Below are 268,211 nucleotides of genomic sequence, written 5' to 3' on the forward strand. Positions count from 1 at the left end.
CTTAGCGGGGCCGCCGCATCGCCGCCGCCGCCGCCGGACTGACCGCCCGCGGCCCGCCCCGCCGCCGCCGCTGCCTCCTCCTCCTCCTCTGAGCCCGCCGCCCGGCTGCAGCCGCGATTCGGTCAGCTTGGGATCGGCTCCCGCCGCCTCGGCAGCGGAAAGGGAGGGAGGCGGGAGCGGGAGGAGAGAGAAGGAGGCGGGAGCCGGCGGAGCGGGCCGGGAGGGGGCGGAGCGAGTGCCCACCCGCCAGCCGCTCGGCGGCGCTCCGCGGCTAGGGCGAGACGGAGGCGGCCGCCCGCGCCTAGGGGCCTCGGGAGGCGGGGCCTCGGGGCGGGGCGGGACGCCGTCTCCTCGGACCCCGCCCTCACCTGCCTGTGCGCAGGGGCCCGGGAGGCTCTCTGCAAGCCCTGCCATCCCCGCCTGCGAGGGGCGGGGGTCGCGGGGACCGAGAGGAATGGGGGCTAGGGGAGGGTCTAAGTGGACTTAAAGGACACGGAATTGCTTTCCCAGGGCGCTACCTTAGTTTCTCTTCTGGAGGAAGTGGGGTTCTCTGCAGGTAGGCTGGGAGACTTACCGGCGAAGACCAAAATGTGCTGTGCGAACCCTGCTGCCAACCGTGATTGGCCCAGGGTGGGTCTGGCGAGAGGAGTCCAAGGGTCTGGGTTCCCACCCTGGACGCCTTGCAACAAGCCAGTACAGAGAGGCCAGGGACTGAGCGCGGCGGTAATGAAACTACAGTGAGTGAGGGGTCGCTCAGCACGGGGTCTGCAAGACATACACGGTAAATACTTACGAATAATTCCCAGTTTAAGTTCTACATCCACCGGCCTGACCGAGGAGGGGCGCTAGCACATTGTAGACCCTCGATAAGCAACAGTAGTTGCCTCTCAGCTGACAAGATTTTGTAATCGCTATCTAATCATCAAGTCAAGTTAAACACAGATTTTTGCTCTGACGGGCATTAATTAAGAACCAATTTGCAATTCAAGTGTGAAGGCTAATTTTAAGCTTAAGTAAAACACTGACTTCTAAGAATTGTCGCTTTGGTATTGAACTCTTACACACCACAAATATTGAGAGCTTCCCATGCTGTAGGCACTGAGGAAGACACTTGAAGAAAGTATTATTATTCCCATTTTACAGAAGGGCAGACTAAGTGTGGCGATTGGTAGTAGTTTGTCCCAGGCCACACAGTTTGGTGGTGAGTGGAGCCCAGGTTCCAACTTTGTACACCACATAATATTGCTTAATATATAATTTAGATAGTTCACAATATAATTGGTGAACTCCAAGCTGAGATGCAGTAAACATCATAACTAACAAGATTTCCATTTAAAGGGTTTTCATCTTTGGCTTACCAAAGATGGGAAAGACAGTATTTCTAATACTCAATTCAACCAACAAATCTGTATCGGGCACTTACTATGTGCTAAGAAATATACTAGGAACTGGAGATAAACTGCCAGGTAAAGACAGCAAGTTGGATGTAGGCCTTGGCCCCTGTTGTTTCCCAAAATCCCAGTGAAATGACAGTTAAAGGGATTGATTGATTGATTGATTGATTGATTTTAGGGCATAAAACCACTGCAACAAAGAATGGTAAAGAAGACAATGGCAACAAAGTTGGAGTCAGAATAGCAACTAGGCAAGTGATAACTGACTTAGCAGCTCCAAGAAAGCTAAACCCTAAAATGCACAGGGAAAGGCTGAACTGCAACTTACATTATATCACAGAACAAAAGGTTCTGGGATGGGCAGCACCAAGCACATGTAGAAGTGGAGGTGGAAGCAAGGAATAAAAGAAAAAAATCAATTGAAAGTCTTTTTAAGAAGCAATTGGATCCCTGAATCTCTTCTCATGCCCATCCTCCAAGAGTGGAGTTTTATTCTCTGGAGAAGATAAAACAGAGTCTCTTAGCTAGGGATCATGAGGCACAGTTGAGGACAGGGTTACTATATTGAAAAGTGTGTGTGTGTGTGTGTGTGTGTGTCCTAATAACTAATGCTAACTAGTATGAAAGCAAAAAAAAAAAAAAATTAAAAATTCATTAGAATTAAAGAAAAGGAAATCTTACAGGAAGTAGAGCCGAAAGACAAAGAGATGGAAAATAAGAGAAAAGATAAGAAAATTAGAAGAATAGACCGAGAGAATAATAGAATAGTAAGACTTGCATGGAACTAAAATCAGGAAAATTGGAGGGAAGAGACCATAAAATAATAATTTAGTAACATTATTCTGAACCATAGGACATGAGTTTTGGATTTAAAGGACCCACCAGCGCCCAGCACAGTGCCCAGCACAGACTTGCACCCATGCACATCGGACCGGCAAGGACAAGATGCTCAAAGCTCCAGAGAGGAACAGAGCAGGTTTCATTATAAAATATCAGGAATCAGAAAGGCATCAGACTTTTCTACAGCAACTTTGGGCGCTACAAGGAAATGAAGCAAAGTCTTCCATATCCTGAGGAAAAATGATCCTCACCTTGAAATCTGATTCCATCTGGAGTATCAATCAGGTATGATTGATGTCTCTTTCAGACATGCAGAGATTCCCTTTATCCTTTTCTTAGGAGACTGCTGGAGGACACCATCAAAACAAGGATTTAAACCAAGGAAGCAAAGGATGCAGGATCTAGCAAAGGGTGGGTGCAGCCTAGGAAGAGGTGGTAAGGATCACACGGTGAGTGGGGCAGAGACCCCTCTGCATCAGGGCTGTGAGTCAGCCAGCCCAGCCTGGAGGAGCCAGAGGCTTTGAGACACTTCTTCAAGATGAAATTAATGTGTTGAATATACAGACAGAAAGATACATAGTTTGGGGAGAGTTTTGAGATCAGTTAGGGATAAACGTATAGAGAACTAAGCAAATATTCATATATATTTATTAACTGCAGGAAAAATAAAAGGATGCAGAGAAAAGAAGTATGGTAAATCACATGGCTCAGTTGTCAATAATATTTGCATAACTATAATAATATAAACAATGAATGCTGATCTAGCCAGAAGTAAGTAACCCTTGTAGAAAGGAAAGGATAGAGGGACAGGATGTGTGCAGGTGTGATGAGAAGGGCAGTGTGTGCAAGAGCTCTAAATACCCATCATCTATTGTGAGAGATCAGTAGATGCTTAAAACTGAAAAATCAAGAGGTAGCAGTATATGCTTGTTAATTAAAAATATAAAGAAAAGTACAAAAATAATGTTAAAAGTTTCAAAGCGTTGCCTCTGGGGAACAGGAAAGTTAACGAGGGTTATAGGCCTTATAGAACTATTTGATTCTCTTAACTCTGTGTGCACATATAACTTTAACAAAAATAAAAGCTAAGTTGGGGTACCTTGCTGGCTCAGTCGGTGGAGCATGTGACTCTTGATCTTGGGGTCATGAGTTCAAGCCCCACGCTGGGTATAGAGATTACTTTAAAAAATTTTTTTAACATTTATTTATTTTTGAGACAGAGAGAGACAGAGCATGAACGGGGGAGGGTCAGAGAGAGGGAGACACAGAATCTGAAACAGGCTCCAGGCTCTGAGCTGTCAGCACAGAGCCCAATGCGGGGCTCGAACTCACGGACCGTGAGATCATGACCCGAGCCGAAGTCGGCCGCTCAACCGACTGAGCCACCCAGGCGCCCCTAGAGATTACTTTAAAAAGTAAAATAAAATATTTTAAAAAATTAAAAAAAAAAAAATTGAAAATAAAAGCTAAGTTAAAGACAATTTTTTAAAAAGGAACTTGAGAGTCAGTGGTGAGCAAGGCAGATGGAGTCCCTGCCAGCAAGGACGTGGAGAGTAAGTATTAAAACCAGTAAGTATAGCGGAGCATGTGCTGAGTATTGTTCACGGTGCTATGGGAATTTCCAGCAAGGATTTAACTGAATCTCTGGATCAGAATTTCAGCTGAGATTTGAAATGTGAACGGCAGCTAGCTAAGCAAAGAGATGATAAGGGTTGCTGGAAGAGTGTTCCAGGCAGAGGGAACAAAATGTGAAAAGGCCCAGAGAAGAGGCTCAAATGCAGAATTCAGAGGGAGGAGGAGGGCAGACAAGACCTGAAGCTGGAGGGAAGCCTCGGGCTGGTCCCTGTGCAGTCTTGTGGGCCATGCGACAGGGTGGACTCTGAACAGAAGAGTATTAAAGGGGAGAGTGGCCCAGGAGGCCTGACTTTTAGAGCTCTCTCTCTGGCTTCATGAGGGAGAAGGATTGAGCGGAAGCAAGATTAGAGGCTTCCTCCAGTACTTATTAACTGTTCCCTGTTCCTGGACACTAGCCTAGTTTATTTTTAGTTCTGGGGACAGACTCAAAATTTTTACTTCTGGTTTTTAACAGAAGTTAAACAGACTTCCAAAGGATGTCATTAGGAATCCCACATAGTAATGGTAGGTAAAACTTGGTATTATGGTACCTTCCTCAGTTTTAAATTGTAATACATCATGAGTCTGTGGCTGTAGCTGTGCCTCCAAGTGTCTATCAGTGCTGAGATCAAAATGCAGATGATAAATGATAGAGAAGCAGGCAGCCTTCTGACAGGTCCCTGGGTTTCAGGGCCTGGTCCACATATCCAAGGCTGACTTAAGGCAACCAGACTCAGGGAGCCTGATGAATAAACCAGATGTTACTTTACTAATTGCTGCCAGTGGATAGACTCTGCCAACAATCATATTGCTGATTCATATCTCAATCCCTGAACTCATCCTGAAAGAGCTGCTCAGAGTATATAGCATCTTTCGATACGGGCTATTCCCCAGGTTACCCTGGCTCACCTTGATCAGGCCCAGCCCCACCCAAGCCCCTGAGCCTCTCATTTAGCTCTGGGCTTGGTTCCCTCCAAGGGCAACCACCTCCAAGTCTGGAGGCCTCCTCACTCTAGCCCCCCTCCACAAGCACAATGATTCCATGGACTCATGGAAAAAGTTCTAACCTCAAGAGCATTGGTCCTACAAGGACTTTAGTTCTAAATTCCATTAAGGACTGGAAGCAAACAAAACACCTTCCCAAATGGTGGTCCCTGGTGTTCTATACCTGGAGGCAGTGCCTAGTGTTGCTGAAGGGCGGGGGCGGGGGGGGGGGGTTCACATTTCACTTCATTTCTTACTGAGGTCTCCCTAGTGCATCTCTGTGAGTGTTGCAGATGGGCATAGTTTTTCCTGTAATGTCAATTAAGCAATAGATCTAATCTACTTCTAATAAGCTCAGTAATTAGCAGGATCCCTACAGACTTCTCCCTCAAACAAAAATATAGACATTGGTGGTGAAGTAGAACATCTCAAGCATGAAGTATATAGTGGGAAGACAAATTAAGTTTATCATGAACAATTATCAATGTTGATATCATCCTTTTTAAAGTTTATTTACTTAGAGAGAGAAAGAGATTGGGAAACAGAGAATCCCAAGCAGGCTCTACACTGTCAGCACAGAGCCCGATGTGGGGCTCAAAACCATGAACCGCAAGATCATGACCTGAGCTGAAATCGAGAGCCAGTCACTTAACCCACTGAGCCACCCAGGCGCCCGATCAGTGTTAATATCAAAATGAACCAAATGCACAAGAAAATCTTATGTTTAATGTCACAAGACTAACAACTTAGTTTGAAACAATTTCACTTTTAAACAGCCTTTCAAGGAAAAGTACCCATACAAATTCCTTGTGTCTGAAGGATTAGACTCAAAGATGTAAAAATAAACACGCCATTTTTGTGTTTGAAAGAAGCAGATGCCCCTGTTGTCCCAAGGCAGGGGTGGGGGGTAGTGACCGGACCCCTCTGGCTGTGCTGCGCTGTGCTGCTGTGCATTCATTCCCACATGCCTGGAGGGAGGGCTGGGCCTGGGCGAATTCCAGCCGGGAGCAGTTCAGATGCTGCAGCCCTGAACTGCAGTTAACTGCTGCTTCTGAAAAAACTTGTCACTCCAGCCAGAAAAATGCTCTCCAAGTCTTCTCTAAAAATAGTGCTTGCTGGGATTTTCCAGTTTGACATTCCTTCAGTTCCTATGACCAAGGACAACTCAAGCCAATCCATCTGCGCCCCTTCCTGGAGACTCCGGTGGAATCCCACCCTCCGTGGGATGCCAGTTTGCAGGTCCTGCTGCCACCAAACCCTGCGGGCACTTGATGATTTGGGGAAAGATTTGCCTGCTCGGCAGCTGCCTTGCTTCTCCCTGGCTGCTCTCCACCTTCTCTTCCCGTGGCAGAGAAGGGGGAATGGTTTTCTAGAGAAGGTGGAAAGTGTGACTGTAAGGAAACGTGGGTGCTGCCTTCCCTCCAGTACCCGTGGTCATTCCAGGCTGGATGCTGACTAAACTAGCCTGGGAACTTTGGAGAGTCACTGCGGTAGCCAGGGGATAACATACATAAACCAGACATTTGCTGATGGCCCGCTTCCATGTGCCGGCCACTGGGCCACATGCTGCAGCCTTGAGTCTCTCACAAAAGAATTGTGGGGGTAGCCATTGTGGGACCAGAGTGGGCATGCTTGCTTCCATCTGCCTAGCATCTATGCCCCTGCTTCTAAGGACAGCACCCCCACCTTGTTCTGGACTGCTCCTTCTCTAATCCAACACCCACCTCCCACCTCCCTGCTGATGCTTACCTAGGAAGAGTAGGCACTTGACCCAAGATTGATCAGTCATGGTTCCCTCCTACCAGGGTGGGCCTGGGATGTGAGTTAAGCCAATGAGAACCCTACCCTGGGCTTTTTCTCTGTAGAACACAGAGGTATATACAAACTTCAGTAAGCACAGGAATCATTCAAGAAGATTTTTTTTTTTTTTTTTGAGAGAGAGAGAGAGAGAGAGCATGAGCAGGGGAGGAGCAGAGAGAGAGAGAGAGAGAGAGAGAGAGAGAGAATCCCAAGCAGGCTCTGCACTGTAAGCGCAGAGCCCCACACAGGGCTTGAAGCCACAAACTGTGAGATCATGACCCAAGCGGAAATTAAGAGTCGCTTAACCAACTGAGCGACCCAGGCGCCCCTAGGGGTAGATTTTCAGGACCTCCTGAAGGGTCTGATGCTTAAGCCTAAGGTGTGGACAGGAATCTGCTGCTGCAAATATCTATAGGACAACAAGGCCAGTGCAATTGCCTGGAGTAGGAGAGGTCAGGGAAAGCTTCAAGGAGCTAACGTGGGTCTTAAAGGTGAAATAGGAATTCACTCATTAGTATGTGATCCTGCCACCTGTTCTACCTTCTGGAAGCAGTCTCATTGGCTGACCTATATGGTCCCAGGCTCTCCTGACTTTCCTCCTACCTCTCTGGCTGCACTTTTCAGTCATCTGTATAGGTTTGGTCCCTGGAGTTCAGTGTTTCTCAGGGTACTGGTTTCATCACCTTTCCCATGACTCGAGACCATCCTCCTGAGCTCCAGTCACTTAGATCCAGTTGCCCACTAGATATTACCCTTGGGTGTCCTGAGTTCCACAAGGCTAAAACATAATTCATAATGCCACTTGCTGGCCCCCCAAACCTGCAATATGAACACCCATTCCTTTCGGAGGCCAAGGAGGAGGAGAAGGCACTTTTAAAATGCATTCCATGTACCAGACATGGCTCTACTTGGTTGCCATAAATTAACTCATTTAACACTCAAAATAGCACAATGAAGAGGGCCAACTCCTAGTTATCCTGTAGGGCTCAGGCTAGATGCCAACTCATCCAGGAATATCTTCCTGAGCCCCCAGGCTGGGTCAGATGCTCCTGCCCTGGCTTCCGCAGCCCCTTGCATCAAAGTATGTACTACACGATGTATAACTCGCTGTTTACCCACCCATCTGCAGCTCTTCCAGACCATGATCTGTGTTGTGTCCTCTGGGCCTCGCCCAGGGCCAGACGCGGGGTAGGCATGCCAGTAACCATTGGGGGAACACAGAACTATAGTCACTGGCTGTGTAACCTCAGAAAAGATGTTAACATCTGTGGGCTGTTTCCCCATCTGTCAATTGTGAAGCGTTTAGAATGGTGATGGAGACAAAGTAGACACTCAGCAAATATTCACTCATTATTGTTGTCATTATTCTGAACAAGCAGGACAAGGCATTCTGGAACAAGGAGCTAGCCTGAGCAAAGGCCTGACAGAAAGGGATTCATAAAAAGGTGAGCAGCCTGAGTTTGTGTTCAGACAGGGAGGGTTGAAGGGTATGTGAAGGGCAAGGGGAGGGATAGATGAGCAGGGTAGGTTGGGAACACATTGGGAAGGCCCCTGCACTCAGGTGAGCCATTAGAGTTAAACTGGGCTCTTTAAGCAGGGGACTGACCCAATCAGATTTGAGTGAAAACAAAAAGTACAGATAAATAATTCAGTCTTATCTTCTCTATCAAATGGGTAGCAGTCTCCGTTACGTTAAATAATGGATACAACCCTTTAAAAGAAAAAAGGTCTCAGAGCCCCCAAGAGAACATCTGTGGATGCCTAGGGATCCCCAGACCCATTCAAGGAAACCCTGGTGCAGCCAGAAACATCCCAAGAGTTCAGGGAGTCTGATTCTTGAAGGGGGGACTGGAGGTCCCCGGATTCGTGGGCACCTGAGCTAAGCCTCAAAGGATGGACAGGCCTTAGGTAAGTGGTCAGAAAGGGCAGGAAAGTATGATAGTAGGACAAGCCTAGGGCAGAGTCTGGGAGCTCAGGAGATTAGAGGAGGGAATGAAGTAGTGGCGGAAGGACATATTTAGTAAAGAAGTCATGGGGATGGAGAGGTTTTAAGAGCTATTGTCAGAGGCCTGAATGGTACACAGCTTTTGATCTTTAGCCTGTGTACATGGGCTGACTTGAAGGCTGTTTGTTTTAATTCAATGTATTTACTTGGAAACAATCTCAAAATTACAAACAAAAAAGCCTGTAAGTACAGTAAAAAGAACTTCTTTTCCTCTGAACTATTTGAAAGTAAGCTGCCAACCTAGTATCCTATCACACCCAAATACTTTAGTAGTGCATACGTCCTACAGAGACATTCTCCTCCTTTAGCAGAATACAACCATCAAAGCCAGGAAATTATGGACACATTACTACCATCTAATCTTTGGATCCCATTCAAGTTTTGCCAAATGTCCCTACATCTTTGTAGCTAAATGATCCCAGTAAGGATCATGTGTTGCCTTATTATCTTTTTAGTCTCCTTCACACTGGAACAGTTCCTCAGACTTGTCTTGACTTTCACGACCTTCACACTTTGGAAGATTACAGCCAATTATTTTGCAGAAATATCCTCCAATCTGAGTTTCTCTGATGTTTCCTTGGGATTAGATTCAGGTCATACATTTTTGGCACCCTAGAAATTATATGCTTCTCAGTACAGCCTATCGGGAGGCACATGATTGAGGTTTGTCCTATTACTAATGATGTTCACTTTCATAGTAGCTGAAGCTTGTATCTACCAGGCTTCTCCACTATTAAGTTACTCTTTTTACCCCTTGTAATGAACACACCTGAGTCAATTTAAGAATCCAAATAAATATTGATTGTAATGAATTATAACCCACTGAATAAATCATATAAATTGAAATGCTGATGAGAAATGGAATGCCAGTTCTGACGTATAATTTATTACTTTATATCAAATATAGACTCATGATTTTCTATTCTTTTAATGAGTTATAATCCATTATTATTTTTTTAAATGCTCAAATTGCCTTTGAATTGATTAGCAAGCTGATCAATGTGGGTTTTGGTTTTTTGTGGGTTTTTTTTGATGTCTCCCTATTCTTTGAGCTCTTTCTTACTTTCCAGCACAGATCTCCCAAGCTGACACTTCCCCTGCCCCAGTTCTAGAATCAGCTATTTCTCCAAGGAGCCCTGATTTACTTTACTGGAGAATAGTACTTAGGAGCCAAAATCTAGGCATGAAGTATGCTCACTTGGGCTGTTGGTGCTCCCAGACCCTCTCAGTGCAGATAGCTAGGGAATATACATATGTATATAAATACACACATCTGTGTGTGTGTGTGTGTGTGTGTGTGTGTGTGTATTGAAAACCACGAGTTTACCCTAATGTCTCTAGCTCCATTCCAATACTCTAGTTTTCTATTCCCATTATTTGTTAATCTTCCCATTATTTGTTACTCCCTTCTCTGGCAGTGAGAAGCCTGGTTATCATCTTTCATACATTAATTTACATGACCGATGCCCCTGTATGTAACCACTTTCCAATCTCCATCTCTCCAATCCCTCCACAGGTGCCCTCCTACCATATGACCCCATATTGGGCCCCTCGTCTCACACAGAGACTCACTTCACTGGGCTCAGGTTCTGACACTCCATGCGATGCCCTCCTTCCTCCTTCTGGATGGATACCTGAGTCAGGCCAGCCTCCCATGGGTTTGCTGTCTTCACACCACTTGGGCTCTGATGCCCTGTGCCCTTCTCCTAAGATGCCCTCTTCACCCTGAAAAGAGTTTTTGTTTGTTTGTTTGTTTGTTTGTTTGTTTAACACCTGGCCATTCCCTCATCCCCACCTAAAGGGACATTCTCTTCACCCTGCTCAGGTTCCAGAAACCACCTTTGGGTCACCATAGCTTCCCACCCCAGCCCCAGACACCTACCATGCTCTGCCCACCTAGACTTTAGGGCCAGGGGTGCCTGGGTGGCTCAGTCAGCTAAGCATTCAACTCTTGATCTCGGCTCAGGTCATGACCTCATGGTTCATGGGGCAAGGAGCCTGCTTCGGATTTAGTCTCTCCTCTCTCTCTCTGCCCCTCCCACTCTCTCAAAATAAACTAAAAAAAAAAAAAAAAAAAAAAAAAAAAGACTTTAGGGCCAAATCAGTGGGGACGGGGAAAAGTGCCAGTGATTTGGGGGTTTGTTTTGAGCAAAGATGACTGTGGTGTTAGACACATTGCTTGCCTTAGCTGTTGCTCCCAGAGGACTATTAGTCCTGGAGGGGCAGAACCTACCTTGTTTACATTATCAGCAATATCTCCTGTCACCCAATCATGCCCACTATTCTTTGGAAGATGGCAATGGTTGCTGAGGAGAGGCAGGGGGAGGCCCCAAGAAGTCACAAACCTCAACCACGTATTTGGAAGCCTACGCATGCAGATGGCGGAGAGCTGCCTTGCCCAAGAAACCAGGCAGTTGCCCAGGTGATGGAATTTATAGTGTGTTGAAAGCTTGTCTGCCCTAAAATAGCTCTCTTGCTTGGTGTCTAAACTAGCAATTTATTTCTTCGTATTTAAGGCCTGGTGTTTAGCACTGCCCCTGCTGGGGAAAAGTGTGCAGATTAGGTAGAGGAAGGCAGCGAGACAGAAGCAAGGACACCTGGATTCTCAGTCCTAGCTCTGCTCCCTTCCTGTGTGACGGTGATGAGTAACTTCCCAACCTGGGTTTATTTCTCCATCTTGAAAGTGGTGATTTCCAGCACTAAGGTCTCTCTCTCACACAATCGGTTCAGGGCTGGTTCTGTTTCAGGACCATCTGCACACTTGGCACTACAAGAGGCACTCACCTCAATGCATCCAGCCTCCCTGTGAGATATGAGGATGCTAAGATTCAGAGAGGTCACGTGTCTCAGTTGTCCACAATTACACAACTGTTAAGTTCTGGAGCCAGGACTCAAACACAAGCCCACCTGACAGCCCATGTGTCAGGGCTCGGACTGTGGGCTACGGTTTTCCTTTTATGTCAGAGCAGTTCCGGTTCAGCTCAGTGCCAGAAATACTTATGGTTCTGAGCGTGGGTGAGAACCATCTGGCAGAGTGGCTGGTTTGAGGCTGTTTGGTGATGCCTCCCTTGAGGACTCGAGCCAGAAGCGAGATGTGTGCCGGATTGCCCTTTGTGCCTGTGACCATGCCGTCCACGGGAGTCACAGAAACCCACTCCCGGGGGCAAAATTTCCCAGGGGGTGTTCCTATTATGGCAAACCCACCAATTTACAAATACTGATTTCCCTGGGAGCAGGGAAAGTGAGAGGGAAGAGAAGGTGGGGCAAGGGAAAGGAAACTGAGAGTCCACACAGAAATATCACCAGAGTCCAAATTCCAACAGTCATAAAAATAGGGATCTTGACTGAGCCTTAGTAGCCCTGCATGTGAATGTTTTCAAAGGGCATTCTGTGGAACCTGGAAGATGTCCATAGTCACAGCTAGCTGGGAAAGCCAACACTTGAGCCCTTCTGAAGAGCTATACCTACCCAGTTACCCATAAAACAAATCCGAACAAGAATCTACTGGGGTGTCTGGGTGGTTCAGTCAGTTAAGTGTCCCAACTCAATTTCAGCTCAGGTCATGATGTTGAGCCCCGTGGGGGGCTCAGTGCTGACAGCATGGATCCTGCTCGGGATTCTCTCTCTGCCCCTCCTCTGCTCACATGTACATGCTCACTCTTTCTCAAAATAAATACACTTTAAAAATATAATTAGTTTGTGGGGGTGCCTGAGTGGCTCAGTCGGTTAAGTGTCCAACTTTGGCTCACATCATGATCTCACAGTTCAGTTTGTGAGTTCGAGCCCCACACTGGGCTCTCGGCTATCAGGGCAGAGCCCACTTCGGATCCTCTGTCCCCTCCTGGGCTCATGCTCTCTAATATAAATAAACATTAAAAAAAAAAGTTGGGGCACCTGGTGGCTCAGTTGGTTAAGCGTCTGACTTCAGCTCAGGTCGTGATCTCACGGTTCGTGGGTTCAAGCCCCGCGTCGGGCTCTGTGCTGGCAGTTCAGAGCCTGGAGCCCACCTCAGATTCTGCGTCACCCTCTCTCTTTATCCCTCCCCTGCTCATGCTGTGTTCGTCTCTCTCTCTCTCAAAAACAAATAATAAACATTAAAAAACATTTTTTAAAGAAAGTAAATAAAATAAAAAAATACAGGAGTTCAAAAAATAATTTTAAAAAATCTATTTAATTTAGTTTAACCTTGAATCTTCTAATCCCATTTGACCACCTAAAATTTGATATGCCCAGAACACACCTTGGGAAACCGAGATTTAAACTTTTACAAATGGAGAGAGGAATGTCAAGAGCAAGGCTACCTGGTGAGGGGCAGAGCCTACACCAGAACCAGCGGCATTCTTGTGCAGTTATGGCAGTGCAGGGCAAATCCTTGCTGTTTGTTCCCTCCTGTGCTGCTGTGAGAGAGAACATGCCTCTAAGATGGGTTTTCAGGGTGCAAGCCACCTAACATTAATTGGAACTTCTGAAATACCTTCTCAACATGTATGTATTATTTGTATACAAAGTCTAAACAACTAGAGTGTTTAGTTTCCTATATACTCCCAAGTTTAATTCCAGGCTAGCATTTGTTAGCTGATTCTGAGTAAGTCAAAAATGGATTCACAGTAAAATGGTGCCAAATATTTTAAATATCAAGGACAGATGTAACATGCCACAGTCTCCTGGCAGATGTACAAGCACTGCCACTCTTTAAATCATTGCCTTAAAAAAGGACAGTTTTAAAGGGAGTTCTTCCCCAAACAAAAATTAAGATGCTTACAAGCTGCAGTTCACATCTTGCTTGTCTTTTCTAGAACTTTAAAGAGTTCTTTCAAGAAGCTGACTGGGTGAGATGGGTTTGGAGGGGAGGCAGGGTGGGGGAAGACAGAGAAGACTGATGATCATTTACAAATGTAAATTCAGTTCTATCCAAGAAACAAGTTCAATTAAATGTTCTAGAAAAACCTCACATATGAAGATACCTTAATGGTCTTGTGATTTGAATTGCTTAATGAAAAGATGGAACGAACACAAAGTTAAATGTTAACAGTACTGGAAAAAGATTTTAACTTTACCCACATTAGAATTTCTTAAGATTGGAAACACTAGAAAGGTTAGATAACTCCTGGCTAAAATGTTGCCCAAGGTTGGGGAAGGGACTTCGTGACCTCAAACTTCCCACACAGAACCCTAGTCCCGCCTCTACTGGCCTCTCAAACCCCTGCTACCTCGGCAGTGTCTCCTCTCCTCACGCTGCAAGATCCCCTTAGAATCAGAGCCCAGGGAGACTTCTGGGCTGCATCTCGGCTATGTTCTGGCTCTTTGTACCAGCACTGGCCATCCATGGTGAGCGTTTTGGCTTCTTCCTTCCTCCTGCTCTCAACCACACTGCTACAGGCCTGCTGTTTCTCCCAATCAGAACGCACCACCTGCGCCTCAAGTGGCAGAGCATCAGGATGGCACTTCGCATCCTTGTGGTTTATCTGCAGGCCTTGCAGGGTAAGAAATACAGTAGTAAATAGCAAGCACTGTCCTTGCCTCCAGGATCCAGGGTCAGATGTGGCATCCCGTGGGAACTGCACCAGGTGAGTGGTTACAGGTTGTCCATCCCTTCTACTTGTATTCTTTATAGATGAGATATTTAAACTACAAAATGTGAAATGCCACAAATGGAATGGGTAGATTCTCCACAGGTACAAATGGAGTTGCTGGAACAATGCAGAGTTTCCAAGAGGTATCTTCAGGGCCAACAATCACATTGAAGACCGACCATATGCCAAGTGCACGTGTACCTCCTCTACTGTTCACAATGACTGCAAAGAAATTTTATACCACTTTTACAGAGGAAGGAGGCCCAAGAGGGATGAAGTTCCCCAGTTTGGGCTGCTTTCTGGTTCTGCTTCTTAATCAGTTCCTCATCTGTCCAAACTGTACTCGCCTGGGGCGCCTGGGTAGCTCAGTCAGTTAAGCATCCAAGTTCAGCTCAGGTCATGATCTCGCAGTTCGTGGGTTTGAGCCCCGTGATGGGCTTTGTGCTGACAGCTCAGAGCCTGGAGCCTGCTTCAGATTCTGTGTCTCCCTCTCTCTACCCCTTCCCTGCTTGCGCTCTCTCTCTCAAAAATAAACATTAAAAACAGTTAAAGTGGTAAATTTTATGTTGTGAGTTATATCTCAATAAAAAGAGAAAAGGATGGTTGGTTGAGAGGGCTCCCACTCATGAAATCTAGGGCAATGTGAGCATCAAAAAGAATGAGTTATTAGATTGTAACACTCTGAATCTAAAAATTCACAGTGAAAACAACTACCCAAAAAGAGCAGAAGGAAGAGAACTCCTTTTTATAGATGAATGCCGGCTAATAAATGCAGGAGGAATGATGGGATAAGAAAATTATCACTTAAGACTCCTAATGAGGGGCGCTTGGATGGCTCAGTAGGTTAAGCATCTGATTTTGGCTCAGGTCGTGATCTCACAGTTCGTGATTAAAGCTCCACCCCACATTAGGCTCTCTGCTGTCAGCGGAGAGAGCTTTGGATCCTTTTGTCTCCCTCTCTTTGTGACCCTCGAGTGTTCGAGTGTTCTCTCTCAAAAATAAACAAACATTCCAAAAAAAAAAAAAAAAAAAAAGACTCCTAATGAGATAACGGATTTAGGCAAAAAATCATCAGCAGGTGCTATAACCAATGGGTAAAAAGGTGGCTGAAGACCAAGATACTCAATAGTACCACCCACAGTTTACTGGATAGAACTGGGGGCCACCACCTTAATCAAAGAGAATCAAACCTAACATCCCAATACAGGGACAACCTAATGTGATGCACTAGAACATATGTAACCTCACTTATGTAGTATCCTTGCAAAAGCCATTTAACCTGAATCAAATCATGAACAATGAGACAAACCCAGAACGTGGGATTTTCTATGACCTGAACGTATTCAACACACTTAAAGTAAGTGTAAGAAACAGAAAGGGGGCATCTCTAAAATGACAAATCCGATTTTCTTGAACATATTTTACTGTTCCCCATTTAAATAGATAAAAAGGATTATGATACAGTTGCTCTGAAACTCCTCTACGAAGCTGAAGTCTTCCAAATTAGCTAAGTGAAAACGAGCTCAATTAAGACAATCAAGAATTTATCTAAGAGGCAAGAAAATATGTTGGATAACTCACAAACACCACTATACTTTACCTGCAGCTTAGAACTCCACATACTTCAAAATATGGATTTAACAGTTTTCTTAACAGAATGTCTAATAATTTTTAGTGAGAGAGGTAAACATTTTTTGCCACATGGTAGATATGCCATATGATTAGCAGACAATTCAATCTCTCTCCAGTGAGATAATTTATCATAAAGAAAGTCACCAAAAATTGTAAGCAGTCTGGATTCGTGTTTATTGAAGCCAGTAATTAGAGACATCTTCTTTTCCAGCACTAGAAAGCAAGGTTCCACATGACTGCATAACTGTATCCGGTTAGAGCCACACCCCTGGACTAAGGCTGGTGGGGGAATAATCTGCAGTCCAAATTTTAAGTTAAAAACACCAATAAACTCAGTATAGAGACGACAGTGAACTTTCACTTACAGCATCAACATTGTTAAGGTCATGATGTACAGAGCAGTCACTTGCAACTTTGTTAAACTCATAAAATACGACATCATCAGTTTAAATAGTGATTTTTAAAATGCCAATCAAAAAAAAAGTGCAAACAAAATTAAATAATTCTAGCAGCATACCCGTTGCATTTTTAGGAAAGACCAATTCATGGCCACATCTTCAAGGTTGGGCTTATTTCTTTGATTTTTCCATCTTAAAGACAAACAGCAGATGTAACCACTATAATATATATAAATAGTCAGAAAACTGTCTTTAATAGTCTACCATACAAGTGTATTCTGCAAATAAAATGAATTTTACTTTAAAAAGTAAAGGCTGTTTATTGTTCGGCCTTTGGTTCCACTGCTTGAAAACCCCAAAATAACAAAAAATATCTCCCCTCCTCCCACCCCCCCAAAAAGAACCCTGCAGCTCCCCAAAGTTGGTAGACTTTGGCAACCACTGAGCACATGACATATTACGCGCACCAGCGTCTTCCGCTACTAGGAGCAGCCACTCGTTACGAGAAACTCAAAGTGATCCCCAAGAAATCTTCCCTCACAAGACAGGTGTCTTAGCACTTCATCAGTTTTAGTACATCTTATATTGACACAAAAGTGCTTATTAGTTTAAATGACAAAAAAAACTTTGTAAAAAGTAAAATTTTGCATTAAAATTTGAAATCACACTGTATCCCCCACAGGCATGTGCCTTTCGAATAATTCTGTCTTGTTTCTGAGGTCAATCATTTTGCCCCTACCCCCACCCCAGCTGCTGTAGAGAGAGGTAAGTGACGCCCCCATCAGTGTGGCCACAGCTGTTGGGCATCTACTGGTCACTACACCACAACTATCCTTATACAGTCAGTTTACTGTCATTACGTGGACAATCTGGTGATTGGAAGCCACAATACATTAAACAAATAACTGAATTTAAAAAGGGGTGGAAAAGTGTATTTTTAACAATAAAACTGGCACAAAAAACATGTTTTTATGTTTGTCAGAAAGGCAACTAAATACTCAGCTTTCTCCTTAACAGTGTTCAGACCTTTACAAAAAAAGCAATTCAAGACAGTCTTATTAGAGTCTTTGTATATACAACACAGGATATTAAGTTATGCCCAGTACTATGTTAGTGGTCAATCAAATCTGGTATGTAAAAGTAATGACGTTAGGGAAGTTATTTTCAGACACAGTACAACAAACATTCATATAAAAAAAGTAAACTCCACATAAGTGAACTGTGGTTTTTTCCCTTGGTTTGACAACAAATGTTTTATATATATTAAATCAATGGTAGTGTTTGCATTCAAATGTTGTGTCGCATATAAAATTAAAAGTGCCATTTCAAATCCACAGAAGTCATTTCTAGAATGGTGGTATGACATGATGATGTGCATGAATTTGCTCTACACGGAGACACGGAAACTCTTGTTTCCGTAAGAAAAAAAATGCTACATTTTATGAAAAACACAAGTAAGAGAAATGTATCATTTCCATTTGCAATATAAAACATTCACACTTATTTGTCCATCTGATAGCACTGATCAGACCAGAGAGCTAGGACAAGACCCTTTTGCATCAATGGAACTCTGTGAAGGTGTCCACAGACCATAAGGCAGGGATTGGTGCAAGCCAATTCATCAGAGTGCAATTACATTACAAACCTCCCTCAAACTTTCTGTAGCACACTGCATTATGGTAAAATGAGAGGTTGGTCACCCATTCTCTGTTAGTAGGCCAGCCTGTGGTAGTATAAAATTTTTTTTTTTAATCTAAAAAACAAAGCAGGAGCTATTTAGAAAACACAATGCAAAGTTAAACTAATTTTGTAACTGCTGACTTTAAACACACTCCACAGTGAATGCCCCCCCGACGCACATGCGTGGAGCCCAGCTCGTCCTGAGGACATGGCCTGGGCCACACGTGTGAGTCTCAGGCAGCTGCCATCTTCCCCACCCGTGTCAGCTCCACCTGACTCAGGCACCCCCACACTTTACACATCTTTCTTAAGTTAGAGATGCATTCAGAACAAATCTTACTCCCATTTTCTCAGTATTTAGTTTGGAAATACTTTTAAATCTTAAAAATGATTATTCGACTTTCTACCGAACACACGGTATTTACTAACACCGCTCGTCTCCTCCTTCCTCATCTCCTCCAACGTTCAGCTTCCCCACCATCACTTCTCGAATTCCTCCTTTCCGTCGTTCTCTTTCCTGGACTTGCTGCTACTTAATCTGCTTCCCAAGAACAAGTGAATTTGCTAACACGCAACTGGTCAGACTAACCGCCTTCTGATCATTGATTTCCTGGTCTCATATGCTCCACCCTGAAAGAAAGCGGGCCATCTTTCTCTCGATCTACCCTCCCTTTCACAAAAGGCCCTGCTGCGCTTGCTTCTCACAAGAGAGCCACATGCCTGAGAGTCCAAGGGTTATCCTTAACAAAGGGGTCTGACACGTAACCTTCCTAAATGTGCATTTCATATTTGGACAAGCCAATGAAGTATTTTTTAAGTTCATCTCCCCTGCCCCAAAAAACTGATAGCATGTGCCATATCAGAAAAATCCTTGTCTTAGCAGATCAATATACATAGTTATTTGGTCATTTTACATATGCACTTTTTAAGGAGGATCAGGCTTCATTTTCTGTTGAAGAGTTTGTTACCATGGAGTCTGGTTTTCGAGTCATTCTATCCAGTTCTTCCTGAACATTTGTCAACACAGTCTTTTGTCCTTAAAAAAAAAAAAGAAAAAAAGAAAAAAAAAAAAAGCAGCAGTGATGGGAAACAGAAAAGAATTTTTTAAAAGGAACATTTAAAATGATACAGATTTCTGTAATCACTTGTGGTGATAATAACCTCAGTAAGAATGAAAGCAAGCTTTTTTTTTCATTGCGGTGACGACGAGGAGATACCCTAATTCAACCCTTCCTTCCAAACATGACAGGTCCGTGTTCCTCTGACTACATAACTGCCCCCTGCCTGGGCAAGCCTTTGTGCCAAATATAAGGGCCTTTCTGAAAACACTCTCACCACCCACCCCTGACCCCATGCACTGTCATCACCTCCTTGTTAGAGGTGGTGTGTGAGTTTCTGGCATATGGCAAACTACTTTCTGTGCCTCAGACAGAATAGGTGTTTAGGTTTTGTTTTTAATTACAGTACTTTAACTCATATGGGTACCCTGGAAACACCATGCTTCAATAAGAATATAAGACTAAGGTCAGACATTTCAATCCTGCACAAAGTCAGTGCTCATATTTTTTTGTTTTCAAATGCTAGCTGGGACTTGGAAATGACCCTTCTCTCCTATCAGAAATACCAGCCCACAGCCTAGGCCACCAGACCAGGTGGAGTCTCTAAGAACTCAGGAGCCCCTGAAGGACCGGCTGACCTGAGGATGGAGTGATCTCCTGAGGGCCTCCTTTGATCTGAAAACACCAATTAGGGAAAACACTGTATAGGATAGTATAGTCAATGGAAAGTTAAAAACAAACCCATTTTAAAATAGCCTAGTGGGGTGCGTGGGGCGCTCAGCCGGTTAGTGTCTGACTTCGGCTCAGGTCATGATCTCATGGTCCCTGAGTTTAAGCCCCACGCCGGGCTATGTGCTGACAGCTCAGAGCCTACAGCCTGGAGCCTGCTTCGGATTCTGTGTCTCCTTCTCTCTCTGTCCCTCCCCTGCTCACGCTCTGTCTCTCAGAAATAAACGTTTAAAAAAAAAAAAAGAAAAGAAAAGAAAAAAAGCCTGGAGCTTCCCAGCAAAATGGGTAATTCCCAAGGAACTCGGCTCTTTTGTTTCAGAGGCCTCAAGACACACACTTGCTCTACTGGCCCACACGAAAGGAGTGTGTGGGTTGCCACAGAGAGTGTGCCTGTGACAAGGGGGAGCTTCATGGAGCAGGAATTGATGACCCTCCAGTGAGACAGGCTCAGCTCATGGCAGGACTGGGGACAGTGAACAAATATCCTTATAAAACATCACAGAAAATTAAATATAATAAATAAAATATCAGTGCCACACCCTAGACCATGACCTCCAACAAACAGTTCCAATACCAGGGTCACATATACAGTTTAGGATATAACTCAACTCACCCAATAGTCAGTTCCTGAGAACCCAATATATACAAATCCCACCTTTAAATGTGCCAAAGAAACCTGCATGCTGTAAAGTGTACTGCTCAGTACAAGGTGGAGATGTGCTTACTTGCTTGGCTGTTGGGAATATGGAGGACGTGCACATCAGGTAAAGGCATACGCTCCTATCCACTCCCCCACCTCCAGCACTGCTCAACCACAAGGATCATAGGTTTCCAAGGGCCCTTTAGTACCTGACTTCTTGGCTGCACTCTGCACACCACCAGCACCAGGACTTCCAGGAGAACCTGTCTTTTTACTCAGCAGACTATTGAAGAAGCTGGCCAACACACCTTCACTTGCTGCGTTATCTAAGGAAACATTAAGAAAAAAAGCCTTATACCACCAGGATGACTCAATTACCACCACCACAAAACTAGTTTTCAGCTTGGAATTATCCATCTGTGGCTATCATCTTCCCAGGACACTGAGCACATTCATTATTGCCACTGCCAAGGCTACTTCCCTATTAGCATGGTAAGTGCAAATCTGTTTAGATTTCCCACCTATCTGGGGACATAAAAGAACTCATGCTCCGCATCATCTCCCTGTCCATGAGGCAGTGTTTCCCAAAGTTTTATAAGCCCTTAACATTCCAAGGCTGATGTGAAAAGGTCTCATTCTGAGTTGGAGATAGCTATTGTACACATAAGAATTAAATAAAATTTTGTTTTGCGAGTTTTATTGTAACCAACACATTTAGATATTACTAAGTCACTAGGATAAGGGCTACTTAAACTTCTAAGTAACTGAGCTTGAAAAGAGAAGTGAAGGGGGAAGAAAATGCCATAGTTCATATATAATAATCATTTAAAAATGAGAAACAAAATCAAGGACTCAAAATATACACTGTATTTTTTTTTTTACTTATTTTTAAAAGTACTCACCACACCCAATATGGGGCTTGAACTCACAACCCCAAGCTCAAGAGTCGCATGCCCTAGGGGCACCTGGGTGGCTCAGTCAATTAAGCATCCGACTTCAGCTCAGGTCGCGATCTCATGGTTTGTGGGTTTAAGCCCTCCATCAGGCTCTGTGCTGACAGCTCAGAGCCTGGAGCTGGCTTCAGATTCTGTGTCAACCTCTCTCTCTGCCCCTCCCTCACTCGTGCACTCTCTCAAAAATAAATAAACATTAAAAAAAAAAAAAAAAAGAGTTGCATGCTCAACCAGCTGAGCCAGCCAGCCAGGCGCCCCTCAAATTACACATTTTTAAAAATTTACTACTTATTTACTTAAGACTTATTTTTTGGGGGGGGCACCTGGGTGGCTCAGTCAGTTAAGCATCCAACTTCAGCTCAGGTCATAATCTTGCAGTCTGTGAGTTTGAGCCCCGCGTCAGGCTCTGTGCTGACAGCTCAGAGCCTGGAGCCTGCTTCGGATTCTGTTTCTTCTCCTGTCTCTGCCCTTCCCATGCTCATGCTCTGTCTCTCTCTCTATCTCTCTCAATAATAAACATTAAAAAAAAAAAAAAGATTTATTTTTATCATGTTTTGCGAGAGAGAGAAAGAGAGAGAGAAGTGGGGCTCACCCAAAGTGGGGGCTCATGCTCACCTGAAGCGGGGCTCAAACTCCCAAACGGTGAGATCACGACCTGACCCAAAGTCAGATGCTTAACCAGCTGAGCCACCCAAGCACCCTTATTTATTTTAAAAGTTTATTTAAGAGAGACACAGTGAGCGGAGGAGGGGCAGGGAGACAGGGAAACAGAGGATCAGAAGCGGGCTCCGTGCTGACAGCCGAGAGCCCAATGTGGGTCTCGAGCTCTGAAACTGCAAGATCATGCATGACCTGAGCCGAAGTCAGACGCTCAATTGACTGAGCTACTCAGACGCCCCCTTATTTATTTTTAATGTTTATTTAGTTTGAGAGAGCGAGCGAGCATGCAAGTGTCAGGGGAAGAGAAAGAGAAAGAATCCCATACTGACAGTGTGGAGCTTGATCTCATGAACTATGAGATTATGACCTGAGCCAAAATCAAGAATTAGACATTCAACGGACTGAGTCACCCAGACAACCCTCAAAATACACATTATACAGTGATTATGTTGTATTCCTCTTTGAAAGAACCTGCATGGCCTGATACAGAACCAAGTGTAAGGGCCATTGATTCCAAAAAGGAACCAGCCTTAGTGTCTGCCAACCACGAGCCCCTTCCCTTTGAGCGAAGGAAAGTGGAAAGCAGCCCCTTCTTGGGGAAGAGAACAGCCCAGCTGCCACGGGCCTCCACATTCCAAACCCAGCCACATAGCCCCTTCAGACCTCAGGCCCAAGACTAAACTTTAACTCTCCACAGAGGCAGGATACATACTTTTGATGTTTGGGTCCGGCTTCTTTACTGATGTGCCTGGGGAGGCACTAGGCACACTCGCTGGCCCTCCCCGGCCCTGAGTTCTTGGAGAGCCAGACGGTCCTCTCGCAGGGGATTCCTAAGTCCAAAACCAGCCCAAGTTACATACAGGCATAAAAATAACAGGAAATACACATCCCCAAAATGAAGACATGCTCTGCAGGATATTTTTCACAGCGTAAGGAGAAGGGAGGTAGGACTGGGAGTTTGCCCCCAGCTCAGTCTCTTTCTAGACCTTAGTTTCTCCTTAGAGAAGAGACATCAAGATAATGAAACCTGCTCACTCTATTTCCCAGAGCTGTATTCCCTTCCTGAGTCCCTACTATGTTCCTGGCCCTGGGCTTTCAGGGAAACCAAATTCCCTTTGCAAATACAAAAACCCACACAAATAAAAGCTCTTACAAATAATGGCATAAAGTGTGAAGACACCTACAACACTGAGCCTTGACCCCATTTAGTTTAAGGTACTCACAGAAGCTCTCGTGGGCGTGGCTGGCTGCTTGGCAAGGAGTGACTGCAAAGAGAGGGACACACTGGCCATTAATAGAGGCCTGCAGAGTGGACGGAAAGTCTGGAGAAACACTTCCCAGTACTCCACTAGAGGGCGCCATTAATAACAACCAAGTCAGGTTTTATATTATACATGCAAAATGTTTAAATTCAGAAATTTGCTACATGGTGAAAAAAATAATTCAAGTAACCAGTTTTGGAAGCAAGGAGAACACAGAAAGGAGGATCAGCTGGCAAAAAAAACCCATCAACACCCTCCGCAGAGCTGCCTGGACCATCAGGAAGACCTATGACAGGTCTAAGTGGCATGTCTAACAATAGTCCTAGTAAAACAGGAAGGGGAGACTGGGTTTGCATTCTGAACTGTCAGCTTGTGGAAGTTACTTTCCTCACCTACAAAATGGGTACATCAGCTCACCTGCCTTCATGCACAGGGCTGTGTGGGGCTATGTGAAATAATGGAAGTGAAGTCAGGGCACTTGGTAAACTGTCAACACAGGAAGTATTATGCCAAAAAACCTAATTTCCAGAAAGAAAGGGTACTTAAAATGATACCAAGCCTATCATTGTTGAGAATCTGCAAGCAGGCAGGGGATCACCTGAGGCAGCTGGTCTAACTCCTACTCTGTACCAATGCCAGAAATGGGAGGGAACAAGGAGACCTGGTGGCAATCCCTTTAACGCTGCAAGCTCTTTGTGATGCCCTCCACCTCATCCCAGGGGACTGGCATTTCATGCAAGAGAAGGCCTCTGCTCTGGCCTCACTGGTTTTTCTTACCTGTTGCTTCATTAGGAACACCTGCTCATCCTCGGCTGCCAACTCTTTGTCATGGACCAGCTGTGAAGTGAAGTGACATACTCATTTGTGGTCACAGGCCAAGAACACCCGAACTACTGTCAAAATTCTCACTGAAAGAAGAATCTTGGGCTCAGGTCTCAACACGGGTCCAGGGAGAGTCCCCGCGGCAACAGCGCAATTATGTTTTTTTAGCCTGGCACCAAGACCAGCCATGCCATGTGGCCAACTGACATTTTTAAGTGGCAGGTTCTCAACCACCCCTCTCAGATCAGGGCCTGAAGATCAGGGGAGCACAGGGATGTCCTAACAGTAATCCCGAGGTAGCAGTGACATTGTCAGGACTTAGTAGGAAACTTCAACCCAACTCCTTGTGGCCTTGTGGGCCCTCCAGCACTCACACCCCACCACCTGGAGCCATTTACATTCACACCAGACTTCACCTAAACTTTTTTTAAGAGGCTCTTGGATTACATTTTTCTTCCCCCCAAAATGGTTCAATGTGTAAGACATATCTCTTTAAATGTTTCTTTTCCCATAAAAATAAATAAATAAATAAATAAATAAATAAAAATAAAAATAAAAAAACACAGAAAAACGCCTACAACTCAAAGTGACTAATCTGGGTACCTTTCTCACAGGAGGTTTCACAATAAAATCTTCATATGCATCTTCTGGCTTCACAGTTGTGAAATTTTCATGTAAAATAGCTATTTTCTTTTCGTTGTCCCAGCCTGCAGGTCTAAAAGCAAAGAGACAGGGATGGATTTGCTTTTCCTGGGACTGCCTTATAGCACACGTTAGGTAACATTCCGGGTTAGCGAGGACTCCTAGGTGAGACCCATTCCCACAAAATCTGGCCTGTAGCTGCTGGGGCTGGCTTGTAGCTTGTGGCAGGAAAGCCAAAATTTACTGCCGGCATAACCCATCAGATTGACATGGCAGGTTCTGTTCTGTACTGAGCTCATGGGGCCCAAAACCTAGGAGCCAGAGTCAGATCTTACTGACTCCACATGCTGACCCACAGAAGTGTTCAGAGTTTTCACACAACTCCACCCAGAAGAGCAAGGACACAATGGGGCCTTGTTCCCACAGAGCGGAGGACATAGAGAGCAGCACAGACACAGCTCCAGATGAGACCGTTTCTCTTGGGCTTTGGTGTAGAAGAACTCAGAAGTCTTCTGAAAACAGTTTTCTTGTGGACTAGTTCATTAATTTTACTGGTGTGGGAAGATGTACCGTGGAACAAAGCAGGGCAGCAGGATCTGTACTCTCCTGGGCTGCAAACCAGAGGGACACAAGGAGTCCTTGAGGCTCCTACATGGGTGCTGCCCTGCTTGAGATCACTAAGCAGGATGGCATCCACGTTCCATTAAGTTAAGCCACGGTAGCCTACTGTTCCCACCAGATTCTCACAGGTCTCCCTTTCTCCACCTAAGTCCTACTTCACTGCTCCACAACCAAGAGGGCGCTCCTACCCAGGGTGCTCTACCCAAATGGTTTTGCTGACTTCACCAGTTCCCAAACAGGCAAACTACCAAAGGATCAAGGATTCAAAGGGACAGGGTATGATCAAGATACAGCCACAACCCAAGCAGCCTTCGGAAGGTGTGAGATGCTTCTCCTCTCCAGACCAGCCCTGATCCTCAACCTGTCTTCCTGGGGCTTCCTATTCCTCAGGATCACAAGTAATTTGGGCACTCACATATCATTCACTGAGCTTGTGTCTTTGATGCCTGTGTGATTGCTCTGGACAACAATCCTCTAAAAGCCACCCAAGGCTCTAGCTCTGCCATCTGTGAGGAGCCCAAATGAGGCTCTCCCTAAATGTTCAGGAAGCAACCTATTCAGTGCCAAGAGCTCTTGGCTATCACATCTTCAGCCTTCTGAGAGGCTGTTCCTCCTACCCCTCCATTCCTTCTAGCCTGCCTAGCACACACACACACTCAGCCTTCCAGCATCACCCCCTCTGCCCTCCCTGCCGCACTGCCTCCACTACCACTCCATTACTCCTCCACCCCTGCCCTCCAGTGCTGTGTGCAGGGACCGTATCTTGTTCACTTCTGTGTCCTTAGCATAGAACCCAGACACCTAGGAAGTGCTCAGCAATTGCTGAATGAACTGTAATTCTGAAGTCAAGAGGATATCGAAGCCTACAAACACTGATCTACTAGCACAAGTCCTCTCAGAGGCCACACAGCTTCATCATTCATTCACACATCCAAAACACTCATCATTTTCCAGTGACAGAAAAACACAAACTGGAACAGACAGGTATCTAAGTCTCTGCCCAGGACAGCAGCCCCCGTGGCTCCAAAGTACCAAAAATACAACAGGCATTCAGTATAGCCAAAGCCCATGCTGACGGGTACACCAACAAGGGTGCCTGCAATCATCTCTGCCAATGGGCAGAGAGATCACATGCTTCAACAGAAGGCATCAGGGTCCCCAAAGCCCAATTCCCTATACTTCAACTCCTTCCTCCAGCCAGTATTCTACTGGAGTTGACAATAAGTGGCAAAAAAGTCTGGCTTAAGTTTTGGTACCTTGCTCTCAATGATGAAAGGCAGCACCCATGACCTCACTCCACCTACTTCCCTTAGAGTGAAGCAGAATGGCAAACAGTCTAGAAAGGATCTGGGTCTATCTATCCCCTGTGAGGTCCAGGCCAAGCACTTTGCCCCAAGGCAGCAGAAAGCTGGCGGTGTACGAAAGAGACAGAAGGCACCTTACATGGAAGGATAAAAAGAAAAGAGCAAATGTACTATGAAAAGAAGCATTTGAAATCACCTATAAGGAACTCACATAAAAACTGCATCCTTTTCCACAACTAAGGCAGGTGTGATAAAGTGGAAGCCATACGTTTTATGAACAATGTACTTATACAACAAGTCGAGGTTTTTCTCCTCCTTCACTGATGTGTAAATCAAGGCTGCTCCATCTAATCAATCTGCTTAAGGAAAACCAATTCACTGCAGGAGACAAAAGCAAACATAGCCAACCATAATCCTCAAAGTACTACTCACAGGCTAATTAGTTTTTGATCAACACATGATCAACAGAAAGTGTTAAAACTTTTAAAACTAAACGGTAATGACAGATGAACCATGTCAAAAGCATAAAGGATGTCAATGGTGGCAGGCCATGTGGTTCATTTTTTAACATGCAGACTGTTGTCTTTTGACCCGTCAGGTTGGTTCATAAGCAGTCAAGTTAATGGCTCTGAGATTAGCCCAGGAAAACACGCTCAGCATATCCAGGGTGCAGATTCTTTCCTAGACACAGATGTTCACATGTGATCCAGTTTATTATTAAGCACATCTTCTGTAAGAGATGGGTACCTACATGTATCAGCACCCTCCACTGAGCTGGACAAGATAAAAGGCCCAGAGGAAGTGGTATGGGGATGTAGCACCACTTGCTACTGTATTTTTACAGAAGTATAACTCAAAAGACTGTTGACGCAGTATCTCTCATGGACACCACACAACATAAACATATGGGAAACTCTTTGTGGCATCTATAACAATATCGTGTTGGGTAATTAACCTTTTTGCAAAAAAGCAAAGTTTAAAAAGATTTCCAAGATATGATGAAAGTAGTTTTGGTAGTAAGACTATCCATATCAGCTTTCTTCTTAATATGAAAGCCTATCAAATGTACAGCATTAAAAATAAAAATAAGTGAAAGGCAGACACAAATCAGTAAGTCTCAAATTCTAATACAGTAAAATACAAAACTAATAAAAAGATGTATACAATTTTTCCCCGGCAGAAGACCGTTCTAGATTCAGGAAGTTCTTTATCTTTTTGAAGATACCAATCTAGAGGGAAGCCTGAATTAGCACAGAAGGGAGCCTGTGCTCCTGTGCCCTGACACAGCGCTCCAAGGATACACTGGAGGCAGAACCTCCGTAGGTGTGATTGGATGAAGTCAAAGTGCTCGTCCCTGTAATCATGCTCCTTCTCCAGGACACTCACTGCATCACACTGCAGGGAAGACAGAAAGAGAAAGGAGTCACCTCTTTGCTTCTCTGCCTGCTGAGGATGGGAATGGTGTCTTCTACAGAAATAAACTATCATAGTTCCAAAGAAGAAAGCCACAGCCAAGGGTCTAAACATTAATTAGACAAAAGTGAAAGTGAGTGAAAAGAGTGAAAAGTGAAAGAGTGAAAAGCAACTGGAGATTTCTCTTTCATCCTGGGCCACAGTTTCCAGAGCTGCAAAGTGGGGACGTAACAGTCTGATCACCTCACAGTTGTTCTAAGAATCAAACACGGTCACAGCAGGAAGCAGGCCATGGGACGTAGCTGTGCACTGCACCCTCCAAAGAACTCCCATCTCACAGAATATAATGTGAATGGCACACTGTGTGGTTGGGAATAAAGTACTTTTAAAATCCAAAAACAAATTTTTTTAAGTTTATTTATTTTTAAATAATCTCTACACCTAACACGGGGCTCAAACTCATGACCCTGAGATTAAGAGTTGCATGCTCTTCCGACTGAGCAAGCCAGGCGCCCCATAAACCCAAAATGGTTTTAAAGCTACTTTTTCTTTTCTAAGAGAAACAATTATTTCTCTACGACTCAACTTAATTTTCATTCCCACATCATCATCCTACAGGGCAGAAGAAAGTGAGTTCCCTTCCTTCTTCCTCCAGTGTTATGTTCTTCCTGAAAACCATCTCAAATCCAACAGACTTTAAATGACCAAAACCCCAAAAGAATTCTGCTTTTCAATTTTTTTAGCCATCAGTTTAGGCTAGACCAACTGGTTTACAGAGCCTTAAAAAAACTGCTTTTAGTTCTGAGTTTGAATCACTCAATAGACAGTACTTCATGGAGAGATAAACTATGAACAGAGTAATGTCATGTTTCCAGCAGCAACATTAAATGACAATATTTTCTAGCCTGACATATTCAATGTATCTTATGAATCCTGAATTAGTCCAACTCTCCCATGGGAAGACACCCAACAAGAGCCTCTAAGTTTCTTTTAGATGGTTAATTGTTCACTGGCCAAACCCATTCCTGGCACATACCTTTGTGCACACCACCAACACTGGGATTCCCAGGTTATGAGTCAGCATATTGTCACCAAGAGGCAGGGCAACATTTTCTTCGTCAGGACCTGAGGTCAGAGGTCCTCTTCTCTGCGGGGAACCTTGACAACCTTCTTCAGGCTCAATATAGTCTTGAAAATCTTTCACAACTACAGGTGAAAAAGTAAAAGGAAATCACACAAATAAAAATACACACGCCAGTTTTAGAAAACTGAAAAAGGTAGTAATAAGCACAAAAAATAAGAGTTCTGACAAACTTCCCCACTCTGCCTTACTGTAATATTAGGGATTTGGAGGTGGTGATACAAAATGCCAATTCTAACATATTGTCTGAGCATTATAACTTCAGAGCAGCAAAGATATTCCCCTGGACATGTTTAATTATATCCAACTCTTAAACAGGTTTTATTTTTTTTTTTATTCTTCTACTTTAAAAAAAAAAAATTATTTTTTATTTTTTATTTTTGAGACAGAGAGAGACAGAGCATGAGCAGGGGAGGGGCAGAGAGAGAGGGAGACACAGATCTGAAGGAGGCTCCAGGCTCCGAGCTGTCAGCACAGAGCCTGACGTGGGGCTCGAACTCGTCAACCACGAGATCATGACCTGTGTCGAAGTCGGATGCTCAACCGACTGAGCCACCCAGGCACCCCAAGATTTAACTTTTTAAAAAAAGATTTTATTTTCAAGTAATCTCTACACCCAACATGGGGGCTTGAACTCACAACCCCGAGGTCAAGAACTGTACACTCTTCCAACATACAGGGGCTTCCTAGGCATCCCTTAAATAGGTTTTAAAAACATCTAAGGTTTTAGTAGTTTCTATTATTTAATAGTTTCTATGAAAAAAGCCACATTTCTTATATATCTAACATTTTCAAAAAATCAGAAGAGTAAAACCATCTGAATTCCACAAGAACATGCTGTTTTCACACAGCTATGTCTGTACTAAGGAGCAAGGCTGGGCTTGGCCAGCACCATCCACGTCTCCTCATCATCCTGACTCTTGTGGACCCAGTCTCATCTTTAGGAGATCCTGAGTCACTGTGCAGTGTTGGCGGACCTGTTCCTAACACAAGAAGGGGTCAGGAGTAAAATGTCCACTTCTTAGCATACACAGTCACTAGCGTATCAAGAGTGCAATCCCATAGGAGGGCCCTGAAGCTGAGAGTGGTTCATGGGCCTGGTTAGGCCAAGTGAACCAAAGCCCACGGACCCATACCTTTTCGTGGGTACTTCAAGGCTCACATGTCAGGCCAGAGAACAGCCCACAAATTAAAACTGCTATGAGCTAGAGCAGCAAACAGGCAGCTCTACCTTCTACACACAACAGGACAAAAGGATCAAAATGCCTTTCGGTCTCATCCACAACATGCTCATTAAGAAAATGCAAATAACTGGATTAAAGAGAACCTAGGGAAAGGTGCACATACTTCTCTTCATCCACAGAACAAGTTTCAAACATTTTAAAACAATGAGTTTTAACCGATAGAGATTTTACATTATCATTACATGAGCTCCTGGAATTAATCTAAAGAGTACAATGTCTTTCCTAAAATATTGGGCAAATTGAAAACCATCTCAACTAAGACCTAAAGTGCAGACATAATTAACATTTCATTTCTACAGCTTCTCTTTAATTAAGCTCATTCATACAATTTCATCGTCAATATAAACACTAGAGATCTCTACTGCATTTTAGAAAAAAAACAGAGACAGAGAAGGGTTTTCTCATTAATTAGTGTGGTTATTGAAGGATCTTGAAGAAATCAAAGGTTCTCACATGAATCTCCTTCAACGTATTTTAACAAATCTTCAACTCATTGAAAAATACAATGGTTTAAGTTTGGGTCATACCTATCACTGCCCAATATCACATGAGGCACTCAACCAGGGATTGCACGACAGTGAGCACGGCAGAGCCTGGGGTGTTACAGGTGAGCTAAGTGGCTGTGGCAGGAAGCAGAGGCAGACAGCCCCAGAGGTCTGTTCCATAGAACTCCATTACCCAGTGTGCTGCACAAACTGCTGTATTCTACATATGCCATGGTATGAAAATAGGTGGGAAGCCCTGGGTTGGACTGGTCACTCTCTAAAGGAATAACTTAACTGTGGCTATCCAGTAGCCATAGGAAATACACATGTGTTTTTAATAACTGAGCATTTCAGAAAATAAGTTGGGAGACAGAATAAGTATTCATGACATAGATAGAGGTTGGTGAAAGGAAGGATAATAAGAACATAGTGAGCACTGTGCAATTCAGATAATAAAATGTGCATTTCCCTTAGGGTGCACGCTTACCACAGTATTAACAATTTCTCTCCAATGGTGAGATGGCCAGTATTTCACAGCAGGAGCCAACAGCCCACCTGGGGGCTCCCCCTTTAGCATCATGTAATAGTTGGTAGCAAAAGGGGATCAGAGTGCTCTACCCTACCTGCTGCCATCTCTCTCTCATCTTCTTCTTCTTCCTACCTCACTGATCACCCACTGGTTCCACAGTCCTGAAAAATCACACAGACAGCACCTAATCTTTTTTCTCTATTTGATAAGTAAGGGAAGCCCAGACATAAAGCAGGGAAGACAAGACTAACCTACACAAGCGCCACCTTCTGGAGGCTCTGGGGTTGCTCTGCCTTCCCCTCACTGCCAGTCAAACAGCTGCCACAGATTTAGGACCACTGGGGAACCAAATCCTGAAAAAGTGACCGCCCCAATGGAGCAGCTTTCCAAACCCAGCAGACTGGAGACTGGTATTGATTGGAAACTAGGTTGAGTGACAGCCCTTCACTCATTCAACACAATACCTAGAGTCCAATTAATCTGCAAAGAGGGAGTCTGATAAGCAAGATGGCGGCCAACTGCTTTATTAAAATGTAACCTAAAACCAGCACTAACAAAGGCATCCCTTCAACATGCAACACAAAGGCGTGACTATCATTCCAAACATTTCAGAGGAAGGGTGGTGAAAACAAGAGAGGCCTTCAGAAGGTTAACCAGAGTCATGAGGCATGGACGAGGTTACAGCAATTGCTAGTTGCCCTCCTATGTCCTTTCTCCTCTTCTTCCTTATAACCAAACCAAATCCTGATACCTAGAACACATGGCCATACAAACTACACTTCCCAACCTCCTTAGAAAGACAATAGGCATGTACCCTTCAGCCCTTCTTTCTTCTTCCTCCATCCTGCTGCCTGGAACACGGATGTGAAGGCGGTGACAGTTCTAGTTGTCAAGAGGAAGAGAACCACACCCTAGAGATGACAAAGCAATAAGCAGAAAGGAGCCAGGATCCTTGACCTGACTTCCCAGAGCTGCCTTCTAGGCTTGAACTGCCTATCTCCAGATTTCATTTACAGGAGAGAGAAATAAACTTCAGTCTTGTTTAAACCACTGTTATTTTGGTTTTGTGTCACAAGCAGCTGAGTCTAATCCTAAGTGACACAGACAGCAATGACAAAGCAAAAAATGAATTCAATAGTTTATGGGAACAAAAGATCCCCAGAGGCAGGCATCTTATCTGCTAGGTGCATCTCCAGTGCATAGAACAGACCTGGTATAAGGCAGACACTTTTCCTATCTGGGAAAGGACAATATCCGTGGCTCAACCTTGCTTTTTTGTTTGTTTTAAAAATCTTCACAAGGTTAAAAAAAAAAAAATCTTTATAAGGTTATAACACTAAGAAAACAGATTCAGAGACTGAAATCTCCAGGGCATTAACCCATTAATCTGGGCAAGATGCTAAATATGCAGTGAAAGACAAACAGCTCTTCAGCCTCAGAACTATTCTAAGAAGTTGTCTTTAGGGTCTCTATTCCAGGGGAAAAAGAGGCATTATCTAGAAAGGTCAGCAGCTGAAGGCAGACCAGCTGAGCTACATAACAACCACTGTAGCACACATGCACACGGCACACCATAGAATTTAAATTCCCCATTTTAGCTAATGTGGGACAGGAGCAAGAGGAATTTATGACAGGAAGACACACAGCAAGAGATCTGATTTAAAAAGCACATCAAAATTTCTGAACCCTTTTGCCAGTAAGTGTGAAGATCCCGTGTGCCATGCCCTAGAAGCCCTCATTAATTCACTGAAGAGAATGATGTCATCCTGTGGAAAAAAGCCAGGCTGAGCCAAGCCTGCCCTGGCCAAGATTGCTGCTGCTGAACATTGCCATGGCTCCAGCCCCTGCCCCTCCCATTTCCCTGGCAAGGGGACAGAAGCTGATGTAAGTGCAGAAGCAAGGGAAAGGAAAAATAAGCTTCTGAATCACATTAAGGAAAAACAAAACAAACAAACTTCCTTTAATTTGAAAGTTCTTTGTTGTCAAAAGGACTTGGGTGTCCTTAGTATTAAAACAGCCTTTCATTTTAATGACAAAAAAAAAAAATGACTTTCCTATTTCTAACTAAAATCATACTTGCTTGATGGCAAAATGAACTAAGGTAGAAGCTGAAAGACTTGTCTCCTTTAAAGGGCTTCCTTTAAACCTGTCAACAAGAGAGTCCCTAGGACCTCAATGGAATCCCAGAGCAATGGACTCAAGCTGCACGCAGATCGAAGTCTCCACATCCAGTGATGCTAACTCAGCAGCCAGAGTAACAGAAAAGCAAAAAGACCCACAGACTGATCAAACTTTGAGGGATGAGAGAATAATCTTTAATTTTTTTTTAATGTTTATTTATTTTTGAGAGAGAGAGAGAGATCGAGTGTGAGCAGGGGAAAGGCAAAGAGAAAGGGAGACACAGAATCTGAAGCTGGCTCCAGGTTCTGAGCTGTCAGCACTGAACCTGACGCAGAGCTCAAACCCACAAACACAAGATCATGACCTGAGCCAAAGTCGGACGCTTAACCGACCGAGCCACCCAGAAGCCCCAAAGAATCTTTATTTTAAAAAAGAACCAACGGAGATGAAAAGGAATATGGTTTCATTTACTTTCTGCAACTGTGATGCTTGAGAGTAAGACTGCTTTAAGTACTTTTTGACTATTGAATTTACAAGAGAAACTCTGAAATAAATGGTACAAACAAAACCAAATATTCTGTAAAGGAAGCTTTGTAACCTCTTGACACTGAAAAGGAAGGTGGCTTGAACCATCTCAAGAGACTAGTCAATTTTCCAATTGAGAAAATCCTATTTTACTTACACTTCCGTTCCAGCTCCCTCATTTCTTCTGGTGGAATTTTCATTTTATCAATGTGCTCACGTAAAACACTAGCCCATTTCTGAAGAGATTCCATCACAGTCCAAGGCCTAGACATGTCTGCAACAAAAATGACCAGGGTCTCCGGCAAGGACTCAGCAGAAACTGCAAACTTCAGCAGACCTTTATGATACAGGTCTCCATCCAGAATCCACACGTTGCAGCGTGTATGATCTAAAAAAAGAAGTAAAGCGAAGTTACGACCTCACAATGACCATCAGCACAGCTGAAAAAAAGCCACATCAAGAGGAATTTAAAAGTGACAACCACAGAATACCATACAAAACGCAACAAGAAATCCTAATCAGAAAAGAGGTCAAGTGCTCAGTGGGCAGTAACCTTTGGTCAAGGTATCTGATGAACCATTTAAACTTAAAGATTTCTAAATTGTCATGATATATTATATCCACATGTAAACAGATTCCAGCAATGTATAGAATAAAGAGTCAAGGACATTTTAGCTTTTAATAAGAATCAAGATACATACAAAAGCTAAAATGTTCACTGGTCAACTGCACTACCATCTACATAACCCATTCTCCTCAGATATCAGCAATGTATGAGGCAGCCAAGCTGTGCCAAGCAGCCTGTGGTTAAATAAGGTCTTCTTGTCAGGCATACTAAGCAGTGCGTTCACATACTACAAAGGGTACCAAAGAGACAGGACCTTTGTGTTTAAATGCCAAGATAAAATCATTACTTATACACACTGAGGTATGAGTTACTGGATGCCTGGTGATATTGAGGAATTAGTTATTCTTGGTATAAGAATATGGTTATGTTTTTAAAAATCCTTATCTTTTAAGGGTTCCTGAGTGCCTCAGTCGGTTGAACGTGTGACTCTTGATATGAGCTCAGGTCATGATCCCAGAGTCATGGGATCAAGCCCTGTGTCAGGCTCCGTGCTGAGCATGGAACCTGCTTATGATATTCTCTCTCCCTCTGCTCCTCTTCCCAGCTTATACTCTTCCTCTCTCTCTAAAAAAAATTAAAAATTAAATTAAAAAAAAAATCCTTATGGGATACCTGGCACCTGGGTGGCTCAGTCTGTTAAGCACTTGACTCCTGATTTTGGCTCAGGTCATTATCTCATGGCTCGTGAGTTCAAGCCCTGCATCAGGCTCCATGCTGACAGTGCAGAGCCTGCTTGGGATTCTCTCTCTCTTCCTCTCTCTCTCTCCCTCCCTCCCTCCCCCGCTTGTGTGCATACACTCTCTCTCAAAATAAATAAACTTTTAAAAAATTATCTTTTAGACATACAGATGGAAATATATGCAGATGAAATGACATAATGTCTGAAATTTGCTTCAACATAATCCAGTGTGAAGTGAAAGGAGAAGCAGGTGAGAGTATAGTTGAAATAAAATTGGTAAAGAACTGATAACTGTTTAAGGCAAATAACACATAGGTTGGGGTTTATGATTCTAATCTATGTTGTACCTTCTTTTGTTTTCCATAATTAAAAGCTAAACATACACACAAATGTGCGTGCAACTGCTGACATTTCATGAAACATGTGCTTCCAAAATCATAACTGGATGATCAAACCATAGGAGGTACTTCTCCAAAATGATAATCTATTTTTAAAAGTTTTTAGATACCATTTTTGAGAAATATTTTTCTTACAAAAGTGCACTGAGGGAAAACTCCTACAATCAAAAATATCATTTCACTAACTTTTTCCCCAATAAATTCCAAAATATACTTAAAAATCTATCTTCTGCTAACTACCCTTTTTTGTGTAATTAATTCATTAAAACATATGCTGTAGGGGCGCCTGGGTGGCTCAGTTGGTTGAGCGTCCGACTTCAGCTCAGGTCACGATCTCGCGATCTCGCAGTCCGTGAGTTCGAGCCCCGCGTCGGGCTCTGGGCTGATGGCTCAGAGCCTGGAGCCTGCTTCCGATTCTGTGTCTCCCTCTCTCTCTGCTCCTCCCCCATTCATGCTCTGTCTCTCTATCTCAAAAATAAATAAATGTTAAAAAAAATTAAAAAAAACAAACAAAAACATATGCTGTAAAAAATTTTAATATTCACAACTTTATTTCAACAGCATAATAAGGTATCTATTATCTACTGTCTAGCTATACTTTCAAAATTCTAATACACTTAAAAATAATTTTTTTTTTTAACATTTATTTATTTTTGAGACAGAGAGAGACAGGGCATGAACAGGGGAGGGTCAGAGAGAGGGAGACACAGAATCTGAAACAGGCTCCAGGCTCTGAGCTGTCAGCACAGAGCCTGACGCGGGGCTCGAACTCACGGACCACGAGATCATGACCTGAACCGAAGTCGGCCGCCCAACCGACTGAGCCACCCAGGCGCCCCCTAATACATGTTAGACAGTGGTTTTGGTTTGGGTTCTGTGAATGCCTTCAAAGATATTGCTCTGTACCTGAAGCCCACTGATTTTGATGCCTTCCCCTCACCAAGCATCGTTCCTTTCTTCAGCCTCTCTTCCCACTGCCCACTACACATTATCACCCACGTGCATGGAGATCACACATAACCACATGTGACGTTAAACAGACGTCCACAACCATGGAGGCAGTGGTCCTTCGACATGTCATGCCCTACCACAAACCAGGGACAAGAGACTATTTTTTCTATCTGTGTGATTATCTGCAAAATGTATATTTATAACCCGGTCACATCACAAAAAACAAAACAAAACAAAACAAACCCAAAACCTACTGAAAGAAGTATAATTAACTACTGGTAAGGGCAACTCTTCCATCAAAAAAAGACCTGCAAAAACAAAAACAGACCTGCAAGTAGGTGGCCTAAAAATGCAGAGACCAGGAAATTTTTAAGGCAACCTTAAGGAATCTGAAATAAATGCTAACATGTCCTTCAACTCAGAGGCAAGTAATTATGGTTAATATGATGCTTTGGCATGATATATGCTTATGCCATCTTGATAAAAGCAGCTATAGAGATTCACAGAGTATCTATACCACATGTTATACTTTCAAAAGGGTACTAGAGCTACCACCACTGTGTCTCAAGTAGTCGGCTATACCTAATGTGTGCCACCTCTCATTGTGTCAACTTACAAAACAGGTATGGTTACCCAGTTCTACAAATGAGGAAACTGAGGTGCGGAGTGCTTAGATCAGTCACAACTAGCAATTATGGGAGCAGGACTCTGAACCAGTTCTGGTGGCTCCAAAACCCAGGTGCTTCCACAATAACCACACTGCCCAATGAAAACTGGATGCAAAAGGCTCAGACAATATGAGGCCCTCCCTCTAAGTCTAGCCCAACGGCCCCTCTGTCCCACCCCTACCCGCACTGATGCCAGTGGGCCCAGCTGGGCACCTGAAAGCCTCTGTCTTCCTTATACAAGAAGAGCCCTCGGCACCAGGCCCATCTCCTACCTTTCTTTCACATCTTTCAGGCAACGTTCGGTGCAGCAAAGGAAGCCAGGAGAGGAAGAACAGGTATAAAGTCTCTGGGGTTCTAAAATGACCATTACCTTAACATTAATACAATGCAGCTCTCCAAGCTTTAACAAGAGATCCTGATCTCTATGAAATGACTCTTGGAGATCAAAGAATTATACTGCTGGAAGGGACTTGGGTCCAACTTCTTCATGTTAGCAAAAAGGAAATGGGGAACCAGAAGTGGTAGGATTTAGTCCCTTATATAATCACCCTTACACTGTGATCCTTACTGTTTAAATGGATAAAGGCAAATACAAAGAAAGTAATCTAAAACAGATATTTCACCCTTACGCTACACAGATAATCTTCTTACATATGAAAAGACTAGGCACCAATGATTATTTATTTTAGAGCCATTCATAAAGCTTTAAAGTTTATAAAGGAAGCATTACTGAGCAGTGGTAACCAAAAGCCATTACTCCAATCCAACTCAAAATTATAAGAATTTTAAGAAATACCTAATCCTTATGAATGTTTCTCATATAATGTTAATATTCCCAACTACCCTACAGGTAAAAACTATTACTATCCACATTCTAGAGATAAGGAATTAAGAGAGAACATCCTCACCCCTGAGCCTCTGTCCTCCACTGAAAGAAACATGGGAAATGAGCATTTCTAACATTGTCACAAAGAGACCTAGAAAATTCTCCTGTGAATATCTGTTAAACTGTTACTCTCTGAATCATACCAATTTCAGATTCTCCACTAGAACCGGCAAAGTAACAACGTGTCCAAATCAATCTGCTAAATATTTCTCTCATAGAAAAGTCCAAAGGTTTTAAAAACATCTTTCATAGTACCTATATGTGCATCTGAAACTTTACCTTCAATATCTCCTTTTAACTGGGGGCTACCCAGAACAACAGCTAACAGCCTCATTTCTCATTTTTACTAACATGCTATAAAAAGGAAAGAGGGAAGGGGCATCTGGCTGGCTTAGTCAGAAAAGCATGCTACTTTTTTTCTCTTTTTTTTAATGTTTATTAATTTTTTTTTGAAAGAGAGAGACAGAGTGTGAGGGAGGGAGTGGCAGAGATAGAGGGAGACACAGAATCCGAAGCAGGCTCTAGGCTCTGAGGTGTCAGCACAGAGCCCCATGCAAGGCCCAAGCCCATGAACCGTGAGATCATGACCTGAGCCCCAAGTCAAACACTTAACCGAATGAGCAATCCAGGCACATAAAAACATGCAACTCTTGATCTCACGGTCATGAGTTCGAGCCCCACACTGGGTGTAGAGATTACTTACATAAATAAATAAACTTTTAAAAAGTGGGTTAAGTCCTACAAAGACATACACTTCATCTATTCCCCTGTGACTAATTCTCTTAGAACTAAACAGAAGATAGGAGCCACAACAGCAGAATCTGAGATATGCATTTACCCCTTACCACAGACCAACACATCACTCACCATCTCGGTCCTCATCGTGGACGCTGAGGTAGAGATACTCTAGGCCTCTTCCTTTTTTGCCATGCTCAGCTCCTTGAAGTTTAGTCATGAGGGTTGTTTTACCAGAACCATCTTCACCTACGAAGGATGTACAAGAGAAGGCAAAGTGTGCTGTTTACTCTAGGCAAGGATGGGGAATCTTGACACAGAAGTCATAACGAAGGTTTCACACAAAGCCTGCTGCTGAGGTCTCACTTGCACTCATCATAAACAAAACAGGCTTTGCTATAAGAATGGAGGGGGGACAGTGGTGACAAAGGTGACAAATTCCAAGATATAAAATGACATTCTACTGTAGTCATCCTTATTTCACAAGGGAAGGAATAAGGCAGGTCCACAGGTCTATATGTCCAATTTATAAGACATAGATTTGGAGAAGTGAAAGTAAAAGGTGGGGTTAGTTCCACACAAAATAAAGTTTTACCACAAGAAAAGCAAGAAATCTTCAAAATATAATTAAACTTACAGTCCAGAACTCTGAACTAAAAAAAGTCTGATCCTGCCTCACAATCATGAAGAATAGAAGCTATTATTCACTTTTGATTTTAGTACCTCTCTTTCATAAGCATCCTGAAGGCTAGGAAACTGATGAAAATAATTACAGACCCAAGCAAAACTCCTAAGCACAATCTCAGTAATTATCAAGTGCCTCCTCATACCCCTCCAACCAACAACCACCCGCACCCTCAAAAGAGAAACCTTAAACATTAAGAAGAACCACCACCCAGAAACATTACAAGGCACCCCTGGTATTTAATAATACGGAATTACAAGACATAAGAATTAAGAAGCATTCCACAGATCAAAGACCTCCTGTCCATCCCCAATGTCACTACTGTATTCAGAGACTCCACATCCCCATCCGAGCTTTGGTGAACAACTCTCAGCCTGACTTCAATACCTGCTCATTTTGAGCCACCTGCAACTCTGCTGCCAGAATTCCCTTTGTAAAACACAGATCTGGTGACCTTGGTTCCTCACTTTACTTAAAGATCTCTAAAGGTCCTCTATTACCTTCTGCAGTGATCATCACCTAAAGAAGACCATAAGCTCCCCCTCGAAAATGTTGGGAGGGGCACCTGGGTGGCTCAGTCGGTTAAGCATCCGACTTCAGCTCAGGTCATGATCTCATGGTCCGTGGGTTCAAGCCCCGCGTCAGGCTCTGTGCTGACAGCTCGGGGCCTGGAGCCTGCTTCAGATTCTGTGTCTCCCTCTCTCTCTCTGTCTCAAACATTAAAAAACAAACAGGGGCGCCTGGGTGGCGCAGTCGGTTAAGCGTCCGACTTCAGCTCAGGTCACGATCTCGTGGTCCGTGAGTTCGAGCCCCGCGTCGGGCTCTGGGCTGATGGCCCAGAGCCTGGAGCCTGCTTCCGATTCTGTGTCTCCCTCTCTCTCTGTCCTTCTCCCATTCATGCTCTGTCTCTCTCTGTCCCAAAAATAAATAAAAAACGTTGAAAAAAAAAAAATTTAAAAAAAAAAAAATAAATAAATGTTTAAAAAAAATTAAAAAATAAATAACAAACAAACAAACCAACCACTGGGAAAACCACCCTCACAGTGATTCCCAAGAGGATTAGGGGATGGAAGTGAAACAAACGGTCTTGAGAATCAGGGGCCTCCAGGAAAAAGCATTATCAACTCTTCAGCCTTCCACGATCTGACCCAACTTATCTCATCAGTCACCTACAAGGAGCTTCTGGCATCTTCCAAACCCCCACACCCTCCTGTCACTTCTGTGTCACTGCAAACACTCTGTGCCCCTGCATGTTAACACTTATCCTTCAAAACACCTAACCCCTAAAGTACCCTCTTGCAAAACAGCATCAAACAATGTGATGCCCTACAATAATCTTCCCATGCCAGCATGGTGTAGTGTAATTACCAACATATCTGTCTCTCTTGTGCAATGTGTGAGGGATGCCTGTGCTCTCCAGTGCCCAGCCGATAGGAATCTCTCAACAAATGGATTCTCTGGATGAATGAACCTGATCAAACTCCCTCACTTATGGACAGAAACTGAGACCAGACACAATAAGGGACCTGACCCAGGGAACCCAGCAGGGAGGGCTGGAATAATGCAGTCAAGTCCCTAGTGAGGACCCCAGGACCTCCTGTCCTTTGCAGAGTCTCTGCGACTGTGCCCTGCTCATGAAGATGGAGGAACGGTTCCGGTGGCATCTCCCCATACCCCTGACTCTCAAGTCACCTCATTTCCCCCCACCTCCTCGACCTAACCTTCTCATATACTCATCCCCCTCTCCACACCTGCAATTGGGTAAACTTTGAGGCTATGACCACACAGAACCAGTGACATTTAAAGTAAGGCTGATGTTGCGGCCAAATGACTAAGGAATGTGCCGACAACTCCACGCCAGCATCACTGACTCTCCAAAAGAGATAGCCCAACCTCAGGCACGGTGGACTTGGCCACTCTCCGGCTGTCCAGCCAGGATCTCCAAGCCCTCCTGGGCGAGGCAGGCTGCGGGCAGGAGAAAGGAAGGCTGGGACCTGTGAGAGGGGCGCCCGTCTCGCCCACCCCAGCTCCCCGGGCAACGCCCCACGTCCGGCGCTCACCGAAGACCAGGATGTTCTTGCCGGACGGCAGCTTGGATCTAGCGCGAGTGGACACCTCGCTCAGAATCGAGGACCTGTGGCGATAACAGCAAAGCGGTCAGTCCAGGGGCTAGCCTGGACCTGACTGGCCCGCGACGGCCCGTCAGTCTGTCCGACGGTGCAGCCCAGTCCGGACAGCTCCCCACTCGGCCGCACACTCCCCGGCCCCGCCGGCCCCGCCCGGCCGCCTCGCGGTCTTACCATAGGCTCTGGCCCTCTTCCTCCTCGCTGGTCAGGTCGCCGGCAGCCGCCACGGCGGGCCCGTTGGGGCCCAGCAGCAGCTTCTTCTCCACCCCCACCGGCGCCATCTTGCCAACTGCAGCCACAAAGAGGGCCCTCCCCCGGGCCCGCCGAGGACCCGCGAGGACCCTGGCCGGGCCGCCCACTCTCCGCCGCCCTCGCGCCGCCCCTCACGCCGCCCACCCCGCAGGGTCCGCGCCGCCCGCCGCGCTTCGCTGGGCCCACGAAGTCCGCCAGCTCCCACAGGGTCGTGAGGCCGCTGCGGCGGCGGAAGGTGGGCGGCGGTCAGGCAACAGCCGGGGCAGCCATGCGCAGAGAGGCGACGGCGGCGGGACCTGGAGCCGCCGGGACGGAGGGCGCGCGGGCGGCCTCTGCCGGCCAAGGGGAGTAGTGGCACTAGCCTCGGGTCCTCGCCCAGCTATCCGCTAGCGAAGCGCCGTCGAGGGCCCAGGCTAACGAGAAAAGCTCAGGCTTTGGAGTGAGACTAATACACGATAGCGCCATTTATCTGGCGCTGATCTGTGCCGGTCACACATTATCTCACTGAATCGTATCTAACCCTTTTACAGACTAGAAACCTGAAGCTCAGAAAACTTAAGAAACCTGGGCAAGGATCCCAATGCTAAAAGGTAGCATCCCAGTACTTCAATCCTATTCACTGAACTTAAGCTATCATGAATTTTGCCTAATTCTTAGCCCCGCAATGAAAGACCCATCTTAAACTAGACCCCCAAGTCCTCATAAATATCCCGCTTTTCACCTCACTCCCTATTGAGTGCAAGGTAGTAATCTTTACTGCAGCAAACAATACAATTGTGTTTATTAACTTTTTTTTTTTAAGTTTATTTGAGAGAGAGGGCACGCGAGCACGCTAGCAGGGGAGGGGCAGAGATAGAGAATCCCAGGCAGGGTCCAAGCTTTCAGTGCAGAGCTCCACACGGGGCTGGATCTCCCAATCTGTGAGATCATGACCTGAGCTGAAATCAAGAGTCAGATGCTTAACCAACTGAGCCACCAAGGCGCCCCTTAACAGGTTTTTCAAAATGATATTTCCAGGGAGACAGCATTTCACAACAGAAATAGGGAGCTTTGATTTCCTTTCTTGGGGGTGGGGTTAGTGACAAGAAAGATATGTGAAAGGATAAAAGGTCAGGGAGACAAGGGGAAGGAAAAGGGTAATGGAAGGAAAAAAAATACACTTCACTCATGGAGCTTAACTTTAGTGGCCTTTGAGGGTTCTTGCTATCCTCTGTGGAAAACGCTCACTTTACAAGGCATTTCTAAATATCACAAGGAAGTGGGATATGGCAGAAAAGCAACCACCTACGTGAGTTTCAAAGGAGTAGAATTCTGATCCTGGCTCTGCCAAAATGTTGGCAGCATGAGTTACAGGATCCAACAAACGGGCATAGCATCGGCCAACCTGAATGTAAGGTTCAAACAAGACAATGAGAGTGAAAACCCATGAAGAGTTACACCCTTAGAAGTCTGGAAAGTATTGTAAGTCATAAAAAGGCAGTGTCTGGATTTCCATAGGACAGAAGATGGAGTTTAAAACTACAGGCCAGTGAACTTCATCAGCCCTAGCTGAAATTCTCTAAATGTGACTACATGGAAAAGGAAAAGATAGGACGAGATTCACAGTCTCTCTGTTTTTTTTTTTTTTTTTTTTTTTGCAGGAATGCCAGGCAAGAGGATGCTAGACATAGCAAATGCAGATTTCAATGGGGCATTTGACAATTCACTCAGACAAAGTGAAATGTAGCCTGGATGATAGCATTGCAGCAGGTCAAAGACCAGGCCCAAAGGGAACCGATGAACAGGGATAACCAGAGGGTGCTAGGAGCCTGCCCAGCCTCTCACCCTGGCCCAGCACCTCAAGTTACCCTCAGTGACTTGGATGAGAATGCAGCATCACACTCAAAGCTGTGGATGATCTGAAGTAGGAAGAGATGCCTAATATACTAGATGACAAACTGGGTACAGACATACTCTGGCAGTAAAGCCACATTTCTTTCTGGACACATTTTTTTTTAATGTTTATTTTTGAGACAGAGAGAAAGACAGAGTGTGAACGGGGGAGGGGCAAAGAGAGAGGGAGACACAGAATCTGAAGCAGGCTAGAGGCTCTGAGCTGGCAGCACAGAGCCTGACGTGGGGCTCGAACTCCCTAGCTGTGAGATCGTGATTTGAGCTGAAGTCGGACACTCAACTGACTGAACCACCCACGCACTCCCTGGACACATTTTATCAAGACAAGTAAGTGTCCAGTGGTCAGTGACTAAGCCCATAAGGAGACATGACACTGTTCTGCTGAAGCATGAAGTAACTGGGCTTATCAGCATGAAGGATAGAGAATGTAGAAGGAAAAGGAGAAAGTGATGGATAGCTATCTTTTCCTTTCTCAAGGATTAGCATGTAGAAAAGAAATTCAACTTTTGTGGTTCTACAGAAGGTGCTTGAGGAGGGCACATTTCATTTTAATCTAAGTTAGAACTGACCACCAATTATCACCTTGTGAAGTAGTAAATTCCAGGTTTCTGAGGATTTATGCAAAATTAAAGACAGCCACAAAGGCTGAGATTGTTGTACAGCAGTTCATGCCTCTGGCAGGGAACTATAACTGAGGTCAATTCCAACTCCAAAGGTCTGTCATTATTAAAATCATTTTTTATTCCCTGTTGATTTTGTCATGTCTAAACTCCTAAAGCTATACAGTTCTCTAATATGTCATCGTTCTTCCGCTTTCCTTTTGATGTGTCTTCATCTATTTTATTACCAAATATTTCCATCTGAGGGGGAAAAAAAGCAGCTCATGTTAACCAAGTTAGTGAAGAGTTAGGATAAAATTTCAAGGTTTCAGAAGGCAATATAGCATTGGTTAATTTTTTTAAATGTTTATTTATTTTGAGAGAGAGACAGAGCATGAGTGGGGGAGGAGCAGAGAGAGGGAGAGAGAATCTCAAGGAGGCCATGCACTGTCAGCACAGAGCCTGACTTGGCTCGATCTCATGAACTGAGTGATCATGACCTGAGCCAAAATCAAGAGTCCAACACCTAATGGACTGAGCCACCCAGGTGCCCCAGTATTGGTTATTTTAAATATAGTCTCAGTAACTGACACAAATCAGTGTCTAACCGACAGTGTATCATATTCTTGGGGATGCTTGAGTTAAGCAGTGTTTGATTTTTCTGTTAATTTCCGATCAATAAAAGAACTATTACCTGAGACCCACTTAAAGTAGAAAAACATGTTTAAATCCTTTCTGAACATCCGTAAGAAACAACTCCTGATTAAGCCAATAAGACTGACAAAACAATGTTTTCCCCTTTGACCTAAAACAACTTTCCTAAGTCTTGAGAAGTGCAAATCAAAAAGCCTATTTAAATGGACAAGATTCATTCACACTTGAAATGCTATAAGGAATTTTCCTAACTTTATTTTTTTTTAATCTTTATTTTTGAGAGAGAGAGAGAGAGAGAGAGCAAGCAGGGGAGGGGCAGAGAGAGGGAGGCACAGAATCCGAAGCAGGCTCCAAGCTGTCAGCTCGGAGCCAGATGCGGGGCTGTAACTCACCAACTATGAGATCATGACCTGAACCGAAGTCGGACACTTAACTGACTGAGCCACCCAGGCACCCCTTTGTAATTTTAAATTATTCTTTTATTCAGGGGCGCCTGGGTGGCTCAGTTGGTTAAGCGGCGGACTTCGGCTCAGGTCATGATCTCGTGGTCCGTAGTTTCGAGCCCCAGGTCGGGCTCTGTGCTGACAGCTCGGAGCCTGGAGCCTGCTTTGGATTCTGTGTCTCCCTCTCTCGGACCCTCCCCCGTTCATGCTCTGTCTCTGTCTCAAAAATAAATAAACGTTAAAAAAATTAAAAAAAAAATATTCTTTTATTTAAAGGAAATTTTGAATTTAAAGAAAATTTTCTGCTTATTGGCTCTCTGCAATTCATTATGGATCAGAAAATTAGAAATTTAGTAAAAATTCTGGGGCACCTAGGTGGCTCAGTCGTTTGAGTGTCCGACTTCGGCTCAGGTCATGATCTCGTGATTTGTGAGTTTGAGCCCCACATCGGGCTCACTGCTGTCAGTGTAGAGCCCGCCTCAGATCCTCTGTCCCTCTTTCTCTGCCCCTCCTTGCTTTGCGCTCTCTCAAAAATAAACAAAACATTAAAAAATAAATTTAATAAAAATTCTTAATTTATCCAAGTAGATATAGTCATGATGTGAAAAGGTCAAAGAATACAAACTTTTCTGGAAATACCTTTCGGGACTGAAGAAATCTATTACAATGACACGAAGCAGTGAACCAATGGGTATATAAGCACAGGTGAGCTTTAAGGCTCTGATACTTGATCCCTTTGCCACAGCAACAGCATATTAAGTTTAATAAAGGCTGCAACAGCATCCTTTGGGGATCAGGATAGGAATATAAAAAGAGTAAGAAAAATAGACAACTGAGGTCAAATAGCTTGGTTTTCCACTAGAAGAAAACTAACTTAAACGATAAAAATTTGTTCTAAGCTTTTAAAAAGCAAAGGCATACACCAAAACATACACCAAAAAAGTGAACCTGACCATAGAATTTGGGGATATTCAAAGGAACTGCACAATTAGCCTCTAGAAGAGGAAACATTTTAGTTTAGCTAACAAAATGTCAAACATTGATTTAATATGTGGGAACTTCATTTGAACAGCTTGGGAAACTATTCTAAGTTCTGGGGAGGAACTTACACTGGGTGAGAATATATACTAAAATCCAAATGTCTCACATGGTATCCATTACAATATAATGTCAAATAATGCTTAAAAGCTGATATTTTTTCTCTGACCTGTGTTCTTTGAGCTTAAGGAAAAATAAAAGCATATTCCTAAACAAATGTTTGACCTTATAAAGGAATTTTGCTTACTAATCTACACATTAAAAAGTGTATTTGTTTTATAAATTACTTTAATAATTCAAAGAGATACAGAATCACAAGGAGTATTTAATTAAAACAGTATTGTTTTCACATTCTCTGTTTCATGAGAGTTTAGAAGATTTTAAATTGTGTTTCAAGCCATTGTATTCTATTAGTTAAACCTAAAAACTGACAAGTATTCTGATCAAGGAGCTTCATGCTTGGAGCCTTTGGTCAGCTTGTGGTATTTGTGAGCAAGATCCACAGCTTTCCGTCCTTGCTGAAAGGGGAAAGACCACAAAATTAAATTCCAGTGATTTCCCATTTTCTTAACTCCATTGAAAAGGTAATTTACTTCTTCTTTGGTAAAATTTTTACGAATTCTTCTTTTTTCTGTAATTAATGAGAATCATAGAATATGTAAGTACTTGCTGAAAAAAGGGATCTTCTTAACTTACTCTAAGGATAAATTCTTAACTTACTCTAAGGATATGAACTATGTAGTGAGAAAGCTTCATGCCTGCATTACTCATCATATAGAAATTCATTTCAATTTTAAAAATTGAGTGCCTACTATTAAGCTATGTCTTATCACTGTGAATTCTTCTATAATTTTAACAATTCTATTGCAATACGTGGAACATCTTTCAATCAAGAAGCACAAGAATTTATAAACATTTGATTTTTAATTCTCTCAACATTCCTGTGAGGACAATTAACAGACAGCTTACCTATCTTACAGATACAGTCTTCCCAAAGGGCTCCAAAACTTCATAGAATAAAAAAGAATATCGACACTTGTTACTTTAATTATCAGCCTTGATAAATATTTTTTTTAAAAAGGGTCTTTTGAAATTCACTTTTAAAAACATTCACTACCTGTATGGGTGCTCAGCTTGATTAAAACTCAAAAAACAGGCTGCACAAGGGAGAAGGAAGTTTTTAACTATCTGGTTATTGGGGATACTTTCTACAACAGAAAGAATATGCAGTTGGTATCTGTGTACATAAATATCTTCTGGTGATGATTACTAGGAAATAGTTTTCTTATAAGGTTTTTTATTCATTGCTAACTCATGTTATCATTGTAGATAGATGTTGATAGGAGGAGTTTTCTGTACTTCCACTTAAGGCTGCTATTTACTTTAGAAGGAATTGAAACAGTGGTGCTGGGACAACTTTAGAAAATCTTGCCCTTGCAGGTCAAGACTGTGAGCCATTTGTCTACTTCTCCTAGGATAGGAGGCATGGTTCAGATCTTTTAAAACATAAATGAAAATCTTACCAGCAGAAGGCTGAAAAAACACTGAAAATGTCTGATGATTACTTAATGGTATTACTTAGAATGCAAGGTCTAGGAAGATAAGAATTATTGTCTGTTTTGCTCACCGTTATATCTCCAGTGCCTAAAATAATATCTGGCACATAGTAGATGATCAACAAATATTTGTTAAAAAAAAAAAACCCTAATTATTGGTAAAAAGTGTTTCAAAATTATCAGTGAAGTTCTCCTTACTTTTAGCTCTACTAGAAAGCTGTCATTATCTAAGAAATAGAGGATTTCAATTTCACTTGCTTAATGATTTGAACTCATAATCAGGAGTGGACAGGTTATTATAACGTTCAGGATACTGGGGTCCAGGAATTGTTCATGTAAAGCCAATTCTCACTTTTCCAATACAGCTGCCATCTCACTGACTCCTACATCTGTGCCCAATTCCTCAAAGGTTATTGCAGCAGAGTACTGGGCAGCCTAAAAGGAGGAAGCAGCTCTACCCCACAGGGCTCCCCTTTGTGACTTCTTTAGTGACTATCTTTTTATTTTTAATGCTTGGTTACTTTTGAGAGAGAGAGAGAGAGAGAGAGAGAGACCGACCATGAGCAGGGGAGGGGAAGAGAGACGGGGACAGAGGATCCGAAGCAGGCTCTACACTGACAGCAGCCAGCAGGAGAGGGAGTAGGGGGAGGGGGCGTAGCTTGAATTCATGAACCACGAGATCATGGCCCGGAGCCTAAGTCAGATGCTCAACCAACACAGCCACTCAGGAACCCCTTTAGTGCTAGTCTTAACATTGATCAGGCTTTAGGAAAGGGTAAGGGAAAGTAAGCAAGAAGGTTCAATTCTAGGGACTCTTATTTTTCAAAATCTCTCAAGACACCAGTCTATCCTAAAAGAGAGCCAAGTCTCTTTAAATGCTTAGATGCTGCAATGGTCTCTTCTCAAAAGAATGGTTTCAAATTTGAATGCAACCTACAACCAAATGAATGCTCATAAATGTGTCTTGAAATGAAAGGGAAATCAAGGAGGAAAAATGGCAGTGTACCAAACATTCTTAGCCTACTTGTGAAAGAGAAGTTCAATCTAATCAGTATCTCAAGATGCCTTTCTAAATTCTAAAAAAGCAGACCAAATTATTAGCCATTTGGCGTTAGCTAAAGCAATTCTAATCTACAAAAAAGATGTATGTACTTATGAGCTGAATGTCACTTAACAGTATTTAGGATCCCTCTGTGTAATCAATGTACAACCACAATTATGTGCTTTTCGTGAGGCTTTACAAATGATTTTACTATGTAAAATGATTATAGGATATTTAAAAAAAATGTTTTTTAACATTTACTTATTTTTGAGAGAGACAGACAGAGTGTGGGCAGGGGAGGGGCAGAGAGAGAGGGAGACACAGAATCCGAAGCAGGCTCCAGGCTCCGAGCCGTCAGCACAGAGAATGATACAGGGCTCGAACCCATGAACTGCAAAATCATGACCTGAGCCGAAATTGGATGCCCAACTGATGGAGCCACCCAGGTGCCCCAATTATAGGATATTTTAAATTGTTACATATTTGTTTTTAAGTCATGTTGCTGAAAAAAATCCATTATTCATTTGATGCCAACTCCTTGTCAAAAGCAAGTTTTCCAAATGCAACATGTTTCTATGGAAAAACAACCATTTTCTAACAGTTTCTACGGAAAATATTACTTCAATAAGTGGGCTGCCCTAGAGGAGTACTGTAATTAATTTTAATTTGCATGCAGAATTTTTAATTAATTTTTTAATGTTTATTTTTGAGAGAGAGACAGAGTGTGAGTGGGGGAAGGGCAGAGAGAGAGGGAGACAGAATCGGAAGCAGGCTCCAGGCTCTGAGCTGTCAGCACAGAGCCCGACGAGGGCCTCAAACTCACAAACTGTGAGATCATGACCCGAGCCAAAGTTGGATGGTTAACCGACTGAGCCACCCAGGTACCCCTGAACGCAGAACTTTTAACATAGAAAAAGACCCAGATATAAAAAATAAATTTCAGGGGTGCTGGCTGGTTCAGTCAGTAAGAGTGTGTAACTCTTGATCTCAGGGTTGTGAGTTCAAGCCCCATGTTGGGTAGAGAGATTATAAATAAACTTAAAAAAAACCACAATATTAAAAATAAATTTGAAATTTCTTTTGAGGCTTTAGCAGTGAAAATGGCCAAATAAAAGTATATGGTAAAATGTTTCCATATGAATGTCTAAGTATCTTTGCAATAAATAACAGAACAATTCAATAAATGTTACTAAATTCCAGGTTACTTTGACAAGTAAAGTACTTAACTGCTTATTCTTACTCTACAGGTATTAATTTCATATGAAGAGAAGAAAATGGGTTCACTAAGTCTCTGTAATAAATTTGGAACGGTTATAAACCTGAAATTTTAACCCTGTAGTTAAATAAAAATTCCCATAAATTAACTCATCATTTAAGAAGCATTTTGGTGGGGCGCCTGGGTGGCTCAGTCGGTTAAGCGTCCGACTTCGGCTCAGGTCACGATCTCGTGGTCCGTGAGTTCGAGCCCCGCGTCGGGCTCTGGGCTGATGGCTCAAAGCCTGGAGCCTGCTTCAGATTCTGTGTCTCCCTCTCTCTCTGCCCCTCCCCCGTTCATGCTCTGTCTCTCTCTGTCTCAAAAATAATAAAATAAACATTAAAAAAAATTTTAAAAAAAAGAAGCATTTTGGTTTTTTTAAGTTTAGTTTTTATTTTTACTATTATTTTTTAATATCCATTTATTTTTGAGACAGAGAGAGAGAGAGATTGAGCACGAGTGGAAGAGGAGCAGACAGAGAGGGACACACAGGATCCAGAATCTGAAGCAGGCTCCAGGCTCTGAGCTGTCAGCACAGAGCCCGATGCAGGACTCGAGCCCACAAACCGTGAGATCATGACCTGAGCCGAAGTCAGATGCTTAACTGACTCAGGCACCCTTGTTTATTTTTAGAGAGAGAGAGAACGTGAGTGTAAGCGGGGCAGAGAGAGTGGGAGAGACAGAATCCCAAGCAGGCTCCACACTCTCAGTGCAGAACCAGATATGAGGCTCGATCCCATGAACCATGAGATCATGACCTGAGCTGAAATCAAGAGTGAGATGCTCAACCGGCTGAGCCACCCACGTACCCCAAGAAGTATTTTGATTTTTAAGCAGGGCTTTAAAGGTTTATACTATTTGTCTCTTAAATTTTGATTGTTTGAAGTGCTGTAGTTATGAACCAAAATCTTTTGCAAAATCTCTCTGAAGCACTTATCCATAGGAGAATAATTTTGTTCTTAAAATAGAAATGTGATCAGGAGGATAGGACAGGGACTTCTGGAGAAAGACAGGCTTGCATTTGAATGTAAGCTCTGCCATTTGCCAACTCATTATGCCTTAAAGTGGAAATAAAATACTACACACCTTATAATGTTATTATAAGAATCAAAGGAAATATCCATAAAATACCTACCACCTAGTAAGTGCTTAATAAATGTTAGTGTCCTCCTGCTTCTTCCCCAGCGGGCAAGCAATTAGTGAGAAAGCAACATGAGGAAGGGAAGTGGGAAGCCCCTTTTCTTAGGAACTATGACCCTCATCAGACCCAACGGTTATCATTTAAGAACCATCAATGGGACTGAGAAACCATCATTTAGCTGTCCTCTTTTTCTCAGAACTATATGAAATTTAGGTTTATTTAATAATTAAATATATTAACTTATTCCTCCAGAGGTAGTAGATTCACTACTGAGTTGTCGTCTCCTACGTGGGGTCAGCAGAATTTCTGAAAAATACAGAAAACATTTAGTGTACTTAGAGTATCAATCTGCACATCAATTCCATTAGTATGATAGTTCCTTTTCCCCCCTTCTAATGGGAATCCTTAGATGGATTAGGAAGAATTTTTAAATGACCAGAGACTAAATCTTTTCCCTGGGTACATCTTAAAACACTGGTTGCTCTAAGATATTTTCTTTTCAACATGATTTTACCCTCTAACTTTTTAATATACTTCATGTTCTAGATTACAGTTCAAAAGGTATAGTCATAATAACAGTTTCAAAGCTGATGAGTTAATTACTTTTGTTACAGATAAGTGATTTCCTTAGTTCACTTTTATATCTGTCTTCAGCTTCCACAATGACTTTGTGACGATCACATTGGTATGGGCAAGAGTGCAAGAGCTTGCTAAAATTTCGGCTATTCAGGGATTTTCCTACTGCTATGCAACCTAAAAGAAAACAAATTAAAGTGATGCGTACGTATTACAAAATATCTAGTAACAAATCTATGAAAGCAAATATCTTTATGATGATAACTGAAGTAAAATCAGGAACTTAATTATAAATATGTCAAGAAGGTCAGTCATGTGAGAGATTAAAGACAATACAATACAGTGAAAAAAGTGTTGCAATAGAGGTATGAACAGTTAGGATGATATAGAAAAGGAGCATCTAGTTTGGTCAGGTTCTCAGCAGGAGTCACCATTAGGAAAAATACCCAGAAGAAGTGACTCTTATGCCCAGTCATCTCTTTTTGTCTCAGTGTTTTATTATGAAATTTTCAAGCACACAAGAGTAAAGGGAAAAGTATAATGAACTTCCACATATCCATCATTCACCTTCAATAATTATTAAGTTATGGTCAGTCATATTTTGTCTATAACCCACTTATTCTGCTCTGCCCTCCGTGTATACACTAGATTATGGAGCCTGGAATTTGCATGAAACTATAATTTCATCTGTAAATACTTCATATTCATCCCTAACAGAGAAGGACTTTTTTTAAACACACAAAACCATTATCAAACCTTAAAAAATTATGTCTAATATAATCTAATATCCAGTCAGTGCTTAAATTTCCCCATCATTTCAAAACTTTCTTTTTACAATTGGTTTGTTTAAACCAGGATCCAAAGAAGGTCCATCATTACCTTCAGTTGAAATGCCTCAAGTTTATTTTAATCAATCTATTCTCCTCTCTTCCTCCTTGTCATTTACTTGATATAGACACTAGATCATTTATACTATGGAGTTACCCAAAGGCTAGGTTTCATTGATTATATCCTAGGTGCATGCTTTAAAATGTTCCTGTGTGTCCAATAAACTAGTAATTAGATCTGGATGATTGATTAGATTCAGATTCAACTGTTTTTAGTAGAATTCCTCACAGGCAGTATTGAGGACCTCTCACTGTATCATATTAAGAGGCACATAAAGTCTGACCATCTCTCTTTTTTTTTTAATGTTAAGATTGATCACTAGGTTCAGGTGATGTTAGCCACATCCATCCATTATAAACTTCCCCATCTGCCTGTCACCTAATGGTATTAGTGGCCCACTACTAAAAGACTAGAAGTTAGCCAGGCAGGAAGTTGGCTAGGATGAGGACATTTCAAGTACCATAAACATGTGTAAAAGAACAAAAAAGTTGAAAAAGCATAGCGTGTTCAGAGAATTATAGGTACTTTGGTGTGGCTGGAGTATAAAGTATGAGAAAAATGTAGGAGGAAAGTTGAGTCTTGTGAGGGCTGCAGGGGGCCAGATGACAATGGTCTTGAAAGCCATGCTATTTCTATCTGCAAGTCAATGGGGAAGGAACTAGAGGGTATTTATTAAGCAGGGAAATGACATGATTTCATTTGTGTCATAGAAAGTTTAGCTGAAGGTAAGAGGTTCAGTTGAGGGCTTACTTCAACAGTCCAGAATATAAATGAGGAATTCCGAAACAAGACATTTACAGGGAGAATGTAGAGATTTCTGAGGTTAAAAACTGGTGAATAATGAGCTACTGGGGTAAGGGAAAAGTTTAGGATAATTCTTAAGTAATTTGATAGTTGATTGAATGACAAAGTTTGGAATAAGCATAGCAACTTTCTGGCAGACTTAAAGAGAACAAATATGCAATAAAATTTAACAAGTGGAAGCAGAATAAAAGTCCACAAAAATTTAAAAGTCAGGCAGAGAGCCTGAGTCAGTGAGTTACAGAGAAGCATTGAGGGGCCTTTAGGTTGGTAACATGATAAAAAGCACATATTAGAAAGAGAAGTTAACAGCAATATGCTCATTACCGTTGGAGGTTGGTGAGACTTAAAACTGAAAAACAAAAAAGTGTAATTGAAAGTTGCCAGAAAGTTACTGGTGTAATTGAAGCATGAAGCAAAAAGGGCCTATGTGGGAAAGAAGAAAAAATGAAATTTGACAGACTAGAAATAGGGGATATAAAGAGAAAAAATGGTTATAAATGATTTAAAGTTTGAAATCTGGGAGGCCAAAAGAATAGTGACAACACTAATAGAAATGGAGTGGCTGGAGGGAAGGCAATTTAAAAGGGAGAAAGATGCTGTGTTTTAAACACATTAACCTTGAAGTAAAAACAAGATATTGAAATATGCCTTAGGTGTAGCTAGAAAAGGAGGATGAGGCTATATATAATCCAAGGTAGAAGCCAAGCGTAGAGATAAAGATTTGAAAATCATCAGTAAAATGACAGGTGATGCCACAAAAGCAGATGTTGAAACAGCATTGAGTAAGTGCTATAGATTAGGTCTTGGGGAAATATGCAGAAATTTGGCAGGAAGAGAAAGATAAAGTAATAAAGGTGATAAAATGAAGTGTTTTTCAGACTTCTTGAGATGAGGACTAGTTCTATTAATCTGATCCCCATGCCTGCCAAAGAATAAACACTCCCTAAGTGTCTGTGAAGTGAATGAATCATCATTAAAGAAGGGAACTAGGAAAGAACCATCTCAAACAAACTAAGATATGAAAGGGAGTTAACAGTAATAAAGTATCTCCTCTGCCCTGTGGAATACTTCCCACCAGAGGTTCCCAAACTTTCTCACGTCATGGCATCCTTGAGATCTTGGTGATTTTTTATGGCACTCCTAGGCCAAAAGAAATACCAATCTTCTGTTAAGTCCCAAACAACTTAATAAGCATTTATGTTCTAATAACTTAGTAGCCATTTGAAAAAATAATACACTTAAATTGAAAAATATTTAGATTTCATTCTTATTAACCACAATTACTCCTTTGTTTTTAAAAGATTTTATTTTTAAGTAATCTCTATAAGCATCATGGGGTTCAAACTCACAACCCTGAGATCAAGAGTCACACTGCTCTACTGACTGAGCCAGCTAAGCACCCCTAATCAGTTACTCGTAATGCGATATATGCACTTACTAGGTACAGAACAAATTCTCCTATCTTGGAATCTGACTGACACTGCCACCCTCATTTCCTGTTCCACATTATTTTCATGTAGTGCTTGCTTTTTATCACAACCACTAGAAACTCAGGTCCACAATGACATGAAATCATCAAAAGGAATGCAGTGAAAGCTAATGGTGAAACTGTAACGAGTCTAAGCTAGTAGTTCCTGTGGTATCCAAAAGATGTTGATTATTATGTATTTCACTTATAAAATTTATTTTTTTAATGTTTATTTTTTTTGAGAGACACAGAGACAGAGAGAGAGAGAGAGAGAGAGAGAGAGAGAGAGAGAGAGAGAAAGTGCTTGTGTATGCAAGTGGAGGAGGGGCAGAGAGAGAGGGAGAGAGAGAATCCCGAGCAGGCTCCTCGCTGTCAGCACAGAGCCTGACACAGGGCTCGATCCCACAAACTGTGAGCTCATGACCTGAGCTGAAATCAAGAGTCAGATGCTTAACAGACTCAACCACCCAGGTGCCACTCATTTATAAAATTTAAAGTATTTTGTCATGCCCTTTCAAGTTCACCACAGACCTCCTGGGAGGCTGGGTGGATAGTTTGGGAACTGTGTCTTTAAACTATTGAGAGGAGAGGATTCCACGAAATGGTTATCAACAGTGTAGAGTTACTAAAGAGGAGAAGAATTTTTTAAAAAGTCATTGGTTTGGCAGAAAAAAAGAGGCTTCAGATAATCTTTAACATTAAAGTTTAGTAGAATGGCAATAAAAGAAGCCAGATTGCAAGGAACTAAGAAGGAAATTAATATACTGAAAGAGAAAGGAGAAAGAGCAAGTATCTGGTAATGATGAAAGAAAGAGCCGATGAATATTTGAAGGGACAGCAAGTCACATAAAGTATTTAAATTTTTCCTTTTTAAAAAGTTTTAATTTAATTTAATTTTATTTTATTTTAAGTAATCTCTACACCCAACGTGGGGCTCAAATCCATGATCCCAAGATCAAGAGTCACATGCTCCTCCAACTGAGCCAGCCAGGCACCTCTAGATTTTTCTCTTTAAGACAAGAAGAAATGAACATAGTTTAAGTGGGGACAAAAGAAGTTAATGGATAGAAAAGTAATGAAGAGAAAGATTTCACAAGTATTAAAATGGGGAAGAAAAAAGAGATGGCTTTCAGATTATAGTTAGGTATAGCTAGTTTTAGAGTAATAGAGACATACTCTACATCCAAGACTAAAGAGTAGTGATATTTTGAGCCTAACATGAGCCTCAATTTTGTCCACGTAACAGAGTGTGACACTAAAACAAAGAGGAAATACCAGGGTATGGAGGAGGAAAAGGGATGGATTAAGCGTCCCTTGGATGGATGGAACATTTACAGGGCCCCTGCAGAACAAATAACTAATGGGGCAACTACGTGGATAGAACTAGAGGGTGTTATGCTAAGTGAAATTAGTCAGAGAAAGACAAATATCATATGACTTCACTCATATGAGGACTTTAAGACACAAAACAGGTGAACATAAGGGAGGGGAAGCAAAAATAACATATAAACTGGGAGGGGTGGTGTCTGGGTGGCTCAGTCGGTTGAGTGTCCTACTTCAGCCCAGGTCATGATCTCATGCTCTTGAGTTCAAGCCCCGCGTCTGGCTCTATGCTGACAGCTCAGAGCCTGGAGCCTGCTTTGGATTCTCTGTCTCCCTCTCTCTCTGCCCCTCACCTGCTTGTGCTCTGTCTCTCTCTCTCAAAAATAAATAAACATGAAAAAAATTAAAAATAAAATAAAATAAAATAAAAACAGGAGGGGGACAAAAACATAAGAGATTTTTTAAATATGGAGAATAAACAGAGGGTTGCTGAAGGGGTTGTGGGAGGGGGGATGGGCTAAATGGGTAAGGGACAGTAAGGAATCTACTCCTGAAATCATTGTTGCACCATATGCTAACTAACTTGGATGTAAATTAAAAATAAATAAATTATTAATAAAAAATAACTAATGGGGCATATAATACTAGAAACATTTATATACTAACTACAGACGTAAAAATAGATATTGTTTAACACTTAATGCCTAATGTGTACAGCATTATCCAGAATATACACCCACTGATGCTCTCTGAAAATATACAAAACGTTTACCTTACTCAGAAAAGTTAAACTCATAGATGGTATTAATTGTGACAAAAACAGAATAATAAAGTAAAAAAATGTTAGCTATGGTGATTCAGATAATGAATACTGGAAGCACCGGCTAATGCAGATAAAAGGTATTAATTTGAATGTTTTATGATATTCCAGATTGTTACTTCTCTAATGGAAATGAAGTGGGTTTTTTTTAATGTTTATTTATTTAAAAAAAATTTTTTTTTTAACGTTTATTTATTTTTGAGACAGAGAGAGACAGAGCATGAACGAGGGAGGGTCAAAGAGAGAGGGAGACACAGAATCTGAAACAGGCTCCAGGCTCTGAGCGGTCAGCACAGAGCCCGACGCGGGGCTCGAACTCATGGACCGTGAGATCATGACCTGAGCCGAAGTCGGACGCTTAACCGACTGAGCCACCCAGGCGCCCCAATGTTTATTTATTTTTAAGAGAGAAAGTGAGAGTGTGCGTGTGTGCAGGCAACAGAAAGGAGACAGGATCTGAAGCAGGCTCCACACTGACAGCAGAGAGCCTGATGTGGGGTTCAAACTCATGAACCACGAGATCATGACCTGAGCTGAAGTCAGATGCTTAACCGACTGAGCCACCCAGGTGATCCTAAAGGCAATGAAGTTTAAATCATACAGGCAGAATTATTATAAAGTCTAGTTAACTAATATCATATAAAGTTTTAATCACAAAATAACTGTAAAAAAAATATTTACCTGAGCATCTACACTTTAACATTTTAGAATGACTGTCAGTTGCTAGAAAACTGATGACTTCTTTATTTATTATATCTGAACATAATGTAAATGGATCTGGAAAAAAATTGCAATATTTAAGATTCTTTTGATTAATGAAAAGGACCTGACATTTACATGATATATTAATTCTCAAGATTTTCATAAACTTTAGTCCTCTTGTTGGATAAACAGAAAGGTTCTGGATGTCAATAACAGGTGATTAAAGTATTTACACCAGAAAGGAGTCGAAAGTGTGGCTTATATGTTAGAGGGCAAATATACCAATTACATTTTTAGCTGTATTAGTCACCTAAATATGTTCTCTTAAAAAATCAAAGAAGAAATATTTTTAATCATACCTGTTACTGGTAACTCCTGCTTTCTATTTTTGACAACAGGAATTGGAGGTTTAAAAACATGGTCACTAAAAGAAAACAGACACCAGAAATTAAAGGTAAACATACTGCTGTGTGCACAAATGTTTCTGTAAGCAGTGGTGTGATTCTGGGTGTTTGGCAGGCAGGAGATGGAACCAGGATCTACCAAAGTCTATCAAATTCTGCCAAAGTAGCGTTTGTAATGGTTATAGCCTCATTTCTAAAAGTGGAGTTAAATAAGATTCCAAAAGGCAATAATACTGATGCCAACAGAAACACAGGGAAAAAGTTATAAAAGAGAAAAACATAGGGTGCCTGTCTGGCTCAGTTGGAAGAAGAACATGCGACTCTTGATCTTGGGGTCACGGGTTCGAGCCCCATGTTGGGTGGAGAGATTACTTAAATAAACAAGCAAACAAACGTTAAAAAAAAAAAAAAAAAAAAAAAGGAGAGAACAAAAGCAATGGGACAGAAAGCAAGAGAGCTGGCCCAAGGGCATATTTCAATGCTTTCCAATTCCACATCCCTGAGAAATCAAGTTAAAATTAACATCAAGAATGGTTTTATAAAGGAAAAAAAGGAGTGGTGATGATGTAATCCATCTCCCTAATATTCCGTTTACATTGCAACCTTCCCAGAATATAGCAGCAATACTCTTCAGTTTCTCTACTAGCACAGTATCCATCAGAGGAGAGAACACAAGTAAATTTTTAAGAAAAGCTACATCTCAGGTCCAGCCCCACAGGCTATCTGAGGGAGCAAGGTCATGAACTGGAGGTGAGGTGAAAGGAACAAATGAAAAGGTAATCCTGAGCCATATTTTCATCACACACTACTCCTTTTTATCAAATTAAATTTACAAACTGGTTTTTGCTACATTGCCGGTGGATTATTAATGCATGCGTTGTTACTTCAGGTATAGGGTTTCAGGTTAAGTTCTCTGAGTATCCTTTCTAAAATGCAAATCTGATGTCACACAATTTAAAATTGTCAAAGGCTCCCTACGCCCTGTGAGTGAAAACCAAAAATCCTGACTGTGACATGCAAGGCCCTAGATGAACTGGCCCATACTTCCCCATCCAAACTCCATTCCCAACATTTCCATTTAGGCTCCTCCCAAGACCATTTTTTATCATTTCTATATCCCAGGGCTTAATAACATAGTACTACAAAAAAAAAAAAAATACTTGAATAAATAAAGTTAGAAACAATTATTAAACTATACCTTGATTGAGAAACAGAATTCTTTTTTTCAAAATTTGTTCTTTCATGTAAGTTTTGACTATAACTTGAATTGGCTTTATATAAAGTTTTATTTTGTCCACTCTCCCTATAACAAGCATCAACTGGATTTGTACTCTTTAACAGGGTCTTCATTTGGTGATCATTTGTACACGCTGTAGTTAGAATTCCATGGGATTTACAACTCGGAAGCTTTCTAGACTGGCTTTTATCCTTATCTTCTGCTTCAGGGCCTCTGCCAATACTATCTCCATGGAGGTGTTTCAATGTATTTTGAATATTTATGTTCATAGATGAAACATTATCCTTGTATTTTTCTCTTTGTATTTTTTCCTATAATGTAAAAATGACAAGTAAATAATTTCAAGATAATCCATTTGTTTTATAATCCAATTTATAATTTCTTTAAATAATATAGGAAAAGTTCATGATTGTCAACAGAATATACATAATAAAAGGTTTAAATTTAATTTAAAACAGTTTAAATTAACAGGAAAGGGGAATTTACTTAGTAAATGATCTGGGGACAACTGGGTAGCCATCTGGGGAAAAATAAATTGGATCCATATCTCACAATTTACACAAAAACAAAGTCAAAATGAGGGGAGCCTGGTGGCTCAGTAGGGTAAGCATTCAACTCTTGATTTTGGCTCAGGTTATGATCTCACAGTTCGTGAGTTTGAGCCCCATATCAGACTCTGTGCTGACAGTGTGAAGCCTGCTTGGGATTCTCTCTCTCCCTCTCTCTCTGTCCTTACCCCATTCATGCTCTCTCTCTCAAAATAAATAAACTTAAAAAAAGTCAAAATGAGCTAAATATTGATATATAAAAAACTGAAATTGTGTGTATATATATGTACATACACACATATATATGTGTGTGTGTGTGTGCATGTGTGTATTTTTTTAATGTTTATTTTTGAACTAGAGACAGCGTGAGTGGGGAAGAGACAGAGAGAGACAGAAGATCCGAAGTGGGCTCTGCACTGACAGTAGAGAGCCCAATGTGGGAATCAAATTCATGAACCACAAGGTCATGACCTGAGCTGAAGTCACACACTTAACTGACTCAGCCACCCAGGTGCCCCAGAAATTGTATATATTTTAAAAGAAGACATAATATTTTAACATTCCTGAGGGGAAGAAGGCCTTTCTAAATATCACACAAAATCAATAAATCATGAAGAAAAGAAACTAATATAGTTGACCCCATGAAAAATTTTTTTCAAAGCTCTACTATAGACCAAGAATAATATGGGTGGCTGGGGCGGTTGTGGGGAGGGCAGACTCAGAAGAAAAAAAGGTCAGAAGCAAACCAAATGATTATCAAAACATCTAGAAAGAATATGTATAAGTCATGTCTTGGGGTATGATTTTTCTATCAACATTTATGAAAAGCTACTATAATGAAATATGAAAAAGATCAACAATAGTATATAAAAATAGGAAAAGGAGATCAACAGTTAATGGGAAAGGAAACATAAATAGCTCCTAAACTTATGAAAAAATGCCCCATCCCACATGCAATAAGAGAAATGCACAATAAAGCTACACTGAGACAGCATTCATCTAGGACACTGGCAAAAATTGAAAGGGTATACACTCTCATAACTTACAGGTGAGAGCATAAATTGCACAACTTCTATGGAGAAACAATTTGACAGGATTGTTCATAATAAAACTTGTACATCTTTACAAAAAAACCCTATAGATAGGGGAACCTTGGTGGTTCAGTTTGTTAAGCGTCTGACTCTTAATTTTGGATCAGGTCATGAGCTCACAGTTCATGGAATCAGGCTCTGTGTCAGGCTCTTGCTGACAGCAAGGAGCCTGCTTGGGATTCTCTCTCTCCCTCCCTCTCTCTGCCCCTCCCCTCCTCACACATATACACACACATGGCTGGGAATGGAGAATGCAAGGAAATACCTAAAGGGTACAGAGTTCCTTTCTGAGATAATAAAAATATTGTAAATGACTATAGTTGCACATATCTGTAAATATACTAAACACTACTGAATTGTACACTTTAAATGGGCAAATGGTATGGTGTGTGAATAACATCTCAATAAAGCTTTTTTAAAAAAGATGAAATACTAATATAAACATGCATAAACCTTGAAAACATTATTCTAAATGAAAGAAGCCAGTCACAAAAGACCATGTGCTCTATGATTCAATTTATATAAAAAGTACAGAATAGGCAAATATATAGACACAGAAAATAGTTTAGTGGTTGCCTAGGCTGGGAAGGTGGGAAGAATGGATGGGGAAATAGGGAGGGTGACTGCTAAAAGGTATGGGGTTTTTTTGGGGGGGGTGATAAAAATGTTCTAAGATTGATTGTGGTAATGGTTGCACAATTCTGTGGGTATACTAAAAGCCAATGAAATGTACACTTTAAACAGGTCAACTGTATGGAATGTGATTTACATCTTAGTAAGGTGGTTACAAATATATATATTTACCACCTGGGTGGCTCAGTCGCTTAAGCGTCTCTTAATTTCAGCTCAGGTCATAATTTCATGGTTCATGAGTTCGAGCTCTACATTGGGCTCTGCAGTGACAGCATGGAGCCTGCTTGGAATTCTGTCTCCTTCTCTCTCTGCCCCTACACTGCTCGCTCTCTCTCAAAAGAAATAAAAATAAAAAAATTTTTAGTGTTTTATTTATTTTTGAGAGAGAGAGACACACATAGCATGAGCAGAAGAGGGGCAGAGAGAGAGGGAGACACACAATCCAAAGTAGGCTCCACCCAGGCTCTGAGCTGTCAGCACAGAGCCTGATGCAGGGCTCAAACTCACGAACCACAAGATCATGACCTTAGCCAAAGTTGGACACTCAATCAAATGAGCCACCCAGGCTCTCCAATAAAAATAAACTTAACAACAAAATATATTATATATATTTTTATCATATATATTTTTATGTGTTTATATATATTTTACATATATATATAAAATATATATGGTAGCAAGACATTTACTCTAGAGTTGTTTACACTGGTGAGAGATTGAATATAATCTAAATGTCTCTCAATTAAGTACTAGTTAAATAAATTTATAATAATCTTTAATATTGAATACTACTCAGTCATTTAAAAGAATGAAATTACTATACTATTATACTAAGTTGAGCACTATGCTTTTATTTTTAAAAATACATGCACAAAGGAGCACCTGGGTGGTTCAGCTGGTTGAGCGTCCAACTTCAGCTCAGGTCATGATCTCCTGGCTCGTGAGTTTGAGCCCTGCATGGAGCTCTCTGCTATCAGCACAGAGTCCACTTCAGATCCTCTGTCCCCCATTTTCTCTGTACCCCTCCTGCTTGTTCTCTCTCTCTCTCTCAAAAATAAATAAACATTTACAAAAATTTTTGAGAGACACAGCATGAGTGAGCGAGGGGTAGAGAGAGAGAGGGAGAGAGAATCTCACGAGGTGCAGAGAGAGAGGAAGAGAGACTGCAGAGCCCAAAGCAGGGCTTGAGCTCACACATGCGGGACTAGAACTCAAAAACCAAAAGATCATGACCTGAGACAAAGACGGGTGCTCAACCGACTGAACCACCCAGGCACCCCATCAAAAATAAACATTTTTTAAAAGTACACAAAGACACAAATTGTACATACATAAAAAAATATAGAAACATGTATATGTGAGTATATATACATACATACATATACATATATAAGAGAGAGAGATTACTTCTCCATCCTTTCTCTTTCTTGAACCCTTATTATACAGATGTTAGATCTCTATCTTCCGTGTCTCTTATTTTTTCAGTCATCATTTCCATTTCTTAAAAATCTTTTCTTTCTGTGCTCAAAGATGGTTACTCAAGTATCACTACTTAATTTTGAATTTAAAACCAATAAAACTTAAAAAATAACTTAGCAGGAAAAATATTTTACCCTCTAACCTCTACTGAAAAAACAAAACAAAACAAAAAACCTTGAAAAAAGTTCTATATTCTTTGAAACAAAAAAACCCCACCTCATTTCCTTCTCTTTCAAGCTGTTCTATTCTGTGTAGAATTTCCTTTGCTTTCTTCCAGTACTCTTCAAGATTCTTCTCTTTCATATTTATGTCTTCTAATTGTTTTTCATTCTCATCAAAAGAATATTCTCCTAGACTTAGACATAATTTTTCAGCTTCATAAAATGGGAAAAAATAGTTAATTTATCCATTACTGGAAATGGTTTTTTTTACACTTTAAACGTAATTTTAACACTAAATACAGACAACCTCATGCCCCACACCCCCTTCTCTAAATTTGGCCCATCTAGACTAAATTAACTGTCTAAATGGTATAGAAAATAAACACAAAGCAAGTGCTAGGCAGAGGCCCAAGCCCCGGTCATAAATTAGACTTTAATCTGCAGAGTTATAGGAGAAAGAATATCATGAAAATATGTTATGCCAGATACATGAACACCCTCAGGTATATGGATACTGGTTTTAAAGTATTTTTTTTCAACAGCTTTCATAGAGTGGTTCCTTCCTATAATCTTTTAAGTTTTCTTTTTGCATTTTGCAGCAGCAATTTTTCTTCCATGAAGACTAATTCAGTGGCCATTAATCCTTCAGTGCATGCTCCCTCCTAACACAGGGTCTTTGTGCCTCACTGTTGCTCATACCTGAGACATTTGCCCATAACAAATTCCCTTCTTTTCACCTAGTTAATGCTATATATTCAAATCTCAGCTCAAGAATCACTTCTTCCAAAGCTTTTTCTGCTCCAAGTCTAAAACACAGTCTTTTGTTCTATGCTCTCTAAGCTCTATTGCTCCATCCATTCCTAGCCCTTAGGTTAATATATAACCATTCATTTTTGAGATTATTAATGACTACCTGTGTATCTAGTTAAACTAAGCTCTATGAGTGCAGACTGTTGTTTCTTAATAATTGTATCCCTAAAACCTAGCAGAGTGCCTGGCAAATAAAAGGCACTCAGTTTTTAAAATAAACAAATGAAATGTACTTTATAATTTAACCATAAGTCACCTGTAGACCTCAAGTTTAAGTCCTACAACAAAATTTGTCCACAATGCATAAAATAAGTAAATTCTCTATATTGTTTCTCTCTTCCAGATAGATTTTTAATATGGTGAAACACTCTAGTCATGTCCAAATCATATACTCTGCTTTTCAAATGTAAGAAGAGCCTGGGGACCTTAGGGGGTTTGGCTCATTCAGCAGATACAAATTCCCTTTCAGAAACTTAGGTATTTTTTTAAAGTAACAATATACTTACTAATTTTTTTGCAATTGTGAAGCACAAAAGTGGCAGCTTTGTTTAGTTCCTCACTCTGTGATTCAGTTAAGGCTTGTATCATGAGTGGAAGCCCATTGTTTTTAAAAAGGTCATACTGATTTTCCTCTGGAAAATATATCAAAAATGAGAGTAGAAGATAGTAAATCCTAAGCAAGAGACAGCAAAGCAAGGAGAATGGAAAAGTGGAGCAGGGAGCAAAGAGGAGAGAAGAGATTGCAAGGAGAGAGAGCGAGGAATGTAGAAAGGGTTGGAAAAGAGGAAAATGGACAGAGACAGAGCAGGAGAAGATTGGAAAGAGGGAGGAAAATGGAAGAGGAGAAAAAAGAGAGTGATAAGTAGAGAAAGAAAGATAGGACTTTCAAAGGTTTTCAGTAAGCGAGAACAGGATTGGATCTGTGCAGCAGTGTACGAGTGGATTGAAAAATGGAGATACGAGAGAGGGAACACAAGGAGAAATCTATTCCAATAACATTGGTTGATGTTGAGGGGCTGAGGGCCTAAATTGGAACTGGGCAGAAAGGGATAAGGAAGAGTATGGATGAAGAAGGATGAAGAGCAAAATGACTAGTTTGGGGCCTGAATGACTTGGAGAAAGGCAGTACTTTTAAGCCTTTCACATGAAAATGAGGGAAAAAAACAAAAGTGGATTTCCACTCCACTGTTCTAATAAGCACACTGAATAAATTTAATACTTACCACAATCCTCTGTGCAATGACCAAGAGTAAGTATGATGCTAAATTTTTCTCCTGAATCCAGACTTTCATGAAGCAGTAATGTCAAAAGTTTTGAAACAATCTGATACTTGGATAGTATTACTCCAAAAGTAGCTATTAGTATAAAATAGAGGGAAAAAAGTATAAACTTCAAACTCATAACTATATATATATATATACACTATATGTCAGATCTTATCCTGGGAGAATGATCTCATAACTATATAATATCTAACATTCATATCTCATATAATATCTAATATGTATGTGTATGTGTATATAAATAAATACATTGTAATAATATGGTGATTTACATAGTCCTCATTAATCCCACTTCCCAAGATAGGGACAGTTTACTAAAGCCTATTTTATGAAGAATGGTTTCTTCTCAATTATCCTGCATAATGCTGTGAGTATGAAGTAATAATACTACCTCCCTAAAAGCTGAATATGCTTACTCTCACCTTATACACCTGTTCTTATCTAGATGCACTATAAACCTTCCTATGTAACTAACTCCTGCCTGTAACTGAAATACATTATTAACTGCCATGGTTCTAATGTTAACGACACAGTGAAGCATCCCTGAAGCTGTCACAGTGAGATATAACAAAATTCAAGAAGCTGCCATTTTGTTATATTTCTCCTAACAGCATTTTTAACAGAGTTCACCCAGTGTCTAACAATATTGATATCAATAGTAAGGTTGTAAATTCTTCAAGGTACTAGATCTTAATCATTTTTGTGTCTCTAGAGCTCACTAAGAGCCCAGCACATAGCAGGCCCTTAAAAACTGATTTTTGGGAATGCAAGCTGGTGCAGCCACTCTGGAAAACAGTATGGAGTTTCCTCAAAAAAACTAAAAATAGAACTACCCTATGACCCAGCAATTGCACTACTAGGCATTTATCCAAGGGATACAGGTGTGCTGTTTCAAAGGGACACATGCACCCCCATGTTTACAGCAGCACTACCAACAATAGCCAAAGTATGGGAAGAGCCCAAATGTCCATCGATGGATGAATGGATAAAGAAGATGTGGTATATATGTACAATGGAGTATTACTTGGTAATCAAAAAGAATGAAATGTTGCCATTTGCAACTACGTGGATGGAACTGGAGGGCATTATGCTAAGTGAAATTAGTCAGTCAGAGAAAGACAAAAATCATATGATTTAACTCACATGAGGACTTTAAGAGACAAAACAGATGAACATAAGGGAAGGGAAACAAAAATAATATAAAAACAGGGAGGGGGACAAAACAGAAGAGACGCATAAATATGGAGAACAAACTGAGGGTTACTGGAGGGGTTGTGGGAGGGGAATGGGCTAAATGGGTAAGGGGCATTAAGGAATCTACTCCTGAAATCATTGTGGCACTGTATGCTAACTAATTTGGATGTATATTTAAAAAAATAAAAAATAAAACAAGTCAAAATAAAAAAATAATAACTGATTTTTTAAAAATCACCTACTTATTTTTCAGTTTTTTGTGAATGTTAAAAGCATTGGTTATTACAGAGATTTACAGACTATCATTCCTCAGTGTCTGTACATGTGAGAAGCAGCCATGGGTTCAAGTCTGAGTCTGCCACACACTAGATATGGTTGGGTAAGTCAGACCTCATACTTATTAGAAAGAGGCATAACTTAATTCTTTATATAATTTTTTAAAATCTATAAATTGGGTTTTCCATTCCTTATGTTTCCCAAATGTCCATTTCTAACTTAAAGTTTTTAACTTAATATTGCTCTTTTGTGTTGAAACAAAGGTTTAGAAATAACAGAATCTTATCTTGATTCTATCATTAGACAAAGTCAGAAGTCCTAGTTTTGAACCCTTAGGGAAGTCATAACCTTCATGGGAAAACAAGGACTTGGAGATTCCTTCCACATGTGAGAAACTGGAAGTCCAAACCATGTTTGTGTTCCATCTACCATTTCAACACCTACCATGTTGAATTCAAACAAAACGCAATTATATAAAAATTACTAAGCATGTTTACTCACGATTATCAGCAATACACGCATCCACTGTCTTTGTCACCACCACTGCAAGCTTAGCACTGGAAACAGTCTTGTGTGAATCAGATTCCAGTTGCACAAGAACTTGAGACAATACATCCAGTCCACCCACAGATATAAAGTATTTCTGAACAAATGCTTAAGGAATAAAGTAGCAAGACTATTAATATCGCAAACAAGTGTATGGTTCCATTCAATTATTTTGCACTAAATATGACATTAACTTGACTTTTTCAAGTACTAAAAATCCCAAAATTAAAGAATGAAAAAATCTAATCTTTACCTTTAATCATAAAATAGGTCATTTACTTAAGTAAGAAATGCACTTTCACATGGAACAACTACACACACAGTACAGTGCTTCTCATGTGTTAGATATCTTTCTTATTTAGCAAGAACTGGTATGTCTTGCAAGAATGGCATTAGTAAATGCAAGTCCTTCAATAGAGCTATGAAGACTAGATTAATTCATTTAGTGTGATATTGCAATTAGCAAGCTGCCTATTTTCTGAATTCCAACTTAACTCATTCCTTAGATTGCTTGAATCTACAAAGGGCAAAGTAATTTAACTATTCCAAAAGAACACATATTTTATCCATCTTATTTAAGCATAATTGTTTTAGTTCTTAGAACATAAAATTATAACATATTATTGAGAGTCATAACAACTATTCCAACCAAAGACTCAGTGAAAAATACATTTTTTAAAAGTCGAAGTGTCTTGTTCCCCCATTGAAAATGATTCTGATGGGAAAGTATCCCAAGGGTCTGTGTATTCAATAGTCTCTACAGCCCCTATCCCAGCAGTGGGCTTATAACAAATGGATACTTGGATTAATGATTATAATTCTGCCACGAACCTTCTTCCCAGTATACCCTAGTACTACAAATTGAGCCAAGATGATTTAAACAAAAAAATTACTTTTTGTATTGTTCAACAAAACACAAAGATCTTAATCTAAAAAAACATCATGTTCAGAATTTTCTACATTTGGGAAAGGAACTGTTAGGAAATGTTATCAAAGGATAAGCAAACATTTTCGATATTATGGAGACTCCAAAACAGGTTTCTTTACTGCAAAATATTTTCATTAAAAAAAATTCTTGAAAAAAGAAGTATTTTTATTTTTATATTTACTTGTTTTATGGGGGGAGAAGGAGAGAGAATGCATGCATGAACAGGGAAGAGGCGGGGGGGAGAGGGGGGAAAGAATCCCAAAGAGGATCTACACTTGCAGCACAGACCTGACATGGGGCTCGAACCCACAAACCGTGAGATCATGACCTGAGCTGAAACCAAGAGTCAGACCCTTAACCAAATGAGTCACCCAAGTACCCCTAGGAAGTATTTTTAAATGCTTAAATGAAAATGGCACTGTATTACCATGATTTCTAGTTATGGCCCATGTAATAAAAATTTATAAACACAAGAACATCCTAGTCTACACTTGTATGCTGAATATTTCAAATTTCATCTTATATTTCACACCAGTTTGCTGACAGTAATGAGGTTCTAAAATTATTATTCATCCAAGTTGACTCTTAGATAAAAAGGAAATGTCAAAGCATCATGGAGAGAATCCAATTTTTGGAATTATAGAGCTAAGTTCCTTTGCATGTGAAACATGACTATTTGCTTTAAATGTGTGAATACAGAAATATACCAACAACATGTGAGAAAGTTCTAGTTGCTCCACAACCTCATCAACATTTAATATACTAGCCTTTTCCCTTTCAGCCATTGCAGTGAGTGTGTAGTGGTATCCTTTGGGTTTTAGTTTGGATTTCTCTAATAACCAATAATTCTGAACATCTTTTCAAACATTTTTTCAATGCTTATGTATAATTTAATATTCATATCTCCTTTGCTGACATATCTGACCAAATCTGGCCTCTTTTTTTTTAATCATTAGGTTGTTTTTTTTGTCCTACTGATTTGTAAGAATTCTCTATATATCTTAGGTGTAAGTTCTTTACCAGGTGTACATTTCACAGATATTTTCTCCCAGTCTATGGCTTTCCTTTTCAGCTTTTAATTTCAGTGAAGTCCAATTTATCATTTTCTCTTTAGTGGCTCATACTTTCTGTGTTCTAAGAAAGCTTTGTCTTCTCCCAAGTTATGAAGATTTGCTCCTATGTTTTCGTCGAGAAGTTTTGAAGTTTTAGTTCTTACATCTAGGTCTATGGATCATTTCAGGTTCATTTTTGTATACAGTGTAAAATTAGGGTTGAGATTCATATTTTGTGTATGGATATCTACTCTTTCCAGCACCATTTGTTGAAGATTATCTTTTCCCACATGGAATTATTATGGCACCTTTGTAGAAAATCAACGACTATCTATGTATGGGTCTATATATGGGCTATTTTGCTGCACTGACCTAATATGTCTACACTTACATCAATGCCACACTTTCTTGATTACTGTATAATAAGTATTGAAATCAAGTTATATAAATCCCATAATTTTGACCTGTTTCAAAAAGTTTTGACTATCCTGGCCCTTTTGCATTTCCATGTAAATTTAAAAATTTTTTTTTCAACGTTTTTTATTTATTTTTGGGACAGAGAGAGACAGAGCATGAACGGGGGAGGGGCAGAGAGAGAGGGAGACACAGAATCGGAAACAGGCTCCAGGCTCCGAGCCATCAGCCCAGAGCCCGACGCGGGGCTCGAACTCACGGACCGCGAGATCGTGACCTGGCTGAAGTCGGACGCTTAACCGACTGCGCCACCCAGGCGCCCCTCCATGTAAATTTTAGAATCAGCTTGTCCGCCAATTTCTACAGCAATGCCTGCTGGTATTTTGATGGGGAATGTCTTGAATCAAGAAATGAAATTCAGAAGTGACATTCTAATAATACTGAGCATTACAATCCATGAGTGTAGGGTATCTCCCATTAACCTAGGTTTTCTTTATCTCAGCAAAGTTTCATATTTTTAAGCATGTAGACATTGCACATATTTCATTAAATTTATCCCTAGTTTTGTGGGGTTTTTTTGTCTTTTTTTTTTTTTTTTTTTTTAAAGTAGGCTTCACACCCAGCATGGAGTCCAACTTCAGGCTCTAACTCACAATGCTGAGATCAAGCCCTGAGCTAAGATCAAGACTCAGACGCTCAACTGACTGAGCCACCTTGCTACTATTTAGAAATACAGTTGATTTCTGTATGTGACCTTGGATCCTACAACCATGCTAAAATCATTTATTCATTCCTACAACTTTATTTTCGATTCTTCAGACAATCGTGTCAGCTATTAATAAACACTGTATTTTCTTCTTCCTTTTCGATCTCTATGCGTTTTTACTTTCCTGCCTTATTTCACTGGCTGAAATACCCAGTAAAATCTTAAAGTAATGAGAGTGGCTATCATTTTTTTTCCAATCTTGGCAGAGTGGGGAAGGAGGAGGGGATTAAGTTTTTTACCATTAAATATGCTAGCTGTAGTGTTTTGTAGAGGCCCTTTATCACATTGAGAAGTTCTGTCTATTCCTAGTTTACCAAAAGTTTTTGTCACAAATACATACTGAACTATGTAAAAGCTTTTCTTATATCCTTTTAGATCATCATATAGTTTTTCTTTTCTGTCATCGCTTGTGAAAATGGTGAATTTTCCAATGTTGAACCAATCTTGCATTCCTAGGATAAATGCCACTTGGTCATAATATATTACCTTTTCTATATATTACTGGATTTAATATTTTTTATGTTAAAAGAATGTTTATTCATTTATTAAGACAGAGTGGTGGAGGGGCAGAGAGAGAGGGAGAGAGAGAAATCCCAAGCAGGTTCTGCACTGCCAGTAAAGAGCATGATGCAGGACTTGACCTCACAAACCGTGAGATCACGATCTGAGCCAAAATCAAGAGGATGCTTAACCAACTGAGCTAACCAGGCACCCCAATGTTTTTTTAATTTTAATTTATTTAAAAAATTATTCATTTATTAAATTTACATCCAAGTTAGTTAGCAGATAGTGCAACAGTGATTTCAGGAGTAGATTCCTTAATGCCCCTTACCCATTTGGCCCATCTCCCCCTCCCACAACCCCTCCGGTAACCCTGTTTGTTCTCCATATTTAAGAGTCACTTAGGCTTCATCCCCCCTCCCTGTTTTTATATTATTTTTGCTTCCCTTACCCTATGTTCATCAGTTTTGTACCTTAAATTCCTCATATGAGTGAAGTCATATGATATTTGTCTTTCTCTGACTAATTTCGCTTAGCATAATACCCTCTAGTTCCATCCATGTGGTGCAAAAGGCAAGATTTCATTCATTTTGATTGCTGAGTAATACTCCATTGTATATATATACCACATCTTCTTTATCCATGTGTCCATCGATGGACATTTGAGCTCTTTCCATACTTTGGCTATTGTTGATAATGCTGCTATCAACATTGGGGTGCATATGCTCCTTCGAAAGAGCATACCTGTGTCACTTGGATAAATACCTAGTAGTGCAATTGCTGTGTCATAGGGTAGTTCTATTCTTAATTTTTTGAGAGACCTCCATACCATTTTCCAGAGTGGCTGCACCAGTTTGCATTCCCAACAGCTGTGCAAAAGAGATCCTCTCTCTCTGCATCCTTCCCATTATCTGTGGTTGCCTGAGTTGTTAATGTTAGCCATTCTGACAGGTGTGAGGTGGTATCTCATTGTGGTTTTGATTTGTATCTCCCTGATGATGAATGATGTTGAGCATTTTTTCATGTGTCAGTTGGCCATCTGGATGTCTTCTTTGGAGAAGTGTCTATTCATGTCTTTTGTCCATTTCTTCACTGGATTATTTGTTTTTTGGGTGTTGAGTTTGGTAAGTTCTTTATAGATTTTGGACACTAACCCTTTATCTGATATGTCATTTGCAAATATCTTCTCCCATTTCTGTTGGTTGCCTTTTAGTTTTGCTGATTGTTCCCTTCACTGTGCAGAAGCTTGTTATTTTGATGAGGTCCCAATAGTTCATTTTTGCTTTTTTTCCCTTACCTCTGGAGACATGTTGAGTAAGAAGTTGCTGCGGCCAAGATCAAAGAGGTTTTTGCCTGCTTTCTCCTCAAGGATTTTAATGGCTTCCTGTCTTTCATTTAGATCTTCCATCCATTTTGAGTTTATTTTTGTGTGTGGTATAACAAAGTGGTCCAGGTTCATTTTTCTGCATGTTGCTCTCCAGTTTTCTCAGCACCACTTGCTGAAGAGACTGTTTTTATTCCATTGGATATTCTTTCCTGCTTTGTCAAAGATCAGTTGGCCATACGTTTGTGGGTCCATTTCTGGGTACTCTATTCTGTTCCATTGATCTGAGTGTCTGTTTTTATGCCAGTACCATACTGACTTGATGATTACAGCTTTGTAATATAGCTTGAAGTCCGTAAAAAAAAATTTTTTTAAATTAAGCTCTGTGCCCATCATGGGGTTTGAACTCATGACCCCAAGATCAAGAGTCACATGCTCTACCAACGGAGCCAGCCAGGCACCACTGATTTGTTAATATTTTCTTTTTTTTTTTCTTTTTTTTTTGGGACAGAGAGAGACAGAGCATGAACGGGGGAGGGGCAGAGAGAGAGAGGGAGACACAGAATCGGAAACAGGCTCCAGGCTCCGAGCCATCAGCCCAGAGCCTGACGCGGGGCTCGAACTCACGGACCGCGAGATCGTGACCTGGCTGAAGTCGGACGCTTAACCGACTGCGCCACCCAGGCGCCCCGATTTGTTAATATTTTCTTAAGGATGTTTGCATCTATGTTCATATATAGTCTTCTTGTAATGTCTTTTTCTTTTTTAAAAAAAATGTTTGTTTATTGGGGTGTCTGGATGGCTCAGTTGGTTAAGCGTATGACTTCAGCTCAGGTCATGATCTCACGATTCATGGGTTTGAGCCCCGTGTCAGGCTCTGTGCTGACAGCTCAGGGCCTGGAGCCTGCTTCAGATTTCGTGCCTCCCTCCTCTCTCTGCCCCTCCCCCACTTGCTTTCTCTTAGTCTCTCAGAAATAAACATGTAAAAAAAATGTTTTTTTAATATTTATTTATTTTGAGAGAGATAAAGTGCGCAAATGGGAAAGGGCAGAGAGAGGGGGAGAGAGAATCCCAAGCAGTCTCCTCGCTGTCAGCACAGAGCCTGACATGGAGCTTGATCCCATGAACTATGAGATCATGACCTGAGCCAAAAACAAAAGTCGGACGCTTAACTGAATGAGCCACCCAGGCACCCCTCTTGTAATGTCTTTTTCAAGCTCTGGTGTGGGAATAATTCTGGTCTTTTAAAATGTGTTGGGAGGCATATCTTGTACTTCCATTTCCTGGCAATTAATGTAGATTTTTTTTTTCTCAAAATGTTTGGTATAATTCGCCAGTGAAGCCATCAGGGCCTGGAAATTCCTGTTTTAGGTTTTAAACTACATATTCAACTTCTTTAATACATATAATAATATTCAAATCATCTATTCTTTTTCATTTTAGAGAGAGAGTGCATGCACATGAGCAGGGAAGAGGGGCAGAGACAGAATCTTAAGCAGGCTCCCAGGCTCAGCAGAGAGCCCAACACAGGGCTCAAACTCCAGACCCTGAGATCATGACCTGAGCCAAAATTAAGAGACAGACACTCAACTGACTGAGCCGCCCAGGTGCCCCTGGAAGGTATATATTTCTTCTGAGTTGGTGTTTTTCAAAGAATTTGTCTAGTTCCTGTTGGTTGTCAAATTTAGTAGCATAAAGTTGTTTCTATTATTCCTTAATTATCCTAGTATCTGTTAAGATCTAGAGTGATGTCACTTCTTATTCATGATATTAGTAATTTGGGCCTTCTTTTTTTATTTTGTGGTTAGTCGGGCTAAAGGATCTGTTTATTGATCTTTTTAAAGAATCAGCTTTTGGCTTCACTGATTTTCCCCTGCTGTGTTATTTTTCTATTTCATTGGTTTCTGATATTCTCTTTATTATTTCCTTCTTTGAGTTAAACTTGGTTTATTTTCTAGTTTCTTAGGTGGAAACAAATATAAATTGATTTGAGACCTTTCTTCTTTCCTTATGCAAACTATAGTGCGAAAAATTTCCTTCCAAACACTGCTTTTGCAGCAACCCAGTTTTTTTTTTAAGTTTATTTATTTATTTTTGAGACAGAGAGAGAGAAGACGCACAAGCATGAGTGGGGGAGAAGCAGAGACAGAGGGAGAGAATCCCAAGGAGGATCCATACTAGTGGGGATCAAATTCATGAACCATAAGATCATGACCTAAGCTGAAATCAAGAGTTGGCACTTAACCGACTCAGCCACCCAGGTGCCCCACAGCAACCCAGTTTTTTCATGCTGTGTTTTCATTATCATTCAGTTAAAAACATTTCTAATTTCTTTATCATTTATTTTTTCTACTCATGGTTTTGTGGTTATTCTTGTTTTTGGTCTTTGTTTTAGCATGGACTTGTTTAATTTTCAGATATTTGGGACTTTTCTAGATGTTTTATTTTTATTCATTTATAATTTAATTCTATTTAGTCAGAGAACACCCTCTGTCGGGTTTTAGTTTTGCTGTCTAGTTGTTCTGTTTTATGAGGCCATCTGGGGAGATTCAAAACTATGCTGCTACCTCCAGTTTCCCAATCATCTTCCTAACAATGTCTCCTTTCAAGATTTTCCCATCTGCAGTAGTCTAAATGCATTCAAAATGACCCAACTTACTATAATAAAATTATTCCATTAATTCAATTAATTCAATAATTAACTCAATAGTTTCTGTTATGCTTTGAAATATGTTTCTTCAAGTGTAACTAGACATTAATGAATACTTACTGTTATTTGCAAGAGTAAGCCCAATAAATGAGCAAACAGGGCGAATTACCTCAGGTGTGATGCAATTTATTAGCCAGTCATTAGCATATGGAAAAAGTGAACAGCAAAGCATCTGATTTTCATCTGAAAGAAGACAAAGTCACTTGTGTTTTAATATATTTGGAAAACATCAGTTCATTTGTTTTTATTTTATTTTAATATTTAAATATTTGAGATAATTACCATTTTGAGGATTGTTGACACAGACACATAAAGTACTACACACTGAAGACCATAACTGATAACTCTGGAAAACATTTTTATCTGACAAATTCAACTCATATTTTGAAAGAACTGTCCTATTTGGTTAAAAAAAAAAAGAAGCAAATTAATACAAATGAGCTAAAGTCTTAAGTAGTGAATAATAACAAGAAATTTATATTTGCTTACCTGAACAACTGTGTCAGAACTGTAATACAACCTGTTTCTCTCACAAGTGTCTGTCCAGTCCCTTAAAAAAACAGCCATATTAGCACACAAATATGACTTTTGCTTATAAATAATTTTGTAGAGGGGCGCCTGGGTGGCTTAGTCGGTTAAGCGTCCGACTTTGGCTCAGGTCATGATCTCATCGTCCATGAGTTCGAGCCTCGCGTCGGGCTCTGTGCTGACAGCTCAGAGCCTGGAGCCTGTTTCGGATTCTGTGTCTCCCTCTCTCTCTGACCCTCCCCTGTTCATGCTCTGTCTCTGTCTCAAAAATAAATAAACGTTAAAAAAAAAAATTTAAAAAAAAATTTTTGTAGAAATGAAAAACATTTAAGTAATATTTCTAATAAATAACTTTTAATCACTTTAAAGTAGTACTAAGTATAACAGAGAATTACAGTAGATAAAAATCTGTAATCACAATTATTATGGAAAATACATTACCTATGCTTATAGAATGACAGCATTCAAATTTCCTCCAAAAATGAAACAAAATTTTAGCCACAACCTACATGAAATTTTAGGCTATTGTTGGCTGATATAGTAAACACTGTAACAAAATGGCTAATTCAGTGGAAAATCAATCAAACTAATCATCAAACGTCTCTCTTTTGCTTTTAAAGCTGTTCTTTTTTTAATGTTATTTAAGTAACACAAATCACTTTACTATTTTTTAAAATTAATAAATATCAAACAATATATGCTATTCTCTTTTCTTTAAAGCTAGTAGTTCTCAGGGGCACCTGGGTGGTTCAGGCAGTTGAGTGTCTGACTTTGGCTCAGGTCATGATTTCTCAGTCAGTGAGTTCGGGCCCCGTGTCGGGCTCTGTGCTGACAGCTCAGAGCCCAGAGCCTGCTTTGGATTTTGTCTTCCTCTCTCTCTGCCCTTCCCCTGCTCATACTCTGTTCTTTCTGTCTCTTAAAAATAAATAAACGTTAAAAAAATTAAAAATAAATAAATAAATAAAACTAGTAGTTCTCAGAAGTTAGTGAGATTTTTTAAAAGATACTGATATAAAAGGAACAACTATTTCAATTTATTATTTTTAAATGTTTCTGCAACATACAAGAATGTACTTACTATTATTTGAAACCAGCACCAATATGACATAGACAGACATTCTTTTCAAATTTGTGTTTGAATCATTATTAGATAAGAACCAAGTTAAGTCTTCAAACAATTCTGAAGTGCACAAAGTCTGCTGACAATAAACTGAAAAATGAAAAAAATATAATTTCAATTTCTATGCATTAGCACAAGTTTTAAAGTATGCTAAACAAAATATAAAGTTGCCGACTGGGTGGCTCAGTCAGTTGAGCGTCTGACTTCAGCTCAGGTCGTGATCTCACAGCTTATGGGTTCGAGCCCTGTGTCGGGCTCTGTGCTGAGAGCTCAGAGCCTGGAGCCTGCTTCAGATTCTGTGTCTCCCTCTCTCTCCTCCCCTAACCCACTCACATTCTGTCTCTGTCTCTCGCAAAAATAAATAAATCATTTAAAAAAAATTTTTTTAAAAGCAATATCTTAATCAGAAGTATACTTGATTGAGGTGCTACAACATGTGCACAATCCCTTAGAATTTCTAATAAAAACCTAACTAAAAAAAAATTAAAACATAAAAATTTAAGATGAGTAAGTAACAAAACATAGCAAGAGAAAACTTTTAGAAAATTCATAAACCTGCTTTAGAAAATAGAGACAAGATACTTGTGCTATTAAGGACTTTCTAAAAATAAAAATATCTTTCCAAAAAGCAAACATGATACCTGACAGTAGGTGTGTGTATATGTGTATGTGTGTGTGTGTGTGTTATAATAATGCAATACAAAATTTTCAAAAAATAATTTGAGGGGTGCCTGGGTGGCTCAGTCAGTTAAGCATCCGACTTTGGCTCAGGTCATGAACTCATGGTTCGTGGGTTTGAGTCCCGCGTTGGGCTCTGGGCTGACAGTGTGGTGCCTGGAGCCTGCCTCAGATTCTGAGTCTCCCTCTCTCTCTTCCCTCCCCCGCTCATGCTCTCTCTCTCTCAAAAATAAATAAACATTAAAAAAATTTTGTTTGAATAATAATTTGAGGGGGCACCTGGCTGGCTCAGTCTGAAGAGCATGTGATCCTTGATCTTGGGGTTGTGAGTTTGAGGGTGTATAAATTATTAAAAAAATAAACTTTAAAAAAATAAAATCTTTAAAAAGGTAATAATTTGAACACAGAGGTATAATTAGTATTTGATCCAGTATTTAGAACCAGCTATTGGACATTCTCTCAAAGGCAAAGACAATGTCTTATTTATCCCAATGACTAGCACATAGCTTGGTTCTTACCAAATGATGAAGAAATATTTAATGGATGAAAATTTAAGGATAGAAAGTTGTTTGACAAACTAAAACTTTAGATTCAACTTCATCTTGGCTATACTACAGAAAAATGTTTTGACCAACATGAATTTCTATACCCAGAGTATATTTTTCTATACACAACATGTTGTAGGTTATCTTCGTCTTTTGATTCAAGTACTTAGATATATAATGAACTTAATAGAAAAATCAAAGATACATATATGCATATTCAAATTCATGAAGTACAAATAGTATCTTAAATCAATGTGAAAAAGATCTTTTTTTAATGTTTATTTATTTTTTGAGAGAGAGAGACAGAGCATGAGTGGGGGAGGGGCAGAAAGAGAGAAAGAGAGAGAAAAACAATCTGAAGCAGTCTCCAGGATCTGAGCTGTCAGCGCAGAGCCCGACATGGGGCTTGAACTCATGAACCGCGAGATCATGACCTGAGCTAAAGTCAGACACTTAACCGACTGAGCCACCCAGATACCCCGAAGTTTCTTTATTTAAAGAGAGACAGAGAGAAAGAATGCATGTGGGGGAGGGGATAGAGAGAGGGAGAGAGAGAGAATCCCAAGGAGACTCCACACTGTCAGTGCAGAGCCCAATGCAGGGCTCAAACTCAGGAACTAGGAGATCATGACCTGAGCCAAAGTTGGATGCTTAACCAACTGAACCACCCAGGCACACCTAAAATTACTTTTTAGTAGTCTGTTAAAATATAACACGATGCTTGAAGGATAATGAAAAAAAGTTTTCATATTTTACCATTTTGTTCCGCAACAGCTCCTAATGTATATAAGGCTGCTTCTTTTACCATGCTATGTTCACTTGACTTTGCAAGATTTCTTATAAACATCAAACCACCAATTTCTCGAAAGTAAACACCTGCATTACCTACAAGATGTACAGACAAAAGAGAACATAAATGATATTATGATTCTTTTAAGGAGAAAATAAATCACATGAATATAGTAACATAACAAGTAGAGTGAGTTGAAGAAAAAGAGCTATGCATATTTCATATTTCAAAATACTAAAGAACTACAATCACAGATAAAAATTCACTATCACATCTTACTGTTTTGTTGACAAATTGAATGAATAGTGACCAAAGCTTCCTTTTGTGAAAAAGGGTTGTCCATTTGATACTTCAGACACTCCAACAGTAAGTTCAGATCAGTCTTCATTTCTAAAGAACAAAAATTTCACTTTTTTAAACCAAGTGTTATCTTTCAAACACTAACCATTTAAATTTCACTTTTTAAATTTCACTTTTAAAATACATATATTTATCATGTCTGTTTTCAAGATGAGTACATATTCCTTTTATAATCTATCCAACAGTAAAGATAAAAAAAAAAAAAAAGAAAGAAAGATGTTCCTTAAATAAAAGAACTTGAAATGAACTTCTTGTAATTATTTGATTTTCCCCTCACATGAAATATAAGAATAGAAAATCCATGGGGTGCTTGGGTGGCTCAGTCAGCTAAGCATCCAACTGCAGCTCAGGTTGTGATCTTGCAGTTTGTGAGTTCAAGCCCCACGTCAGGCTCTGTGCTGACAGCTCAGAGCCCAGAGCCTGCTCCAGATTCTGTGTCTCCCTCTCTCTCTCTCTCAAAAACAAATAAAACATTAAAAAAAATTTTTTTAAGAACAGAAAATCCAAATGCAGTATTATTCTCTTTAAATAAAGCTACACTGGTTTAAATATCTGCCATTTAGAAATAAAGTGAATGAAAATGAAAATACAACATATTAGAATTTGTGGGATGCTACCAACAGTATTTGAGAGGAAATTTACAACACTAAATGTTTATATTATAAAAGAAGAAAGGTCTCAAATTAATGACCTCAGCTTCAACCTTAAGAAACTATAAAAACAGTAAATTAAACCCAAAGTAAGTAGAAGGAAGGTAATAAAGATCAAAGCTAAAATCAATGACACTGAAAGCATTAAAACAATACAACTGGTTTTTGAGAAGATCAATAAAACTGATAAACCTCTAGACAAACTGATCAGGAGAAAGGAGCAAAGACACAAACTACAAATATCAGAATGAGAGATAAGGCACCATCATAGATTCTATAAATATTCAAAAGATAATGTTATGTGCAACTTCATATCTATAGATTCAATGGCTGAATGGTGAAGTGGACAAGTGAAATTAACAAATTGCTTTGAAGATACAAATTATCTCACCCAAGAAGAAACAGACAACCTAAATAGTACTACATCTATAAAAGAAATTGAAATCGTAGTTTAAAAACCTTCCTGTGAAGAAACCTCCAAGTTCAGATGGTGTCATTTGTAAACTCTCCCAAATGTTTAAGGAAGAAGTAATATCAACTCTACACAAACTTTCCCCAAAAGTTTGGAGAGAAGGAACGCTTCCCAACTTGCTCTATGAGGTTAGCCTTATCCTTATACCAAAACCAAAGCCATTAGAAAGGAAAAAAAAAGAAAACTACAGACCAATATCCTTCATGAACATTCATGTAAAAAGTCTAAACAATTTTAGCAAACTGAATCTAACAACATATTAAATAATAATACATCATGAACAAGTGGGTTTATCCTAAGAATGCATAGTTGGTTAAGATTTGAAAAATCAATTGATGTAATGTGATAAACTAACATGGAAAGCTATATGATCACCTCAATAGATGCAGAAAAAGCATCTGATAAAATCCAACATTCATTTCTAGTTAAAAAAAAATTTCAGCAAACTTGGAATAGAAGAAAAACTCCTCAACCTGAAAAAGTATATCCACAAAAACAAAACAAAACAAAAGCTCTATAGTAAACATAATACTTAATAGAGAAAGACTGAATTCTTTCTCTCTGAGATCAGGAATAAGACAGAGATGTTTAATATTATACTGGGGAGTGTATCATTCTATTTAGCATTCCACTTAATATTGTACTAGAGAACCTAGCCAGTGCCATCAAGTGAGAAAGAAATAAAAGGCATTCAAATTGGTAAGAAGGTAGTAAAACTATCTGCCTTCATGTACAACATGACCTTCTATATAGATGACCCGATGGAATCTACAAAAAAGCTACTAGACTAATAATGGAGTATAGTAGGATTTCAGCATATCCATTTAACATACAGAAATCAATTATACTTCTATATCCCTGCGGTAAAGTAATTGGAAATTGGTGTTTAAAAACAATGCCATTTATAATAGTATCAAAAACATGAAATAATTAGAGATATACCTAACAAAAGATATAAACAACATGTATACTAAAACCTCAAAAATATTGCTGAGAATTATTAAACAAGATTGAAATAAAGGGAGTGAAACACCTTTTTCATGGACTGGAGGACTAAATAGTAAGATGTCAATTCCCCCAAATTGATCTATAGATTCAATTTAATCCCAACAGGCTTTTTAAAAATATGAATTGACAAGATGAACCCAAAATTCATATGGAAATGCAAGGGACCTATTAGCCAAACAATTCTGAAAAAGAAGAATAAAGCTTGAAGACTAAAACTATCTGATTTCAAGACTTCTTATAAAGCTACAGTAATCAAAAGAGTATAGTATTGCATTAGCATACACAAATAGATCAATAAACTAGAATGCAGTCCAAAAATAAACTCATGCATATATGAATAGCTGATTTTTTACAAAGGCACAAATGCAATGCAGAGAAGAAAAGGATAGCCTTTCCAACAAATGATGCTATAACAAACAGATATCTGTATTCAAAAACGTAACAAACCAAACTTGAATCAAACCATATACAAAAAGAAACTCAAAAAGGATTCAGATGTAATGTAAAATCTGGAACTATAAAACTTTTAAAAGATAACACAGGAGAAAAACTTTGCTGCTTGGGCTTACATGAAAATTTCTTAGACACAGTATTATTAATACAATCTGTAGAAAAATAATGAATAAATTGTATTTCATCAAAATTTAAAACTTCATTCTCTTAGCAGTATTTTCCTTTTAAAAAAAATTAATGTATTTATTTCTGGGGGAGAGAGAGAGAGAGAGAGAAAGAGAGAGACAGAGCACAAGCAGGGGAGGGGCAGACAGAAAGGAGAACACAGAAACTGAAGCAGGTTCCAGGCTCCGAGCTGTCAGCACAGAGCCTGAAGCAGGGCTCAAACCCGTGAACCACAAGATCATGTCCAGAGCCAAAGTCGGACACTTAACTGGCTGAGGCATCCAGCACCCCAATAGTGTTTTCTGAAGTACAGAAAAGACAAACCACAAATGCAGAAAATCTTTATAAAACACATAGCTGATAAAATACATACATCCATAAAATATAAAGACATCTCAAAACTCAACAATAAGAGAACCAGCCCATAAAATAATGGGCAAAAGATCTGAACACTTCGATAAAAAATGTATACAAGTATCAAATAAGCACATGAAAAGATGATTAACACCATTAATCATTAGGGAAATGTAAATTAAAACCACAAGGAAATCCTATTACATGCCCACTAGACTGACCAAAATGTAAAAAGGCTGACCATAAAATATTTGGCAAGGATGCAAAAGAAGTGGAACTCTCATGTATTGCTGGTGGATACATAAAATGGTACAACCACTTTGAAAGTTCAGCAGTTTCATAAATTGTTAAACATATACCTACCATTTGATCCAGCCATTTCACTCCTAAGAATTTACCCAAAAGGAAAGCAGGTTATGTGTCCATACAAAGACTTGTACACAAATGTTCATGGCAGCATTGTATGTAATAGCCAAAAACTGAAAACACCTGAAATGTCCATCAACAGATGAATGGATAAACAAATGACCATAAAATGGAATACTACTTAGCAATAAAAAGGAATTAACTATTGATATACACAACAACATGGATGAATCTCAAAATAATTACGCTGAGGGAAAGAAACTACACACAAAGAATATGTATTGTATTATTCCATGTACTGAAAAAAAAATTAAACTACTCTATAGTAACAGAAGGCAGATCAGTGGCCGTTTGGGGAAAGTGGGTCAAGGAAGGGACGAAAAGAAGTATTATAAAGATGCATGAGGCTATATTCCCTATCCTGATTGTTGCTACTGTTTGCATGGATGTGTGTGTGTGTGTGTGTGTGTGTGTGTGTGTGCGCGCGCGTGTGTGACTTATCAAAATATAAACTTGAAATATTTATTTGCAACTAAAAATGAAAGATAATCATTTTCCCATAAAATTTTTTACCATACCCTTTAAACAATTTCTTCTCTTGGTTTTAAGGATTTTAAGTTGTATGTAGATTTTGACATAATGCTTGAATTAACATTTAAAGTTCTCAAAGATAGGGGCACCTGGGTGGCTCAAGTTGGTTAAGCTTCCAACTTTGGCTCAGGTCATGATCTCACAGTTCATGGGTTCAAGCCCCGGGTCGGGCTCTGTGCTGACAGCTCAGAACCTAGAGCCTGCTTCAGATTCTGTGTCTCCCTCTCTCTGCCCCTCCCCCGCTCATGCTCGCTCATGTGCTAAGTAAAATAAAAACATTAAATAAAATTTTAATAGAAAAATTTTTTTCAAAAAAAAAATAAAGCTTTCAAAGATAAAGAATGAAGACAGGACATAAAAGTACAGAGGAACACACTAAAAGAAACTTAGATTTATTGTCAATATTTAGTCTTCCTCTTAAAGGAAATTCAACTGACAATTTGGTTTAATGAAATAATTCATGATCCAATTTGTTAGTGAAAAACCATAATACAAAGGTTATCGCTAAGTTGTCTTGAAGCAACAGCAATCATTTATTGATCTTATTCTACATTAATAGAAACTGTAAAAAGGTTAGTTTGCCTGTATGGGTTATCAATAAACCTCTCATCAGCAACAACATGCCAAACAGGATTTTTGATGGAGCATAGTGATTTTCAATTCTAGGCACAACTGAAGAAAACAAGAAACTTCTTTATGTATTCCTCTATTCTCTCCTATACTCCCCTCTCATATTTTGATACTTTCTATTATAATCCCTCCCTTCCCAAAGCACCTAATGACATCTACGACTCAAGTTTTATCTTCCCCAGGCTATGAAACCTAGTTTCTTCAATAATTCCTGAAGAAAATGAACAAAAACTCAAGAATATACAATACAAAAGCACAAGCAATAAAAGAAAACTGGATAAATTGGACTTAAAATAGAAATTTTTTGAGCTTCAAAAGATATCATTAAGAATGTAAAAAGATAATTCACATATAAGGAAGGGAAGAATATACCTATAAATAAGGTATCTGATAAGGGGCTTGTGTTCATAACATATAAAGAACTCTAAAACCTCAATAATAAAAAGATAATCCAATTAAAAAGCAAAGAATGGACATTTCTCCAAAAAAAGATACACAAATGGTCAATTAAGTATATGAAAAGATGCTCAACAGCATTAGTCATTAAGGAAATACAAACCAGAACCACAATTAGAAACCATTTCACATCCACTAGAATGGCTACAATCGAAAAGACAGATTATGTCAAGTGTTGACCAAGGATCTGAAGAAATTGGGGCCCTTATACATTGCTGCAGGAATATAAAATGGTACAGCCACTTTGGCAAAAAGTCTGGCAATTCCTCAAAAGGCTAAACATAAATTTACCATAGACTCAGCAATTCTACTACCAAATATATACCCAAGAGAAATGAAAACCTATGGCACACAAAAACTTACACATGAACATTCATAGCAGCATTACTTGTAACTGCCAAACAGTGGAAACCCAAATTTCCACCAACTCTTAAATGGATAAACAAAATATGATATATCCATTCAATGAAATATTATTTGGCAATAAAAAGGAATGAAGATACTGGTACAACTTGAATAATTCTTGAAAATATTACACTAAGGGGCGCCTGGGTGGCTCAGTTGGTTAAGCATCCGACTTCGGCTCAGGTCACTATCTCACTGTCTGTGAGTTCGAGCCCCGCGTCGGGCTCTGTGCTGACTGCTCAGAGCCTGGAGCCTGTTTCAGATTCTGTGTCTCCCTCTCTCTCTGACCCTCCCCTGTTCATGCCCTGTCTCTCTCTGTCTCAAAAATAAATAAACGTTAAAAAAAAATAAAAATAAATAAAAAAAAGAAAATATTACACTAAGTGAAGGAAGCCAGTCACAAAAGCCCACATATTCTATGATTCAATTTGTATGTCCAGAATAGGCAAGTCCAGAGACAGAAAACAGATTAGTGATTGCCTACAGTTGGGAGGGGGGTGTGATTGCTAAAGGGCATAGGGTTTCTTTGGGGGTGATAAAAATGCTCTAAAATTGATTGTGGTGATGGTTGCACAACAGTGTGAATATATTTAAAATAACTGAATTGTATACTTTGGTTGTTTTTCTTTTAATGTTTATTCATTTATTTTGAGGGGTGGGAAGAGGGGCAGCAAGACAGAAAGAGAGGCCCAAGCAGACTCTGTGCTAACAGCACAGAACTTGATATGGGGCTCGATCCTATGAATCGAACCATAAGATCATGACCTGAGCCAAAATCAAGAGTTGGATATTTAACCAACTGAGCCACCCATGCACCTCTCTTCAGTCAAGCTTTTAAGATGAGTTAGGTATTGGGGCACCTGGGTGGCTCAGTCGGTTGGGCAAAAAACACTTAATTTTAGCTCAGATCATGATCTCAAGGTTCATGAGATCAAGCCCAACATCAGGCTCTATGAGCCAGCTTGGAATTCTCTCTCCCTCTCTCTCTGCCCCTCCCCCTGCACATACTCTCTCTCTCTTTCTCTCAAAATAAGTAAACAAACTTTAAAAAAAAGAAAAAAAAAGAAAAAAAAAGAGTTAGGTATTCATAATGTCTCCAGATCCTTATTTCCCACCTAAACGTCAATATACTGCAATCTGTCTGAAATATATTAAATGTACTGTTTTTTTTTTTTTTCAGTTTATCTATTTTGAGAGAGAGAGAAAGGGGGAGTACAGAAGGGGCAGAGGGGATGGAGGAGACAGAGAATTTCAAACAGGCTCCACACTGGCAGTGCAGAGCCTGACACGGGACTCGAACCCACGAACCGTGAGATCATGACCTGAGACAAAACCAAGAGTTGGATGCTTAACCAACTGAGCCACTCAGGCACCCCTACTAAATTGACTATTAATAAAACAAATGGCCTCCTAAATACAAAATCTAGTGGACAATTCCGTCATCATCTATGGACACTTGACACTGAATAGCTCAAGCAATCTCTCTCATGGAAGTATTCTCCTAAAGCTGATTTCCAAAATTCCACATTCCTGACTCTCCATTCACCTTCCTGAAAAGTTTTTCTCACACTATAGATTTGAAGGGGTATGTGCACCCCACCAATGTTTACAGCAGCATTATCAACAATAGCTATCAGACTATGGAGAGAGCCCAAATGTCTATCAACTGATAAATGGATAAAAAAGATGTGGCATATATATAATGGAACATTACTCAACCATCAAAAAAAAAAAAAGAAATCTTGTCATGTGTAACAACTTGGATGGAGCTAGACAGAATGTATTATGCTAAGTAAAATAAATCAATCAGAGAAAGACAAATATATGATTCCACTCATATGTGGAATTTAAAAAGCAAAACAGATGAACATATGAGGGAGGGAGGAGAAGAAAGGGAAACACACCACAAGAGACTTAACGATAGAGAACTGAGGGTTGATGGAGGGAGTTGCATAGGAGATGGGCTGGATGCGTGATGAGGATTAAGTGGGGCACTTGTGATGAGTAATGGGTATTGTATGTAAGTAATGAATCACTGAATTCTACTTCTGAAACCAATGCTGCACTGCATATTAACTAACTAAAATAGGGGTGCCTGGGTGGCTCAGTAGGTTAAGTGTCCAACTTCGGCTCAGGTCATGATCTCATGGTTCATAGGTTCAAGCCCCACGTCAGGCTCTGTGCTAACAGCTCAGGACCTGGAGCCCGCTTTGGATTTTGTGTATTCCTCTCTCTCTGCCCCTCTTCCACTTGTGCTCACTCTCTCTAAATTAAACATTAAAAAAATTTAATTAACTAGGGGTGCCTGGGTGGTTCAGTCGGTTAAGCATTCAACTTCGGCTCAGATTATGATCTCACAGTTTGAGTTCGAGTCCCACGTCGGGCTCTGTGCTGAGAGGCAGGAACCTACTTTGGATTCTGTGTCTCCTCCTCTCTCTGACCCTCCCCTGCTCGTGCTCTGTCTCTCAATAATAAATAAAAGTTAAAAAATATTTTTAAAAAATTTAATTAACTAAAATATAAAAAATTAAAAAAAAAATACATAAATGTTTTGGGATGCCTGGGTGGCTCAGTCAGTTAAGCATCTGACTTCAGCTCAAGTCATGATCTCACAGTTTGTGAGTTCAAGCCCCGTGTTGGGCTCTGTGCTGACAGCTCAGAGCCCTGGAGCCAGCTTCTGATTCTGTGTCTCCCTTTCTCTCTCTACTCCTTCACCTTTCACGCTCTCTCTCTCTCTCTCTTTCAAAAATAAACAAACGTTAAAAAAAAAAAGAAATGTTTTTCTCAGTCTTTTTTTGAGGGCCCTCTTCCTCAGCCAAATCCTTACGTGATGGTGTGCATTAAGGAACACCATTCCCCATCCTTTTCTTTTTTAATATTTAATATTTCTGGTTAACCTCCTCCATGTCCATGGATTTAATTTCCATCTTTCAAAGGACAACTCTAAAATCTATATCTCCATGCATACTGTCATGGTGGTTCTCTCAGATTCCCAATATTCTTGTCTATGTCTCTATTAAAATGGCTATCATACGGTATTCTAATTATCAGCATGCCTTTTCCCATCAGAATGTCAGTGTCCTGAAATCAGTGTGACATGCAGGGTAGATGCATAATAAATATGCATGTAAATTGTTGAATGATTCTTTCATTTCCTGGATCCTGTGAGATAATCTGCAATATATCCTACAAATAGATTATAAAATTAATTCCAGATATATAATCCATTAATTTCTCACCTTGTATCTTCTTTGTGTCTTCACTTTCCATGCTTGTCTGTATTCTTTTTCCTTATATTTCATCTATAAGATAAAGATATTTTCTCAATTTAAATCAATGTTTGAGAATTCCAGAATTATAAATGCAAAAGTGTAGGGAAAAAACAATTTTCCTGAAGACAGAAGAGCAGGAACTGAATCTACAACTTATTAAATATGTGATACTGGGTGTGCTTAAGTTCCCTAAGGCTCAGTTTCCTCTTCTGTAAAATAGGAAATCCCTACTTCATAAAGTTGTTACAAGAATTAAATTTGAAAAATACATAAATGCATATGGCATTCTTAAGTATTACAGGCCTTCAACATAGTTTATTAAGTAAATATACACTTTGGTTGACTGAATCTAAATGACCCTCTTGTGGTTCTGCTTCCTTATTTTCTTTTCTTTCCTGTAAATTTTCATCCCATCATTTCTGATTGGTCACTCCATGAATTGGAAATTTAAAACACACACACACACTTTAGAACTGCATTTCTCTACACAAGCTAAGCTTAATACTAAAATTTTGTTTTTCAACAATCCATGGTTTTTTCTTTTTTTTAATTTTTTTTTCAATATATGAAATTTACTGTCAAATTGGTTTCCATACAACACCCAGTGCTCATCCCAAAAGGTGCCCTCCCCAATACCCATCACCTGCCCTCTCTCCCCGCCCCCCCATCAACCCTCAGTTTGTTCTCAGAATCCACGGTTTTTTCGACATAGTATTCCACTATTAAGCTAAAATCCTTGTTGATATACCACTTGTTAGAATTTTTAAAATAACTGGGAACCCTGATATGGCATTTCACATGCTAAACTGATTTTTTAGAAAAACTATCAGAGTCCAATTAACTTCTTAAAGCAATGAATCAGGACTCACAGAACTCTAGAATTCTTTTTTATTCCAACACTACATGGTTAAAAGGAGACAGCTACTGGGGCACCTGGGTGGCTCAGTTGGTTGAGCACCCAACTTTGGCTCAGGTCATGATCTCGCAGTCAGTGAATATGAACCCCAAATCCGGCTCTGTGCTGACAGCTCAGAGCCTGGAGCCTGCTTCAGATTCTGTGTCTCCTTCTCTCTCTCTCTGCCCCTCTCCAACTCATGCTCTCTTTCTGTCTCTCACAAATAAACATTAAAAAAAAAAAAAAAACTAAAAATAAGAGATAGCTACTTATCCCTTCTATTTTTTTCTCACTCTCAAAATGAAAATAAAATTCCCAAATAAAAAAATTAATAGTAAATGTGATAATCTTTTATAAAATAATATATAAATGTATACGAGGTTTGCCATTTTTTTAAACCTAAATATTCCATTAAAAGAAGGATGCTTGGGTACATTATAGCATATTTACAGGATACTGTTACAAGAATACTGATGTTTACTTGAAATGTTTAATAACAAGGAAAAATGCTTGTGTTACAATTAATCAACAATGGCAGGACTCAAGCTTTTATCTACAGCATGATCCCAATTATGCAGAGGAAATCATAAAATAAAACTACATGGAAAACAACATGTTAACACTTGTTTTAAGCTGGTGGTTCTATGGTGTCTTATCCCACTTTTTCTATTTTTCACAATTTTTATAATAATAAAAGCTTCGAACATTCAAGTCCTATAACAGGCCAGGCTATGTTCTGTAAACCTTACAAATATTATCCTTCTAGTTTTTACAACAACCCTAAGAGGGAGTTATAAAGATGAAGACTGACAAGGAGAGGGTAAACAATTTGCCCAACTTCAAACAGCTAGTGAGTGCCAGAGCTGGAATGAGCACCAAGAAAATCTGAGGCCATGCCCTACACTCTTATCCTCTACTACACCTTCTTCCATATGTAAACATGCATTACCTTTGAGAAAATGGGTTAGGATTTGGAATAGGAAGAGTAAATTAAAAAAAAAAGAAAACTTAAAAAAAATGGACTATGGACTACATGTATCACATGTGGAGGTTTTTTTGCTTTGTGAAGGAGTATAAGGACTATTTCTTTAGTTTTAATTAGTCAACCTATTCTGCCTTTAAATATAATTTTATTTTTACAAAGCTTTAAAAACTAAATGTATTGAAATTGAAACTGACAGAACACATTACCTTCTATTCCCCTTTGTCTTTCTTATATTGTTTTCTAATAAATGACACAATAAAATGGAACTTTCCAGGGGCTCCTGGGTGGCTCAGTTGGTTAAGCATCCCACTTCAGTCATGATCTCATGGCTCATGAGTTCGAGACCCACATTGAGGCCTGTGCTGACAGCTTGGAGCCTGGAGCCTGCTTCAGATTCTGTGTCTACCTCTCTCGCTCTCTCTCTCTCCCCGTCCCCTGCTCGTGCTCTGTCTCTCTCTCTCAAAAAAAAAAAAAAAAAAAAAAAAAAAAATTAAAGTTTTCCAAGTACCTAGTAGCATTAATACAAGTCATTTACTTACTAGCTAAGTGCTTAGAAACATCAACAGCAAAGGGCAAGTTATCACTTTCTAGGGATAATTATAAAACTATATTTTAAATTATGAAATATAGACTATTCCCCAAAACAAAAGCATCTGTTCAATAAAACAGACAGTGTTTTCAGTAATTTAGTGAAGATGCAAATTGTGAGAAGCAAGATTGCAAAATTATCTGCTGTATTCTCACAAGGGGAAAAAAAGGATTTTTCCAGGTAACAGAAGAAACTATTCCATTTACAGGTTTAACTCAAGGTACTCCCCAAAACAGTGCTGTTAAATTCAAATTTAAGCAAGAAAACTATCTGAACGTTACTCTTTTACTTGGCATAGAAAATGTTAACATGAAAAGCTTTTTTGAAATTTAAGTACTACCCCAAAATATCAGAACGATAAATGAAATCTTTCTCTGTAAGGCTGGCAGGCTGAAAATCCCACCACTAAATGCCGTCACTAAGTTCTTGACAGTGGATGCCCAGCTTGGACTCACGCACAGTAGAAATTTTCCTGAAACTAGGGGAAACAAGGGGGAAAGGGCCAATAGGCAAAAAAAATTGCTGTTACAGTTTAGCTTGAGAAATAAGAGGTGCAGAAAACAAGCTGAGTGAGGGTACGAGGAGCTCACTCTGCGTTCACATTCCCAGACTCAGTAGACTGGAGCAGCCTTTATGCATTAAAACTCATCACCTCTTCCCAGTTTGCACAGGAAGGCGATGCCCAATCTTTCCAAGTAGGGAAGGCTACCCCCACCCTCTTTTCCCAGTTTGCACTCATTAACACCAAGGCCTGGCTCACCTAAAGAGCTGGGAGAACTCCTTTCGAAGAGCAGTGGTCTTCCCCAGGTTCGTGTTAGACCAGGACTCTGCAACTCCTGCCAGGGACCGGGTACCGGTTAAGGGCGTGAGTCCCGCCCCGCCACCGGCGACTCCTGAGCAGCGGGCGCGCCGCTCAAGGGCTGTGGCCCACGCGGTCGGGCCCAAGGTCTGAGAAAGGGCCTCACCAGTGGTTCCCACCCCTCCGATACACCAGAATCATCTGGCGAGAGGCCTCTGGATCCTCAAGTACAATCAGGGTCGGAAACTGCCGGGCTCCAGAGGCCTGACCAAATGGTACATGGCAATTCTCTTTTTCCCATGAGCTGCGGTCGGGGCTGCGGCCGGGGTCGGCCGCTTCCTGAGGAAGGCCCCTTCCGGCCAGTTCAATCCCCTCAACGGGTTAGGAAGGGAATAGGGAGGCATCCCTCATCCCAGCCGCTGTGAGGGCCGACCGGGGCCTACTGGCTGCAGTCTACCTTCCACAGGAGACCACTGACAGATTCCGGGGCGGGGGCAGGGCAGGGCCCGACCGCGCAGGGAGTGGAGGCCGTGACCTTTACCGTCAAGCCGCGGCGTGCCGTTTCTGTGCTTCCTCCCTCGAAGCCCGCCTACAAACAAGACGCTCCACTCCGTTTCCCGCTCAGCAGGCCAGGCATACTTCCGCTGGGCGGAACTGGGACTTCCGGCCGCTCTCGCCCGCCCACACGCGGTGTCTCCCCACAGACAGACGCTCCCCGAAGTCCCCAGGGCGGGTCGTGGGTAGCAAGAGTACGAATGCAGTGTCCACGAGTGGTGGAAAGTCACAACGTGGAGGGGAAATCTTCTGAGCTCATCGCTCCGGGTTTTTAGGGCTTTTCTTTGCTCAGGGGGGCTTTCACCACAAGGAGTTAGGAGAGCCGGCTCCAGGTCCATGAGACCAGGTCAGAGACTGTGGCAGCAGGGCACAGCATGGGTTAAGGGGCCCTCCGAGCCCCAAGCCTGGCCCTCAGTCCTCTCTCCCAATCTTCTTGTCTTTGTTTTCTGATAAAACTATACATCTGAAATATCTGCCTTTTCTTGTAGTCATGGTTGGAAGATGTCCTTTGCTAAAATCTACACATGGGATAAATTCATTATTTAATTAAGACTGTAAGAAAAAATACACTTAAAGCTGTTTCTAATGAAACACAAGAGATTTTTATAAGTAACTAATTAGCAAGCCAGAAATAATGAACTCAATTAGAAATGGGTAACTTTTATTCTCCCAGAAATTGACTGCTTCCTTTCCCCTCCCCCACAGAGAACAAGACAACATTATTACAAATGAGAACAATGTTTATTAAGGAAACAATTTAACACTTCTCCCTTAGCAGAATTTTACAGACTAGAGCACAACCTGAAGGCCATTACAGTTTAAATCACTGACACACGACATAGGGTGCTTATTCTACAACTGGAAAGTTGCTGAAGTTTGTGACATGCCACTATAGATATAAGTATTATTAAAAATTACAAACTGTTTGGTGATTATTTTGATAACCTCCTGAGCAGCAGCTCCTGCAAGGAAAAAGGAGAAGAGCAAATCTTTGAAAAAGGTAAATTTCAAGTTATATAAAAATATTCAATTATGTAAAGAAAACCTTTCTGTTCCAAAAAGAAAGTTGTTTAAAAATAAGCCAAAACAGGAGCGCCTGGGTGGCTCAGTCGGTTAAGCGTCCGACTTCGGCTCAGGTCATGATCTTGTGGTCTGTGAGTTCAAGCCCCGCATCGGGCTCTGTGCTGAAAGCTCAGAGCCTGGAGCCTGTTTCAGATTCTGTGTCTCCCTCTCTCTCTGACCCTCCCCCGTTCATGCTCTGTCTCCCTCTGTCTCAAAAATAAATAAACGTTAAAAAAAAAAAAATGTTAAAAAAAAAATGTTAAAAAAATTTTTTTTAAAATAAGCCAAAACAAAGCTTACTGAGTCACATCAAAATCAAGGACTACAATTTTTTATAACTATGTTATTAAAGGAAATAAAAATCTGTCCTATACATTCACACGTTGGGCTATTATGCCACAGATTAAAAGAATGAATTATTTTTAATTGTGGTGGCAAGATATACTACGTAAAAAAGTCAAAACAGTAGTATGGTTGATTGTACTTTTTAAAAAAATACATATAGACAGAAAAGATTCTCAAAGACCACCCAGACCCCCCTTCTGTTGCATTTGAATTTTACCTTGTGCATATTTTACTTTTATAATAAAACAGGGGTAAAGGTATATTTGTTCTAAATACATCTATAATTTGGAAACGATCCACATTAAATACTGCCAGGTTGCCATATTATACTCAGTAATAGACTTACACAGTAGTGAGTTTTGAGCAATTACTCAAAGAAAACAATAGAAAAAACAAAAAACTACCAACAGAAAAATTCTTCATCTTTTATAATATTCACATTCATTGATTCAATAAAATATGAGACTCTATTACATACCAGATCCTCTTCTAGGCGCTAGGAATAAAGAACAAAAGACAAAAACCCTTGCCTTCGTGGATCTTACTTTTAACTAGTAAGGGAAAGATAATTTGCAAATTAGTAAAATGTATAGAAATGTATAGAAATGACCCTAAGGACTAAGGAGAAAAAGCAAGGAAGGGGGATACATATGAGTGGAAGAACAGGCACTCAGTTTTAAATTGAGGAGTCAGGAATGGCCTCATGCAACGAAAGTAACATTTAAACAAAGACCTGAAAGAAGTGAGGGAATACAATGGTGTTGTGCAGAATACAAAACACACATGTTAGGGACTGAATGTCCTCAAAATTCATGTTAAATCGGTAATACCCAATGTGATAATATTTGGAGGTGAAGAGGATACTGGAGGTCTTTGGGAAGTAAACAGGATTAGATGAGGTCATGGGCTGGGGTCCTCACAAAGGGTTTAGTGCCCATATAAGAAGAGACCCCCAAGAGCTGTGTCCCATCTGTCCTCTCCCCTCCCTGCACAAAGAGGTTATGGCACACAGCAAGATGATAGCCGCCTACAAGCCCTGGACAGGCTTCCTAGAAAACAACCGTGCTGGCCCTGACCTTGGACTTCCAGCTTCCAAAGTTTTTTGTTTTTTGTTTTAAAGTTTATTTATTTATTTTGAGAGAGAGACAGAGAGAGCAAGTGGAGGAGGGGCAGGGAGAGAGGAAGAGAAAGAACCCCCAGCAGGCTCCTTGCTGTCAGCACAGAGCCTGATGCAGGGCTTGAACCCACAAACTGTAAGATCATGACCGGAGCCAAAACTAAGAGTCAGACACTTAACTGACTGAGCCACCCAGGCACTCTTCAACTTCCAAAGTTTTTATGAAAGAGTGGTAATTTTCATTTAAAAAGTATTTATTTATTTGTGAGAGGGAGAGAGAGAGAGAGAGAGAGAGGGAGAGAGAGAGAGAGAGAGAAAGTGGGGAAGGGGCAGGGAAAGAGAGAATCCCAAGCCGACTCCACTCTGTCAGCACAGAGCCCGATGCAGGGCTCGAACCCACGAATCGTGAGATCATGACCTGAGCCAAAACCAAGAGTTGGATGCTTAACCAACTGAACCACCCAGGTGCCCCAGAGATGGTAATTTTCAGTTGGGCCTTGAAGAACAGGAAGATTTTAGACGTGCCAGAAATAAGGAGATTTAAGGCAAATGGCCCTGAAAGTTAAGGATTGAAGGAACAGGAAATCAAAGGCATGTCTGGGGGAAAAGGAAGTCACTTGAAAAAACCAAGGGCAGAAAGGCTGAGTGGAATCAGAACACAGTGTATTTTTAATGTTAAATAAGGGACTCTGGACTTGTTTTCTGAAGACCATTGTAGTGTGTATGTGTTTATTGGCAGGGCAGAAGGTTAATTAAGTGAGAGACATGATCAGAGCTATGCTTTAGAAAAATTAATGACTCTTCACTTTAAGATGGACAGCGGTGGGAGAGATGCAAAGCAGAAAGACCAGTGAAATAAACTAAACAGAACATCCTGCTTCACTGACTTCCCTAGTTAAAATAGCTATAAAAACAAAAGTTCATAATTGTACTGTGTAACCACAGATGCCAGTCTTCTCATCTGTGGAACTCACCTCCTAAGAACGCAGCAATGGTGTGTGGCTCAGCAGCTCCATATCGGCAACTACAGAAAAGGATGGAGACGTGAACTTAGATTAGCCTTATGACAGGACAGGTATTATCTCTCATATGCCTTAAAAAATACTCACAATTCATGGACATAATCATCTTTCACCATTACAGATAATCCATATTCCTGAAGGAAGCCAGTGAGACAAGACTTCAGCTTTCCTATATCTTCTTCAACCTGGTAGTTAGATACCCCTACAAATACATAATGTAAATCAATTTTCATTAAAGTAAATACACAATTCAAAACCAATGGCTCTTTTTAAAATCCAGTTTTAGGTGTTCTAATCAATATAGTAAGGTATGAAACTGAAGAACAAAAATAACAGAAAGCATGAGACCAATATTTACTATCACAAAGCTGTAACAATCAAAGAAACCATCTAAAACCTATTAAAAATTCAAGTTAGGCAAATCTGCTTTGTTTACTGCTCTATATCCAGTATCTAGAAGAGTATCCAGCACATAGTTGATGTCCAAGAATTATCTGATGGAAGAATTGAATGAATAAGTATGTCTTATTTACACACTTTATAAAAAATTAGGGTGTTTAAAAAATATTATGGTGTTTATTATCCATTTCCAGGAAATTAAATGACACTGAAGACATATAGCTATAATAATAAGTAACATTTATTGAATTAATAAATGCTGGACAGTGTTCTAAGTACCATTTATATTAATTGGTTTAATCCTTACAACACTCCTATGAAATAGGTACTATCATTATCCCTGTTTATAGGTGAGAAAACTGAGGCACAGACAGATTAAGTTATTTGCCTGAGTTACTTAGCTCGTAAGTAGCAAAACTGGGATATGAGCCCAGGCAGTTCTTAATGATTCAACTGTAATGTTTCCAAACATTATTATTTCCAAGCTATTATTATTTCTTCTGGAAGGAAAAATATAATTGCTGTAATATTCAAGTGTTTTTAAAATATCAATATTTTTGGGGGTGCCTGGATGACTTAGTCAGTTGAACGTTTAACTTCGGCTCAGGTCATGATCTCATGGCTCATGGGTTCAAGCCCTGAGTTAGGCTCTGTGCTGGCAGCTAAGAGCCTGGAGCCTGCTTTGGATTCTGTCTCCGTCTCTCTCTGCCCCTCCCCTGCTCACACTCTACTTCTCTCTCAAAAATAAACATTAAAAAAATTTTTAAATATCAGTATTTTTTGACTCCTCTAGTTTAAAAACTATCACTACTCTTCCTCATGATAACACCAACCCTTTACTAAATACTTACAAGGTGCCACATAGTATTAAGTGATTTTCATACATTACCTATATAACCTTTACAAACTGGTAAATACTATTATCACTATTCCATAAATGAGAGAACTGAGATTTGAAGGGAAACAGTGATTCACCCAAGGTCAAGAGACAGTAAGTGACAGAGCTTGGAAGCCTGTGCTCTATGTGGTAGCTAGTCTCCCAAGATGGCTCCCCAATGAACGCTCCTTTGTGCCCTCATGTAGTCCCATCCCACTGTTAATCTAAACTGGCCCTGTGAAGCCAACAGAACATGATGTAAGTGATGCCGTGTTCTAAGGCTTCTGAGGCTAACTCCTAAAATACCTTGTACTTTCCACCTGGATCTTTTGGAATGTTAACTTTGGGGAAGCAAGCCACCATGTAAACAGTCTACCCTAGGAATACTATGCTAAAAGGAAGCCCCAGTTAGCCATGGAAAGATACCTGACTAGCCCCCAAGCAGTTCCAACTATCCCAACTAAAGTGCCAGTCAATGAGTGAAAATGTCATCTTGGATGTCCAGCTCAGTGAAGCCTTCAGAATGACTCCAGCCCCAGGCATCATGCAACTCCATGAGTTCCCCTCTCCCCAGTGAGAACTGCCTAACTGAGCCCAGCCAATCCACAAAATCACAAGATAATAATTTACTGTTTTAACTATGTTTGGGGATGATTTGTTATGCAATAAACCAAAAATACAAGCTAATCAAACAATACACATAAAGTAATACATATTTGGTGTTTATTCCTTTTCTTTCTTTTGGTAAGCTTGCTCATTAAGACTGTAACTCAGACATTTGGGGCAACAGATTTTATGATATTCCTAGAATGTGCTGCTGTGCAGTAAACTGGTACAATTAAAATTTTCATCTTTTTGTTTGTTTTTAATTTTTATTTATTTTGAGAGAAAGCCTGTGAGCAAGAGCAGAGAAGGGGCAGAGAGAGGGAGAGAGAGAATCTCAAGCAGGCCCTGTGCTGTTAACTCAGGGCCCAACATGGGGCTCGATCTCAAGAACCTTGAGATCATGACCTGAGCCAAAATCAAGAGTCTAATGTTCAACTGATTGAGCCACCCAGGTGCCCTTATCATCTTTTTTCTTTGAAGTTTATTTATTTATTTACAGAGAGAGTGTATGTGGAGGAGGGACCGCGGGGGGGGGGGGGGGGGGGGGGGGGGGTGGGTGGGAGGGTGGAGGGAGTGGCAAAGAGAGGGAGAAAGAGAGAACCCCAAGCAGGCTCTGCACTGTCAGCACGGAGCCTGATGTGGGGCTCAAACCCACAAACCGTGAGATCATGACCTAAGCCAAAGTCAGTTGCTTAACTGACTGAGCCACCCAGGCGCCCCTAAAATTATCATCTTAATAAAAATATTCTGGGCAACTGACGATCTTTGTGTTTATACCAATTCTCCAATTACTACATTTACAGACAAAATTCAAGTCATTAGCATACTTTTTATGGCTTTCTCATTCCACTAAATTAAACTCATTCTGAGTCTTAGAAGTAAACTATGGAAACTGACAGAAAAAAATAGTTTTATTCTATATGCATTCAACCAACATTCCCTTGTAATAGTTTAGAATCAAACACCATCTGCAAATACTTAAAACACAAATGGTATTTCCTCACTGAGATGAACTAGGTGTAAATTGTTTACGATGTAGAATTCAAGCACCACTACTGTAAACACCCAAGAAACTTCAAGAATTAATTTAATTTAAGTATTTATTCAAGACTTTATTGTAGATGATAATGCGACTGCTATTCTTACCTGGATATCTACCATGTTGTTTATGAAATCTATCAGTAGCCCGTAACATTAAGTATAATACTATCTCATTATCGGGATTGTCCATGCTAGAAACTGAAAGGAAAAAGAAAATTTCAGTATAGTGTGGATAATTCATTACATAAAAACAATGCAGAACTGCATTTACTATATGCTCAAGTTTCAGGATACAAGGCAATTCTATTACAAAATTTAAATATTTTGTGACAATAAAATAGAAAATGATAAATAACAGTAAAACAAAGGCAGATATGTTAAAATGAAACCCAATGGTCTTATGGACGATCAATTATAGTCACATAATCTATTAATGTAGTAACGTTCTGACTTTAGCTCATCTTCGTATCACATGACTTATTCAGCAACCTAAACATGATTTTATGTACATATTAAGTTTCATAATTTGCAATTATAACTACTTAGAAGTAGGACTACTTCTTGGTTTATAGAATAAAATTTAGAGTATAATATTTATATTATCCTGTATATTATCACCATATACTCACTATTATATACAAAATATTTATATCTCTAAAATTAATTAAAATTAATAACCTAGCATCAAAAGGTTATTACACTTACTTATTTCATCCTTGTTAATTGTATCCAAGCCATATTCTTCAGCTAAGGATCGACATCTTACCACTCGAAGAAATGCAGAATTGGTGCCTGAACACAAGGAAGACATTATGGAAGTAAACAGGTGAGACATTTGAATATTCCAAATCACAAGTCACTTTAAGAACAGGAAATTTTGTGCATACTCTTTACAGACATGGAAATGTGAAGAAATGTCTCTTCAGTTCTAATGGTTAGCAGACAAGTCATCTGAAATTCACATCCTTGGCACTACAACCAGCTCAGCACTGAGTAAGAAGGTGATGGCACCTCTCTGAGCTTGTTTTCATTTGTAAAACAGGGATAATATTACCTATGAAAGTTGTTCTGTGGATCAAATGTGCAAGTGTATGAAGTGCATACTTAGCACAATGCCTGATAGGACTCAGTGAACAGTAGTGTTTACCATATTATGGATAAGTAGTCATAAAGGAGAGCATTATATATGTTGTGTTCTTGGCATATGTAAGACTTTCTAAAACAACAACTTTGTATTAGGGAAATTTTCAAACATACCCCTAAGTAGAGAAAACAGAATAAACTCTCAAATACCCAACACCCAGCTTCTAATCTGGGATCATATAATCTAGTAGAACAAACACAAATGCAAAAACAAGATGCAAGATTGGTGGTAGCAGAAAACATTAAAACTTGGCCTAAACAAGCACTATGGTAGAGCCATTAAAGGGAGAACATGGATAAATGTATTTTAAGGATGGAGACATACAGAATATAGATTTTTGCAGAAGCTTATGGCAATAGCTACAGGGAAAAATCCTCAGCATGTAGAACAAATTTTATTATTCTTAAACAAATTCTTAAAAGAAAATGCTTTGGGTCTCCTGAGGAGTTATCAAGAAGACCCCAGGAGCCGACCTACTCTGAAACTAGATGACAAAATTCTTAATTCCATCACAGTCATTTAACACAGATCAAAGTAAGTATTTAAACCAATACTATCAATGTACATGTGACTCAAGACTTCACATCCAAAATCTTCAGATAAAACTTTTCCAAATTATTTAATAGTAGTAAGCTGAAAATAATTCTGTATCAATGACAATTTTCAATTAATTGACCTTCATGTCTTTTTAGCACTGCCATACATAGATATACTCTATCTCTGACCCAGTTGTTTTTTTTTTTTTTTTAAGTTTATTTATTTTGAGAGAGAGAGAGTGTGCACAAGTTGGGGAGGGGCAGAGAGAGAAGAGGAGAGAGAATCCCAAGCAGGCTCCGTGCTGTCAGCACAGAGCGCAACACAGGGCTAGGTCTCATGAACCACGGTATCATGACCTGAGCCAAGATCAAGAGTTGGATGTTTAACCAACTGAGCCACCCAGACACACCTGACCCAGTCTTAAAATACCTTCTCTATTTATTACAAGAGAAAAAAAAAAAAAAGCAGCTTACTCAGTAATTATTATCTATACCACTGAGACCATGGAAAATTTTAAATTTTAAACATTTAAAATTTCTGCAAACATTTTGTGGCACATTTTTATCAAGCAAAATGAGGAAATTAATTCAAGGGGACTTACAGAGTAATTTTAATTCTTTCTCTGAAATGGACTCTGGTGCCTGTAAAGAGATAAATGCAGGTTTCACTCCAGTGTAAAAAAGAAGATGAAGAGAGGTGCAGCACAAACCCAATCACTGTGAGATGGGGAGGCTTTCCCCAAGCTCTGGAAGAGGACTATAAAAACACCTTGTTTCCTTAGTGAAGGTCTTTCTCATTAGGCAGGTAAGTGAGTGATCCCTCTAAAGAAGCCCAGAACCAGTACCACACCCTCTATCTCTAAACTTTTTTAGCTCCCAACTTACACGATCAAGCTAAATGGAGCTGTACCATCCATCACAGGCACAGTGCACTCAGTTCAGCAGCTTACCTGGCCGATAGACTGCAACAATTTGGCAACATGATTACCCACAGCAGCAGCATCTTTCTTTGCTTTTTCACGGTAACTGGAAAAGAACAATAAAAGGCTATTTTTAACAAATTTTAAAATTAGCAAAATTAAAATTTTTTTAATGTTTATTTATTTTTGAGAGAGAGACAGAGCATGAGTGGAGGAAGGGCAGAGAGAGAGGGAGACACAAAATGTGAAGCAGGCTCCAGGCTCTGAGCTGTCAGCACAGAGCCTGATGTGGGGCTGAAACTCACAAACCGTGAGATCATGACCTGAGCTGAAGTCAGAAGCTTAACCGACTGAGCCACCCAGACGCCCTTAAAATTAGCAAAATTTAAATATCACCATGAAGTAAACAAAATCTCTTTCCTTTTCATGAAAAAATACTGGTCTGGTAACATACAGAATGTGAAAATGCCATGGAAACCCTACCAGCAAGAGCTGTTAGTGGCTGGAAATCTTCCCAGTGTTGGTGATGGACTCTTGCAATCTACTAATAACTGGGCTCCCTCTGTAATTAATAGCAACTTAAAAACTACCCTCCTAGAGGGATCCATGATCCATGCTTCTGAGAGGGCCTGACAAAATACATTACTGAAGAACATGACTTATCTCCTTAAAGTCCAAGGAAAGTTAAACACTTCAAAATTGTCCATCTACAAATTCATGTAAAAACTTTAAGTCTATTTATATTTTCACCCTCTTGTAGATGATCAGATGGTACTATCTCCAGTGTGAAGTCATAGTTCTGTCTATCTTCAGTTGTCTTTTCCCAAGTTTTAAGTAGTTCAACTTTTAGGCTAAGACAACAAAGATGTAGCAGACGTGAAGAGTGTAAGATGTCTAGAGAACAGAGATCTTCTGTGTGACATCATTTGGTTCTTGAGGAGCCCAAGTCAGCAGCCCTGGATTCATGAGCAACGTGCTAAACTACATAAGGGTAATATCTATCTAGGTTCAGGCTAGTGATACCTAGAGAGCTGGTGTCTATCTAGTCACAAACTCTTTAAATTATGAAACATTATGATTAAAAATTAATCAAACTAAAGACTTTAAAGTTTTAAGTTACAGATAAAAGATCCTGTAGCACCATGGTTAAAAGTATGGAGCTGAGTTGCATGGGTTCAAATCCTGGTTCTGCCATTTACCAGCTATCTGGCTCTGAATAAATTACCTCTTCTATGTTTCAGTTTCCACATCTATAAAACTGGGACAGTAATAGTATCTCTCTCATGGGGTTGTTGTAAATATTACATTAGTTAATACACAGAACAGTTCATTGCAGAGTGAAGTGCTCAAATATTAGGTTTTTGTCACGAAATATGAAAGAAAAAGTCTGCCCCCTAGAGAGTATATATGGGAACCATCTGTACTTTCTGCTCAGTTTTGCTAAAAACCTAAAACTATTCTTTTTTTTTCCTTTTTTTTTAAATGTTTATTTTGGGGAGACAGAGAGACAGAGTGGGGGAGGGGCAGAGAGACAGGGAGACAGAGAATCCGAAGCAGGCTCCAGGCTCCAAACCATCAGCAAAGAGCCCGATGTGAGGCTCGAACTGAAGCCGGATGCTCAACCGACTGAGCCACCTAGGTGCCCCAACCTAAAACTATTCTAAAAATAGAATCTATTTTTAAAAATCTGCCCCTAAGTTTTTAAGATTATTTTCAGACAAATTACAACAGACTTTCATTTGATTTCTGATAGAGTGGTAAAATATATTCATCTGTACTATAAACAGATTTTCTGTTACATAGTTTGAAAACAGTGACTTACACATTTTGCAGCTTTATATATTTGCTTGAATCTGCGATCATATCAGGAATTGTGCCTCGAACAGGTAAATTTCCTTGACCCTCTTTGGCCACAAATTCCTTTAAGGCGCGAGCTAAAATCCAAAATGATGGAGTCTAAAAGAAAAAAAATTAGCATTAAGCAGTATCTGAATTTGACTCAAAGGTTAAGACAGCACTATTTACTTTATGTTGTTACCTGTTTGGTGATATTTATGCAGCGATCATCATTAAATATATCTTCAATACTGCTTGGGATCTAACAAAGGAACATGATACATTTACTAAGAACATGTCCATCTGTATTTTCACTATTTCCCCAAACAAGTTCTTAGAATTTCCACATAGTAATCAAATACAAACTTCTGATGTGCTTATTAGACTTTTATTAAGAATCAGTACCAGACGGGAGATTTGATGAGGAAAAAGAACGGAAGAAAGTCCCCCTCTGCCCACTGGTGTCAGCATTAAAGACTGACCATTCTCTTCCATCATGATTAGAGTACAAAAGGAGCCAAAATAAACCTGTTTATTATAGTTACATTTGAAGATATAACAAAGATTTCAGACATCACTACCAAGCTAGGTTTGTAGTGATGTCCTTCATGTGTTTCCATCTTGTCAAAAATTTGAAACCCTTACACTCTAAGTTAGTTATTATTAGAAGAGACAACAACTCTGACAAAAACTACATAGTAAATTAAGTACTCGTAATGCTGGCAAGATCATCATACATTAATGAAAACTACCGAAATTGTAGGCTTGGACTCTTACAGCTGTGTGGAAAAAAGAAATCTCTTACCAAAACCCTCCTAACTGGTCTGCTTCTGTTCTCCTTACAAGAGCCGGAATTATTTTTCAGAAACATAAATCAGGTCACTCCACTCCCCACTTAAAACACTTCGATGCCCCCCACCTGATCCTAGAACTCCTCATCCTTTTGTTCTACTCGAATTTTGTTAATAGCACCTGGTGCATTATCTGTTTGCTTAGTTCACTGTCCCCCAACTATAAGAACCTTGTTCTTTTTTTTAACTGGAGTAAATTTTACATTCAGTGAAATGAATTTTAAATGTACAGTTTGATGCATGTCTTTTTAATCACCTCAATTAAGACACAGAACATTTTCATCACCCTAGAAAATTGATTGACAAAGCACATATTTTTAATTACTCAGCAACACGATCTCATTGTCTCCAACAAGTTTGTAATGACAGCTAAGTGCTTTCCTAATATGAAAGGCAGCATTTTTTGCCGTTTTAAATTATAAGAAAATTCTATCTTAAAGTAACAGCTGTGTTATTCCAAATTTTCCAAGAACCTCACTGGCAAGACTTTAACAACAAAACAAAGGGCATATAAACCGAGTTATCTTACAAATAATGTTTTACAGTGTCATTAAGAACATCTTCCATTATATCCAAACAACTACTATCAAAAGCAAATGCAGGATAAGATTTAACTTTTGAGCAACCTATTTCGTACCAGCAAAATATCACCCTCGTTATAAAATTCCTACACCCAAACTGTTACTATTCACAAATCATGTACTTCAAATAATTTATATGAATCATTGTATCACTACTCTATGATGAAGCACTGATACCCATTTTAACAAGGATGATATAAAATCTTATTAAAGAAGATTCAATCGATATGATAGATATTAATTTCTAATTATGAAACAGTTGTCTATGAAACAACTATTTCATATGAGGACTTCAGAAAACACCTTTCTTGTATGAATGGCTCAGCAAAACTTTTTTTTTTTTAAGTAGGCTTCACGCCCAGTGCGGAACCCAACGTGGAGCCCAAACTCACGACCCTGAGATCAAGACCTGAACTGAGATCAAGAGTCTGACGATCAACCAAATGAGCCACCCAGGCACCCCTCCTCAGCAACACATTTAATACCTGAGTTGTATTTAGTGCTGTGTTCACATTTTTAATAGCTTCTTCAAAATTCTCTTCATCTTCCGGAGTCCCATTTTCATTCTTTAGAATTCCTAGAAAAATAGAAATTGGCTAGCAAAATAGCCCTTTTCTTCTCACCCCTTTTCTCTACCTAACATTATGGAAATAACTTCATCAGATCTTTCTTTTGAGAGAGGAGTGCGCTAGGGGAAGGGGCAGAGGGAGAGGCAATCTTTTTTGTTGTTGTTGTTTTTTAATGTTTTTAATTTGCATCCAAGTTAGTTAGCATATAGTGCAATAATGATTTCAGCAGTAGATTCCTTAATGCCCCTTACCCATTTAGCTCATCCCCCCTCCCACAACCCCTCCAATAACCCTGTTTGTTCTCCATATTTAAGAGTCTCTTATGTTTTGTCCCCCTCCGTTTTTATATTATTTATGCTTCCCTTCCCCTATGTTCATCTGTTTTGTATCTTAAAGTCTTCATATGAGTTAAGTCATATGATATTTGTCTTTCTCTAATTTCGCTTGGCATAATACTCTCTAGTTCCATCCAGGTAGTTGCAAATGGCAAGATTTCATTCTTTTCGATTGCTCAGTAATACTCCATTGTATTATATACCCCACCTTTATTCATTCATCTGTCGATGGACATTTGGACTTTTTCCATACTTTGGCTATTGTGGATAGTGCTGCTACAAATGTTGCAGTGCATGTGCCCCTTCGAAACAGCACACCTGTATCCCTTGGATAAATACTAGTAGTGCAATTGCTGGGTCATAGGGTAGTTCTATTTTTAAACAGGGAGAGGCAATCTTAAGCAGGCTCCACGCCCAGCACAGAGCCCAGCTGGGGGCTCTATCCCAGACCCGGGGATCGTGACCTGAACCAAAATCAAGAGTCGGATGCTCAGCCGACTGAGCTACCCAGGCACTCCAAACCTTATCAGATCTTAAAAGAAGGATTGGATATTGAAACTTAAGAACAAACAGGCTTATTGTTACTCAAATTATTTTTAGTAATATTAGTAGCTAACCTTTATTTTTTACTCTGTATCAGACATGGTTAAATGTACTTCAGATTTTACTGTATGAATGAATCCTCACAACAACTCTATGAGCAGCCCCCAATTCCTCCTCTACTGATGAGGAAACTATCATTAGTCATTTTAAAAACTATACAAGGAGTGGCTCCAAACCTCCTCTGAGGAAAAATAAAATAAAAACTCATGATGCCATCAGTCTGACAAAGCTGCTGACAGAAATCCAATAAACAACTTCAATCAATTTGTTTTTCAAACTTTATACAACATTCAGTTATATCCCACCATATTACCTTGTCTAATCAAATCTCTGAAGTCTTCTTTTTCCTTATATGTTTTAGGTATTCGTCCATTTGTCTAAATTGGTTAAAAATTTTAAATTCTAGTTATAAAAAACCAAAACATGGAAATTGAGAGTCCAAACTTCTCCCCATTCTCCCATCCACATGAGATTTCATCAGCAAATACATACCTCAGTGAAATCAGAGGCTGACTTGAAAGAAAACAAAAACTGCGAGCCATTTTTCTACATTCCCCACTGCCAGTTTCAGAATGACACTTATTGATATTTGATTTCGCTAGTAAAAGTATCAGTATCAAAAGAGGAACTGCCAGATTTAAACAGAAAAGCACCCACCTGCCCAATTACCACATAAGGAAAAAAGTTAATCTCCTACTCTCCTTCACTGAAATCCTTTATAATAAATTGAAAATACAGTCACATATGGAATTTGTTTTTAAAAAAAGACATACTTCACTATACCACTGTGCTAAATATTTAGCTACGATCACAATCCATGGAGTATGGCTGTGGTCCTAAAAATGAAAGAAATATCGAAGAAAATGTCAGTATTAGTTAACATTAATTAATTTACAGTTATTCTTCATTAAACCATCTCATTTTCAACAAATCCAATAATATATATGATCATCTTCCAGTATATGTAGTATAATGAATGAAGGAAAATGAATTGGGTTAATGAAATTGCTTTATAAGCTTTTTTATAAGCAGTGTCCAATTTAATCCTGAACTGGCAGGCTTGTACAATGATTAAGTTTTTCTAAGTTTATTTATTTTTGAGAAAGACAGAGTGTGAGTCGGGGAGAGGCAGAGAGAAAGGGAGACACAGAATCCAAAGCAGGCTCCGGGTTCCAGGCTGACAGCACAGACCCTGACACTGGGCTCTAACTCACAAACTGTGAGATCATGACCTGAAGCGAAGTTAGATGCTTAACAGATTGAGCCACCCAGGCGCCCCAGGTTTGTACTATGTGGGTCCCCATTTTCCCATCAAGAAAACAGTCTCAGCGACTGCCACCCAAAAAGAAAACTCAAATCTCTTGATTTCAGAAACCAATCCTAGACTGAGAAAACTGTCTCTTGTGATGAAACAAATAACCAAATACCCACATTTTAATTAATACATGGGTAGGAAAAAACACATACTCCTTTAATTATATAGTCTGTTATAAATATCATTATTTCTATAATGAAATATGAGTTGCCTTGGTAACTCTTCAAACATTAAAAGTAAGTTTCAAAAGCAATCAATTTCAACAAACACCCACTTCAAATTCATACTATTTTAAAAAGTACATCTAATTGTTTAGAAACGGGCCATGAAGAGGTCTGCTGGGATATGTTAATGTCTAATTTCTTGACCTGGGTGTTGATTACACAGATATAGTCAGCTAATGAACTTCTCTTCAATAAAAAAGCTTTTTAAATTTTGGTCAAAAACAAATTTATTTCAAAACAATTAAGTACAATGTTGTTACTACATAATCTGGATGACATGAATATGGATGTTTATAGTATTTTCTCACTTTGGTGTAATTCAAAAACCTTAGGTTAAAAAAAAAACTTTTAATCTATCTATAAATTGAAGGTTATATTTACTACCAACCTTTTTTTCCATATGATCCAAATCATATGACTGAAAATGTTCTCTCAGTTCAGGAAATGGTTTATCCAGTCGTAGATCCTCTAATGCATTATCTGGATGAGATTCTATTACTGTGAAACAAATAATCCCAAAAGATAAACTTCTTTAGTGATACTTCTAGAATATACTACATTATAGAAATTTAAGAAATCTAGTTTCTAAATGGGCATAGGGCCTACAGGTTTTTTTCTGTTCATTTTTTTTTTTTAACCAAGAAACTGATTTTATTTATTTATTTTTATTTTATTTTATTTTTAATCTTTATTTATTTTTGAGAGAGAGAGAGACAGAGTGCAAGCGGAGGAGGAACAGAGAGAGGGAGACACAGAATCCGAAGCAGGCTGCACAGAGCCCGATGCGGGGCTCGAACCCACAAACTGTGAGATCATGACCTGAGCTGAAGTCAGATGCCCAACCGACTGAGACACCCAGGCGCCCCATGATTTTATTTATTTTTTTAAGTTCCACACCCAACGTGGGGCTCATATTCACAACCCCGAGACCAAGAGTTGCATGCTCCACCAACTGAGCCAGCCAGGTGAGATAAATTTACATACAGATATATATTCATATTTTACTAAATGCACAAATCATAAGTTGACTATAGTTTTAATAAAAGTAAAATAGAACTGAATTATCTTGCCATTATAATTGAAAAAGATCAAAATTGATAAAATGTGTGTTCAGATAGCATTTAACAATCCACCCTTCCCTTCCTGTGGCCTTCAATAGACATCATCACCATCTTCCTAGACCTCTTCTCTAGAAAGCTGATGGTTATCCTTGACTTTTTTTTTTAAGACTTTAGTTTTAAGTAACCTCCACACCCAAAGTGGGGCTCAAACTTACAACCCCAAGATCAAGAGTCGCATGCTCTTCTGACTGAGCCAGCCAGGTGCCTCTATCCTTGACTTCTTTCTTCCTTGGCCCAACATCAGTCACACCACATGTCCTGGTATCACTTCATACACAGTTCCCCACATGAGGGGAGTACAGGAACATGTAATTTCAGTGAGTGGTTAGGGCTAGGCCTAGTTCTGTTACTTGCTAGCTGTGTGACCTTGGGCAAATAACTTAATCTCTCTGTGCCTCAGCATCCTCATCTGCAAAAAGCAGATGTGTAATAGTATCTACCTTATAAGAATTTTAGAAAGATTATATGAAATAATCCACATTAAGGCAGGCACACAGCTAGCAATATTAACCCTCATTACTATCTACCTCCTCTTCCCTATCCTTATAATATCTGCCTTAAGGCAGAGGCTCAGGGGGCCCCAGGGTGGCTCAGTTGGATAAGCTTCTGACTTCAGCTCAGATCATGATCTCACACTCCGTGGGTTCGAGCCCCGCATCGGGCTCTGTGCTGACAGCTCAGAGCCTGGAACCTGCTTCCGACTCTGTGTCTCCCTCTCTCTCTGCCCCTCCCCCACTCACGCTCTGTTTCTCAAAAATGAACAAAAAAAAAAAAAAAAAAAAGCCCCACAGGGGCTTAGTCTCTGTCTCTCTCAACTAGCTACACCACCAGAAATTTCCTAACAGCAGCACTTGCCTCTAATTTTCACCTCTTCAAATCCATTCATTTTCTACCCCACTTTAGGGTGACACATTTGAAATAAATTTTTCACCCTGTCACTCTCCCACTTACAACTCTTAAAGAGCCTACCACCACCTGCCAGAAGTTTATCCCACAAGCCACTCCAAACTACCAAGCAGATACTACTCCCCAGTGATACTACCAACACCAGTGGCTATCAACTGCTCTAGCAGAGTACCTGCCTCAGAGCAATGCAGAATACTGAATGAAAACTGTCCAATAATTTAAGATCAAACAGTTGTAAGTAAAGGGCTAATATCATTCTTGAGCTCATGCCAACCTGCCTATGAATGACCTCAATCTCCTAGAACACTGTTTCCTTGGAACAATAAGGTAAATGCTTTGCTTATTATGTAGAACTGTTCCTGAACTGGGGGAGCCTATTGTCAATATGAGAATGGAATGAAAGATTGGAGAAAAAGTGGTATGACATCTATCTATGTGTCACTGTGGCCCACACACCATGGCTCTCACCTATAGCAGCCCTATGTGCCCTATGCGGGTTAGGAGGCAAAAAAAAAAAAAAAAAAGCAAAAGCTAGGGACTTGCATAGCTGGTGGGCCTCCTAATAAGATGAAAAAGCTGTATCTGTTGTATTTCCTGCTTTGCATCCTTCTATAGTGCTAAGTAAAGGAAATATTAGATTAACGTCTGTCGATTTTGATTGCCACTCTGAACCTGTAACCATAGTCGTGCTGTTACAAATTTACTTTGTAATTTAAAACGGACTTCCTAAATTGTCAAGTTTCTAAAACTGTAGCGAAAGCAACCAATGGCAAGCACCATATGTGCAACAGTTTTACCTGGATGTTCTTTTATAATGATCCTCATATAACCAACTAGTCCATATGTCCTACAGATCAAAAGAGGGATTTGGGAATTCCAGAGGACATCTGCTAAACGTAGTAATGTACTGTAAAAGGAAAGCACAATAAGTAAGACCATAAGCAAATCTATATATGCCAAACATGAAAGCACATTAAAATAAAGGAATTTTCTTACTAATTAATGCAAAGATAGATCTATTACATTTACATATGCAGGTCATGGATACACTGAAAAACAAGCAATTCCAGAAGGCTGCAGTCTCACAGAAAGTGTATTTTTTGGACTAGAGGGATATGAAAGCCTCTTTTTTGTATTAGGGACAATGTTCTTGAAAGACACTTCCTGACATTTCCATAACAAAGAGGAAAATATGTATTTAAAACTCTAGTATACATCAAGCACACTATAATTCTAACTAGGTTTTTTTCACTAAAAAAATAACCAAGGTTTAATTTAACTGCTCTAAATATGTATTAAGAAAAGTTTCACATCTCAGTACTTTTCTCTTTCCTATCTTTTCGATGTTGGAGATTTATAAGTACTTCCAATTAAAGGTTTCTGTGGAGTTTAAGAATTTTAAAAACTATAGACTCTGCAGAGAAAACAAAAACTATTCAAATCTAATAAGACACTAAGATAAAAACAAATTATCATAAAAATTTACCTTTCAGGAAGCTGAGTTGCAACCACAATGGTAAACCTACAGAAAAATGAAGGATCATTGTCTAGAAGGTTTTCTGGACTCTAAATAGGACACAGGAAAAGAATTCAACAATTTCACAATCACATTAAACATGTCAGAAACAGTTAAGGTATTTAAGAACAAATGAGGCAACATGCTAGACTCCACTTTTCAGTAATTCAACTCTCAATTAAACATAAATATACAAAAGGTTCAAAATTCTAAATTCTGTGGTGCCTGGCTGGCTCAGTCAGAAGAGCATGTGACTCTTGATCTCAGGGTCAGAAGTTCGAGGCCCATGCTGGTTGTAGAGATTATTAAAATAAATAAACTCAAAATTCTAAATTCTTAGGGCTTTGAATTATTAAAAAGTTACATTTCTACACAGAAATAATAATGTGTATACAAATATACCTCTTCCACAAAACTCCCAGAGACGTCGTTATTTAATTCTTGTAAGAATTCCATGGCAGCTTGAGCTCGGTTCTTTTTAAAAACAAAGCATTTGACTCGAATTAGAAAAAATTTGGTTAAAATGTAACCCCTCAATTTACAGATCAAGCAAACATACTATAAAACTACCCAAATTTCATGCATAGATATGACAGTTCTGCTTTTCATAGTATTTAAACTGAGGCCAAACCAGAGTATTATTTAAACGACTAAATTATTTGCACCCTACTTTTCTGATTAGGCAAATGACCAGAAAACCTTGGGTAGCAGGCAGAGATATTCTGGACCAAGTCTAGGTTCACTCTAAGCTCCTACATTTACAATCCTATATAAGAGAAAACAATCAAAGAAACAGTCATTTCCATTGAGAATATTGTACTAAGTTGACTATTATACCTTTTAAGATTTTTAATATGGAATACACAAAAATAAAAGATATGCTAACTTTTAGTTAAAAATTTTGTTAAATAGAATATTCCATCCTCTAAACATTAACATCACTCAAGGTTTAGCTTTAATACAAGTTACATCATAAAAACAGTACTTTTAAGTTCTTAAACTACCAAGCATATAAAGAGTTGCAAGATATTAAAAAAAAGAGCTAATTTAACTTTTTTCTCAGAGAAATAATAAGCTCTTTCAAAGTCAAAGCTCTTCAAGCAATCAAAACATAGTGGCATCATGAGATGCTTAACACAACTATAGTCTGTAATAAATTGATGTTTACCTTGCCGATGCTGCTTCTTTGAAGGAAAAAACTAAAATAGAATTAAAAAAAATTAAGGGCTTCTTTGACTCTAAAGGAAAGGTTATATTTCATTCATACTATGAAACAAACTATATTTTGATTACAGGTTATAACAACCTTGCTGGAGAAAGATAACGAGATGAAACTTCTAATCAAAGACCAGGCTAACATATCAATGTTTCCAAAGTGTGTACCACAGCATATGAATTTCATAAGATGCTATGAGAGAAAAAAAGTTCCCTGGTTTTACAAAGTTTAGGAAACACAATATGTTCTATTTCCCCCTTGGAAATTCATAATATGTATAATACACATGACATTAAAATCTTATAGAAATGCTTAACTTCATTTGGCCCATTTCCCAAACTTATTGGACCATGAAATACTTTTACCCATTTAGCACCTATTAACATCCCCCAGAGCCAGTGTTCCACAGACCACACGGGAAATGCTATATTGAACTGCTTGTTTTTGTAGGTAACTCTAATTGACTTATTCAAGCTTCTTCCCACACATACCCTTTTCACGTGTCAAGGTCCAGATCTGAGGCTGGGTACCATTTTGTAGCACAAAATTCGTGGCTCCATAAAAAAAGAAATCTTATTCTTATCACACACTGCTCTAACCAACCAAGTAAGCAAAGATAATGGGACTTTTTCTTTAGAGATACCAATAAAAGGACGCTGTTGTGGATATACTATAGCCCAATATCAAAGTTCAATATGAACTAAATTCTGACTTTCCTTGAGTGTACTCATTGTTGTCACATACTAACAAATATAATGAGAGATTCCAGCCTCCAAGTCCCTGAAAAGAGCTTGAAATCCAAATCTGGGAATGCATTGGAAGCTAAATTACGATCATCTTTTAAAAAATGATACACAGGCCATCTTTAAAATAGCACTTTTACAGAGAGATATACCTGGACTAAGCTCACAAGAAATACAAATAAAAGGTAGTTTTTATTATTCTTATAATCCAAAAAATACAATTAATTATAAAAAAATTATATATATATATATATACACACACACACACATATATATATATATATATATATATACACATGTGTGTATATATATATACATAAATAATAAACACCTTCCTTAACAGGCATGTGTTTGAAAAGAATAGAACATACTTATTTCCAGCATCTTCTCCGCTGACCTGATTTCCATCAATAATTGTAAATGAACCAATACCTGGAAGACAAAACAGAGTCGGCCAAGAATACATATTTCTAGTTCAAAACCATAAGGGGTAAATTTACAACCGCAAAACTACATTACCTGGTAGTACCAAGTTTTTTAGAATTTCAGTTCCTGTGGCTGTTGCATTTATTAGGCAAACGTGAGCAGATTCTAAAGCCTCTTGCCCATGATCACCCCACAACCTATAAAACAAGACACAAATTCAACATTTTTAAAACTTTCATACAAATGCAACTTTCTTAATTGGATGCTGACCTGTGATCTTCAAAGTGTTCTTGCATAGAATGGCTGCTGTGATGACCACAGCACACATGTGAGACAGGAACAGCAGCAGGTGTTATGGGGATTATATAGCTAAGTAACCTGAAACTCAGGTTGATGCCTGGCATGCATGATTACAAGGAGGTCAAATCAGTACTAAAAACCTTGCCTTCCAGCTCCTTGTCCACTACCCTTTTCAAGTCAGATAACTTACAGAACAGAGTCTTTAGATATATTCATTAACATTATAGAAGTACCCTAAAACCTATTCTGTTCTCTATTTCATTTCTCCTTAAATTATATAGACTAGTATATTTAAGATCTTGACATAGAATTTACCACTGTGACATCTGCAAGAGTGAGAAAAGGTTTACCAAGAAAACTGAATTTTTGTCATCTGAAAGGCCTCACATTGACTTCTACAGGAGTGCTTTAAAATATAATACCAGGGACACCTGGGTGGCTTAGTCAGTTGAGTGTCCGACTCTTGATTTCAGCTCAGGTCATGGGATCGAGCCTCGCATGGGGCTCCATGCTGGGTGTGGAGCCTGCTTGAGATCCTCAAGCCCCACCCCCACTCTCTCTCCTGCCCTTTTCCCCTGCTCGCTCTCTCTAAAAAAAATAAAATAAAAAAATATAATACCCAATGCTCACTTTAGTAGCATGATTAATAAATGCATAAAATGCATACATTAACAAACACAAAGATATAATAAGGATTAGACATATATTTTATAACCTGATTCACACTGGCATATCATTAACGGGGCAAGGTACATGATCACACACGCACCATGGCATCTGGGCCAACCTGGTTACCTTCACCCAGAAAGCCCATTATCTTTTCTTGTCAGGATGGAAAGTATAGGGGGAGCCCAAACCATTAGAAAAATGCTACAGTGTGGAGGACTGATAGGCTTTAATGGGCTTTCCCTGTCACCTAATCTAAAGCAGATTCCCTGTTATTGTGTAGCCAGTATGTCCTCCAGAGCATATCACAACTGTTTTTTATTTGCTGAACATCCATCTTTCTATTCCACTCTAAGCTCCATGAGGGCCCAGATGACTCCCTATATGCACTGATGGAGACCCAATGCCTGGCACACTGCCTTGCCCAGGGTAAGTGATCACTGAACAGCTGTCAAATGAAAGGAGGAATAGCACAGAAGAACCAGACAGACTGGAAACATCTGGGTTTTTTTTCTATGAAAGTAGGGCACACAGAAGACACCTGACATATTTGGTTGATGTCTACTTGGGTAGTCAGTGAGCCTAAGAGAACGCTGATGCATCTCTAGGTAACATGTTTCAAGAAAGAGGCCACACAAGAAATCAATCCTCTTTGCTCCCTTGCTGGCTTAGCTATGGAACACAAGGCCTTGTTGATTGTTGCCCAGCTGCACAACTTTGCTTCTAGCTGCCTCACTCTGACATTTTAAAACCAATAGCCAAGTCTCATCATGAAAAGTAAAATTTGGTCCTTAACTGGACTGGACTCAGCAAAAACTCTCTCTTGTTAAAGTTTCTTAGTAACGTAAAAATACCTTCTCAGCTCTGTCTTGTGTGGTTATAACTGAACATTCAAAACACAAGCAATGTTGGGGTGCGTGGGTGACTCAGTCAGTTAAGCATCCGACTTCAGCTCAGGTCATGATCTCACGGTTCATGGGTTCAAGCCCCATGTTGGGCTCTGTGCTGAGAGCTCAGAGCCTGGAGCCTGCTTTGGATTCTGTGTCTCCCTGTCTTTCTGCCCCTCTCCTGCTCACATTCTCACTCTGCCTCTTTCTCAAAAATAAACATTAAAAAATTAAACAAAACAAAACAAAACACAAGCAATGCTAAAAATTTATAAGAGAACACAAGCGGGTCATAAGGGCTCTGTCACCTTGCTACCTTTCCCAGAAGCTTGGGAGCAGAGTGATGTGAATGAGTACAGGCTCTGAAAAAGCCAGAAGGGCCTGTTTGTTTGTTTGAATTTTTTATTTTTTTTAATGTTTATTTGTTTTTGAGAGAGAAATAGAAAGAGAGAGCCAGGTAGGGACAGATAGAGAGGGAGACAGAATCTGAAGCAGGTTCCAGGCTCTGTCTGAGCTGTCAGAACAGAGCCTGATGCAGGGCTCAAACCCACAAGCCGTGAGGTCATGACCTGAGCTGAAGTTGGATGCTTAACCGACTGAGCTACCCAGGTGCCCCTAAATTTTTTTTAATGTTTATTTATTTTTGAGAGAGAGAAAGAGAGAGACAGAATCTGAAGTAGGCTCCAGGCAGTGAGCTGTTAGCACAGAGCTGGACACGGGGCTCAAACTCACATACCCAAGATCATGATCTGAGCCAAAGTCAAACACTTAACCAATTGAGCCACACAGGAGCTCCAGAAGGGCCTATGTTTAATTTACATCCTAGCTCAAATATATGGAAGACTTCAGACAAGTTATCTAACTTCTCCAAGACTGTTTCCCCATCTATAAAGCCAAGAGAATGTCTGCCTTCAAAGCTGCTCTCAGAATTAAGTGACTAAAGCCTCTTAATACAGCAGTAGACTGGAGGTACAAATGGGAGTTCAAGGGGACATAGGGACATACTGTAACTTCTCCCGGCCTGGGGGCTCCAAAAGAGGATGGGGACCAAGCATTTGTGTTACTTCCACTGCCTTAACATACAGAAAATGCTCAATAAATAAGGAATGGGGAATGTAAAGAGAAAAAGCAAGGCAGAAGAATTAGCCAAGGACCTGCCTGATGGCTTAGACCTTCAGTGTCTATTAAGGTAGCCTGTAGCCACGTTTGGCTACTGAGCACTAAAAATGAGGCTAGCCGGAACTAAGATGTGCTTACAGGTATAAAATGCCAGGTTTCGAAGACAATATGGAAAAAAAAAAAAAAAGTAAAGTATCCCTAACAAATTTGTATATTGATTAAGTGTTAAAATGGTGTATTTTAGGCATAGTGGGTTTAAATAAACTGTATTTTCCACCTGTTTGTCTTTTTTAATGTGGCTGCTAGCAAATGTGTAATTACATATGCAGCTCACACAATACTGGCATTATATTCCTACTGGACAGCGCTGGCTGTCCCTAACACTCGGCGCCGCTCTCAGCAGACAGGACGGGGTACTCGCGATTCCCCAATTCTGCTAAATGAGGAGTGAGAGCGCAGCGAGGCGGGGCCGACTGCCGCCCTGGTGACCGGGCCGACGCTGGGACCGCGCACCTCGAACTGCACACCTCGTGGCGGACGGGCGCGCCCCCTGGAGAAGGGGAGTCCCGACCCTCAAAGGGTATCTCAGGGGCCCCAGTCTGGGAAGCCCCCAGAGCCGGCTCCCCAACGCCAGGACTGCCCGCCCTGGCCTAGAGGGAGGCCTGTAAGAGGCCCGCCCGCGCCGCCCGCTGGCTTAGGCCCGGCCGGGACGTAGAAGAGCCCGCCGGCCGGCCCGCCCGACTCGGTGAGCCCTGGCTCACCTCAGCTGCCGGTCGTACTTCTGCTCCTTGAGCAGCTTCCCCGGTTGCGCCATGGCCGCACCCGCCGCGCGAACAGCCGAGCCCCTACCGAACACCGCCACCACTTCCACGAGTGCGCAGGCGCATTGAGCGCCCCTTCGTCGCCGCTGCCTCCCGCGCGCCGCCCGCAGGGGGCGCCACTACCTCACTGCGCACGCGTCGCCAGTACACCTGGGGCGTATGCGGGCACAGCCGGAACCCAGAGTAGTGTCTTTTCCCGAGGCTCCAGCCCTGCTAGGCTGCCAGTCCGTGACTTTGTACGTGCAGTAACTGTGGGGGATTCTGGCTTTGGAATCAGGCAGATTTGGTCTTTAACCACGTACTAGTTGTGAAATATGCTCTTTACCTCTCAAATCCTCTGTTTGCTCATCTGTGCATTGGGGATAAATGGGTCTCCATCACCGGGTCTTAAATGAGATTTTGAATACACAGAGCCAAACTCACAAAAAATCCTGAATGGATAATAACTTTCATTATTATGATCATTATTGTTCACTCATTTCTTCCATCCTCTCCATGCAACAAGCCCACACAAGGGCCTGTTTCAAACCACAAAGTTAGCTGCTCCCAACTGCAGATATAAAGACAAAGAAGTCCGAGATCCTGTTCTTGAGAAGTTCACGGTCTTGAGAAGGGAGAGAGACAATAAATAAGTACTTACTAGACAATGTGGCCCTCCTATAAATCGAGGGAAGCTGGGGTGCTGGAAGGTGCACAGAGGAACTCCACCCACTCCCCCCTCCTCTCTCCAGGAATGTTTCACGTGGTGTCGGCAAGGAAGAACTTTTAAAGCAGAAGGAATAGCAGGTGTCATTCTTGGGAGGCAGAGAAGGCATGGCAGGATGGAGGCTTTAAAGGAAATTTGGTGTAGTGGGGAGTTAGACAAAGAGTAGGAAGAGGTCAGGGGAGGCTTGATAGACAGCAGGGGCCAGGTTGTGAGGCCGTGAACGTAAAAGCGAGAAGGAATTTAAAGCCCTCTACTTCCTGAAAAGAGCCACTTTTGGGGGGAAGAGGATGGCTGCCCTGTGAGGATGGGTGCCAAGGAAGAGGGTTGCTCCAAGAGGAAGAGGGAGAGGAGACTGGAAGCCAATCAAACAGCAGGGAGGAAGGTGAGGATTCTTTCCCCCTCTATCTTCCAGATCCTACAGTCACCTTCAGGTTAATAATTGCCTGAAACAAGGTGAAAATGAGCACAGATCCCCATCCCAACCCACCATGGGATGGCGACAAGGGAGGAGGCACAGTTTGACGGTAATAATGCAGTGATAATAGATGCAATTCCCCTGAGTGCTGTCTCCAGGATCAGTGTGGGGCACACCCTCCTATGACTTCCCAGGCACCCATGAAATACAACTGATGGGAAACAAAGGCATGAGGCTCTCCCAGCTCATCATGTACTTATGCTGTCACATTTCCTTCTCCAGTTGGACAGGTGAAATATAAGGGATAATAAAATACACCCAGGAATGTGAGAAGCTCAGAAGGCAACAGGTGAAAGTTCACTGCTTAGCTTCTCATGTTCTGTGTAGTCATGGACTGCATGGACTACATCCCCAAATTTGGTAGTAGAAGTCATAATACCTATGAAGAAATGCATGGTTTTGACAAAGTTTCACGTTGGTGGTGTCTGTAAAAGGATACTTCACAGTATTAGTTTCCTACAACTGCTGTAACAAAGTACCACAAACTTAGTGGCTTAAAACTACAGAAATGTAGGGACTCCTGGCTGGTTCAGTCATTAGAGCATGTGACCCTTGATCTCGGGGTTGTAAGTTCGAGATCCAAGTTGGGTATATTACTTAAAAATAAAATCTTTAAGAAAAAAAATCTTAAATTAAAAAAAACTACAGAAATGTATAGTCTCACAGTAAAGCTAGAAGTCTGAAATCAAAGTGTGGGCAGTTTGTTCCCTCTGAAGCCTGAAGGAGAAAATTCTTGTTGGCCTTCCTAACTTCTAGTGGTTGGCTGTCAATCCTCGGCTTACAGCCACAACACTTCAATCTCCACCTCCATCATCACATGGCATTCTCCTCTCATGTCTCTGTCTGGATCCCTTCTCATAAGGACATCAGTCACACTGGATCAGGGCTCTCCCTAAAATTACCTCATCTTAACTTGATTACATCTGCAAAACCACTATTTCCAAATAATATCACATTCATAGGTGCCGGCAACTTTTTGTGGGGAGGGAGGATGGCCAGCGGTGGGGTGGGGTGGGGAATGACCCAATTCAACCAGTAATAGCATATAAAGGTCCTTGTGCTGGATCCATGGAGGTTGACTTGATCAGACACAAACCTTGCCATCTGAGAACTCAGGGCCCACTGATGACTTTTTCCTATTGTGGAGGACAGAGAATCAAACTAGGTCTCAAACTAGGAAACCATGGCCTCATGCATTTAAGCCGTTGGTTTTCAAAGTGTGGTCCTGGACCACCAGAAACAGCAGCACTTTGGAACTCATTAGAAATGCAAATTCTCAGGCCCCATCCCAGACCAGCTGAATCAGAAACTCTGGGATAGGGTAAGGCCCAGGGAATCATTTTAACAAGCGCTCCGGGTGGTTCTGAGACACACTCAAGTTTGATAACCACTGACCTAGCCCAACTTCCCACTGAACAAACAAGTGGGAAAACTGAGCCCCATAACTACAATAGTACCCCCATTTATCAAGCACTGATACTATATGCCAGGCAGGCCCTTGCCATGCATCATTTTGTGCTCATCCAAAGCAACAGATATCACCCCATTTCATAGATGAGAGCAGAGGCTTGAAGAGGTGAGTAAAATTCCAAAGCCTCACAGATATTAAAAGGTGGTGCAAGAATTAGAAACAAACACCCCAACAGATCTGGCCAGACACCAGATCAGGTCGATTACTTTACCCATGTTGGTTGGCCTTAGCTGGGGGAGCCTGGATCCTTAGTTTCCCAAGCAGTCTGGGGCTAGCTCTGCCCTGGAAGAGCTTACAATCCATGAGAAACCAGGCAGAAAGAGTAAGTCACAACCCAGGACACCTTCCCAGGCCTCTACCACGATCTTTCCTGTCCTTGCCTATCCTAGCCCTTCTCATCCTGGTGTTCCTTAGCCAATCTCTCGCCTTTCACCCCCACTCCTCCCCGAGGCAGGTGTGGGTCTGTAATGTTCACAGTTGTATCTCCCATGCCTGGCCCGGAATGTGGCATTAGTAAGTCTTCGATCAATGCATATCGTGTGAGTGAGTTGGGGAGGAGCAGAGAGAGCAGGAGATACAGAATCTGGAATAGGCTCCAGGCTCCGAGCTGTCATCACAGAGCCTGATGCGGGGCTTAAACCCACAAACCGCCAAATCATGACCTGAGCTGCAGTCGGACACTTAACTGACTGAGCCACCCAGGTGCCCCAAAAGAATAAATTTCTGAAACTACTTCCACCATACTTTCTCACTCTAAAATGCCTTACTGGCAATATGTATATCATCCAATTTGGTAATTCCACGTGTAGCAATCTGTCCCAAGGAAATTATCAGACACACACACACACACACACACACACACACACACACACACAAAGATGTATAAATAAGAATGTTCACTGTAGTGCTATTTACAATAGTGAAAACCAGAAATAATCTATACACTAGAGATTATTAAGTGTTGAGCTCTCGAAGGCAGGGAAATGCTTACCATAGGGCATTAGATGGAAAAAAAAAAAAGGTCACAAAGCTATATATATGATTCTCATTATCTTTTCAGTACTATTCAGACATACCTAAAAAGCCTGGCAGGATAGTCACTAAAATGTTAATAGTGATGATTCTTGGGTAATAACACAACCAGTGGTTTTAACTTTCTTCTCTGTGTTTTTCTGATTCTTCCAAGTTTCCTACAATGAATAGATGTAATTAGAAATGGGATGTTTGGGGTTCTAAATGTGCCCAGCAAACTAAGGAAAAGGGGCAACAATAGACATTCTAGGGTCCGAGGAGTACATCCTTGATACCAGGAGTCTCACAGACATCATGTCACCTGACCATCCTATTAGCCTTCTAGACTCTCTATTTCTGTTTTATAGATGAGAAGACAGGTTCAGAGAGGTAAAGTAACTTGCTCCAAGTCACACAGCCAGGTATGCTTGGAGCCATGCATGAGATCATTCCATCTGACTGTATGCACACATAAACATACGTACTTTGAGTGGAAATGTTTTTTAAAAAATATGACAAACTGTAATTTTGATTTTAGAGTCTCCAGGCCACAGGGATTCTGGCCTGGCCTGTTGGCCCTGTGCATTAGGTACAATGAGAAGTACACCTGACTTTACTTGTTGCTAGGGCATTGGGCAGCTATTGTCTCAACCAATGCTCACAGGGATCCCCATGAGGAAGGCTGGGCAGGGACAATCCCTTCAGTTATCTTGTAGAGCAAAGACATTGTACCTTCCAGAGAGGAAGTGAAATCTGGTCAAGATCACTTGATGAATGAGATATGACTGTGTAAACTGTCCCTGCCCTCCTCCTCCAGCCCTCCATCATAGCCCTCATACCCACTCACCCCCTCCTCATGTTCCCCTTTCCCATCAACAGTGAACCACTAATGCAGTGAGACCAAAGAGTAAATTTTGGGGCAGTGAAATCAATTCATCTGTAAAGACAACACAGAATAGAAATGGGAGGTGCCTGAATGGGGGCCTAGGCTTTCCCAAGTTGACCTGAGTGGGCTGCTGGGGCAACTGGGCTTCACTTGAAAGGGGCAGAGTGCATCGGCTCCTTCACCTGCCTGAGTGCCCAGCACTCCAGAACCTGGAGTAAACTGCTGAAGATAGGCTGCAGGAAGGAAACAAACCAGATCAACTTTTATTTTGTTGTTAAAGAGGTAATAGTTTCTTTCAGAAGGTACAAAGGAGTAAGCAGTAGTGTCCCTCCTAACCCCCATTCAGCACCCTCCCCCACCCTCCCTGTCTCCCAGTCTCCTTCCTGGAGGCACTCTCCCAAGCTTTCTTAAGTCCTTCCAGAGAAAGTCTTGCATATATGCAAATGACAATCAAATTTAAAATCCATTTCCTCCCCCTCTCTGTGCTTTTAGACGTGTTGAATAAGGGACTCAACAGCTCTGGATTTTTATCTTTGCTCTGTCACTGTGTTCCCTAACTCTTCCCTAACTCAACTTCTCTAAGCCTTCCTTTCCTCATCTGTAAAACGGGACAAAAACCCACCTACGGTTGCTGTGATTGGATGCAAGCTGTATGAATAATTCCAACTTTATTTTTTTAATACTATAAATAACTATGGAAAAGGCCTGGGTCACTCTAAAGGAGAAGCAGATCAATAAAGTAGATATATTTGGGCCCCCTCCCCAGGTCCTGAGAGTGTTGCGACTCCCCCAGGAGAAGGGTGGCTGCCTCCTCTGGGATGGAGCAAGCATGTCTTCTTGGTCTGAGGATGACAGTTCTGGCTTAGACCTGGAGCCTTGACAGTGTTGTATTCTCTGTCACACGCTGCCCTTGGGGGCCCCATCCCCTGAATCTCTATCACAAGTCCCCTGCCGCTGCCTGATGGCCATATTTGTAGCAAAAACCCCTTCCAGCTCCTGGGTCAGAGAAAGGTAGCTAGGCAGGCTGGGAAGTCAGTGACTGACGTTGGCCCAGCCAAGGAGTTATCAATTAATCTCTGCAACTCTAGCTTGTGGAACTGAGGTTCAGGGCCTAGAAGAGGGAAACTGAGATAGCCACAGAGATGCAGGGGAGCCAGCAGACAAGATGGCAGACTCCTTCCCAAGGTCAGCCAAGAGCAGGGCCTGAAATAGTCTCCTCTGGTCAAGGTCAAATGGCCCTTCACCTCCTGTTGGGTACAGGACCCTGGGTGGGATCATTGGTCTGTCCTTCCATCCACCCATCTGTGTGTCTTCCCAAAACTGCCTGCTGAGGCCTAGTCAGAGACAAGACCTATCCTTGGCACAAGGCCACATCCTAGGATGAATCAGATTGGGCCGCCTGAAGCCAGTGGGTGGAAGACAGAGGAGGGCACAGCAAGGATCAAGGCTTGTGGGCGGGAAAATGTTGGGCCAAGGCAGGCAGTGAGATTGAGTGCAGGGTGGAGGGCCTGAGCTCCCAGTTGGTGTGCCAAAGGTCATGAGGAGGCAAGGAGAGGAAGGACAAATAGCAGGTTGTAGAGGGACAGGCAAAGAGTCCTGGAGGGAAGGAGGAAGCAATGGAGAGAATAAGAGGGTGGGAACCTCGTCTTGGTTCTATGAGGGAGCCAGCTCTTGACTGTCTGTCCTCTTGCCAGCGGGTTGATGCTACTTCCTTCCCATTCTCCCTTTGAGGCTCTGGTTCCACCAGGGCCAGGGGTTTGGATTGCCAGTCCTGTCCCCTCTCCTACCCAAAGCTCCTAGATCCCCCATAACCACAGGACCCCTGCCCCAGCACCAAAGGGAAGTGGTAAAGAGCAAAGTCTGGAGTGAGACAAACTGGGAGTGAATCCCTTGCACGCTGTGCAGGTCATTTTACCTCTCTAGGCCTCAGCCCTCTCTCTGTGAAAGAGGGCTCATGGAAGTACCACTCAATGTCGTAGGGTAGATACGAGAGGTAGATGACAGAAAGCTTGGCCTGGCGCCTGCCCTAGTGTCTGGCAAACAGGGGAAGCTCCACTTCTGGTGACTTGATGGTCAAGGCACTTTGCATATTAGAGGGGACTTTCTAATCCCAGAGGACTCAGGGCCCAGAGTCCAGGTCCCTGGGAATTGGATTTACGGCTCAGGGACAAGCCCAGGGATGGGGTGGGATGTGGGGAAACCTGGGCATTCCTCAGCACAGGACAGTCCGGAGCCCGTACACGTGAAAAGGGAGAGTCGTCCAGCCAGGGAGGGGGGATGGGGAGTAGGGAGAGAGGTTTACGTCCCCTGACCTCCCCCATCTCGACTCAACTCTGGGGTTCAACTGGCCAGCCGGCGGGCGGGCGGGGGCGGGGCACCGCCGGCCTCTTTCGCCCTGCCGGGGGTTGGGGGGGCGGGTCCCCCGGGAACTGCTCCTCCTGCGCGCCGCAGCCTTAAGAGGCCGCTCGGCGGTAGCGAGCGGGGCTGGAGCCGCAGCCGGAACTGAGAGGAAGGAGCAGGCAGGTGCACGGCTGCGGGGACGACAGCGGCATGACCGGCCACCACGGCTGGGGCTACGGCCAGAACGACGGTAGGCGCAGACCCTGGCCAGCCCCGACCCGCTGGATCTAACCCACGAGCCCCGCCGGATTTCCCGGACTTCAAGCCCCCCACCGTCAGGGAGGAACCGGGACCCCCCTCTGGCCCAGCCCCCCGAATCCAGCCCACCCGCCCGGCGCAAGCTCTGGCTCCCCCATTCCTGGCCCAAAGTCCGCGCTGCGACCCGGCCTGCCCCGCCGCCAGCTAGCCACCCCCTGGCTGAGCGCGCGTCCTGCCGCCTCCTCCGCGCAGCCCCTGACTGCTGTGCTCGCCCGGACCTGGGCCCCAACACTCACTCACCCGCCGCAGGCACAGGGGGCGGAGGTGGCCCTGGGCAGCTGGGGGCGGTCCGGGCGGAGCGCTGTGCGCGGGTGTCTATGGCGGGGAGCGCGCACGGCGTGTGTGCGGGGACCTCCCGGGAGCCGGGCTCTGCTGGACAAGGGCGCGATGTCCCCGGGAGAGTTTCCCCGGGGAAGTGTCCGGGCTCTCCTGCTGGCAGGTACGTGCGGGAAGGGGGCATTTGTGGGCGCGCGCGTGTGTCTAGGTGTCTACATCGAGCAGAGTGTCTGAGCACGTCCTGGTGTGAAGCGTGGGAGCCCGTGGCCCACACGAGCCTCCTGGATTGATTGGGAAAATAGCACCCGATCCTGCCTCAGTTTCCTTAGGATGCAGAGGAAGGGAAAAGAGGCAGAGGGAGAGCCAGATGGCTTGAATGTGAGTCTGGGACAGGTCAGTTACCCTTCGGGCTATTTCTTACCAATTGGGTATAGGGGTGTGGGGTAAGTGTTTCCCCCTTTCCCTCTGGTGAACAGCGAGGACTCAAAACCTACCCTGCCAGGAGAAAATGCTAGGCAGGGCAGGTGGATGTGGGGAGAAATGAAGGTGCTGGTGACAGGAACACTCCTCGCCTTCCCTCTCTGGAGAGAGACAGTCACTCTTTGTGGGAGGATGGGGGTCCTGGGCTAATTGGGAGGAGGTTGGGAGGGGGTTGGGAGGTTGCAGTGGGTCAGAAGGAGTTAGGGAGGGGCTGTTGTGTGTCTGGCTCCCTCTGGAATCCAGGGACACAAGAGCATATTTTGGAGGGGAGACCCCCAGAGCTGGGCATGCCAAAGCTAGAGACATTCAGAAAAAGGCAACAGAGACCAGCAAAGTGGGAGAGAGAGGCAGAGAAGGGGCAGGTTGACAGAACCCATAGATCATCTTCCTTCCAGCACCCGCTCTGAGACAGTTTCTGGGTGTTTCCTCCAGAGTCAGAGTCCCCTGACTGTATCCATCTGCTAGTCTTGCCCACCAGCTCTGAGCACCCAGTATCCTATAGGGCCTGCCCCATGGGCCTACCACCCTCAGGCCACTGCCCCTCACCCAGCCAGACCTGGGTCATTCAGGTTAGGGGCAATGAAAGAGGGAAGGACAGAGAATAGAGGTGCCGGCATGCGGCATGCTCACAGGACTTCAAAAATAACCCAGTGGGTCTGGGCCACGATTCTGACTCATCCATTGGGGACACAGCTCTGTCGGCACCTGCTGCTGTTTTCTCAGGAAAACTTAAGAAGCCAAAAACGGGGAGAAGCACCAGCCGGCAATAGCTCTAAAAATAGGTTGCATCTCAGGATGTTCCCCAGGGAGATGCCGAGCCTCTAGGCTGCAGATGGAGCCTCTGGGAGGCAGGTGGTGGGCGCTCGTGGGTGTGCACGCAGGTGTATGTGTATGTGCTTGCACGAGCACGTATTTTGCTGTAGTCTTTTATTGCAGACCTGGGTTTGCAACAGGGAGTGTTTGTGTGTGACGGTGTACATGCGTGTGTCAGGTGTAGGTGGCAGCGCTGTGTGTGTTTATACACACGTATGTTGCTGGCCCTGGCCACTCTGGGCCCGATGAACCCAGGTCACTGTGCATACACGTATGTACCCATGAAAATCTCTATAGTCTGTAGGCACGTGCCAGACATGCACGTGCTGTGTGTTTATATCGGTACCGAAGTATGTGTGCGAAGTGTGGGTGAATTGCCCTCAGTTCTTTCATCTATGAAATGGGGATCATGCTGGTATCTGCTTCACAATGTGATTGTGAGGAACGAACACATGTCTCAGAGCCAAGGCTAGGTCGATGTTAGCTTATGTTATTATTTTCACAAACACCAACACGAACATGCTCAAGGTGCAGGAAGAGGCCAGATACGTGTTACGGTCAGGTCAGGGACTTCAGATGCCTGGGGCCCTCTGTGAGCACTATTGGGAATTGGGGAGGAGTCACTGCCTAGAACCGCCCCTTGGCTTGTGACTATATTGGCTCCCTTCCATAAATTACCTCACGGGGCCTCTTATCAGCTCTGGGAGATGAGTTTTAGTAAGGCCATTTTGCAGACAAGGAAATGGAGGCGGAGAGGGGAAGTGGCAGAGCTGGGACAAGAGCTCCAAAGCAGGGGCTAACCTCTGAAGGGATACCAGGGAGACCGTCCCCCACAGGTGTCCTCAGCCCATGGCCCAGAGATCCAGGCTAGCCTGAGTCCTTGCCCTCTCCCCATCTGCAGGCCCCTCACAGTGGCACAAGCTGTATCCCATTGCCCAGGGAGACCGCCAGTCACCAATCAACATCGTGTCCAGCCAGGCTGTGTACTCGCCCAGCCTGAAGCCACTGGAGCTTTCCTATGAGACCTGCATATCCCTCAGCATCACCAACAATGGCCACTCTGTCCAAGTGGACTTCAATGACAGCGACGACCGAACTGGTGAGTGGCCCTTGGCGGAGGCTGGCCCCCTCCCCCTGGGCTCCTCACCCTGTGTTGGACAGGCTCAGGAAGGCTGGCGTGCTGTGGCAGGGAAGGAAGGCTCCACCTCTCACCAGCTCTGAAGGCTTAGGCTGAGCCTCAGTCAACTTATGCACAAAACAGGATGCTCTTTTCCTCTCTAGGGTCATAGGGAGGAAAAATGAAAAACGGAAGTGATGTTTGTAGTGCTGGCATATAGCAAATGCTCAAGAAATGTGAATTCCCTTCCTTCTCTTCCATTTACTGCTTTAGGTCAGGTTTGTTTTCACTCTGGGCCCTGTGAGTCACCTGCTGTGTGGCCTAAGGCCAAACCCTCCTCCCTGTGTGATCTGGCCAAGCCCAGCAGAGACAGAAAGGAGCTAATGTGTTCTGTGTGCCAGGCCTTTTGCTAAGGTCTTAGGCAGTTCTTTTATTCTCTCAAGAACCCACCTCTAAAACGGGCAAATAGAGACTCAATGGGGAGTTTGCCCCATTGGTGGGGAGTTCCAAACAAGCCTGGTCCAACTCCAAAGGTCTTCTCTCCAACTCACCCACGAGCTCAAGATTCCAACTAGCCTGCACCAGAGAGCGGCCAACGGGAACGTATGGCATCTCTTTACCCTGGGATGAGAGTCCAGGTTCTTTCCTAATCAATTCCTAGGTGGAGGCCTCAGGAGTGCTCCTCAGTGAAGAGATTTTATCCTTATAAACAGGCCTGTGAAAGGTAGAGTGGGGCAAGGAGGGAACCTGCTAGAGTTTTTTGTGTAAGGGAGTAACTGGTACTCTGCCTCTCCGTCTCCACCTCTCATCCTGCATACAATGAAAGCACACAAAGGAAATTAAGTTTCAAGTAAAAAATCAAAAAGCAGAGAAGAGGAAGGAAACCACAGAGGAGTGATCTTAGTTGCTTAGCCCTGAGTTCCCTGGTAGGTTAGGAAAAAAGGGAAAGAGGGTCAGCTATAGTTCTTGTAGAGGGGAGGAAATCCAGTGGATTCTCAGAAGAAAGACATTTCCTGGAACTGAATTTTTAGAAAAGCGTCTCACCCAGAGCTTTGGGGCTCTTGATGACCCTAAATGACAGTTTGTGATGGAGCAGTTTTCATATGACTGTACCTCCTAACAGCTTGCAGAGGGCATTAAGGGTTCAATTCAGACATCTGTAGCTTCGTGAAGGCCACTGTTGTTGGGAAGGGAGAAAGGGAGCCAAGGGGGCATGCCTCTGGACCAGTGATCCAGCGGCTTACTTTCAAGCCTGGATGGAGCTCCCTCCCTACCAGAATACCCAAGCCTGAGGGGACAGGGAACCAGCAGAAAGAGAGTAGGCTTGGGAGTGAGACATTTGGGGCTCTGCCACTCACCAGCTGTGTGACTTTGGGGAGGACACCTGCTTTTCCAAGTCTCAGTCATACATCTGTCCAATAAGAGATAACAATGTGTTCCTCTCAAGGACACTATGGGGGTTGATGCCAGCAGAGTGCTGAACACATGGTGAGTGCACAGTGAACAGTAGTGTGTTCTGTAGTTAGGACAGGGAGAGGAGGAGAAGGGAGCCAAGCTCAAGGGGTTTACTCCCCGAGAGGCCACACTGCAGCATCCCAGGTGGGGCATGCTCAGAGGGGTGGGCCCCCACAGGTCATATCAGACCCTGCTGCTCCTGCCTCTCCCGGATGGAGCAGCCTGATTGGGCCCCTGCCACGGCCATACCCCCACCTCCCGCCCCAGACTTCTTTTGTCCACCAGCCGGCAATCCTTATGGACAGGCCCTGCTTCTCAGATAGGGCAAGGTAGCAAAGAATGGCCTTTGGACTGTTCAGTCATCCTCCTCCTCACGGGGCCCCCAGGGGACAAGGCCCTGCCCTGGTCACCCATCCTGGAGGGGCCTAGTAGAACTCTGAGCCTGGGGCAGTCACCTGATCCAGCGACTCACATTCAAGCCTCGCTGGGGCTCCCTCGACTGCCTGATCCCTTTCACCTGGAAATTCAATCAGTCCCAGGAGGCCTTGTGCCTGGCTCTAGCTCACCAGGTATCAGGGTGAGAAAGTCACAAAGCCAGCACAAGTAGGGACCTCCAAAGAGACCACAGGGAATGGCCCGGGCCCGGCCATTAGAGTGGGAACCGTCAGGAGCTGGCCTTTGGACAACACCAGGTCCTGGGAAGGCTGAAGGTTCTAGGGAGACAGTGTGGCCTGATGATTAGGGGATTGGGCTCTGGACTTATGAAGGAGATACAGGCTTATATCCTAACTTAGTGCCTTGCTGAATGATCTTGACAAAATGCCTTGCCCTCTCTGTGCCTCATTTTCCTCCAATGTAAGATAGAGAAAACACAAGGTTCTGTCTCTTATGACTTCTATAAGGCTTCTAGAAGGATTAAACAAAAGAATCCCCCTAATCTAACCCTGGGTCCAGGGTCCAGGGGATCCAGACATGAAAGGCCTATTGTTAGCGATAACGGGGGCTTGGGAGACAAGGGCCCAGCTTCCGTGCAAAAGTGGGCAGAAACGGGGAGGGTGGCCAAGTGGAGTGGTGCACTCTGTCACTACCGGACTCCTCTTCCACCTGCAGGCTGCCTGGATTCCTGCCCTGGCCCCGCAAAGGGCCCACGGCACTGGGTGAAGACTGACCCGAGCCCACTTAGCCCAACAAATTTTCCGAGTGAAAACTTTATCCCTCTCCTGGGCACTGGCCTGGTCCTGGCACTACCAGCTGCCGGGCCGTGTGGACTCTCTCACATAAATTACTACACTTCTTCTTGCAGTGGTGACTGGGGGGCCCTTGGACGGGCCATACCGACTCAAACAGTTCCATTTCCACTGGGGCAAGAAACACAGTGTGGGCTCAGAGCACACGGTGGATGGCAAGTCGTTCCCCAGCGAGGTAAAGGCCCTCTACCTGAGCCCTCCCTTTATTATTTGGAGAAGGCCAGGATGCTCACGCGCCTGGTGTGGGGGTTGAGAGAGGGTGAGGAGGAACAGCCAGAGGTTTGGGAGAGACCACCCCTAGCACAGGGTATTCCACCAGAACTCTGCCCCCTGGTCTGTGACTCGAGAAGCAGTTTTCTGAAGGATAAGTCCAGTCCTACCACACACTGCTGACAACCCTTCAAGGACTGAGCCTGGTGTTCAAGGCCCTGCAGAAAGTGGCTTTATCTGGCCTCATCTTTTCCTGACCTCCCCCCACATTGACCAGCATGTGAAGAATCTCCTGTCCACACTTGGCTCTCTCAAACCTCCCAGGCTTTTTGCCTATGCTGTTCTCTCTACCTGGGGTATCTTTCCCCAGGGTTCTGTCTGATAACCCCTTACTTATTCTTTGGACTCAGCTGCAGGCACCATCTTCTCGCATGGATGGCCATTATCTATTTCGCAGTTCACCCAGGGCAGGGCCTGAGCCAGATTTCTCTTTGGGTCACCTGGGGCTCAGGAAAGGGTTGGGCCCAGAGCAGTGTGGATGTTATCTGTGGCCCCTGGGGGCTTCCTACCCCTCTTGCAGAGGGAAGCCCGGCTTTGAGCTCCCACGGCCCCTCGGAGGCGCTAAGCACTGGCCTGGCCTGGCCTGTTGTTGCCCCTATAGCTGCACCTCGTTCACTGGAACGCCAAGAAGTATAGCACCTTTGGGGAGGCAGCCTCAGCGCCCGATGGCCTGGCTGTGGTCGGTGTCTTCTTGGAGGTAAGGGGTGGTTATCGGGGCCAAGAGGGGCACGGGGAGGCCGACATTGCCCCTAGTTTCCAGACATGCTGGGTGCTGGGCTCACACTACCCTTTCCCTGACAGACAGGGGATGAGCACCCCAGCATGAACCGTCTGACAGACGCGCTCTACATGGTTCGGTTTAAGGTGAGACCAGGGGTCCATGGTCTTGACCCAGAGCAGCCTGGTGGGAGGAAGAGGCTGGAGCACAGAGTGGGCCCATCCACTGCAGCCTGACCGCAAACTCTCGCTGAGATGAAGAGTACAGGTTAGCAGCTGCAGTGCTCTGCAAATGACTCCTCTTCATTGGAGTCAGTGGCCTCGCTCAGTGCCCAGGTGACAACCTGGTTGGTATAGGATTGATAAGATGGCTTGTTGTGTTAATGGGCATCCTACAGCCAGCTCCGCTAACGGTCGTTGAAGGAAAAGGCAGAGAGAGAACATGGTGCCCAGAGAGCCCTAGGCGCCACAGCTTTTACATACCAGCAAACAGGTGGACAGGGCCGGGTCCAGGCTGGGGGGTGGCATCTGGTATCACAGACCTATGCCGACAATTTGCATCATTGGGCCAAGGAGAAGACTAAATCTTGCCAACAGGAAAGAGTGGGGAGGATGCTGGTCTGGTCCCGGTGGCGGGTCTATGCTGATTCCTGGGTTTGCCTGCTCTGCCCCAGGGAACCAAGGCCCAGTTCAGCTGCTTCAACCCCAAGTGCCTCCTGCCTGCCAGCCGGCACTACTGGACCTACCCGGGCTCCCTGACAACGCCCCCGCTGAGCGAGAGTGTCACCTGGATCGTGCTCCGGGAACCTATCAGCATCTCTGAGAGGCAGGTGAGTTCTCCCAGAGTACCAAGCGGAGGGCTGGGGCACTCTCAACCAGCAAGCTACAGCTTATAGTCCCACCATCAAGTCTCCCATCTTTTGCTAATAAACATTTAGATTCTTGTTTGGGAGTTCGCTTGATTATTAGTCATTAGGACCTCACCACAGGCTGAGAGGGGAGACCCCTGCATCCTGGGACCACCCTTGCTGTGTTAGAATCTGAATCCTGCATTTGTTGACAAGTCTTAGCTACATGGAGTTGGAACTAGAGCCGGGTGGAGCAGGGTCCAGGTTCAGAGGCCCTTTTGTGGGTAACTGACATCAGGATCCCAAAGAAAGAGAACGAGTGGGCAGCAAGAGGAGAGAGGGGTAGAGCTGGCTGGCAAGGTATGTCAGATGAGGTGTCAGGGATCAAAGAGAACGACAGCACCCCTGCTCTGCCCTGAGTATCTCTTCTGTCTTCTCAAGATGGAGAAGTTCCGGAGCCTGCTTTTCACCTCAGAGGATGATGAGAGGATTCACATGGTAAACAACTTCCGGCCGCCACAGCCACTGAAGGGCCGTGTGGTCAAGGCCTCTTTCCAGGCCTGAGCCGCCTACCTGCCCAGCTGGCCACTAGAGCACCATTTTCCCAAGGGCTTCCACGTCAGCAGACACCAAACCATCTGAGGCTCCCTGCCTGGGGGGTGCTGTGGACCCCCCTCCCATTCAGCTGGCTTGCTCCTTGGCCACCCTGGAGGATTCTTAATGGGACCCTCAAGTCAAGGGACACCCTTCGGCTGGGGACAGGAAGGACAGAAGCTGAGCATGGTCCAAGCCTGAGGCTGCCTCTGCTCTCCAAGACCCAAAGGTCCCTGGGAATCTCCTCCCGTCTTCCCCACTGGCAGTGACAGCAGCCCCACCCTGAGCTCACACTGTGATGGACGAGACCGAGCTCCCTGGGGCAGGCAGCTGACATTGCCAGAAAGACTCAAGCAATAATTAGAGGTGGGCAGAGCTGCCCTCTCGGCGTTACCTCTTCTGCAGGCCTCCGCCATGCACGAACCTCACTGCCGGGCCATTAAAATCAGCACCCAGCCTGCTGGAGATGACATGGCCTTTTCCCTCCAGCCACCTGCTGCCATGGGCAGACACTGGCTATGGCTTAGGTAGTTTCTTCCCTCATCCCCTCCCAGCCACCAAAGCCACCTACATGACAATCCATCCATGCAATGATTAATAAACTCATTTATTCCTGCAACAAATACCCACTGAGTACCTGTGCTATGTCAAGTACTGTTGTAGACATTGGGAGGAATTGATGGTGATAAGTCAAGCACAGTATGTGGGGAGGGACATCAGCATGAGCAGGCGAGGGTTATATAGAGGGCCCAGAAAAGGGGGGGGTACCTCATCTGGTGAAGAAATTAAATTCCAGCCAGTATTCCAAGGCAGATATAAAGGATCAGTAAGTTGGAAGCCAAGGGGAGAGTAGGTGTGCAAACTCAAAGATGAAAGAGAGCCCAGAGTGTAAAAGTGAAAAGGACCAGGGGGGCTAGAGGCCTGGGGGAGAGCCTGGGCCCCTCCCAAGGCTAATGGAAGTCATAAAGAGTCTTGGATATAGGCTGGGAAGAGCCAGAAGGGCAAAGGGGGAAGATCCCTGAAGAGTGTAGATGAGCAGGCAGAAGTAGCAGCAGGGAGAAGGTGGTGGCCAGTAGCCAGGAAAGAGGAGACGGGGTGGCAGAGGTGGGGAGCGGTGGGGCTGGATGAGACAAGTTTAGGAGGTGAAGCACAAAGAAAGAGGAGACGGGGTGGCAGAGGTGGGGAGCGGTGGGGCTGGATGAGACAAGTTTAGGAGGTGAAGCACAAAGACAGGGTTGGCTATCAGAGAGGAAGAGGGGGTCCAAGGGCAGGACCTCCACATGGGCTGGGGAGCCTGGGCAGGAGCTGACCCGGGTGGACATAGGATTCACAGGGCCCTAGCTGAGGAATGCTAGGAACTGGTGGGATGTTGGGGTGTTAGCCAGGAGAGAGGTAGAGAGTCAGGCTGCTTTGAAATGTCCTAAGGTGCTGGAGGGGAGGGGGCCCAGGATGGCCAGAGGAGGAACAGCACGAACCCCTGAGGAGGAGCTGCTGAGAGGTAGGAGAAAAGTCACAGAGTAGGGCCCAACACATCTAGGGGAAAGGGGCATGCTGGGGACTGCTGAGGAATCTGAGGCAGGGCTGGGGCGAGGATGAGGCTAGGGAGCAAAGTTAAAGAGGCATGCACCCTCAGGTTCAATCCTGCATTTATAAGATGCCCCCGAGAGTGGGCATCTTCTGAAATTTGTACCCTAACGGCCTCCTCGCCTCACCCTAGTCCAGCCCAAATCTGGAGGGCTCCCTAAGGAAAGTGCCCAGGTGGATTTAGAGACCCAGTCATCACTGCAACCCAGACAGACAGGCAGGGAAGGCAGCAGGCAGCCTGGAGGCTGAGGAGTGAGGGAGGACAGCAAACAGGAAGCAGAGAGATATACTGCTGAGGGGGCACTGGTTCGGGGCCTTTGGAGAGACAGCTGAGGACCCGTATGAACAACCTTGGGAAGAAGGCTGAGCTGCTGAGGTTGGAGAGGCTGGTGACACATCTGTCTGCTCACTTCACCACAGCTCCTGTCATTGTCACTATTACCAGAAGGGCCCTCCTGGGTTATGAGGTACTTCTGGACTTTGGGTGAGGCCACAAGGAAAGGAAGAAACTGGGTCTTAGACTTTCAGCTTCCAGCCAGGGATGCAGGGAAGGGAGAGGCTTGTTCTGTTGACCCTTCTCACTCCCACGCTCAGGACAAATCTGTCTCCAGACTGGATTGAAGTTGAAGAACAGAAGGGACAGAGCCCTTTGATGGGAGGCCAGGCACAGCTTTGCCCTTGCAGGCACCCCTGGCCCGATCTAAGGACCATTTTCTCCCTCTAGGTTTCCGGAGACGTTAAGAAGGGTGGCGTCTGGAGGACGGTGTTTGCTCAGCTTGGGGGCAGGCAGCAGCAGAAAAGCAATGCTAGTGGGGTGCCTGGTGGCTCAGTGGGTTGAGCATCTGACTTTGGCTCAGGCCATGATCTCACGGCTGGTGAGTTCGAACCTCACTGTCAGCCTGGCAGTATGTCAGCGTAGAGCCTACTTGGGATCCTCTGTCTCCCTCTCTCTCTCCCCCTCCCCTGCTCTCTGTCTCTAAAAATAAATAAAACATTAAGAAAAAAAGAAAATTAAAGCTAGTAAAGCTTCCTCTTAAGACAGGCCAAGGGCCAGGGGCAGATGACTGACTCTCTCCCTAGGATACAAGAACTGTCTTCACCCCCCGTTTTACGGACAGTGATGATGTGCCTGGGGGAGGGTTAACTAGGCAAGTGGCAGAGTGGGATTTGAACCTGAATCTGTCCCACAACTCTCCTGCTCTGTGCCACAGCAACTGGGCTCACCCACGGGAGGGAGGGATGGGCACGGTGGCAGCCACGTGGAGTTGAAACAACAGGACTGACGCTGCTGGCAATGCCAGGGACCTCGGCCAGCCCCTCGCGGGCATGGTGGTAAGACAGGCCTGGCACCAAAGAGGACTTGAGATATGGGAGCTGGCTTTATAGTAATTATCCCAAGGCTGCCAAGAATCCTCACTCCTTAAATCTTTCCCCTTAATTTGTTTTTTAATTTAAAACTATTTTAAAATCAAAAGTGGCCTCCTTATGATCACAGCCCAAGATTTGACCCTTTTACATCCAAATGGGATGCCCCAGCTGAATCCCAAATGCCTCCAGCAAACCTGGCCTCAAGGGACCCAGGACTGTGTCCTGAATCCTCACCCGGGACAAGATTGCCTCCTGAAGCTGATGCAGGGCACATTCAGAGCACTCAAGACAAGATAGGCTCTGCTCGCTCCCAGGTTCCCAGACAGCCCTCCCTGGTATCCAGGGTAGCCCACGCCAGTGGCCACAGCATAGACTTTGTGCCCAGGCTAGGGGCATAGACTTCCCTCCAAAGCTGGAGGATGCAGGCCCTGGGTCTCCCTTCTCCGGGCCTCGGGAGATGGGGTGGCTGTAAAGACCCAGCCCCCTGGAGCTCTGTCTGCAGAAACCCTGCTCCCAATCCCAGTTACCTCTAGAGCTGCTATTGCTGCAGGGGTCTGAGAGGTCCCCATAGGGCTGGCTGGGGACACTATCTGCCCAAGGGCTCATCTGTGGGGACAGTGATCTGTGGTCTGAGCAAAGGTTGGGGATATGGACAGAAACGGGTCTGAGGTGAAGGCTGCAAGGTAAGCTGACAGCATTGTTGTCAGAGCTGATGTCTGGTGGGGGTGGGGGCTCATGTCCCCTTGGACTCATGTCCAAGCTAAGGGGGCCTGGAGCAGGATGTAGGCCTTGGCTGCAGCCAGAACTGACCTAAGGATGGAAGGAAGGTGAGATAACAGTATCTGCCCATCCTGGATACCTTGGGCATGTGTCCCCCCATGTCCATGTGTCACAACATCAACTCTGATCTCACCCTCAAGGGCAAAATGAACTGCTGGTTGATCAAGACTCTGAGGGGAAGGGAGAATGTGATTCTGTGAGCACGGATGGTATCTGGCCTGCAGCCAGAGGCAGGGGCTGGGGAATGCATCCCTTTTGGAGGCTTTTCTGCTCACAAACTTAGGGCAGATGCACCGGCCTTTGCACCATACGTCACTCAAGCCCTCAAAAGTTTGTGTCCTCCTCTATAAAACAGACATGATATAATGTGAGCCACATATGTAATTTAAAATTTTCTAGTAGCTCTGTTTTAAAAGGTAAAAAGAAACAAGTGTATTTAATTTGAACAATATATCTTATTTAACTTAATTATGTCCGAAGTATATTATCATTTCAACATGTCATCCATATAAAAAAATTAATGAGATATTTTACATTATTTTTTGTGCTAAGTTTTTGAAATCCAGTGTGTATTTTACACTCATAGCATATCTTGATTCAGAGTAGCTACATTTCAAGTGCCTAAGAGCACATGTGGCCAGTGGCTACCATATTGGATAGCCTTGCCGAAAACAGATGTTTCCCTCTGCAGGGCCATCTGCTAGCACGGTATCCAAACAGGCCCTCTGGCAGGGCCTGTGGCCAGGCAAGGTGGTGGCCGGAATGAGTCAGATCTGCTCCGAGCCTGTGTCCTCCACAAGGGCAGTTTCAGAACATTTGATGCCAAATTGGCTCCCTCTATTGGGGCCTTCCACCTCCAGGAAACCTCCAGCCTGGCTGGCCCTGCCCCAGGTCACCCTGCAGGACCTTCGCTGTTCCTCTGAGGGAAAGGCCAAGACCTTCAGCAAGGAACTGACTACAAAAGACCGTCAAGAGTAGGGGAAGGTGGTAGTGTCTCTGGGAAGAGTCCTGGCTTGGTCGAGGAGACTTCGGTAGTTTGAGAGGGCTTCCTGGAAGAGGGGTCCAAAGCCAAAGTATCACAGCAGAGGCACAGAAGCCTCAGCAGCAGTGAACATTTACCAGAGAGAAGAAGGCCTGGCTATCACCCAGCAGGTATCAACAAAGAGGGGATGTGTGGCTGGAGACACAGGGCTTCCCAGGCTCTGAAGGCCTCAAATGCCAGGGAGAAGTTTACCTTTATATCCGGGTGCCATGAGGAGCTACTGGAGGTCTAGAGCAGGAGCTGAGGGCCTCCTGGACTGGAGGAAGAGGATTCTCTCTGAGGCTCAGAAAGCACTAGGCATCATTTGGCCTGAATCCACCTTCCAACACAGGCTCAAATGCAAATTCTGACAGGTGCAATTCATTACCTCCTCCAGCTGCCCTCCTTGGCCCTGCAGAAGGGACTCATTCCTGGACCCTGGTCGTTCTTGGCTTGGCCATCTGTGAGTCTAATCTAAATCCCTCCAGTTGCAACTCAAATGTTTTCATCTGCAGAAGCGTGGGAGGGTGAGCAGGTGACTCTTTAGACCTAATGAGTTACTCTCTCGGGATAGGCACTGCAGGAAAGGCATAGGGACACAGAGGCTCCAGGGTGACCTGGGCTCCCAGGGATCCCTCAGGTTTTCAGGAACGAGCTCCTCCTCCTCCTCCTCTTCTCTCAAGTCCTGCTGTGAGTGACAAGTCCTTGGTTGCTCTGGGCATGGGTATCTCCTGAGGGCACACAGTCCTATCTCTCCAGCTACCCAGGCCTCCCTGGGGAACTGGGAACTGGGTCCTTGCTGCCACTGCTACTGTTCCTGAGTGTTCAGGAGTAGAGTTTAGAAGGTATGACTTTTTCAATCAGAGGAAGCCATGGTAAGGATCAGTAAGCTGCCCAGGGAATCCCAGAGTATCCACACCAAAAGAATTCCTGTTCTGATCTCCCTATACAGATAGAACAACTGAGGCCCAAAGAAGGAACAGAATCTGCCTAAGTAAGTTGGTGGGAGAGCAAGGATTTATGACTCCTGGTCCAGTGCTCATCAGGAGAGCCTTACTTTGCAGAAAGGTCCCCACACAGAATAACTCTGTGCTTACCTGTTGCGGAGTCTGAAATCTTGCCAGTTGAGCTTCAGTGCTCAGTTGACATGGTCCCCTGATGAAATGCCTCCCTTGGGAGGCAGTAACACCTTATGGGGGAATGATCTTATCACCTCCTTTTCAGTCTTCCGTGTGACCTCTTCTCTCCACCTCAGTTCCCCATCTGTAAAATGTGTCAGTGGGAGGACTTGAGGGAGGAGAGAAAGCAGATTTCCCAGAAGTAGAGCCAAGCCATGGCCAAGCTGGGGGGCAGACAGCTCTGGATCCCAGGATGTGGGTCACCCCATGTGCCCCCTAAATTGCAAGGGGCGTGATGCTGGGCCCAAACCGGCAGGGACAGATGACTGGAAGAATCTCCCAAGACCCCCAGACCTTTGCCCATCAGTGTGACAGGAGAATACCTGGGCTGAATTTCCAGCCAGCCCGATGTAATGGGGGCTCAGAGCTGGATTGAAATGATTTATAGAAAATAAGTAATTCCATGTGTTTCACATACCCAATTCCGTGAACTATGACCCATAGGACAAAGGGTCATTGTCTGCACTGCACTTTAGAAGTCAGTGCTTGGAAATGATTTCTCTCCTAGGAGGGCAGAGCTCTAATGGCATAATTTGAGGCAGAGGCAGGTGAGCTGAAAAGGTATTTTGGGGGCAGCCAAGCCTTTGAAGCCCCAGCCCCAGCACTAAATCTGGAAGCCTGTGGTTTCTGGGGGCAGGCAAAGGGACCTGGAAGGGAGCTCCTCACTCCTGTGCAGCTCAGGTCTACTAGGTGCAGAGCTGATCACATGGGCCCCATGACCCCAGGTTGGGGGTGGAGGACTCTGTGCCAATCTGGCTGCTTTAGCTCGTGCCAGTGGTGGCTCCAGCCACTCCCAGGGGCTCAGATCAGGGCAGCAGCAGCCAGCTCTACAGCCGTGGGGGGCGCCTCCCTCAATCCCAGGGCTCCCTGAGGTCAGAGGTCATGCTGAGGAAAGAAAGCCAGGTGTGTGGCTGCAGGCAAGAGCTTGATCAACCTCAGCCAAATTTACTAAGCCCTTGCTGTAAAGCTGAGGCCTCTAGAGATGGACCCTCAGTGCCCGTGGCACACAGGACTTAGCCATGTCAGGAAATGTCAGGCTTCGGAATTTTCTTTTTCTGCCCCTTTTCACACTGACACCCGGGAAAACTGGGGTTGCTGCCATGGGAACAGGAATAGCCAATGTTTAGGGTTTCCACTAGCAGACTCAGAACCCCCACCCCAAAACCTTTTTGCTTTAGCATAATTTCAGACTTAAGAAAAGTTTAAAAAATAATACAGTGAATATACTATAGACTGGTACTGGACTCCACATTTTATCACATTTGCTTTCTCTCTCTCCCTCTCTCTCTCCATATGTATACATTTTTTTTTCCAGTGGCTTTCCTAAAAATGAGGACATTCTCTTATATAACCACAGTATAAGAATCAAAAGCAGGAAATTAACATTATTATGTTATCATTTTTTTAAATTTTTTAAAAAAATTTTGGAAAAAATTGTTTAATGTTTATTTATTTTTGAGAGAGAGAGAGACAGAGCGCAAGGTGGGGAGGGGCAGAGAGACACAGAATCCAAAGCAGGCTGACAGTGCCTGACACGGGGCTCGAAACCACGAACCCTGAGATTGTGATCCGAGCTGAAGTCAGACGTGCAACTGACTGAGCCACCCAGGCGCCCCAATATTGTTATGTTACTATTATCCAATCAACGTACCTTATTCATACTGTGCTAATTGTCCCAATAATGTCTTTTGTAACAATAACAACAAAAAATCCCAGATCATATCTTGCATTCAGTTGTCCAGTCCATTTAGTGTCCTTTTCTTTGGTCAGTTCCTCTGTCTTTGTCTTTCACAACATTGGTATGATCAGAGGGTACAGGCCAGTTAGTAGTAGGATGTCCCTCAGCTGGGTTTGTCGGGTGTTTCTTCATGAGGAGACTCGGGTTATTTGGTTTTCATAGGAATATCACAAGAAAGGATCCCACGTTGTTCTTAGGTAGATGATGCTGATTTGTCTCATTACTGGTGATGTAACTTTTTGTTTTTGGTTTAATTGAAGCACAACATATATACAGAGAAGTACATATGCTTGATGAACTTTCACAGTCTGAACACACCTATGGAACCAGCACTTAGGTCAGCAATAGCACATCTCCAGCACCCCCCCCACCCCTACATCTTCATCAAGTTCCTACCTCCCAAAAGTACTCACCATCCTGACTCCTAATAGCATAAATTACATTTGTCTGGTTTTGAACTTCAAATAAATGAAATCATTCATTCCAGAAACCTCTTTAGTTTCTGGATTTTTGGCTCATATTATGTCTACAAGATTCTCAGAGCCTACTTTTTTTTTTCCAGAGCCTACTTTTTATAATAATAAATGCACTACCTCCTACTATGAGCCTTCAGTGAAAATCAAAGAAAATACAATTTATCTACACACTTGATTCCAAAAAATTACTTTAATGCCTTAGTTGTAATATAAAGGACAGCCCTTTATAATACATGTTTATATACACAAAAAGCATAATATTCAATAAAATAATAGGTGTTTCAGAACATAAATGCTAGCTCACAAGGTTGTGATGAGGTCTTCTGAGGCTTGTACCTATATTCAGAAGCCTGAGAACATGGCAACTACAAATTAATTCCAGCCCAAGGGACATGAGTATTGCTGCCTTCAGGATATGATTTTCCCAGACAGTGAACTCCTCTATTTTTTAGAACAGACATGAAAATATCCCATCTACTCACTGAATTTGAAAAATTTGTGTATTCATTGTACAATATTTTATAAGTCATCACATTCTAAAATGTTTTAATGTTTATTTATTTTTGAGAGAGAGAGAGAGAGAGTGAGCAGGGGAGGGGCAGAGAGAGAGGGAGACAGAATCCGAAGCAGGCCCGGCTCTGTCACCACAAAGTCTGATGTGGGGCTCAAACTCATGAACCGCAAGATCATGACCTGAGCCAAAGTCAGACACTCAACCAACTGAGCCACCCAGGTGCCCCTAAGTCATCATATTTTAACTCATAGGAGGTGACATTTTGTCTCTTAAGATTATGAGTGGAACAATGCTCAAATTAGGCATAAGTGGTAAAATTCCAGGCAACATAAAGTACAATAATTCACTATATATTAAAACTGTGCAAGCATTACTCTGTGTTTCCAAATAAAATGGAACAAAGCTGCATGGAATGAATAAGTCACAGGGATAAAACACAGAGCATAGGGAATATAGTCAATGGTATTGTAATAGTGTACTATGATGATAGATGGTTCTAAGCTTGTGGTGAGCATAACGGAATGTACAGATTTGTTCACCATGTTGCACAAATGAAACATTGTAAATCAACTATACTTCAGTTTAAAAAAAGAATTAAAAAATATTTTTTAATGTTTCTTTATTTTTGAGAGAGAGTGTGTGAGAGAGAGACAGGGTGTGGGTGGGGGAGGGGCAGAGGACAAAGGAGACCTAGAATGCGAAGCAGTCTCCAGGCTCTGAGCTGTCAGCACAAAGCCTGACACAGGGCTCGAACCCAGGAACCGTGAGATCATGACCTGAGCCAAAGTCAGACACTTAGCCGACTGAGCTATTCAGGTGCCCCTAAAAAAAGAATTTTAAAAAAGGAACAATGTTGCAGGCTTAGATGAAGATAAACAGATTCTTCACCTGTTTGAATATCCAGGTGAGATGTTGGAAGGTAGGGCAGGTCTCAGATAATCCTTTGTTATGCGAAACTGTCCTGTAGGACTTCTAGCACCCCTGACAACCCCAAATGCCAGGGTTCTCCCCAACCGTGTGACAACTGTCCCCTAGATGCCCTACATGCTCTCTGGGGTGTACCACAAGTCTAGGGGACAAAAGAGGAGGCCATCTGGAGGTCAAAGAACCACAGGGAGGGGCACCTGAGTAGGGCACAGGGTAGAGGATTGGCAGAGCCTGAAGGAAGTAAGGGCCCAGGTGACAGAACTAACGGGGGACTATAAGGTAGATCCTCTCCGTAGGCAGCTCCTGAGGGAGTAGGTCGGTCCTAAAGATGGAGGGTTGCAGATCCTGTGTGGACTTTGCTACCTATCACTGAGTCTTCCTTTGTAGGAGGCCACAGGACCTACACTTTCCTGGGCCCTGCATGGATACCTGCTCAACTACTCTGAGCCCCCTCAGGAACTGCACCTCCTAACAGACATAAGGGACCCCATCAGCTGCAGCCCCGATGGGGGCCTCCATGAGCTGAAAACCCATCTAAGCCACACACTGAAAGGATTATGGGGCCTTCACATATGTAATTAAATATAAGAACAGTACAAGATGATACTAAACTGATAGGTAACTATGAGGAAGGTAAACATAATTCTGATTTCTCTCATCACACTTTTATTTTAATAAAATATGAACTAACCTATTATTTTAAGGCACCTTCCTTTGGACTCCCTGAGAACATGCTCCACGTGCCTGTGGCATGACCCACCAGTGAACACAATCCGTGAATTGTCTTTTTTTTTTTTTTTCATGAATTGACTCACTTAATTAACTCATTTCCTGAATTGACTCAAGACCTTTTGAAGTGGGTACCATTCTTATTCCCATTTTGCCGATGAGATACTGAGGATCAGATTGAGATACTTGCTCCAGGTCACATAGTTGGAGCTGGGGCCGGATTGGCCTACCTTGGAACCAAGTCTATGCCACCACTCTCCGGGCTCCTTGAAAGGCATTAGTCGGTCTCCCCACTAATGACAGTATCACAATAAGCATTGTGGAATGATGCATACAAGTGTGCGCACACACACACACACTCCCTCCACCAGCTCTAGGCAGTGAGATGCTCAGGTGCTTCCTGCAGTGTATTTACGCCCCCTTGTGGCCACGTGTGAGCCTGTAGCTTGGTCTCTGGTCCATCTTCGTATTCACTAGCAAGAGCCCAGCCTAGCCATGCTAGGAAAGAACCCTTGCCCAGCCGGTTACCACTTGTCAAAATATTTAAAATATTTTTGCTGCTGTTTGTGCTCCTGCTTTGCTTGACACCCTAAGCTCTTGCTTCTTCTGCTGTCCAGGGCCTCCAGTGCTGGGTGAAGCACGCAACTTGTCAGTGCCACTGAGCACCACTGGGCTCTTGGGGAAAGGGCATGTGGAGGCCTGAGGTAATGGCCCCACTGTTTGCCAAAGGTATGGAGGATGGGGAGGGCACTCCTGGGAGGGGGGGAACAGCAGGGGCTTTGCCCTGGGAATCGACGGTAAGTGTGAAAATAAAAGGCTGAATTAAATTTGACCCAGTCTCCAGCATAGCCTGGGGATGGGGGTGCCCTGATTACATTGACAGGTCCTAGTTCTTCAGACAGAAATAGCTTCAGAGCCAAGAAAGGAGGACAGCTCTGCTTCAGCACCCTCACATACTCCTTTCTGCCCCCATTCTGTAGTCACTATACAGCTAGGAGGAGGGATATGCCCCCACAACATACATGGGAATGGCTGCCCCCATTCAGCAGATGGAGATACAGAGGCTCTAAATTTGACTGAGGTCCGTTGCCCAAGTCATGCATCCGGTTAATGACAGCACTGGGGTTCTCATGTCTGCCTGACCCGCAGTCCAGCCTCTGAAACCACCACATTACATGGGGTGCTTTGTGCTAGAGGAGGCTCTTGTCTTTTGGAAAAGCAGGTGTAAAAAAATGCTCAAGAGGGGCCTGGATGGCTCAGTTTGTTAAGCATCTGGCTTCGGCTCAGGTCATGATCTCACAGTTCAGGATTTCAAGCTCCAAGTCAGATTCTGCGCTGACAGCTCAGAGCCTGGAGCCTGCTTTGGATTTTGTGTCTCCCTCTCTTTCTCTCTCTCTCTGCCCCTCCCCCACTTGTGTGTACGCTCTCTCTCTCTCTCTCTCTCTCTCTCTCTCAAAAACAAATAAGTAAATTAGAAAAATTTTAAAAATTAAAATAAAAAGATGGCTAAACAAAAATACAGTATGCTGAGAGGGTAACTGTCTTCCCTCAGGAGAACTCTTCCTCTGGCTTCAGAGAAGCTCAAATTGGCCCCTCAGGCTATTAAATGTGGAAAGTTTCTAGAAGAGTGGCTTGGATGTGAGTCCAGAGAGTAGGACCCAGACTCTTCTTAGCCACAACCTTAAAGTGGGACCCCCAGGAACCTGGTGAAGTCAGTTCAGGTTTCTGGACTTTATTTTGTGCTTCGGATATATGGGCATCTCATGAAGTACATGGGTTCTGTTAGATGGGATTTAGCAAAAAGGAGGTTCATGGGGAAATGTTTGGAATTGCTGCAATAAAGTTGGATGAATTCCTTTTACTGCACCATTTCTCAGGGCCTTAACTAAGTTGTTCATTGTGAAGCTCTTCCAGGGGTGGATAGTAGAGACATGGTTCTTTTCTCTCAAAACATTTTCTGGGATGGTGCTCCATGGAGCACACTTTCAGAAGGCGTGGGTGAGATGATCTCAAGTTCTTTCCAGCTCTGGCCCAAGGGTTGGAGATGGGGCAGGCAGCCCTGGCCATAAAATTCAAGCCCTTCCCTTGGTTCACAAGGTGAAGACCTTTGTCCTTACCGTTCTCTCTCCATGGAATGCTCTTTCCCAGATAGGCCAGGCTCACTCTCTAACTTCCTTCAGATCTCTCTCCAAAGCCTATCTTATCAGAGGAACCTTCCCTGATTTCCAGACATAAAATAGCCCTCTGGTCCCCACCCCTCTCCCTAGCTGCCTCCCTTGCCCCTGAACAGCCCACTCTGCCTTCTTCTCTCCCACTCTTAGGTGTAAGTGTGTGGGACAGACATTATTGGGGGTTTTCCTGATTATTAAATACATGCTGCATGTTAAAAAAGAAAAAAAAGCATATAAAGAAATACATGGAAAAGGAAAGAATGTGAAAGTTTCATGACCCAGAGATAAGCATTGTTAACTGTCGGCATGTGTCCTGCTAGATTTTTCTTTGCACGCAGAGAGGCATGCACAAAGGAAAAAAGAGGAGAAGAAACGCATACATGAAATATCATTATTATCAAAACCAAACTCTCTGTTGTAATCTGGTTTTTCGTTTGATGTTCTGTCCTGTCCTAATAGCTCCTTCCTGGCCTTTCCAACCCCACATTTGGCATCTTGTTGGATGCTGGGGACAATTGCTCAGGTGACACTGCACCCCCCACCCCTGAACCTAGCTCACTGTGTTCTCTGGTCCCTCAAGGAGTTGCCCCTGGGCCTGAAAAGGGTGCTCCAGGTACCGGGGGTGGGGCCTCCGCAGGGATGGCACACAGCAGTGGCTGGGCACCCTCAGTTTCTTGGACAATGTCACAGGGTAGCACAAGCCACGCCACAGGCCCACTGCTTGCTGACTGAACCTATTCCATACCCTGCAGCTTCAAGAGAAAGCAGGAAAACCATGCGCCTCCAGGGGCTCCAGGGCTGTCTTCCAACTTCCTCTTGCCTCCTCTTACCCACACCAGACCCCTCGAGCTGTTCATCTGCTCCATTCCCAATTTACTTTCAAGAAAGAATATGAGTCATAGGCAACTTGGAGTGCTAGTGACAAGTACAAGGCCCACAAAATTGCCCCTTCCAAGCGAGGAGCTCTACAGAGGCCCAGAGAGAGGAAGTAAGTGACTGGGCCAGGATCACACAGCAAATAAGTGCCAGAACTGGGTCTTAGGCTTGGGACTTGAGGACGATGGAAAATTCTGGGTGTGCCAGTGGTTAAGTCTGAGTAGAGACAGCTGTGGGATGATGGTGGAAAAGGGAATGATTATTTTGGGGTCACAGGGGAAGACCTCTGGCCTACATCATCAGAGCCTTGGGTGCAGCTGATCTGTCAAACAGGTGAAAGACATTGATCTGCGTTTGGAGAAGCGTTAAAGAGACAGAAACACAGGTTGTATTTCCCCCAAAGGGTCTGCCCATCCTCCTCTAGTGAAGGGAAATCTTTAGCTTTGGCTCTATGAGCTAGGAGCTTAACACAACCACTTTGAGGCTTCCTAATTGCCCGCAAGCTCTGTTGCTTCAGAGCAGGTTTGAGAGGAGGGCTGAGACAAGATTTGTGTTTTTTAAAAATTCCCATGGGGCGCCTGGGTGGTTCAGTCGGTTAAGCTCAGGTCATGATCTTGTAGTTCATGAGTTCGAGCCCTGAGTCAGGTTCTGTGCTGACAGCTCAGAGCCTGGAGCCTGCTTCCTATTCTGTGTCTCGCTCTCTCTCTGCCCCTTCCCTGCTCACACTCTGTCTCTTTCTGTCTCTTAAAAATAAATACAACATTAAAAAAAAAATTCCCAAGCCTTTGTCACTATCATCCTCAAGACTTGTGAAATATGTCCTTGAGGTTGCTGCTCTGCAGGGAATGGTTACCGTTACCATTCCCTCTGAAGGAAAAGGGGCCCTGGGGAGGCGGGGGGGGGGGGGGGTGCGTACACACACGTGTGTCCATGTGCGTGGTCAATGTGGGAGGAGACAGTGCGAGGAAAAGTCACCTGTTTGGCCAGAGGTGGTGAAGTTGAATTACTTGATTTAGGATGACACTGGTCTGTGAGGCGACTGTCGGAGGGCACAGATGTGCTCAGATCAGCAGGAAGGCTTTTCTGGGTTTATTCAGTTGCACTGGGGAGCACTAAGGTCACAGAACTGCTCCAAGGGGAAGCACGTCTGCTTGGCCACAAAGAAAGATATCTGGGGTTTTTACAAACTCTTACAGATATCAGGCCTAGATGTATAGTTTTGACAGTTGGACAAAAAGCTATCTGCTACTCTCTCAGTTCCTCCTGACACAAGATAATCTCAGATCCAGCTTTCCTAACATTCCATGGAAGCCCCTATTTGTATGGCTATAAAATCAGGGAATTTTGCCAGAATCATCTAAGGGATCTAACTCCCTACTCCGGTTAGGCCTGTGGTTGTTTTTTAAAATATAGTTTTGCTGCTGCTGCTGCTGCTGCTGCTGCTGCTTCTCTCCCTCCTCCTCCTCTTTCTTCTTCTTGATTATACAAGAAATGCCAGATGGAGTAATATATGTGTATATTTACTGTAGAAAATTTCTCTTTCTCTCTCTCTCTCTCTGCCCCTCACTCATTTGTGCCCTCTTTCTCTCTCAAAAGAAAAGAAAAAGAAAATTTCTAATGTTTACCTTTGACTGCCTATTTAGGGTAAATTAAAATAAGTAGAATTGGAGCACCTGGGTGGTTGTGTCAGTTAAGCTGTCTAACTTCAGCTCAGGTCATGATCTCAAGGTTTATGGGTTTGAACGCCGAGTAGGGCTCTGTGCTGACAGCTCAGACCCTGAGCTTGCTTCAGATTCTATGTCTCCCTCTCTCTCTGTTCCTCCCCCGCTAATGCTCTGTCTCTGTCTCAAAAATAAATAAAACACATTTTAAAAAAAGAAGTAGAATTAGTGGATCAAAAATCTGTCCATTGGGTAGCCTCAATTTACACTCCTACCTGCCCAGAAGGCAATGCCTACTCACCAACATGAAGTACTAATCTGTTTTAATGATTGTCAGGTTGTTTGACAAAAACCAGTATCTTGTTTTAATTCTTATTTGCTTGGTTTTGACTGAGGCTGAATCTTTTTAAATTTCCTCAGAAAATGACAGCTGATCTGCTGCTTTTCCTTTCTTGAGGAGAGATCAGACCTTTTCCTTCATTTTTCTTCTTTTAAGACCTTGAGACAAGAAGCACTGGGAGACTGGCTGGGGTTCTTGGGCTAGCCATCATATGTTGGTGACGGAGCTAGCTACAGCCTCTAAACGAAAGCTCCAGTGCACACAAAATCTTCAAAGATACATTTTTACTTTGGAATTGTTGTGTGTGGTAACTTAAAAAAAACTCTGCGGTTTCAGACTTAGCAGGGTGATGTAATTTCTCTCAGGAAAGTGTGGTGGGGGCAGCCATCTGTGTGCCTCCAGTAGTCACCTCAGGCACCCATAAATGCCTGCAGATGAACTGATTAAACTGTGCTGACTCTGTCCTTAAGGATGACCCTTTGTCACCCCAAATGAACTATCTATACAAAACCTAAAAATAAAACTTACGCCCATTTATTTACAATGCCTTAGAGTTATCTTTACTTTCAGTCTGAAACAGCCTTCTCAATATCCAGGAAGAGAGATATTGCAAATTCTGACTTACCAGAAAACTTCCTGAAAGGGCCAAGGGTGAGTGGCAGTATAAACGTCAAACCAGATGCAAGTCTGACAGGAGCGGTATTATGGCAGGCATGTCCTCGGGTCCAGGTGGGCTGGCCAGGCTCTCCAGGTAAACCAGTGTGTCTCGCTTCCAGAAGACTACATTCTCAGGGCTCCAAGTGGCATTTCTGGTCTCTGCCTCCAGGGAAGGACTGTACTTGCCTTACGATAATAAGGAAGCAGGGGATAACTGGAATCCCACAATACTGAGGGACTGAGGGGTTATCTGGTGTCTTGGTTCTCAGTCTTTCTCAACCTACCAACCAGTAACCATTTCTAGTAACTGTCAGTGGTCAGATCAATATAAATGTCTTTTGAAGGCCCAACGGCCCCTGGGAACCAATGAAAACTTTAGAGCAGGAGTTTGAGTTCTAGAAGGGTCACTGCCTGTTCTGTACAGGAAGAGCAGCTGAGTCGTAAAGTGAACGTAGGGAGACCAGATGAGAGGATTGGAATAGGGTAGCTGGAGGCAAATGTGTGGATTGCAGAGATACTCGGGAGATAAGATTAGCAGGATTAGATAACAGGAGAGGGGCTGGAAAGAGGGAGCAGTTAAGACTCCCAGGATTCTGGTTGAGGCTATCTGGGAAGATGGTGGGGCCATTATTGGGTTAGGGTAGGAAAGGAAGGGCGAGTTTGGTAGGAAGGTGAGTTCTGAGCGAGATGTGTTCGAGGCGTACATAGGGGCTCCAAAGGAAGGCGTCCAAATGGTTGAACACAAGGCTGTGACGCTTGGGAGAGAGGTCTGGATTTGGTGGGCAAAGCAAAGGAGAGGAAACCGTGCGGCATTACTAACAGTAAAGAATTGGAGAGGATACTGGGTTCGGGGTGTGCAGAGTGTGGGCCATCAGGTGGCGGGGTAGCTCGGTCCCTGATTGCCTGGTCGCGTAGCCGGGAACTCTGCTCACCCACGGTCGGAGCCCAGAAGGGTGCGGATGGGTGGGGAGGAACTGGATTTAGCTCCTCCCGCCCTGCCTGCCCTGTCGCCCTCCTCAGCCATTGGGTAATTCTTCTGTCCGTCAAAGGCCCGCCTCCGCAGGTGAACCAATAAGAGCTGGAGAGAGGATGCTTCCTTCTCCATCTGGATCTGCACAAGGGGTCGCTTCAAGGAGGTGAGGCGGGAGTGGCGGCAGCCGCAGCACTGTGCGCAGGCGTGGAACTGACGGGACGGACCCGGTGGCAGTGGCGCAAGCTGGTGAGTGGGGAGCGAGGGTCCGAGGTAGGGAAGGGGGCGATCGCAGGATGGGGACCCCTCCAGCCCCGCCGGGCGTCCCCGGAGCCCAGCCCTCTGCGGCCGTCAGAATCGGTTCAGATGATGAGGTGGAAAGCGGAGGTGAGGTGAAATGAGGTGAGGGGGCGGGCCCGCAGTCACGGTCACCCCACCGCGCGCACGCGCCACGTGGGCTCTCGGACTCGCCAAGGACCCTTGGCTTCGGACCCCGGCACACGCACTAGCTGCGTTAGCCCTTGGAGCACCTCTGTGAGTTCGGCGCCTCGACTGAATTTCTCTATTTTACAGGCTGGGAAGCTGGAGCTCAGGGATGTGGCCGCGCCGGGGTACGGGCGCGATCGGGCTTGATAGACTCCAGAGATCGCACTCTTATCTATGAGGCTGTGGGGCAGAGACTTGAACTTGGGACCTGTGTTTTCTTCAGGGACGTGAAATTGTTTGGGTCCCGGCTGCGGCGGACCAACTTGCGTCCGGCGCTGCTCCCTGATTTCTCTGCAGGGCCCTGGAAGGGTGGGAGGTGCCAGGCGGCCTCTGTGGGCGTTGACCTACCGCTCCTGCCCCAAGTTCAGCGGGGTGGGCTGGCGGGGAGGAGGACGGTCCTCAGTTCTTGAGAGTTCCCAGTGCCCCAACAGACAAACTGGCAGAGGGCAGGTCTCCTGAACGAAATCCGAAAACACGTGGGAAACGCTCCTCTTAGGTCACCCGGGAAAATAGAAAATAGAGCAGGTTTTTTTGTTTGTTTTGCTTTGCTTTTTGTCTAAGAAGAGGTATCCTCAGCGTCTGTTGAAGGTGGTAGGAAACTGTTCCCTTCATGTCCTTGTGGAGGCAGATGTGAACATTTTGGAGATCAGTTTGGCATTATGAGTCTACACCCTTTGACCTACTGATTCCTCCTTTGGGAAATAAGTAGATTAAAACCTAAGTAGGGAAAAGGTTGGTGCATAAGGCAGTGCAATTTGGTGCTTTATCCATAGCCAGTAGAAACGACTTCTAAATCTACAACAATAGAGAACAGTTAAGGAAATTGAGATTGTTTATGCCAAAATAGGGTAGTACACATCCCTGAAATGTCTTTATCATGAATAAAATGCTTAAAAGGAAAAAAAAAAAAAAAGATTGTAAGTTGTGGTTTCAGTTGTATAAAAATGTATACAGAGTGACCAGAGGAGTCACTTAATGAGAAAAGTATAACCACCTTTTTGGAGCAGAAGGATCATATTTCATTGAATCCTCACAAAACCTTATAAGATGGGTATTCCCATCCCCCTGACAGACAGCTGGAGCTCAGGCAAGTGAAGCAGTGTGTCTGATGTTAGACAGCTGGTGTCACACCTGGTGTGCTGTTGGGCCTTTGGAAATGCTGCGTGTAGCCAGTATTTGAGGACCTGTTGTGTGTTGCATGGGGCTGGAGAGCCACTGGTGAGTAAGGGTTCCTGAATTCATGGAGCGTATAGACTAGTGGAGAAGCAGATAGATATTTAAATAAACACTTACAGTCTGTTGGGGAAAGTGAACCTGGGAGCTAGACACTGGGCTCTGGCAAGGGAAATATTTGGGAAGGAAAATATAAAGGGGCCCCTGGGTCAGCTGTGAGCAATGAGTGAGTTCTGTGGGGAAGCCTTCAGTGGCTCTGTATGAATGGAGAGCATATAAAAATCCCGTTTTTCTCATTTTCTGAAATGTTATTTATGCATTGTAATGGGAGGTAGGGAGACTTGCTTAAGTATTTTGAATTTAGTCAACTGTTTTACTATTTTTTAAAATTTTGTTTTTTGAGAGAGAGAGCTCAAAGAGAGAGAGAGAGCACAAGCAGGGGAGGGGCAGAAAGAGAGCAGGGGGATGAAGGATCCAAAGCAGGCTCCTCATTGACAGCAGAGAACCCGAAATCAGGAATTCAGGGTCAGGAACCATAAGATCACGACCTAAGCCGAAGCCGGTCACTTAACCCACAGAACCACCCAACTCTTTTAAAGTTTATCTTAAAACACTTTTGTTCAGAATGGTAGCAAAATAAATGTTTTCAGAAGTCTGTTTTTAAGAAATTAAATTTGAATTTTCTTCAACTCTTTAATTTTCAGGTTTAAAGAAAGCCCCTTTTGCGGAAGGAACACATTTGCCGGTATCGCTGCAAAATGTCAAGTACTTTGCCCTTCTGGATCTTAAATTCTGCAAGGAACAGCATTGCCACGTTACAAGGGGGCAGACGTTTGTATTCAAGGTGTGCCTCAAATAGAAATAAATCAAGATGGAGACTCTTTTCCCAGGGACCAGGCACCCTGAAGAGCAGTGCCCCGTGCAGTGGCTTTGCCCTGCAGAAAGCCTACAGACACACGTCAACAGAGGAAGACGATTTCCACTTGCAACTCAGCCCTGAGCAGGTAAATGAAGTGCTGCGAGCCGGTGAGTCGGCTCACAAGATCCTCGACCTCGTCAGTGGAGCCCCAAATTCAGTGTTACGGTTTGAGAGCAACCAACTGGCTGCCAATTCCCCAGTGGAGGACCGGCGAGGTGTGGCTTCCTGCCTGCAGACCAGCGGGCTGATGTTTGGCATCTTCGATGGACATGGTGGCCATGCATGTGCTCAAGCAGTGAGCGAGAGGCTCTTCTACTATGTGGCGGTGTCGCTGATGTCCCAGCAGACCCTGGAGCGGATGGAGGGAGCCATGGAAAGCATGAAGCCCCTGATGCCCATCCTGCAATGGCTCAAGCACCCAGGGGACAGTATCTACAAGGATGTCACATCAGTGCACCTTGATCACCTCCGTGTCTACTGGCAGGAACTGCTTGACCTGCACATGGAAATGGGACTCAACATTAAGGAAGCATTAATGTATTCCTTCCAGAGACTGGATTCTGACATCTCGCTGGAAGTCCAGGCCCCCCTGGAAGATGAGATGACGAGGAACCTTTCACTCCAGGTGGCCTTCTCTGGGGCTACAGCTTGCATGGCCCATGTTGATGGAGTTCACTTGCATGTGGCAAACGCTGGTGACTGTCGGGCCATCCTTGGGGTCCAGGAGGACAATGGCATGTGGTCTTGTCTGCCCCTCACACGCGACCACAATGCCTGGAACCAAGCTGAGCTGTCACGGCTAAAGAGGGAGCACCCTGAATCAGAGGACAGGACAGTCATTGTGGACAACAGGCTGCTGGGCGTGCTCATGCCCTGCAGGGCCTTCGGGGATGTCCAGCTGAAGTGGAGTAAAGAGCTGCAGCGCAGTGTCCTGGAGAGGGGCTTTGACACCGAGGCCCTCAACATTTACCAGTTCACCCCCCCACACTACCACACTCCACCCTACCTGACTGCTGAGCCTGAGGTCACCTACCACCGGCTGAGGCCCCAGGATAAGTTCCTTGTGTTGGCCTCAGATGGCCTGTGGGACGTGCTGGACAATGAGGATGTGGTGAGGCTGGTGGTGGAGCACCTGGCAGAAGCAAGTCGGCACAAGCCGGACCTGGCCCAGAGACCCGCCAACCTAGGACTCATGCAGAGCCTGCTGCAGCAGAGGAGAGCCCAGGGGCTGTGCGCGGCCGACCAAAATGCAGCCACGCGTCTGATCAGACACGCCATAGGGAGCAATGAGTATGGGGAGATGGAACCGGAGCGGCTAACAGCGATGCTGACTTTGCCAGAGGACTTGGCGAGGATGTACAGGGATGACATCACTGTCACCGTGGTGTATTTTAACTCAGACTCAATTGACGCATATTACAAAGGGGGTTAAGAGTGTCCTGTATTGCCAAGGTTAACTTAAATGCTTTTCTAAGACATTTTCATTTACTCTTAAACTGGCTATTCAGACCTTACTGTTAAAAAGGCAGGCCGAGGTAGCTGGGCTTAATAATAGACTGACGTGAGGAAAAGCCAGGCTCGGTTTAAAAACAGTAGCAGTGATTTCATGCCAGTGTGTTTTGGTCACCGCTTCTGCGTAGAGAGGGCAGAGCATTGAGACCATAGAATTGGCTTGGGCCCATAGCCAAAGTCCTTTTATAAAGACGTTGTTGTCGTTAAGCCATCATCAGCCTGAGCCTTCAAAGGGTAAATGTAATCATCGTCCTAAGACTATGAAGAACTTCGGGATTTCCTGATGTTGTGCAGAATCTGCAAACTTGGTAGTTTTCCTCAATTTACAATCGCAGACTTATTTTTAAATGACTAAGACCTAGGTTTACAGAGAATACTCTTTTCTATGCAATATTCTAACTTTTTGTGTGATTATACTTGTGAAAACATTTTGTGATGCTGCATCCTGGTGTGTTTTTGTTTATGTTAGAACAGTCCTCAAACTTGCAAACAGGCCTGCTGTAAGCATGCTTGGGATGATTTGTCTTGGTTTTCAGCTGAGAGTGAGAGGGGCGAGGCCTCTGGACCAGCTGATGAATTGACTCGTGCCACTTGTGATACCTTCCACTGTGTCCCACCCCTTGAACCTTGAGCCATACTAGAAGGTAACTTCTATCTAAGCCTTAACTCCTCGCCTTCCCGGCATTAATAAAATATGCTCCAGGGCTTAGCCTCTGTGGGGCTATTTATAGCACTTAGCCTTTCTGATTATACCTCTCAAATGTTCTTCTGTTCATTCCACCTAATATTCCTACCTCTGCTCTGCCAAACTCCCTCACTCCACTGCTACTGACTATATGCACGCAATATTGTCTGGAAAGAAGGCTCCCTCTTCAAATGGTTATAGGGGAGGAAAAAATGCGATTGTGTAATATGGTAGTTGTGACAGATGTGCAGGCAGGACTGGCTTATGCAGTGGATTATGGACCTAAGATTCAGCCCAAATCTGGACAGGTGAAAACATGAAGAGCTTGAGAAGTCACTAACCAGGGCTGCCTGTCTGTGTCCCGAGAGGCAGTGGGGAAGAAGGAGGGAGATTTGTCGGACGGGATGCTTGCCCTAGACTGTGGGATAAACCGCCATGGCTTCTCCTCAGGAGCCAGACCATATTTAGTATAGGAGTTGGGGCAAAAATAAAACTGCAACCTGTAATGGCTTCTGTGGGCAGCACAGTCTTTGTGTTTATTTCAAATTAAACCACGTGGGTCCTTTTTGGGGGAAAGAATTTCGTGTTCTCGTGAAATGCTGCGGCATTTACACAACAGGAAATGTGTCCCTAAATGGAAACACAAATATAATCCCACAAAGCTGACAGTTCTGTCTTCCTGCACTACGTTAGTTGATCCCTCTCCTCATCTTCCACCTTGTACCATCCACTGAAAGAAACAAGCAAGTTTGACTTTTCACGTCCCAGTGATACTCATTCAAGTCTTGGAGTGCTTTTAACTTGGGGACATTTCCCTGTCTGTTTTCCAGTGCAGCTGTTCAGTGATTGGGCTTCAGCTCCAGTCAGTGCTTAAGCCTTGGTCCTTTTATTCTGAAATCATTAGTGTTCCTTTCGACCTCCTGGATCATAACCGAGAAATAAAACGTGAATGACTGCCATTGTGCTTGCATGAAGGTTTGTTGCTAAAGTTGAAGACTGCTTGTCTGCCATCCTTTGTTCTTTATGTCAGCTAAACCCTGGCACACCGTCGGAGCATTTACAGGGATTACAGAGTGTATGAATCCCGTTTTGGAGCCTAGCAAAGGTCATAAAAAAATGCGTCTGACTCAGTAACTTGCGGGACAGCTGAGAGAACACAGACTTCCCACCTGCTTCTCCAAGCTTATCTGTGTTTTTTCTCTGCCTAATATATTTCCCGCTTTCTAATCGTAGTATATCGAGATGGAAGAAAGGCCAGTTTATTGTCTGCCCTTTTCTACTGTGGACTCTGTCAGCTCTTTCCATGAATGCTCCAAGGAGAGTCTCCTGGTTAACCCCCAGCATGTCTGTCTCCTTAACCACAATTCTGGTGTCTGTGGCCTCTCTGAGACATGGGCTACTGCCAGAGGACACTGGAATTTGAGAGGGGGGTGGTGGTACTTGTCAGTCTTCTAAAGCATTTATTATTCCTTTTAGTAAAGATTTCCATATTGAGACATCTAAAATCAACTAAAAAATAAGATTGAACATTTAATATTTTGGATATACCTTGAATAAAGTATGCTTTGGTTCTTTAAATTGCATATAATTTTAGGGAAGAAACTTTATAATATTGGCATAATTTAGATATTGTTTTATGTATAAATATCACAGCTCCGCTAACTGGGAATTGGTCAAAATGGTTGAGAAGATTGTATTAGTTTTAAATGCAGGTTAGTAGCCTCAGTCAAGTTACTTAGATTGGGTTTTCTGAAATATTATTTGTAACATTAAAGCTAATTTGTTATATATTAAAAAAAGCTAGGGGCGCCTGGGTGGCGCAGTCGGTTAAGCGTCCGACTTCAGCCAGGTCACGATCTCGCGGTCCGTGAGTTCGAGCCCCGCGTCAGGCTCTGGGCTGATGGCTCGGAGCCTGGAGCCTGTTTCCGATTCTGTGTCTCCCTCTCTGCCCCTCCCCCGTTCATGCTCTGTCTCTCTCTGTCCCAAAAAATAAATAAAAAAAAACGTTGAAAAAAAAAAATTAAAAAAAAAAAAAAAAAGCTAATGTGTTATAATGAAAATGTGAACTTTGAGGTATGTTAATATATAAACACAGTTTTCCAGAAGTATGATTGGCCTAAAAGGTCTTTAGTATTGGGCACACTGGGTAAAAGTTCAGGCTAAACACAACTGAGCTGGCACCCTTTTAGGCATAAGAGAAATATAAACAGCTTGAACTTGAGTCAGTTAAAGAAGAAAATAATGGATTGTATGGAATAAGAATATGTGTTCAGAATGAATCTGGCTTGACTCTTTCGTCCATCGGTCCCTGGTAACCTATCTTCATTTGACAGTTCTTGGGAGGCCTTGCCTTCCCAGATTAAACCAGAGTATCTTGGAACTGAGCCATCCTAGTTTCATCTTAAAGTGGTGCATTTGTCTCTGAACATGACTCCTTCCCCTGGTGGAAAAAGCCCAAGTAGGTTTGGAGCTGGGGTCTAAAGGCTGGTGGTACAGCTGTCATGCAAGCAGCCTCGTGCATCGCCGAGGGGGAAAGGACTGCTGTGCAACCATTTCCCAAGCAGCCTGGAGCTCCATCCCTTATACTTTGGGCACCTGATGTTGAACTTGCTTCCTGGAAAATAATTTGTTATCAAGCATTTACTTGGACAAATTACTAACCATGTTCCTTAATATTTACTGACATTTGTATTTTAAGCTGTACTCCCATGATCTTATTTGACATTGATTTTTTGACTATTAGAGATATTTAAATGAAACTCGTAAATAAAAGGCAAAATGAAATTTGGTTTCTTTTGGTTTGATATTAATTTCTTTAGGTCTGTAGGGTGCTAGATTACACCAGCCCTTGTTTCACCACCTTTATCTGGCCATGGAAGACTTTAGTCTGTAAGAATCCACCCCGACAAAGGAGAGGTCTTCTCTGCAAATTTGTGATGGCTGCTGACCACACGGGAAGTGCTCACTGAGTGTTAACTATGTGTGTGAGCACCTGAAATGAAGGAAAAGGAAATTAAGGCTTTTGTTCTAAGGGTCTCCCCACACTCAGTGCCAAGGCCTGCTGGGATTTCATATTTAACTGAGCTTGTGAAACCAGCTTTTGTTAAATGCAGAGCCAGCTTTGGGGAAACGTTCCAGACAGCTACTTCCATAGTGTTGGAGACCCTCTCCACCTCTTCCCACCACCCTCCCCCGCCCCCGCACCTGAGCTGTATCTCCCTGCTGCTGGAGAGATGAAGTTCCTAAGGACGGCCTCTATGGGTGCTTCTTAAAATGCAATCCAACTATTAAGTTATTAACACTTTAGGGTGGACTTGAAGAAGAGCAGATTTGAGGGAGGGAAAAGTGGAAAAGGGGATGTCTGAGGTTTGATGAGGGTAACAGGAAGAGCTATTTCCCTCTTTTTAATGACATAAAACAAGCCCAGAGACTGAAAAACTTGCCCCTGACATCATGGTAGGGCCAGGATTTGAACCGAGTCCACAGACCATCCACTTGTCCCTATACTGGCCCCTTTAGAAAGGGAACGTGATGCATGAAAAATCTTTTCATTGCACAGTTTTGGCCCAGGGTGGGTGGGGATGGGATAGAAAAGTAGGTGGTGCTGAAAACAAGCTAGATATACTTAACATATGTGTTCCAATATCCCATCATTTCGGAACACGATAAAAATATAAGGGGAAAAATACAAGGGAAACAGAATTAAATTTTAAAAATTGAGTTCTTTGGGCTCTTTCCAGGGGGAGGAAGTAAATTTATGCTATTTCTTTCATCTCTATAGATTTTTTGTTTTTATTTTACTTGATGCTACTCAATGCCCTAAAGTAGTTCCTGTCCTGCTGATTGTAGAATGAGTGAAGAAGGATTGGGGGAGGGACAGATGGGTGGATGATTAAGGGAGCAGCAGATAAGAGGAACCAGCAAAAGAGAGGTCAGAGGAGTAGCAGGAAAACTGTGAGTGGTGGTGTAACAGTGAGGAGAGGGGTCAGGAGCTCTGTTACCAGAAAAACTGCGGGTGTGGATAGATGGAAATGAACAAGTGATTTTAAAGGCATCGCTAAGGAGAGGAATTCTCATTTGGGACTCAGGACACAGGATGGGCCTGGCTGCGAGGTGGAGATGATGGGTTGGCTCTGTGACAAGAGGCTGGCTGAGTTGCTGGGATGACCCTTCCCCTGAGACAAAGGTGTGCAGCAGGTAGGGGGACAGGGGAACATCATCAAGCCAACATGTCCTTGCCTTTTGGGAGGGGAGAGTATCCATGGGTGGTTCATTTGGCGTTTCCAGGGCTTTGCTAACTCCAAAATGGGCTTTGGCATGGAGGCATGGAGTGGCTGGGCCTTTTCTGAGCTCTGCCTTTGGCTCACTCAATCCTAAGGATGATGGGAACCCCAATGGGAAGCCCTCGGCTTGGCTGGCACCTCCAGCGCAGGCCCTTTGCTGTGGGATTCTGCCGAGACCGTGTGAGACAGGAAGCTGCCTCTAGATGTCGCCATCTGGCCATGTTGGTGCCGGCCGCAGCTGGAAGATCATATTCCATGGGGCCCTGAGGCACAGCCCTGCCAGAGCAGGGGCTCCCTGGGACTGCAGCCTGGGACACCTTTCAGGGAGCCTCATCAGACCCCAGACATCCTTGGGGCTGGAATGAATGCGGGGTGGGAGAAGAACCCTGTCCTGTAATCACTCAGCCCTGCTTTGTGGGAAGAGGGCTGCTGGGGACCTAAGACAGCCAGAGCCAGGTGGTGAGCTTTACGTGGGGAGGAAGTAGCTGCTACCTTTTCCAGTCTGCCCCAATGTGGATGTTCCCCTCTGTGGACTGCCCCTCACTTCTGAACCCTTCCCATCTCTTCTTCCTGCTTCCTGCAGCCCCCCCAGCAGCTCGGGGGTCTACTTTCTCTTGCCCAGCCCCAAGAATGGTCCAAACCACCTTTACCCTCCCACCCACACACAGCAGTTGCCCCTCCAGTCAACTCCACCCAGCACAAGGCAGCCAGAGTGATGTGGGTCAGACCCAAATATTATGTATCACTCATCTGCTCCATACCTTCCAGGCTATCCCTCACCCTTGGGAGAAAGCTCAGCATCTTCCCCCCCTGCCTCCTCGGACTCCTCCCCAGGTGTGCAGATACCATAGTCATACAGGGAGAAAGGAGAGAAGAGAAAGAGGTCTTTCCTCCGTAACCTGAAGTCACGTCTTCCAAGAGTCAGGCTGCTCCCTGGTCACTCCTGGCAGGGAGCCTGGAACCCTCCACCTCTTGCTCCTTGTGGCAGTTTTAAGGATGACCACAGATTCTTTGCTGCTCCTCCCACCGAGCTGTAGGGTCTAATTCTCCTCCTCTTGAATCTGGGCTGAATTTAGCAACTGTGACCCTGGGGATTGACATTAGTGTGCAGCAGTCTTGATAATTGGTAAGTCTGAGAGATGGTTGTGATGGTTAATTATATGTGCTAACCTGACTGGGCTAAGGGATGCCTAGAAAACTGGTAAAATATTATTTCTGAGTATGCTGTGAGGATGTTTTCAGAAGAGATTAAATCAGTAGACTGAGTAAAGGAGTGGGTGGGCATCAGACAGTCCACCCAGGGCTGGAATGGAGCAAAAAGGACAGAAACATGCTGTCCATTGAGCTGGGACATCCATCTTCTGCCCTTAGACATCTGGTGCTCCCCGTTCTCAGGTCTGTGGACTCTGACTGGGACTTACACCATTGGCTCCTCTCGTTCTTAGGCCTTCAGCTTTGGACTGGAACCACGCCACTGGCTTTCTTGGGTCTCCAGCTTGCAGAGAGCAGAGCGTTGGACTTCTCAGCCTCCATAACCACATGAACCAGTCCCTCACAATAAATCTGGCAACCCTATGAAGCAAGTATTTTTTTTAATGTTTATTCATTTTTGAGAGAGACAGACAGACACAGAGACAGAGCATGAGCAGGGGAAGGGGAGAGAGAGAGAGGGAGACACAGAACTCAAAGGAGGCTCCAGGCTCTGTGCTGTCAGCACAGAGCCCGACGGGGGGCTTGAACTCACTAACTGTGAGATCACGATCCAAGCTGAAGCTGGACGCTTAACTGACTAAGCCACCCAGATGCCCCGAAGCAAATATTATGAACCCATTTTACAGATGGTGAAACTGAGCCTGGAAAAGAAAAACTATATGCTCAAGGTCACAAAACTAGTAAATGTGGAGCTGAGTTTTGAGCCTTGGTATCTGACTTCAAAACTTCCTCTTAGCTTTCATGTGATTGTCTAAGCAATCACACAATTCTGTTGAATACCTATTCATCTGATAAAAAACAAACAAAACAAAACCAAAAAACCAAACAAAAATATGCTCTACCCATTTCCTTAAAGCCTGGCAGAAGGAGTGAGCTGTTGGTCCGTGGAAGCATTCTAGCAGAAGCCAGAGGAGTATTTGGCAAGATGTGGATTGGATGGACTGTGGGGAATCCCATCCTGAGGCTGGACCCTCTGCTTCTGCCTGGAGTGGGGCTGTGTGCATGCAACACAAGACGGCCTCTGTGTATGGCCTTTACTTGTATCCCTGGTCAGCCTGGCCTGTGGGGGTTGGGAGGGCAAGAGCAGGTGGAAGCGGGGGGTGGGGCGGGAGGGAAGGGGTTGCTTGTCTCGAGCAGGCAGGAGGGACTAGCAGATCACAGCCTGCCTTGCTTTCCTGTCCTGGTGGCCCTGGACTGGTCTCTGCCCCCCGCCCCCCCTCCCTGCCCTGGGCTTGGAACCTCTGGCTTGGGGGAGAGCCCAGAACTATTCACCCACACTGTGAAGCCTGCTCTCCTGCCCAGCACCTGTCAGAATTTATCAGAGAGAGAAAGAGAGGGAGAGGGTCAGCCAACTGCATAAGGGGGGTTGAACAAAAATGGCCATGGCACTGGTGTTGGTTAAGAAAGAGAAACTGAATACTGCTGACATGTCCTTCTTCAATATACTGGACAAAGACATTCTGGTGCATCCATCTGGTGAACTTTAAGTGACAGTTTAAAAAGCAATCTTTATTATTAGACAGGAAATTGCTAAATGTAAATACTGTAAGTGGGGGTGGGATGAGAAATCACATTATGAAACAGAATGTACAGTGTGACCCCAAGTGAAAATCCTTTCCCCCAGCCCTCACACATGCCCCCTCCACCAGCTCCCTCGTGACTTAGCCCACGGGCCAGGGGCTGGAGGAGGGGAGTATGACTATATTGGGAAGGGGATGAGATCACCGAGAGGCTGGCTGATTTAGAACCGGGTAACTTTTTCCACCCATGTGGCTCTCAGAGGTTTCTGCACTGGCTCATAAACCTTGGTGCCAGCCTGCAGGGTGGAGGGGAGCCATGTTCCCCTCCACAGGGGGTGAAGAAGGTGGCTGCAGCTGGAGAGGGCACAGGTGCTGGGCTAAAGTTGAAATAAAATGACAGAGTAGGTCTGGGAGTATCCAGGGCCCTGGGGGGACCTTCCAAGAGCTTTGCTCCCAGCAGATCTGAGCGTTCCAATGACTCCCTGGAGAACTTTTTGGGCAGAACGTGCATTTTGTGGGTGCAGGAATATCCCAGAGGTGGCCACCTTGTGGCAAGCGGAGCTGGGTTCCCCTGGGCCCAGCTGTAACACCCTGTTATGTTTTGAGATTCCTATTCGGCAGCCTGGCCCCCTTGCTGAGAGGACTCCCCACCCCCCTCATCCCACCCACACCCCCCACACCCCCCTCATTCTCCCACCTCCCTACTCCCCACCCACACACCTGGTTCCTGGCCAAACCCTGGGAAAACCCTGGTGGGAGTACCTGTGAAGGAAGAGGCCTGGGCTAGGAAAGCAACTGGTTCCAATTTCAGCTCAGCAACTAACTGAGTCAAGTTCAACTACCACCCTTGACCTCAGTGCCCATCAGACTCCCTCAAAACTGTGCTCCAGCCTCACAGAAATGTCACAGTATGCCACAGCGTGTCCCAGTCCTCTGAGATTTTGCCCAGGCAGTTGTCCCAGCCCGGCTACCCTTCCCTACTCCAGCTTCATTTGTCAGCTCCCACGCCCTGAGCTGGGTCAGGCTCCATCTCTCCCTAAGTCAGTGTCCATCACACTGGCTGGTCCATGTCCATCGAGGCTGACCCTGAGGGCAGGGGCTGGCTCCAGGGAAAATGCTAGGACATGTGGATGAGGGAAGGGGAGGGCCCCTGGAAGGCTTGAGGAGTCAGGGGAGGACCAACTGTGAACCCAGTACTGTCCTGTGCTGGGGCCTCGAGCAGGACCTTGGGAGCCTCAGACCCCTCACACTGCACAGCAAACAGTAAAAGAACATTGTTTGAGGTACCCTGACCTGGACTTTGTAGGCGAGGAGCAGGAGCTGGACAGAACCGGAATGAACCAGACCGTCCCCTCCTTAGCCTGAGCCCTGGGCAGCAGGGCTGGGAATGGAATTCTCCAGTTGGATGGAGTTTTTCCTGGAAAATCCCCACAAGCCCTTCCAGAAACGTGCTTTTGTGCCTGACTCTGACTCCTTCAGAATGGTGGGTAAGAGGCCTTTTGGCAGCTGGGGTATGCAGACAAGCCCCTTGTCTTCTCTGGACCCCGAGGCTTGCACTCTGGGACAGCAGAAATGGAGGTTCACACATATATTGATCACATCTGTCAGCTTCACAGAGTTCTCTCAACTACCCTGAGAGGCAAGGATTAAGATCCCTATCATTTGAGCAGGAAGCTGATGCTTGGAGATGCCAAGTGGCTTGCCCAAAGTCACACAGCTGAGTCAGGAATCGAGTGAAGCCCACCTATCAAGGGTCGGCCTGAGGATGGCTCCAGTTCCCACATCCCGTTCAGGATTCCTGAAAGGGCAGGGTGAACCTGCAGGCCAAGGATGTCACTTCCAGCTCAGTCCACTTGACCAAGCCTGGCCTGGCTCTGTGCCTGCCACTCTCAGAATAACCCTGGTGGTTCTGGGCATGGATTGCTGGCCATCACCTGGGACCTATTTCTGTCCTTCGGGTAACAAGGAAGTCTCACCTTGTGCAGTAACCGCTGGGAGCAAGGGTGGAACATGTGACCCCCCAACCCTAGCTGACCTTGCTGCCCTGCTGGGAAATGACACCAGAAGGGAAGGGGGAAACCTGGCTCAGCCACTCTCCCTGTGTCTCCCTTCCCAGCCACTTCCCAGAATCTGGCTTTCTACCCCATCCCTTCTCCCCCTCTTCTTGGCAAACCCCATTCTCATGCCCCCGCCCCTGCCCTGCCACCACACACTATGACCAGGAAGCCAAGAGTATCTTCATTTCTCCTCATGACCCATTGCCAAACCTTATGCACCTGAACAGCCAGAAAATTCCTCCTCACATCTAACTGTGGAAACAAGCTCATTTCTGTAGGTTTAATCCAGAGGGTTCTAGAATCCAGGTGCAGGAGCCATATGGGGATCCATCATTTAGAACTTGACTTTCAAAATCTGGAGCCCTGAAATCCTATGGGGCAGGGATTGATGGTATTGGAGATGACATAAGCTATACCCCAGACATTCAGAAAGGTCGAGTGCAATCTCAGGGATCCCGGATGCATAGCCGGTACCCCAGTAGAGTCGGAGGGGCTCCTTTCTGCTGCAACCAGGTGTGTGTGTGGCCAGGGCGGGGTGAGTATTGTTACCTGAACTCAGCAACATAAGATAAATGCATTAAAAAAAAAAAAAAAAAAAATAAAAAAAAAAAAAAAAAAAAAGACCAGAAGGAAACCAGATAAAAATGTTACTGTAACAACAAAAACAAGAATGACTGTAGCTGTCATGACACTAATAAATAATAGTAGCTATTGCCATTTTTTGAGGGCCAGTGATGTGCCAGCCCCTGCGCTAAGTAAGAGCTTTGCTTGTATTATCTCAGTTAATCCCCACAATGTGCTTTTCTCTTCGCAGTGGTAGCCAGCGGCCTGTGGGTGAGCTCTGTAAATGAGGTTGGTTTTTGCCTGGTCTGCAGCTTCCCTGGAGGCAGACGGACAAGCCCTCAGCCCAATACACAGGGGACGCTGTGCTCTCCTGACAGGCAGTGCTGAGTGTCAGAGGGTGTGGCTAGCCCCCTAGGGGATGCCTTCCAGGAGCCAGCCAGGCCCACAGAGCTGACTTCGGGCCCCCACTTGGCCCTACTCCTGTAGGCGTTGGGGCTTGAAATAGTGGCCGTTTGAGAGCTGACAATCAAAGGGCAGCTAAAAAAAGTCCCCTCAGTCTGGGCTCTGTCGCACACGGCTCTTAAGGCCTATTTTGGGGGAGAGGGTGCCGACGTGCCAATGGAAAATCCATGAGGCGGGAGTCTCCAAGGTGGGGGACCTATGCACCTCCCTCTCCCCATCCTGGCGGCCCACTAGAGCATACGTGCGTGCACACGTGCACACACACACACATTTGCAGCCCTTAGTCTGGATTCCTAACAACTGGACTTTGTCATTCTTACAACATCCCAGAAAAGGGATGAGGAAACCGAATCTCAGAGAGGGGAAGCAGCTTGCACAAGGTCACACAGCCTAGAATTGGGCAGGACACAGTACTCACAGTATTGTGCTCACAGGACTGTGCTCTTCTCATAGAGGCAGCCTCCACCTACAGCCTCACCAGGGAAACCAATACATTGTCTTCAAGGGCATCAGAGGCTTCAAGGTTGTGTCTTATGGTTGGGACTGGGTAAGAAGCTGAGGACGACCTGTGGGTCTTGATGACCACATGGGAGGAAGTCCCACTGGAAGTCCCAGTTCTGATGGGACTCGCCTGGCTGTCAGAGAGGCAGCTGGTGCGGGGCCCTGTCCCAAATGAGCCCATCCCCCAAAACGTATTCATGTGACCATCCCAATGCCCCCCTGCCCAGGCCCCCAAATCCTGACAGTCCCTGCCAAGTTTCCAGAGAATGTGTCAGATAAGGGGCTGGTGCTCATGACTCCCTCCCACCCAGCCACTATCTCTGACCCTGTGGCCACCACTAAGTAGGTAAGAATAGCAACTGAGACTGGGCATGCACACAGGGACAGCACAGCAACGTCTTCAGGGAGGTACCAGGCCCCCAGTCCTATCAGTTCTGGCCCCATCCAGCTCCTGCATCGTCCTGGGCCCGAAGTCCCACAACATCTTATGAGACAGCATCAGACCTTGTCCTCTGTCTCTGCTGCCTCAGTGGATGCAATCTGGAAGGCAGCACGCCACCTTGTGGATGCCTGCCCTGAACCCTGCCCTCCACTGAGGAGCTGTGTGACCTAGAGCTGGACACTTGTCCCTCTCTGGGTCCATAAGCAGGAGAAGGCGGCATAGCAGCACCCCTGGAACATGGGAAACATCCAGCAAGGCCTCTCCAGGGGCTACGGCTCCTCATTGTCCTGGTAACCACAGGCTGGCCATCAAATACCCCCATGAACTTTGACCCTTTGACTTCCTGATGAGCGGGGATGTGGATGGGGTAAAGTTGTGGGAGTGCCTGGGATATGATCACAAGGTGGGGGGGGGACATGTTGTGACTGAGTCCCCTCTCTGAGTCTCCCTGTGACACTCCTGTGGGTGTGCTCCACTGTGTAGCATGAGTGTGCGAGGGTGGCTGCATCACTCAGAGAGAAGAGGCTGTTGTCATAGAACCCAGGGTGAGCGTCACCGTGACATCCAGAGTGGTGAGATGTAGGGAGTTTTGTGTCCAAGTTCCTGAGTCACTGTGACACCTGGGGGTAATCAGCCCTCCCCCACCCCCAACCACCATCATGTCAGTGGCCCCTACATCTCCCACAGCCTGACTCACTGCATAGCTCAGACCTGGACCCAGGCCCTCCCCCAGCCTCCTCACCTCTGCTCCCAGCCTCTTTCCCCTCCTCATCTTCCCCTCAACACTAGCCCTGCCAGGTAGGCCCCCACAACCCTAGAAACCCTTTGGGCCCTCCCACATCTCTTAGGTCATCTCATTAGAAACATGCTATTCCGGGGCGCCTGGGTGGGTCAGTTGGTTGAGTGTCTGACTTCAGATCAGGTCATGATCTCAGTTCGTGAGTTCGAGCCCCGCGTCGGGCTCTGTGTGGACAGCTCGGAGCCTGGAGCCTGCTTCGGATTCTATGTATCCCTTCTCTCTCTGCCCCTCCCCAGCTTGCACTCAAGTGCACTCTGTCTCTCCCTCTCTCAAAAATAAATAAACATTAAAAAAAAAATTTTTTTTTTTTTTAAAGAAGAAACATGCTATCCGCAGCAGCAGGACCTCTGGAAATGAAATCAGAGGAAGAACTGCCCTGGGGTGCAAGCTAGAGTCCTGGGGTGGGTACAGGTAGGTGTGGGTGGGGTGGGAGTCTCAGAGGTCCCCACACTCTTTTTTTGTGAGTGAGGGCCAGACCAGTCTCTGGGCCTCTCCCTTCAAGAGCCTTAATCTCTGGGGCTGGAAAAAGTTTAAAAATATCCTCATGTTTACATTCTTTCCAAGCCCGCCTCCCAATCCTCAGTGCTGGGTCCCTTTGATCTGGCCCTGTGCCTCTGGAAGGGGCCTGGGAGAGGGGGAGAATGAGCTCCCCACCGGGGCAGGCCCTGTGACTCCCTGAAGCTCTAGACCAGTCTGAACCCTATAAGACGTCTCAACATCCCCTAGAGACAGCTTTAGAGCTGGCAGGGAGCCAACGGCTGAAGGGGGGTGTCTTGCCCAGGGTCACCCAGCAGGGCCGTGTTGGGGCTAGAGTTGGGGCTCCCCTTCATATTCCCTTCCTTTTTTTCTTTTTTTTAATGTTTATTTTGTTTTTGAGAGAGAGAGAATAAGGGAGGGAGGGACAGAGAGAGAGTGAGACACAGAATCCGAAGTAGGCTCCAAGCTGTCAGCACAGAGCCCTACATGGGCTCGAACCCACGAACCATGAGATCAGAACCTGAGCTGAAGTCAGACACTTAACCGACTGAGCCACCCAGGTGCCCCTCATATTCCCTTCCTAAACCTTGGCCCTCATAGTGTCCCTGGGGAATGTGAGAGTACATGGCTGTAGGCATCTGTGGTAGGTACCCCACCCCGCCACAGTCTGTGGGCCAAGGAAAGCCACATGTACTGAACTCCTGCTGTGTGCCCAGCACTGTGTTAAACACATTTTCTGGTGATTATCTCATGTTGTCCTCTCAACAACTCCATTTTCGTGAAGCCCATCTCATTAACAAGGAAACCAAGACTCAGAGAGATGAAGCGACTCATCTGGGAACACACAGCAAAGATGGGGCAGAGCCTGGATCATATGTTCGACCCATACTGAGGCACAGGTTTTCCCTCACCTTGTCTTAGCAGCTAGACCCTGCCTGCAGAATGAGGCCCACCTCCCTAGTGTAATCTCTACTGACACTCACTGACCCATGGCCAAGCCCACAGACCAGTGCCAGCTCTCTGTTTCTCTCCCTCTGTGACCCAAGAGAAGCCACGCCCCCTCTCTGACACTTGCTTTCCTCTAAGCAAGGAAATAGGCTGGGGATCATGGAGAGGCTTATGTCCCCAGATTCTAGGGGAAACAGAGCCTGCATCCCTAGGGATTATGGACCTTATGGTCAGCCCCAAAACTGACACAGTCAGAGGGTGCCTGGGGCCTGGAAGCCAAAGACAAAATCCCTCAAACTGGGGCAGGTGCCTTAATTCACCTCGGTGTCCTGTCATTCACTCTTCCCTTGTTGGTACCCCACCAACCCGCTTACCAACCCATCCACCCATTTACCCATCTACAATCCGCTGACCTGCTCACCCATTCACTCCACCAATCATCCGCCCACCCACCTATCCACCTATCTGTCCATCCAGAATTAAGGACCTGAGAGCAGAGTGATTCCAGGGTTCCAGCTCAGCTGCTGCATCCCACTGGCTGGATGAATTTGGGAAGGTTTCTTTACCTTTTTGTGGTTCACTTTCTCAACTTTACAAAAAGGAACTGGCCCAGATGATCTCTAATGCCCTTCTCAGGGATTTCGTGGGAGCAGAGGCCCGCTGAAGGCTGTGGACACTTCAGGAGAGGTAACTCGAACCTCTGCCAGATAGTCCTACCTTGCACTCTGCTTCCAAGACTCTCAGCTGCAGCCCTGAACCTCTCTGACCTTCAAGAAACTCCACTAGCATGGGACGCCTGGGTGGCTCAGTCTGTTAAGCATCTGACTTCATCTAAGGTCACGATCTCACAGTTTGTAGTTTGAGCCCCATGTTGGGCTCTGTGCTGACAGCTCAGAGCCTAGAGCCTGCTTTGGATTCTGTGTTTCCTTCTCTCTCTGCCCTTTCCCTTCTTGCACTGTGTCTCTTTCATAAATAAATAAATAAACAAACATTTTTTAAAAAAAGAAGAAGCTCCACTGGCAAATGGGGCCAATAATCCTGCCCTTTCAGGTTGGTGGGAAGATAAGATGCCACCTTCAAAGAGCTTTGCACCTTGGAGACTTCTAAGTGGGTGCAGGAGAAGTAGAGGATCCTGGGAGAGGAGCAGGAAGCTCTGCTTGGACCGAGTTGGCAGAGCCTCATGTTGGGGAGTGAGTGTGTGTGTGTGTACGTGTGTGTGTGTGTGTGTGTGTACGTGTGCACGCCCCGGGCAGAGAATGGCTGGGACCAGCCTCAGAGTTCATCCCTGGGCTGGGGATCCTCCCTGAGTCAGGCTCTAGAGGCCAGCCCAGGATGCCCATCCCATCTCTCTTGGCTGCTCTTGGCCCCCATCCCACAGAATCTGCCAGGAGTGGAGAGATTATCTCCTAAAAATAGGGACTGGGCCTCACAGAGGTTGTTTTTCTCCCTTCCCCGTGATTTACCATCATCAGCTAAGGGTGCCTTGGACAGCAAGTCCCACCCTAGTTCCCCAGAGACTGTTGGGATGGGTGTATAGGAGATCAGCATGTGTCTGGGGCCAGTCAAGGGTCAGGGATTGGAGGTCGGCCTCAGCAGGGCACCAGGGCCAAGGCTTAGTCTTGGGCAAGGGGAAAGGGTTCATTTGGGGCAAGGGGAACTCCAGGGTGAGCCATGGGGGTTCCTGTCCACCCCAGTGCTGCTCCTTCTCTGACTTTCTGCAGAGCCCCTCATGTACTCACCAGCTTGTATATGAAATCCAAAGGTGCTCTGGGGCCTGCATGGGGGCAGAGGGACCCATTCCCAAGCTTACCTCTCTTGTTCCAGCCACATTAGGCCCTCATGATTTCTTTTCAGCCCTATTTAGGCCCCACTTAAGACTGTGGGACCTCTGTCCACTCATGTGTAGGTGACTCACACAGATACAGGAGTGTGCTCACACAGGAGCATAGGACATGGACTCACCGATGCCCTCCCCTAGCAAATATGATGTCCCAGAAAACACAGAATACACTTTCAAGGACATCCTCCTCAACCGTCACCTAGTCAGAGCTGACCCAGCAAGGGGCTGCAGCCATGGTCTCCAAATGCCCATAGAAATAACCCACCTTGGGGTGTCTGGGTGGCTCAGTCAGTTAAGCATCTGACTCTTGATTTCAGCTCAGGTCATGATCTCACGGTTCGTGGGTTCGAGGCCCCCACAGGGGTCTGTGCTGACAGCATGGCGTCTGCTTGGGATTCTCCCTCTCTCTGCCCCGCCCCCATGCACGTGTGCATCACCCCCAAATATATAACTATTTTTAAAAAAGAAATGACCCACTTTGCTCCAACCTCAAGTTTTCACCAAAAACCAATATGATGTCCCCATGTTTCTCCTCAAAGGGGACCCCAGGCTTGTCCCTCAAGCCCCTAGACCCTTTCTGTGCAGCAGGAGATGGGAAAGGACTCAAGGTACATGGGTACCTTGGACATGGGTAATGCACACACGCACATGACAGACACAGGCACAGCAGCCCCTTAGAACACATGCCCTGCTCTCTGAGGCTTTATTATTGGACAAACGTGCCACCATTTGGAGCACTCCCATGGGCAGCCCATAAAGTCAGCGGTCAGGCTCTACAGACTTGTGTGGTGATGTTGCCTCCACTCTAGGGCGGTGAAGGGGCTTTTACACTGTCCTAGCCCCCGGTGATCAGCAGTCCTGGGCCCCTCCCAGTGGACTCAGATGGAAAGGTCAAGTTCCCAACTGGGTCTGGCTGGACCATTCAAACCACCGCCTTCAGGGGCACGCTGTCCACTGGCTGATCTAGGTCCTTCTTCCTTGCCAGGCTCAAGTGAGTGAAGATGAGGATAAGGAAGATGCCTGAGGGGCCCAAGAGGGATGGATCAGCTCTCAGAAGGGGCCATGGGACTTGTCCACCACCAAAAACTGCCTGCTTTGGTATTGGTTTAATAAGGAAGCAAGGTTTCCTAGACAGCATCCCCAAGTCTAGACTGGGTTTGGCTGTCGTCCTGGTGCAAGAAGAAGCCTGACTGCTTGGCCTACAGCTGCCCCAGAACACCCCCACCTCCAAAGTCCCCTCCTCTGGGGAACAGTTTGGGTGGGAGTCATACGGGAGCCAGTGAGTTGTTCCCATGGATCTCTGAGAGATAGGCACATGGTCCATTGTGGTAGAATTGACAAAAAAAACAAAAAACAAAAACAAAAACAAAAAAACAAAAAACCCAAAACCAAAAAACAACAACAACAAAAACAGCCAGGAAAAAAATCTATAGGGATAAAAAAAAATTCAAGGGGATAGAGAGGGAGGCTTGGACTAAAGGGAATAGGCTGGAAAGACCTGGGCTCTGTCTGTCATATTCTGGCTGTGTAACCTCTGACAAGTCACTTAACCTCTCTGAGCCTCAGTGACCTCAAATGGAAAATAGGGAGATGCCAGGATCTACCTCACAGGGTTGTGGGGAGAATTCAGTGTGACAATCCTATATTGCACAGCCAATGTACAATAATATAATAGTAAATGCTGTTATCAGCAATGACGGTGATGATGACTGTGATGGCAGGAAACAGGAGCATAATGACTAGGACAGTTGTGGGGTTCCCTCTCCAGTTCTGGGGGGCATCAGGGGACAGGGCACTGTGCATCTGGAGGCCGTGACTCCAACCATCCATCACCCTCCCCCACTCAAGAGCTCAGCATCCATTACCTATCGCCATCAAGGTGCCCACGAGGATGCCCACGGCTGACAGCTTCGTGGGCATGCCCTTCATGCGGCCCACCTTTCGCATGCACTGTCCCTCTACGTTGCAGCGACACACGATCACTAGGGGACAGGGGGCAGGGGACGAAGGTAAAGGCGGTGGGGGAGGGTTCTCCAGCTGCTCGGCAGCCCCAGTGCAGCCGGCTAATACACATTTTTGTGCACACAAACGTATTTGTGTTGGGGGGGGGGGGAGTACACTCCTCTATGTGTGTGTCTGTGTGCACGAGCTTCCATGCACCTGACCACAGATGTGCAGGCACGCACAGGTATTTGCGGTCCGTGTGAACCAACATTCATGTGTTCCCAGCCCCTCCCCCTGCATCAAAATGGTTCCCTCAGGAACTGCAGGCGCACGGAGCCCTGGCCTTACCTCGGATCAGGAGCTGCCACATCCGGGCATTGTGGCTGACAACTATGGGTACTACATGCTCACGTGGCTCCACCCAATGCAGGGCCAGAGTGAGGTAGGCATGGGAACCTGTTGGGACCACAAGCAGTGACCAGAGTCACTAGCCTGAATAGGCCCTAAGCCCAGCCCCACCCTCACAGTGGAAGGGCATCTCACTTCCAAGTGCCACACCACTTCCTGCCTTAGCCACAGTCTCCCCCACTGCCCCACCACACACCGTTGAGAGCCTGGAGGTGCCAATCCCGCTGGACTGTCGGGTTGGGACCAAGGGCAAAGCTGTAGGGACCATGTCCACCAGCCATATCAGGGTCCTCGCTGGGTCCACTGATAACCACACCATGGTCCTGGCGGGGTGTGCAGAGGTGTCGGGTGGGCACGTGGTTCAGAGTTGGGGCCCGGGAAGAAGGGGCCTTCAGAAAGTGGATCACGAGGGTTGCAGAGGCGCTCAGTGTCGGCTCATCTGCAGAGGAGGCAGTGCTGAGCCAGCCCCAGGCCCATGGATCTCACCCTGCTGAGTCTTGGCCTCACCTGCCCTACTCTACCCCTCCTGTCCATCCCCATCAGCATCCCCACGCCTGTCTCCTCCTCACAGTGCACCTTGCCCCCTTCGCTATCCAAACAGCTGTCAGACCTTCCTGTGCTTTTCTGGATGCCAGGCATCCCCTCACCTCCTCCCAAGCCCCCAACCACCAGTTTCATGGCCCAACCGTGTGGAGATGCCCTGACTGTAGGGGAGTTCAGCTCTGTTGGGCCTGTCATATACCACAGGACAGTCCAGCCCAGACCCGAGACCTGCTGCCCTAACATACCCACCCCTGGGCCAGCTTTTCATCCTGTCAAAGTGGCATTCAGAGTTCTGGCTCACCTGCCATAGACACAGCCCCTGGCACTCCTTCCGCTTGCACAGGCCCCCAGCCTCTGCTCCTAACCTATATCTGAAGCCAACACCTGAGAGGCCCTCTAGGGCTAAGGGGCAGTGTTGGAGGACTGTACGTATCTGAGGGAGGAGGGTGGTCTGAGAGGGCAGGCATCTCAGAGACTGACATTGGCCCCAGCCCTCACTCCTCTTTCCTGCCTGGGCAGAGTAGATGCCAGTAAGGAGCCTGGGAAGAAAGCTCAGTCCTGCCCATCTATCTCTCTGCCTGAGGCTTACTCTCTCTCCCAGAGGCCCCACCACTGCCTGGCCGTACCTTCATACTGGGCCTCCACGAGCACTGTGTACATGTCCCCAGGCTGGGCGCCTTGTAGGGGCCGCGCGGTGTGCACCTCCCCAGAGACCTCCTTGATGCAGAGCCAGCCCTCTGAGTCATTGACCAGGGAGAACCTAAGGCCCAGAGAAGATGGGGGGCAGGGAGGCACTGAAACCATATATGGGGTCTTACTCAGGGACCCCCAGGGCCATGTGACCTGCTCAAGTTCCACATCATCTCTGTGACTCACTGTTAGGCAGCAGTGCCCAGGGTGCTGAGTCTCCCTCCCCAGCTTCAGGGGCTTGTTGAGGGACAAGGCTTAAATCATGGATACTGTGGGCGTTACTATCAGAACCTGGGGGGCCTGACTCAACACCACTAGTCCTGGGTCACCCCACAAAGGGACAGGATGGGGCCAGGGAACAGCCTCATCTGTGCTGCGGTCTGGGTGGGGCATGGGGGAGGGCCCAGTCCAAGACAGCATGGGGAGGTGTCCTCTGAGCACCTAACACTCCTCTCCATGGCCTGTCCAGCTCATCCAGCTCTGACCCAACCTCAGGAGTCACAACCTTGGCATTAGCCATGGTTTGAGAAATATTCCAGGCCACAGATAATGTGAGTCCCCTCTGGCCCTGGGGGTCATCCCCTGGGAGCAGGGGAGGTCCAGCCCAGTAAGGCTCACCTGAGGGGACTGCTCATGGGGTCTGAGGGTTGGATGGTCAGCAGGAGGGAGCCAGCTGGGGTGCTGACTGGAACACTGGCCTCGTAGCTCTCCTGGTCCAACTTGGGGGGTGGCACCACCCTTTCCACAAGAACCGTCACTGTGGCTGTGGCTCCAGGGCCTGGGCCTGGCCCTACCAACTCTGCCACGCTCCGAACCACTACCACCAACTTGTGGCTTGAAGCTGCCTCATAGCTGAGGTTCTAGAACCAATGCAGCTGGGTCACTATTTGGGCCAGGGCATGGCACACTTGTGCATGCATATGAGTATACGCGTAACCCTTCCCACCCCCCAGCCCCTTACCTTGAGGAGTCGAAGTTGGACATGACTGGAGTCTGGTTCCCAATCCAGGCCGAAGGTCCCCTCCACGTCCTCCACCTCAATGGCAAAGTCCATGAGGCGGAAGGCAGGCTCAAGGTCAGCATCAGTGGCCGTGAGTGTGGCCACCAGAGTCCCAGGCTCTGCATCCTCAGGGAGGCTTATAGGCTCAATCTGGAGAGATTGTGGAGGGGCCGTGAGCCCCTCATCAGTGCCTTCCCAAGGTCTTCTCCCCTGTTCCTGCTTACCTGGGAATTGGTGAACTCGGGGGCATGGTCATTGATGTCTGTGATTGTGACAGTGACCTCACATGTGCTGCTGAGGCCTGAGGCAGGAGAGGACATGTTGGAGAGACCAGGATAGAAACAGAGGGAAAGAACCTGGGTCACCATCAGGGCACTTACCACCCTCTGCTCCTCCTAGGTCAGCAGCCATCACCTGAAGCAAGATGCTCTGGCCAGCCTGGAGGGCGGCGTCCCCGACTGTCACACTGCCTGAGGTGGAGTCCAGTTTGAAGGCTCTTCCCTCTGCTCCCTCCTCAGGCTCAGAGCTCAGCAGCTGATACACAATGTAGGAATTTGGGGAACCGGGGGCATCCAGGTCCTCTGCCAACAGCCTAGTCACCTCAGTGCCTGTAAAGACAGTACCCACCTGGGTGGGACCACAGGCCAATCTGCAGGCCTCACTTTGCCCACTCCTCTTTTGGGCTGGACTGAACCTGAACTTGTGGAAGGGTAGGGACATTGATATAGGGGCCTGAGGCTGGTCCCATCCCAGAGAAGAGCAAGATGGGATGGTTCACAAGGACTTCAACCCTCCCGCATCCCCTGACAAGGCCCATAGCCCACCTGGAGGGCTGAGCTCAGGAATGCTGATTGGGGAACCGTGTAGGGGGCAGACAGGTGCATTGTCATTCTCATCCATCACTACCACACGCAGCTCCAGAGGTTCTGTGTAGTCCTCACCACGGGTATTCTGAGCCTGCACCTGGAGCAGGTACTGAGGTGGACAGTGGGGGTCTTCAGATGAAGGCCAAGGGCAGTTCCAGCCTGGCCTCAGTCTGGGTCCCTTCCAGCGGCCAGCTCCAGCTCTTCTGGGTGCTCTTCCACTGCCTCAGTGCCTGTGGGGGATGTGATACCCCCAGAAGCCAACTGGACAGTGACCAGGCACCCCTCAGCCTGCCCTCCTGGCTTCCCCCTCACCTCACCTCACCTCAGCCTGGGATTCTCGGTCCAGCTCCTTGGTCACGTAGAGTGTCCCCTCTGCATCCACATCAAAGGGTCCAGGGGGCTGGCTCTCCAGATGATAATGTACATCTCCCCCACTCCAGTGTACCTGGGAGGGGTCACAGAATAAGGGCACCCCAGGATGAGGGGCAGCACAGCCCACATCAGCTCTTATGTCTCAACTGTGCCTGGGTAGGGAGCCTGGGCCCCTGCTCCTGTGTGACGTCAGGTAAGCTGCTATCCTCCCTGGAGTCCAGGTAGGGTCTTTTTGTTTGGGACACTCGTTGTTGTAGCAAGTCCAGCGTGGCCTTGCCCTGGTCCGAGCCCAGACCCTGCCCAAAATGCCTGAATGACCAGGTTGTTATTCTGTGCCCTCTCAGGCTGGGCCAGACCCGGGGCATTCCTCGAGAAGGTCTGAGACATTCCAAGCCCGGGTGACAATCCCCATGGCAGCAGAGGGTGGCAGCTGTTCTCCCTAAGGAACCTGGGGCAAGCTCAGGTCAGGGCCCAGAGCCACACTTGCCAGAGGATAGCAGGTGAGGGGCTGTGGGCCTGGTTCTGGGGCCTTGGATGCCCTACTCCATGATGGGAACTGATGGGGACGGTCGAGGGAAGAACATAGGTAGGAGGGGAGCAGGGGTCAAGCTGGGCCTCAGACCCACCCCCCAAATCTTGAGACTGAGGCCCAGATGTACCATCCATGGGGCTACTTCAGCCACTGACAGGCACTTACTCACCTGGGCAATGCGGTGTGGGTATGGAACTTTCAGATTCTCTGCCAGGTGGACAGGATCTAGGGGCACCCAGGTGTTCTCTACCACAGAGACATCTATGGTGGCTGTGGCCTGGTGGCCCGAAGCCTGATCACCCATGTCCTTGACCTGTACCAAGAGCTGGTAGGGCCCTTCCATATCCTGGTCTAGGCTGGTGCTTCCTAGAAGGGTCAGGATGGTCAGCTGAGCAGGAGTCCACGACATCCTTCTCAGTGAGTTACCAAACACAAAGCCAAGCATATGGCAGGTGTCCAGGATACTTTCTTGGCCCAAGGGTAAGACTTTTAACACCATAGTGAGCACTCAAGCAGGACTTGAAAATTTGCAAAGCCATTTCCCTATCTATCCACACAATGAATAGTTGATGGACTGGATGACTAGGATGGGGGTAGGGACACATGAGTGGTTGGGTAGTGATTAGATGACCAGTCAGATGCATGGATGGTTGACCAAATAAATGGATGGGAATTTGGGTGTGTGGATGGGTTAATCTGCATAGATGTTTGAATAGATGGACTACATGTGTAATGGTTGGGTGGTAGATGGGTGAATGGGTGACTGGCTGGGCAGATATATGGTTAGCTTTTCTTTCCCTATCATGTGCCTCTGGTCTGAATTCCCAGGTTCAGGTCTCCCTTACAATCAGTCCAAAGGTCTCCCAGCAACATCCTGGGCTACAACCCCTCAGGTTTCTCCTAGCCTTGTCCCTTAGACTCAGGTGTCCAGGGTATAGGGCTGAGGTACTCCATTCACACCATTTTTTCTCTCCATGCACAAGGTTCAAGCCTTGTGCTTTGCTCTTCTCCACCCAGAATACTCTTTCTTCATCTCTAGCTCCAACCCATCCTACTGTTACGGCTCACATGCTGCCTTCCCCAGCTTTCTCTGACCTCTCTCCTCCTCACACCCAGCTCAGGCTCACCCTCAGGACTGAGGGCCAGAGCCCCCAGCCGAGGCTCCAGCTGGAACATGTCCGGGGAAGGCCGGGCTGGAGCCTGGTTCAGGATGTAGAATCGGAGATCTGAGTTGGCTGTGCCTGGCTCATCCTCGTCCAAAGCCTCAAGGAAGAGGAAGGGGATGCCTGGTGTGTGTGGAGAGGACAAACCATGAAAGGAGAAGGGGTTGGGGAGGGTTTCCCAAGCCTCCCCTATCTCTCCCTGGTACTTCCTTTCATATCCATCATCATATCAGGACTCTGGATGGGAGCCACAGCTTTTCACCCCACTTTTCAGGTGAACAGAGGCCAAGACTGGATGGGGCCAGAGGACTCTAAGGAGGGTGGGGGAAGAAGGTTGGGACAGAAATAGGAGGGGGGCACCTTGGATCCTGGCTGCCCTATGCTTATGCTGGGTGTCTGGCCACCTCTTTACTCTCTCATCATTGCCCACATCATTACCCACATGACCTTGTTGTTAGACCGTTGCCCTGGGCACTCACCAGGCCTGGTGCCCTGGCTCAGCTGAACTCTGTAGATGGACTGAGAGAAGTGGGGCACCTGGTCATTCTCATCCTTCACATGCACAAGCACAGGCTGTGGGCCCCACAAGACATGTCCGTCCTCAGCCTCCAGGGTGACCTGGCAGGGAAGGATAGTCAGTGCCCCGCCCTGCCTTCACTGTTCTCCCCTACATCTGGCCCAGCCATACCTGTAGCCGGTACTCCGCTTGCTCCTCGCGATCCAGGACGCTGGTCACCAGCAAGAAGCCAGACTCTGCATCCACAGCAAAGGGGCCCTCGGCCGTCATGTCCGGGTTTCCTGACAGCACCATCTTACCCTCAGTCTCCTCAGGGGGCAGTGGTAGCTGTTGGGGAGAACAGAGGTAAAGGCAGTGGGACCCAGGCCTGGGGGATGCCCCTCCACCCAATGACCCCATTATATCTGTGGGGAGACTGAAGCTCAGAGAGGGCTAGCGCTTGCCTGAGGTCAAACAGCCATGAAGTCATAGGACTGAGATTCAAAGCCGGAGCTCTTTCCCCTGTACCTGATGCACCCCGATACTCCCTGCCCTCCTTTCTAAACCTTGACACCCCACCACCAATTGTTTATTTTTCTTTTTTTTTTTAGAAATTTATTTTTATTTTTTTAAGAGAAAAGACGGAGAGCAAGAGAGGTGCAGAGAGAGAGAAGAGACACAGAATCCGAAGCAGGCTCCAGGCTCTGACCTGTCAGCACAGAGCCTGATGTGGGGCTTGAACTCGTGAACTGTGAGATCATGACCCGAGCCGAAGTCGGTCGCTCAACCAACTGAGCCACCCAGGCGCCCCAACCAATTATTTATTTTTCATCTTAAAACTCTACTTTCTTCTGGAATTGAAATTTTGTTACTCACTCACTATAGCACATATTCTTGGGGAAGCAGGATTAAAAGAAAGAGATAAAATGCTGGAGGTAGGGGAAGCAGGACTTGGGGGTGGACAACCCACCCAGCTTTCAGGCTTACCTTGATCAGGTACAAAGGGAAATTTCCACCATAGTTTTCTGGGACTTCCACATACAGTTCTGCAGGCTGGGCCTCTGGGAGAACCTGGAGGAGGATTCTCACCTTGTCTCACAGGCAGCTGACAAGGAAGGGGAATTTCTGCCCCTTCCATAGGCCTGGCCATACCTTAACCCATCCACCCTCTGGTCTTTGACCTCCTGATCCCACAACAGGCCTATAGCCAGCTCTGAACGCCCTCCCACAACCAGTCTCTTCCATGGTCAGTGCAACTAGTCCAGGTGGAGTGGGGGACAAGGGTGCCAACACCCAGGGCCAGGATCTGAAGGAGTCGAGCAGGGACCAGCTCACCTGGGCAACAGAGAGGTAAAGCAGCCACAGCCAGGCAAGGACCATGGTCAGGATGGGCCTGAAGGACACGGCAGTGAGGGTACAGCCAGGATCAGTAGGCACGGGGTCCCTCCCATTACTCTCCTCCTAGAGAGTATCCCTCCTCTCATCGCCACTCAGCCCAAGCCATGGCTTCCTCAAGCCCCACGGGTGCAACTTCCCCTTCTTCAGCTGGACCTCCTGCTACCTGTCACTATGGGGTAGTCAGCCAGGTCTCCTCCTGTCTCCTATCCTTCTATACTCCCAGAGATGCCCCTCCCCATCCCACCCACTTGGACATTGCTCCCCACCCACTCCCATCCCTGTCCCCTGCCTCAGCCCATTCCACACAAATAGCCAGTGGGACCTCACGACAGACTGTCCTCCACTTTCTCCTCTTGGAGGGGCCTGTGGCTCCCCACTGCCTGCAGGGTAGCATCAAGCTCCTTGACCAGGCCCACCTAGGCCCCTAGGCCCAGCCATCCTGCCTCTTGGTTCTTGGCCCCACAAGGATCTCCATGGGAGTTTCACCTCCAGACCTTTGTCTCCTTCCCAACATAACCTCCCCAGCCTGTATGTAGATCCCAAAGTGCTAATTGCCCAGCAGCTCTGAATATCCCCAAAACTTGAATCTGGAAAGACCCTGAGGACTCTAAGTGTCACTTCCTGCAGTCACCTCATGTTGCAGGTAAAGCCTCAAAGGCAAGACCTGACCAAGGTCACAGAGGACTTGACCACAGGACAATCCCTCCTGGAACACAGGACTCATAGTTCAGGGTCTTGAGGCCTGTTTTTCTACACACTGCCATCCTTCACACACAGAGTCCCCTCGGGACAGGAGTCCTGCCCTCATCTTGGCATTTTTCAGCACTCAGCTTGGAGCTGAGCATGCAGAGCACGGACAACCACTCCAACCGCTCCTGGGAATTCTTCCCCTAACAGGGGCTGGACAGGGCAGTGTTTGTCCTTCCCCTACCACCAACCCCAGCCTCAGCCCTGCTCACCCCTCCACTCCAGGGACCTCACCCTCTGGTGCCTCAGGCGGGCTCCCTTGGTCCAGCCGCCAGGCGAGAGGACTCCTTCTCCAGGGAGCACTGGCCAGGCCGGGATGGGTGGGGTAGGGCAGGGCGGACACTTGAGCAGGTAGGCGGTCCAGCCAGGCTTGCTCAAGAGTGGAAAACACCACTGGCCCACAGTAGCAGGCCCGGCCCTGCCCAGCCCCCCAAAGTTACTCATTGACTTTAGAAAGCTGGGGGCTGCTCAGCATCCATGACTGCCAGCCCCAGGAGGTTGGGAGATCATTGGCCTGGCACTTCTCCCATCCCTACACAGCCCAATGGGTATTTCTTGGCCCTATGGGCTTGGACATTACTTCTTTTTCTGTGGTTTCAGACTCGATCCCACTTCTCCCCCATGTACCAGCATCTGCAGCTCTATCTTGGCCCACTCTGTTCCTTTCGTAGGGAATGTCCTTCCCTCCCTTCATCTGTCTGATGAACATCTACTCAGGCTTCAGTACTCAGCTCAGATATTTCTTTCTCCGGGAAACCTTCCCTGGGATCCCACGCTTGTTCAGGATTCCCTTCTGGGAATAATCTCTACTCCATGTAATGTGCTACCTCTATCAGAGCAGAGAAGACACCAGACTGCCATTGTCTCTTCTATCAGACTGGGAGCCCTCCAGGGCAAGTCTCAGGGACGCAGTAATGACCTTGCCCTTGCTTGGCCCTGGCAGCTCCTGCCTGGATCAAAAACAAGGAGGTTGCACATGAAGGATAAATGAACATGACTGAACTGGGTATTTGGGGCTCTAGACCACCCACCACTGGGACCAATGGGTGGAGCAATCAGCAGCCTTTGAGATCCCCTGAGGCTCCCTAAGGGTTCACACTAGCTGCTGACACTGACAGGGCTGGGAAAATGGACTGTCTCCTGCCTCTGAGAAGGAAGAGAAGATTGAGCCAGCTCAGGTGACCTTGAGGGAATTGCAGGGATTGCAAGAGGCCCCTCCCCCCATGAGGGCAGCCAAGTGGAGACAGGAAAAGTTTCTGGGGCCTGGGAGTCGTGTGTGGGAGGGTCAGGAGGATGTGTGGGAAGGGTCAGGGATACCATCTCCAGTCCTTCCTTGTTCTCAGAGTTTCCCATGGTCTTCCCTGAGTCCTTCCCACTGCATATCTGGAGGATGGGCAGAAACTCCTCACCTGCCTCCAGCCTTGTCTGCCACAAGCCAAGTGTAACTCAGGCACCCCAGGCACCCCAGCCCAAAGCAGTGCACTGTGGGGTGGTTGAAGGGGTCTCATGTATGTTAAGCTCCTACTATGCACCTGGCATTGCTCTGAGCGCACACCTTCACTATTACCCTAACTCCATTCTGAAGGGGCATTGTCCCCATGTCACTGGGGCACAGAGATGCTGAGTGGGTTGCCCAGGGTCACAAAGCCAATAAGTAGCAGAGCCAGGAAGGCCTGGATTTTTCTTTAGGCCTCAGGACGTTCACTTGCTTTGAGAAAACCATGCCTTCCACATGCCTCTAAGTATGTTGCAGGCTGGGAGTGGGGAGCGGCAAAGCTCTGTGCACTTAACATTGCCCTGGGGAGCACGTGCGTCAGCCAAGATGGGTTCTGCACACTGCAGGTTGTGCACATTGAACAACTGCCAATGAACAACTCACACCTTCTGCCAATGAACAACTGCAGTGTTCTAACCAGGTTGCAAGAGCACCTAGGAGTCTGTGGAATAAATAAATTGAACCAATGAAGGAACTGTATGGACCCTTGACCAGGCCTCACCCTAGGCTGCCTTTGGGCTCTGGAAACCAGCAGACTAGTATACCAGTCCCCACTCAGCCACTTCTACTTCTGAGGTGTGACCTCAGGCAACCGCTGCAGTTCCCCATCTATAATTGCCAAATGGAGATACTCATTCCTGAAACAATGTAGGTAAAGTCCCAGCAGTCACCTGTGCCTGGTGCGGGTGGTGGGGAGACAGGCACACTGCCAGCTATCAGCGAACAGGCACACGTTCCCACACCAATGCAAGGCCTCTCATTCCAGGCAGGGAGGGTTCCAGGGAGCTGTTCCTGCCAACACCACATTAGCCAGTGCTAAGCCTGGGATGCTCTGGCCTGGCCCCTCCCAGAGGAGAGAAGAGTGAGGCCCTCCCTTTCTCAGTATCCCAGCCTCAGACACTAGCCTCCTTCTTTCCCAGCCAGGGAGTCTCAGAAGTCTTCCACAGCTACCCCACTTAAACAACTTTCCAGCCACTCTCAGCAGGGAGCAGGACGGAGACACCAGCCCAGGACCCAGCCAGACCCAGGGCTCTTGTTTGCCCATGAGACCTGGGGCAGGGCATGGTACCTCAGACAGCCTCAGTTTCCCTGACCCACAGTGGAGAGATTGAACCTTTAATCAGCTGGGCATTGCTAGGCCCCAGTGCAAGAGAAAAATCTGGATAACAAGCTGGGAGGGGCTATTATCTCCTCCTGCTGCTTGGATCCCCAACCAGGCCACAACCACACCTGCCCCTCTGATTCAGCTGAATATATCAGAGCTCAAATATTAGGATAATCAAGGCCACACACCAGGGAAGGGCAGTGAGGCCCTATCCCTTAACCTCAGGAACACTTCCTCCTCCTACAACCCCCTACTGGGAGGAAATACAGAGTTAACAGCCCTGATCTATCAGGAAATAGTCTTTATTACAAAAATTTGCATGTAAACAACCACTGCACTGAACAGCCTCCCTCCAGAGCATGCACACCCCAAGTGTGGAGAAAGATAGAGTCCTTTCCTCACACAGAGGCCTGCCCCACGGGCTGGGCTCAGGCTGCTGCTTGGGACACACACTGGCCTGTACACACATTGCTGTGGGCCCAGCCCTTGATGGTCACTGGGAGCTGCCTCCCTGGGCAGCACTGTCTGTCTGTCCGTGACCATGAGGTGGGGTATGCCCAGAGTCCGAGCCAGCCCTGAGGCACCTAGGGCAGTTGGCTGGGCCAGCCCACCAATCCACCCACGTGTATGCACAACACAGTATGTGCCTGTGGAGTCTAGAGCACGGAGAGATCGTGGCAGGACTTGGACTTGGCGCGAAAGGCCATCTTGCGGCTGTTGCGTGCTACAATGCGGCCCAAGAAACGCTTTGCCTTCTTGCCAAGGCTCTCTCGCCGCCGGGTACCCGCCTGTCGACGTGCATTGGCCTCTTTGCTGTCCCTGCGCAGGCGTATCTGGCGCACGACACCCTCAAACAGGGCCTGGACATTGTGGTGCAGCGCTGCTGAGGTCTCAATAAACTTGCAGTCGAAGACCACGGCACACGCCCGGCCCTCTGGTGGGGAAAGGCACATTCTGGTTAAACAAAGCGTGGGTGGGTGAGAAGTCCACTCAAATCCTGGTCACCCCATTGCAGCTGCCACTCAGGAATCTCAGGGTCAGGGAAGGGGGATCCCTGGGTGGTCCCCAGAAACATAGAACGCAGCTCCTGTACAGAGGATCCAGGGCATTGCTGGGTCACCCAACTGGTAGAATGTGCCCACGTTTAAGGAGTTCACAAAGGCCCACAAAAGGAAACTCGTTCATTGAAATAATTTGAAGTCGGATATTGAAATAGAAATGCTACAGTACTCAACACAAGAGAACGAGAACCTTGTTGAGCAGCTTAGTGCTTCATGGTTTGGTGTTATATACCAGTGAAACTAGAAGGAGAATGTCACCAAGTCACTGCTAGGTTCCTCTGAGGGGCTCAGTTCTGGGGGGTCACAGAGGAGAATGCTGAGCCCAAGAGGGGAGAATCCTCCCCAGGCACAAGCCCATGCCAAGACTGGCCCCGGCCCCAAATCCACTCTGTGACCTCCTATCCCAGTTCTCTGCGCTCTCCTCACCCATTGTCTGTCAGGCCAGGGCCAAAAGGGACAGGAGACGAGGACCCTGTGGTGGCCCAGCTCGGTGCGCAGCAGCTTCCACCTCCCCTCGTGCGTTTGGTCCTTTCCCCAGCCCTCTTGGACCTTTGAGAGTCCAGTGGGAGGGTAGCAGTTTTCTCTCTCTCCCCCTCAAGTTTTTTTCCTGAACATTTTTAGCCACTCATGATCCCCAGGGACTTGAGCTGAGCCAAGACTGAATGGACCACAGCCCAGTTAGGATGTCCCTCCCTTTCCGACCCGCTCCCTGCTCACCATCCAAGGAGACCTCTCGAGAGCGCACCAGGTCGCTCTTGTTGCCCACTAGGATAATGGGCACATCATCCGTCTGCCGTGCCCGCCGCAGCTGGACTCGCAGCTCTGAGGCCTTCTCGAAGCTTTCCTTATCTGTCACTGAGTACACGATGACGTATGCATCGCCCATAGCCATGCAATGACCAGGTAGCCAGCGGCCACTATCCTGGGGAACACATACATACACATATCTACCCAATAATTCTCATGCCCCCAGGCTACAAGGCTGCCACTATCAGCAGGCCTCTATCCCCTGGGTCACGCTCCCACCCTGCCCTGGGTCTCAGCCTGCAGCCTACCTGCTCCCAGATGTCATAGACCATGAGTGATGCCTCCTCTCCATCCACTATGATGGACCGATCATATGTGTGCCCTAGGAAGGAGACTAGTAGTCAGGTTACCTGCTGGCTGCAAGAAGCCACCCTCCCACACCATGTGCCAGGTTTACTGTTCTGGCCACCCCTTCCAACTCCACTCCAGAGCCCCCCTAACCTTTCCCTCCACTTATGGCCACTATGGTGACAACAGAAATAACAGGGCTGGGAAGTGGGAAGTAGAGGGCATGGGGGGCCTTCCTGATCCTCACCTAGACACCTCTTCCCCAAGCTACCAATGTCCTGGGTGGCCAATCCTGATGTCTTGGCCCCAAGGTAACTCCGACCACGGTGGCCTGAGTTAAAATAGTGACTGTCATATTCTTAGAGACTTTGTCACCCAGGGCTCTCTCCTAGAAACTCCCTCTGGTTGTGTTCCTGTCAGCCCTGGCAGGGAGGGATGTCCCATTCCCATCCTAAGAGTTGTCTTAGGTATGGGTCTTCTACTCCGGGCATCTCTCGCTCTAGCAAGAGCTGGAGGTCCCCTCTCTCTTAATTTCCCCAACCATGAAACGGGTCAGTAGAGGCATGGTTCTGAAAATGCCTTCAGAATCCCACGGTATGTGCGGCTTTTAATCCAGTTCCCCAGCCCTGTAGCCCTCAGTCCCAATCCTAGCATCTCCCCTCCCTTGAATAGTCCCAGCCCCTCACCTGCGGCCTCTGCTTCAGGCCCATCCTCTACACCACCGAAGATTCGCGCCAGAGCGCTCTTGCCCACGCCAGGCGCCCCCAGCAGCAGCACCTTGTAGACGCTCTCGTCTGAGTCACTGCCCCCTGAGCTGAGCGACTCGGAGGAGCCCTCGTGCCATTCGAGCGTCCCACCCTGGGCCCCGGTCCCGGTCCCGGTCCCGGCCGCTGCCAGAGAGCCCGGAGCCAGCGCCGCCTGCAGGTCCCGCTCGTCCACCGGCATGCTTCGGCGGTGCAGCGGGGGCGCCGGGCCCCAGGGTGTGCTGCCCCGACGGCGCTCGCGCTCCCGGCCCCCGCCGCGGTTCCCGCCCGCTCCGCTGCCGCCGCCATTCAGAGTCATCGCGCCCGACGCCGTCTGGGGAACGGGAGTGGGGAAGGCAGGGTAAGCCGTGGTGTATAGGGTGTGGGAGGCCGGACCCCTGGCGCGCCTGCTATCCCCGGCTCAGGCAGGACGCTGGAGCCGAGGACCTGCCGCAGTCCCCTCTCGGCCGTGAAGGCGCTCTGACTCTGAGCCACTCTCCCGACTCGTCCATCCGCACCCCGGACGGAGCGACCACCCGCACCCTGCTACACCAGGACACTCACCCACCCGCACACGGACACGGTCAGAACTAGGTTCCAGGCCTCGATACAGTCCACTCGCAGACCCTGGCTCGGACACCCGACGCTGCTGCAGCCTTCGCCTCCTCAGTCAGCTCTGGGCCCCGGGCTCCAGAGCTGTCTATTTAAGCGTCTGCCCGCCCCCGCCCCCACCCTCACCCCCACCCCCACCCCCGCGCTCGCCCACGTCCCCGCTGCTGCGGGGGCTGACGTGTCCGTCCCCTCCCCCTCGGGGGAATCCCCCACCCCCTCCCAGGACCTCGCACCACCCGCCCCACCAGACTGGGCAGACAAAGCCTGGGTCTGAGCCTTTGTGGTGGGAGGCAGGGAAGGAGGCAGAAGGAATGGGGGTAGGTTGAATGGTGCGGGGGGAGGGGTTTGAAGTTGGGGATACCATCGTGGGTGGGGGTCAAGGGGGAAAACCGGAAGGGCCCACTGTGCCAACTCCCCTCTGGGGAAAAATTAGTTCTGGCCCTTTAACAGTGAATTCTCCCTTTGCTCTCCCCCAGCCCTGGCCTGTTGCCCAAACAAGCAGACCAATACAGGCTGGACAGACTTGACCCTTCTCTGCTCAGGACACCCACTCCCCACCCTCCCATATCTGAGCTAAAACATAAGGGTCCTAAATCTGGACCTCTGGTCTTAGCACCAAGTCCTCTCTACTCCCCTCCCTGTCCTGGGGAGCTGAAGGTTCTACCTGATGGCCTCCCCCTCAGGGTGTGGGCTAGTGTCAAAATGTGAGCCCCTGGGGGCACATGGAGAGCTGTTTGGGGCAGGGAGTCAGGGAAGGGAGGTGCTCTGGCAGTGCTTTGCAGGTAGAGGTGCATACTTGTTTCTGGGGGAAGGAATACAAGCCCAGAGAAGGGAAAGGATGAACTCAGCACCACCTCACCTCCCAGCACCCTCCAGACAGCTGCCAACAACTCTGCTAAAAATACCTGGCCCTGGCCCTTCTGCTCCTGGCCTTTCCGTTCCTGGTCGTTCTGCTCCTGGGCTGGAGGTTGCCCAAAGTTGGGGAAATCCTGGCAGATAGGTGTGTCAGATGGCGGCAAGAGTGGATGGGGTGGATGGGACTGGACCAGAGTCAGGGCTGAATCCAGCCACTTTAAGTCTTCAATGGCTCTCTCCTTCCCTCTAGCCCCATAAGGACCTACTGTTCAGAGCATATAACAGGATCTGGAAGTTCAGACTCCCATCTAGGAGGGGCAAGGGGTAGAGCACCCTTGGGGCAGGGCTGGGGCTGGGGGGATAGAATTAGCCACCACTTGGTGCCACCACTGCCCAGAGCTCACCCCCTCCTTAGACCTAGGGTGGGGGCCAGGGCAGAGGGGAGATGTCATGGGGAAGCTTGGTTTCTAGACCTGGCTCTGCCTCCAGACTCCTGGGTCTTGCTTCCTCTCCCAGCCTCAGGGTGCCAGCTATAAAATGATCTGTTCCCCCCCTTGCTCATGTCTAGGGTGTATGAGATTGGCAGCAGGCCGGCTATGAGGTACTTTGTGACAGGGATCTGCTATCAGACTCTGACGTTTGATTGTAATGAGTGTAGCTGGGGTGGGGGCACCCATTCAGGGCTCAGGTGACATCAAGGATGGATGGATCCTAGTGGGCTGTTGTAGGTTGCCATGGAGACCTGGGTGGGATTCTCTGGCTGCTGCATTAGTTTCCTTGGCAACATGGAAGAGGGCCTTGGAGTGAGGAGGGCCTGGCTAAGTAAGTAAGAGAGGGTTTGTGGGGGCCTCTCTGATCTTGAGGTCCCCAAAGTAGGCAAGGGCTAGACTGAGGGGTGGCCTGCCCACTTGTGTCTTTCCCATGGTCCTGGGGTCTTGGAGGCCTTGGCAACCCTATACTGGCTCTGGCTTCCTGGATGAGGTCCAGTGGCAAGAGGGAGTTGTGGTTTGAACCTCCCGTCAGGACGCCAAGTCTCAAGAGCCAGCAAAACACTTCCCATCAGGAATCCTGGATGGACTGCTTATGGCACTCCTTCCCACCTCACACATGACCTTGCCACTGAAAATAACCCCTGCATGTCCAGCACAGGGTAGGTATGTGGGGGTAGCTGTGACCCTTCCCAGCAGGGAGCCATGCAAGGAATTAGGGCTGGGTTTCCCCTCAAGTAATCTGAACTCTTGACTTCAGCAGTGTTTCTTCATTGCCAAGGGAACTGCATCCACATTAGGCCAGTCAGGCCCCAAGCATTCCCCCAACAGCCCAGACACACCACAAGCCTAGGTATGGCCAGGGGCCCCAGGAACCAAGAGCAGGACATGACTCTGAGACACCCCCACTCCCACCTCCTGGTCCTCTCAGCTCTCTGGGCTGAGTTTGGCTGCCCAGAAGGAGCAAACTGAGTCTGGAACACACCTAGTACAGCCCAGACTTCAAATCTCAGCTCTGCCACTTGCTAGCTATTTCACCTCTGTTCATTTATCTTGAGTGAGCCTCAGCTTCCTCCACGTAGAACAGGGATAATGTCTTCATGGGATAATGTCTTCCTTCATGTAGAACATGGGATAATGTTATAAGATATAAATAACGTGAAATGCAAAAGTAAAGTGGTTGGCATATGTCTGGCATGTAGTCGTATCTCAATAGGAACACTTTTACCATTCTTGTGTGGACAGGACAGGTTGAGTGAATCTGTGGCCCTCTCCTGCTTGTTCTTTCCTGCTTCTGTTCTGTTCTCTCCAAAATAGTGATCTGCCCAGAAGAGGGGCAATGCAGACACCCCCCCTCTCCCCCATACCCACCTTCCCTCTGTGGGACCCACACCTTTCCCCCTCCTTCCAGTAGCAAAAGGTCATAAAGGGAACTTGGTTGGGTTTCAGTATCCCCAGCCCTCCTCACACAACAGCCCCCATGTCCCAGTTCCTTTGTTCTAAGGCTCAATTCATTCATTCATCCCATTGACCTGTACTAATTACCTACTATGTGTCAGGCCCTTTGCTGTGGGCAATAAGCACAATAAGCACAAACTGACATAGCCGGGCATGTTCATACATGTCATCTAATCCCTGGGTCAATCTCACCAGCTATTTGTTGTTCCCAAGCCTGAGAAGTCACAGTCCAGAAATAGAAGAGCAAGATACACCTGACAGAGGGCTTCAGAGACCTAAAACTCCACCCCTATCTCATACCCATGTATAACAGCTGGAGTTCCAGAAAGTTGCCTGGGCACTAGCCCAAGGATTCACAGATGGTGTCTCTGCAGGCAGCAGCCAGGGGCCACGCACAGATGAGTCAAGACTGACAAGGGGACTATCTGATATGCCAGCTGTGACATGAGCAGCTTGATGTCCCTTGCCCACCATGGCGTGGCTGCCAGGAGGGCCAGTTGAATGACTCAGTGACACCTGCCTCCCCAGTGACTTCCCACCCCCAAGCTGAACAGACACCACAGAAACCTTAGATTGGGGTTGTCAATACAGAGGTACATACATGGTAAAACCTACATCTGGGTACAGGTGGTCGGGGACACTCCCTGGGCCTGAGGGACCCTGGTTGGACACCATGCCTCTCTGGAGCGCTGAGGTTCTTCATCCATGGAAAGGGGCGGGAGGTACAGTGCCTGGAAAATTACCTGAAATAGGTGCAGATCCATTTTGAATCTTCACAGAGCAGTCCCAAGTGATTGTCACAACCATGCCCACGTTACACATGAAGAATCTGGGCAACATGGGCTGAGGACTTCACCTCTCTAAGCATGAGCAGCCAGATCTTGGTTACTGGGTGATGAAGCCACTCTCTCCTGGAATTGGGGACTGAGGGGGTGGGGCAGGCACAGGCCCTTCCATTCAGGCGACAGTACCCCTTGCCAATTGAGCAGTACCTGCTAAACTGCTTAGGCTCCTTTTTACTCCCTGGCTGAGGTCTTGGGGAGTAAATAATTTATTTCAGAAGCTTGTTTCCTCACCTATGAAATAAGGATAATAAAGGGTAGCAACTGCTACACAGGGCTGGGTGGAGGACTGACAGACTAGGTAGTATATGCAAAGCCCTCAGCCAATGCCCACTCTCAGGTGAGGTTCAGTGTTGTCAGCAGACCCTCAACAGATTTTTGAAGAGCCTCTGGAAATCTCTGCCCACAATCACACCTGAGCTTTCGCAGGGATGAAGCGGACATGCTTTTTAATATCCCCACTTATCCCCAGAGAAAGAAACTGAGGCAGGAAATCATGGCATTACAGTTCCTAACTGGCTGATCCCAGATCTAAGCCCCAGGGTCTGTCCTGGTGACCATCTGTGCTCTGGGCACAGGGCTGAGGGAGGCAGAGGCCCCAGACCTCAGCACCTGAAGTAACACACATCTGTGGGGTTGCTGATGGAGAGGGTACTTCAGGTTCCTTTCCACAGAGAAACCTGTTGTCACTGCCCTGACAAGGGAACCAGAGCAAGTGTCACCAACAGTGAGACAAGCAGGGATCACACAGCTACTGGTGGATGCCAAAGGACACATACAACACTCTTGGGCAAGGTTCTCATTAATAAACTCAGACCTGAACTCAATCAACTTCTAGTTTATAAGAAACATAGCAGACAATGGAGCAAATCAGACTGTGGAACTTCTTCAGGACAACTCACCTGACTTAGAAAAACTCAGTGTCAATAAAGATTAAAAGATAAAGAGTGGAGAGACAGTTCTAGAAGAGGCTATAGAGATAACCATTGCAATGCATGAAACTTCACTGGAGCCTGATTAAAAAACAAAAAACACAACAACTATGAATGACATTTTGGGGAAATTCATAAATGATTGGATATTAGACAGTATTAGGGAATTTTTCATTTTTTGGCCAGATAATAGTATTGTGGTTATACAGGATTACTCTTAGGAGACCAGGATGAAGTACTTAGACGTGAAGGTCATGTGTCTGCAGTTGACTCTTAAATACAGTTATATTATACATTCACACCTAAAGCCAACGTTGCAACATGTTAACAACTGTTGAACTGATGGGTATACTCGTGTGTTCACTACACTACTCTTTCAGTTTTTTTTGTATACTTCCAACTTGTCCTAGAAATCAACCATTAGAAGAAATTTTAAAAATGAACTGCATCTTGGGGTGCCTGGGCGGTTCAGTTGGTTAAGCATCCAACTTCGGTTCAGGTCATGATCTGGCTCACGGTTTATGAGTTCGAGCCCCCATGTCGGGCTCTGTGCTGACAGCTCAGAGCCTGGAGCCTGCCTCGGATTCTGTGTCTCCCTCTCTCTTGACCCTCCCCCACTCACAGTCTGTCTCTTTCTCTCTCTCTCAAAAATAAGCAGACATTAAAAAAAATTTTTTTAATGAATTGCATTTCATCAACCCAGCCTGTATAGAAACTTGCACTCATGGGGCACCTGGGTGGCTCAGTCAGTTGAGCATCCAACTTCGGCTCAGGTCATGATCTCGTGGTCTGTGAGTTCGAGCCCTGCGTCAGGCTCTGTGCTGACAGCTCAGAGCCTGGAGCCTGCTTCTGATTCTGTGTCTCCCTCTCTCTCTGCTCCTCCCTGACTCATGCTCTGTCTCTGTCTCAGAAATAAATAAACATTAAAAAAAAAAAAAAAGAAAGAAAGAAACTTGCACTCATAATCACCATCTCCTCTCAAACCCTGAAGGACCCCACCAAGGTGAAAAAGAATCTGAGACATGCTGGGAAATGAATATAAATTAAGGATTTATTACAAAATGCAAAATGTTAGTTTCTCATTGTCAGTGATCCAAGAAAACAAGGCCATGAACCCTGGGTATGGCTGGGGGCAAAAAGCCAGGTTTAGGAGCGGGCTGACAGGCACTGGTTCACAACCTCCAACAGGTGGGTATTCTCTAGGGCAGCTGCCACCCGTTCCTTATCCGCAAGCTGCTTGTTCACTGGATAGGAAGGAATAGAGGAGGATCAAAGCCAGGCTCTGGTCAGCCTGCCGGCCAACCCGACTTCTAAGCCTTTGTATGCATATACACACTCGCACCAACCTACTGTCACCTCCTTCCCAGGACCCTATGCTTTGACCAAGCTACCCAAACCACCTGAACCCACACCTATCCCACCCTATTGAGATCCCTTCCACCTGGCTGCTCATGTCTGTTGCCTCATGTACTATAAAGTCTGACACACCCTGGTCCTGTGTACTTAGGAGAGGAAAAGGGCAGGGATGGAAGAACGTGGTAAGCACAGGAGACTTAAGTCAGGCCAGCTTCGCTCTAGGTTGCCACCTCCAATGAGGAGTCACCCACCCAGTCGGCCTCCTTCCATCTTGCCCTACAACCCACCATGGCAAGGGGGAAGCCACAGGGCCAATGCCTCAACATCAGCCCACACTTACCTGCGTGCTCTGAGGCATGGGTCCCTGGTGTAATGTGCACGTCCATCTGGGAGGGAGACAGGTGAGGCCTGAGCACTCATCCCTGTCTACTCCCTTGTCCCCTCTCCCCCATTCACCACCTTCCACTGATCCTATGTCCTAATCATGACTGTGGTCTCTGGACCTTCCATTATGCCCCACACCCACCCACAGCCGCTCCGTCATCTCTCTCCAAAGAACTGGCTGACTGCTGTTGATTTAAAGGGTTGCCTGTGCTCCATCCCTGCTCCAAATCTATCTATAGCTTCCTACTTCCCTTCCTGCCAAACTCACTACTTTTCTGCACTTTCCAGCTCAGGCCGTTATACTTGTTGTCCCATTCAAGTGTAAAGGCTCCTCCCAGTTTCATCTCTGCTTGTTGGGATCCTGGCTGGCCTCACTTTGATGTCCATGTTCATGCTCTCCATGTCCTCCTCAGTAGCAGAAGCTCACCCCTGTTCCACCCCTGGGCCCCAGTTCCAATTCACCTTGAAACGCTGGGGAAGAGATCGAAGAAGCTTGACTTTGATGGACAGGCCAATAAGGGTGGCCATGCTGCAGTGCGGAATGGTGGGTGTGAAGGCCACGGCCACCGTGCTCTCGGGGTCGCTCACCTGGTTGAGGGAATGAGATCTCAGGAGGAGGCCCTCCCTCCTCCTTAGTGTGTTGCTTCAAGCAAATCGTCTAACTTCTACAGGCCTCAGTTTCCTCATCCATAAAATGGGCACAGCAATTCCCCCTTCCCAAGATCCCCTGAGGAGTCCGTGAGCTGAGAGAAGGCCAGCCTCCTGGTGGCCTGCTGGGCTTTTCTGACTCTCCCGAACAACCTGCCCCCTCAGACGCTGGGAACGACTCACCTGAACCCGGACTTGCTCGACTACATTCAATTCTTCCAGCGTCAGTGGATGTTCCGGGTCATTGATGGAGCGAATCAAATGTGGCAAGTGAAGGAAAAGGGAGTCAGCCCCTTGACCCACTCAGAACCCTCCGCCGGGAATGCCTGGCCCTGATACAGCTCTACCAACTACTGGACAACACTTCAGCCCCCTCCCAGGGCCCCGCGAACGCGCCCGCGCTTAGCAGCGGCGGATATCGAAGATCTCGCGTGCGTCGATGCTGTCTGGAACCTGTTCGTCCTCCTCTCCCGCGGTCACCGGCCGCTCCCCAGAGCGCTCGTAGATGAGGGGGTTAGCGTTCTCCAAGAGGCCGCCCCCCACCCCGCCGCCCCCCACCATCGCGAAACCGCTGCCGGCCGCACTAGGCGTGCACTTCCGCTCTTACCGGAGCACTTCCGGGGGACGGTTAGGGGGCGTGGCGTGGCGACGGGGTCGCAAGAGGGACATGCTGCACCAACCGTTCTAGCTCTGGGGTTTGATGGGAGCTGTGGCCTCGGTTCACTCTGTGCGCTAACCCGAAGAAATGCAGTCCGCCTGGCAAATACACAGAGAAGCCACTCGAGCGGTGTTGGCCGTTCGAGCCCGCAGGGTGCTGGACGGCGGAGGCCACGGCTGGCTCTCGGGGACACTAAAGACCGGCCTGGAGTATCTTCAGGCACAACTTCCTCCAGGAAGTCGGCCTTTCAGGCTGGGCGGGCGCTCCCGTACCAAATGCCCTCTGTGCTAGCACCGTTTACTGCGTTTCGGAACCTCCCAATGACGCGCCTGCCCCCCCCCCCCCCATTCCATAGGGCGCGGGAGTGCCCTGCCGAGTCCCCAGCACGGGGACTAACAGGCGCTCTTTAAATGTTTGTCAAATACATAAATGACCTTGAGCTCGATCTTGGCGGGTAGGGGAGGGAGGGGTGGAAAGCCGTGGGATTGGGTTGGGGTTGTCTTTACGATAATGCCACAGTCATGCGTGCACTTCAAAAGGTAGATTCTGACTGAATAGAGAGGAGGTCCACGGAGACCCTCAGATCAGGGACAATAAGGCCATGAGGGACCTTGAGATAGACCCAGAAACTGAGTCCTGAAAGCAAGAAGGAGCTTTTCAGGATGGGCAGTCACACCTCTCTGTCTTTCCTCATGCACTTCCCTTCACCGTGAACAGAGATCACTCCCATTTCTCCATCTGTGGGAATCCTGACCACGCACCTCCTCAAGGAATCTCTTCTGGGTCCCCCAATCACAGGTTATTGCTCCCCCTCTCTGGCACCCTTATCAGGTCTGTGACTATAAAGACAGTGAATGCAGTGACTCCAGGTTTGAGGAGAGAGTCGTTGGTATCGTGGAGGTATTGTGGAGGATGCCCAAGGAGGACGGAGCCAAGGGGAAGTGGCCATGTCAGTGCCTGCCTGTCACAGGTTTTTGCATATTCAGTCGGGCTCTCCTGCCTTTCCCTTCCCAGCTAGCCCCGCCTACTTCCAGCCTAGGTCAAACTCCGTGCCCTGCCGGAGGCACTCACAGAACTGCAGCCTCTGGGCTGTCTTTGGGTGAAAACAGCAGTTGTGCACTGGGTAGACCATGCGACTGGACCTACTTCGCGGGTGTCTGAGCGCCGTGGTCTGTGGGCTCCTGCTTCTCGTCCTGGGCCAGGGTGAGGCTCCCTTGAGGGGTGGCAAGGGACGGGGGTCGCACTTGCCAGATTCTGCAGAGTCAGGACCTGAGGCTGCAGGAGGGAAGGTCCCAGAGAGGTGGGAACGGGTGGAGAACCACAGTGAAGGAAACTTGCACCAGACTGAACGCTGGAACGATTGTCTGGAAACCCCGGGGTGGGCCCTCACAGGCACAGAGAGAGTCGGAGCTGTCTGAGGATACGACACCAGTGATGCAAATAGGGCCTGGAGCTCTGAGCAGCGCCTGGTGACGCAGGCGGGGCTGAGGGTGGGGGCATAATTTGGGATGTTTCCTTCTTAGTGTTTGTGGTGGAGCCGGCGCTGCCCCCGAAGAAAAATACCAGTAATAATATTCCTGATGCGGTTTGGCTTTGAGTGTTGTGCCCTTGGCCAGAAGAGCGTCCTGGCACCCACTGAAGACCCCTCTAAAGGGGCCCCAGGCAAGGTTACTGGTCCTTGGGGAATCTGGCTATACAAGCCCAAGCCCCCTGCCTCTGCATCCTAAAGAGGCTGTCTGTTTCCTCTTCACCCCATGCACCCACCTGGAGTGAGGGCACCTCTTGGCCTCAGAGCAAAGGTGTCACAGAGCACTTTGTGTCAGCTTCAGGTTACCAGTACTTTAGGCTATTCTGGCACCATGCCTCGGTGTCTGCAGCTCCTGTGCCCCCTCTGGCCAGCGTGATCCTCTCACCCAAAACGGCCCCACCTGTGAGCCCTGACTGTCCTCCCTCTTCCCAGTTGAATCTGCCCTGGAGACATCCACATTAATCCCTTCCCCGAGGCCCACCCTACTTCCACCCTTACTAGCTGCTCACCAGGCTCTCAGCGGTCACCAAGACCTTCCAGCAGGACGATTAAAAATGTTAATATTTTGGATAGGACCCACTTTCAAAAAGAAATAATAGACAAGCCAGAAGAGGGCATAGGTGATATGTCTGACCCTCTCCAGTCCCATCTGGCCCTGGCTCCTTCAAGGTCCCCAGGGCTTTTTACACACTGCTCAGTTTACCGAAGAATGGATTTGTGCACACATCCTTGGTTTTCACCTAAATGGTCACAAATTCCCTCCCTTTCTGGCACCCAGCTTTTCTACTTCCTGACACAGGGGATGACTTCCCTATACCTGTACATGGTAGAGCTTCCTCATACTGTTGCAATACAACGGTTTCTCTTCAAGGATCCTTGATGTAACTGGCCTCTGATCAAGGACATTTCAACATTGTGTCCTTTGCTATGACAACATTCAGGCATTGGAGGCCAGTGGCCTCAGTGAATTACATGGACAGATATATCGCACCTGGCAAGGAACTGTGTGTGTGTAGGCAGCATGTTACTGGGGAGAGGGGTGGGCCTTTGACTTGGAAAAACATTGCTCAGTTGCCCTCTGTGGAACCTGTGAGTGCTGACTCTGATCTTATCCACATGATATGGCATCAAGCATATTGATCCATGCTGATCTGATAAGTGATCTGGGTAGAGGTAGGCAGGCAAGCTGGGAAGGGAAAGGTGGGTCTGGCAGGAGAGCCTGACTGAACATGCAAAAACCAGTGACAGGCAGGCACTCGCATGGCCACTTCCCCTCGGCCCAGGCCCCCTTGGGCATCCTCCACAATACCAACAACCCTCTCTTCAAACCTGGAGTCACTGCATTCAATGTCCTTCTGAAAGAAGAGTGAAAGGACACTCCTTTCAGTCTTTGATAAGGGTGTTGGGGGCTCAAGAGTGGAAGCAATAAACTGTGATTGGGAAACCCAGGAGAGCTTCCTTGTGGAGGTGCACGGTCAGGATTCCCACAGATGGAGAAATGGGAACGACCTTTGTTCAGGGTAAAGGGAAGTGCATGAGAAAAGACAGGGAGGTGTGACTGCCCATCCTGAATCTCCTCCTTGCTTTCAGGACTGTTTCTGGGTCCACCTTCAAGGTCCCTCATCCCCTGTTGTCTCTGATCTGTAGGTGATATAAATCCCCAGAGTTGTTTTTTGGGTTTGTTTTTTCCCCTTTTATTATGGAACCAGGTTCAGATTGGCCAAATTCTGCAGAAGCAGAACCTGAACCTGCCGTAGGGAAAGCTCCAGGGAGTCAGGAGCCAGTGAAGTTAACACCAGGAGTATGGGGAGCCTGACTGGATAACTCCCTGTACCCCAAGGTACAAAGTCAGGGCTGCCTGCAGCCACACAGCATCAAAGGGCTTCCAGTCTCTGGTAGAATAATATAACAAATCTGCTGTATCCATAATCTACCTTCAGTAATTACGACCTGAGCAACCTGGTTTTGTCTAGACTACCACCTCTCCCTCGCACCATTATTTGAAGCAAATCCCAGATATTACATCACGTGTAGATTTTTTATCTCCTATTAAAAGAAAAGGAATATATAGACATAAAACAATATCGTGATTTCTTTTTTTAAAGATTTTTTAATTTTTTAAATTTTTTTCAATGTTTATTTTTGAGAGAGAGACAGAGTGTGAGCAGGGGAGGGGCAGAGAGAGAGGGAGACACAGAATCTGAAGCAGGCTCCAAGCTCTGAGCTGTCAGCACAGAGCCCGACACAGAGCCCAAACTCACAACCTGCGAGATCATGACCTGAGCTGAAGTCGAATGCTTAACTGATTGAGACATCCAGGTTACCCAAGATTTTATTTTTAAGTAATCTCTATACTCAACATGGGGCTCAGACTTACAACTCTGAGGTCAAGAGTTACATGTTTTAACGACTGAGCCAGCCAGGAGCCCCCAATATCATGATTTCTTAATGCAATCAAGCATCTAGCCAAATGTTCTTATTTTGTATTATCTCATAAATGGTATTTACATATTTTTTAAAAAAAAATCAGGATTCAAATAAGGCCCATACTTTGGAAATTGGTAGACGTGTTTCTTATAACAGTGTTGAGACATGATTCACATAGCATACCATTCACCCATTTAAGTGTACAATTCAATGGTTTTTAGTATATTCCCAGAGTTCACCACATCAATTCCTCCTTTCCTCCAACTTGAGCCCTAGGCAACCATCAGTCTGCTTTATGTTTCTATGGATATGCCAATTCTTGGCATTTTGTATAACTGAAAGCATCCAATATGTGATCCTTTGTGATTGACTTTTTTCACCGAGCATGAGGTTTTCAAGGTTCATCTATGCTGTAGCATGCTCAGTACTTTTTTCTTTGTAGTGCTGAATGATATTCCAACATGTAGATATGATACATTTTATTGATCCATTTAACAGTTGATGGACATTTAGACTGTTTCCACTTTTTGGCTATTATAAGTAATCCTGCTATGAGCATTCATATGCAAGTTTTTGTGTGGACATATGTCTTCAGTTCTCTTGGGTTTATACCTAGGAGTAGAATTTCTGGGTCATATGGTAACTCCAAGTTTCACTCTTTCAAGTACTGCCAGATATTTTTCCAAAGCATATACACCACTTTACCTCCTCACCAGCAATATGTAAAGGTTCCAGTTTTTCTACATCCTTACTAACATTTGTTATTATTGGTCTTTAAAAAAAAATGTTTTATTTCTTTAAGTAATCTCTACACCCCACGTGGGGCTTGAACTCATGACCCCAAGATAAAGCGTCATATGCTCCTCTGACTGAGACAGCCAGGAGCCCCATTATCCGCCTTTTTTTATGTGAATCTCTTTTAATCTTCAGCATCTTCCTCTGCTTCTCTTTTATTTTCTTTATAATTTCGTTGTTACATTGAAGAAACCAATTTAGTTGTTCTGGAGAGGATCCCAGAGTTTGGCCTTCGTTGATTATATCCATATGCTCTCTTTTAACTATTTCTCTGTCCCTAGTATGCTTGTCAACTTGTATTCATGCATTTATGTTCTCAAGGCTTGACCAGATTTCAATTTTACGTTCTGCTTTGTCACGTTTTGGGGCGAGACTACTTCACATAGTGCTATGGACTCTTCCAATAGAAAACACACATTGTCTGATTGTCTTGCTTTTTGTGACAAAGTAAGTTGTTGACGTCACAGTGAGATTTCAATGAGCGTTTCTCTTAGCACGAGTGTGGTGAACACTTCTTCGTGTGTGTATGAGCCATTTATTTGTATTCCTTACTCTGTCTGAACATATTGTCTCATCATTTCCTATTCTTTCACCAAGTACATGCAGCTGGCATATTTCTTACTCATTTGTAGAAATTCTTTGTTAAGAATATCAGCTTGGGGACACCTGGGTGGCTCAGTCAGCTGAATGTCCGACTGCGGCTCAAATCATGATCTGACAGTTCGTGAGTTCAAGCCCCACACCGGGCTCTCTGCTGTCAGCGTGGAGCCTGCTTTGGATCCTATGTCCCACCCACCACCACCACCACCCCCCCCCCCTTCCTCGCTCACACGTTCTCTCTGAAAAATGAATAAACATTTATTAAAAAAAAAAAAAAAAAAAAGAATATCAGCTTGGCCCCTTGTGTTAGGTGACTTTCAGTCTCTTCCTCCAGTCCCTGATCCCCACAGTAGGAGAGGTTGTGCTCTCCTCATAACATCATCACTTTGTTTGAAGGATGCTTTCTTTTTTTTTTTTTTAACTTTTTATTTATTTATTTTAGAGAGAGAGAGAGAGAACGAGCAGGGGAAGGACAGAGAGAGAGGGGGACAGAGGATCTGAAGCGTGCTCTGTGCTGACAGCAGAGAGCCCGATCTGGGGCTTGATCTAACAAACCGAGAGATCATGACCTAAGCTGAAGTTGGACGCTTAACCGACAGAGCCACCCAGGTGCCCCTGTTCTAAGGATGCTTTCTCTATGTCATTTCTTGCCACCTAGAGCATGAGATCCTTAAGCACAGGAGGCTTGAGTGCCCAACTGCCACAGTTCTACTGCCTCACTGTCAGCAGAAAGGACACTCTCACCCCTTCAAGCTTATGTGACCATATGTTTGAAGCTCCTGGAGGTCAACCAGGTGCTAAGTCCCAAGGAGCCTCACTGAGTGTGGTAGAAAAGGCCAGGGCCAGACCCAGCAAGGACGGTGGGGTTGGGCGGGGGGGTGGGAGAGTAGACACACAAAGGTTAAAGGCAGGACATTTGTAAAGCAAGTGTTTATAAGTCAGAGTCCCTTGAGCTGAAGACCAGAAGGAGAGGGCAACTTAGTAGCCTGGGAGGGCAACTAATTGGTAGACTCAACCCTGATGTCCACTTCTCTGTTCACAGGCCAGGACTCTGCCAGCCCAATCCGGACCACACACACGGGGCAGGTGCGGGGGAGCCTCATCCACGTGAAAGGCACTGATGTGGGGGTCCACACCTTCCTGGGAATTCCCTTTGCTAAACCGCCTCTAGGACCACTGCGATTTGCACCCCCTGAGCCCCCTGAATCTTGGAGTGGTGTAAAGGACGGGACCTCCCACCCAGCTATGTAAGCAGGGAGTCCAAGGAACTCCAGTCCCTGGGGTGGAGGGTACTCTGGGCCAGGTTACAGTTGTCATTTCATCTAAGCCTCCACAGCCAGTCTCCCACCTGAGTTTGATGGGTCCTCACATGCATTTTTTCCACAAGCATGCAGAGGCTTGGAAGGGCAAAGTAACTTTCCCAGGCTTGGGGCTTGGCACTTAAGGGGCATTAGCTCCAAGCGCTGAAGGGATGAGCAGAGATACAGATGTGCCTAGGTTCTAGTTATGTCAAGTGTTCTCTGCCACCAGGGAAGGTGTCTCTGGGAGAGGTTGAGTTGGCTCCATGAACCCTATGGGAGCCCCTGACTCCAGCAGCAGATACTGTAGATCCCTGAGGAGTAGAGGACCCCCACTGTGTGCAGTTACCGTGCCAGTGGCAGGGCCAACTGCCGTTGGCCAAAGGGCTTGCGTATGTTCTTGCTACTGGAAACCATGTTGGAGTGATGAGGTTCCCTGACAGTCTGACTTGAGATGAGGGATGCCCCACTGCTCTTCTCATGAGAAATTAATATCCACTCATGCAGGCAGCACATGTGTGGGGGCTACTTCCCTGCTCCCGGCCTGAGTACAGGAAGACAGTGGTGACTACCAACACATGCAACCCATGGGTCTCATAGAGACCCCCGAAAGTCAAGATTTCCCAGCCTCAGGAGGATTGGTATCCAAGGCCCTTACAACCTTGAGGCCTCCCTGGAACTGGGCTCAATCACAGCTTCCCCCGAGCCTGTGGCCTGTAACTTGGTGCAGAGGGGATTTAGGGAAGGACCATGTGTGAGCAAGTTCTCAGGGGAGGTGGGACTGAGGGAGGCTGGGAGAAAATGTGGGCCCAGGATCTCATTTTGACCGTGATATGGCCCCACTAGGTGTCTGCAGAACATCACTACCACAAATGAGTTGTTTCTGAAACTGCTGAATGCGACCTTGCCTTTCACCTCCATGTCCGAAGACTGCCTGTACCTCAGCATTTACACACCGGCCCACGCCAGGGAAGGCTCCAATCTGCCCGTGAGTGCCAGGCCCTAGCTGGCTGGGGTATGGGAGGACATTTCTTCTGCAAGAAGATCAGAAAGAACAAGATCAGACTGGGCACTGCTGCAGCATGGACCCTGTTGAGAAGCCTCTCACTAGTGGGTCCAAGGGAATGCTTCCTACTCAGCATTAATGGCTGACCCTTGGGCATGGGGTCATAGAACCCTGACTACTCCCGGAGGTCACAAGCTGTGGCCCTGGACTGGACCCAAGGCTCACCCAACCAACTCATGCCCAGGAGACCCACTTGGGTGCTGTATCTGTTGGGCTTATGAGAATGGAGAAACTTTTGTTTGTGTACTTACCTACTTTTGAGAGAAAGAGAGAGAGAGAGGGGAGCAGAGAGAGAGGGAAAGAGAAAATCCCAAGCAGACTCTGTGCTGTCATTGCAGAGCCTGATGCGTGGCTTGAACCCATGAACTGCAAGATCATGCCCTGAGCCAAAATCAAGAGTCAACACTTAACTGACTGAGCCACGCAGGAACCCTGAGAGTGGAGAAAGTTTTAATTAATGTGCATGTGGGATGATGCCCCTTTTCTTTCCACATCAGAGAGAGTTCTGGGGGAAATGGAGCCAGGAGGAGAGGGCCCCAAAATATCAGAAGCCAAATTTTCCTGATAGAAATTGGGTCACCCTCAGCCCAGGTCATGAAGACGCCACCCTGCCCTGCTTGCGTTCTATCTATGTGGTTAGGCAGACAGAGCCAAAGTGGTGGTTAGTCTAGGTAGCAGCCCCAGTGGCTGGATGGGAGCCACATGGTGTCTGTGCTTTAATTTCCCCAGGTGTTGGTGTGGATCCATGGTGGTGGGTTTACGGTCGGCATGGCTTCCATGTATGATGGCTCTGCACTGGCGGCCTTTGAGGACCTGGTGGTGGTCATTATTCAGTACCGCCTGGGTGTACTGGGCTTCTTCAGGTGAGCCTGGGGTTGGGCAGGGCAATGCCGGCTAGTGAAGCCAGGACAGCCCCATAATCCCTGTCCCTGCCACTCTCAGCACTGGAGACAAGCATGCAACCGGCAACTAGGGCTACCTGGATCAAGTGGCTGCACTACGCTGGGTCCAGCAAAATATTGCCTATTTTGGAGGAGACCCTGGCCGTGTCACCATTTCTGGCGAGTCTGCAGGTGGCACAAGTGTGTCCTCACATGTCGTGTCCCCCATGTCCAAAGGACTCTTCCATGGTGCCATCATGGAGAGTGGTGTGGCTCTATTGCCCAGCCTCATTGATAGCTCATCTGATGCGGTCTCCACGGTGAGTACCCCCAACTGTGGGAAGCTGCCTCATCTTTTACCTCTCAGCCTCCATTACTCTGTTAAATGAGGACAACAAGGACTACCCTGCCATCAGAGCACCTGGGAAACCGCCACCTCTCCGGGGATTGCGGAGGGGCTCAGGGATCAGAATCCACAGAACTCTGCCATTGCAGAGGCTGAGCATGTTCTATGGCCCGCAAAACTGCTGCCCTAGTACCTGTGAGATTTGTGGTGCACCTGCCCCTGGCTGGGACCTTAGACAAATCATTCACCCTTGCCTGGAAGGATGAGCCAGCCCCTGCCTGGTCTCTTTACAGATGGTGGCAAACATGTCTGCCTGTGGCCAGATTGACTCAGAGGCACTGGTGGACTGCCTGAGGGGCAAGAGTGAAGAGGAGATTCTGGCCATTAATAAGGTCAGGCTGAGTGGATGCGTGTATGGAGGAAAAGGACTGACAGGTGTGGGGAACACATCCCTTTCATTCTCTGGGCAAGTTATTCCATCTCCACACATTGGTGTCCTCACACTCTTGAGCGGGAAGTTGAGGCCAGGCCATGCTAAGCCAGCTGTAGGACCTCCTGATGGAGAGGGTATGGGTGTCCTGGATGAGCTGGGAAGGAGTGACTGGGATCCAGAAGCCATCAGAAAAAGGGACTTGACTTTGTGGGCCCTCTCAGCCCTTCAGGATCATCCCTGGCATGGTGGATGGGACCTTCCTGCCCAGGCACCCCCACGAGCTGCTGGCCTCTGCCGACTTTCAACCTGTCCCCAGCATCATTGGTGTCAACAACGATGAGTACGGTTGGCTCATCCCCTCGGTAAGGCTCAGCCCCAAGCTCCCAGGTGCGAGGAGTCCTTTGGGGAGCAGGGCTCTGGGCTTCATAGCTCTATCTAGGCCCATCCTACCCTCAACTTGAGATTCCCCCACTACCCAGGCCTTGGACATCTCTGACACTCAGAAGGACAGAGAGACTGTGAAGGCTGTTCTGCGGAATATGTTGGCAATGTTGGTGAGGCTTCTGGGGTCCTGCCCCAATGAAGAGGGCCTTTACTCCAGTCCAGAGGCAGGGAAGACCTATCCCCAAGATATCGTGTCCATGCATTGTCTCCCATGAGCAAAGGCTGGGTCACCCTGGAGCTAGGCCCCTTCCTTCCATTCCCGAGACCATCCCAGGATCCATCTGCCCAGCCCGGACCCTGCTGCCTCCCTGCTGCCACCAGCCCACCTAACCTATTTCTGATCCACCTGGGGTAGGTGTTGCCTCCTCAGTCTGTTGACCTATTGATGGAGGAGTACTTAGGGGACAGTGCGGACCCACAGACCCTCCAGGTCCAGTTCGATGAGATGATGGGGGACTATATCTTCGTGATCCCTGCACTCCAAGTAGCCAGTTTTCAACGTGAGTACATCTGTAACTAAAGCCAGATCAATAAGGGGGAAGCTCAGAGCTGTAGGTCCCTGGCAAGGTCTATTGGTGTCCAGGTCCCAACTCGTGTCTATTTATTGGGCCCATAGGTGCCAGGCACGTGATGTCCCTTGTTTCAGTAAATCCTCATGGCTAACCTAAGAGACATTCCTCATTTTACAGATGAGGAAACTGAGGTTCAGTGACCTTCAGTGACTTACCTAAAACCACACACAATTTGAATCCAGGTCACGATTTGAACCCAGGTCCTTCCCACTGCTCTTGCTCCAGCCAGTGGCTCCCTCAGCCCATTGTTCAGATTCCAACCAGCATTGGACCTAGCTCTCTCATCACCATGGGTAATGCAGGACGGCCCCAGGGAAGGGACAGCCATATCATGGCCTGTCCACCTCACCCTCTAGGTGTGCATGCCCCCGTCTACTTCTATGAGTTCCAGCATCGGCCCAGCTTCTTCAAGGACACCAAGCCACCCCACGTGAGGGCAGACCATGGTGATGAGATGTTCTTTGTCTTCGGAACTGCCTTCTGGAAAGACTATGGTAAGTGTTCCTGGGTGGGGTCCCTCAGAGACCCCTCATTCTCAGAATGCGGGACAGGGCCTTGGCTGGGTCCCTGAGTGAGGGTGATAGCCCTCACTGTAGAGATGAGAGAGAGGAAAGAATCAGGAGCCCAAATCTTACAGCTAGAAAGGCTGAGCTAGAATTGGGAGTCCAACAATCTCCAGGCTGGGGCCTTCTCTCCCTCTACCTCTCTCCACTTCAACCATGGATGCCTGGCATGGGTGCAGAGGAGGGTGTTTGAAAGGCATATTTGTTTCTTAAATGATTTTGCAATGTCAGAAGGAAGAAGGGAGGCTTCTAGAACAGAGATGAGCCTAGTTTGGGCGGGGAGAGGGCCTGGTTCCCAAGGGCTGCGGGGAGAGTGGGCAGAGAGCCAGGCCTGGGAGGGCAGGGGAGCAGCCAGGGAAAAGTTGCACACGGGCTGGCGAGTGAGGTGGGGGCTGACCCGTGTGCTGGGCCGGGGTTGGCGCTCGCTCACCTGGACCCTTGTCCTCTTGCTCCCTATAGTTGAAGTCACTGAGGAGGAAGAGCTGTTGAGCAGGAAGATGATGAAGTACTGGGCTAACTTCGCTCGAAACGGGTGAGATGGCACGCCCCACCTCAACCTCCAGGGGCTGCGGCGGCTTGAAACATTCAAGGTCCCCTTTTTCTGTTGTGTCTTATTAGCTTACATGTTTCCTTAATTGCATGGTGGTTCCTTCCCTAGCTTCAGGAGCCTGGGAGGGGCCTTGTGGGTGCTGAGCGCTCAGTCCATCTCCAGGAGCCTCCCTCTGACAGGAAGGGAAAAAACAGCCCAGGTTGCCCAGGTGGAGCTGACGCTCTAGTGGGAGGTAGTTTCTTTCCTAAGTCTAGAAACATCCCCCTGTCATTCCCCAAGCCCACCCAGCTTGTTTGGTACCTTGCCTGACTCCAGTTGGGGTGCCAGGTCTGGGCTCAGCAGGGCTCAGAGTGACTGTCCCCTGCCCTGCTGGGAGGGCATGTCTACAGGAACCCCAACGGCAAGGGTCTGCCCCACTGGCCTGTGTTCGACCAGGAAGAGCAATACTTGCAGCTGAACTTGCAGCCTGCGGTGGGCCGAGCCCTGAAGGCCCACAGGCTCCAGTTTTGGACAAAGATCCTACCCCAGAAGATACAGGAGCTAAAGGAGGCGGAGGAAAATCACACAGAGCTGTAACTCCCTGTTACATCCCTGTCTAGGGTGAGAGGGTGGAGGGGTGCATTTGGGTGCAGGTGGGAGTCTACCGCATATGCCCATACACACCCACTGAGGAGCTAGTCGCTTCTGCCTTCGTTCACATAGCCATTCACGCATGCTTCCAGCCAGCCAGCCCGCAAACATTTATTAAGGGCCTACCGCATATTACTTGCCAAGCCCCCCATACATCCTCTCATGTTAGACATACTCAGTGAATGAAGCCGGGGATGGGCAAACCCGGATGGAAGTGCACACCCCACTGAGCCTGGGGCCCCACCCCCTCTTCCTCACCTCTACCCCATCCCCACCCTCCCTCCCCACTCCCTTTGAAGGAGGGTGCTTTGGGAAATGTTAACCACACCTGGCTCTCAACAAGCCCCACATGCTCTCCTATCTGTAAGTAGAAAATCTGGACGCCAGGAGCCCAGGAGCTCCGAGATCTTGACCACCGAGGCCACCAGCTACTGTGAATGTAAAAGTCCCTGCCCCACCCATTGTCCCCTAAACTAAATGTCATCTATCACTGACATTTAAACACAACACTCAAGGGGCGCCTGGATGGCTCAGTCAGTTAAACGTCTGACTTCGGCTCAAGTCATGATCTCATGGTTCATGGGTCTGAGCCCCGTGTCAGGTGCTACGCTGACAGCTCGGAGTCTGGAGCCTGCTTTGGATTCTGTGCCTCCCTCTCTCTCTGCCCCTTCCCCTCTCACTCTCTCTCTCCATCTTAAAAATAAATAAACATTTAAACACAGCATTCACTCACATCTGTGTCCCACAGAGGTGACCAACTCCATTTTTTGTAAGAAGAAGGCCTGAGCTTGTCCATGCGGCCCATGGAACCTGGGCCAGCTGTGCAGTGTCCAGGAGAACTGGGTGGGTCCCTCAGCCATCCACCTCCCGAAATTTGCCTTTATTTTCAGTGGTGCTGTGACACCCAAACTTTACAGGACTGTAGCACATCCAAGAAGATGTTTATCTGTGAGATGTTTCCTGGAAGTAGGATTGAGGGGCCAGAAAGCCCAGGAGAAGAGACTCTTGTACCCAGACTTCCAAAGGCCTCTCTATCCAAGGAGGTGCTCCTCTTACCTTTTAGAATTCTCCTTGCCAACCCCCCCCCCCCGACACTGAACATCCCCCAACTCACACTGAGCATCCACATGATCAGTTTTCCTGCTTACCCCATTGCTTTCCCTAAACTTTTCTTTCCCTCACCTTACTCACCCCCCGAAAGAAACCCTGTCTTATATGGTATTTGATCTCAGTGTGCAAAAATACCAAATTGTGTTCACTCTGCCTCTTTGTTCCACCAAAGCACTTTTTCTGCGTCACTAATAGGCTCTATCCCTCTTCTCATGGACCTAGGAGTCCTGCTATGCCCCCACCTCTGACCAACTTGCCCTCTCCACACACTAGATTTTCCAGGAGGAAAGAAAGTCCTCCTTTCCCTCCACTACATTTAAGCCCAACCATAGAGCCTCGTGACATGGGGCCTGAAGGATGCAGAGAGGCCACCAGATGGCAGACGAGGATAACCTTAAGCCTGGCTGTCTTAGAGGGAATGGGCTCTCCTTGTGGTGAACTGCTGACTGGTGCATGAAGCTTCTCTTGCATTCTGAAAGCATTTATTGAGCACCCACAGCATGCATGCCTCTGTATGTTTTTCCCTGCAGATGCACAATACACTTTCTAAAAGTGGGTTCCCAGTACTAGTTTTTTAATCATCTTATTTTTTTTAAACAGCTTTATTGTGGAATAATTTACATACAATTAAATTCACCCACTTCAGGAAACATACAATCACCGTCACATCAAGTTTTAGAATGCTTCAATTGCTCCAAAGAGTTCCTTCATGCCCCTTTGCAGTCAGCCAATCCCCATCCTGACCCTGGCCCACACAACCACCCAATTGCTTTCTATTGCCATAGTTTGCATTTTCTAGAATGTTCTAGAAATGGAATCACTTGTTACAGGTTTCTGTCACTTAGCATAATGTTTTTGAGATGCAACCAGTAGTTTCCTTTTCTTGCAAAGTGGTATTCCATGTATGGTATGCTACGTGTTATCCATTCACCAGTTGGTGGACATTTTCAGTGACATTCAATTTTTTAAATTTAATTTCTTTAAATTTTTAAAGAAAATGCTAAGCTGTCTTCTAAGATGACTATACCATTTTTGTACCCCACCAGCCATCTGTGAGAGTTCTAATTGCTCCATAGCCTTGGCAACACTTGGTCTTATCAGTCTTGTACATTTGATTAATTTCAGTAGGTGTGCAGTGGTATCTTACTGTGGTTGGTTCCCTGTTTCATGTCTTTCTCTGTCTCTCTGTCCTTGTCTCTGTGTTTGTCTCTCTCCCCTCCATGCTCTAGCTCTCCTGAATGTACCTATGGATCAAGGTTCAGGGAGAGGAATGGCCCCCACCAGGGAGGTTGCCAAAGACAATCCAGGAAGGAGCACAGAGGGAAGTTTGATCCTAGGCCTCTCCAGCTCTGAATGCTAGCTGGAACCCCAGGACAGAATCTGGCATCTTCTCTTGACATGTCCCTCACCCCGTTCCTCACTGAGCCAGCACTTCTGTTTGAATTAGTAAATATTTGCCAGTGCCTCACACTCCCCACCATCCCAACCCCCACACGCTCCTGACACTAAGACCCAGAGGAGAGTCCTGGCCTTACTTACAGTAGGGGCTGTCCCAGAGAGACGGACACCCTGACAGACCCCTGCCCTGAGGCAAGAGCAGGCTTCCAGTGGCTCTGGTTCCGTGCCTTGTGTTTTCACACATGCAACCTCACTTCAACCCTGCGAGGTGGTTCCTATTATCATCACTCTTTTATGGATGACGACACTAGACCCAGAGCCAGCACTTGGCAGAGCCAGGATTTGAACGCAGGAGATCCGGCTCTGAAATCACATCTTCCAGGGATTTGGAGTAGGATAGGAGTTATGAATAAGAATCTCTCCTGCTCCTCTTCCTCCATTCCTCCCTCTACCTGCAGACCTCAGCTCCTCCTGCCCAGGAACCCAAGCGCCTCGAGGGCAGTGCTCTGCTTCTGCCCTGTCACGTGAGGAGCCTCAAGAGAGTGGGCCTACATGAAAAAGCCACCCCCAAAATACACCCTGGGTATACTGGGTTCACTGAGTCAGGAGAACTGGTATTTGAACCCAGAACTGCAGAGCTCCATGGCCCAGGCTCTTTCCCTTCTCTGGGATTGTCACATCACCCACACTCCTGCAGGGCACTCTCTGAGCCCTCCTCCCCCAGCCGATGCACTAAGCACTGCGTGTTAGGGCTGGCCACCAGCCAGATGGGGCTGTCCACCGAGGTTTTTGTAATACAGCCCTTTAGAGATTGGCTGTGCCAAAGGACGGAGGCTTTATTATAACTTGCACCACTTCTGCCTATAGTCAGTTGTGAGGAGCATGGGGACAGTGGTAAGAATTGGGCCCAGGGTCCTGGGCTGGGTGGCCTGTCTGCTCCTGGCATTCCCTGCTACAGCCACTGGTAAGACACACCAGCAGGGCCTGCAGAGCTGGGAGCTTCGGGGTTGTTGGGAGGACTAGAGTAGAAGGCAAGAGTGAGGTAGGGATGGGGAGGGTTAGGCAGCCTGCTCCGAGAAGGAGCCCTCAGTTCCAAGAAATGCCGGGGGGATGTGCATCCTCTCCAGGCAGGGGTTTTGTGTGTGTGTGTGTGTGTGTGTGTGTGTGTGTGTGTGTGATCTCCAGAGTAGCCCTGCCAGAGAACACGATTGCCCTTAGGTTTTAAGGGCACCCAGGATTCGTGTAATCACTAAGATAGACACAGAAGTCACTGTAATGAAAAGAGGTTTACTCACAGTTCCTAGAAACAAGACGCATGCAGGGAAGCATGGGGTCCGCTCTGTCAGGAGGGAGAGGCCACGAGAGGAAAACGTGGTCAAGAGGCTTTGTTGTTTCCCGGAGAAGGAACAGGCAAGGCAGGCGAAGCAGGTTTCAGATTGGTTAATTTGAAGATTTTCAGTGGGCTCTGGGGCATAGGGCTCTCTAGTTGTGTGGCGCCTGGCCCTCGGGTGATTAGGGCAGGTAGCTAGTGGTGGGAGAATCTGAGAAGCCCACAGAGGAGGTGGCTGGGAGCATGGACTCTGGATTGGTTGGTTTGTCTCGGGAAGGCACACCTCTCAGTGAATTGTTTACTATTTCTAAGAATTGGCTAGCCCTGAGACCCACAGTCCCTCCAGAGTCTGCAAGGCTCCCCTATGTCAAAACATCAAAATAAAGAAAATGAACAGATGTGATTATTGCACTTAACTGAGCAGATGAGGAATCTGAGGGTGAATGGCTAGCCCAAGCAAAGCCCCAGAGCAGGTCTGTGAGTCCGGGAGAGCCTCCCTCGGGGAACTGGTCTGGTCTGGAGAAGAGTGGTAGCCATGCTGAGGCAGGAGGAGAAAGTGGGAGGTAGTCATAGGGTCCATCCCACGGGCTTGCTGGGAAGGTAGTCAGAGCGCTGTGTGCAAAGAGCTCAGAACAAGGCCCACAGAGTAGGTGCTCAGAGAGCCAGTGTTGAGTGAGTCCATTTGCCACTCCATACCCTGTGGAGGCTGTAAACTCACTCCATGGCCCTCTGTCCTACTCTCAGGGCCTGAGGTCACTCAGCCAGAAGTGGACACCACCCTGGGCCGTGTGCGAGGCCGGCAAGTGGGCGTGAAGGGCATAGACCGCCTTGTGAATGTCTTCCTGGGCATCCCGTTTGCCAAGCCACCTCTGGGGCCTGGCCGATTCTCAGCCCCGCGCCCAGCGCAGTCCTGGGAGGGTGTGCGGGATGCCAGCACTGCCCCTGCAATGTGAGTAGCCGCAGCGGAGGTGGGCAAGCAGGCAGGCTGTTGGGGGGGTGGGCCTAGATGCCAGGACCGGTGGGCTGAGCTGCTGGCCCTGGGTTCATCCTTCGCCACAGGTGCCTGCAGGATCTGGAGAGAATGGACAACAGCAGATTTGTGTTGAACGGAAAGCACCAGCACTTCCCTATTTCAGAGGACTGTCTGATCCTCAACATCTACAGCCCAGCTGAGGCCACCGTGGGGGCCAGGCGGCCGGTGTGCAGCCCAGGGGGCCCTGTTTGCCCATGCAGCTCTGCCCTGCCCAACCTCTCTCCAGCCCTGTTTCCATACTGAGGGGGGTTCTCAAGAATGCCCTGGGTTGATGGCAGGGCAACTGTTGTCCCGGGAGCTGGGGGTCACCGCCCCATGGCTTCTCTGCAGGTCATGGTATGGATCCATGGGGGCGCTCTGGTGGCCGGCGCCGCCACCTCCCAAGACGGGTCAGCCCTGGCCGCCTATGGGGATGTGGTAGTGGTCACAGTCCAGTACCGCCTGGGGCTCCTTGGCTTCCTCAGGTGAGGTGACTGGCTTGGTGGAGGGCACTGCCGGCACTGGGGAGAGGAGCTTGTGAGGGGAGTTGGGGAACTAGGGTGGAGGTCCAGAGCTTGAATGCAGATTTCTCAGGCAAGCAGAGTGTCAGGAGACCAAGGGCCCCTCCCCCATGCCATCTGGGGCAGAGAAGGAGGCTCCCCATTGCTCCACCTTGGAGAAGGGCTCGATCAAAGCCAGAATTATACAGAGAACTTGGTCCTTTGGACAGAAAGTGTTGGCTCCTGGTCTGGGGCCAGGATCCCAGCAAGGGCTGGAGGCAGGGAGCAACAGCTCTGGCAGCCACTTGAGAACCAGCCCCAGCCAGCTGGGTCCCCCCGTACCGCGTGCTGGGCACGTGCCTAGTAAGCATGCCTCATAACTAAGCCAGACTTGGTGAACGGGGGAGGGTGTTCCGTCCTGGTGGCTGGTTCAGGGCCATCCTGCAAGGGCTGAGGACAATCTATGAGGGGAGCCAGGCTGCGCTAACCTCTGCCCCCCTGCGCCCCGCCCCCAGCACTGGAGACGAGCATGCCCCTGGCAACTGGGGCTTCCTAGATGTGGTGGCTGCTCTGCACTGGGTGCAGGGGAACATCTCCCCCTTTGGAGGTGACCCCAACTCTGTCACCATCTTTGGCAGTTCTGCCGGTGCCTGCATCGTCTCTGCCCTGGTGAGTCACCTCAGGGGACTAAAACAGTATCTCCTGCAGCCCCAGACCTCCCAGCTCTCCTGCCCTCCTCTGACAGCCATCTGTCCTCCACATTGCTTCCAGGTCCTGTCCCCGCTGGCTGCAGGGCTATTCCACAGAGCCATAGCCCAGAGTGGAGTCATCACCATTCCCACCTTACAGGCTTCGAACCCAAGGCTCCTGGCTCAAGTCTGCCTCTCTTTCATCCTTTTACCCCACATGTACCTACCACAACCCCACCCTGCGCTTGTCCTGATGTCCCAGAGTGGATGCCCCTGGCAGGGAGCCCCTTGTTAGCAGAGACGAAGGAAGCACACTGCCTACGGAAGCTAGAGAAAAGCACCAGTGCCACCTGGGCACAAAATGATTCGGGGACCCGCACCTCCAGCCTCACTTCCTGCTGACTCCCCAACCCTGCTCAGGCCTCAGCACCCACTATCATCCCCTCCCTGCCACGCTGGCCATGCTGGAATCCCTCCTCTCTGAACCTTATCTCATTTCCATATTCACTCTGGCAAAACTTTCCTGACCCCACTGGGTCTGGAAATATAGTTAACTAGTTAATGACACTGTTCTCAGATTGGTAAGGAGGACTCAGCTACCCACACAAATAATGACAGCATGATGTAATGGGGGACACACAAGGTGCCTGGGGACCACCCAAGCTGGTGGCTTGGTGGCAGTTCTCTGGTCAGTCCCAAGTTCCCATCTCTGACATCACTGTCCCATCTTCCCTACAGATGTCCTCTTCTCTATGGGGGGCAGAGGGCTGGGGGTGAGGGGTGAGGGGTGAGGGGTGAGGGGTGAGGAGGGAGGGAGAGGCAAGACTCTTATCTGTCCCCAGAGCTTCGCGGACTCCGTGGCCTGCAGCTCTACCTCCTCAGCTGAGATGTTGCAGTGCCTTCGGGAGAAGGCAGACAAGGAGCAGATCCTTAACATGAAGTTGGTATGCCTACCTCCTGGGGGACAGTGGCAGGCAATAGCACAGAGGGATCCTGTCCAGCTTCTGTGAGAGCCGAGAGGCAATCAGCAGTCTGGGGTGAGGCTTGGGGCAGCCACCCCTGATGGGAAGGGGCTGAGGGCCCAAATTGGCCCGGGGGGTGTGAATGCAGAGGCACCCCTGCCCCGAGGGCAGGCTCTGTCTTCCAGGGAAGAGGCCTGCTTAGAAGGTCTCCCTATTCCCCCTGGGTCCTCTAACCCTGGTGACTTCTACCCCCTCTAAATAAGGCTCAGGCATGCAGCCATGTGACCCCTGGGATGCCATCTTTTAAGGCATGGGCCTGACTGGGAAGACCCCTGCCTTGCTTTCTCCTACAGAACACTACAGCTACCTACACCATTGATGGCACCTTCTTTCCCAAGAGCCCCAGGGAGCTCTTGAGGGAGAGGCGGTTCCATTCTGTGCCCTTCCTCCTGGGTGTCAACAATCACGAGTTTGGCTGGCTCATCCCCAAGGTGAGTGTCCTCTGGCTCCTGTGTCCTTCAAGGCCCTATCCCAGCCAATCCTCTGCTACCCCATCATTACCACAGCCTGTGAGGTGACACTCCCACTTGATAGGTGAGAAAGCAAAGCTCAGAGAGGTTTAAGGGACTTGCTCCAGGTTATGCAGATTAATTTTCCCAAAGCAAATGTTTCCTTCCGGGGACCAAGCTTTTGCACAAAGTGGCCTTCTGGGCAGTACTGATTTGCAGCATATTTGGCTTGGGGTCCGGTTTATACATCAAGCTCTATGAGACTGGTGAGTATGACTCTGTCTGAGAGACTAATTACCTGAGACTTTCAGGTTTCAAACAACAGCAAGCCAGTGAGGAACAGCATGGCCCATGTGCCTTCCAGTCCCTTCCAGGTGTACAGGACTCCCCACAAAGAGCGTTAACATCATGCTTTCCTTCTGGGCATCTTCCCTATCATTCTTCTACCCATCTTCACAGTGATTGACTTTAATGACTGCAAAACCTTCCACAAGGGAATCATAATAGTCCTTAATTTCTACACTTGGGCACTTTCTAGTTTTACGACTGAAGCTAAGAGAGCGGTGAACATTTTCATGTCCACAGCTTTTGTCCTTTTATTTATTCCTTTGGAATTGGTCCCCAGGAGGGGGGCATTTGGGTGTTTGCTGGATGACAGGCTCATGCAATCTTGACACTCAAGGACAAAGCTTGTAGGCCAGACGTGTGTGCGCGTGCGTGTGTGTGTAATGACTGATGAGTGTTAAGAGGAAACAGTACCCTGGACTCTGGCAGGCAGCCTTGGCCCCACATGGTCTACTTAGAGTCATGAGTGGAAGAGTGAGAAAGAGCCAAAGGCTGGCTCCCAAGACCTGGACAAGCCTGCCTGGAGCAGAACGCTGTGCCCGGGACTTTGTAGGCAGGATGTGTCTCAGGAATTGGGTGGCTCAGGGGGCTGTTCACCTCCTTGCTGGTGCAGAAATTCTCTTCAGTCCCCTTGTCATCCATGTGGACCCAACTATAGATTTTTCAGCCAACCAGATGTTTACTAAATGTCCATGGTGTAAGCTTTAACCATGGAAAGCAATTCATACATTTTCTGGACATCTCTCCACCTCTAATGTGTTGCCACTGGCCGAGCACTTTGTGAAATTGCTACTATGCCAATTTATTTTATTTTATTTTATTTATTTATTTTTTAACGTTTATTTATTTTTGAGACAGAGAGAGACAGAGCATGAACGGGGGAGGGTCAGAGAGATGGAGACACAAGAATCTGAAACAGGCTCCAGGCTCTGAGCTGTCAGCACAGAGCCCGACGCGGGGCTCGAACCCACAGACTGCGAGATCATGACCTGAGCTGAAGTCGGCCGCTTAACCCATTGAGCCACCCAGGCGCCCCTCTACTACGCCAATTTAAACTGCTGCCAGTGACTAAAGTCTCCCAAGTTTTATTGCAACTTTACCAGCTTTGCAGATGATAATTTTTTAAATACGAACTTTATTGAGATGTAATTTACATACCATAAAATTTACCCTTTAAAAAAGTGTAATTCAGTGGGTTTTAGTACATCCACGAAGTCATGCAACCATCACCACTATCTTATTCCAGAACATTTGCATCCCCCTAAAATTCAGCCCATACCTGTTTGCAGTCACTTAGCATCCCTCCTCCCCCAGGCCCTGGCAGCCACTAATGTACTCTCTATCAAATCTGTGAACTTGCCTATTCTATACATTTCAAATAAGTAGAATCCTACAATGTTTTGTTTTGTTGTTTTGTTTTGTTTTGGTGTCTGACCTCTTTCACCTAAAATGATGTTTTCAAGTTTCATCTATCTTGTATCTCGTGTTAGTATTCATTCTTTTTTATGACTAAATAGACCCTTGTGTGGATACAGCACGTTTTGTTTATCCATTCATCAGTTGATAGGCATTTGGGTCATTTCTACCTTTTTGGCTATTATGGATAATCCTACTATGAACATTCATGTACAAGTTTTTATGCAATTATAGGTTTTAATTTCTCTTGGTTATATACCTAGAAGTGGAATTGCTGGGTCCCATAGTAACTCTGTTTAATCGTTTGAGGAACTGCCTGTTTTCCGAAGTGTCTGTACCATTTCACATTCCCCCCCAGCAATGTAGGAGGATTTCGGTTAGTCCACATCCTCAACAACACTCACTAGCTCTCGTTTTGATTATAGTCATCCTAGCGGGTGTGAAGTGGTATCTCGTTGTGGTTTTGATTTGCATTTCCCTAATGACTTACCATGTTGAGTATCTTTTTATGTGATGATTGGCCATTTTTATATCTTCTTTGGAAAAATGTCTATTAAAATCTTTTGCCCATTTTTAAATTGGATTATCTTTTTATCATTGAGTTGTAAGAGTTTCTCATATAGTCTAGATACAAGTCCCTGTCAGATGTATGATTTGTAAACCTTGTTTCCCATGCCGTGGGTTGTCTTTTCACTTTGTTACGGTGTTCTTAACAACACAAAAAACTTAACATTTTGATGAAGTCCAATTTATTTTCTCTTTTGTTGCTTGTCCTTTGGGAGTAATATCTAAGAATTGATTGCTTAGTCAGATTTACCTCTACGTTTTCTCGAAGAGTTTTATAGTTTTAGCTCTTATGTTTAGGTTTATGATTCATTTGAAGTTAAAACTGTGACTGAGGGATTTTTTGTATGTGGTTATCCAGCTGTTCCCGAATCAGTTGTTGAAACACTTTTTTTTTTTCCTTATTGAACTGTCTTGATACGCTTCCTGAAAATCATTGGCCATAAACTTAAGGGTTTATCTCTGGACTCTCAGTTCTATTTGGTTAATTATACGTCTATCCTTATGCCAGTACCACACCATACTGATTAGTTTTGTACTAAGTTTTGAAATGGAGAAGTGTGAGTCCTCCACCTTTGTTCTTCTTTGTTCTTCAAGATTGCTGTGTTACTTTGCTAGGGTTGCCATGACAAAGGACCACAATCTGGGTGGTTTAAACAACAGAAATTTGGTTCCTTCTGAGTCCTGTGAGAGAGAGTCCACGCTTCTCTACTATTTTCTGGTTGCATTAGGCGTTCCGTGGCATTCTCCCTCTGTTTTCACATTGTCTTCCCTCTGTGCCATCTGTCTCTGTGTCCGAATTGCCCCTTTTCACAAGGACATTAGTCATATTGGACTAGGACCCACCCTAATGATTACCTTTGCAATCGTCTTAACTTGACTACCTCTCTAAAGGCCTCATCTTTAAATAAGGTCACATTCTGAAGTACTGGGGGTTATGCCTGTGCATATCTTTTTGTGAAGATACAAATCAATCCCTAACAGTTGTTCTGGTTATTCCAGGTCCCTTACATTTCCATATGAATTCTGATCAGCTTATCAATTTCTGCAAAAAAAAAAAAAAGTGGCTGAGATTTTGGTAGGGATCAGGCTGAATCTATAGACCAGTTTAGGAAGTATTGCCATCTTAACAAGATGAAGTCTTCCAACCCATGAACATAGGATGTCTTTCCATTTACTTAGGTCCTCTTTAGTTTCTCTAGTTTTTAATGTACAAGGTTCATACTTTGTTAATGAAGTTGATTCCTAAGGATTTTATTTTTCGATGCTCTTGTAAATGAAATTGTTTTCTTCACATCACCTTCAGGCTGTTCATTGCCGCTGTATAGAAACACAACTGATTTTTGTCTATTGTTCTTATAAACTATCATTTTAAAGAACTTTGCTCCTTTAGCTTTTTTAGTTTAGTCCTTTAATGTTTAGTGCAGGTTAACATCCCCCTGTGGGTATGCACTCTTTGTGTTTGCTCATCCATGAGTTTTCTGTTCCTGTTTTCACAATGATTAACCAAGAGCCCCATAGCCATGAAACTAACTTTAATAGCGAACACTTTACAGTGCTTACTGTATGTCAGGGTCTTCATAGTTACTACTCCGATCTTCATAACAATCCTATGAGGCAGGTTATTGCCATTCCTCTTTCACGGATTAAGAAACTGAGACACCAAGAGTTTAAGCAATGGGCCCAGGTCATGATTTAGCAAGTGGCAGAGTTGGGATTTGAACCCAAAGACTGTGCCCTTAAAAACCTAACATATAAAGCCAACATTTCACTTTAAAAACAACATTTTAACTTTCCCTGTAGGCCTTACTAAGCACCCGGGGGTCTTGATCTTATTCTGTGAAAATGTTGAATACATTTTGGGACTGCTATGACCCACGTGCTTGTTGTATTTGGCGCTGTTTCCTCCCTCCTTGATTTGAGGTTTATCTTTTCGAGTCTATGGACTTGTGGGCTTCAACACACTTGGCTCTGTTCACAGGACTGTGAACACTCGCCTGCTCATAGCTGGGAGTAGGGGGTGGGCAGTAATCAGGCTGTGCTGAGAAGACCCTGATGTCCCCACAGGGCTGGGGTTTCCTGGATAAGATGGGGCAGATGAGCGTGGAGGATATGCTGGCCATATTAAGACCCAACTTGACCATTCTGGTGAGTCAACAAGGGAGGAAGAGGTAGTCCAGTGGGTATCCTATCCAGAATAGTAGGGCACCCTCTTCCTCCTACCGTTCAACCCCCACAGCTACCCACACACCACCAAACCCCTTGGTCCAGCTGCTGACTTTTAGTTCCACCTAGAAATCCCCTTGGACATGAGTCAGTATGGTTCCCAAAGGAAGATCATCATCATCATTTTCATCATTTCATCATTTTCATCATATGCCCCTTAATGAGCCCATATTATGTGCCAGAGACTATGCTGTGCTGTGCTGAGCACTAGGACAGGGATTCATTTCCTTCAATTCTTACTATATCCCTGTGAAATAGACACTTTCATTTTCCCCATTTTACAGATGGGTCAAGGTCTCATGATAAGTAAAGGGCAGAGGCAGAGCTTGAGCCAGCTCTGTCTGACCCCACAGCTTCAGCTGTTAAGATCATACTGTCAGATGTGGAGTAAGTTGGATCTGGAGTCCAATCCAAGCCCTGGCTACCTGTCCTCAGTGAGCCTAATCCCTTTGAGCCCATTTCCTCCCCTGTAAATGTGGATATACCTCCCATATGAGGAAACTGGATGCTGTATTTGAAAACTCTACTAGGGAGCTGGTATTGAAAGATGCTCAATCTATGCATATTTCCCTCCCTTCTTTGGACCCCCCAGAGCCCTCTCCATTCATACAACCTCATCACTATTCTCTGGAGCTCTGTGGAGCCCCCATGATTTGTTCTTTTACCAACTTCCTGGTTAACTTCAACCAGGCAACTGCTCAAGATCAGAACCCTTAGCTGGGAACTTCACGTAGGCTGCCAAACACCACTGCCAGGCAGGAACTGACTTTCTGGGAGGCTCAGCAACCTATCTGAGATCACACAGCAAAGCAGCAATCGCAGAGCTAGGATTTGACTCCAGGTCTGACCTTACCCTGCCTAGACATTATCTAGAACCCCAAAGGGAGGCAAGGGCTGGGCCCTGGCACATGAGCCCTGGAATATGAAGAGGCTGTGCTGGAGGGTGTGAGGCTTCTTTGGAGGGTCTGCTGGGCTGTGGGACCTGAGCATGCCTAAGCCTGGCTTCCTGCCCCAGGATATACCCCTCGAGGTGATGCCCACCATCGTAGATGAATACCTAGGCGGCAGTTTCGACGCAGAAGCCAGACGCAATGCTGTCCAGGAATTTTGGGCTGACCTTATGGTTATCTTTCCCACCTTGAATTTCTCAAGAAACCTCCGAGGTGAGCCTATCCCTGTTCACCTGCCCTACCCTTCCCATTTTGGCCCAGGAGTTGGGTTATCATAGGCATCATGGCCCCACACCCTGCTGCTACCCCCACACCTCGCTTTCTCTCTGAGATGCAGTGTTAACAGTAATGAGAGGCGACTCTGGCAGGTCACTCTGCAGGAGAGAAAACCAAGGCTCAGAGATGTGCAGTAGAGATTTGAAGGTGATCTGGCTGTGACATCTGTCACCTCATTGATCGCCACGGTTGATTCAGCTGATCTGGCTGGCTAGGTGGGTGTCCCCTTCCTCCCTCATCGCTGCATTGTGTCCTTCCCAAAGCTGCACTATCAGTCAAGGACGACCTTCCCCAATAGAGGAAGACCATTCATTCTTCAGTCAAGGGAATATGAGTAGCTGCGCTCTCCTGCTAGAACCTCCAAACAAGCTCTCAGAGAGGCGCAGTGACTTGTCTAAGGTCACCCAGCAGGGCCCATCCCCAATTCTCAGGCATTCATTGGTTTTTCCCACATTCAGCGCTTCTCCTGGGAGAAAAGTCTTGCTTCCTCCAAGCCTAGTGGCTAGTCCCTGACACAGCCCTAGAATAGCACCAAGTTCCTATCTTTGTGACCTTAGGCAAGATACCTAACCCCTCTGTGCCTCAGTTTCCTCATTTGCAAAATGGCAACAATAGACTCTAACCCATAGGTTGTTGTGAGGATGAAATTAATGATTGCACATAAAGCACATGGAATGGTGCACAATGGCCAGCAAGTGCTCAGTAAATGCTTGCTGATAATTATGGTGTCATCATCAGTATTGTTACTGGTGTTGGTGTTATTGGTGCTACTATGAGCCAGTCCTGTTAGAGGTAGGACCTGGTCAGGCTGAGGGTACCTAACTCTGATGCCACCCTCTCTCCACAGATTCTGGAGCCCCCGTCTTTTTCTATGAGTTCCAGCATCGACCCAGTTCTTTTGCGAAGATCAAACCAGACTGGGTGAGGGCTGACCATGGGGCTGAGATTGCCTTCATATTCGGGGGTCCTTTCCTCATGGATGAGAGCTCCCTGCTGGGTGAGGACAGATAGACATTGACCCCTGGGCTGTAGGCTCCACAGGCTAGGGTGGGGCTTGCAGGCACAGAGGTCTCCAGTCAGCACAGGGAACCCTTGGGTTCTCTCCAAGACCCACCTGACCTTGATCTAGGTCTATTCCTCCCCTAGCCTTTCCAGAAGCTACACAGGAGGAGAAGCAGCTGAGCCTCACCATGATGGCCCAGTGGACCCAATTTGCCCGGACAGGGTGAGTGAGCAAGTGGGAACACCTGGCTTTGGGCCTCTACTATGCAGATCTTCCCCCAGGGGATAAAGCAGGCGGCCCTGGACTTCATTCATTTTTCCCACCCAGGGACCCCAATGGTGAGGGGTTGCCTCCTTGGCCTGCATTCAAGCAGTTGGAGCAATACCTGGAGATCAGCCCGACACCACGAGTTGGCCAGAAGCTAAGAGAAGCCCAAATGCAGTTCTGGGCAGAGATACTTTCTGCCAACTTCCGGCAGTGGCAGCAGAAGCAGAAGGGCAGGAAGGCCCAGGAGGAGCTCTGAGGCAGGGCATGGGCCTTCTTGGCTGGAGGCCAACCCTAGGGGTGGCAGAGTCCCAGCAAAACAGCTTCTTTCTCCCCCTACTAAGAAACTTTAACTCAAACCAAGCTGATGTATGGACATGTCCCTTAAGGAATCAGCCCCTCCATGACTGGCATTGTGCTGTTGAAATGTCACTTGCTTCCTACTTTAAGGGCCTCTGTACAAACTCCTCCCTCTTCTTTCCCCCTTGCTTCCTAGCAAGTTCCAGCTCTTTCCTTAAGCTCCCTCCTCCATGAAGCTTTCCCTGCCTTCTCTAGGCCCGAGTGTATGTCCGTTACAGCATAGCCCACTCCAGGCTAGCACTGTCTGTATCTGTGTCTCTTTCCCTTCTCTGAGAGTAGAAATCAACCTGACCCCACTCTGCATCTTCCCCACAAGGATCAGGAGGACTTGGAGTCAGGGATGTTTGATGAGCGAGTAAAAGACTGAGAGAGTGTGTGAATGGTGGCTGCTGGATGTGAACCCAGGCTCTTCAGCCACCAAAGCTATGCTCAGGCCTACACAGATGTGCCCCTTGGCCAGAAGGGTGAATGGACTCCAAAGGCAGCCCTGGGGTAGGAGGAAGTCCTGAGACCTCAAAGAATTCTCTAGAATGGATCTCAGCCCCCAAAGGCCTCTAACTCAGGCTAAAGGAGATCCTTTTCTCTGTGCTGCCCAGACTTGTTCCCCTGCTCCCTTGCACAAGACACAGCAGAATCCAGCAGGGCCAGAGACCTGACTCTTAGCCTATGAGATGTCAGCTTCCCAGTCCTAGTGCTTCAATGCTTAATGGCCTGCTAGGCTCCTCCCTGCCCTCCCAGCTTGGGGAGACCAACTTCTGGGGGAACTGAGCACAGCTCCACAGCACCTGCTAGGACACAGGAGAAGAGATTGAGGGAGGGTGTCTGGACAAGTGCATCAGTCAGACTATTGTCACAGAGAAAAGAAGAGGCCTACCCACTCAGGCCACAACAAGTGAAGAGGAGCCAGAGGCTTTTGAGGCAAACATTTCTTCTTTTTGAGAATCAATGCACCACTCCCTTGGGGCATCTGGATTTTAATACATGCCACAAGGACTTTCTTTCCCTGCCCCCACTATCTCATCCTACAGGTCTAATCCCACATATACCCTTCCTCCATCAGACTCAGTTCCTGGCTGCTGAGGGTTACATGAAAGCACTTGCAATTGGGACCAGTGCTGTTCAGGGAAGTCCTTTTTGGGCAAGGAGGAGACACATAAAGCCAGAGGGACACTTAGTCATACCACTCCCCTGCTCAAGAGCTCCCTGTCATTCTCTGTCACCCTTAGGGCAAGTCCAAGTTCTTCACATGGCATTGAAAGCCTTCTGTTCTCATCCCCCTTCTCCACCAGGGAAGTATGTCCCCACAAGCCAGTAGAGAGCCTGACAAGTACATAAGCCCCAATCACAGTGTGCCACTAGGGACACAGAGGGCTGTAGGAGCACAGAGGCATAGTCCAGCCCTGACACGTGCCCTCTCTAAATAAATAAATAGATAAATAAATAAATAAATAAACCTTAAAAAAATAAAGGGTAAAATTAAGTGATTTTTTTTTGTATCTAACTACTTTCTGTCTTTATTGCTTTCCCTATTCTGGACACTTCATATAAATGGAATCATATGCAGTCTTTTGTGATTGGTTTCTTTCACTTAGCACAATGTTTAGATGTTCAGCTATGGTATAGCATGTATCAGTATTTCATTTCTTTTGGCCAAGTATTTCATTTTATCAATATACCACATTTTGCTTACTCATTCATCAGTTGATGGACATTTGGATTGTTTCTACCTTGTAGCTATTATGAATAATACTGCTTTAAATGTTTGTGTACAAATTTTGTGTGGACATGTTTTCATTTCTCTTGGAGATACACACATACACATACACAGAGGAGTAAAATTACTAAGTTATATGGTAACTCTTATAGTTAATCATTTGAGGAACTGCCAGACTGTTTTCCAAATGGCTGCCCCATTTCACATCCTGACCAGAAGTCTATGAGGATTTAGATTTCCCTAAATTATCTGACTTTTTTATTCCAGATGCCCTAGTGGGTATGAAGTGGCATCTAATGTTGGTCTGATTTGCATTTCCCTGATGGCTAATGATGTTGAACATCTTTTCATATATTTATTAACCTTTCAAACATATTCCTTGGAAAAATATCTTTGTATCCTTTGCCCGTTTTTTAATTGGGTTGTTTGTCTTTTTGTTAAGTTGTAAGATCCTTTATATATTCCAAATGTAAGTCCCTTAACAGCAACTTGTATATGATTTGCAAATATTCTCTCCCATTCCATGGGTTGTCTTCATTTTCTTTATTCTTTGCATGGAGCTATCCAGTCGTCTAACACCATTTTTTGAAAAGACTGTTCTTCCCACCACTGAATGGTCTTGGCACCCTTGTCGAAAATCAACCAAGCATAGATATGATGGATTTATGGATGGACTCTTAATTCTGTTCCATTATTTTATATGTTTGGCTTATGCCAACACCTACCACCCTCTCTTGATTACCATTCGTAATAAGTTTTGAAATAGGAAACTAGGAGTCCTCCTACTTTATCCTTGTTCATGCTTGTTTTGGCTATGCCGGGTCCCTTGCAATTCCATGCAAATTTTAGAATCCAGCTGCCAATTTCTACCAAGAAGTCAGCTGAGATTCCTATAGGGATGGCATTGAATCTGCAGATCAATTTGGGGAGTGTTACTTTACCAACTTAACAATATTAAGTCCTTTCACACAAACATGGGGTGTCTTCCCATTTGTTTACATCTACTTTAATTTCTTACAAAATGTTTTGTAGTTTTTAGAGTATAAGTTTTGGACTTCTTTTGTTTGGGAGCCTCCAGTTCATGGAGGTGCCCCAGGAGTTATCAAGTCCACAGCTGAGCTGAGGCTGTGCTTTTCTGAGAAACACCTGTGAATACAGAAGTGGCCAAGTACACTGGCCAAACCCCTCTTGGGGGGTCCTATCTGTTATCCCTCATCCATGGCTTGGTGTTGCCTACCCCCATCCCTGGCACTGGCCTCTAGGGTTCCTCAGTGCTGGCCATCTATGAATCCTTGCTAGCCAGAAGGTCCTGAAGGTTCCTTAATGGTGCCATTCTGACAGACACAAACTCTCCCTAGGTCTGTAACTACTACCTTTCATGCTGTTTGGAATAGAGAAAGTTAACTCCCCCCATTTTGATATACCCTGGTGAGGGTCATTGCTGACCTGCTTGAGCATAGGATCTCAGCTCAGTGAGAGGATTCTTCCATCGTTGCAGGTACCTTTACTGCCCCCTGTGAGTGGGATGTCATGTCAGAACCATGGTGGGTCCAGAACCATGCCCTCTAACTTTGTCCCAGGCCCAACTGCTAGGCCAGCTCCAAGAGGCTCCTCTCTCCAGGACCTGAGATTAGGCCTCCACCCCTGAGGCACCTGGGTGGCTCAGTCAGTTAAGTGTCCAAATTTGGGTCAGGTCATGATCTCAAGGTTTGTGAGTTTGAGCCCTGCATTAGGCTTTCCGCTGTCAGCACAGAGCCCGCTTCGGATCCTCTCTGCCCCTCCCCAGTTTGCACACACACTCCCTCCCTCTCTCTAAAGTAAATAAACATTTTAAAAAATCTTTTTTTTAAAAAAAAGAACACTCCACCTACTTGTCAGACATGTCTACCTATGGCTAAAGCCCAGTAGTGGACCAGATGACGCTTCAGTCTTCTCCCACAAAAAGAGGAAGCTGGGTGACTCAGGACAGGAGCCACTTAGTGCTACACATCAGAATCACAGATTCTTAACCCTAAGATAAGGTTGCATCAAGGACATCTGGCTGACCCAGCTACCCATTCATCATCCCCCATGCCCCATGTGAACTCTGAATGGAGCACCTCTCTACTGAGGCACCTGGCCTGGCACAACTGCTCCCTATAGGGACCAGGTGAAAGGTTGTTTCTTTTTTCAGGGAGAGATGGCAGGAGTGGAGCCAGCTGTTGGCAGGACCACACCTTAAAGCCCACATAGAACCAGCCAAGTTGCTGCACAGCTTGGTGGAAGAATCTATATGTGACTGGCACCCAGACCTAGCAGGTGGATTCACAGTGCTATCTGCCTTCTCTACCACCCCCTTCCCTTGTCCTCCCTCCCCCAGTTTGGCCCTTGCTTTGAGTGACACATGTTTAGTGCATTTAGGTAAACTAACCTTGTCAGGTCCTAGGCAGAAGAAACAAGTGGCTCTGCCGCCTCCCTCAAATAGGGCTCCATAATCCTAATGATGCGGCCATGCACAGCCCACAGGGGAGGCTGGCAGAGTGAGGAAATGAGGAGGTGAATGTGGTCCAGAAACAGGGATGTACGTGGTCCAGACCAGATGGAGACACTGGTAGTCACTACTTCCTTGGTTCTGCCTTCCCTGTCCTCCCATCCCTGCTCTCTTGAAACCCACACTGATGGTGAACTCTCCATTAATGTTGTTAAAGAAAATATAGAAAATACAGAAAAATTAAAGAAAAAAGGAGAAAAAAAATCAAGATCATTAATGACTCTGCAACTCAGAGGCAACCACTGACACTATTTTGACATTAATCCTTCCTGTTTCTTTAGACAGCTTTGGAGTGCACTCTCCATGGCTAATCTGCTCGTATTCAATATACAATTCCAAATTCTGCCTTTTTCCAGTTATTAAACCACAGCAGCCTTTTCCCAAGTACTGATGACAACAGCTGACATAATGGGTTTCCCCTGTTTTAAGTAATTTCCCTGTGTTAGCCCATTTAACTCTCACTGCAACTGTATGAGTTAAGTACTGTTATTATGCTGATTTTACAGAAGGAGTAACTCAGGTTCAGAGAAGGTAAGTGACTTTCCCAAGGTCACACAGCTCATGATGGGTAGGGCTGGGATTCAAACCCAGCAGCCTGGCTCAGAACCACCATACTAAGCCATCTGCTGCTATATTGAGTCTTACAGAACATGTCATTATTGACTGTGTAGCATATATTATATAATGTAGATGCAACGTCCCTTATTCACCTCTCCCTTCTGGTCATGTTGGGGTAAGACTGTTGTCAACAAGGCTATAGGACACTCATCACATAAACAATTTTTTGTGTATTTTGGATGGTCTCCCAGAACAAATTTCTTGGTCAAAGGATGAGGCGGTTTTAAGTTTCTTGCTCCATGTTGTTCAATGATGTTAGGAAAGTCTGTGAGTAACATGCCTGGCACCAGAGGACGAAGGCACCTACTTTGTCAACAGTAAGGTTGTAACAGGGAGGGAACTTTGATGTGTTAACCAAGACCCCAGGATGCAGTAGACATGGAAGTCCCCAAGCCACAGCAGCACATGAGAATTTTAGACCATAGAAAATGGTCTGAGAACCATTTCTGCAATTCCCGGGCCCCTTGGCCATTCAAGGCTTGAAAAAAGAAAGTTTGGGGGCACCTGGGTGGCTTGGTCAGTTAAGCATCTGACTCTTGAATTTGGCACAGGTCATGATCCCAGGGTCATGGGATCGAGCCCCATACCAGGCTCCATGTTGAGCATAGAGACTGCTTGGGATTCATTCTCTCTCTCTCTCTCTCTCTCAAAAATAAATCTTTAAAAAAATGTTTGGAGGTGGGGGATTTAGGAGAGAGATTTTCTCTGGAGAGAGCTGTTACCTCCCTGTGAATCCTCATCCCACTTCCTTCCTCTCAAGCTGTGGGGCTCCTTTTTGGGAGACCATGGAGGAGGGCGAGAAGTGCTGCTCACCACGGGGAAGTTCAGCCAACTCGAGCTTGACTCCATCAGCTTGTGACCACAGTGGGTAGGGTAGTGGGGCTGCAATGGGAGGGGCCATGCCTCTCCCAGAGTGGGGCAAGGGGTGTCAGAGGGTTGCCCACAAAGACCCTGCAGGATTGGAGGTCACCTCTGGCCTGTCTCAGGCCTCTTTCTTAGAGGGGCATAGAGCCTGGGAAGGAATGCTGGGCAGAAAATGCCATACTCTGGAGACTGAGGAAGGACCACAGGATAGGAACTGGGGGACAGGTATCCCAAGGAAGGGACATCTCTGATGAACCCACAAAATTGGCCATGAGAGAAGGAGTAAGCTTTAACCATCTGCCAGGCCTCCAGAGCAGGAGGCCATGGGTCGAGGAAGAATGGCACCGTTCCCCTACCTTTCCCTCTCTGCTCATTCCACCCTGCTGAGCAGAGGCATCACAGAAGCCCATCAGACCCCTGTTCTCAAAGGACTCCAGGCTTCGATGGGAGATTGGAAGGGAACAGTCTTAACTGTGAATTAAGATGAAACTCCACCTTCCTCCTGTCCCCACCCCCTGCTCCAGGCCCAGGTGCTTCCAGATCTGGCTGCCCCAACAGGACCTTGAGCCTGTGAGGACAGCGACCATGCAGGAACACCCCCCGCCCCGCCACCAGGGACTTTTGATTCCTGGCACAGAGCCTGCCACTTCATGATGGTCCTGGGTAAGAGCCGGGATGTGTGAGGAAGGGTGAAGCATTGCCTATAAAAAGAGACTGGGCAAAACAAAGGGGAGCAGGGAGGCCTGAGACCCTTAAATCCACAGTGAATACACCTGGGGATTGAGGGGCCTTGTAACCAGGTCCTCTGCTGCAATCTTAGCACCTACTGGGCACTCAGAGCTTGACTCACACTGCAGCTGTTAAGCCTATTGCACAGACGAACACATCAGGCAGAGATTGCAGACTGGTCAGTTTTTTGAAGAGCCAAGACTATCTATCATGTGCTGTCACTCCAAGGCAGACAATCAAGGCTGTGGGCTGGCCAGAGGGCTGGTCACAATTTCTTCTGCCCCTGCACCTGCTGATGGGATTTAGGGAAGATAAAAGTGGGACTTCCCAGTGCTCACTGGACACTGCAGACACAGCTACCAACTGGTACCCACAGTGTGGATGTCACCCCAGCCTGTGGCAGGAGCTGGCTGGCCAGAACATGAGTTGGATTCTATACCTGAGCCTCACTCTTTGCCTGATGGTGCAGACAGCCCTGGGTAAGCCCCAACTCCATCCTGAGGGTGTCAGGCAAGAGGGACATGAGAGACACAGGGGCAGGCCCTCAGCTCAACCTCTCCTGGTGCAGTGGGGCAAGGGCATTTCAACAAGGTCTGGGCGGATGGGGGGGTTGTTTCAGGGCACTGATCCTCCCATCAGCTAAGAGTCTAGACATTTATGTTTATATATTAAAATAAAATATATTTTATAATTTACATAATTTTATGTATTTATAATTTGTTAATTTATATTTGTATTCCTTATAAAATTAATATTATATAAAATTACTACTATATTAGTATATACATTAGTGTGTATGTATATGTTACCACCAACCAGACTGAGATCTAGAACATTTCTAGCACCCCACATGCTCCTTCCCAATCAATACCCTCAAAGTAGCCACTATTCTGACCTCTATCACAAATTAGTTTTGCCTATATAAGTGCATTTAATTTTTTTTAAATGTTTTATTTATCTTTAAGACAGAGACAGAGTACGAGCAGCGGAAGGGCAGAGAGAGAGGGAGACACAGACTCTGAGCAGGCTCCAGGCTCTGAACTGTCAGCACAGAGCCCAATCTGGGGCTTAAACTTGTGAACCACAAGATCATGACCTGAGCCAAAGTCATACGCCTAACCGACTGAGCTACCCAGGCGCCCTGTTTAAGTGCATTTAAATTTTTTTATTTGCGAGAAACTTTGCTAAATCACTTTTAGCATTTTGGCACATTTTCTTTTAGTCTTTTTATTTCATGTTTGTACACAGCTACAGTATTAGCATGTATACAACTTTATACACTGCTTTTTTTCACTTAGAATCTTACCACAAGCAGCTTATAACTTTAGTTTATAGTTAAAATTTTTTTGCCTGGTCCTGTGACATAAATGATGCTTCTAGTACTCACTATGGTATATTTAACTATGGTTCATAAAGGTCTTCGTTTTAATGCCTTTCTGACTCTTTTCTGAAGGGAGGGACCTGAAAGTGAAATTACTGAGTCAAAATAAACTTTTAAAAACTTTTAAAAAGGTTGGGGGGTACCTGGGTGGCTCAGTTGGTTAAGCGGGTGGTTCTTAATTTCGGTTGAGGTCAGGCTCTCACCGTTTGTAAGCTGGAGCCCTACATCTGGCTCTGCACTGACAGCATGGAACCTGCTTGGGATTCTGTTTCTCCCTCTCTCTGACCCTCCCCTGCCCTCTCTCGTGTGCTCTCTAAATAAATAAATAAATAAATAAGTAAAAACTTAAAAAAAAAAAAGAAATTACTGAGTCAAAGCATGTGAACGTGGCTCTTCTACATTATGCCAAATTATTTCTCCAAGGCATTGTATTAATTTATCCTGCACCAACCTGTACCAACAGTACATGTGAATATCCTTTTCACATATACTGTTTCTTTGCCAGAATTGGGGGCCATCATTTTTAATTTCTTAGGTGGAAGCTGTCTCTCCTGGTTTTAATTAGCATTTTATGCTTATTAAGAAGGTGGAATGGGGAGCCTGGGTGGCTCAGTCGGTTGGGCGTCTGACTTCAGCTCAGGTCATGATCTCACAGTTCGTGGGTTCGAGCCCTGCATAGGGCTCTGTGCTGACAGCTCAGAGCCTGGAGCCTGCTTCAGATTCTGTGTCTCTCTCTTTGCCCATTCCCACTTGCACTCTGTCTCTCACCCTCTCAAAAATAAACATTAAAAAAAAAAAGAAGGTGGAATGTTTTCATAAGTGCTCACATATTGTCTCCGGGTAGCAAGGCTGGAGTGGGGACCACTCCATGGCAGTTCTTGTTCAGGGGTGTAAAGCACTCTGCCACATGCTTAGGTGTCCCCAGAGACTGGGACGAGGACAACAGAACATCACCGCTTAGAGTAGAACTCCGAGAAGAACCTCACTCTGTGTGACCTTGAGCAAGTTCTATAACCCCTTTGAGCTTCATTTTCCACATTTGTATTGTGCAATAATAACATTTACCCTTTACATTTTTTAGGAGGATGAGGTGAGATAATCCATGTAAAGTGTTTGGCACAGTGCTAGACTATAATAAAGGATCAATAAATTATAGTTGTGGGCTAGTTAGGCTTCAGGGCAAATCCAAGTAATATGACAGACCTCTGCCTCTTTGCTGTGTCCTCTGAGACCTCAGGCTGGTTGCTACCCCTGTCTGGGCCCTTAGTCCTCCCCTAGCTCTCCCCAGGGCCAATGAGGAGTTGATGTGAGAGAACCATGTGAAAGGCTGTGTCAACTGCAAAGAACTGCACACAGAGAGGAGGTTTGAGATGGCCCTTTGCCTGCACTGGCCTGCCTACATGCTTGCAGGCCCCCATTGTAGTCACTCCTTGTGCACAGATATTGCTTTTGTCAGATGTGCAGAGACTTGGGAACGTGGACAGAGTGGTACTTTGGGTCACCTGAAGCTGGAGGTGCGAGGGTGTGCTCTACCACACCAATTCCAAATGCAGTGCCCAAAATCGAATGCATCAAAATCTCACGGAGGTATTTGTAAATCTACTTTCCCAATGCAACCCTGAGATTCTCATTCAGAGGACAGGCCTAGGAATCTGTATTTCAGCAATGATTTCCTCAGATGATTCTGATACACAGCCAAGTTCAATAATACTCGGACCAGATTTGCTTTCTGTCATTTGCAGAGTGAGCTCCAGGGGACCAGGGTACAGAACGATTCAGTTTTGATAAGAAAGGAGGAAGAGAAATGACAGGGGTGCTTCAGGAAAGGGCAATAGAGGTGAGGCAGAGCAATGCTTGGCAATAGCAATAGGGCAAGACGAGAGCTGACAAGAGGAAGAAATGCCCATAAGCAGCCATTAAATTCAAGTCGCTCTAGTTTGTATATAGTCCAAGAGCTGGCTAAGGTGTGGATATAGGTCTAATGTATCTGTGTGCCCGTGTGTAATATATGAATATATGCCACATATGGATACGATGTAACCTTTATATAACTGTACTTACATGCATGTATATGTATGTATGCATATGTGTGTGCACTTAAGTCTTGTATTTCTACATGCTTTGTTGTAAATAAGCTGTGTTCACATATACCTATGTATGTATAAATTTGTATGTACATGTGAGTATTACTGTGAGTATACATACGAATGAGAATGTCAATAACGTGTGTGATTTCTTCCCAGAAGTATGCCAGGTAAATGTCAGCAACAAGAAAGAGGTACTGGAATACCAATATGAGACAAGCAAAAATCAAAATAAATGACATGATTATTGACATTAAATGATACATTAAATGACAGATAAATAATTCATATAATAGACATGAACCTTTATGCACCTATCAACATAGCATTGAAACCTTAAATAATGAGAGAGAAAAATACTGAGAGAAACACAGAAAAGGCAGGCAAAATACACAATTGTGAAAAGCTTCAAGCTGCAACTGGTGCCATGGCAGACAGGCCAGAGTCCTTTCAGTGGCCAGAGTGACCCTTCTCCTCTCTTCCTAGGTGCTCAGCACACCAAGGAACCTCTAGTGATTACCAAATATGGGACGCTCCAAGGAAAACAGATGCACGTCGGGAAGACACCCATCAATGTCTTCCTAGGAGTGCCCTTCTCCAGACCGCCTGTGGGTGTCCGCAGGTTTGCTGCCCCAGAGCCCCCAGAGCCCTGGGAAGGAATCAAAAACGCCACCACCTATGCCCCTGCGTAAGAGCCAAATGACTGTTGGCTGGGAGGTGGGCAAACTCTAAGGGGGGGGGGGGGTATCTATGCCGGCCTCTGGGCCAGAGTTTGAACAACTCACTAAAAAGAGTGCACTGTATGACTGTAAGTAGCCTGGGGTCCATTCCAGCCCTCAGTTTCCAAACCTATATAATGAAGTAGTTGGTCCAGATGATGTTTACAGGACTGTTAATGCTGTTTGTTCTTGGCTTTCTTATGGGAAAGCTCCAGACAAGGAGGAGGTGCTCACTGATGTGCCTCCAGGATCTTCTGGGAACCTAAGTTTTCCTAAAAGTATGTGAGGAGGAGTTCTCTCTGTCTCTGTCTGTCTCTGTCTCTGTCTCTCTGTCTCTGTCTCTCTCTCTCTCTCTCACACACACACACACATACACACACACACACACACCATACCCAGTGAACCCTGAGCTCTTCCCTCTCACTTGGGGCTTGAGCCCCAGAACAAGCCCACACGACACCATCAGCCCTTCCCTGCAGAAGGAGCTCCAAGATAGGGAGTCACAGGCTCAGTTTCAGTTTTAATGTCCCAGAATTTTTTCTTTTTCAGAGAGAGAGAGAGAGAGAAAGAGAGCGCACGTACGAGTGCTTGAGCAAGGGAGGGGCAGAGGGAGAGAGAGCATCTTAAGCAGGCTCCACATGCAGCACAGAGCCCCATGCAGGGCTCAATCCCATGACCCTGAGATCATGACCTGAACCCAACCGAGTCACCCAAGCACCCCAAAGTCCCAGAATCTTAATGCAACCTCTAACAGGGCTCAAATCCTGAGTCACATGAGCATGTTGAGATAATGACTGCCCTTTGAAGCACTAGGCTTGGCAATTTACCCAGAACAAGTGTATTTATTATTTATTCAGATCATTGAGTAACCCACTGACCAGAATATTCTGTGGCAATCAGTAACAATCAGTTGGATACAGCACTGGGTTTAGAAAAATGTCTACTGTGAGAACCTGGGTGTCAGTTGATATCTAAAAACTATAACCACCACCCAGGGTGTCTAAATGTTGAGAACAGGGCATCCACTGTTAGAACATGAATGGCTGTTAGTAGAACACTGGGGTGTTAGTTGTTAGAACACTGACCACCAGTGAGAGAAACCAAGACATCTGAACCTTCTGTGATTGTTATGCGGAATCCCATGGATCAGGTGACAGAACAGGGGATGACCATTATTAGAGCCCCGAGGATCAGGGGTTTAGAGAGTGAGGTGCCCATTGCATAGAAGTCCAGGTGTCAGTTGTTGGAACCTTTGCCATGAGCTGTCAGACAACAGCTGTTTGGAACACAGAGTGACAGGTAGAAGAATTTGTGGATGGCTTACAACAGACTGTGGGATGGTAGTTAAGGAGACAAGAAGACTAGTGGCCAGTTTGGATGACTAGCTTCAGGCCAGAGCAGCAAGGGAACAAGTGGAGAAAGGAGTAGAATAGACAGGCTTTCTTGCAGCCAGTCAGATGGGCCCAGCCCCAACTATTGGCAATAGCCACACTCCAGGCTGGGCCAGCAGGGAGAAAAGATGAGGTGGCCCAACAGCCCATGCTCCACAAGTACACCAAATGTTCACGTGGTACAAGGCACTGGGCTGAGTGCCAGGACTCAGACAAATCCACATCCATCCCTGCCCCTAGGGAGTGCATGGTTGCTTGGGGAGAATAACAACCAAACCAATCGAAACAACTCTAACCCAGCGTGGATAGAACTTTGGGAAGCACAGACAGGAAGTGCCCAGCAGAGGGGGCACCACTTTAGCTGAGCCTTAAACATAAGCAGGAGTTTGCCAGGCAGAGAAAACATTAGGCAGAAGGGACATAAGCAAAAGGGCTTCGAGATGGGAGACAAGGAAGGGTCCGTGGGCATCTAGAGCAAAGAGTGCCAGGAAGACTAGATGGAGAGGGCCTGCATCAGTATGGGTGAATCTGGACCTTATCCTGAGCGCAGGGGGGCCCAGGAAGGTTTTAAGGAGGGAAGTGAAATAGGTTTTTGTTTTCTGTCAATCCTTCCGGTCAGGGTGTGGAGGATGAGTTGGAAGCGATGTTCAAGAGGCTGGGGCAGTGTCCTGGCCAGAGTAGGTAATGGCCTTTACAAGGCAGCATCTTTGGGATGGAGGAGGCCTATTTAAGAGCTGTTTGGGAGACAGAAAAGAGCCTGAAGGATGGGGGCATGAAATCCCAGGACACCCAGGTTTCTGGCTTGACAGCACCAAAAGGGTCTCCAACAGAAGCATGGAACCTCTCCCCAGGCAGATTCCTGGGACCGGGGGCAAGACAGAGGGGTGGATCTTGCCCTGGCTCCGACCTGGCGCTGCACTCACCCTGGACCCTAATGCTAGTGGAGGCTATTCGGACACAAACAGATACACACACACACACATACACACACACACACGCACACGCACGCACTCGCGCGCATCCTACATTTTGCTTTTGGTTCTATTTCCTCAACTGCGGAACCTGGGTTTGCAACCATTCTCCCGTCTTTGGCCACCACGTTGGGCCCAAACTCACATCGTGACCTCAGGTGCCTTCAGGAGTCCTGGGGACAGATCACCTCCATGTACTTCAACACGCGTAAACAGTACAAGTGGCTGCGCTTCAGTGAGGACTGTCTGTACCTGAACGTGTACGCTCCAGTGCGCGCGCGTGGGGACGCTCTGCTGCCGGTGAGTATTCATCCTCTTCCACGCGCCATCCCACTCAGGCACCCCACCGCCCAGCTCAGGCCTCGGCTTTCCATGTCCAGGTGATGGTCTGGTTCCCAGGAGGTGCCTTCCTCGTGGGCTCCGCTTCCACGTACGATGGCACGCAGCTGGCCTCTCGCGAGAAAGTGGTGCTCGTGCTTCTGCAGCACAGGCTCGGCATCCTGGGTTTCCTGAGGTGGGCGAGGCTGGGGGCCGGAGCGGGGAATCAGGGGCCGGGCTTCCTAGGGACTTGGGCGGAAGGATAGAGGAGGGGCTATGGGGGCGCGGCTACAAGAGGTGCGTGCAGGGGCGGGGCCTAATTTCGTCTGGAGAGGGCGGTCACTCCCAAGTGCCGCCAGAGGGGGATCTAACACTAGGGAAAAAGGTGTGGTCGCAAGACCTGGTGCCTGAGGGACCAGGCATGGTGAAGTAGGGCCAGGCAGAACCAGGCAGGAGCCCTGAGTAACCAGACGGTCGGGGGCTCCGGACCCTGATTATAAGCCCCGCGCGTCCAGCACGGGCGACAGCCAGGCCCGCGGGAACTGGGCGCTGCTGGACCAGGTGGCTGCTCTGCGCTGGGTACAAGAGAACATCGCAGCCTTCGGCGGAGACCCACGCTGCGTGACCCTGTTTGGCCAGTCTTCGGGGGCCATGTGTATTTCGGGACTGGTGAGTGCAGCGCCAGGTCAGACCCAGCACAGACGCAGGTCCCCGGGTTCCCATGAGTGCATCCTCCACTGCACACACACCTATGCAGATTTGTGTGTACAGGTACATGCCGGTGCACAGACTTGCCCTCACCCCTGCAAAGGGTACTACTCCATCCAGGGGTAGCACTGATGAGAAAACCAAGCCAGCAGAGCGGGCAATGCTGAGAGTAGGGATACTCAGCCAATCCGTGGTGGGCCAGAAAGATAACCCACCACCTCCTGCCTCCCTACCTACCCCCAGAGCTCTATCCCCTGAACAGAATGCATCATCCCCTTATGGGCAAGGCTGGGGCCACAGACCAAGCCTGGGAGTCAAGGGCCTGGGTTGGAGACTTGGGCGAACACTGACCTGGTGTGTGCCTGGAGTGTAGGTGTAAGGTCAGGTACACCCTGTGGGACACATGTTAGGGAGGTGAGCTGGGACCACATAACACAGGGCTTTACCCACCACAGTAATAATACTCAAATGCTCAAGCACTTTCTGTGTGTCAAACACTCTTCCAAGCACTGTATGTATATTCATTCAATTCCCTCAACAATCCAGAAATAGAAGCATCCTCTTTCTACAGTTCTACCAAAAGAGAAGTTTTCTCCATTGTGCAGATGGATAAATTGAAGTCCAGAAAAGTTAAGCAGCTTTATTCAAAATACATTGGAGAACAGGGAAAGATTTGAAGCAGAGAAGTGACACAGCCAGAAGTGCATTTAGAGAGATGGCTCAGTGTGCTGGAACTGAGTTAGGAAGAAGCAGGAGGAGAGGCCTGGAGGCCATCTGGGAGTGGAGGTGGGGTATATCTTAGAAGAGAGGATGAGGCCTGCCTCTGAAACAGAAGCAAGAAGACTGGAAAGTAGAAGGTAGCTGAAGAGGGATGCAGGAAGCCAGATGGACAGGACTAGGGCAGCTGGGTGGAGGGGTGAGCAGAGATGATAGGAAAGGCCCCTGGGGCTGGATGGATGGTATAGTGTGAGGGATGCCACTCAGATGGGAACCAGCTAGAACAAGTTTGGGGCACATGAAGTCTGAAGTGTCCAAGAGACAAGATGAGGGGTCCCAGTTATAGTTGCTCTTCCAACTTGGGCAGCAAAGAAAGTTAAGAACTGTCAATACAGGTTAAAGGGGCCATAGGAACCAACACCCCCCCCCCATTTCTAACCCAGAAGCATAGAGTCTCTTTCCTACACCAGCAGAACCCTTCCCACAAGCTCAGATCCCCTCTGAAACTGCTGGGGCCCATTGCAGGGGCCAGGATAGGGGGGCCCACAGGCACGAAGGCACTGGCTGTAGGTCTAGCACTCCAACCCAGGACTCTTGACTCCCTCCCAAGCTGCCTGCACTCTTTGGGCCCCTTCACGCTGCCCAGCCCTGGCCAGAAAGGCACCCAAAACTGCCCAAGTGACTTCTACTTGTGCCTCTCATGGGTACCACACTCCCCACCCCTGCAGATGATGTCACCCCTAGCCCGCGGTCTCTTTCATCGGGCCATTTCCCAGAGCGGCACCGCAGCACTCAGAGCCTTCATCACTCCTGACCCGCTGAGGGTGGCCAAGGTGGGTGTCTCCTCTCCCCCAGGGCTCAGCAAGAAGGGGCAGGATGGGCCTGAACACCTCTTCTCCACAGACAGTTGCCCGCCTGGCAGGCTGTACCTACAACAGCACACGGATTCTGGTAGACTGCCTGAGGGCACGATCAGGGGCTGAGGTGATGCATGTATCTAAGAAGATGGTAGGTAAAACTTCCTTCTAGCTCCTTCACCTGGCCACCTGTAAGCCACCTACCTGACCTGATACCCGGCTGCCCCCAGGGACCCTGTCTAAGGAGCACAGTGGGGAGACTTTCTTTAACTCTAGTTCCCTCCTCTCCCCTACAGGGATTCTTCCACCTGAACTCCCAGAAAGACCCTCAGGAGGTGAGCAGGCCCTGTTGTGTGATTCGAGTATTTATTGAACACCTCCCCCTATGTGCCAGGCATTCAGGATACTAAGTGAACCGTTCAGACCAAGATTCCTTCCCGAGTAGGACTGATGTTCCAGTGGCGAGAGGCAGTAATCACTATACATAAATAACTCATTTACCTCTTTTGAAGGAAAGTGAATAGTGACAAATGGAGCAGGGTAAGGAAGTTGGAAGGCATAGAATTTTAAATAGGAGGGACAAAGAAAGCTTCATTCAGAAGGTGACATTTAGCAAAGATTGTCAAGAGGTGAGGAAAGTAGATACCTGGGGGTGAGCATCTCCTGCCCTCCAAGGGGTCACTGAACCCCAGCTTTTCCCAAAGGGCCTATGGATAAAGAAATCTCTGGATGGGGACCTGCTGAGCTGGGAACCCTAGGCTACAGGGATCCTGGGAGGATATGTGGGAGGACTATTTGGAAATGCCCCTTGCCTTGTAGGTTGTGTGGTTCATGAGCCCGGTGGTAGATGGTGTGGTGTTCCCAGATGACCCAGCGGTACTCCTGAGCCAGGGGCAAGTTGCACCTGTGCCCTATCTTCTGGGTGTCAACAACCTGGAGTTCAGTTGGCTCTTACCTTTTGTAAGTCAATAGGAGGGGTGCCCACCCCAGCAGGAGTAGCAGAGGATTCCTCTTGGGTAGTACTGTGCATGAGATCGGATCCCATTGGCTCTTCTGGGGATGTCCAAGTGCTTGGGTACATCCTGCAGTCCCGGAGCAGTAAGAGCTGGCCAGAAATGATGGGAGGAAGAGAAGTATTGGCCTCTTGGAGGTTTGGGGACCCCAAATCTTCAGATCATAGTTTGGATGGATCATCCTATCCATTGTTTAGCCTCCAGGCAGCTGCAAATCCTGCCCCCCACTCCCACCCCCACAACTGCTCCTAGGTCAGGATAGTTGTCCCCAGTCCCCACTTCAGCTCTGACCTGGGTGGTAGCGATGGACAGGTTGAGAACAGGAGGGCAGGAAATAGTCATGGGCCCTTCCTGGGCTGTGTGCTCTGAGAACTCACCACTTAGATGGGTGAGAGCCTTGGAGCCTGGTGTAGCTCTGGCTGGAATCCCTCCTGATGTTTGGGCCTAACTCACACCTGGGTCCTTATATTGTGGGCAGATCATGAAGATCTCACTAAACCAGTTCGTAATGAGAAAAGGAATCATCACCAAGCTGCTCTGGAGAACCAGTACCCTGTTGGTGAGGAGCCATGCTGTTAGGGGTGCTCAGTTTGGTTGGACAAAGCTAACTCCCCTTTTGGTGGGGCTTGGAGTTTGGTATGGGATCAGATGGCTGCTGGTGAGCAGGTTCCCCCCACCGCCCCCCCTCCCGCCACCGCACTGGCCTCAGGGTCATGGCACTCAGTTCTCATGCAGTCTAAACACAGGGGTAAGAATCAGCAAAGATCTTCCCAGAAGTTCCCCTCTCTCCCCCACTCTCCCAGACCAAAACCTCCTGAGGATGCTGAGTGTAAGTCACTAGTGTGCCCATTTCTGCTCAGCTGGCACCCCAGGCCTCAGGGTGGGTATGAATTCCCCACCCAGAATATCACCAAAGAGCAGTTACCACTGGTGATGGAGGAGTACCTGGGTGACATTGATGACCGTGACTGGAAAATGTTAAGAAACCGTTTAATGGACCTAGCTGGGGATGCGATCTTTGTGTACTCCACACTACAGGCTGCCCACCACCACAGAGGTATGTGGGGTCCCCAAGAGTGGCCACACTCTGTCTACTGATGCTGCTTACCAACTGCTCAACCACCTTCTTGCACCTCTGGGCTGGTATAGGATTCCAAGATGGCATAGAAAAAGTAGTGGGCTGTCAACTGAGAGAGAAAGGGAGAAGGAGGGCAGGGCAGAGTCCAGCCCAGAGGACATAGCCTAGGGTGGTCAGGGAAGGCTTCCTGGATGGGAGGACAGGCTGAGGGGGCACATTGGAGATCCTGTCCAGGCTGAATGGGGCTTAGAGAACACGTGGGTGAGAGTTCAAAGGTGGGGCTGGAGAGCACAGACACCAAAGAACCTTAAATGCCCAAGAGAGGAACTGTTCAGAGAAGGAACAGGAAGGGTCTGTGATCCTGCTACAATCCCCATCTGCAGATGAGGAATTGCAGCTCAGAGACTGTTGAGTGAGTGACTTGCCCCAGGACATGGGACTGATGAGTAGTGTAGACAGGACTCAAATCTGCTCTTGAGATTCTGGAGCCCAAGCACTTTTCCCTGCTTGATGCAGGTTGGTGGGATGTGTGGGGTGGATGAGAATCCCAGCCCAGGACTTTTCCTGCAGCCCTCCTCAGTTTCCCTATTCCTAGATGCTGGCTTCCCTGTCTACCTGTATGAGTTTGAGCACCACACTCCCACCGGTGTCATCATCAAGCCCTGCACTGATGGGGCAGACCACGGGGATGAGATCCACTTCATCTTTGGGAATCCCTTCTCCAAAGGTGCTACAGCCCCACCTGACACTCTCACTGGGTGTCTAGTCTCCCCACCTTTGTATCCGGACTCACCTCTCCATTGGCTGACCCTAAGGGTCTAGGCAGTTCCTAATCTAGAATGTTCCTGGAAATGAAAGCCTCCCAGTATGGAAGAAATAGTGGAAGGAGAAGGGTGGGATGTTACCACCCCATGCTCTGTTCCAAATGTCACATCCTATTCTGACCCCAGGCCATTCCACGGTTGAGGAGAAAGCACTGAGCCTCCAGATGATGAAATACTGGGCCAACTTTGCCCGTACAGGGTGAGTCTGGTCCCCCAACACATCTGGGCAGTCTTCCTGCCCAATGCTAGACCCACTGGCCAGCTGCTTCAGGTATTTGTCCCTGTGTGTCCCATAGGAAATACATGATCAGCCCAAGCAAACTGCACCTTCTCCCTCACCTTTTCCTAGTCAGTGACCAGGTCCTAAATGTCCCTAGGATGTGTCCCTCTCTGTCCCATGACTACACTCTTCATCCACTCAAGCATTCTACCCAAGTCATTCATCATGCACTGTTTTTCACCCAGCCCTATACTGGGAGCTGGAATTCAAGAATCTTGCAAACATGCATGGCCCGCATCCTTCAGCAGCTTGTTAATGTTATAATGAAAACATTAAGTTGCTGTACTGGGGGAGAAGGTACTATGAGAGCACAGAGGAGGTGTCTGACCGAGCTCAGATGGGCAGGAGCGGCTTCCTGGCAGAGGTGACATCTGGGCTGAGCTTTGGCTAGCCTTGTGACTGGTTTCCCATCTCCACATTCTCTATCCTTTCTCTCCACCCCTCTTATGATACTCAAAAGATCTTTCTGAAATACTATCTGACCAAGTCACTCACCTGTTTAAAACTCTTCCTGGCTTCCCTCTGCCCCCAGACTAAAGTCCCCACCCCTTAGCCCGTTGGCATGAAAATTTTCAAAATCTTTACTGGGTCATCTTCTCTCCACAGCCATCCTCTTGACACAGCCCATGTTTTTCTGTAAACTTATACTTGTGCTTCCTCCAAAAGCCCTGGTCTTTCATACCTCCAACCCTTTGCAAATACTCTTCCCTCTGCCTGTTTCCTTTTGCCACCACACACTCTTCTATTCTTTCTTAAAGATCTAAATATCATCCCTGTAAGGAATTCTTGGACTCCAACTTCCAAAGGGAAGGTGCATAAGGGAAGGGTAAGAGAAGGAGGCAGGTGAAGACAAGCATGAACAACCCTCTCTCCTTCTTCCTTCTGGGCAGAAACCCCAATGGTGGGAAGCTGCCTTACTGGCCACGCTATAACGAGGAGGAGAAGTACCTGCAGTTGGATTTCATCACGAGGGTGGGTGTGAAGCTCAAGGAGGAGAAGATGGCCTTTTGGATGAGACTGTACCAGCATTAAGGACCTGAAAAGCAGAGGCACTTTTGAGAGTGGCTGTGCAGGAGGGCGTCTAAGGTATTTCCCCACCACCTAAGCTTTCGGGAGACTGGCCGTGGACACATCTGGGACAAGCGTCCTGCCTTCCCCAGTGTAGGACCTGCAGAGATTCCCTACTATCTCCAGGCCAGAGCTAGAGCCTAAGCCAGTTGTTTGGGGCTCTGCACTACACTCTTCAGCCTGACATCCCATGATGCCCCCCTGTCTCACTGATTCTAGCAGGTTAGGCCAGGTTCTATTACTGCTCCACTGTGCCCAGCCACCCAGCCTCAGGACAAACCCAACTCTTCCTTCTCCAAATCCTCCCACCCTTCAAAGTCTACTTGAACCCTTTGTTTAGATTTCTTTGGGGAAATCCACCCAGACTGCCACTGCCCTTACCATTGCACCCAGCTTGTCATTGACCTTTCATCCTGCCCAGCCTTGTGCCTGTTCACATTACACTGGCCTGAGGCCTTGGTCAGATTATTTGTTATGTGGGGTGAAGCTTTGATAGCTTAGGATCTTCTCCTCCTTGCATACTCACCTCCCCTGAACCCCCTCCAAAGCCTGGACACAGGGATGGTCCTCAATAAAAACATGTTGAATTGACCTGAATTTCTCCATCTGTAAAATGCTTGAGTGAAGTAGAGAACATCTTGATTTGAGCCATCAGAGAGAGGGTGTGTTGCTGCCTGCTCCTTGTTGGGCCCAGCCTGCTGGGCTACATTCAGACAAAGGGAGCTGTGGCAAAGTTGCCTGGTTTGCAACATACCTGACTTTTTTCTTCACTATCTCAGGAGGGACCTCAGGATATCCATACTCCATCCTCGCTTGTCCATTGGTGTAGGTCTTGGTGCTACATCCAGACTCCTCACTCTGGCCTCTCCTGCAACTTGACCTGGGCATACCGCAGCCTGTCCCATAGGTTTTTTTGGTTCAGTTTAGTTTGCTGTTTGTTTTTTGGTGGTAAAATATACATAATATTTAACATTTCAACCATATTTAAATGTCCAGTTTAATAGCATTAAGTACATTCATGTTGTTATGTAACCATCACACCATACATCTCCAGAACTTTTTCATCATCCCAAACTGAAACCCTGCATCCCTTAATTAACTGCCTATTTCCTCTCATTTCCAAACACTGGTACCCACTATTCTACTTTCCACCCTATGAATTTGACTATCTCAGGTACCTCATAGAAGTGGAGTCATACAATATTTGTCCTTTTGTGTCTGGCTTATTTCCCTTAGCATAATGTCTTCAAAATTCATCCATATTGTAGCATGTATCAGAATTTCATACCTTTTTAAACTGAATAATATTCCATTGTATGTAAATAACATATTTTGTTTATCCATTTATTTGTTGATGGACATTTGGATTGTTTCTACCTTTTGGCTATTGTGAATAATGCTGCTACGAACAATAGTGTAGCATCCCATAGGTTTTATGTCCCAAACTACAATGTTGATTAGACTCTATTCCTAAGGGTTCCTGAGTTGTCTCTGAGGCAACTAGAAGCTGTAGACCTGTGGGGTCAGGGCACTCATTCCTCCAGCATCTAAGCCCCCAAAACAAAGGGGTGGTTGGAAGAGGGGGACAAAGCCCCTTTCAAGCAGATTCATGTTCACAACAACCCTGTCATGGATTTTATTACCCTATATTATAGATGAGGCAACTGGGACACAAGGCATAAAAGGTCTTGCTCAAAGGTCATTACCTAGTTGTGGAAGAATGGAAATTTGATACAGCCTTGTCTGACTCACCCTGCCACCTCCATCCAAACCTGGAGCAATCCCTGAGAGAGGATGGCCCCAGAGGACATGTGGCAGCTCCACTCTCTGGGAGGCATAACCAGCAGAACATCCCTGCCCCCCTCTAGCCAGGGGATAGTTAACCAAATAGCAGTTCAATGGGACCCTGAGTGAGGGGCTGGATGCTCAACCCCCTGGAAAGTGATCCTGGGTAACCTGTGCAGAAACTCAGCAGGGACCAGCTGGGCTTGATTCATCCCAGTGCCTACAGGATACCCTGACCTGGAGGTCCAAAGGTCTGACTGCAGGTCAGTCTAGGCCTGCTTGTGAGGGTCCCTCAGTTCCCTCCTCAAACTCTCACACATTTGGAGAAGGAACCTTCTCCAAAGAGCCACCTGCCCAGAGGCTGCTCCCTACCCCCACCCCCCAGGCTACTGTCTCCTAAATCAGTGGGAGTGAAGCTGAGGAGGAGCTAGGGTACAGTCAGGGCCCCACCAGACCACATCAGATGCCAGGATCATAAACGACTCCCAGGGAAACCCTAGGACCTTATCTCAGAATTTGAGCATGGAGGGATTCCAGTGGACAGCCTGGATGGTGGACTGGCCCCCTGCCTCCCACAGCCCCAGCCCCACACCCACCCTGTCCTCTTCCTGATGGAAGAGGGAGGCGGGGAGGGCTACCTACTGCTCTGTCTCCACCTCCGCTTCCGGGCTGCACTGAAGTCTCCGGTGGCCCACCCAAAGGCGTTCCTTAAGTCCCTGCCAGGCTCCACGGCGCTCCACTCCACAGGGAGCAGTTCACAGAACTGACTAGATCTTGGTGAAGGCCCTAGGACACGTGAGTGGCTTTTCCCTGGGTTCATCGCTATGTGCCAGGGGCGCCAAGAGGAAGGAGACGCACCGGTGTAAAGCCAGCTCTTGGAACAGCGTGGACACGCGTCTCCTGCCAGCCCCACGGCTCAGCTCAGGCTGAGCCTGACTCCCCAGCTCCAGAAGCGCAGCCCCTTGCTCTCCTCCGACACCCCGCCTGACCCCGCCCCGCGAAGCAGCAATTACTACCAAGGCGGCTGAGGGCCAATTAGTGCGGGAGACTCGGCGCGTCGGTGGTGCCCGCGCTGACCGCAGTCCCCGCAGCGCCGCCGCCGCCCTCCTTGCCCGGCAGAGAGCGTCAGCGGCCTGGGAGCCTCTGGGGACGCGCCGTCCGCCTCCCGCCAAAGGCAGTGAAGGATCAGTCGCCTGGCGCGGGGCCAGAGCCCGGGCGGACGCGAGGGCGCCGGGAGCTGAAACTCGCAGCCGCTGGGGGTGGGGGCGAGGGGAACCGGGCCTCTCTCCCAGTGAGGGCTCCTGCGCCCCTGACCGCCTGTGCCCAGGCGCCAGCCAGTAGTCGCCTGGCGGGCCGGCGGCAGGAGGCGCGGTCAGGCCGAGCCGCCCCAGTCTCAGGCAGGCGACACAAACGCTCTGGGCAGGGGCGGGCTCTTCCAAGCCCCTTGCGGTCTCATGGTCCTCCTGGCTTCTCGCTCTCCAAACAAAGCCCCGCCTGGGCTGGCCGCCCCCAGGGCAGTTTCCTGCTGGTGAACGTGGAGGCCTGCGCTGGCTGGTGCCCCGTTGGCAGGAAGGTGGGCAGGAGTTTGGGTGGGCAGTGCAGGGCCACAGGCTCATCGCCAATGGGCTTCCTCTCCTGGGTCCCTGCGGTGCACAACCTGACTGGCCACCTGTGGGCTTTGGGGACCCAAGAGGTATCAATCCTGCCTTCCAGAAGCCCACAGGCTGCCAGGAGAGATACTCCAGGGGCCTAGCGAGAACCCCAAGCTAGTAGAAGCTCTGAGGTCCAGAGAGGCATCAGCTGAAGGAAAGAGGGGCTTGAAGAGGAGCAGTGGGGTCAGATGCCACCACTTCAAGGCTTCTCCTTCCCCAACTGACCCCTTCCCAGCCCAGCTGGACACACTGGAGCCCTCTCCTGAGGGACAAGGTAAGCCTATGCCCAAGACACACTACATGAGGCTGAAGTTTCTAGAAGAGAGGAAGCAGTTGGGGGGAGGGTTCAGGAAGAAGTTTCACAAATGGGGTTGACCAAAGAGATCTGCCACACAATTCTTCTGTTTCCCCCATCAGTGCCACAAGGGGCTGGGTTAGAGGTGCTGAGGTCCCTGACCAGTACTGGGTGCAGTGGCATGGGTTTCAGAGTGGCCTTTACTCTGTGCCCTCTGCCCCCACCCCTCTCATGTCTGGCCTTAGTAGGAAGGGGCTGGCAACCTGCTATGTGCCCCGAAGGGCCAGATTTCCTGTGAGTGAGAGGATATCACTCTTCTAAAGGAGTCAGAACTCTCCTTCTGGACTCTCCTTCCACATACCAAATTCATTGACTGTGTGGAGAGAGAGAGTGCCTGCAAGAAATTGGGTTATAGGGATTGAGGGAGGAAGGGATGCAGTGACAAAGACACCACCTTGAGTCCTTCATGAGATGAGGTGGAAGTATATTAAAGCATGAGGAGGGAAACAGAAGCAGATGAAAGAGACAGTGGAACAATCTGCCAAGAAAGTCAAGGGGTAGAGGGAAGAAACAGAAGCAGGTGGACACACACCCAGACAGGCAAATGGACAGAGAGCCAGGGCGGTGCTGAGGCTGTTCAGGCTGGAAAAGAGAAGTACCCGGGTACTCAGAAGATGGCAGTAAGCATGGATTTGTTTCTCATCCCCGTTGCCTGGCCACTGAGACCTTGGAGGGGGATGATAGAAAGGGTCAGCTGGAAAGGCTGTGAGAGCACGGTGGAGATGCTGACCTAACGTGGGTGAGGTGGTGAGTCAGAGAAGTCTTCTGGAGGAGCACGTGAAAGGACCAGTAGGAAAGAGTGGAAGGTCTGGAGGCAGGGAGGGAGGGGAAGCTACGTCAGCTAGAAGGCACAACAGGAGCAAAGGCCTGGAGATTGGAATTAGCCTGTTCCATCCTAGCAGCTCTGTGTACGTGTGGCCCATGCAGAAAGGCAAGGGAAGCAGGGCCCAGAGCTGGAACACCAGCCCTATAAGCCTGGGAGGGAGCATGGACTCTACCTTGAGGCACTGGGGAGCCATGGGAGGGACATGTCCTGGTTAGACTTATCTTCCAGAAAGATCTCTAAGATTACAAAGTACAGACAAACTGAAGGAAGAGAGAATAGAAGTGGGGACACCAGGGCAGGACAATGCAAAACTAGACAGTGAGTCCTTCGTGGAAGAGAGCAAGCAAGTTCATAAAGCTGATGGACAGGACTTGGTGACGGATGAGGAAAGAGGAGGTAGAAGTTGAGAGAGACTCCTAGATGTCCTATTGTTCCAAGGAGCTTTAGACAAAAGCAGGCCAGCTCTGACCCTTCCCCTCCTCTACCTACCAGATGGCCCCTGGGGCACTCTGGCTGAGAGCTCCCCCAGCCAACCCAGCCTGGGAACTCATCACTCCTCTCCAGGAGCCTGGAAGACCTCAGCCCCTACCTACTGGATCAGGAAAAGTCCCAAGGGGGAGTCCTGTCCAGGATGGGGACACAAGCAAGGCCTAGTGTTGCTGGGGAAGCCCCTTTTCTCTCCCTTCCCTCCATGGAAAGCTAATCCAGACAGGACTTTAGCCTATTACCACTGACTCCATAAAATCACAGTAACTCCATGGCTGCAAGGAGTTGGGTTTGAGCCTATTAGTCTGTGGGGCAAAATGGAAGGGGAGGAAGACCCATTTGAACCCTGAAAGAACTCAAGATCAGATGGTCTCACAGAGCAGAGTTCAGCATGCCTCTTTTAGGCTGAATTTGGAAGCTGGATATTCCTGTCTGGGCCTATTTTTCTGTGTGTGTCCTCAGGCAAGCCACTTGCCTCTCTGGGCCTGGTTCTCATCTGTGCATCTGGGAACAATCCCGGTAGGACACTACTCCAACCCCAGGCCCCTCCAGCTGTGGTCTAGGACTCATCCACTCCCGGCTCTTTCAGCCACAGACACTGGTGAAGAGCATGATGGTGACCTCAACAAGGAGCCACTGGGTGATCATTATGAATTTCCTACCATTAGGGAGTATGAACGCTTTTGAGGGGGACTGAATGTGGAAGAAAAGCCTTTCAGGAAATTAGCACCAATGGCAGAAAAATTCATCAAAAGCTGGCAGAGACGTCTGTGGCTGATTCATGTTTCTTAACTAAGGAGCAGCTCTTCTGTCCTGGAGGAAGGACTGATATCCTCCAGGGCCTTCCAGAGACTCCAGATCCAAGACTCTAAAACTCTGGTTTTGTTGCTGGGCTTCTCAGGAGCACCACCAGGAGCACTACCATCAATTTGCTACCTCTGAAACATGGAATTCTGGAGTTCAGTGGTAGAAAAGGCCACTGGTGGGCAGGGATCTTGAGTTTTAATACAACTGTTTCCTCTGCTGTGTGACCTCAGACATTCATTTGGCCTCGCTGATCCTCCCTGCCAGAAGAAATCCTGACTGCCTGGCTTTTAGGTGACTAATTTATCTACAATACTCAGCACATCTGGGAAAAGAATAATTTTTTCAAAAAGTGAAGATGTAAACATACCCAAAAAACTCTTGGTAATGGAAATCTAATGTGAGAAACAGGGAAACAATCAGGAGCCCATTGTGCTAGGTGGTATAGGCCTCCCTCCCACATCGCCCAGGTATGGTAGACCAAAGAGCTATTGCAGCATGCACCTCCAGGGGGCACCACTTACTTGGTTTACAGTGTGAATGAAAGCCAGGCTGGCACCTGAGTTCCAGCCCTGCCTCCTCTGGGCTTGCCACCTGTACATGTGCTTACAACACACGTGCCTCAGAGAAGGCTCTGACTGGGCGATTGCTTGGTCACCACCTAACCAAAGCATCCACATCGAGCAGTCTTTGGAGGCCAGTGGACTCCCCTCAGTCCATCCAAGGCTGTCTTTGGCTACCAGAGGTGGTCCTTCTCAGTCATCTGACGCTAAAAGCAGCAGCCCCCAGCGCCTCAGGGAATCCCTTCCAGGGCCACACACTGATTCTGTCATTGCCACCTTCCCTGGCTCACTACAAAAGAAGGCAAGCCAGAGGCAGTTATCCTCTGCTATAGAAGAGCATGCACTCCCAGCCTTGCTCTGCCAGCTTCCTTTTCATTTTCAGGCCCCTTCTCAGCTCATTTTATGGTATTTTGACTGGACCTTGAATGAACTCAAATTGTTATCCAGGGCATCCCTTGACTGCCAATATTTATAGTTGGATTTGTATCAAAGTACAGAGTTGTAAAAATCCTAGAATTTCAGAGCCAGATGGGACCTTTAAGATTGTCATAGCCACCATTCTTTGAGAGCTTGTAACTTTGTGCCAGACACTAACCAAGGTACCATCTGGTGTTTTTGCCTGCCCAATGCATCCATTCCTTTTCCTGCTATATTGCCCTGTTGACAGCAATTCAGTGTCCACAGTTCAGGTATGAACAGATAACCTAAACATGGCCTATTAAAGTCAACCCCAGATTTTTGTGGGAGTATCAGGAAAGGGCAGTCCTCACCACTGGGGGGTGGGGGAGGGTAAGTCAGCATGTGAATGAAGCTAAAACAGAAAAACAGAACCAAGAGACTGAGAGAGATAGAGAGACAGACAGACAGATTTCTGGTGTCAGTGCTTGAATACCTGGATCCAGCCATGCCTGAAGTCACTTACACATGCAGAGCTTTCAGTTAAATGAGCTAACACTTTCCCTTTTTTGTGTGAGCCAATTTTAATTGGGCTTCCATTACTTGAAACCAAAACAGGGGCGCCTGGGTGGCTCAGTCGGTTAAGCGGCTGACTTCAGCTCAGGTCATGATCTCGCGGCCCGTGAGGGCTGTGAGTTCGAGCCCCGTGTCGGGCTCTGTGCTGACAGCTCAGAGCCTGGAGCCTGTTTCAGATTCTGTGTCTCCCTCTCTCTGACCCTCCCCTGTTCATGCTCTGTCTCTCTGTGTCTCAAAATTAAATAAATGTAAAAAAAAAAAAAAATTAAAAAAAAAAAAAACACCAAAACAGTCCTGACAGATACAAGTAGATGTCTTTGTCCTGTAGATGTCTTTGTCCTCAATTTATAGATTTAAAAACTGAGGGTGGCACCTGGGTGCCTCAATCGGTTAAGCGCCTGACTCTTGATTTCGGCTCAGGTCACAATCCCAGGGTTGTGGGATCAAGACCCAAGCTGGGCTCTGTGCTTGGCATGGAGTCTGCTTAAGATTCTCTCTCTCTCTCTCTCTCTCTCTCTCTCATTCTCTAATTAAAAAACAAAAACAAAAAACTGAGGAACCACCTAGCTCTGGGATCTTAGAGAAGTCACTAAAATCCTCCAACATCAGGTTGCTCTAACAAAGAATAAAGGGACTGAATTTCTTCAACTTCAGGAAACCTTTGCTCTTCTGAAATCTTTCTCTCCGGGTCTATCTAGCCATATGCTCTTAAATGAGATGGCCACTTGTTCTGAATCCCAATTTTCTGAGCTGCAAAATAGGACATTAATTCCTTCCCTCCTTCCCTTGAAGGCACTTGGGAGAGTCCAATGAGAAAGTGTTTAGAAAATTACTTTTACTAAAGCAAATGTTATATAGTGTTCATATTTGATGGATGACAAATCTCAAGTCATACCAGACAACCATTCTCATCCCAAAGTGGCTCATGTCTCTTCCAAACAACTTTTAAAAGACTTTTTAAAAGAAAACTTAAGGAAGCACCTGCATGGCTCAGTCAGTGAAGCGTCCAACTTTGGCTCAGGTAATGATCTCATGGTTCGTGAATTCAAACCCCGCGTTGGGCTCTGGGCTGGCAGCTCAGAGCCTGCTTCAGATCCTCTCTCTCTCTCTCTCTCTCTGCCTCACCTCCCCCACTTCTACCTCTTCTCTCTTTCAAAATATAAACATTTTTAAACTTTATTTATTTTGAGAAAGAGAGAGATGAGAGAGCATGAGTGGGGGAAGGGCAGAGAGAGAGGGAGAGAGATTCCCAAGCAGGCTCCAAACAGCACAGAGCCCAATGCAGGGCTCAAACCCACAAACCCTGAGATCATGACCTGAGCCAAAGTCAGATGCTTAACCGAGCCTCTCAGGTGCCCCAATAAATAAGCATTTTTTAAAAAATAAAAAAAAATAAAACTAAAAAAGGGGCATCAAGCTGCCTCAGTCAGTGGGGTATAAGTTTGAGCCCCTCATTGGGTGCAGAGATTACTTAAAAATAAAACCAATCAATCAATCAATAAAACTTAACAAGACCTTAAAACACTTTTATAAAGTGACTTCTCCACAGCATCTTATTGGCCAGAATCCAAGTCAGGCCAGATCCAAGTATACTAAGGGAGATGGCACCGGGTGAAGCTCTCTTTCAAATAACTCTTAGTCACTGTCACAGATCAAGTTCTCTAGAAAGTTTCGCTTGCAAGGTATTTATTAAAAAGTGCCCTTGGGATTAAATGTATTGCTAGCAAGGCCCGTGGGTGGTTCAGTCGGTTAGGCATCTGATCCTTGATTTTGGCTGAGGTCAAGATCTCATAGTCCGTGAGATTGAGCCCTGAGTTCAGTCTCCATGCTGGGCGTGGAGCCTACTTAAGATTCTCTCTCTCGGGTGCCTGGCTGACTCAGTCTGTTGGCTCAGGTCATGATCTCACGAAAACCCCCGTTGGGCTCTGTGCTGGCAGGGTAGAGCCTGCTTGGAATTCTCTTTCCCTCTCTGGCCCTCTCTGACTTACTCTCATTCATGCACACTCTCTAGGTCTCTCTCAAAATAAATAAACACTAAAAAAAAAAAAAAAAGTTTCTCTCTCTTCCTCTCCCTCTGCCCCTCCCCTCTCAAAAATAATTAACTAATTACTTATTTATTTATTTAAAAAACCCAAAATGTGTTGATGGGAGAGGAAAAAAGTAGAATTGGGTAGAGGGAGAAGTCAAGCTACACTGCAGCCCAACAACAGCTTGAGGTGACTCCACAGAGAGCCCTGGAGCTCATGTGGCCCATCAGGATTGCTCTGCTGGGCCTTTATACTCCCATCACCAGTCATTGTTTTTTTGTTGTTGCTGTTTGTTTGTTAAAGTTTATTTATTTTGAGGAAGGAAGGGGCAGAGAGAGGGGGAAAGAGAGAACCTCAAGCAGGCTCCACAATGTCAGCACAGAGGCCCACCAGGGACTTGATCCCATGACCCTGGGATCATGACCTGAGCTGACATCAAGTCAGACACTTAACTGACTGAGCCACCCAGGCACCCCTCCCATCTCCAGTCATTGGATGTAAGCTGCCCAGAAAGGAAGACTTGAAGGTAGCTCTCTATAGCTCAGGGAACCCCAGAAAGGGGTGAGAGCAATCCCAGCTGCTAGGTAGCAGACCTTCAGTGAAGAGGGATCTAGGTGGCTCATCTGTGTCCATCTCAATCACCAACACTACTTAAGCTTCAAGGCATCCTGGGAGCTCCCCTGGGGCAGAAGGAGCAAGCTTTCCTAGCATCAGGTGGGCTAGGGAAGCTACCAACTGTGGGGCACCTTTGAGGAGGCTAGGTCTGGTCTCCAGGTCAGGCATTGGTGTGGAGCAGTCATTCTCCCAGCAGTTCTCAGAGGCCTCTGAGCCCATGTTTAGTGAAAGAGCATGAATTTGCCTGGCTGAGAATGGGGAAAGAAGCAAGTTAGACAGCGGAGGTTAACCAGGGCTAGAACAGTCTGAAGCTGAGCTCCTTGCCTATTCACTCAGAAGTATCATCTAGAAGAAGAGAATTATTGTCTGCTTTATTAATTGCTCCGTTTGTGTTCCTAGAGGAAAGGCAGTCTGATGAGGAGGCTGTGGGCTAGTAATTCTGTCTGCCTACTTGCAAGACAAGTCAGGGAAACCCTGACTGTCAGGATGGTTTAGAGCTTGGGAAATTTGGGAAAGAACCCAAGAACAGTGCATGGTATCAAGGCATCATCAACATGGAGCAAAAAGGAGAGAAGGTAAAAGAGGATGCATTTGGATTCAAGAGTCAATAATGAGCCAGAAGTGAATGTTGAATTATTCAACCTCCTTTATTGATCCATTGATCTCTATCTGCAGGTCTTGGTTTATTCTTGGTTGGCATTTCCTGTGTCTGAGACACTGAGAAGAAAAATGGGGGGAGGAAGGATTTTTAAGACTCAGGAAGAGAGAAGAGGCAGTGCCAAAGAGAAATTTGACCAGCAACAAATATCAAGAATCTTAAAATACCCATACTTTTTGATATAGGGGTTCTGCTTCTGGATATTGACCCTAAAATCACTATCAAAAACATTAAGAAAAATCCTTAAGCACCACAATGTTCACAGAAGCCTATTTTATAACAGTAAATAATGGGAAACAACCTGAATAAATGCCCAACAATAGGAGATCAGCCAGGATGTCATTAGTTTTATATAATTACATGGGAAAATACTTATGCCATAGGTTAGGTAATAAAGGCCATTCAAAACTGTACCATAGAATATCATAACTATGTGCAGGGCACCTGGGTGGCTCAGTTGGTTTCGTTAGGTGTCTGACTCTTTTTTTTTTTAATGTGTATTTATTTTTGAGATAGAGAGAGATAGAGCATGAACGGAAGAGGTTCAGAGAGAGAGGGAGACACAGAATCCGAAGCAGGCTCCAGGCTCTGAGCTGTCAGCACAGAGCCCAACGTAGGGCTCGAACTCACAGACTGCGAGATCATGACCTGAGCTGGAGTTGGAAGCTCAACCGACTGAGCCACCCAGGAGCCCCAAGGTGTCCGACTCTTGATATGGGTTCAGGTCCTGATCTCGTCATGAGATCAAGGCTCGAGTTGGGTTCCGCACTGATTCTCTCTCTCCCTCTCTCTCTGCCCCTCCCCTGCTCACGCTCCCTGTCTCGCTCTCAAAATAAATAACTAAAAAAAAACCCAAAAAAACCAGCATAGTTATGTGAAGAAACACAGCTGGAGAAAGGCCAAAGAAAATATACTTAAATGCATGTTTAATTATTAAAAAAATTAAAAAAAAAATTTTTTTTTTTGAGAGAGAGAGACAGACAGACAGAACATGAGCAGGGGATGGGCAGAGAGAGAGGGAGACACAGAATCAGAAGCAGGCTCCAGGCTCTGAGCTGTCAGCACAGAGCTCGATGCAGGGCTCGAACTTGAGAACCGTGAGATCATGACCTGAGCCGAAGTCGGACGCTTAACTGACTGAGCCACCCAGGCACCCTACTGTATATTTAATTATAATTAAATTACTGTTTTGAGGTGGTAAGACTATCTTCTTTTCCTATATTCCTATATTTCCTCAGTTTTCTACAAAAAATATGCACGAGTTTTAAATAATTAAAAAAATGTAAGGGTGAGGCAAAAGACACTCATATGAAGACTGCACAGTAGTAAAACGAACACAAATTAGTGGGGAGCCAAATCCTCCCAGGATGCTACTATGTCCTAGGTGTACTGGCCATCTCCTTGATGCATCATCGTATGGCCCAAATGATAGAGTAAGGGACACTGTGGAGTGGTCTATGGAGGACAATCAAAGGCCCCTGAACTTATATTCAAAGAAAAAATGTGAGTTATTGCAGCAGAGAAAGGGGAGGAAGTCATGCTAGATAGAGGGTATATACAGTAAAAGCAAAGGCACTGAGGCATGTGGGAAATGTAACAGGTCAGTATGGCTGGATTGCCACATACCACAGGGAGAAATGATGAGAGATGGGATTGGAAAGGAAAGGGAGTCATGAATGCTGGGCTGACAGTCCTTGCCTCTCTGCCATAGGCAAATGAGAGACTTGAGGGAGGGGCTCGGGGGAGGGGTGGTGCGGTTAGAGCTCACCACTGCCATTCTCTAGTCCCCTAGTCTCGTCTGTTTCCCATCACCCGCCAGAAACTTGGGAGAGCAGGGGAGGAGAAGGGGAGCAGTCCCAAACAGCCCTCCAAGACTGGTCAGCTAGGCCTCCTGACCCCAGCCTGGCCCTCTTCCCAGTACACAAGGCTCGGTCCCCATCCTCAGGCACCCAGACAAACCCCTCCGCCTCCCATGACAAAGAGGCTCCTTAGGCCCGGGCAAGATTTGCAAACGTCAAACTTGTAATTATAAGGATGAAATCATCTGGTTCCTTTTAAGCAAACGGGTTTATTGATCCCAACACTGAAGAAATGCTATTCTGGGGAAACTTACTCCTCTCAGTTTTCCTCTCCCAGTGGGATGGCTGAGCTGGTGGGGGAGGGTGGCAGGGGAGCTAAGAAGGGGAAGAACCTCCTGGGAGGGGAAATTCTTAAGGACCTAGGGGAGAGTTTTATGGTGTACTTAAATTATATCTCAAAAAAAAATTCTTTAGGGCCCAGAAAACTGCCTAAATTAGGCAGATGACACACTCACCCCAGACTTAGGCACATCTCCATCCCCAGACTAGAAGCTAGGTAGAGCTGGGGCTTTAGGAACTGTGCCAACCATTAGTTTCCCTTCTCTCTCACCCCCATCAAGTCTCATTTGTGACTCCAGATCCTATTTGTTTCAAGATGGCACAATATTTCCCTAGTAACTGAAGGGAAACTGTTTCCTTAGAAAAAAATACACTAGAGGCTCAGGGGTGTGGGAAGACCCCACCCTCTCTTTGAGGAGACGCAGATGTGGGGAGCTGCTGACACCATACCTAGATAAAGCCATACTTTCTGCTGGACTTAGGGAGAAAGGATGTCTAGGCCTTGACCTTCCAAGCCAAGGAAAGACAAACAATTGGGCTCAGGGGCAGGAATGTAAAACCATCAAGGGCAAGGAACTGATTCTGCCATAAGGCCCATGATAGGATTCCTTCATTCTACCTGTTGGGGACCCTTTGGGAGCATGGCAGGGTGCTTGAGAAGGAAGGGCCTTGGCCGCAACTCTGCATGAGCTGGCAGTTCAGCTAGAGAGACAAGCAGGGCTTTTGGCATCTTCACCAGCAGATGCCTTAGGCTGGAATAGTTAAGAGCACAGACCTGGGATTGCCAGCACCCCTCTGCCCCCTCCCCCCCGTGCCTCAGTTTTTCTTCATCTGTAGAATAGAGTCAATAATACCAAACTTGCAGGATTATAGTAAGGAGTAAATGAAGATGATATACCCCAATGCCATTTTGTTATCTCTGATGGGTCAAGGTCTTGTCATTGTCCTGTGGTCACTTATTTACATTTTCAGACTTTCTATTTCTTCATCTGTCAGATTGGGACAAGAAGACTTGTCTTGGAAAGTGGTTCTCTGAATGAACTTTGAGATAAGGGACATAAAAACACCTAGCTCACAGCTTCGCAGTTGGGTCGAACAATTGAGGGTTCCCATCCCCTGCTCAGTGTTACTATGCATTTTCTGTCCACCCATTCAAGATTGGTCAGGGAGTCCTATAGGAGCAGCTGCTCCAGGAAGACAGGGAAGAAGAGGCCCTAGGCTGGCTGAATCCTCAGGAAAGGAAGACTCCAAGCAGCAGGGCTTCAGAGAGAATTCAGCTAGGTTTGGGGAGTGGGAAGGGTGTTTCTAGGCAAAGAACAGATACACACAGTCCACAGTTGGATCCTATTAGAGCTGGTTCTTAGCAAACATCTCCATGGGGTAGTGCCTGGACCAATCCATACCGAGCTGGACAGAAACATAGAGTTAAACATACCTAAATTTCACATGGGTGAAATTTGCCTTTATTAATTTCCTTTAATGTAACTTTTTTAAATAAGTGAAAATTTTTTTCACAAGAAAAAAAGGCATACAGAGGTCAGCCGAGGAGATGGCCTCCTTCAGCCTGCGGCTTGTTTCCCAGGCGTCCTGGCTGGTTGGATGCCAGACAATGCCGAGTGGGTTATCCTGTGGCCTGGAGTTGCCAAAGGCTGTCTGTGGTGCTGCTGTTCTGGATCTGCCTCGCAGGCTTTCTCATCCCTTTCCCTCAAGACATCACTCCCTACCCCCATGAGGCTGACAATTTGTGTACTCTGTCCTGCTCTGTACTCCCACCCTCCGCCAAGATCAGCTGTAGGTCTATGAGCCCTACCTGGACCCATTGTGGAGTAAGAGTGCTGCCTTGTGGATCATTCTTTAGAGACAGAAATGGAAAGTTTTATACTAAAGTTTACCTAAATGACTATGATGGCGCTGAATGGTGCAACATGGGATATACTCTTTTCCTACCGTAGAGGCTGACCCCCAAAACTCTGCTCCCCTGACCACTGGCCTTCAGACAGTCCTGTTGACTGGTACCAAAGTCATCGTTTGCCTCTCATTTAGACAATGGCTGCATTGTCCTAGCGTCCGAAGGTCTTTGCTGGACTGGAAAGACTTAAAGCAGAGGTGGCAGATGGATGAAAGCTTCTGTTTCTTGTGGCTTAATTCTACTTCTACCTTGGTTCCTTGGAGTGGATGCTGCCTCACCCACCTCTCAACTAAGATGCAGATGTTTTAAGGCTGGTTTTGTCTACACTTTTCCTATGATGATTTGGAGCTCCCCCTCCAGTTTCACCAGGACCTTTAGGTAGCAAAATAAAAATGGCAACCTTGGGGCACCTGGGTGGCTCAGTTGGTTAAGTGTCTGACTCTTGATTTGAGCTCAGGTCATGATCTCATGGTTTGTGAGATTAAGCCCCTGAGTCAGCCTCTGCGCTGACAGCGAGGACCCTGCTTGGAGTTCTCTCTCTCCCTCTCTCTCTCTGCCCCTCCCGAGCTCTCTCTTTCTTTCCCTTTCAAAACAATAAACATTTTTAAAAATGGCATCTTTTGCCAGCTGTAGCTGATACAAACTGCTCAGTAGGCCCACAATGCACTTTCACTCCTTCCTTTTGGAGAAACTGCTCTTCCCTTCTTTCAACTCATCAGGGTCTATCTGAAGCTGCCCATTCCAGGCCTCTAACAGTCCTGATGGGAAAGCCCATGTAATAAGCTGACCAATGTCATCATGTCAGCCTGGACATGGTGATTTGGTAGAGGGGAGAGTATGTGACTCAGACTGGGCCAAAGTCCTTCCCAGAAATATGACTTAGAAATGGAGAAGTAGCTGCTCCCATCCTTTGCCAGGAAATGAATGGCATTGAAGAGAGCATGAGAAAGTTAAACAGTGACAAGAAATGGAGAAATAGAAAAGAAAAAGAGACTATCTATCCCTCTCTTTGATTTATTTACTTAAAATAAAACGGTCCCTTTGTACCTTTAAGTTTACTTGAATTGGGTTTTTGTCACTTGCAACTGAAAGAGACTTGAGGGAAGAATCTGAGATAGATGGAGGCCCACCTGTATCTATACCCTTTCTATTTGTGCACACTCATATATTCACACAGGTTTGCTGTGGGCCAGGGAAGCATGCCCTTGGAAAGAGTTGATTCTATGTTTGCTATTCAGAAAGTGTGTTTGTTAAAACCACTAACCTACAGGTTCCACTCTACTGAAAACTCCCTTCCTGACCTTGGGAAATTGATTAATCTCTGGACCTCAGTTAGGGTGACCTACCATCCTTGTTTGCCAGGGACAGAGTGGTTTCCTAGGACATGGAACTTTCATTGTTAAAACCAGGATCGTGTCTGGAAAAGCTGGACAGTTGGTTACCCTAGCTCACTTCCATATCTGTAAAACTGAGATTAAACTAGACAGGGTTAGGAAATTCTGCCCCACCCTGCATTCAGGTCTACATTGCCAATTGCCCTCAACACTTATTCTTGTGAGTTTTAAATTTGCAATATGGCCAGCTACTATCAATCAGAGTTGGCACCTATTTGCCATCTTTTTTTTTCCTTTATTTATTTTGAAAGAGAGAGAGAGAGAGAGAGAGAGAATCCCAAGCAGGTTCCAGGCTGACAGCTTGAAGCCCAAACTCACCAACTTTAAGATCATTACCTGAGCAGAAATCAAGAGTCGGACGCTTAACTGACTGAGCCACTCAGGCACCCTGTATTTGCAATCTCTGCACTGAATTTTTGGCTAGCTGGAATTTTAAGGATCAGAATTTATCGAGGACCAACTCTGAGTCAGGCTCTGCCATAAATCCCATGTAAGACTCTCTCCAGCTTGGGCTAAATAACTTGCCTATAACTTGTGAATCTTTTTTAGGGCTTGACTGCACATTTGCGTAAATATATGGACTGGCCTTAGGTTATATAATTCAACTTTTCGTCTTTAGAAACTTAAATTTACTGGGTGCTCATTATGTGTTAGACCTACATAAAGACTCTCAACGCCAACACTGAGAGCTTGTGAGTGTCCGCATTTTGCGAACAGGCAAACTGAGGCTTAGCATCCAGTGCTTGTGTAAGGTTTGTGTAAGCAGTGGAGTGAAATCCCAGCTAAGGCCTGACTCCCACCAGCTCAGACCTTTCCACCATGATGCGGATTCAGCGAGATTCTCTGGTTTGTTTCCACCTTTAATCTTTGATAGGCACAGCCTACACCCCTCCCTGTCGGTTTTTCGGACACAAAGTCCCCAAGGACTTAAGTTTCCTCACTCACGTTCAGGTGACAATCTGGGGTCACTCCAAGCAGCTGAGAAGCCCCAAAGTTTCATACAGTCTACAGAAAGGAACCGCGCGAACGGCTCCCTCTCTCCAAGGTCCGGGCAGATGTCCGCAGAGCAGTTCCACACAGAGGAAACCGCGGGCCCGCAAGGGTGAGAAGGCCGCACCTCTGGCTCGCTGCAGTCCAGCCGCCCCGCAAGCGGGTGGGCGGCGCATGCGCGGCTCAGGTCGCAGAGTTGTGAATGGTGCGTTTTGTTTGCCGGAGTTTGGGGCGGGCGGGCGCACGAGGAGGAGGGGTGGGGCCGACCGGGGCGGGGCGGACGGGCGGGCTTGCGAGGTGGGCGGCGAGAGGAAGTGGCGGCGGCGGCGGCGGCCAGGGGCGGCGAGTGCTGGGTCGGCGCGGGCGGTAGGCAACGGCTAAGGCGGCGGCGGCGTGGGCTGGGCTCGAGCGGGCGGCGGCACCTCAGACTCCCGGGAGCTGGAGCCCACGCGGGCGGGCGCCTGAAACAAAGGGAAGCGAGAGTCAGGGCGCCGCGGGTGGGCGGTCAGTCGGTCAGCGCGGAGCCGGCCAGCGGGTGCCGCGCAAGTCCGGAGCCCGGCCGGCCGGCGCGGCCTCAGGGCGGGAAGATGCCGCGCGTCGTGCCTGACCAGAGAAGCAAGTTCGAGAACGAGGAGTTCTTCAGGAAGCTGAGCCGCGAATGCGAGGTGAGGCAGACAGGCGGCGCGGAGGCCGCGGCGCGCCCCGAGTGGGCCCGGGCAGAGAAAAGTTTGGGTGGCGCGCCCGCAGAGGGGCAATCTCGCCCGGGCAGCCGCCTGCCCGCAGACTCTGCTTGTCCTTATCTGCGCCGCGCGGGGCGGGCGGGCGCGTAGGCGGCGGGCGCGGATTTGGCTCCTGATTTCGGGTCGTCTCTGCCTTGCAGATTAAGTACACGGGCTTCAGGGACCGGCCCCACGAGGAGCGCCAGGCGCGCTTCCAGAACGCCTGCCGCGACGGCCGCTCGGAAATCGTAAGTCGGCGGGGCAAGGGAACGGGGGGCTCAGGGCGCGGGGACCGAGGCGCGCGCGGGTCACTTGTTGCGCGGGGGCCGCCGCGGCCCAGGCCGGTTCCGGACGGCGCCGCGGACGCCGCGGCTCCCGGAACTGAGCGGGCGCCGTCTCACTTCCTACTCGGGATTCAAAATGAGAAACAAGACACTGGCGGGCCGCGTCCTCGCGGGGAGACGCTTCCCTGTGGCCCTCTGCGGGTCGGTTATGTTTCCCAGGCACGACTCGACAGTTTGCCGCGTGTGGAACTCACACCGGAGCCCAACTGTACAAGGAAAGCTCATTGTACAGGCTGTGACACTGATAAAGGGTTTGGCGTGTTTGTACGGAAGAAAACACCCATTCGGAAAAAGAATTCGGCTTCATTCAAAGATCTGATTCCTGGACGATAGTTTGTTTCTAAGACGCGGGATTTGTTGGTAAATCTGTAGGTGAAGCTGTTTCACTCCCATTATAGCTTACAATAAATCTTTGTGCCAGTTATCTATTGTCTTAGTAGAGGGGGAAAAGCCCTAAAGAATGAGCCATCTTAGAATGAATGTTAAGCCTCGGGAGAATCAGAAAGAAACCATTGTCTTTCTTCAAACCTGAAAAACATACCCTGTTTAGTGCTGGAGTTCCCAAAGAATTGCATGGATTTGCGAAACCCACAGTTGATTTGAGGCCATGTTTTAGGTGGTAGATTTAGTGCTTCGCGTCCACCAAACCTTCAGGTGTCTCATGTTTTGGGTTGTCCTATTGGAGGTGCTAATGAGGAGGCAGTGAAGAAGCCAAAGAGTAAGTAGGAAGAAGCTAAAAAAAAAAGAGATCGATAATTAATTAAAAAAATTAAAAAGTTGAAATACTGTGTAATGGAATCCAGTTATCTACTCTGAACTGGACCCATTTGCATTTGCAGAGACTTGAAGCCAGGGTGCAGTTTGAATTCGGGTTAACAATAGGAAGACATGTTGAAACATTAACTTCTCCCCTCTCCTTTAGACGATATACTTTATTGAGATACAATTCACATGCCATGAAATTCACCCTTTTCATCACCTAAATCAACTTTGTTTTTAAAGAATATTTAAAATGAATATTTTGCTATTTAAAATGAAGGCTTTTTCGAATTCTGTTACAGGTAATGTGAAAGGTACTGGCTAAATTTATTAGGAGCTCTAGAATATTTGGTCATTAGTGAATGTTATGAAAGAAAATCTCTAGCTTTTAGCCCACTTCCAAGTTTCTTGAGTAGTTATAATAATTATGTGATTAAAATGCCTAAGACATATTTTCGGTTTTGGCACTGAGTAGTAGAAGAATCATTCATTAGTTGGTCCGGTGATTGTATCATCCTTTGTCTGGGTTTCCTTTTGCAAAAGGTGGATGGTATACCTAACCAGTGGATTTCCTGGAGTTAATTGATGTAAGTGTGAAAGATAAGGCACAAAGTACTGTCATGATTTTTTAGAGCTGAGGGTTTTTTTTTTTTGGAAACCTAGTGAAGCATAGCTATTAGGGTGTTTTCTGTCATATCAGAGACTTTGCTGTATTTAATTATGAATTGGGAGTATAATTTAACCCACAGTATATCTGAATTGCTGTATTGTAGTATTATAAATAGTTGCTTGTATTTACCATATATTTCTTCCAGGGATAAATCAGACAAACATTCTAGGCCTTCTTCTCTTCCAAATATCTGGTCTGCAAATTTTAATAAGTTCTTAATATCTGACAAGTATTAAAAGTTAAAGGGTAGATTGAATTCTGTATAAGATGTACACTTAAGGTAACATGCATGTCTTAATTCATTGAATAATGTAACTATTTGTATTTGGGAAGGAATTTCACATTCCCCCTCTGTATAGTACCCCCCACCCCCCCGGCCTTAATTCAGTATTCTCCACGTTTAAGTAATGAGGTCCCTAGCTCCTAGAGGGTGGAGACCACATTAATTCTGTGGTGTATGCATTAATATACTCCCCCCTAAACAGGTACTTGGCATAATGCCTTTTGTATCATAGGTACTTGATTAATTGAATTTAGAGGTTACCTAATATAATGTCTAAAATTTATTTTTTTTACTTAGGAAATATGTGGCTTTTATTTATTTGGTTGTGGAAAGTAGGTGTGGAAAAGGCATTATTTTGCCTGTGTTTTGACAGCAGCTATGTATAGTATATAGGCATAGTTTCCAAAACTATTACCAACCTTCCCTCTCCTCTTTTAATTTTGAACATCTCCTTAGTGTGTCACTGAAGTTAATGAATTTATTTTGTATTTAGATAGATGTGATTATAACTATAAAACTTACTAGACTCCATATCATAGCATGAATAAAAATGATTATGGGTGAGGGGTAGAATCTGTTGGGTAAAGTCTGATTTATTCCTGGTAAGTTCTTATTGTGGTAAGAGTGTTGGAGAAGTCTTCAACGCCAATGATTAATAAAAGAGAAGAATACTTAGGACAGGTATGGTGACTACTCTGACAGCAGTAAAAATTATATTTTTAATCCTGATGATGGCAGGATAAAGGTATGTTGGATCAACACAAGGGGTGTTATTTTCTAATTTGTGAAATCTGTAAAATAATCGCCGGGACAACCTGGAAATCTTATATATAGTCAGTGATAACATTGTAGCATTTTTATGTTTTTGAACCAATTTTCCCAGTTATGTGTGCATAGATATTCCATTAAAAAAGAGTTCTGTGGTCAAATAAATTCGTGAAATGCTATTCTAGAATGATCTGTTTTTTACCACTTCTCTCTGAAAGAGGGATCTTGATGAGATAATGGGCATGAAGTGATGAAGCAGGAAATCTCTTCTGAGGTTGGTCTTCAGACAGGAGGTGAGGTAATAAGATCTGTAGACTGTCTTTACTTAGCACTGAGCTGATTTGGGGTACACTGCGGGTGGAAGGATTTGTTTACTAGGTGAATACTAAAGAAACACGCCTGGGGATTTGGACACAAGGCATTCATTGATGGGCTGCATCGCTTATCTGCCTGCCACCACTCCACTCTGAGAATTTATTATCTGAGGCTGAAAAAGTTAGCTCTCTTATCCGGTTCCAAATGATTTCTCTTAGGTTATTTAGTAAATACTTAAATAGCATTTACTTGGTACTATTGTAAGTATTTTACAAATATTAATTACTGGAGAAACCGAGGTACAGCTAAGTCACTTACTTCAGCCTAGGCAGTTTGCCTTCTAGAGTCTGCTTTTCTTTTGAACCCTAGGTTCGTTTCACTCCATTTGATTGTTTTTTTAAACTTGGTTTTATTAATGGGGGAAGATTTTTATTTTAAGGTTAATGTTGTAATATTGTTGTTTGTTCAGTCCCTATTCACATAAAATATTTGCCACAAGAAAGAGTATCCAGATGATTAGGGAAATACTATCAAAAATATCTGTAGAGATTTAGTAATTATGTTGACAGTTGTACCTGAAGTACCAATAATAGAAATAGGGAATAAATTTTTACCTCTAAAGAATCTAAGCTATAAATTCTCAGGGGTACTAGCAGGTAGCTGACTCAGCCAGTGGCTTTAAACAAATTACCCCAGATGTGAACCCCTTGCTTTTTCAGATGAAGATTCCTTGATGGGAAACACAAAGTATGTTGTAGAACTTTAATTAGTAAAATAAAACAAAAACGTTCTCTCGTTTCAACAAAGAAAGAAGAGTTTACATTGAGATGATTAAAAATGTTTGTTTTTTTTTTCAAAATGTTTTTTACTTATTTCTTTCTCTCTGAATTTCCCTTGGGAAGAGGGACGCCGTTATTTCCATTTTTTACTTGGAGGAAATATAAATTGCTTAGGGGCTACACAGAATACTTTATTGAAATGGTTTTAGATTGTTCCATATGTTGAACCATGCATCCAAATCTTATTATAAATATTAGATGAATGCTCGTTTGTATAGTCATATCCAGTTCTCCTAAAATTAAATTTTAGAAAATGCATATTTTTTAAATCACCTAAGGTTGTAGCCAGATGAGAAGTTCATCACATCATATGCTAATGTATTTATCCGAAGAGACAGTCGCGAGCATTTTTAACCTGAGCTTTAAAGCATAGTGTTTCATTGAGCAAGGGAAATCAAGAGAAATTAAAATGTCTCCATTTATACAACTTTAAATTGTGGTATGCTTTAAAATTCAAAATGTTTAGATCTTCAGTGTTTTTCACATTTAAAAATAGAAGTTTTTAAGTTCAAGGAGATGGCTTCTGGTTAGACATTAGCAATGCAAGATCCTAACGTCAGCAAAAAATGACCTGAAAGAAAGTATTGATTCCATGTCTGATTTTATATTTAAGCAGCCAATGGCAAATGTCCTCAAAATGGAATCAGATGTTTGTAACTTAATACTTAAGAAAAATGATGAGTGTGTGTTTTTTACTTTTAAGTATTCTCGGTGCTGCCTGGCTTAAGACAGAAACTGATGTAAAAATAAATGACTGCCTGCATAATTTATGTAATGTCCTGCTCCTGATCCTGTTTGTATTGATTTTTCTAAAAGGCTTTTGTGGCCACAGGAACCAATCTATCTCTCCAGTTTTTTCCGGCCAGCTGGCAGGGAGAACAACGACAGACACCTAGCCGGGAGTATGTGGACTTAGAAAGAGAAGCAGGCAAGGTAGGAAACATTTCTTTGCAATTTGAAATACTGTGGATTGTTGTATTAGAGATTATCGGAAGATTTACAGTTTAATGAAGAGATCACAGGTGTGATTATATAGGCATATGGTTAGATTTGTTTTCATGTTATAAGAATGTAGTACAATTTTAAAAATTGCTGTGAAATTTTTTATGTGATTTTATAACGAATTTCATGTACATGATATTCATCATAGAAACTTCTAGCCCTTAAAGATGAGTAGTGTGCTTTCTTACGTGTAACATATAACACTTAATTCCTTTAAAAGTGTTAACAGGAATTTTTTGTTTTACTAACCTAGGTGACTACCATGCTATAAAAAAATAAAAAGAAGAGAAAAATGGGAAAAGCCATAAAATGTAATAATATTTAGAAATACCTCATGGGTAACTTTCTACTTCTGTTACTACTTCAAATTTAATTTTGATAAGAACAGTGAAAACTTTAACCTGGAAATAATGTTTTTATTTTGAGGAAAAGCTGGGAAAATAAATCAATGCCTTAAATTTTTTATGGTGGAAGTTTAGTTTGAAGCTGTAAAATGTGTAAGCTGAGAGCTCTATTAAATTCTGGTTTAAATGTATGACATTTTGTTGAAATTTTATTGAATAATATCTCGGATTGGTTCATCTTTTTATGTAGAAGTTGACTCTTATTGAAATAAAATATTTAAAGAGAAATATTTTTTGGCTTCATTTTATACTCAGTATTTCTTGGATTTCCTTTACAGTGTGTTTCCATACCTGTTTTTATCAACTTGCTCAATTTTTTAAGTGTCGTCATGAATAGCATATCCTGTCACTTTATTTGCAAAACATAATACATATTGTAATTCAAAGATCTTTGTATTAGCTTGTATTAGGAAAAAGATTTCTGGTTTTGTGTATGTATAATGAATTTTTTGTTTTAATCTTATGAAATAAGGTTTGATTTTTTTGTGGGTGATGAACCAACTAGTCTTTGGAAAGTGAGAGGGAAAATAGATTACAGAATTTTTAGAATGAGTAATAAGTAATTTGCTTTCCTATGTATTAGCTTGCTTGCTTGCAAGATTACAAGCATATGATCCAAGTTTTACTATCTTGTAATTCTTGTATATAAGGAAGAAGTTGGGAAGTCATTGTAGGATTATTGCTTTTTTGGTCTGTTTTTGTGTGTGTAAGTGTAACTCAATGAAGAAGTTATTTTTTTCTTGTTCAAAACACTTTTTTAAAAAAAAAAATTTTTTTTAACGTTTTTTATTTATTTTTGAGACAGAGAGAGACAGAGCATGAACGGGAGAGGGGCAGAGAGAGAGGGAGACACAGAATCGGAAGCAGGCTCCAGGCTCTGAGCCATCAGCCCAGAGCCCGACGCTGGGCTCGAACTCACTGACCGCGAGATCGTGACCTGAGCTGAAGTCGACCTGAGCTGAAGTCGGACGCTTAACCGACTGAGCCACCCAGGCGCCCCTCAAAACGCTTTTTTTAATGCTAATTTATTTTGAGAGAGAGACAGAACACAAGCAGGGGAGGGGCAGAGAGAGAGAGGGAGAGAGAAAATCCCAAGCAGGCTCCACACTCAGTGTGGAGCCCGATGTTGGGCTCAATCTCAGGAGTGTGTGATCATGACCTGAGCCGAAATCAAGAGTCAGGCACTTAACTGACTGGGCCACTCAGGTACCCCCAAAACACTTTTTTAATGTTTGTTTAACATGGTAGCTCAGATACTACAGATGGAAACCAAAAAAAGCTTTTTATTCACCTTTGATGCTAAACTTCAGAATGGACATCTCACAGTTACCCAAGTCTTCCTGTATTTAATAACTAATAAATGGGTGTTAACTCTACTAGAAAGTATGTTTGCTTAAATTAATTTAATGGTAACTGTTTACCAGATTGAAGTCCACATTCTTGGACTTAAGCCATTGATATGTTTTCAGTTACATGACCAATAGTAACAAAAATGTCGTATGGCTATTGTAGCATTTGGGGGATGTGTTTTCAGATATACCTGGAAAATTGATAGAACTGATGCAAGTTATCAGGAAACTTATATTTTATTAACATTTGTTTTAGAAGTTTTTTTCTGTTAAAGGGCACATATCAAATATTTTCAATTTTGCAAGCATATGGACTCTATTGCAGCTGCTCAAGTCAGTTGTTATAGTGGAAAAGGAGCCATAGACAATATGTAAACAAATGAGTGTGGCTGTATCCCAAGAGTAGTAACAGTGGCAAATTCAGTATCTTTCCCACAGATTTAAATCTATAAATGTTTATACGTAGATCATGTACTTTTTAAATATACTTTTCAACACCTGTAGTGTACCAATAGAATCCAGAAGGAAAAAACATGTTAAGGCACAAAAAACAAAAGTAAGAAACTACTACTATATTGCTCCATTCCAGTGGGATAAAGTATACCAGTGAATTTAGAGAAAAGATACTGACCCATGTTTTCTCAACCATGGAGCTCAAACTATGGGGTCTCTTATTTTTCTTATTCCTTTTTTATGGTCTCCTGATAACCATTAGCTTTTAAATCTGTCCCCATAGGATTAGGACTAGGACTAGAAGCAAAGAAAAATGGAAGTAATTTCCCCCCATGTTAATTATTTGCCTCTGCTTTTTATATTGGATCGCAGATCAGTGTCTTCTACAAATTCTCAGCCTAGTCACCTCCTCAAGCAGCTTAGTTCTCTTCCCATTCACACCCAACTTTGAGAAAACTATGGTCAAGGTTTGGAGTTAGGCATACTTGAGGAGTTAAGTCCTGGCTTCATTTAGAAATGTGTATCTTTGCACAATTTATTTAACCTTTATGGTCCTCAATTATAACATGAGGTTAATGCGTACTTCCCAAGGTTGCCCTAGTGATTAAATAAAATAGTGTATATAAAGTACTTAGCCCGGTACCTGACAGAGGAGTTCATTCATTCAGAATGTACTTGTTTTACATCTGTTGTGTATACTAGGCACTGTCCTAGGCACTTAAGATGCATCAGTGAACAAAATAAAGATCCTGCCCTGGGTGTTGTTTTATGGAAGGAGTGGAGAATAGACAGTATACGTAATAAGTAAGTTATATAATATGTCACAAAGTGGTAAGTGCTCTGGAAAAAAAGGAAAAGTCAAATAGAATAAGGATGATCAATGAGAATGTTAAATGGAATGTTCTGGATAAAGAAAGTCATATATTTGAGCAGAGACCTGAAGGAGGTTAGGGAATGATGAGCCATGCAGGTATCAGGGGAAAGATATTCAAGATAGAGGAGACACCCACTGTAAGGGTCGTAGAGTGGGAGCATGTGTTTGATAAACAGCAGACAACCCAGTGTGCCCGGAGTAGACTGTGCAAGGAGGAGAGTAATAGGAGATGAGGTCAGGGAGATAACAAGGAGTCAGTTTATGTGACCTTGAAACAACATGGACTTTTATTCTGAATGAAATGGGGGAGCAGTTTCAGGTTTTTGAGCAGATGAACAATGGGATCTGCCTTAGGTTTTGAAAGGATCTAAGTTAATAGACTGTAGAGGACCAGGAGTGAGGCAGGGAGACCATTTTGGCTGTTGCAGTGATCTTGGCGAGAGGCTAGAGTAGCAGCAGTGGAGGTGGTGAGAAGTGATCATAGTCTGAATGTATGTGTGATGTGAGAGTCAAGAAGGACTCCAGCGTTTTTGGCAAGAGCAACTGGGAGTATGGGATTGCTGCCATCTGAGATAGGAAAGGCTGTGGGTGGAGCAATTTTGGGGAGCAGTTTAGGACATGTGTGTTTGTGGTGGTCACTTGTTAATGCACTTATTTTCTTACCGCCCACCCTTTACTTACTAAGTTATGGCACAGCTTTTTCATAAGTGACCCTTCATTTGCTTATCCCAAGGATTCAGTGATCTGTTAAAAACAATCAGCTTTAGCGATGTATACTTTCCATACAATAGAATGCACCTCTTTTAATTGTATATATAGATTTGAGTTTTGACAAACGTATACATCCATGCCAACACTATCCACATTCGAGATAGAGTTTCAGTCACTGGCTCAGGCCGGGGGCTGTGCAGTCTCTGAAGATGACTGGAGCTGAGGCATCCACTTTCAAGCTCACTCACGTGACTGTTAGTAGGTGGCTTCACTTCCCTGTCATGTGTGCCTCTCCATAGAGAGAAAAAGAATGAAGTCACCCTGCTTTTTATGACCTGTTCTCTAGTTGTATCTTATTCTGTTCATTAGAAGGGAGTCACTAAGTCTAGCCCACACTCAGCAGGGAAGGAGGAGTATTTATTCATGTACATGGGTGTGAATACCAGGAGACTGGGATCATTGGGGCTATCTTAGAGGCTGGCTACCCCAATAATTCACTTTAATTTCGTGAATTCTGAAAATATTAGAATGTTAATAGGAAATGGAAGCTATGTATTTTCTTTGATTTGAAACACGGCTTTCTTAGAAGAGATTTAAAATAATATAGTATAATATAGTATACACTATATATACTATACTGATATGCTATAATGAAAAGAGCTGATTTAAGTCAAAAGATAACCGTAACTTTTTTACCAGTTAATGGGAACCAAAATGTCTGTCCTATTCATATACCTTATGACAGGATTAAATGAGGTACCAGAATATGTGAAAATGCTTTTAAAATTGTAAAGCACTATGTAAAATGAGGCTATCTGATGATTTTGTAGGGTGAAATTATGGATAATTTAATTATGGAGTTTCAGTGCTATCCTGTGCCTTAGGTAAGCTTCACTTGTAGCTGTACAGTTTTGGAACACCACATTTTTCCCAAGTGGTCCATCCTGGTGTATTATAAACACAGATAGCGAAAATGTTTGTAATTCTTCCTTAATCTAAACTGCTTTTCTCTAATTTCAGTTTAAGAAGACAAAGGAAAGCAACCAATCAGAATTTAAGTTATTCTTAGTTAAATTTTTGTATGCCAAGCAAATTCCAATTCCTCTGATCTTTCCTCTTAAGACCCATTTTCAATTACTCTTTATTTCAAACAAATGCAAATGATTATGGTTCACCGTAAGTTATTAGTCTTGAATGGTCAGATTAATGGTTTTTCATGCATTCTGTATTTTGTAAAGCCTCATTGGGGTTTCAAGTTAATTATTGTATATGCTTACTACATGATCCTCGTTTTTGAGTAGAAAGATAAAGGGTATGAAAAATATTTTATAGGGGCGCCTGGGTGGCTCAGTCGTTTAAGCGTCCGACTTCAGCTCAGGTCACGATCTCGCGGTCCGTGAGTTCGAGCCCCGCGTCGGGCTCTGGGCTGATGGCTCAGAGCCTGG

At 45.6% G+C, this 268,211-nt stretch overlaps 12 protein-coding genes and 2 long non-coding RNA genes across 27 annotated transcripts in view; 6 read left to right on the forward strand and 8 right to left on the reverse strand.

Annotated features, from left to right (window-relative positions):
• Positions 1 to 15,992: 15,992 nt before the first annotated feature.
• DYNC1LI2 (dynein cytoplasmic 1 light intermediate chain 2) lies at positions 15,993 to 42,267 on the reverse strand. 2 transcript variants are annotated; one of them, XM_049622511.1, is made up of 13 exons: positions 42,000 to 42,256; positions 41,760 to 41,833; positions 39,147 to 39,263; positions 34,227 to 34,457; positions 29,061 to 29,230; positions 27,913 to 28,006; positions 26,823 to 26,958; positions 24,648 to 24,759; positions 24,000 to 24,059; positions 23,184 to 23,225; positions 22,673 to 22,790; positions 20,557 to 20,673; positions 15,993 to 18,956 (listed from the first exon to the last, which is right to left on the reverse strand). In XM_049622511.1, the coding sequence occupies exons 1-13, from the start codon at positions 42,104 to 42,106 to the stop codon at positions 18,856 to 18,858; spliced, it is 1,479 nt and encodes a 492-aa protein (XP_049478468.1). In that variant the 5' UTR covers positions 42,107 to 42,256; the 3' UTR covers positions 15,993 to 18,855. The 2 variants fall into 2 exon arrangements, with proteins under 2 accessions (XP_049478468.1, XP_049478467.1); XM_049622510.1 differs by lacking the exon at positions 15,993 to 18,956 and adding an exon at positions 19,335 to 20,440 and having other exon boundaries at positions 42,000 to 42,267.
• A 4,744-nt stretch (positions 42,268 to 47,011) lies between these two features.
• On the reverse strand, positions 47,012 to 92,933 carry TERB1 (telomere repeat binding bouquet formation protein 1). Of its 5 annotated transcripts, none has more exons than XM_049622554.1 (19): positions 92,289 to 92,933; positions 91,709 to 91,784; positions 88,447 to 88,509; positions 79,577 to 79,687; positions 79,264 to 79,392; positions 77,243 to 77,374; positions 76,126 to 76,186; positions 75,919 to 76,034; positions 75,697 to 75,819; positions 67,897 to 68,049; positions 65,866 to 65,997; positions 65,149 to 65,274; positions 63,888 to 64,045; positions 59,882 to 60,231; positions 58,639 to 58,703; positions 58,259 to 58,354; positions 52,302 to 52,451; positions 51,939 to 52,004; positions 47,012 to 47,335 (listed from the first exon to the last, which is right to left on the reverse strand). In XM_049622554.1, exons 3-19 carry the CDS (start codon positions 88,475 to 88,477, stop codon positions 47,148 to 47,150), a joined length of 2,187 nt encoding a protein of 728 aa, XP_049478511.1. In that variant the 5' UTR covers positions 88,478 to 88,509; positions 91,709 to 91,784; positions 92,289 to 92,933; the 3' UTR covers positions 47,012 to 47,147. The 5 variants fall into 5 exon arrangements, with proteins under 5 accessions (XP_049478511.1, XP_049478513.1, XP_049478515.1 ...); XM_049622557.1 differs by adding an exon at positions 47,674 to 47,711 and having other exon boundaries at positions 47,247 to 47,335; positions 91,709 to 92,933; XM_049622556.1 differs by having other exon boundaries at positions 47,012 to 47,222; positions 91,709 to 92,933.
• An 88-nt stretch (positions 92,934 to 93,021) lies between these two features.
• Positions 93,022 to 117,463, reverse strand: NAE1 (NEDD8 activating enzyme E1 subunit 1). Its single transcript, XM_049622559.1, has 20 exons — positions 117,347 to 117,463; positions 113,707 to 113,810; positions 113,559 to 113,619; positions 112,397 to 112,427; positions 111,631 to 111,702; positions 111,199 to 111,278; positions 110,510 to 110,619; positions 108,074 to 108,183; positions 106,920 to 106,982; positions 106,460 to 106,523; positions 105,125 to 105,216; positions 103,410 to 103,469; positions 103,194 to 103,327; positions 101,402 to 101,477; positions 101,054 to 101,093; positions 99,477 to 99,563; positions 98,877 to 98,969; positions 95,936 to 96,050; positions 95,801 to 95,850; positions 93,022 to 93,264 (listed from the first exon to the last, which is right to left on the reverse strand). The coding sequence occupies exons 1-20, from the start codon at positions 117,397 to 117,399 to the stop codon at positions 93,155 to 93,157; spliced, it is 1,605 nt and encodes a 534-aa protein (XP_049478516.1). The 5' UTR covers positions 117,400 to 117,463; the 3' UTR covers positions 93,022 to 93,154.
• Positions 117,464 to 124,505: 7,042 nt separating this feature from the next.
• Positions 124,506 to 133,047, forward strand: CA7 (carbonic anhydrase 7). Of its 2 annotated transcripts, none has more exons than XM_049622605.1 (7): positions 124,506 to 124,545; positions 127,084 to 127,281; positions 130,058 to 130,176; positions 130,873 to 130,968; positions 131,073 to 131,135; positions 131,663 to 131,818; positions 132,278 to 133,047. In XM_049622605.1, exons 1-7 carry the CDS (start codon positions 124,506 to 124,508, stop codon positions 132,398 to 132,400), a joined length of 795 nt encoding a protein of 264 aa, XP_049478562.1. In that variant the 3' UTR covers positions 132,401 to 133,047. The 2 variants fall into 2 exon arrangements, with proteins under 2 accessions (XP_049478562.1, XP_049478561.1); XM_049622604.1 differs by lacking the exon at positions 124,506 to 124,545 and adding an exon at positions 125,001 to 125,052.
• A 5,161-nt stretch (positions 133,048 to 138,208) lies between these two features.
• LOC125916638 (uncharacterized) lies at positions 138,209 to 148,916 on the reverse strand. Its single transcript, XR_007455996.1, has 3 exons — positions 148,419 to 148,916; positions 140,013 to 140,417; positions 138,209 to 138,446 (listed from the first exon to the last, which is right to left on the reverse strand). It is a non-coding gene; the product is annotated as an uncharacterized LOC125916638 (long non-coding RNA).
• Positions 148,917 to 149,595: 679 nt separating this feature from the next.
• Positions 149,596 to 155,995, forward strand: PDP2 (pyruvate dehydrogenase phosphatase catalytic subunit 2). Its single transcript, XM_049622964.1, has 2 exons — positions 149,596 to 149,669; positions 151,784 to 155,995. Exon 2 carries the CDS (start codon positions 151,838 to 151,840, stop codon positions 153,428 to 153,430), a length of 1,593 nt encoding a protein of 530 aa, XP_049478921.1. The 5' UTR covers positions 149,596 to 149,669; positions 151,784 to 151,837; the 3' UTR covers positions 153,431 to 155,995.
• A 14,105-nt stretch (positions 155,996 to 170,100) lies between these two features.
• On the reverse strand, positions 170,101 to 179,348 carry CDH16 (cadherin 16). The gene is made up of 18 exons (XM_049622974.1): positions 179,344 to 179,348; positions 178,650 to 178,707; positions 178,302 to 178,403; positions 177,507 to 177,662; positions 177,298 to 177,436; positions 176,783 to 176,941; positions 175,825 to 176,021; positions 175,074 to 175,196; positions 174,710 to 174,860; positions 174,266 to 174,493; positions 174,110 to 174,186; positions 173,847 to 174,035; positions 173,504 to 173,745; positions 172,822 to 172,955; positions 171,849 to 172,091; positions 171,593 to 171,700; positions 171,166 to 171,282; positions 170,101 to 170,320 (listed from the first exon to the last, which is right to left on the reverse strand). The coding sequence occupies exons 1-18, from the start codon at positions 179,346 to 179,348 to the stop codon at positions 170,223 to 170,225; spliced, it is 2,526 nt and encodes an 841-aa protein (XP_049478931.1). The 3' UTR covers positions 170,101 to 170,222.
• Positions 179,349 to 182,511: 3,163 nt separating this feature from the next.
• On the reverse strand, positions 182,512 to 187,140 carry RRAD (RRAD, Ras related glycolysis inhibitor and calcium channel regulator). Of its 4 annotated transcripts, none has more exons than XM_049622514.1 (5): positions 186,476 to 187,140; positions 184,902 to 185,292; positions 184,176 to 184,249; positions 183,838 to 184,042; positions 182,512 to 182,993 (listed from the first exon to the last, which is right to left on the reverse strand). In XM_049622514.1, the coding sequence occupies exons 2-5, from the start codon at positions 185,275 to 185,277 to the stop codon at positions 182,716 to 182,718; spliced, it is 933 nt and encodes a 310-aa protein (XP_049478471.1). In that variant the 5' UTR covers positions 185,278 to 185,292; positions 186,476 to 187,140; the 3' UTR covers positions 182,512 to 182,715. The 4 variants fall into 4 exon arrangements, with proteins under 4 accessions (XP_049478471.1, XP_049478473.1, XP_049478472.1 ...); XM_049622516.1 differs by lacking the exon at positions 186,476 to 187,140 and adding an exon at positions 185,523 to 185,670 and having other exon boundaries at positions 182,512 to 183,013; XM_049622515.1 differs by lacking the exon at positions 186,476 to 187,140 and adding an exon at positions 185,527 to 185,664.
• A 4,038-nt stretch (positions 187,141 to 191,178) lies between these two features.
• CIAO2B (cytosolic iron-sulfur assembly component 2B) lies at positions 191,179 to 193,134 on the reverse strand. The gene is made up of 5 exons (XM_049622518.1): positions 192,951 to 193,134; positions 192,717 to 192,794; positions 192,348 to 192,473; positions 191,842 to 191,887; positions 191,179 to 191,389 (listed from the first exon to the last, which is right to left on the reverse strand). Exons 1-5 carry the CDS (start codon positions 193,092 to 193,094, stop codon positions 191,292 to 191,294), a joined length of 492 nt encoding a protein of 163 aa, XP_049478475.1. The 5' UTR covers positions 193,095 to 193,134; the 3' UTR covers positions 191,179 to 191,291.
• A 1,095-nt stretch (positions 193,135 to 194,229) lies between these two features.
• Positions 194,230 to 205,912, forward strand: CES2 (carboxylesterase 2). Its single transcript, XM_049622512.1, is given in 12 exon segments — positions 194,230 to 194,394; positions 199,584 to 199,788; positions 200,686 to 200,827; positions 201,635 to 201,768; positions 201,848 to 202,106; positions 202,426 to 202,524; positions 202,787 to 202,927; positions 203,045 to 203,119; positions 203,365 to 203,509; positions 203,938 to 204,075; positions 204,604 to 204,676; positions 205,084 to 205,912. Coding segments are annotated over 12 exon segments (1,671 nt in total). The 5' UTR covers positions 194,230 to 194,321; the 3' UTR covers positions 205,271 to 205,912.
• A 3,785-nt stretch (positions 205,913 to 209,697) lies between these two features.
• CES3 (carboxylesterase 3) lies at positions 209,698 to 221,514 on the forward strand. Its single transcript, XM_049622975.1, has 13 exons — positions 209,698 to 209,718; positions 209,813 to 210,111; positions 210,222 to 210,360; positions 210,526 to 210,659; positions 211,190 to 211,343; positions 211,446 to 211,550; positions 212,206 to 212,307; positions 212,679 to 212,816; positions 217,227 to 217,307; positions 218,401 to 218,548; positions 219,459 to 219,608; positions 219,758 to 219,836; positions 219,942 to 221,514. Exons 1-13 carry the CDS (start codon positions 209,698 to 209,700, stop codon positions 220,135 to 220,137), a joined length of 1,746 nt encoding a protein of 581 aa, XP_049478932.1. The 3' UTR covers positions 220,138 to 221,514.
• A 5,379-nt stretch (positions 221,515 to 226,893) lies between these two features.
• CES4A (carboxylesterase 4A) lies at positions 226,894 to 240,068 on the forward strand. The gene is made up of 14 exons (XM_049622963.1): positions 226,894 to 227,172; positions 230,645 to 230,846; positions 233,398 to 233,539; positions 233,620 to 233,753; positions 234,073 to 234,226; positions 235,711 to 235,815; positions 235,886 to 235,990; positions 236,136 to 236,174; positions 236,659 to 236,799; positions 237,331 to 237,411; positions 237,756 to 237,909; positions 238,511 to 238,657; positions 238,881 to 238,953; positions 239,925 to 240,068. The coding sequence occupies exons 1-14, from the start codon at positions 226,989 to 226,991 to the stop codon at positions 240,064 to 240,066; spliced, it is 1,803 nt and encodes a 600-aa protein (XP_049478920.1). The 5' UTR covers positions 226,894 to 226,988; the 3' UTR covers positions 240,067 to 240,068.
• A 10,747-nt stretch (positions 240,069 to 250,815) lies between these two features.
• Positions 250,816 to 257,599, reverse strand: LOC125916636 (uncharacterized). The gene is made up of 2 exons (XR_007455995.1): positions 257,232 to 257,599; positions 250,816 to 250,904 (listed from the first exon to the last, which is right to left on the reverse strand). It is a non-coding gene; the product is annotated as an uncharacterized LOC125916636 (long non-coding RNA).
• A 32-nt stretch (positions 257,600 to 257,631) lies between these two features.
• Positions 257,632 to 268,211, forward strand: part of CBFB (core-binding factor subunit beta) — a 55,307-nt gene continuing 44,727 nt past the window's right edge. Inside the window, exons 1-3 of one of the 5 annotated variants that reach the window (XM_049622960.1) lie at positions 257,632 to 257,941; positions 258,157 to 258,243; positions 262,790 to 262,906. In XM_049622960.1, the coding sequence (XP_049478917.1) occupies positions 257,864 to 257,941; positions 258,157 to 258,243; positions 262,790 to 262,906 (282 nt within the window). In that variant the 5' untranslated portion in view covers positions 257,632 to 257,863. Of the gene's footprint in view, positions 257,942 to 258,156; positions 259,058 to 262,789; positions 262,907 to 268,211 lie in introns of those variants that run through there. The other 4 variants (XM_049622961.1, XR_007455994.1, XM_049622958.1 and 1 more) reach the window with 4 other exon arrangements.

The sequence above is a fragment of the Panthera uncia genome (genome assembly GCF_023721935.1).
Source record: "Panthera uncia isolate 11264 chromosome E2 unlocalized genomic scaffold, Puncia_PCG_1.0 HiC_scaffold_20, whole genome shotgun sequence".
NCBI classification, from domain to species: Eukaryota; Metazoa; Chordata; class Mammalia; order Carnivora; family Felidae; genus Panthera; species Panthera uncia.

Excerpts from the sequence above, each read along its gene's own strand:
- CES3 (XM_049622975.1), top strand. The coding sequence starts at position 209,698 with ATGCTGAGGCAGGAGGAGAAA. Across the intron at positions 209,719-209,812 it reads TGCTGAGGCAGGAGGAGAAA|GTGCTCAGAGAGCCAGTGTT; the intron begins GTGGGAGGTAGT and ends CCCACAGAGTAG. Across the intron at positions 218,549-219,458 it reads TTTCTCAAGAAACCTCCGAG|ATTCTGGAGCCCCCGTCTTT; the intron begins GTGAGCCTATCC and ends CTCTCTCCACAG.
- NAE1 (XM_049622559.1), bottom strand. The coding sequence starts at position 117,399 with ATGGCGCAACCGGGGAAGCTGCTCAAGGAGCAGAAGTACGACCGGCAG. Across the intron at positions 106,983-108,073 it reads TGGATCATATGGAAAAAAAG|GACCACAGCCATACTCCATG; the intron begins GTTGGTAGTAAA and ends TTTCATTTTTAG. Across the intron at positions 103,328-103,409 it reads GCATAAATATCACCAAACAG|ACTCCATCATTTTGGATTTT; the intron begins GTAACAACATAA and ends TTTTTCTTTTAG.
- RRAD (XM_049622514.1), bottom strand. The coding sequence starts at position 185,277 with ATGACTCTGAATGGCGGCGGCAGCGGAGCGGGCGGGAACCGCGGCGGG. Across the intron at positions 184,043-184,175 it reads TCTATGACATCTGGGAGCAG|GATAGTGGCCGCTGGCTACC; the intron begins GTAGGCTGCAGG and ends TGTGTTCCCCAG. Across the intron at positions 182,994-183,837 it reads TCGAGAGGTCTCCTTGGATG|AGGGCCGGGCGTGTGCCGTG; the intron begins GTGAGCAGGGAG and ends TTTCCCCACCAG.
- CDH16 (XM_049622974.1), bottom strand. Across the intron at positions 178,404-178,649 it reads TTTACCTCTCTGTTGCCCAG|GTGAGAATCCTCCTCCAGGT; the intron begins GTGAGCTGGTCC and ends CTGTGAGACAAG. Across the intron at positions 175,197-175,824 it reads ACCCACACCGCATTGCCCAG|GTACACTGGAGTGGGGGAGA; the intron begins GTGAGTAAGTGC and ends GACCCCTCCCAG.
- CES4A (XM_049622963.1), top strand. The coding sequence starts at position 226,989 with ATGGGATTTAGGGAAGATAAAAGTGGGACTTCCCAGTGCTCACTGGAC. Across the intron at positions 230,847-233,397 it reads GCCACCACCTATGCCCCTGC|GTGCCTTCAGGAGTCCTGGG; the intron begins GTAAGAGCCAAA and ends TCGTGACCTCAG. Across the intron at positions 238,954-239,924 it reads GCCAACTTTGCCCGTACAGG|AAACCCCAATGGTGGGAAGC; the intron begins GTGAGTCTGGTC and ends CCTTCTGGGCAG.
- PDP2 (XM_049622964.1), top strand. The coding sequence starts at position 151,838 with ATGTCAAGTACTTTGCCCTTCTGGATCTTAAATTCTGCAAGGAACAGC.
- TERB1 (XM_049622554.1), bottom strand. The coding sequence starts at position 88,477 with ATGGAAAGTGAAGACACAAAGAAGATACAAG. Across the intron at positions 60,232-63,887 it reads TTGAAAGAGAAGGAAATGAG|GAAAAAATACAAAGAGAAAA; the intron begins GTGGGGTTTTTT and ends TTTACATTATAG. Across the intron at positions 47,336-51,938 it reads TACTACCTCTGGAGGAATAA|AAAAAAGAAGAATTCGTAAA; the intron begins GTTAATATATTT and ends CATTAATTACAG.
- CA7 (XM_049622604.1), top strand. The coding sequence starts at position 125,001 with ATGTCCCCGGGAGAGTTTCCCCGGGGAAGTGTCCGGGCTCTCCTGCTG. Across the intron at positions 130,177-130,872 it reads GCAAGTCGTTCCCCAGCGAG|CTGCACCTCGTTCACTGGAA; the intron begins GTAAAGGCCCTC and ends TTGCCCCTATAG. Across the intron at positions 131,819-132,277 it reads TCAGCATCTCTGAGAGGCAG|ATGGAGAAGTTCCGGAGCCT; the intron begins GTGAGTTCTCCC and ends TGTCTTCTCAAG.
- DYNC1LI2 (XM_049622510.1), bottom strand. The coding sequence starts at position 42,106 with ATGGCGCCGGTGGGGGTGGAGAAGAAGCTGCTGCTGGGCCCCAACGGG. Across the intron at positions 39,264-41,759 it reads CAAGAACATCCTGGTCTTCG|GTGAAGATGGTTCTGGTAAA; the intron begins GTGAGCGCCGGA and ends CATCCTTCGTAG. Across the intron at positions 22,791-23,183 it reads CCACGCCCACGAGAGCTTCT|GAATCCCCTGCGAGAGGACC; the intron begins GTGAGTACCTTA and ends TTTTGGACTTAG.
- CIAO2B (XM_049622518.1), bottom strand. The coding sequence starts at position 193,094 with ATGGTGGGGGGCGGCGGGGTGGGGGGCGGCCTCTTGGAGAACGCTAAC. Across the intron at positions 192,474-192,716 it reads TCGAGCAAGTCCGGGTTCAG|GTGAGCGACCCCGAGAGCAC; the intron begins GTGAGTCGTTCC and ends TCCCTCAACCAG. Across the intron at positions 191,390-191,841 it reads CCATGCCTCAGAGCACGCAG|TGAACAAGCAGCTTGCGGAT; the intron begins GTAAGTGTGGGC and ends CTTCCTATCCAG.